Genomic DNA, 225,068 nt, shown 5'->3' on the forward strand with positions numbered 1-225,068 from the left:
TTTTTTGTGAAGGAATAAAATCTGTATGTTGTAGCTGTCCTGCTAGCATCTTTTTAGTCTGTGGCCTAAAGAGAGATGGGGAGGATGCCAATATGTGAACTTTAACTCTGAGGCAATATTCTTTTTCACATTCCAACTTTGCAGACAAATCTGGTGTTCTTTATGAACTCTGACTCTTTATGTATTACAATATATGCGATAGTGTTTTATCAGCCCTGGCAGAATAAATAAGTATGGTAGGCTGTTAACACCTTCAAGAATCCTCTGACTTGACCTGCTCTCACTGATGCCAGGCAGAAGGGAAGCTATTCAATACTGGGGAGAGAAAGCTGGTTTCTGTCTTTTATGGACAAATTTTATTCCCTTAACTGACAAGGAGTGTAGAGTTACTATTCACAGCTGTAACAAGAAAAGTCCCTGAAAACCTCTTTCTGCAGCTGTATTTAGCCAACTTCTGACACAAATCACTGTTCTGCCAGCTAATTCTTTGTCCATTTTACATGCAAAAGACTCGGGTTCCATCTGGAATAGCAGCAAATAGCTAATGTCCCACAAATGCCTCAACCTGAGAACTGAATTCTACCAGCCTCCTACTTGCCATGAAAGAAGCTGGGCATCCATCAACCCTGGCATAGGAGCATTAGCAGTGTCCAGCTTTGCCGTGCCGCCTGCACCCTGCCGGGTTCTGATGTCAAAAACCCAAAATTCTGTTGTTTAACTAAAGCCACACTAGCAGACAGGGGAGACCAGCCGAGAAAGAAGGGAAGTGGTCAATCCAAGCAGGCTCTACCTGTTGTCTGCTAAGGGCAAATTCAGCTGCCTGGACTAGGGATGCGCGTTTTGCCCGGCGGGAAGAAGCAGCTCCGAGCGCGCCGTAGTGTGTGGCAGGACGGAGGCGACCTGAGCGACTCGGCGGGGAACCAGGGGCGGTGCGGGGCTCGGAGCAGTGCGGGGCACCAGGGGCGGTGCGGGCTCGGAGCGGTGCGGAGCTCCGGGCAGCGAGGGGCTCGGGTCGGGGCCGGGCGGCGGCCCCAGGTGCGGGGCTCGGAGCAGTGCGGGGCTCCGGGCGGCGGCCCCAGGTGCGGGCTCTCCCGGCGGCAGGAGGCGCGGGCAGCCCCGCTCCCCGGGGGCGCCCCGGCGGGCGCGGGCGCCGCGGTCCCCCCTCTCCCGCCTCATTTGCATGGCTCTTATTACGGCCGTGCCTCGCTCCCGCCGCGCTGACAGCGCCGGGCTGAGCGCGGAGTCGCCTCCAGCGGGAAGCGCACTTCCGTTATCTGCGCGCCCCCTCCTCAGCTCGCTCTCTCTGGATGTTTAAGGCGAGGATGAACAAACAGGTCCAGCCCGAGCGCAAAGTGTCGGTGGTGGCCCCCTTGCCGGACCGCGCGGGGCCGCCGCCGCCGCCCAAGAAGGACGTGGAGCTGCTGCTGGTGAAGGAGCACAACGGGGTGCAGTACACCAGCAGCAGCCTCCTGCCCGCCGCCCCCGCGCCGCGCTACGGCACCCAGGACAGGGAGACCTGGGGCAAGAAGATCGACTTCCTCCTCTCCGTCATCGGCTTCGCCGTGGACCTGGCCAACGTCTGGCGATTTCCATACCTCTGCTACAAAAATGGAGGGGGTAAGAGAAGCGCTTGCGAGGTCTTTTTCCCCGGCCCCACAGCCCCGAGAGCGGCATCCCGCTCCTGCTGGCGGAGTTTGTGCGGGAAGCCGGAGCCGGGCTCACCCCGCGGTGCCGGGCGCGGTGCCCGGTGCCCGAGGCAGGAGAGCGGCACCGCCGCGCTCCCCGCTCCTCCCGGGCAGCGCGGACCCGCCGCAGCCCCCAGGGCACCGCGCTGCCCCTTCCCGGCAGCGATCGCTCGCACACTCCTCGAAGTTTAACTTAGTTTTTCAGTACAGGCGTATTTGCCTTCTGATGCCACTCCAGGCTGCCGAACACTTTTTTTCGTTCCCAAAAAATAGCACCCAGAGGAGGGGGGGAAAAAGGCCAAACCAAAAACGCCCAAGCAGAAAAACAGCATCTAGAAGAGCTAGCGCCAGACCACCGATAGGTTTCGGGGGGGCAGTTTTAATGTAGGATTGTGATTTCTGCCCTCGGTTCTGCAATGTGGGGGTTCTCCCCTCCTCCAAAGTAGGTAGGAGACTTGTTACAAACAAAACCTCACCTCCTGCACAGTTTGGCAATGACAGAAACAAAGAATTACACATATTAACTATAGTTGGCTCAGATTGTCTGGCGTATCTTCACTAAGACCTGAACTCCATCATCCTCTTTCATCTCCCTAAGTACACCGCGCTGTCAGTGATGACTCCAGGCTGTGATGGAGTAACACCATCTGCAAGCCGGGCAGGTGCCTGGGGTGCTCTTAAATCACACGCAGAAAGAACAGACCCTGCCTGGCAGATGGAGAACGGTGAGCCACAGAGACAGAACAGAGATAGAGAAAGCACATTCTGAAAGGTATTCATGTATGGATATAGTGATAGTGTGGTTGCCTGGTGATAAAGGCTAATAGGTCACACTTGTAGCATAAAATAATTGCTTCCTGTGAAAATAGGAATGCAGGATGAATGAGAAAATCCCTATCAAATAACATGGAATTATACCTGTCCTTTGAACTTAGTAGGATATGCGTGCTAATGAAACACTCAGTTGAGCTTGGTAGCTCCAAAACTTCTGAGAGGAGTCAGAAAATCTCTCTGCTCACCACCCAGACAGACTGAAGAAAGTAGTTAGTACTGAAAAATAACCTCCATCCTGATTTCGTTATGTCCAAAAATAGCCCAGCCATTCACACTGCAGCAGGACAGTGCTTCAGGAGCCCAGCAGGTCCTGCTGGGGCAGGTGCAGGTGGGGCAGCATCATTCATAGCACTCAGGACAGGTGCACCACTGCCACATCTCCACATCATCTGGCAGTTTTCAGGAAAAGACATTATTCTCCTATCCCACATTGCACAAGGTGACACCCAGAGTGCCTGAACTCTTTTCTATTGTAATTTGGGTCGCTTAATTGCCTAACCTGCTTCGTTCATAATTCACTGCCAGCTCAGGCACAGAAGGTAACAGTCTGCAACTCTTGTGTTTTGTTCAGCCTCCATGTATTATCTTATGTCAGTTCAGCTAGAAAAAACTGGGTCTTCATTAATATCTTCTGATTCAGATACTTCCAAATGGCAGTGAAGAGAAAGCCAACAGCTACAAGAGGCACATTTCAGTGAAAAGTTTGCAGTAATTCTTCCATATCATCAAAGGTAAAGAGGACCTTTGCTACCAAAGTCTATAGAATGGCCATTACAGGGCTATTACTGATACAGAGACCAAACACTCTGGTGTCTTAACATTTTTCCATCCATTGCCTCTTATGTTGGACATACATATCAGCTTTAGTCAGTAGAAACTCTTGTAAGAGTTTCAGGCTCTAGAAGAATTTCACTGAGTTTCAAGCCAACTCAGTTCCTTCTTTTTTTCAAACTGTGCTTGGGAGCTTGTTTGCTTTATGTGTAAATTTTCCTACAAGACCAAAAAGCATAAGGCAAACGGCAGAGCTGTGGGATATTGTTGGATTTTGTTGAGATCTTTCCAGTCATAAATCGTGGATATTCTTAAATATCAAATATCTCCTCCCTGCACGCCACTGCTATTGCATGAAGGAACATTTCCAGCACTAACTTAACTTTTGCTGCCTCAAAAGGATAACACAATGGGTTTCATATAATTGCTATGCATCCCCATGCAAAAGTTGGTATGTGGATATAGAAACAGGGAAGACTTAATTTCACTATCTTAGTAGTTTTTCCGGACTTCTGAGCAAATTAAAGGGATGAAATCAGAAGTTGTTTTTATACTTGACTAGACTTAACCTATAAAAAATTTTACAGGATGATCATACTAGGATTACAATTTGCCTTTTGATATTTATAAGGAGCTGTTAGGCAAAGAAGAAACCAACAGAACTGATTAAACTTGATTTGGATAGTATGCATAAAGTAAAGCAGTGGAAGGTAAAAGGTTTCCTTTCCTTTTCCTCCTGCAGTTTCTCTTTATTCTGAAAGCCTCAGCAATTGCTCAACCTCAGTGACTTAACTAGAGCTGGCTTTGGACAGTCAAACCTGTGGGTTATGAACATGTTATCAGCCTATTGATACAAAATACTCAGCGAAACAGAAGCACAAGCAGCTTACAATGCCCCAAGTCCTGGCTCAGCACAGCTTGTGCCACCTAACAAAAAGAAATTCTGCTATCCAACCAAAAGCTACACCACAAAGGTTCTTAGAATTTGAACAACAACATCAATGACATGGAACTGGTAGAAAATGGCATCTTCCTTTACATTAAAAAAAAAAAAAAAAGTTAGGAGGTTGGCATATGGACTATGCCCTAAATCTAACTATGATTAATTCAAGATGCCTGCAGACACACTAAGGGCCTTTGCATGTTTGTAAAAGTAGGTGGCTCTCAAGAAAGCATGGAAACTTACAAGAACTGAGAAGGAAAATATAAACACACACTGTATTCCCTCATTGAAAGTTGAATTTTACAAGGACATGGATGTATATACACCTCCTTCTTTTTACTAGCCAAGTCCTGGAGTTTCTTTCTTTGATAAACTCCAGGGAAATTTTCTAGGAAAAAAAAAACAGACATGGAGGCTTTTGGGTTTGATCTGGAAGTTCCACTTATACAAAACTCTGATAGTTTACTTTAGTAAGTTTTACTTACACAAGGCATACACCACCCAGTGGCAGATATACAGACATTTTGTTAGGTAACTTCAGAGACAGCACTGGTGGTGGTAACAAAAAGAAACATTTATATTTTAACAAGCTCCCAGTAACAAAAAGCTAGAGAGTAAGAAGCATCCAGCAGAATGAAGACACTGAATGAATAGCCAGAAACATCTGTGTTTTGGGAGTAGCCTGCTGAGAGACCCCACTGGGACTTCTGCACAAAGATAGATGGCAGAATGTAACCCTTCTGTAAACAACTGTAATTTTTGGAATCATTCTTTTGCTATTAAAAAGTCCCCAGTCTTTAGTAAGATCTAAAAATCTAGAGCATTTATTTTTCTATATCAGTTACCTACTTTCATAGGATTTGCCTGCCTTACAAGGGCAGACAGATCCAGTGAATGTATTGCAGTGAAATGTGCCACAGAAAGCTTACAGGACAGTTTAGTATGAACAGACTGGAGGAGTTCTTGGAAGCAGGATATGTCCACTGTGTGCTCTAAAGTATTTATCAGGTGATAGGGTAGACTCTGAACAGATGGGGAAAATCTGCAAGCTCCCACTAAGTAGATATGGCAACACTCCAAAAGGGGGAATTCTCAAACATCACCTTGTCAGTCCAGCTGAAAAAAAGACCACAACTTACATGGATTTGACTGCTGCTTGCAGCACAGAGGAAAAGCTCTGTTTGCAGCAGATGGAATACTTTTTGCGCAGTGCATTTGTCACAGTTGCAAAGCAGCAGGGCTTGTCACTGGAGAAATCATCAGCTATGGTCATTTGTACTGGCTAATCTTACAAGAGCTGTATCTTGTTATAACCTCCCTGTCGAAAGCACTTTTTAAAAAAAATTATTTTTAAGGCAAAGATTCTCTAGCTGTTTAACTCTCTCTGTAAGTGGTCAACATCAATGTAGTCCAAAGAATTCTTTATAACACAACCAACATTTGAATTGCTCCCCAGCTCTACAAGAGGCTATGGTGAATTAAAGAAGAAGACTATTAAAATTATACTCTCATCAAATTAGTGAAAGATTTACCCTGATATTTGGATTACATCTGAAATTTTACTGATGCCAAATGAAGTTGAGTAATGCCTACTATGATTAACTGATGTGCTCACAGTGGGGGAGGATGATGTTCGGTCTTAGTTAACCAGCTATTGTAGTTTTTGTGCAAGACCCTTTCAGTATGAACGTTCATTTTTGTTTCCTGTTCCCGCATAGTCATAGGCAGAATTAATATTTCCCACTGAAATTTGGGGAAAAGGAATTTACCAACATAAAGTACTTCTTTTGTGAGCCAAAGTATTTGCAAGGTCAGTCATGTTCAGACTACTCATTAGGAAGCATGTAATTGTCGGATTAGTCACTTGAGACTTACTGTATCATAAGAATCAGATTAAGTTTTTAATGAATTTAAGAATAGCGGCAGATAAATATTTTAACATTACTCTAGCCATCATAATGCACACTTTAAATCTCCCTTGCAGCATTATTTTAAAGTGGTTTTAGACCATGGTATTTCCGGAAGAAATTGTTTGCTTCAATAGTTTGCCAGCAATCAATACACTTCAGAAGTATCTTATGATTTATCCTAACGCCCCTGTCCTACTCATAGTTCCATCAGCTGTAATGCAGGACTGAGCAATCCACAGCACAGGCACCAAATACAGCAAAAACCACATCCAAAAATCCCTGAACAGGCCCCGCACAGAATCAGGAGGCCGGAGCTGTCACACATCGAGAAGGACACACAAAGATGGAGTTGTCACCTCCCACAAGCTGGGAGCCTGGCCACCACACACTGCACTGAGAGCAAACCCTGCTGCTGACAGCACCCCCTTGTCTTTCTACTGCACTCTGCCTCCTCAGGTTTGCAAAGTGTCTGCCACCAAATTTAGTCACTATTTTGGGGAAGAATATAACCTGGCACTTTGCAGTTTAAAGGTGGATGACCTTTGCCTTACAATATCAGAGTTTATACTTCAAAATAGCATTGATGATGATAATAATAAATCAACTTTGAAGTAATCTCACTGCAAAGCCTACGCCAAGAGTTTGACTCATCAGTCAATCAAAGCTCAGATGCAAATCTAGTGATTTTGGTTTCCTAAAAAAGGGGTTTTCAATTCCCATTAGCACATCAAACAACTGACCTCAAATAGGTTAAACTGTTATGCTGATCTCTTCACCATGAGCTCTGGGTTCTCAGCCATAGTGTGACATTAGGGACAATGCTCAGCTGTGTGGGGTGGCATTACCTCCTTTCCCAGATCCAGAGGCAGTGTCCAGCTCACAGATGCTCTCTTCCCTTTCCCACTCCATCTCTTCTCTTTCCCTTCCTTGATCAGCCACTAATCACCTGGTGCATGCAGGGCATGGATTCACCCAGGCTCTTCAGCACTGGAGCTCACATGCCAGCTGCTCCTCTGAAATTCCCTGTTCTGTTCTGTGTGTCTTGTTGGCTCCACAAAATAAATCTTCAGAACAGGAATTTCTGCATCATACACCTACTACACATGAAGTATTAAGAATAGCTGAGAGGGAAGGACTGAATCTCTCACCCAAATCGTTCATCAATTGTAAACGACTTGTTTCTGACTCTGAGGTATGATACAATGAAATAGTGTATAAATGGCACACTATATAGACCCTCAGCTAAATACCTGCCTGTGCAGAGATGGTATTTGTCCCTCAACAATTCTAGCAACTCCTAGCTTGACAAACTTACAAAGGTCTAGAGATACACTAGCGTAGAGAGGTTCTAGATGAGATCCATAATGTTTGGCTTGATGTTACACATTTGAGGACCATCCTGTGGCTGATGCAGGGCAAGTATTGAGAACTGATCTAAAGAGTGATCCAATCATTTACCAAAACTGATTTTCCAGCTTGGCTGCTGTAAAAGAGCTGGTGTGGACCAGCTGACAAAAGCAAAGATACATCTTTCCAAGTACAGTGGATGCACATTTTGATTACCACTTGGAGTACTTTATTCTAAACTAAGAGGCAGAAAAGACTTCAAGAAATAAACTTAGTTCTGTTTTTAAAAACTTAAAATCCCTGTTTAAGATCTTCCCATCCCCTGCCTCCCCCGCAAGCCCTCTTCATTCTTGCACACCCCTCTCAATTCTGCGAAGGACCAGAAGTACTGAAATATCCCTGGTAAACCATTTCTGTGTAAGTAAATTCTGCAAGTCACATTAGAGAGCCATCAAAACTGATATTAACTCCTACTGAAAAAAATACAAGACTTTCTTACAGTTTGACCTGGAGACCTGGGTTTGGATACTCATTCAAACTGAAATAGCAAGGACCTGAGCTTTGTGTGTCTGCTTTCTCACTCACATCATCTTAACCTCTGGCAGTAATGGAAAAGAGAAAGGCCAGCTTTGGAGTGTAGCAGCCAACAACCCTTCTTTATTGAAGAAACCAAAATATCTCTAAAGAGACTGAGACATGGTTTGGGAGCAGAATTTTCATTTTTAGGCAAAATACCACAAACCTGTCTGTCAGTTCAGTGAATATATGAATACAGCTCCCGCAGCCTAAATATGTTATTTCCAGACAGATACTTCTTCCCCATGCTGAGACCAATATGAAACAGAATACTAATACAACTACTTACACATAAGATCAGGAGGAACATTCATCTTTAGTGAGAGTTCAGATATGCTGTGAGGGGAATGATGGATTAAAATCAGGCAATAAATTACTGAACATCTTGCTCTGTGTTAAAATGGAAATGAACAGTTTAAAGAATTTTGGCAACTTCTGAAGAGCAATATCGAGTAGCTCATGTCTTCATTTTTGCTATGTCTGATGGTAAGCACGTCAGCAACCCCCAGTTGTAAAGCCTTTGTCCCAGTTTAACCAATTGATTAAATATTCAAGAACTTTAGTATGGTTCTCTGATATCAGTCTGCCCTGTAAACTCCATAGCACTTACACTGCAGTTATTACATGAAGTTTTTAGACATTGTTTTGCCTAACTGCTCGCAACATTATTACAAAATAGTAAACCACAACCAATTCTACACTTGGAGATACATTTATACTATATTATAATGTAGAAGTCAAGAGACAAATTTAAATGATGCATATTTGTAAAACAGTTCTGGATCTTTCACTACTACCTCACTCTTAGAACTTTCCATTTTCTTTGTACGTATACAATCATAGAATTCCATAGAATTTGGAAGGGAACTTAATGATTGTCCAACCCCCCCTGCAATCTTGCATCTGACTCTCTCAACTTTTTGATTTGAAATGTGACAACAAGAAAAAATTATTATTGTTGTTGTTCCTGTTGTCATAATCATTAAAGTTGAAATAAATTATATTAAGGACAAATCCACTGTCACAATCCATTTTCAATTAAGAGTATGTAAGTAATCCAGGAATATCACACTAGTTATAAACCTTGAGTTTTCCTTCCTCAAGGCTTTAGGAGACAAAGGATTCATGTTAGCAGCCCATTACCGCTGTCTGGAAAACCCATGATTGCCTCCTCCAACTACAACTCCTCAATCATCTGCTTTCCTTCTCCCCACCTTTGTATTAAGTCTTGAACCTTTGATGGAAAGGTTCCACCCTAATTGTGCAGATCTTACATACTGGTGCCAAGTCAGAATAGTTTCAAATGCAAGGCTTTACTGACATTCAAAACTTGGTTTCCTACAGATGGATATCGGAGTCCTTCAGGAAATCAGCACCAAAAGTGCCTAGATCCCTAGATTACTGTTGAGTAATTCCTGTTCTCATGGAAATCCCAGGTAACTGTAGTGTAATTCAGTATCTTAATTTCTGTATAGATTCAACATACTTAATTTTAGCCACAGAGCTTTTGAAACCATTAATCCATAAAGAAGGGAAAAGGAGGTGAGAGGCATGGAAGGAAAACAGTTGATTTCCTTGCCTTGTGACATATTCTTCAATAAAACCATAGGAAAGAACCTCTAAACTACTTATGAAAACTATCCTTTGTTTTATTTTCACTCCTCCTTTCCCCTATTCTCTATTCAAACAAGTTTTGCAATCTTTCCTGAAGCATGACAAAGGTGACAGCACAGAGCAGCACTTTGGGGACCAGGGTTTACCATTCAGAAGCAGAAACTGTCAGCAGGGAGGTCTGGCTGTGTAAGCCACATCCTTCTCTACACTCATTTTAGTCTAAAGCACACTACCAACTTTCCAGTGAGCAGAATTCTGTGATAACACATTACTAAGCAAAATCCAGGCAGGATTGGGCAGGCAGTTGTCTTTTGCCAGTCCATAAATGTTTTTTTTTATGACAAACATTCTGACTGCTGGTATGTAGTAAGACAAGCTACCCTTATTATACAGTAAGTCTTTTTATAGAAGATGGTAATTTTTCCAGTGCTCCTACTCCTTAAGACTTTATGAACACAACCCCTCACTTCCAAAAGCACAAGTGATTGCAGAAGCTGTGTTCTTAATGTAGGTATTCACTGATTGCTACAGTTTGGCTATTATAATTTTCTAAGAATATATGCTAGGTGTCCAAAACAGGATCCAACCCTCCCAGACGGGTGATGTTAGACCACACAGACATGAAGTCTTTCTTAGATTGTTATAAGCCACTTCCCTAGAACAAACCCAACATCAGAAGAGCAATACTGGTTTGATCCCACCCCACTGAAGTACACAAGAAATGTGGATTTCCACAGCAGAGGAATATTACTCCTTTGCAGCCTTTATTTCAGAGCTGGAGAAAGTTATTGCATGATTTGCAGGCCCTGGGTGTCCTGTCTTGCTGCAGCACTCCTGCTAGTCTGAGAAACAGCTTTTGTGGCATTGATGTAGGGGAAGGATTGTGGCTGGGCAATTGCACAGCATCCATCTTTACTGAAGCCTGCAGCACTGTGGGGATGAGCTGATTTCCTGGCCCAACAGCAGCATGGAAGAATGAACCCTCTGCAACTGCCTCACTGACCATCCAAAGCACTGTTTCCTTGGGCCCAGCGTATGTACTGAAAAAACATCTGAGTATTGTGCATCTTGGTTTTTGCCAGCTATTTTTAATTTATTCTGCACCTCCTGAGCTATGTGGGCATGTTTCTCTTCATTGATATTTTAGTTTCTATTTTTCTCTTCTGTAATGAAAGACCTCTTGCAATGTCTATCCTAAAGTATGCCAAAGGTGACAGCACATTACTGCCTTTAAGATCCATATCTCGAGGGAAAGCATAATACTGATTCCAGGCCTTATGATTCCAGTCAAATTCCAGTTAAATAAAAAAAGAGGAAGAGGCTGGACTTTTTCTGGTATAGGACTCTCTACAGAGTAACGGGAAGCGTTTTTCAGACCACAAGGTGGAGCAATAGATCCTCACAGGTCTTGGGAGATGCCCACCTGATAATTGATGTCACAACATTTATAGGAAAAAATAATCTCTTTCATGGTGGCTCATTCCTTTTAAACACAGAGCTGCCCAGTAATAACAAATATTAGCCGACTGTTCTTGGATTTCTCACTTTATTTTATTTATTAGGATATTATAGGAGTGGCAGCTTTTAGTGATGCCTAATTCACTGACCTCACTTGTCAGCATGGCCACAATGACAACAAGGACACAATCTGTTGACAACAAGAGGTTAGCCCTGAACACACCTTTTTTTAAAGAAAGTGCAACAATAAAATGGAGATACAGTCTCTTCTCCCCAAGGATTGATATAGGAGGAAACAATTTCTCAAATCCTAAATTTAGAAGGTGCTCCAAATACCCTCAAAAGATTCTCCTTTGGGGACAAAACCAAGCTCCACACAGACTTTCATGGATACATTCTACAACTGAAAAAATTCTTTTTTCTTCTTCAATGTTAATGTAACCCACATTTCAGGAGGTTTCAGCATCTTTCTGTCTTGGCAGAGGAATCTTAGTTTCTCAACACAGTAATTTCACAATTAAGTATATTGTACTTACTATGATATTAGAGAGAGTTCAAGGCCAAATGTTACCAAAACACTGAGTTGCAGCTCAGCAGCCACCCTCAGAAGTGGCTTGACTCTTCATCAGCATGCAGGGCTGTATCTGCCTACTGATGTGCAGTAACAGTGATGCTTGAAGAAAGCTCCCAAGATCCTGCCCTCTGACTGAAGGGAGACCAGAGCTGTACAAGGCAGCTCAGTTCTACAATTTACCACAAAACTAATGAATAGTTTGTGCTGTGCAGTGCTTTGTGTCCTTTCAGAAGAGAAATTCAGATGTGTAAATGAGATTATGAGACAGGTGTTGATGAGATCAAAGACAGTCCAGGACTTTGTTTTGGGGAAGAGTTTGATCATTTGCTTCTTTTCTACAGTTTGTTTCTCATGTATGTATGGCTGTACTGCCTCAGTTAAAATCAATAGGTTCTAAACCACATGGGAGGAATCCTGACCCAGCTGAAGTCAATGGGTGATTTTTTTCCATTGACGTCACCAGAGCCAGGATTTAAACCCAAATAACAGACATCTCTCTTAAGGGCTCCTAAGTAGACAGGATTTCCAGACTGAGAATTATGTGAGAAGAAAAACACAGTAAAGTAATAAAAAACTATCCTGACTAAACTGATACACAAAACTTCCACCAAGTAGTAACTGATATTCACTCAGTACAACAGCTCAGTACTTTACCTGAAAAGCAAGCTGTCAGGATTACATAGATGATGGTGATTATTACACAAAATAAATTCACCCTGTGAGAGTTAGACTATGACCTCAGCATTCTCCTATGCTGGGCTCAAGCAACAAAATAAGTTCTATTTTAAGAAGTGCCTTTTACTCTCACAGTTTCATAGGGACAAATGATTTAGGCGAGAATCTCTTTCTAGCTTTCAAGGCTGAAAAGAAAAGCTGGGGAAGCACAAAGTAAATTCAAAACTAAAAGCAAGCAGGCAAATAAAAGGATTGTAGCAGATGATCATACATTTTAAAGTATTCTGGGACCTACTCCATGGTTTTTGAACTTTTGAAATTGGTGGCTATAAGAATATAGTTACTCTCTGGCATAAATTACTGTCTTGACTTTACCCTAACAGAAATAGCCAGAAACCAGCTACCAGGGTCTTCCTAAACAGTCAGAAAATCCTTCATTGACTCATACAAAAGCTGATGACAAAATCACTGTGTTTCACCCTAAATTAAGAGGTTTTTTAAATCTTCAAGATCACCTATATGTTTCTTACTAAACACTGTTTTACAGTCATGATGTATTGTGTGTTTAAAGTGGTTTAGAAATACAAAAATGAAAAAATCGCCGTGTGACAAGTTAAAAACACCAGACTCAGCCACAATGATTTATCATAAGGTCTGAGTAATCAGTGAACAAAACTGCCCTGCAATCTGCCCAAGCAAAAGTTTGCACTGTGATGAAACAAGAAGGATTTTGCTTCAAACTCTTAATAGGCCTCTGCTTCATCTTGGCAGGGAGCTATGATGGGCCCTGGGGTAATTTTCACATTCTTCCATGGCATATCAAGCTAGGAGGCCCCATGCAGAATGGCAGTGACAAAGCATGCACTGGACAGCTTGGACTGAGGAGAAAATTGTGTTGCTTGAAGCCTGTTAGGAAAACAGTCCACTAAGAACAAACAGAAGGCTCAAGTTGCAAACTTAAAGAAAAGCTTTTGTCTTACTAATTTCCACAGAAGAAGCTGAGTAGTCTAAATGAGACTGAGTTTACCCCTTCAAGCAAATTGATGTCAAGAGAAGTAGTTCTTACAGTCCTCCTGCTGCAGGAGGGATGATATGGAGAGGTTTCACTTTGTGCTCACAACGCCCAAATTCTCAGAGACCCCACCTAATGGCTGGTACACAGAATATTACCAGCACTACCCTGTGCCAAATACAGATTTTTCCCAAAAGGAGAATTTTTCTGTGAAGAGCTTGGTGACAGTTTTTGTGAAATTCCTGTGTTCAGTGCTAACAGAAAGGTACAAAGTAAAGAAGCCACACCCACTTGGAAATGACCATTGCCAGGCCTTCCAAAATATTAGCACAATCCAACAGTAACTATAATCTTTGATAAGAGTACAATTTTAATTTTTCTAGGCATTTATGCAAACAGTAGCCATGACTGCAATGGCATATTTGCCAATATCGTTATTAAAAGCACCACACACAGCCATTAAAATTTACAAATAAATTGTAATGGTGCAGCATTTGTGTGCGCCATTAAGAAATAAGAAAATATTCTTTACGGCTAGATAACATACTATCATTAACATAATATTAATTTCAAATATGTCTGATATCTGTAGTTCATAATATAGAAAGCATGTCTAAGAAATATCAGAAAACTGCACATAGTGGTTTTAAGAAAACATGGAGAATGGCTTTATAGTGAATGTAGCTTTTTGCCTCTGCTGTAAATCCCTGTTTAAACCTGCATTATATGTAATTTACAGTACAGCTACTCTGCTTCCTTTAGTGGAGTCAGAAAGAGCATTCATCCTGAAGGCTTCATTTCTAATGACTGAGAGTAAAACTTAGATTTACTAAAATTCTTATAGATAGGAGTGTTGACTGTCTCACATTTCTGTAATAGACATAGCCCTTTACTGAGAGGAATAATTTAGGGGATTCTGTTAAGCAAGAGTTTGTAAAGATTAAGATAGTACACGAAGTATAACGCAAAGAAAAGTAAATCTCTGATGAAGACTGGAAGTAAAAGGAGTGTTTTGCTTTAGTCTTTGAGTCCAAACATTGAAGTTACAACTTAGAACTGGATTAAACACTAAATGGTGTAAGGCAAGTTTTTAAGAGTATCACAGATTGTTGTCCTTGATTCTTCTTTAGCAGAATGTCAAGGCATTCTCCTCCTATTGGTTTGTACATTAATCTTCTTGAAAGCTGCTTGGCACTTCTCTGGAGCTGATTTAAAATGTCTTGGGCACTTTGTTTTACCCTGGCACAGTTATGAATCTCATGCTGCCTAAAATGGGTACTGCATCCTCCCCAGAGGGTGCTTAACTTGGAGGCTGCTGGCTGGTTTTTATTTTGACAACGTGCAAAAGAAAAGCAGCCTTTAAGAGCAACACCCTCCATCCCAGATGCTGAGAACCAGGAGCTGCCTGCTGCATGCACAGCACAAAGCACATTTCACACAGGGGCAAGCCTGAGAGTGTTAGAGAGAATAGAAAGCAAGGACCAACCAATACTGCTTAAATGAGGGGTTCAACTTCAGAGAACTCATCCCAGGCTCTTTTTTATTAAGGTGAAAAACAATTAAGGGATATAAACTTGGCATTCCTGACACATTAAAAGCACAGCTCAGAAAGCAAGTATCATAACTTAATGTAGGTACGAAAATTGCACAGCTCTTCAACCTGCCAATGCCAAAAAGTACCTGCAGGGTGGCAACTTCAGCTAGAAAAGCAGATACCACTATTGCACTGTAATTAATTAGTTTACTTCACTCCATCTCTATAGATTATAAAAAGAAGGCTAACACTTGATTCAAAATTGAAACACAAACAAAACAAAAAGCCCCAAAACAAAACAACACGAGACCAAAAAAGCCTCCAAAACCAAACAACCAAATAGCAAAGCATTTGTCTAGTATCTTCCAATCAGGTATGTAAGTTTTTCTGGCTGAAACTCTGGTCTGTGCTAGACAGCAAGTTAGATCAAAGTATCTCACAAGCCATTCTGGCATCAAATTCAGATTAATTCATGAATTTTGAAAATATCCATTTTAGTTTACAGCTGACTGAGGAAAAGAAAACACAACACAAATGAACAAGTTCTCTGAGAAGATGAGAAAACTATGACTAACAGTCTATATCTGAACCAAAGTAGAAGTGTAGTTGCCAAAATCTCCCTGGCACCAACTCTCCCTACACTTAAGAGACAGCTAAGCTGATGAAGTAGTATTTCCTTTTGTGTACATGACGATGTCCCACATATTACAGAAAATATCTTTTCAGTACTTAACAGTTCAAGGAAAACTTATCACATGAGGTTATGCTGTTATGTCTCTCATGCTGGAATCTAGGAAAACCTGCTTATCTCGATCCACAAGCTCACAGAAAATACCTTCTGATATCTTAATTCAAAAGTATTTTTATCCATGGATGTTCTGCCACCAATAAATCAGGGTATATTTTGACAGGCACCTTGCTCTTGTACATCTGAAGTACAGCCTACACCTCACCTGGGTGGTTTTGTTGATGTGCAATTGCAGGTGAATATATCCTTGTGTCACCCCTAATAGCTGCAAGGTTGGAGAAGAAAGCACTAATAGAACATTCCTATTAATTAAGTGCTAGAATACTATTTTCCCCTCTTAATTTAATATCTCTTAAGCTTGCAGTCATGTCTTTTGTGATGCAGCTGTGTTCTTCAGGGAGGCATCTGCATGGTGACCCAGTGGTCCAGTACTACACATCTTCCCTGGCTAGGACCTCCTGAAGAGTTTGTGAACTATAAAGTTTGCTGGTTTTGGTGCCAATGATGTTATCTGTCCAGGGGAGGATACTACCACTCCTACATCCCCTGCTCTATTGAGCATTAGCCACAGGGATGGCATAAATAACAGAACAATCTACAAGCTGGCTCCACAGTTCAGCTCAATTACTCTCTCATTTCTTGTTTAAGCCAGCCAGGTAGTTAAAAAAGGCACAAAATCAAGATGGTGGATTTGGGCAGGTAGTAGCTAGGTTTTCAAATTGTTACAAACTCCAAGTATTTACTTACCAAACTAAAACTCATCTTATTGCCTTGATCTAGAAACAAAAGATCCAACACCAATAGTACCTCTGCTCTAGAGGCAAAATGTTAAAAGCTAACACTGCAACCCATGAAGCAGATCTTTGGACTTTCATGGTCACACTCATGGCAAATGATGGAAATTGCTCTTTTCCTAAGCCAGCCACAGTGAATGTTGTGAAGGTCAGCAGCAGGAAGCTCCTGCAAACCTCCAGAGCTCCCACTGCCACACTGTCCCTCTTGGATCAACCTCATTTATATCCTCTCTTACCCACCATGTCTCTTATTTATTCCCTTATTTCCTACCAAAAAACACAGGCCAGAGTTCTGTTCTTGTATGTGCCTGCAATTATCTTTAAACTACACGTTGTTGTCAATGTGAACATTTCATTAATTTATGTAAATAGGACCTTGGCCAATGACTTGGCTGTTATTTATGAATGAATCATGCTGCTCTGAGTGGCTGGATATATTTAGCTCTCATTAATTTGTTCAAAATAGCTACTAATGGGTTTCTTTAGCTCATGACTCTTGTGACAAAAGGCAAAAGGATGATTGGATTTGCGTGGGGAGGACCTAGGTAACCCTTTCAGTTACTGATCAGTGACCACCTTCTAAATACACTGCACATCAACTTACTTCAAGTGATTTTAAAGCAGTAGCAGGTTAACAGCTCAAGACAAAAAATGCAGGCTTCAGTTGGCCTCAGCCAACAGCACTGAACCATTTCTGGAAACTATTTGTTTTCACTTTCTTTTGAGTGAAAGGAATGCTGTTAAAACTGCAATTCTGAAAAAACTGAAGGCTTGGAGCCCAAATTGAGATTAGTAATATAAATAAGCTCAAATCTAGCAAAAATTTGTTAGAGGGAGTAGCTAAATGTAAAGGCTTCAAGAGAAACATGCCACTCACTATGGTATAGATCCACTGGTTTCATTATTCAGAAATACTTTCCATTAAAAAAGATTGCATACTTGAAAGATTTTCTTGTATACTTGGAGAGTTATACATGTGTGAAATGCTGCTGAAGTTTTTATAGTATGTCATGCAATCTGTTTTGCAGAAAAATGCTATTTTTTACAACTAGAATATCTTGCTAGCTGCTGTCAACATCATCACACAGCTGCTGTTATCATCATCTTGTCTTTGACCTGAGGTTCCCTCATGCTCTTTCGTAGCTCTGACATTTCTTTGCTGTACCACACAGACCCTCATTGCTTTTAATCTCAGGCCAGTAAGGTCTCGGTGTTCCACCCCTTCTTCCAGTTGTCAGCAGCAAGATCCAGCTCCCTCCTTCAGAGGTGCCCTTGGAGGCTGTGCAAGCTTGGTGGCCTGTCTGCTGAGGAGCCAGATAACATCTATGTACTAGAAACACCTGCTTTTCCAATTACCATTTCTACCCACAGTGATCTTGTACAATCTAGATGTCAGGAACTCTGCATCAGTGATTTTGTTTTTCATTCACGAGAGTCTGCACAGATCAGTTTCCACCCATTTTCTTTGTTGTCCAAGCAAATGTGCTATGTTCTATCAACTGTGTGTTGATATTGTTGGAAGAACTATTTATTCTGAATGAAAAAAAAAACAAACCAACAAACAGTGTTAATCAATGTTAATAGAGATATTAGCTTGTATTTCAGTTCACCACATCACAGAGAGATTACCCCAGTGCATGGCTACATGTGATACTATAAAGCAATTATAGGAGATCTCTGCTTTTAGACTTTTTCTGCACAAATACTGGAAACAATCCCATTGGAAAATATACTGCCATATTTGCTCAGAGTTTGTTGTTTTAGCAGACACCCCTGCCAGTATAACATTTTGACTAGAAATAACCATGGTAACAAATACAGAAGGCTAACAAGCACAAAGAGTTCAAAATTGTTTCAACCACCCCTGTCCTGGCCTACTTCTTGTATGTGCATCAAAAATCCTTTTAGGACAACCACAGCTGTTTAAAGTGTCTTCTTTCAGCCATTAGTAAATTAATGCTTCTTCCTTTCTGGGATTTAAAAGTGAGATGAGACCTCCTAGTAGGACTGAGAAGAATATTTAGAGCTTTTGCTTCCCACCCCTTAGGATGCTGGGAATGCTTACAAAGAGAGGAAACACCGTGTGTGGATTCTCATATACCAAATTTAAGAAGTTGCTTTGGCACTGAATACAGGAATGCAAAATCTATCTTGTATTTTGTCCTTCATTAATTAAATGCAATACTTAAAAAAAAATCTGTGTAAGGTTCCACTTGAAGTTTCACATAGATGGTTCTTGTAGAAGCTGAGGGTTTGACCTAACCTAGTTTTGCATAAGACATAGGCTGTCTTAACCCCATATTTGCACTGGTGCCTTAAAGGGACATGTGTGGCTCTTGTGAGATCTGTCAGGACAGAGATGCAGCAGTTCACAACAGCCTGAGGCCAACCTGTGGCTTTCAAGCTGCAAGTGACTCAGAAGAGAGTCAAGTATGGCTCTTGCACCAGAGCAGTTCTACAGATGTCAATGACTTCAGCTTTTTAGCTGCAGAGGGAATTAGGAACCATTAGGGATTGCTGAAAGCAGTGCAGCCTTTGGGATGCAGCTGTGTGCTCCCACCGAGGGGAGTGGAATGCCCTCGAGTGCGATCGGCGCGTTCCTGCCAAGGCCGCGGTCGCACAGCTCGCCGAGGTAGGGAGGTCTTGGCAGGCTTGAGTGAAGTGTTAGCCAAGCTCTGCTTCCTAAGAGCTCAGCTCTCTGGCCTATCCAAATGTGACACTGGATTCATGCAGTTAAAGCCCTGCAGTTTCTGTGGCTGGTGACACAGGGAGGAGGGACACATGGTGCCAACCCTTCCTAGCACTCTGACCTCCAAACAGGGCAGACATTAACTGCAAGTGCTCCTGCAGAGGAGGCTGGGCTGTGCTTCAATTCACACTGCTGGATCTAAAGCAACAGGACCACCAGGACTGCCTTGCCTCTGGCCCACACAATGTTCACACAAACAGGACTGTAAAATTCTTCCAAACAGCACCTCTTGCTCATAGGACACTGCTCCTAAACAGCCTAAGACAGAGGCCCTGTGCAGGCCCAGAGTGACACTGGTCAGCTCCCGCACGGGCTGTTCACAAGCATTTGCAGACCATTCTATTCTATTTCTGTTTACAAGAATTTGCAGACCATTCTATTATATATCTATTTCATGGGGAAATTTGAATGGTATTTTGACCATCATTTATTTTTCTTCAAAGGGGCCTTGATCCCAGAGAGGGTTGAGCGAACACCATGAGAAGTGATTCTGGATATTGGCAAGGAAAATAAAAGCAAATACAAAAAGATGCTTACAAAAATACCTGACTTTTTGTTATTTTTTTACCTAACCAGAAGCTGCTAAACAAGAAGTTTCCAGAAAACTCCAAAACATTAAGTCAAACTAATATGACTAAGCACCCTTACTTTGGTATTTATCTCAATTTCAAAATACTTCAATCACTTAGCACCTGAAAAGTAACCCAGCTACGAAACCCTGCCATACTGTGTAACTGCTCTTTGATGAAAATTACACCACACCTTATTAATCCCTTGCGGGGGCAGGGCGGGGGAAGAAAAAAAAGAAAAAAAAGAAAAAAAAGAAAGAAACCTCCTATAACTAAAGCCTGGAATGACTCGCAGCCAAACAGATGACACTTGAGCAAGTATGCCTAAGTGCAGTACACCTCACAGTTCATCTTGAGATTAGTCATACTTTTAAAAACTGAGTATTTTAAACTGGCATTAAATACGTATGTCCACTACACATCTCCAGGATTAATCTTCTCAAATCCAAATTTCCCTGAATAGGCATCATGTTTTCCACAGCCTCATGACATTAATCAAACATCACTCCCTGTAAACTCCATACCTCCCAAATACAAGCCAGGTTTGTGAGTCAGCTCCACACGCTGTGATATGATCAAAGCAAGACAAGTATGGCACTTCAAAAGCTCCCTTGCAGGAAATCTGACAGTAAAACCACCTAAAATAATTTTTTCAGATACTAGATATAGTGAAAGCAATATGTAGTATCCCAGACTGATTTTGCTGAGTATGTTTCAACATTGAACAGAGCTCAGAACTGCAGGGTATTAAGAATCTGATTAATACAAATTTTTTTTTTGCACAGTATTCAAACATACAATAGTTCAACATGGCAATCATAGAAAACAAGATTATAAACAACACTAAAATATTACCAAAACCATGTATCATTGATAATGTAGTAGCTTATGCAAATGCAACATTTTACATTACACTCCATCGTGAAGAAGGTTCTTGTCCCCAAAGTGATACAACCAATATATTTCAATATTAATATGTATTCTCAAAGGTTTAAGCTATTTTTTCTGTTGATATACCTTGCCTGTTTCATTGCAAGGTTTCAAATTTCAAATGACTAAACTTATGACTGAATGCTGAATACATTGTCCTTACCATTATGCTACAGCACGTTACTTTTAGAAGTAGATTGGTGGTATGACTAAGAGAGCAGAGTTTGTTTTTCCATTCTATTCTCCAGTATATAGTCAAAATTCCCTTTCTGAGCAGTGATGCAAGGCAGCTTACACCAGTAATACCTGTGAAAAGCAAGCTCAAAGGTAAAGAAAAAACTATTCAAACTCTTAAAAGCATAACAATAGTTTCAAACATACTTTTTTAACATGTAATTCATTCTGCTTACTGGCATGTTTTAAAAAGATACAGTCATGCTTCCAGATTTTTACCTCCTGTAAGTGTATAAATTTAGGAGCAATACAAATTTACTTCCTTTTACAGGGCAAGTTTTCAAATTACTAAATCAATGCAATAGCTTTTCAAGGTTTGCAAAAGTTTGTACCACTTGCTATTACAAGAAATAGTCAAGCTACTGCTGTTTTTTTCTTTTGCTGAAAAATTGAACCATGATATTCACAATCTAGTTTCCTTTTCATAGTTAACTCCTAAGGACATTAGTCAGTTATTCAGTGTATGTAATTACTCTGTCAACTCTCTAGTTATTAAAGTAATCCAATAATGTTTTTCATACAGGCAAGTTTAATATTAATCGAACTTTTCTTGACCAAGCAAGCTGTGCAATGTAATAAAAGCTACCCTTTGCTTGTGCCACAAAGCAGAGATCTGTCAGAGCCCACAGTTATTAAACATGACACCAGCTATAATTGCTTTATAGCATCACATGCAGCCATGCACTGGGGCAATCTCTCTGTGATTTGGATCATATGAAATAGCAAAGGAATTTTCAGGTAGTTTCTGCATTAGGTGATCCTTTTGTATTTCAGCTGGCAATACTTTTTATGCTCCAGCAGCTCATCCACCAGGATTTTCCCAATGGTGACAGATTCTCAGTGACAGTACAGACTCACAGGACGATGCTCAGCCCTGTGAAGTGCTCCAGGGAGGTGCCAGCAGCCCCAGCTCTGTCCTGCTGCAGTATCAAGGTGCTGTCCTGGGGCCAGCAGGAACCTCCACATCCTCCACAGCAATGGCCACAAGCACCACTAGGTTGGAAAGGGGTGTGCTGTCTAACCCATTCCATAAGAATAAGGAAATTAATTATAGCAAAATCCAAAATAATTCATGGAAGTCCAAATTCTATATAATTAGCCTATATAATTCTATATAATTCTATATAATTCTAATTATAATTAGTAGAAATTAATTTTCAACCCAAAGGTTCCTGCAAACACTTCATACAGTAGTTTAAGCTGCACTTAGAGGATTTCACATTTTTCTTTTTTGTTGTTGGATCTGTGTTCCCTTCTGAAAATACTGCACTAAAAATAAAACCTAAAAAAATGTTTCATAGTCCCTTTCCCTTTCAGCTCTGCAAGTGTGTTCAACTTTTTTTTTCTTCTTTAGTTAGGGATTACTTTTCAGGGACACTTTTTTTTTGTCTTTAAAGCCAAAAAGCAGAGAGGAAACATTAAGGAGAAATAGGAGTTACAGCCTATAGCTTCTTTCAGGGATTCTGTATCTGAGACCTTTAAAAAATGCAGAAAAGGGATAAGAATACATGGGTTCTTCCTTCCTGGTATTTCCTTTATATTTTCCATAAGCAGTGGTTTTGTCTTTAACTGGTAAAAGTAAGCAACAGAGAAAAAAAAATGCAACTAAAATGCAACATAAAAAGACTACAATGTCTCTTTACTGTCTTTTCAGGTGCTTTTCTTATTCCCTACATCCTCTTCTTAATCATTGCTGGAATGCCCCTGTTCTATATGGAATTAGCACTGGGACAATATAACAGAGAAGGGGCTGCCACTGTCTGGAAAATCTGTCCAGTTTTCAAAGGTGAGTGTTCCTCTGCTCCCCTGAGCAGCACCTGAGGGTGCCACACACATGTCATCACAAAAAACCTAAGGATCTCTCATCTGTCACAGACAAAGTGTATTTGGTGACCTTCCCCCAACCCTTGAAGTCTTTGTGTTACCAAAGGTGAAGCACAAAATGGGAAAAGCCACAGAAATCATCTTCAGGGTGATTGCTGGCTGAGTGTAAGAGAGGGCAATGAGCAGGAGCAGCTCAGCTCTGCCCTCCCTTTCCCCTGTGTACTGGGAGGAACTGGGAATCTCTAGGTGGAGAGGGGGTTTGCCAATCCAAAGGTTGGAAATACCAAATCCCATCCAGGTTAGTTCAGCCCTGTCTTCCCCATTGGCTTCTCCACTCAGGGCATGGAGCTTTCTGTGCAGGAGCCAACATACCCCAGTGCCTACAGCAGTAAAATGGAGTTGTGAAGACTCTGGGTTTGGCCACCAGACTTAAAACAACACAGGAGTTTTCTGTGGCATCTCTGTACCTCAGTTTTCCTGCCTGTGAAGTGGGAGCAATGATTCTGATAGTTTTTGTAAAGTGCCTTTCAGATTCAGCAATGAAAAACACTTATTAAAATCTGAACATTATTACTATTGAGTGTTTACCACTAGGATTAACTCTCCGGCACCACTGAATAAAGGCTGTGGAGTGTTGTTTGTGCACAGCATCATTCTGCAAGGAAAAATAGGTTAGGTGCTTCAGGGTGTTTGGTTTTGATCAGGAAATGATCAATGTGTGAAAGAAGCCATATGGGTTCTGTACATGAAACAAGTATTTGTTAAGGAACCTCAAGAATTTTAAAGTATTGCTTGCCAGCCAAAAATGTAAGTTCCTTTGTATGTATACCAGACTGTCTCTAAAATCTTATGCAAAAGCCTTTTCAAAACAGACATATCTGAAATTAAACCAGACAAGCTCAGCTGACCTTAGAACCTTAAAATTCAGATCATGTTCATCCTGGGACTGGCAAAAGCTGAGGAGTTTAACAATAGCAATCCAAACTTGATGGATCTGCTGCTTGGATATAGGTTACACTGAGTAAATGTTAGTCTTCTTTCTCAAAACACAGCTTTCCTCTTCAAGCAGTCTAGTGCCACACAATAAGAAATGTGGAGGGGGTTTTTCCTACCAATCAAACCCAAAACTCACAGCAAAATCAGCAATGCAACAAAAAATAATTAAATAATGTATCTCAAAATTATAAAATTAATTCCTATAGATTTACCTAGCCCTTCTATAATCCTGTCATGGGCGATAAAATTCATCCCAGCACCCAGGAACCTGAATACCCTTGCTCAATAAAAATTCCTGTTGGTATTATTAATATACTTTTGGATGAGAATGAGGACTTGGAGAACCTAAATGCAAAAATTAGACCTTCAGGATCTCAAAGCATTTGAGCCAAATACCACTGTGCTCAGAGGTATTCTGTGTTGACTTCAGGATTGAAAAAGATTATGAGAAAGGAAAATAGAACTTATTTCATGTATATTCTTCTTGACATTCCAGCTGTGTTTTTAAGCTGACATTTTCAAGGTGGACTAAACATACATTACTGTTGATTTTTAAGTTTCTTATTACAAGAATATAGAATAGCATATTTGATTCTCAAAAAGTCATAAGCATTGAGACATTTACACCTCCTATAAACTCAGTACTTTTAAAGTTTTTACTAAAACCTCTGATAACATGCAAACACATTTTACTGCTAGTGCTTTGGAGTTGTTTCTGGGACAACTCAAATCTCTCACTCAAAGGAAAAGTACACAGTCTACACAAATTCATAACAGCTTCTCTAAATGAAGAGCACTATAGTTCTAATTTTAGCTATGAATATTATTGCTATGAACTCTAAGCACCCTACTTCTAATGAGATGCTATCGTAACACATGCAATTACAAATATACCCTGTAACCTTTGTAACACAGTCTGTTTTCATCTCTGCATTTTTTTCCAGAGTCTATTTTAGACTGTGGGTGGTGCAGCATTACTTTTAAGAAAATCTAGAAACATAAAAGCAAATTCATTCCTGAACATTCTTAAGCTCACAGAGAAGAGCTATTTAAAACACATTTGATCCACTACTTTTTAGTCTTGATATTAAACATCTCTTGTCCTCCTCGACTGGAGAAATTTCAGAAACTTTATTAAACAACAAATCATCTAATTTTAATACATTATCCATATTTAGTGTTTAACATTCATCTTAACACTTAAGAATTATTCTTTTTGGGGATTCCTCCCTCCTCTCCATTTTATTGATCATGGTGTATCACTAGAGTTCAAGTACTAGATTCATTTCAGTACCAAGGATTTGAAAGTAGTTTCATCTTTACTTTCACAATTATTTCCCCATTGTTAGGGAGGAGCAAACTGGTTTACAGATTAAAAGACTCCTGCAGAGCAAAGAGTAACTTTTGTACATGCAGCAGCCTTTGAACTGCCAACTCCTTCAGGGTCAGCTTCTGATCCTTATGCAAATTTTAAACCTGGATTAATACTCACAGTGTTTGCTACTTCCTTCCTTTATAAAGAAATCAGAAATTTTAATAATCTCCAACTATTAGGCCTCCAACGCCAAAAATTAAACTGAAGAAAAATAGAAGTAAAGGTTTGCACTTCATTGCTGTGACAGTAGCCACTGTGGCAGTGATGACACTGATAAAATAACTGTACTCCCTACCTTTTATATGCAGCACATAAAACTTTGAGGGAGGATTCAGAGAACAAAGCTGCACACACAGTGAGAATGATTGAGGGCAACGCAAGATTCCTGAACAATTCTGCCAACCAACTTTTATTGGGGTCTAACATTTGTATCAAAACTTCCTCCCAAACTGGAAAATATCCATTTTCATGAAGAGAATATGCACTTTCTGGGGTGCTCTTGCTAAGAGACCCCCCAGCCACACTTCATGACATGCAAAACTACAAAGCAAATGTTCAAAGTCGAAATAGAATTCTTATACTCTGAATTCTGTAATCCTGGAGAGATAGTAAAAGGGGATGAATGTCACACACAGTTTTTAGCCCCAGCCTGATATTCACCAAGTCTTACTGGCATGCCCAAACCCACCTGGAGCCCTCAGTGGAGCAGCACAGACTGTTTCATGCATGGTTTGGAGCCAGTGACACACTGATGGAAGCCAATACAGAGAGTAGCAATGGGAAAGAAACCAGAGAGGGATCAGTGTCTGTGCTAAACTGGTTCAGGGTGGGAACATGAGGCATAGGGAAACTTCATTTAAGTGTCCAGCTTTACTTTTCCAAGACAAGTTGCCAAGGTCCCTGACGTCACGAAGATGAAGTGAGTTTCGCTCCTAACATGGGCTTGCAATCTTCTGCATTGGAAGCAAATCAGCAATGGAGTTGTACAAGGACAAATTTTGACATTGCACTGCTTAATTTCTTTTTCTGACAAACAACTGGATTTGATAAAAGCCAGTCATTTTCCAGAACCATTTCTGTAATTTTTTGTTTAGAGGTCAGGTACATTGTGTCCGCATATGTGTATGCAAATGTCAAAAATTCCTTTCTATTGGTGTGAAGACCTAAAATTAATTTGCAATCATGTATCTTTGAGTTTAACTCCAGTGTTTGTGCATACTGTGGCATATCAAATGCAATGTGTAATCTAGTTTTCCTTTGTCTTTAGGTGTAGGCTATGCAGTGATACTCATAGCTCTTTACGTGGGTTTCTACTACAACGTTATCATAGCCTGGTCTCTGTATTATCTATTTTCATCATTCACATTTGAGCTCCCCTGGACAAACTGCCACAACAGCTGGAACAGCCCAAACTGTACAGATCCAAAACTCTTCAATGCATCAGTGCTTGGCAATGGTACTAAATACTCCAAGTACAAGCTCACTCCTGCAGCTGAATTTTATGAGTAAGTGTTGACCTAACTTCACTATTTATTCAAAATTCTGTGTCTAAGGGAGTTTCCTCTTGACGGTAAAATAGTCTGTATCCAGCCTCCAGAGCAAGCATCAGAAGACTAAGGGTGAAATGGAGCTGTAATGTTGGTCGGTATGCCTGGGTGACTGACTTTTGCCTCTGTGATCTTTGGTTTCTCCTGTACTAATGCTGTGATTGCTGCTGAGCAAAATGGGACTGGACAAGACACAAACATTCTCTATGTGCCACTTTTGCTTGCACCAGCTTTGCTAGGGCAAGGAAACATAGCAATATTCTGACAGAGGTGACTGCATGCCAAATTGAGCTGAATTTAAGGCTTTAAAATAACCATTTGTTCACAGATGTAGACTGTTGTTCTACTCACAAAATTTCAGACAGCAGACCTCTGTTTGTTCCACTGCTTCAATAGTTCAGTGAAGTGAGATAAAACACTGAGCAGAAGGAAAGGGCCGGGTTATAGAAAGACAGGCTTTTACCAATGCCTAAGCAAAAGAGTGTTCAGCAACCTGGGCTGAGACAGGCAAAGGCAGCCTTAAATCAAACAGCTGGAATCAAACCCCAAAAGGTACATAAATTAATAACTGAACTATTAAACAAAGATACCAAACTCTGTATAAATATTTTCATTATGGGCTTATAGGGGAAAATGAAATTTGATTAGGAGAAAGGGGATGAGCATCAAGCTATTGAATCAGCTTTTGAATTAATCTGAATAATGAATCAATTAATATTTCTGTGTTTGGAGTAGAAAGATGTTAGGGCACACAACTGCTAAACAGTTAGTCCAATCTTGCAGAAACAAAGGGAAAACACTGTTTCCATAAATAACCAGCAGGGATCTTGGGGTCTCTGTTTACAGCTCTTTAACATTTGTGGCCGCTGTTTTTCTCTGAAGACAGCAGTGAAAGATCAGTAGTGATACACAAACTGCTGGCAGGGGTTTGGGTAAACGAAACTCAGTGCTTTGAAAACAAGATGGGGGCTTGAGTTCAAAAGGAGCTTACTGAAATGGCAAATAATGACAGCTGTGAAATCTACTGCCCTTACAATAAAAGGCTTAAGTTTTAGTGAAGTAAAATGCAATCCCTACCTTCATGCTTTGCCTTTTTATTATTTAAAATGGTTCTGAGCAACTTCTGCTATCACCTCATGCTTGGGTAATGATTTTGACTTTGTAGTGGGTGAGGCTGTGCTAGAATCAATTAATGATGTTTTGATTTACTTCCACTGATCTGGGGAACAGCTCAATTAATGATTGTCTGTACACTGAAACTTGAAATATTATGGTCCTTTCCTCATCATGAATAAGATTCAAGGTGCAGTGTTCAGAAGGTAAGAACAAAAAGGGAATTTCACATTTCATTTTGCTTTAATCCCTGAATTTCACAGCTGTAATTAGGTCACTAGGCCCTGTACTTATTAATGACTAGATTACATTGCAAAAATGAGAAGGGTAACCACTTAACTAAAACACTCTATAAAATCTGTTTTCCCAGCTGTAAAAACAGGGAATCACAAGAGGCATTATATTCACTTATCCAGTATTTGGATGAGCTCATCAGGCCCAGCTGTACAGCTCAGGTGTCAACCCAAACTCATACAAAGTCTCAGTGTATTCCCATCCAACCTATAAACTGAATCAGAAAACAGATTCTTTCCTATATCAAATAACCCAATTCATGCTCATGGTCTTCTTACAACAAGGAGAGTTGAATCTTTTGATTATAAAGTTTCATATTTTGTGCCAGAGTCACAAAAGGAAATGGGAAGGGATACACCTTAAACTTGGTTCTTTGGTTTGTACAGTTACATCAGAACACTCACACCCTCGGTGGGCAGGCTGAGGGGGAAGCAGGGAGACCAGAAACACCAAACATTTATCTTGCAGTTGGAGAGTGACTGAAAAGAGGTACTTCCAAGACAGGACTCAAGCAGAGAGCTGGTATGATTATTCTGGAAAGACACAGACACTTCTATTTGGGACATAATTCCTTCACACTAAGCTGGCCTGACCAAGGATTTAGAGTTGATTATTTCCTAAAGCCCTGTAGCTGCCAGAGCTGACTGCTTCTATCTCCAGAAGCACAGGAATAAACTGTAGGAGGAAGTGGGAGTGCTGTGATGTGACAGTTCATCAAATACTACAAGAATGGTACCTCAAATTCAGCAGCAATATGCTGGTTGTCACTACTTCTATTGAGTGAGAAAAGGGAAAACTTGCAATCTAGGCCAAATCTATCAGCTGTCCAGTATCTGGCTGGGAGGAAAAGCAGAGAGAAACCTCTAAGTCTCAGACTTGGAAGAAATCATTTCAAGTTGCAAATTCCATGACAAGGTAATGACAGGAGAGCCTTGAAGAACATATTTTGCTTTTGTTTTCAAGCCTCAAAACCTGAGCAGAGCTTAAGTTTGATGTCCTTCTTCACTGAGGTCTTCTAGAGAGTTTCTTTTAACAAGTCTGGTTTCAATTGTAGAGGCTTAATTCAGGCCAAGGCACCACTGATGTCATGGGGACAACTTCTTACAACAGGAAGGAGCAGGACCTCTCCAATATTTCATTAGAGATGCTTAAAATCAACTATCAAGTATTTGTACACTGTAAACTTGGCAAACCAAGCTAAAATCCAATATCAACTGGTGCCTTTCTGCTAAGTAATAGCCAGTAACATTCCAGTTAGGAATAAGATGTCAACTCCATGTTTCTTTAGGTACACACATTACTTTAATTCCTTCCCTCTTCAGTGATTTGGAATTAAACACAGAAAATGAAAAGAACCTTCTATCCTTTTCACACATGTTAAAATAATTCAAGACAAACCTTTCTTCTTTTTTGGAAAAACATGGGCATACTTTATATTTGTTCTCTCCATTCTTGTGTCTGCAAAAGGTCTGTTACCATCCTTTCATTTATGCTGGCAATTAAAAATACCAGTTTAGAGGAGCAAAGGCACTATTCTTCTCACAAGGTACTGTGCCTGCAAGAAATCACAGTCTGTTGTAGAAACAAATGTTGGCCATTTTCTTAGAAAAAACAGTGAAAATGTCAACATCATTGGGCTACAGCTATTCGCCTCTGACAATACTTTTTCTCAGGGCTGTAATCCATTCTTTCTGCATGAGAAATTTTACAGGGAAATTTTCATGCCAGATTCAGTAAAGGAAATTCACAGAATTCCCAAGTCTGCCCAGCTGTGTGCAATTGCAAAAACCTACCTAAGGACAAGGAATTCCCTTACAGCAGTCTACATTTGTCATATTTATGAACACCTTGTTTATGAAATTTATGAGTAGTGTGTGAACCAAGAACATCCTGAAAAAACTCCTCACCCTAAGGTTACTTTTGTAGACCAACAGGTTTGTGCTTTAGGGTACAAATCTTCACTGGAAATGCCACCCCAGGCAAAGGCTCCACATAGTTCAATATGACAGCAAATGGAGTGATCGGTGCTGTGGACCCCAAAGATGCAGGAACCCATCCCCCATCAAGCAGTTGGGAAGCAACTTCTCCCAAAAGAGAAAACACCACTTCAAAAGTCAGCACAAGCAATTCTGCCTAAGAATGCTTATAAATTCTGCCTATAAATGCTTATAAAAACTTAATCAGGCAACAAGAACTAATGATGGTGGATAGCCCTATGTTTTGCTAATCACATCTGGCCTTTCCATTCAGCTCTTCTGAAACAGTAAATTTTGGAGAGTCATGAACGTGCTGAAGTGGGGCACAGCAGCAAAGGAGGTCAGAATTGCTAAGTTAGTGGGAGAATAAAGTTTTCAGTGCATTGAGATAAACATTCTCTCTATTATCATGATTCAGAAAGAAATTTTACCTCCAATGGGACAACCCCAGATGTACAGACAGACAGGGAATGAGATCCTGGAAAGCAGTGCCATGAAAAGGGTCCTCCTAGTCCATGGCGAGTTGGACATGAGTCAGGAGGGCCCTGGCAGTCAGGGTGACATCCCTGTCCTGGGGACCCCAGGCCATCACAGGGACAGCTGGGCATGGAAGGGGATTGTCCTGCTCTGCTCTGGGGGGGGCCTCACTTCAAGTGCTGGGGCAGTTTTGGGCACCACAATATAAAAAAGGTATTAAGATATTATAGAGCATCTAAAGGAAGGCAATGAAGATGGGGAAAGGCCTTGAGGGGAAGCTGTGTGAGGAACAGCTGAGGTCACTGGGTCTGTTCAGCCTGAGGGGAGACCTCAGTGCAGTCACAGCTTCCTTGAGAGGGCAAGAGGAGAGACAGGCACTGATCTCTCTCTGCGGTGACAGTGACAGGACCCAAGGGAGTGGCTTGAAGTGGTGTCAGGGGAGGTTTATGTCAAATATCAGGAAAAAGTTCTTCACCCAGAGGGTGACTGGCCACTGGAACAGGCTCCCCAAGGAACTGGTCACAGCCCCAAGCCTGACAGCATTCAAGAAGGGATTGAATAATGCTCTCAGGCATGGGACATGTGGACATTTCTTAGAGGCGTCCTATGCAGATGTAGCAGTTGTACTCAACCATCCTTGAGGGTTCCTTCCAACTTAGTCTGTCCTGTGATTAAGTACAAATAATAACTTATGATAAACCAGCCAGGGTGCCACTGGTAAATTATGTGTTTCCCAAAATCTAGCTTGCAGTCCATCACACAGCTCCATTCTCCAACACAAGAGGGAGCTGAAATATCTAGAGAAAACCCAGATGCTACTGCATCCCCCTGGATTGTGGCCAGCACCCCAGGGTGGGGGTGAGGCACACAGGGCTCACACAAGCACTGCACCTCAGATGGCTCAGCTGCTCTCCATGCTCTGGGCTGTAGGACAGCAGTGCCCAGAGCCAGGATATCCTTCAGCATTGCAGCTGTGCCTACTCAGAGCTCTTTGCAAAGCATCCAGAGACACCCAAGCAGCTCAGACAGCAGCCCTGGGTATGGCAGAGCTGGGCCTGAGCCAGGCCACCCCTGTGGCACCTCACGGGGAGCCACCCTGCTCCCTCTGCACTGCACCCCAGCCCAGTCACAGACACCCTGCTGGCCAGCCTGCATGGAGCCAGCTCAGCTCTGCAGGATTTGTACCACAGGCTCTGCCTCACACTGCTGTGTGGGCACAAACTGCCAGGAAAACCACAGCTCATTGTAAGCTGAATGTAAGTAGTGCTATTTGTGAAATAAAAAAACCTGGAGCCTGGCAAACTCTGCAAAAAGGGCTCTATCCACATCATGCAGATAGCCTAACCTTCCACAGGTAAAGGAAAATCACATTTCATGCTCTGAATGAAACTGGCAGCCATGAGGACTGAACTGTGGCTGCCCAAATATATAACACAGAAGATGCATGTAGAAGAGCTTTCTAATTGAGCAAAATTATCATGCTTCAAATTGCCTTCTAAATTGAGTATGCAATTTAATTTCTATAGATTGCACATTGTATACACTGACAGTTCTTTTAGCATCTTCAGTCTACAATTTACATTAAGTTATAAATCATAAAAACATAGTCTAACTACCAGAATGGGGAATATAGCTTGGGACACCTGATCCATTTTGCTGATTCTTTGTTTATGAAAGTTGTTTGGGTTTGATCTCACAAATATGACTACTAACTTTTAGAAGTACTTGGATGTTCCTAGAAGTACTTTATATGTTAACTAACAAATACATTTGTTAGTTAACATACTATTTTACTGATAATAATGAGATGCTTGAATTCTGAATCCATCTGATCCAACACGTCTAAAATTTAGATAAATGACACCCTTCTATTAAGCACATCAAATTTAGGCAAGTAACTTTTGCCTCTAACAAAAAGAGAAAGAATGAGCTTATAGAGCTGTAAACATATGCAAACATATTTGGACCGAAAATTAAAACTATCATCAATTTTGGATTGAAAAAATGAGGCCTACTCCAAGAGCTTAAATTTGATCTATTTATGCAAAATTTTCTAAATTTCTACAAGACAATCACATAAATCTGTCCAGGGATGAATAACACTTAAAGCCCCCTAGAAAGTACCAGTCTGACAAAACCATCTCAGAGAATTCTACACCTAAAACTCTTAAATCCTATTTTCTGGCTATAGCTTAAATGTGTTGGAGTGAAAATGACAGTGATTTTCAGGTCACAACCCTTGGCATTTCTTTATTTCCTGGTTTGGTTCCCTGTTTATGTACAAATATTCACCACTTCCATAATATGTTCTGAATTGCTCAGAGTAGAGACAAAGCACACATTTAATGTAATCCTTATTTTACACATGCGAAAGCCAAGATACAGAAGAATTTCTTGGTTCCAACATTTCCTGTTATTAAAACTATGACTAGGTCCTTCATTTACTGAGTCCTACTGAGCAGCTGCCCCATTGCCTCCTCAATAATTTGGTTTTAGCAGGGTTTATGTGTGAGCACCAAGCAGCTGAGCTGCCTGTTGGCTGTTCAGGGTCTGATGCCAAATCAAAGGGGACCCAAGTGCTGCACAAAGACTAAACAGACTCAGAGGTACTAACAAACAAAGCACTGTTTGCAGATTTCTATGGAGGTGAACTGTTTCCCTTTAGCTGAGTGCAGTGTAGAAGGAAGGCAGGAACTGGTGCCAGAGTTGTGGGGTCACTGGGAGAATCTTCCCAGAAGAGAGCACAGGGAAGGAGAGAATGAGAAGAAATTTCCCTTGGGAGGAACCAGAATGTCTGAATGCAGCTTCAAATTGAGAGCCCTTCACATTCCTGCCCCTCCTGCAGAGAGGTGGATGGACTGTGGGAACCTGGATGTACAATCTCATTGCAAATGTAATTTACGCTCCCTTACATGAGATGCAGTCCTAGGATAAACCAAGCCCCTCTGCACAAATCCCTAATTTCTAGTGCATGTGGTTTGGTTCTTGGTGATGTTTTAATTAAATATTTGTAGAGCTCTGACTAGAATATCAGAAAGCTTAAACAATTTATTTGTTTCTCTTGCATTTTGTCCAGTCTAATTAAATAGATCCCTATTCCACTCTCAGCTCCATCTGTTAATGTTTGCTCTCAGCCTTTCCCCCCATAATATTCTCTTTTCATTTTTGCATGTATTTCTCACCTACTTTCATTCTTGTCTCAATAACAACAATCTGCAAGCAAAACACTATTTCTAGTTGTCCTACTACCAATGGTTTTTCCTTTCTTTTTGACTCATTTGAACTCTGAGAGTTTATTTTGTTAGCAGAATTGGACAAACATCTCTCTATTCATGAAGGAAGGATTACTTTCAGAAACTTTTACTTAAGACTAAGCATGCTCAAGACATGCTTTGGACATAGTATGAAGGAGTTGACAGAGAACAGAGGCTTCACAAAGCACCTCCATTGACTGCCAGTGGTGCCAGTAGGGCTCCTATTGCTGCCACTCCCATTCCTGCTGCCACAGCATGAGAATGCAAAAGCCTTTTCCCCCCAGTGACCTCACTGTGTTTCTGTGTGTCTGGTGTGTAGGAGGGGAGTTCTGCACCTGCACGAGAGCCGTGGAATCCACGACCTTGGCTTGCCCCGCTGGCAGCTCTCCCTCTGCCTCTTGGTGGTGGTAATCATTCTTTTCTTTAGTCTCTGGAAAGGAGTGAAGACTTCAGGAAAGGTAGAGCTAATATTGTCCTTCTGTCTTGACTGCATTCTTTTTCTACTTTAAGAAGTTACCTAATTTTAGAAAGCAAGAGAATGAATCACTGTTTTTGAGGCATTCTCAGGGATCAAACTATCACATTTCTTGTGTGGTATTCCACAATGAAAATTTTATAAAAGTACTATTTTTAATCCAGCATTGGTGGTTTCATCCAGAAAATATTTTTAAATAAATGAGATTGTCTTAAATGTGCATCTTCTTCTCAGCCAAATGTACTAATATTTCAATGATCTGAGAGGCTTTGGTTTTATTATATAAAATGCCATGTCAAGAGAAATATTTGATGAAAGTCATTGGAAATCACTGTTTGACATCCCTCACAAAATACCTCAACAGAAATTCTAGAGTTGGATACATCTGAGAGCTTTTTGTACATTTTCATGAAAGTTTCAGTTAACATCAGGCAATGACTGCACTTTTCAGTAAACAACAGAGAGATGAGGAGTAATCAGCAGTCTTAACACACACTGACGCTGTCTTCTCTTTGTCAAAACTGTCTCCTACTGTGTCTGTAAACTTATATATGAAAATATTCCTGACATGTAACAGCATTTTCCCTCATGTCCTAAAAAGAGCTTCTCCATCAAACTGAATGGACTAAACCAAGAAAATGCCAGCTGTACTTGCTACATATTCTTAAATCTTCTGTAAAGCTGACTAACCTTTGGTATCTCTGTTGTCTGCAGGTTGTTTGGATAACAGCCACTTTGCCTTATGTTGTATTATTTGTCTTATTAATACATGGAATAACCCTGCCTGGTGCATACAATGGAATAAATGCATACCTGCATATAGATTTCAGAAGATTAAAAGAAGCCACAGTAAGTGTATTCTTCTATTCTCATTCCCTAATTATGAAACATATTGCCCTTGTTATTGAAACTGAAAATATTACAGCTAACTTCTGAAATTGAATAGCCACACTTCTGCCTCAGCACTGGTTCCCTTTCTCTGACAGTTTAACATTCCATACTCTCCCAAACAGGACTATCTCACTTCGAACCCAAACAACTCAGATCACAAAACACCTCTGTGAAGGCACTTGCAGAACCTAAAAAAGTCCATGCTTTGACTATGCATGCAGTAAACTGCAATATCCTTTATACAGGAAATTGGAGTAATGCAAAAATTTAGTACTCAAAAGGCTAAGAATTCTCTCAAGAAGAAAATCTTGCTTTCTGAATCTCTAGCTTTAATATTAACCTAGAAAACAAAAATACTGGCCTATGCAAGCCTTGATAAACATACAAAATCAGGACTAGCTCATCTAATCAAACCATAGTCCTTCATAGAAATAAGATTTTCAAAAGTTTGATGTTCTTATCTTACTATTGAAAGTGATGTACATTTCACTCTATCATTGAACATATACAAACCAACCCAATTTGTGGAGTAACTTGGAACTAAGACTTATTTCATACATTGTAAAGCAAAATCAACACCTACAGTCACTAATACATGAAATTGGCAGCATTTTAGACCTACAAAAAACAAAGACTACATTAACTCCCCTCTACTAAACTAAAAATAGCATAAAACATTTGTAAGACAGTAGTATCCCTATGGATGGGTTACTAGGCCATTCAAATGGTTATAAGTCTGAAAAGAGACATCATTTTACTAAAAGGAAATGCACCATCTTGAAAAATTGCAGCTTTCAGAAATGTCTACAGTCTGTCCATATTTGCACTGTACCTTTCCTATGAATCCTATCTAGATTTTTCTGAAATTATTAAAAAACCCTCAAGTGTTACAATACAGACATATTTTTAATATTCTTAGCCAAAGAATACATTCTTGGCTTTTTAATGCTAAATTTGAAAGCAGGCATTTCTTCAAAAACAGACCCAGACCCCATGACTATTTTGGAATAGTCCAATCAAACTTCAAATACGGGATTTTCACCCACCTTTGTCACAAGGCAGTAGCCACCCCAGTAATTCACATTTATGCATACATATAAAGATGTCAAGATGAGCAAAGCAGGTACTTATATTTTAATTTTATATTTTAAGTGCTGTTTGGAAATAAACACCACAATTTCAGGTAGGTGTCTATGGAGCTGTACTAGCTGTACCAGGCCTCCATAATCACATCTGCCTTCTGCTGCTGGAAGGACATTCTGTGTGCTGCCCTTTCTTGGCTTAATATTTCTGCAGCTGCTATTTAGATGACCCTAAAGTTATTTGTTTCTAGGACTACATTTTTCAAACAACAAAAAGTTACACTAGAATAATCAAAGACTAAAGGTCACTTGTGCTGAGAAGTGCCACGAACTGCTTTGTCATGCCAGCCCTTCCCCTTGGAGACTGATCCTTGCTGCTGCAATGTGGGTTTAATCTTTAATTCTCAGGCTCCAAAGAATAGAATCCCACTTTTTTTCTATGTCAATGCATCATAGATGTGATATATTTATTTCTTCCAAATTGAGAATCTGACAAAGAAACACCCTAAGTCACAGGTGGTGATCCACAGAGGGCTCTGCCAAGGCTCTTCTAAGAGCCCTTAGAGCACCCTGACCATGGTCAAGGTGTGCCCCATTTTGTGGAGCCACAAACTGCACTGAACAAAAGTTATAACACCATAAACACTGAAGAAGGCAGGAAAGACTGATGACTGCCTACTGTAAAATTTTCCTACTTGTTGGTTTTTATTACATACAAAACCAATATTCTGTCATAAAATAGATTAGATCACACATTGATCAGAAGCTGTGACAATGAGAAACCTGAGCTAGAATTCAGAACGAGCCCTCCTCTCTTACATCCTGCTTGGTTAGAACAAAGAGAATGTTCTGCATTTAATCTTAATTTCTGGTTTCTGCTCTTCTTTCCCTTCACCTTGATCTTCTCAATTTGTTTCCTAATCAGTGTTATGAGCCAAGACTCTTACTCAACAGATACTTCAACATGTGCTTAAATCCTTTGGGAGTCAACAGGATTTAAGCACGTGCTTAGGGGCGCTCGATTAGTGAGAAAGGGTGAGTAGAACTGCACTGGCAAGATACAAGAGAGACACAGAACCACTAAAAACCAGTGTCTTATGGTGGCAGTGTGCAGATCTGGTTAGAGTTTAACAAATTTGATGTTTAAAATTTTCAGGAATTTTGTTAACAGCAAGAGTTATTTGAATTGTTCAAAACACAAGAACAAACATAGGAGACTGCACCCCTCTTTCTGCATTCCTATTCACATCAATGGTTTTCAGAGAGAACGACCCTATATGATCTCAACCTTTGTGTGAAAATAGAATATTAAGATATAGCTGCTATATAAAAAGAATGAGTAAGGAATTAAGGTTACAGGATTATTTTGTTATTTATTGAAAGAAATCCATAAAACCCTGTATGAACTACAGTTTGAGAAAATCATATCCTCCCATCCACTGGCTAGCAATAAACACTCCATAGACTGCTCTTCATGTTATCTTTCAAGTAATCAACTCTCCACAGTTCATAAAATCAAGTTTTTCTACAAACCCAGAGTACCATAAGTGGTTCACAGTGTCCAGCAGGCAGCAGTTGAAAGCATCCGTCATCTATGTTGAGAAAAAAGAGATCACCAGCCTAAGTGCTTTCATATATCCTGTCAGCATGGGAGAAAGCACTCTCGCCCTTCCACTAGGCCAAATATAAAAGTGTAGCACTGAACTCCCAATGCAGAGGGAGCTCATAAGCTGCTTAGATCTGCTAGAAAGTTCCTGCTGAATAGATATATTAGATCTGATTTTGTAGAGACGGATGAATGATGAAATCCAGTGCTTTTTGTAGTTCTTTCAGAGTTCTTGGCAGATTTAATCAAACATTGCAGATCTCATTTTGAGAAATGTTGAGTATTATTCGTACCACTGACTTCACTACTTCTGTTGAAGATTTTCATTTAAAAATCTCTGTGTAACAACAGAAGAGGGTTAACCAAGGCTATTTTCAGGTTTCTGGTTCAGGAAACCAGGACTGTGGCATTGTTCCTGACTGGATGAAGGGATATTGCTAAGAGGGACACTTTAGAAAATATTACACTTTTAAAATATTTTCCCTGGTGGACAATCCTTAAAATTATCAAGTTGGATCTAAACTGAAATTTAATGACTATCACAGAAATAACTCTTTCTCCAACTAAGTGAGAAAGCTGAGAGATAAATCTGCATGGAGAACCATGCAGAGTGTCCACAGCACATCTGTCCTGTTTCAGCTCCTGAACCAAGGAAGCACCATGTAAAGTGCACTTACAGTCACACAAAGGAAGCTCTGGTATGGGAAAGAAAATGTCCTATAACTCTTGACCCATTAACTATTTTTAGATTTCTGGTTGTACATTCCAAACTAACTTGGAACAAGAGCATTTCTGTCACTCAGGAGAAAAACCCTGTGATCATTTCAGTGCTGGGTGAAATCTCAGAATTCTCTGTCCAGTGCTCAGCCCAGCAGGGCAGCAGTGTCTGTGTGCTCTGAGGAGTTTCCCTGCTCCTGCTCCCCCCTCACCACCTCAGGTGGGACCATTCCAGACCAGGGCCAGGCTCCATGTGACACTTACACTCCCCTTGGCATGAATGCCAGTTGTTTTCCAAAAGCCCTTCCTTGCTTTTCTGCTGCTGTATCCTTGTGGCTGAACTGACCCTGGCACTGTTGGTGTTGTTATGCAGGTATGGATTGATGCAGCCACTCAGATATTTTACTCCTTAGGAGCTGGGTTTGGTGTTTTAATTGCATTTGCCAGTTACAATAAGTTCGACAACAACTGCTACAGGTAAGAGCTGCTGCAAAATTATTTTATTTTACTCTGACTGCAGCTGAAATCTATCCTTTTATCTTCAGTCATATATTAATGATGGTGAGTTTTGTGTAGACATAGTAACCAACCCAAATCTTGAAATACTGTTCTCCTGAGTGAAATTTTAGTAACAGGAACCTGCCAAGATATCTGCTGCTCTCCAAAGCAGAATAGGATTAGGTTTGGACTTTAGACAGCTGTGTAAACTGTGCTGGTGTTTGCCTTTCAAAAGTACCATTAAGTGCAACAGTGAACACAGGATGAAATCTTATTGGTGCAGGAACAAAACGCAGAAAGATCCCAGCTTCCAGAAGTGCTTCTGTGCTTTGGGATTATATTTCTGATATTTTACATTGCACTCCAGTTTAGGAATGCACTTTAAATCAAGTCAGTTTTCAAGTGTTTTGCTGAATCACCACCATGGAAATTCAACCAGAATCACTCTGCACCCTTCTGAGAAATCCCAGCATTTAGATGTTTTGTCAACATTAAATTTTGAAATAAAAACAAACATTACTTTTCCAATGAAATATAAATTCAGAAAGCAGATATATTATAAATGCATTGTGAACTGAAGGATGGGGGAATACGTTAAAGAAAATCTCCATCTGGTTCTTAAAGTTTTTTCTCACTGAGCTGTTCTCTCCACGTTTAGGGATGCTTTGCTGACTAGCACCATCAACTGTGTCACAAGCTTCATCTCAGGATTTGCCATTTTCTCCATATTGGGCTACATGGCTCATGAGCACAAAGTTAAAATTGAGGATGTAGCTACTGAAGGTAGGAAGTTAATCCTATACTAATTTTGACCCTTCTGCCCCACCATTTCTCTGCAAATATGTTTATATTTGTTTCCAACAAGTGTGTGAAAATCTCATGGAAGTGAACAATTAACTTACTTGGAACTAGAACTCTGTTTGAATCCCTTGTTGAAATGTGAACTGTAAATGTTATTGCATCACCTCACCTCTACTGAATTCAGGTTCCCCAGAATCTTGCCCCAAAGGTTTTTTCCATTCAACAAACAGATTCTGGACAGAATCTTAAAAAGGTATTGCTGTTCAGTGCCCCACCTGACAACACATCCACACAATTCCTTCTCCACTACATAGCTGAAAAATAACTAGTAAGGGTGCAAATCCAACAAAATATTATTCAAAGTTGAAAATAATGGGATAGGGTTTTTTTTTTTTAATACCAAACCATAATGAGTAAATAAATAAAGCATTTTAGATATATTTTGTTATAATGCAAATCTTGTTTTAACAATACACAGACCATGACAAGGACTGAAATTAAAGTCAACTTAGTCATGATTTATCTTATTAAAATGAGCACTTTTGTGAAGATAAGAAACATAATAGTGACACCTCTTTTTCCCCTTTTCTATTCCAGGAGCTGGTTTAGTTTTCATCCTGTACCCAGAGGCAATTTCAACTCTTTCAGGATCTACATTTTGGGCTGTGGTGTTCTTCATCATGCTCCTTACACTTGGCATTGACAGTTCTGTGAGTATTTTCTCCTTCTATACTTGACATTGTTCTTTTCCTGTCATATTTTGTAACTAAAGAGGCATTTGCATTTAGCAGGAGATTACATTTCAAGTAAACATTCTGTACATTTCCCAAACCTGTTTGCACAGTCAGACAGCATAGCAATAACTATTACTCACTGTATTATAAAGACTCTCCATCATTAAGAGGTTTAGGAAAAGATTAAATCTTGGACAAGCCACTAAATATTTACTCCCTGCTACTTTTTTATGACTTTACAGAGAGGCTGTTCATCAACAGTTAGTACTATTTAAAGGTCCAACAACACTACTATGAACTATTACTGCTATGAGCCTGCAAAAAGGTTCTGGAGCCCTGCTTGCAAAACACAAATAAAACATTGAGTAGAGTGGTTTCTAGAAGCGATTATTTTATGTGCTGAAATCCATTAATCTGCTCTAGACAGACAATGCCTGAAGGTACTCCCTTTGTTTTTCTACAAGCCATGATGCAGAATTTCCTGTAAATTTAATCACAACTTAAAAATCATGCCAGAATATTTCCATAGTGGTTCCATTTTCCTATAATCTTACTGTAAAGTGTCTGGTCTATCAAGTGTATTTGCTCTTTGATGAGTTTTACAACATAATATTCAGGATCACAGAAACTTCATCCCAGAAAATATTCCAAGTCCCCAAATAACTTTTTGTACTGCTTTTTTCTAGCAAAAAGGTCTCAAGGCCTCCTGTTATATTTAGCTTAAAGGTTGATAAATTTATGCAGAACCAAATAGGGTCCTTAAGGAATAGTGAAGCATGGACAAACTTTCATCCTCTTTAGTAGAGTAGGGGTTTCTTACTATTCCAAAGCATAGAAGTCTCTTTTAAAGTCCAGAATGTACAAAGTTGATGCAGGAATTTCTTGCTGAAATGGTAAAAGACTGTTTCCATTGCTTACAACCTCAGGAAAATTCATTCCTTTTCAAAGGCAAGAAAGGGAAAGAATGAATTGACATGGAAAAGAGCAAAACTTAAAACAAATAAGGGGTTGCAGTAGGAAGCTTTGATAATCATTGGCAAATATCTGAATGAGATCTTGTGGAGTGAGGGCTAAGCTGTAAAGGTCAGATTCAGGACTAAATATTTCCAAAGTGTTTAGATTTTTGGATTCCAGCTGAGGTCAATGAAGTTTGTCTATATAGACTAAAATCTGCATCCTTAGACAAAAGTTTGAGGGAAGATTATATCTGGGATTGTAGTTTGACAATTTTTCAACTGTAAACAAATACAAAAATTGAAATTAAGGGTTTAGCACAATGAAAGGACATGAATAGGAAAAGGATGACAAATGAAAAGCAGGAAGAAGAAAATTTATGCTCAGAAGTGTCTAGATCCAAAATAGTTAACTTTGTAACAGCAGTAAATGTAGGGCAATGTAAAGAAACATAGAAGTGACTTTAGATTACAGAACATATTTTTCCTACAAATAGAGAAAAGGCTTTCTGCTGGAGCTAATTAAAACATAGTGAACTAGTGAACTGTGGCCAAGTTTAGTTCTTTCCTTCTAAAAAGGGAAGGATTTACTGGTTCAAGATTTGTATAATTTCCCAAAGAAAACTCAAGTTCTGCTGTACTTTTTATGGTGATAATTCTCTGTTACTGGTTTCAACCAGGAATATTTTAATCAAACTCTTATAGGGAAGAGACAGGCTGTGTCAGCACCTGCTAACCAGCTATTGTGTTGCACCAGGCACTTCAGGTCTTGCCTTGGTCTTTTAGCATCACAAAAAGCATAGAATTAAGCCTCTCCAAAATATTAAATAAATTTGTTTACTATGATAAAAGACTGAAATTTATTTTCCAAAGCTTTTTGTTGGAGTTTGGGGGCAGAACATTTTCATTAATGGAAAGAAATGAAAATTCATAACCACGTACATAATCCAGCAATTTAAATGAAAATTTGGAAAGTACCTTTCCTGTATTGCAAAACAATAACTAATGTTCCTCATTAACTTCTAGAAAGCAAAGTAAAATTCTTTCATGTTGTGAACAAAAAAATTACATCAAGCTTCCTTTGTAGTAATTCTTCCAAGTCTGTAAAGATTTTTGTCAAACTGGATTTTGTTAATCAATGGCTAATGTGAATCTTTGTTCAGTACAATTCCTTTAGGTGCTTTTCTTGCCTGTCTTTATTTAAGAACTATCTTAAGGAGCTTAGCTACTTAAAGCTAGCAGCTTTTCCCCCAGAGTATATTCAGATGTATATTATTTTCCCCTAAGTACTGTGTACTTGTTGTTCTTTTGAGTCAGCCAAGAGTCCTCAGAGGATGCAGCTATGGAGGCAACAACCTCCCCTCTTGCTGTCCAGTTCCCTGGCCCAGCCCTTTACCAGAAGAAAACAAATCCTCCTGTCACCAGTGACTTACAGCTGAAATATCAGGAACCATAGAGTGGTTGGGTATTCATTTCACAAACTGCTGTGCATTCTTCAGTCTGTATTTCCACAGCCAGCAGTGTTTAATCAGAGTTTTTGCCTTCCCCTTCTCAGATGGGTGGGATGGAGGCTGTCATCACTGGCCTGGCAGATGATTTCCACCTTCTGAAGCAGCACAGAAAGCTCTTCACCTTTGGTGTTTCTTTTGGCACTTTCCTACTTGCTCTTTTTTGCATTACCAATGTAAGTACAACAAAAGTTTCCATCAAAATGTTACCTAAAATGTCATTAACCTTGTTAGATGAAATATGGATAGGTTCAGATTACTATATTTTATTATTAATTTTAGTTCTTAACTTCTGTTCAGAGCATCACTTTTAATCTAACATATATGAAGTTTTTCTGGTTTTTGGCACAAGATAATTTCCTATCAGCCAAGCCTATAAGTCTTTGTCCCAAACAACTGTCTGTGGTACTGCTGGGTTTATTTGGTTCTGTGTGCTCTCTTTTGCATTTGTTTGGGATTTTTTTTGTTTGTTTTGGTGTTGGATTTTTTAGTCACATTAAATGGAATTGTATAGAGAGCTTATTTCTCTGTGAGGAACTAAGAATTTCAAGTGAACAGACCTGGCTGTTCTCTTCTTAAAGAAAGCAAAAGACACTTCTTATGGAAGGAGTGTAGAGCAATGACCTCCTCTCCCCACCTCGTTTCTCCATGTTCCTTCATGTACCTAGATCTTGACATCTTTTACTGTTAACACCACATAAAGCACAAAGAAAAATACAAGTTACTAAACATTCAAGATAAGTTATCATTACCATCAGACTGAATGTTTTGCCTCATCTGGCTTTTTATAACTAATTAAGGAATTAAATTAATGTGTTCTAGGCAGGAGATAATTCTCTTTTTTTTTTTTGACCATAAAAAAGACAGAGAGAGACCTATTAACAAAGATGCCAAAACTCTCAGAATACAACTGAAACTTTAAGAAACCATCATGAAAGCAGATGTGCTGAACCTCTCTCCATCCCTAGAAATGGTTTCCACATCTATTATTAAGACTACTGAAATGGCATAAGTTTAAAAATAACAAAGTTCTTTTTACATTAAAATAGCCCAATATTTTTGCTCCAGTTTCCTCAAACTGAAAAATATTTGAGACTCTAAAAATGTTTGAAATATCTCTCTTTTTAATACCATACTATTTCTATTGATACCTAATCACTGAACATGCTCCTGTTTATTCAAAGTTGCAGCTGCAATGAAATTTCATAAAGTACAATATCAGAAGAAATCCAGAGTTAAGAACCAGAACAGATGCTAGTGGGTGCAATTTCACTGCCTCCAAGTGAGCTAAAGCTATTCAAGATAATGACCTAAATCTAGCTTTTAAATAATGGCACCTGTTTAGGCTGAAGTTCAACCCTCCAGCTGGAATTCACAAACTGTCCAGAATAGTGCAAATGTATTGGTTCATGCAACTAAAGAACATTTCTGATGTGTAAAAAATAAAAAGGAAAACCCTTGTGAGAACATCACATGAGACTGTTTGATTTTGCCCCCTGAATTTTTAAGGCTTTATTTTCAAAATAAAGCTGTTTCTGAAACAAGCATTTTTCTTACAAAATCTTATTAGTAATTCACTTTAAGATTGATTGCAAATGCATTCATTTGGAGCAGGTGTAGAGCAAAAACAAGAGGTCAAACTCAAATGTCATTGAGGAAGCAACACTTTCTAACACAACAACCAAACTTCATTCCATTTCCAGACAAGTCCCCACAGAATTAAAAACCTACATGAGGCCTGAGTACTGCTCTCCCTATTTTTGTAAATATGCACAGCTGTTCCAGAAAAAAAAATTTAAAAAAATTAAAAGGCAACTGATTACAGAGACTAAAATCACCTACAGATTTAAATAATACAAGTGCTATTTATACCATTGGTGGTAAAAACACAGAAAATAATTCCTTTTTTCCTCCCTTTCTGAACAGGCATAAATCTGATTAAGTTTGGTTGAAAAAAGATATTTTAACAAAAATCTACTGCAACCATTTCAGTTGTTTATGTGTGACAACTCCTGACACACTTTATCCAGGTTCATTTTGATACAAATCTGCATCTCATGGTTTTCCATTCCTCTATAGCTAAAACTCAGTAAAATGAGTAGTAATTTACACATGTACACACAAACACAGCAAATAGTGAAATTGCAGCTAACAAAAAAAAAAAAAAATCAAACAATACTTCAGTAAATGCATTTCCAGCTCTCAGTCATGAACCACTGAAGAACAAAATTTGCTGTTGTGAGGGAAGACAGGGTTTGCTGTCTCCACTGCGCAAAGGTTGGCAAATACCACAGCCCAGAGACTGAACAGGGCGCAGCACTTCTCGCTGTGCTGGTGACAGAATTAACATCCTCTCCTGCCTCAGAGGAGCAGTGGGTGACAGATGCAGGCAGTCAGGGAAAAGGGAAACCAGACCAACACTGCAGACTCGCTGGCCTGCAGAGCAAATGGCCTTGGGAACAAAGTGACTGATAATGGCCTATGGAAACTCTTGGAGTGCTCCATTCCTGCCATTAATTAGGAAGTTCTTCATTAACTGCTGCAGACAGGCCCTGCCCTACAAACTGCTGCTCATTTCCCCAAACCTCCACTGAACAGGAGTGCCAAGAGAACTCATTCATCTAAGCTGAGGTTTCTGTTTCCCAGTGAGGGGAGGACCATAGGTGAAAAAAAGCCTCTTTAGATGAGTTGCAAGCCGATTCCACTATTTTGTCTGCAACTATAAGCCTGTGTCTGATCCATACTGAAATACCTGGGTTAAGATATGGATCCATCAGATCCATACTAAAACACTTGGGTTAAGATAATGCCTCAAGTAAAGCAGACTTCTGTTAAGTGGACACTAAACTCTGAGATGATTCTATTTGTAACTTCATGTCCTTGCATCTTTTAACTCCCCATTGCAGGGTGGAATTTATGTGCTCACACTTCTGGACACATTTGCAGCTGGGACTTCAATATTGTTTGCTGTCCTAATGGAGGCAATTGGAGTTTCTTGGTTTTATGGTAAGCTCCTCCTTCTGCATGTGCAAAAGCTTGTCTGAAATGCCAAGTGCTTATGATGGGCTTACACATCATTTTAAGGGAAAACAGCATAGCCTTGTACACATAAAACATGACAAGTCAGGTTTCATAGAGTGATTTCCTCCTGATTTATGAGCAGTGACAGGAATGCAGACATTCAGTGGGCCAAGCTTTGAGACCTGCATAAAGCCAAACAGCCTTGTGAAAGGGACTGTGATGGGATGGAAAAGTTACTCCTTTTGCCAGTATTTTATGACTCTTAGTATTGCTGATGACTTGCAGTAGCAGATTTAGACTTGGTACTTTGAAAACAAGTAGATTAGCCTAAATACAGGCTCACCTGTTTTCACTTTTCATTCGTCCCCCAGGGCCAATCTCAAGGACTCTCCACACAACACAAATAAAGGTGGTGTTTACAGAGTTATAATAATTCCTACATCCATCCCTTTTGTTGGTGACAATATTCTACTTCATTATAAAACACTAGCAGTTTATGTCATAGAATGGTATAAAATACCCAACACACTAGATACCAGAAAATATATTTCTAGTATTTGATACTAACTTAGACCACAAAAAGGGAGTAGTGATTTACTTTATCCCAAGTATGTCAAGTTTTAGGAGTATTTAGTTGACCTGTGACATAAGACTGGAATCACTCTATGCCAATCAGAGTGCAGTGATATGCTATAGCCACCTAAAAAACATGACCTCTTCTTTTCCTTCCTCATCTCCTCTTTATTCTCATGCTTTAGTTCCTGGCAGATCACAACCCTTTTCGCTATTACCAGGTTTCAATATCACAGCAGCCTGCAAGTCTTCTTCCCTTTAAGTCTGTATTGAATGACTTGCCCCGATTCCCTACAGGATTGTTTTTCCTCTGAAAGGACTCTTCATTTCTATTCAGACATAGTGTTTATAGCTAATGTAGGATTCAGAGGGTTCTTAGACATTTTGATTCTTGTTGCTATTTACCTCACTCAGTCACTTATTTATCCATCCATTCTGCCTAACCATGTTCTTCTAACCTAACAAACTTCATCTTGCAGTTAAAGAAATGTTGGAGAGGGAGTGAAGTGAAAGAATGGCATCCATGCATAAAGCTGTTCAATCTATTAAAGGAATAATTTCTAGTTTTAATGCACTAATTCTGTCCCCCAACATCAGCATGGAGCAAGCAGCACATAAGCTCTTGTCTCTCAAAATAATGGAGGCACTTTATTTCACAGACTTTAATCCCAGTAAAAGAGCTGAATGTGGATGAGTGACCACAGCTTAGCTTGGAAGTTGAGGCTTCTTCAGTTTTTAGGGGAAAGTTACTTTCTGGCACTATTAAAACAGGATTTACTGCACTTTACAGTAGCTAAGCTTTATAGGTGGTTCACAAACAAGGGAAAAGTTAGGAAAATTTTATTTTATACCCTCTGTCCTTATAATTTTTTTCCTTTCTTCCTGCATCTTCCCTATAATTGGGAAAACATCTATTCATTTTTCTTGAGCAGCTGACAGATGTTTCTACTGACACAGCATGACCTGTTGCTTTATAAAGAACTTATTACAGCCCCAGGTGCTATTTAAACTTATTAAATCTGGCATGATCTTGTCTGACTCCTTTTTCTGATAGACCCCTCTTGCCTTAATGACCCAGCTGAATATTAAGGCAGCCTAAAGGCAAGCATTGACATTTTGGCACAGACTAAAAACATGGAAATTTAGTTCAAATTATATCTATGACCATTTACTGTGAAGTTTCTTCTTGCAAAGGCCAACTGTGTATGTAAGAGAAGGGAGAGCTAGTTTGCTTTACTGTGCAGATGTTCCTTAGTTATGACTGCTCTGTTGTTACCAATTTTCCTCATGTGCATCCCTGATATCATCTCTCTAGTGAATATTCTATTTCTGGGTATTTAACAGCTCCTGATAATAAATTTTAAGTATCTCTGAAACCAAGCCCTACAGGTACTGTTATCTGTAGCTATGGCTGTGTTCTGCTTAAAGGTTGATTCTTAGGAAATTATTTGAAGACATGCAGTACTGAAAAAGCAAATTGTGGAAAAGGGCAGTCTGAGACCATGGCCCAGTCATCCCCCATTTTCAGCAGAAATTGAGCACCAAGTACTGTCTGAGCTCCAAGTGCATCTGTCTGGAAACATTTGAATAAAATTCTGATATACCTTTGTCTTTGACCTTCTCCACAATGATAAATCTCAGTCAGTGTTCATAGCAGTTAAAATTCAGTCACTTTAAAGTTCACAGAAAGCACTGCAAATAGAATCAGATTAAGTTTAAAGAGCATTTGCAGATCCTTCTTGGCTATTTCTCTTCACCTGGACATAATATTGGGGGCTGGAAATTGTTTTGAAACATTTACACTCAAATGTCCACACCCTGAAAATATTTTGCATCCTATTATGTACAATGGACTAATTCAAGCAGTCCCAATTATTTACATTAAATAAATTAGATAAATTGTGCTGAACTTATCTACAAAGAGAAATAATCTCTGGAAAACTATACCTGCTCTCTAATAAACAAATATCCATAGAAAAAAACCTGCATTTCTACTGTTTAACTAATGGGTTCATGATTATAAGTAAACTTTCTGAACACATTGAGCAAAATAAATTATAAACAAATAGTCTGACACAACAGAATGCACAGACCCACTGTCTCTAAGGCATTAAGTCAGATATTGTTCTCTTTTTACAGAAGGCAGAGAAGGATACTTTATTCCCCATTTTATATCAGTGTTAATCATCCCATTCTAATGTGGTGTAGTTTTGTACATATTTACAATAAACAGAAGAATTGCCCGAGTTTTCTGGAAAAGTCATAAATATGAAATTATATTTGTAATAAAGACCATTCTGTGATGTTCAATGAAACACTGAAAAGTAAGTATGTCTTAAGTGGAACAAAGAAATCTCCTTTGCTAAATTAAGAATCTTATGAATCTACCTCATTATCAGCAAGCAGTTTGTGTAAGGGTTTACATTTTCCTCCAGTGTACTCGTAATAACAGAGGAATTAGGTTACAGTAATCCATAACTATTTTAAAAATTGTATACTATTTACTACTTAAATTCTAAATATTTTTGAAATGCCTCTTTTCAGTGGTAATGCTGCTCTCTGCAACAAGCCTTAAGTGCTCACAGGCATTTAAGTCAGACACAGTGATGTCAAAGACACGCCCAGGCAATCAAAGGAGATTAATGTTGTTATTTCTTATGCCTTCTGATTTGGAAGTCATTCATGTCTGGTTTCTGAAAAAGATACTTTGGGTATGCCAGCATCTCATCAGTTTAGACTGAAGTCAGTCTCATGCTTGCATCTGCTGACATCCATTCTAGGAGTGGACAGGTTCAGTGAAGACATCCAACAAATGATGGGCTTCAAACCAGGCCTCTACTGGAGACTGTGCTGGAAGTTTGTTAGTCCTGCTTTTTTATTGGTAAGTGTTAATAATTATTCCATCATGAAAAGAATACCAGTGCATTGCTACTCAGGATACACAAATAGTTACCAAGAGCAAGATACCTATTGCTGTGCCAGACACTGTTGGGATGAAGAGGAGACAGTCCAATTTATTTATTTTTTCTCCTTGAAATTACATGCTGGGTATATTTTCTATACTACATTTCAGTTGTGGAAGAGAAACTAGTGGTGGTTGTGGTCTTCTTCTGTTCTTTCATTTTAGCATGATTTTAAGAAGGCAGCTTTCCTTAGGGAACACTTAGGCAGTGTCCTCCTTGTCCCTGCAGCACCTCTGCATATTAAACACAAACCATTCCCTTGGGAGAATAAGTTAGCCAGGGATAAGAGATTGTGTTAGCAAAAATGTATTTTTGATTGGAGGATACCAGGATACCCAATTTGTGAAATGACACCTTAAAAAATCATACAACTACACCTGTAATTAGCTGTGTGAAACACTGAAGAATTGTCTAAAATACACCTTGTAAGCTGCCTGTTGGAAAAAACAAGTGTTCCATTACATCAGGGAAAAAAATCCCAAAGTGTGAATTTGGTTGCTTTGTGTAAAGGTTAAATTCAGTACTAACCTCGAGTTTTATATTGGAATCGCTTCTGTGCATATTTGTAAATCAAAAGGTCAGGATAATAATACAGAAATTTTACCATTTTAGGATTTTAGGAGACAATTATTTGCATTAAAGCTTTGCAATCTTAAAACATTACTGGTATTGCAAATATGCACTGGGTAGGCTTTTAGAGCAAGTCCACATTTTTTTAAATATAAAAGCTATGACCCCAATTCATCCATAAGCACATACCAAGCCTGTATTAATTATCCTTTTAAACACAGTTCTATAAAGGAACTTTTATGGAACTGTATTCTGCAGAACTTCAAGCAGAATGGGAAAATGCTGGAGCAAGCATCCTTTGATTTTGCAGACAAGGAGACAGTTGAAAATTTACATTTTATCATGAATGTTATAACAATCTAGCTAAAGGTAGAGAGTCCACCAGTTTAACCTTCAGGTAGTTTAAGATGTCTTGGTGAAAGAGCCTCAATGCCTTCCAAGAAAAGCCAGAAAACATAAGGGTCAGAATAAACCTGTAGATAACATCTCTCAGCCATCACAATGCACATTTCTTTTTTTCCATCTGGAAGTTCTTGAAGCTCTTTCTCCATATTATCTGCAGCTACGAACAAAATCCCAAGAAAAATCACAAAAGAGAATTAGTATTTTTCTAACTAGATTCTGCACTATGATCTCCCTTTAACCCACACTATCCTGGCATAGTCTTTGAAACTCTAAGCTCAAAATATTTTAATTGTAATTGAAATATAGAGCAGAACATTCAGCCCCAAAGAACCAAATCAAGAATATCTGCACGTTATAGAACCCACATGGATTTAACAGGACAGAAATAGGGTGGTGTACCACTCTTTCCTTCTTGCATCTAGCACAGGATGGACAGAGAAGCATAATAAAAAAAAGGCAACCAGGCCATAAGGCTGCTCTACCTTTCCTCAGTACATATATCATGCTGAAAAATAGGTACAAAGCTCTTAAAGGAAGTCTAATATTCCTGGGAAACCAAGAAAGTAAAAAACAATAGATCCTGCAGTTTTTTCTTGACAACAGAATCACTCGTCTACATCTGAAATACTCATTTAAATGAGGCAGTAGTGGACAGTCACCTGATCTTCCCATCAAAATTTCAAATAATCTGCATCCACAGTAGCTGAAATGAACTGTTAATACTAATAAACATCAAGAACTTCAACAGTTTAAGCAGTAAGAGGCACAAAGTAAACAGGCTGAAGGTAAATCATAAAGCTGGTTTGAAATAAACTAAATAAACTTTAGGGTGGCTGCCTAATAGGAGACCTGGAATCACTTCCAGTAAGGGTCTTAATCTTAAAACTGTGGTTCATTTTATACTTTCTTCTCCAGTTTGTGGTGATAGTCAGCATAATAAATTTCAAGCCCCTGACCTATGATGACTACACCTTCCCTCTGTGGGCAAACCGCATTGGCTGGGGCATAGCCTTGTCCTCCATGATCCTCGTGCCTGCCTACATCATCTACAAGTTCATGAACGTGCGTGGGACCTTTAAAGAAGTGAGTGCAACACTAATCAAATGTCATGAAATGTTGCTGGGAAATTAAATGGCTGGGTCTAAGTTGGCAGTTTATTTCTCTCCCAAAACTTATTACTTATGAGTGACCTTTTGAATCCATCTGTCAGGTGGATCAGTGGTTTGAGGTAGGATTACTGCATTCTGTTTGAGTCTCTAGACAGAAATTAGCTTTCCAGACAGCACCATAATAATTGTGGAAAATTATTTTTATGAATGTAATTGATCCAGTTAATGAGATTAGATTTTTGTTTATCAACAAAGAATGGACAAATTATGCTATCTTCACATTCAGCTATGAGATCTGGTCTTCAAACTGTTCTGTACATTTCTTTATCAGTTCAAAATGGCATATGATTAAGGCTCACTAACCATATCATTTTTACCATCATATTAACTTTACCTTCACTGTCTATATATCCTCACTATTATCTGTAATCTTAAAACCTCTAACAGTGCTCAGAAGGCTCCTCACCATTATCTAGCACCAGGTTTTTTCCCCATCACATCATGATTTTATAACCTTGGATAGACCCACTGACTTACACTTAAGCTCTACTGCTCTCCTTTCCTACAGCTACACTTACACAATGGTGTAGCAAGATTTTGATGCTCTTAGGCAAGTCACTGAACCAACAACACACACAGAATTAAGCAGAAAACAGGATCTCATCTTTTACATCCCCTCACACTGACCTAGCCAACCCAAAAGAACAAAGGTCCTGTTTATGAAACATTACATTCACCTCAGGTAGTGTTCACCTCAGAAAGGTGCCCCAAAGATGGAATTCCTCAGTTGCTCTGTTTTCATCAGCTCTAATACCTCAATGTTGTGCACAATTTCTAGATCTCATTTCCAGCAATTCTATATGCCCTTTGTTTTGTTCTATCCTAGGGAGGGCTACAAACACATTTTTCTAGGAGGATTTAGGTCTCAAAGAATAATTTATACTGGCCCATCAGGCTTTTGCCCTCTTGCTCAATTTGACTGACAGGAGGATGCAGAAGCCTCTGGCCAAAATCACATTCTCTCATTCACGTGTACTGTTAGTGAGTTCTGGTTTGTCAGTGCTCCTGCAAGGAGCAGCTCCCCACTTTGCCCACAAGCACTATGGCAAAAGGATAACACATGACATCCAGGCCACTAGCTCCAATATGGTGTCCCAAATTGAGGCTCTTTAAGGGATAGGGAAAGACATGAACCTAATCTAATGGGAACTCCTTAAGTTGGTTGAAAGTTCTGAATAAACCAAAATCTATGTGTGATCTCAAAGGGCTCAGCACAGGGTAGACAAGGGGGATGAGCTGGGAAATCCCAGTCCCTCCTTCCTCCCTCACCCTGGGACTGGCCAAACCTCTTACAGCACTAACAGAAAAGCATGAATTTAGGGGAACAAAGGCCTGTGATACCAACTTGTTCCTGATATTCTTTTCTATATGCACTCACTAAATAGTTGGACTTAGTATTTGCATAAACTTTCTACTGTTGCTTCTTATATTAAAGGCTAACACCCAAGAGCTTATAACAGGCTTATTCTCTCAGTGACTGAGCAAAGGCACATGATGCAGTGATATTAAAGATTTAAGTTACCATTTTAAATAAAGTTCATGCTACTTCCCCACTATAGATTGGGGATTACATACATAATCCTGTTTCATATGGCTGACTTTTTCCTCTTCTTCCTGCCTGGTTTAGAGACTGGCTTACTGCATCACACCTGAAAATGAGCACCAACTCGTGGCCCAAGGAAATGTCAGGCAGTTTAAGGTTAGTACACCTTTCACATGCTTCTTTCTCCTGATTCCAACCCTTTCCTGTCTTTAGCAGCAACTACAGTTTTGCACAAATCTTCCCATGCTGGATGCCTTCGCAGGTCTGTAGCTCTTTATTTCTCTCAGCATGACAAGACACAGGGGGCTCAGTACCACATGCATCAACCCTTTTGGAAAGCTTTTGGGGCCTTCCTTCTTTGCCTAAGGAGACCCCTCAATTTTACACATCACTTGAATCTGGCATTTTAAGGCTGCGTTCAAATACAGTGAAATGCCACCAATAAAAAAAAGGTATTTCCAAACTGTCACGTGCATTTGAAGAGGTCATGGCCTGTCGCTCAGTTACTGCACAGCAAGCTGAAATCACATTTCTGAAACAGCAATTATGTCCCACAAAACATAATAAACAGTAAAAAATATCCAGTGTCAGAGCTTACCTATGTCATAAAATGATGCACCAGGTTACATGGAATTGGCTTTCCCCACAGGACTAGAGTTGATTGAAAACACTGCTGGAGACTTCATAAGCCATGAAAAATATGCTATAGGTTTCCAAATACTGCTTTCCTTTTAGCAAATAAAATGAGCTTATTGCAATAAACTCCTTTATGTAGAAGATTAAAAGGATGCAAATGTGAAGCCTGTTACACTCATCAGCATTCATGCTGGACCACTTTCTCTCTTCAAAGTTGAAAGCAACTGGAATTATGCACACCTCCACAAAATGTGACCCAGATTTTATAGTGGTGGTTTGTATGTTGATACTGAAAAAATAAATCTGGCTTTTGCTTATTTTGAAAGATATTGTTTGAAGTAAATTTTGGCTTTTAAAGGAAATAATCTGTGTAGATTTATGGGACACAGAATGAAAGCACAAATAGGCTTCCTGTTTCATGACCACAATTTATTTGATGCGGCCAAGAATATAAAATAGCACAACACCTCTTCCTGCCTTCTCTTTCTTCTGTTTCTGCCCTCAGTTGTCAGATGATTTACTGTTCCTGCTGTTACTCAATGTTTCCAGGGGCACGTGTTCCTGTGTGAAAGGGTTATAAACAGCCACGCCACAGTGCTGGTCTTCTGAACACAAATCTATGACCAAATGGTGGCAAATTAATTTCACATAAATTAGTAAAGGCTGCCCTCAGAAGTAAACCGCCAAGGTTACCTCAAACCATGCTAAATATGAGAGCATTTTAATTTGCTGCCATCTTCAATGAACAGGCAGGAATGGCTTTGTTAGTGCTAAAGCAGATTAAGTGATTTAATCACAATATTTAGGGTTGTAAATAAAACACTGCCTACTGTAACCAAACAAATACAAATATTCTATTCTCATATATGTCTGGCAGTTCTGAACTTTAAAACTTAATCGAGATGTGACTAAGCAGCCTTGACATTAGCGCATTTCTCACTGGGGACTGCATAGAAACTTAGTTACAGAGTGGAAATCTATCCATTATTTTGAAACTTCTTTGTAACCCTAGATTTGTCAAAAAATGTATCAGTCAGCATCATCATTCGAATCAATGATGTAATTTAACAACCACTTCTGTTTCCTTGCAGCTCCAACACTGGCTAACAATATGACAACCAACAGACCAAGGAAAAAGCCTACTTTCAACTAAACTGAGAATACAGAAAAGTCAAGTTCAAAGCTCCCTCACTTATGCTTGGACCAGGCTGGCCCAGAGCTTATCTACTGACTCTGTGAGGGAAGACATCTGCTCTCTGTTGTCAATGCCTCCCTTCTATTACTTGGCTTCAAATGATCTTTAAAGACTCCATTTAAGTTTCCTTGCATCCTTTGGTGCCATAAGATCCCTACATGACCAAAACTTGTGAGTTTTGCTATAGGCAGAAGTGGAGGAGGGGGGAGCAGAGGAAAAGAACAATCAGCATAAGTGCTTTTTTATTGTGAAGAAGTGAATTAAACTTTTCTGACAATAATAACTTCTTCAGATAATCATGCCACAACCTATTTAAAGGAACAACACCTAAGCAGTCTACATCTAAGGAAAGAGAACACCTCAGTTATGACAAAAAGAGCAATTTTAACAATGTCCTCATGTCACTAGCTTTCTTGCCATACTGTCCTTTGGGATGTGAGTTTGCATCCTTCTGAAAGTGCTTCATTTTCAGTGGTTTGTTATTTGTTCCTTCTCTTGGTGAAGAACACTGTCTTTGCTGTACATGTCCATGCCATTTTTTGACCAGTTTGATTGCACTGAAGCTAAAGAGCAGCAGGAAGAGAATTCCTGTCACAATTACCAGTGCAGAACACAGCTTAATATCAGTGTACTTCATGAAAGAAATATTCCCTTATATCAACAATTGGAATGGCTTTATCATATGATCCACATTCTGCAGACTTTTCCAGCTAAGCATGGAAGTTACATCCAAAGAGACAGACTTTCATCTTTTTGCTGTATTTTGTTCCAAATAAAGAATGTAAAATACATGAGGGATAATTTAAAATTATAGAATTACCAAGTGGCACAAAAAAAACCAATCTGGTTTTATTCCCCTGCTGTGAAAATATTATAATTTAACCAGGATTTACCCACCAAGACGTAGTAAGATTTTTAACTACTTTAAAAGTATGTTTAGTTCTCTAAACCTATTCCAGCTCTGTTCTCTAGTAGTATTATGCAAAGTAGAAGACACAGAACAAACTCTGCATTTGGGTGCTGTTCTTATTCTGTGGTCACTTGTCACTGTAGTACCTTTCAAGTGATCACTACATTCAGTAGCTTTGAGTTAGTTCTTGTGATTATTTATCACTGGGTCTACATTAATTTGCAGAGGCAGTAGCTTCTCTGCTGGATCCAACCCAGAGTTACCTCTGGACATTACCTCTGATTTTTTTTTGTCTCTATACATTTAGTTGAGCTTGTCTTCTAAATATATGTAGTGCTTCCTCTTTTTTTAAAAAAAAAAAGACTTTTAAATACATGGGCTTTTTTATTTATAAAACATTTTTTGTTGAGTTGTTTTCTGATTTAAAATAGCCAAGTTCTAAAGTGCCAAGTGCTTTTGGGCTTTTTCCATTTAACATTGATTTCTGTTCAAAATAATGAAAGGGAAATTTCTCTTCTTATTCATTCTCTTCCTCCAACATATTCAATACTTCAGAATGAATCAAGTGTTGTTCTTCTCTTGAAGAGTCTCTGACAAACAGTTGTATTTAAATAGGGATTTAAACCCAAAGAATACTTTCTTCTAATTATAAAGGAAGTCTTATTTTCTGGCCCAGCTGATGGCCAATAGCTGCTTTAACCCTGTTATTAAATATATTTCAATAACAAAGGAATTCCAAATGTCGCAGTTCTAATGCTGTTATTACACAAGAGGCTAAATAGTGAAAATATGTTGAAGGCTTCAAAAAAGTAATCCCACCAACTTCTCAGTTAATCTCATTTTTATTGTTTGCCAAACTTCATGAGAATCCATTGTTTTAAAGCCTATTTTTCAACAATTCAGCTGCTTCAGTCACTGTCTTGGCATGGCTCAAAAGCTTCTCAGCATAGATGTAATTATCAAGTTTAGAAACTTGTAGGGGCTGTTTAACATGGAGCTTTAATAGGTTGTCACTTTACAGATTGTTTGGTTGGTTCATGGTTGGAAATGCTAAAAACCTCCACCAATGTTCAGTTGTGACACAGTCCATCAGCACCATCCCATGCAGGAAAAGTTACATTTCCTCACCACTCTTCTCTGACATAGGAGAAAAGCTACCAAACAAGGGAATAAATCAGCTTTAGCCAGTGTGTTTGGGTTTGATTGTGTTTTTAGTACTGACTTCCAAGGCAACTACCTACTGCATTATTTTTATTTCTGTTACTGTAGAACTTCTTGGGTTTAATGTAGTATTTATAGCTCAGGACTACATTGCACTATTGCCACCTTTTTCTGATGTTTTCTAGGTAAAGAACTTGCAATCTATACAGAAGACAAAAGTCTTACCAAAGTAAGTAGGGATCTTACTATCAAAAATAACCTGAATTGAAAAGACAATACACAGTCCATGATTGCATAGGTGGACTTTAAATTCAAGATGTTGCCCAAAGAGTCTCCCCTCAAATAATGACTTCTGTCCTAGAGACAAATGTCTTCAATTCTCCACAGACTAAGATGATGAACTACCTCATGCCTCTTGGATGATGAATGATGCCATTAGACACAAACTAGCATCTACACAAATGACAAATACTTCTGCAGAGACCAGGTTATGTTCATTTCCTCCACTCAGTGATATGGCACAGACAGTCCAATAAGAAGCCATAGCATGGGCACCCACCTCCTCTCACCCACCTGCTTTGGGTCCCCAAGTACATTTTCAATATGGAAAACATGAAATGCCACAAAGCTACTCATCTCCCTTCAGTTAAAACACTTGTAGTCAAAAAACAAGACCAAAGCCTCCAGTCATATCTTTAGCATTCATGTCACTTCACTGCAAGTTTTCCCATAACTCTGTTGACTTTCCAGCTCACAGCTCACTCTTTCCCTCAGCTGCACCTGTTTCAAGAGCAGACCCTCTCTGGGGAATGCCACTGTCCCAGATGTCCCCATGGAATTGGGTTTATATTCTGGCCGAGCAGGCAGCCCAATTTCAAAGAAATTCTTTGGTACAAGTTGCAGAATCATCTGCTTGCTCATTATGTTGGCTGTTTGGGTAACAAGCCTGTGGGGAGAATTCAGTGAAGCAGTTAAAGAGCTCATTTGACAGTTCTAGAAAACATTTCCTCAAAAGCCTTTTCTTAAGCTGATAAAGGAAGCAGCTGTCATATATCAGTATCTCTCTTCTCACCTTTCTTTTGACCAGTGAAAGAGACCTGCCTGTGATCCACAATGTTTCATCAATCCTTAGTTAGCACCAAGCAAAGAGACCCTCCATTCTCTCTTTGTACCCTTCCCTGCCATCATTCAGCCAGGTAATTCTTCACATCCTTGGAACTATTCTAAAGCTGCATTACTAAAACTTCACAGATTTAAATTTCTGGAAGAAACAGTGAGCCTTTCAAGGCAATAGTCCAAAAAGCCCTAATACTATTTATTATTGGGCCCCTGTTTGAACAATATCTTGTTTATTAGTCCCTCTTCTGTTCAGTCATGACCTGAGACACACACCCTGGCAACACTTGAAAGACATTTTACCATACTGAGGGATTCTGCAGGATATCCAGGATCAAACACGATATTTTAAATTCAGAATGCAGGAGAATTACTTGGCTGTTACTGCTGTGCATGTTCCCTGACTGCACGTGCAATGTGTGTGTATGGACTTTTCCCAGAGGAAGTTTCCTGTACTTGGTCATTTCTTCTCAGCAAAATACCATTTCAGTGTTATTATTTAAAAGGGGCAAGCCCTAACACTTTGTATATGCATTTACTTCTCATGCTATTGTTTTGACATGAATTAAGTTTACTTTGTACTGTTAGGCTCTAGGAGGCCACAAAATTATTTTGCTGTTAATGTCTCTTTTGCAGTTCTTTCAATTCATACAGCATTAATTAGCAGATATTTGCTTTTATGGGAGTAGATAGCTTTCATTCATATCCTTGACTGCTTCACTAAATTTCATGAGGAACTGGCAAATGTTTAAGAACTTCTTTCCTAAGAACAAAATTAAAACTGTAGTTCAACAATTTCAAAAGAGGTGAGACTTAATATTTTATTTGCAGTACCATGTTAAAACATTTTAAAATGAGCCTGAAGGACCCAGACATTAGAAAGCCATTACAGTTCAACAAATGACAATACATAGCCCTTCCTGCAGAAATTGTGTGAACTCTGAGCCTCTTGGAGGAGTAAACCAGGACCTCTTTGTTCTAATACACTTCATCTTGTCAATACTAGGAATACTTGTGGTCCACAAATCACCTCATGTAAGAACCCAATTTTCTTAATGTGAAGGCAAACATGATGTTTCAGATTAGACCCCTGAACCACTTGGGAGACTTTCTCAGCTACCTTCCTCTGACTTCTATCCACATTCCTGTTGGTGATTGTGAGCTTACCTAGCTAATCAGTGGAAAGTGATTAATTTGTACAGTGGTACTGGTCAAGTTTAGACCAAATTTAGGTGCATCTAAATTCATCCGAGACTACTGAGAGCTACATGGGCAATAAAAACAATCAGTAAAAACATAACAGGGTAATAGAGTCACTTTTAAGTTCAGCATCTGATTGGTTTCCACCACCATTAAAAAGCAAAGTGTTAGCCAGACTGCAGTCACTGTGTGGCTGAGGAGCAGGAGCAGCCAAGGAACTGAAGGCGCCAGAAGAAAACATAAATGACACAGATGTGATTGTGCTCAGTGAAATTGTGCTCTTAGAAGGACATGGAGGTCTCTAGGTCTGAGTGGCTGGGAAGAGCAGAGGATAAATGGAGAGGTTTAACCCTTGTGTACATTAACCATGACTGCATTAATTCCCATAAGAGCAGGGGGCCTTTCCTGCCCAAGCACTCACACCCAGACTGAGTCACCTGTGTGCTTTGCTTTCCTCCTTTAAGGTATTTCTTTAGCTGCTGTAATAAACATGAGTTGCCTAATTTCATTAAAAGGAAACAGAATAAATTCAGTGAATTAAGAGAATTACTAAGCCTTAAGCTGGTTTTCTTTTGAAGGTGTCATGTTGTTTCTTGGTCACTGCCAAGAGGCATTAAGCTTGAAGGTGACCTGCATTGGTAATTTACCTTGCACTCTCTGTGAACCTTTCTGCAAGACTTAGCTCTCCTTTGCTATGGGCAATATCAGTTATAAAGAGAGAACCTCCAAACAATACATTTTGAAACTAAATCCTAATAGGTCTAATGAAGATTTGCCTTACAAATAAAAGCTTTACAGTGAGCATTTACTTGGTTTACACCAGTGTTTTACTTAATTTTTAATGCCTTTTTATAGCAGTGACTAGAATTTAACTTAGATAAGGGTACCTCTGTATAGGAAATATTTTAATATTTTTACCAGTTTTTTTAATTTTCATAGAATATATGTATATTGTAAGGCGAGAAATTCAACTTTGCTGTAACAAGGTTATCACACAAGACCTATCTCTTCAATATAAGATTTTGTAGTCATCCAGTCTAGTTCAATAATACGTTGGCCTTTGATTATAAATGTAAAAATGTGATACAGGAGAATAGAACATTACCTACAGCTAATGCACATTGTAGCACAATATTCTCCATTGCTGCCTTAATCTCATGGAATGAAGTCATGTGTTTTTAATTTATATTCTAAAAGAAAACCAAAAAATCCAGAGTATCTTTTGGCTGCCATTTTGTGTTGTTAGATGACTTAACATTGAACCAAATGTGTTAGTGTCCAGTAGACCTACTTCCAAAGCAAGAGAACACTTTGTAGTTTTCAGGAATAAGTCTTCATAGGAGCTCAAAACTTGCCACTAGTAAAAAATACTCCCCAAAGTGCCCCAGTGACCAAAAGTGTCCAAACACAGCCACCATGATTCCATGCCTGATTCCATTAATTGTGCAATCTGCAGGTGAATTTTGCCCTTTTTTTTTAAAGTCTTTGGTTATCTGGGGGAAATGGCATTTCAAATTTCTTTCATTAATTTATGGTTTTTTGAAAGGGAGACATCTACATGCCCATGTGTATAATTAGAAACAACTACATTTCTTATAAATATGGATATGGATGTGTGTGATGTGTGCTGGTTAACTATACTTAAAATGCTGATAAAGATGGTGAATGTAAAGTATTTGTCCTCATACCTCTGTCTTTCTGTGATCAGTGTAAATAAGAACTGTTTTAAGCTGTGCATTAATGTAACAGATTATCCCAATATTGTGTATAAAATTATTTAAATAAAATCTGACAAATATGCACATAAAGAATATAAAGAAAAGGATTATGTACCAAGAACTTACTTCTGTCAATTAAAAGCTGAAATGAAATTTTTGGCTTTTGTCAATACTATTTGAGTTAAAATGTTGCAGGGGCAGGTGGTCCTTGGCTTGGCAGACAGCTGAAAACAAAATCCCAAAAGCTGGAAACCTACACAGCTCAACCTTCAGGAGATTGTTCACATCCTGTCAGTGTCCAGTGGATGCAGTGGGCAGATTAACTTCTACATTTGAACTCCCTTCAGCAAAACAATTACAGTGATGCAACAAAGATTTCACAATCACATATTGAAAGGAAATAATCAAGACCTTCTAGAAACATGAATCAAGATGCACAGATAGCCAAATTCTCCAAGGTTACATTGTTCTCCTTTTTATAAGATATTCCTTCTGCCTTGTTAATCTTGCCATAAGTAATAATAGCAATAAGCACATTATTCTTAATTTACAGAACAGCCAGGAAAAGGTGACCCTTAACCCAATCTAAATGAAGAATAGTTAATTACTTTAACTTTTTTTAACTAGAACTAAAACCACTTTCTTCTATTTCCACATCAATTTCTTACATTTCCACACCAATAATGAATAGCATTATTTCCAAAGATACATTTTATTAGACTGCCTCACTTGTCTCCATACAAATTTTATACTTGGAACTTACAGAACTTTCTTTAAGCAGAACTCAATATTAAATTTCTCTACTGCATTCAAGTAAGAAGTGCATGGTTTAGACTATTTTAATACATCTGAAAGACTGAATAACAAAATTATCACATGTCAATTTCTAATAATGCGAAACAGTCAAACCCACAAATTAGTAATAAAACAATTAAAAGTTGAATAATTTCAAGATAGAAATTTCTGTGAAACACTGAATCTGTTCTACCATTCAACAACCTGTTTACAAAATTTTCATTTTACCACTACTCTTCATTCTCCCATCAACTGCTTTAACCAAGCTTTAGTCATTGGCAAGTCTTTAGGACTCATTAATTCGGCATTAACAGATTATCATGGAAGTAAAACTAGATAGAAATTACTTAAAATAACAAAACCATTCTGTTGTCCTGCAAGTATTATTGAAAGCAAGTTTTCTATCTATTTTTGGATACTGATGTTATTTCTTCTGTTAGCTCCTTAATTTACTCTAAAAGCAGGAATTGAGGTTGCGCCATATTTCAACACCCAAAGCAGAAGAGGCAGATGAGGGACTGGATGCTACCAGTAGATCCAACAACTGTGTCAGCATCCCTGATTCTTCAGCATCTGAGACTTGTACAAATAAACATGAAATTTCAATTTGCTTTCTTACCTAAACTAATATTTATAACCTAAGATGACTTAAAATGCAGAAGCACAACAAAAACTATCTTTGAAAAGAAAACTGAAGGTTTGGAGAAGTCAGAAAATATCTGGTTCTTTTTTCATTATAAGACAACAACAATGCTGCCAAAACCCTGAAATATTACATTCTCGTACAAGCAAAGACAAGAGAAAAATTATATGATGTGTTTAAAAGTAGTAACTGAAGTAACAAGGAGCTCTAAGAGTTCCACAAGAAACCAGTGTAAAAAACTAAGAGTGAACTGCTAGAATTGAAAGAGATCCAGCAATGTCTACTTGCATAATCCACCAATGTGTAGTTCCAGCAATAAATCAAAAGCAATTCCTAGAGAACAGAAAGGCCCTGTCTTTCCTCAGCTGTAAAAACAGTGATAATATTAAAACTTCATGAAGATTAGCAAAGCATCTGGGACAGGCCAGGGCAATGGCATTATACAAGCCATATATTAGATCCTTTCACTCCTACAATTATTAAAACTCTTTAAACAGCTTCTCCCCTTCCTGTGGTTTGCAAAAAGAATTAAAATAAGTCAATTTTCTTCCCAGATATCTACAAAGTGTGTGTGGAAACAGTTGCACACTTTCATGAAAGCTGTTCCATGTTACATAAATCCACATTGGACCAAACTGGAAAGTTCAACATCTTGGTTTCTCCTTATGCACACAAGCAGACTCAAAGCTCAGCCACCCATTAATTATTTTCTGCAGGGTCATGTTAAAATCAAATTGTGAAATTTACTGTCATTTCAAGCAAAAAATGTGTGATCAAACCATAGATTTCTCTTCCAGCAAAGATTTAGTTCTCAACTTACACAGAGAGAAATCAACTTTAACCAAAATATGACACTGCATACATTTTCAGAAGGCACCAGTGTCAGGGGTTTATTACTTTTAGTTACTGAGACTCAGGAAAAAAAAAAAAAAACATAATTTAAGAAACATTTTAAAGTGAAAATCCATTTTTTAATTTCCATTCTCTCTGCCAAAGCCAGAAAACAATCAAGCAAGGAATACTGCTGGTCAATATTGTTTTTCTAAATCCCTGATCACAAATTTCCAAAGACAGACTTGGGAAACACTTGAAGTTCAAGTTGTCTCAACTAATTGACACACAGTATGATCTCTGATAAATTCATGAGATTAATGTTCAGAATTGTGTGTTCAGTTCTATCAAAAAGAAGCATTTGCTTCTCACAAATGTCAACGTGAATGTTATTGTGTCCAGATAAATTTCTGCAAGCAGCACTTTGCAAAAATATTAACCAATGTGAGCATGACACCAACAGAACAAACTTTTCAAGTGGTTTCACTCATTACCTTTTAACAAAACCTTCACAAACCACCATAGAAAAAAAATAAAGCACATGTAGGTAAAAAAATGTAAAAAAAAAAAGTTGTAATTTCTGGCAGAGAAAAATTCTACCACCTTTCAAAGAAGAGATGCTTGGTGCCTCATTCAGTGGAGCTCATGAAAGCAAATCTTGAAAGAAATTAGATGTTTTGACATCGACCATGACCAGAAATTATCACAGTTGCAGCTATTCAGTTGCAAAATTGAAAGTATCATAATCAATATTCCATTTTTTACCCATTTCTTTAGCTGGAAAAAGTGTAAAAATTTATAGACAGGAAACATTCTGCTGACTCAGAATGACTCTGGTGGAAAGGGAGCTGTGTTCATGTGCAATTTCCTCTCCCTCACTTGCTGCCCATTTCTTCTTGCCTTCTAGCTTGGCCCCACTGAGCAGAGCCTGCTCCAGGCTCTGACACCTCCTGCAGGTGACAGACCTTGAGGATGTCCCCCTCAGTCACCTCCTGAGACAGCCAAGGCCAATTCCTCCCTCCCCAAGGGAAGTTTATCCTAAATCACAATTTAAGGTAAATACAGGTGATTTGCTGGGAACCAAATGCACATTTATCTAAACTGTTTCCTGACTTCTTTCCAGAACACACATTAAAGGAACCACAGACCAGAATTTTGAGCCTGAGGTGAAACAGACACTGACTGCCAGATAATAGATCTTGTCCCGGCTTTAGTTCCTAGAACTGATTTATTTCTCTGCCACCTACTGTCCCTATTAGAATTCTGGTCCTGAGTTGAACAACATTCAGCCTTCCATGTTCTGAGTCACTGACAGCTTCCCTTAAGCTTCTGCTTTCAAACTTCAGATTTAACTAAGCCTGATTGGAAAGAGTATATTGAGTGAACTTTATGGTCCATCTTGAATTCTTCCATCATGTCGCTTTCACCATCAGTAATGACAAATCTGAAGGGGATAAGGCATTGTAGGGCTGTGTGGTGAACAGCAGAGACACCAGGAGTTCACAAAGCAAAGGAGAGCCCTCTAAAGGAGCTCTCAGCATTAGTGCAGCAGTGCCATGGCCCACATGGGCTGGCATCAGCCCTGCCAGGTGACTCCAGTGCTGTCCCCAAGCTGCTCTGCTCCACTTGGCAGGTTCCTGCCTTGCCTCAGGTTGGCCACCTACACAGCCTGGGCATGGCTTTCCTGCTCCTCTTTGCTCAAAACAACTCAAGTCAGCTAAGGCTTTGAAACCATCTGCTGCTCATTTGGTGTAGGCCAGGTAATAGAAATACAGGAGTTGTACAAGAAATAGGAAACAATCCTATAAAGAAGAGAATTAAGTTTTCCATAAAACATTCTATACTCTAAGAGTATATAGTTAAGTGTCTGCAGCTGAAGACTGAATTTTTAATGTTAGAAAGAGCTGATTTTACATTATTTATTTTGTAAATACTACATTTTGCTTCCTGTTTTGCTGGGCTTCAATGGCCCCACTTCTATTAGGATAGCAAATAAGGCTGAGAATTAACTGTGTAAGAACTTTGATTTCCCATTTTTAGAAAAGAATAAACCAGCTTTCACTTTATGGTTGTCTCATCCAAAACAATGGCAAGAAAAGCTTTGGTGCTGGTTGAGTGCCACTGCAACCACCCAGAAAGGACAGAAGCCCATATCAGCCTTGCTTCTGGTTTGAAATACTTAGGCAGCCTAGTAATTTCAATACCTATTTTTAAATTACTATTTTGCTCTTTTGATATCTCTTAAGTATGTTGCATTTACCTACTGAACTGACCCTGAAACCCCTGAACTATTTCATTAACTTGGTTCTTAAATCTGTTTTATTCAAAAATTAAACCTGAAACATTATTCTCCCTGCCAGGCATATAGAATATTCTTTGTTATTCAAGAACAAAATGACCTGTTTTCTACTCGTCTGATTTGATGTTTTTGTCCTTGTAATATGCCAGTTCAGTAGTTCACATTTTCCATTGGCTTTTCAATGCTTTCTGAAGCCAAAACGACATTACCCTTTAAGTACACAGGGCTGCTGTCATCAAGAAAGAAGCAGCACAGAAAAGTCACTGTACACAAAGCTAAGATACAATTAAGCAACTAAAAAGAGGAAAAATAAATGATCAACCATTTCTGCTCCCATTCACCCTGTCCATGCAGAGCCCACCTGGAGGTACATCAGCTCTGACACTCCTCACAGTACAAATGAAGGCAGCAGGCAAGTTCAGGTCAGGCTTCCTGCTGTGGGTTGTTCTTTTATTTGGGTTTTTTAGTGGGGGTTGATTCAGACACAAGAGTCCCTGTATGACAAAACTACAAAGACAAGGCGCCTCACCACCTCTTAGAGATGTTTTGATGTAAGTAATAGCCCTTGAAAGAACCTTTTAGGCACCATGCAGGACCTGACCTAAAGAATTCAGAGACATTTCACTTTCCTGTACTCTAAAGACATAGTTCATTTGCCCCTGAATTATGTTCTAGTCCATAACAAAGTGATCAGTGTGACTTCTCATTTGCCATCATTAGCACCGACCAGCAACACCAGCCCAGCTTCCAGGAATATCTTCCACCCCCCTACACAGACTATGGCTGCACCAGAAGAGACTTTCTGGACTATCTTTTAACAACCCCAGTGCAAATGAATATCTCAATCTAACAGAAAGCTTATGAGATAAATATTTTGTAAAAGACACCATTTTAGGCAACAAGTTAGAATTTCTGTCAAAAAACCTAAGCTAACTCTTCCAACATTTTGTCTCAGAAAATTTATTTTTACAAAGCAAGGGAGATACTATTTACTGCTTTGTTCTTCATTGCACATTGCTACAATTTCAGAAAAATATTATTCTTTTATCTCTATCGAATATCTAACTTTGGTCAGCTATTTACTAAGACCAAAACATATTTTACAGAATAAACACAGATGATAGAGAAAGTTAGACAATTTTGACTGGATCCTGAACTCCTTTAGCTCATGTTATATTCCCCTTCCAGAGCCAAATACAAAATTGTGACTCACAACGGTGTTTAGTGGCTTGCACATACAAAACACTGTTCCATGCACAACATCAGTAGGAAGTTATTGCTATTACCTTCATTGGTTTTTCTGCTACTTGTATTGGGCTTGAAACAATTCTGTACTCACAATGTAGGTTTGCAAAATCCTCATTTAAATCTCTACCTGCTCTACTTCCATTTTGAGACAAAATCCTAGATAAGAATGCCACAGAGATTGCCAGACATGCCCATGGATTTTCTTCCTTTATTTATGATATAGTCTTTCCTTTATTTGTTATTTAATATGTTTTGTATTCAAGCAGAATAAGTCATTATTGCCTGGCTAGAAAAAAAATGTATCAGGGTGGTAACAAATACCACCCAGTATTTCTTAATTTCCAAGACTTAATTTTCAACATAGACATTTTAAAAATTATATGAACCAAACACTAAAAATTAGAAAAATATCTGTTAGAATTATTCAAGAGGTTTCAAAGGTCTTCTGGAGTTTTAGTATAATCCATTCTCAAAAATGATCATATCCTTGAGCAAATCTGGATTTTTCAACAGTTCTTTAGCCAGCTGATTTCCTTCCAAACACCTGCTGCTATCTGGTGTGACAAAAGGTCAAACTTCCAAAATTCCTTAAAATTTATTTCAATAATGAAAGTCAGTAAACTTCCCATAAACCACAGCAGAATTGCTGTGACTATGGCAGTTTAATCCAATTCAGGAGGAAAAAAACCCACTCTGGTTAGATGTCTGGTAACAAACTCATTCAGACAATTTGGACACTAATCTAATTCACAAAACATTAATCTGTCTGGTTCCTGATCTAAAAGCTACCATTCTCAACAACTCCCATCTGCTCTTGTTAGAATGTTTTCAAGATGTATAAAAACATGTCAAACATCTTCCAGCAGGAAAAATTATAATCAATCACACTATTTTGATCCTTGTACAAGCCTTTTCTATGATTTATGAATATTAAACATTAAATACCACACCAAATTTCATGCAGTTAAATATTCAAGCAAGAACATTTATTCCTGATGCTAAAGTTCCTACTGTGTTTTTCCTATATATATTTATTAATAAATGACAGAATCACAGAAATTCAAGACTGGAAGAGATCTGTGAGATCATCAAGTCCAACCCATGTTCTAACAATTCAACTAGATCATGGCAGCAAGTGCCACATCCAGTCTTTAAGTATATAATATAAGACATTACATCCTATATATAATTATTAAAGAGCCCATATATGTTGTTTGGCATACAATGCACCAAAAAAAGCAAGAGTAACCTAATGTCAAGCAATGCAATGCTCTGATCTATTGGAAATTTCTTAATGAGAGGACTTCCATAAAAAATAACTTTGTAAATAAATCTCAGCTGATACTCCAGCTATCTCCAGCTCTTGGAAGAGACTTTATTCCAATTCTATCTCTATTGTGATTCAAGTGTGTAGAGTAAAACATGCCCTTCAGTTCTTGTTTATTTATTTTCTGTGCCCAAGTAATGCCAGCTAGATTGATGCATGTTTCTGCCAAGAGAAAACTCTTGTATTAAACCTGGTTATAATAAACTATAAACTCAAATCCATCAATCATAGTTTGTATAATCCCAAAGAGGGCACTTCCATCCTTTCCAGCAGTTTCCACAGCAGCAATAATTTAATTTACTATCAGTCCAGGAAAACGCTCAGATTCAACTGTGTGAGAACACCTGGATTTGTCCGGTGAAGGCGTTCAGAGGATCTGCAGAAAATTCTCAGTTTGGCCATTCCCCAAGCAGCCAATCTCCCCTGAATGGGTCACACAGACAAATAAGATGAGGGCAAAGGAAATGCAGGAAAACATCTTGCATGAATATCCATTGGAATTCAACATGCAATTTTGGGCTTACAAACCTCTGCATACGTGAAAGTTGGGAGTTTCTGGCTCAAAGACTGAAAAAAGGCCCTGAAGGGAGAATTTCCCTTCTACCAGTGGCATATGTTACAGTCCTATAGAATAATTTAGGACCACCAAAGACAAAGCACATATCAACTCCAAGAAAATGTCTCCTGGTCTATACAAGCACCGGGTTATTGACATATAACTGTGTTAACAAGCAGATAAAATTTTATCAGTTTTTGGTAGAATAATTTGTTTCAGTGGGTTTTCCCCCCTTTTTCATTTAATCTGGAACAGCACTATTAGAATTTTAAAATAAAGCTTTCCTTTCCCCATCTTAGGAATATTAGACTGCATTCTCTAAGAAGAAAGCCTCAACCATCTATAAATGAGGTTTACAATGGGCAATGCAATATATTTTCTTAAAATAGTCCTTTTCTTGTCAAATATGTATCAAAATTTATTACCAAAGCATTATTAATTGTTCCCAAGTCAACCGATGAAGATGTTTAAAGTGTTTAGAAACAGAAAGAAAATTTATTCCTGCTATACATGGGCAAAGAATTTCAAGCCTCTGACCTGGCAGGCAAATCTGAAGCCCAAGAACAACTGAAACCTGTAAAAGTGACCAATCCCTTCTGGATAAACTTAACTTGTAATCAGATATGAAGACAACTGAACCACTAAGGGCTGCCCTGAGTGCAGAATGGATTTACTGCCCCAAAAAGGAGCACTGGCAGTAATCCTGCCTTGGAAATCAGATGCTGTCACAAGCCCTTGTGGGGCACAGCTGGCATGGCAAGGAGGAAGACAAGCAATAACTTAGGGCTGCTGCTAAACCCAGCTCACAACTCTTTATCACTTGATGTTGATGTGCAAGGTACACAGACATTGTGACTTCTGCCTCCTGAGACACAGCATCACAGCTGTGTAAGAAACATCCACATGGCAAAAATAACACCAGACACAGCTCTGCTTGAGCTCATACATCTTTTTCTCCATGTTTTGCCAGGCCACACATTACTTCTTACACCGCAAAATATTTTAAAAAGTTTCAGCTGCACCACAGAGTAGGACTCCCAAAAGAAAAATCATTGCTGAAAAGTTGGTGTTTGTGCTAGGGGTAAAGCTGTTAGGCACATGCTTTTGGTGCATAACATGACAATAAACAAAGCCTGCTCTATATATTTTCTGGCTCACAGACAAATACCATGCAATTAAATGTCAAATTAACTTGTGCAGCAGCTGCTAATAGTTTTCACATATTTGGAAAAGAGAACCTTGGTTGTCTACTACAAATTATTTAAGGCTGACTCATTTTCAAGGTTCCTAAGCACCATAGGGTTCCACAGCTTTTTGTGACACTGGCTGGCTTTCATGAAAATAACAACCAAGAAATTTTAGGAGTAATGATAATAAACAAGCCTGACGTGACCTACTGGGGCTTTTTATTACAGAAACTATTTAGACAACAATATCTCAAGGCAAAGAGATTTTGAGCAATAAAATTTAAGTACTTTTACCCTTAATCCACTCCTTTCTAACATATCCAAGCCATACCAAAATCAGGTGGTAAATAAAACTCAAATACCTAACAGTAAAAAGATTTTTGATTTTTTTTAACATGATGTAAGTATTATGCAATTTTTAGTCCACATCATCACAGTCCAACATGTTACTAGAAGGAACAGTCAGGCTCATGGTATAGCTTTAGGCAATCCTGCCATGTCTTGTTCTTCGCCTATAAAGCAAAAGCTGTGATATTTAATTTCTTAACAGAAATCAGCATATTAATAGAAGTTCTATGAAAGCCCCAAAGCAAAAAAAAAAAAAAACCCAAAAAAACCCAGTGAATTCAATACAACTTCTTAGCTTTTCTGATAAATATTCTGTACACAGCTGCTATTCTTGATTCATTTCAGTTGCTACCTTCTACTTGGGTAACACTGCTCTTCTCTCACATACAATTGAAAGTGATAATATTTTTCCATATATTTGTAACTATAATAAGTTTAAGCTCATTCAAATTCCAAATATTAAAAAGGAAAAGGATGTACACGCTTGATATCTCTGAACTGAGAGGTGTTTAGTAAAGAATCAGTGTCCATCGCCCCACCCAGGTCTAACGTTCCCACAGCACAGCTTCCCCTTGTGTGCACAAGTCTCAATTGCTTGGTATGGTCCCTTGTTGGGCCTGAAACAGGGGAGAGTAATTTATTTAAAAGATACCTCTATAAATAATTTTTCCCAGTGATTCAGAGATCTCACTTAAGGTATAAATGAGGTACAAAAACAAGTGTACAAATAAATAATTTTTTTTCTGAAAGTTGCCACAGAGACACACAGCTTACTGTTGACCAGAATGACAGCTCCTGTGGAAGTTAACAGAGTTGAGAAAACAAGAAGATAATAGATCATTAGACTTAAAAACTAAAGTCATGTTAATCCACCTCTTTAGTAAAACTCATTAGTGACACAGACATTAATTTTGTGCTGAATGTTCCTGTGGACTGTTGTAACTCAGCGAAGCCACCTCATGGGTGAATTTGCCTCTCAGTCACACTGAGCTGCTCAATCCCTGACAAAGCTTATCTGCCAGTGTGGAGCTGACCAGGGCTGGGTCAATAAGATGGGATCTCCCAACTTAACCTATGGGAATAACTCTCCTGGCCTTAACAGGGCCTCAGAACATGTCCCCACAGTTCTGTCCTCATTGTCAGAGCTGCTGAAAACTAAGTGGGTGTCAGAGCTCCCATGAGTTCTGACATTTTAAGTGCCCCTTGCAATTCAGCAGATAATTTTGTGCTCAAACACAAAAAGTTTTTTACAAGCTTCAACTCCTACCTTCCAGTTCTTCACTATGCCTTTTCTGCCAACTCTGATGGTCACCTATATATCTATTTACTCAAGATTATTCTCATATCTTACCAGTGCCTTTCTCTTGGTGGATTACTCAAAAACCCTCCTCTACCCAGCACTACTGACACCCTTAACAGGCTGGGAACAGTGAATCTTCAGGAAAATAGACCAGGAGCATCCTATTCAAAGTTAAAATTGACACCTCTAATAATGCAAAATGTAAAAGTCCAAAACACCAGGAAGACATTTTACCATCATCTCAGAAGTTTAATGTGGTTGGCTTTAGACCAGTTAAGTTCCTCATATTTAAGGAAGATTTGTGACTGACTTCCAAGACAAGAGCTCATTCAGGTGGGAAAGCTTCCACTTCAGTCTATTTTAAAACTATTAGAGCAAAAAGAACATTTTCTAAAAGCAAAACCATAGGTATTCCTGCTGGCTCCAGGTAAAATGATTCCCCAAACAAATGTGACTTCAAAACAGCGTTTTGATTAACTCTGGCAATTATTAGCAAACAGATCACAACTGGGCTGCCTGTTCACTCAACCACTGCCAGGGCAGAGAGCGTTTAGACAAACACCAGACACCCAGCAGTGCAGTCGGCAGAAGATGGTGATGAGAGGACATCAGCACGCAATGAGATCTTTTCAGATTTCTGAGATCTTGCTAAGGGAATTTCCTCCCATCACCCAAGATATTGAAGTCTTCACAACTCAATATGTATTTTATATAACAGACAAATTCTCATATGTTGCAGTATCAAGAAAAGAAGCCACAGCACCAGTCACAAAAATAAAATAATTCATTTTGAAAAGAACTTTAACAATATATCCATAAAGGCAAACAAAATCTAATCAAGTGATTTGCAGACACATGATGTTTTTAAATGGAAAGTCTGTATCCTTCAAATGTTTTATAATATTTTTTGAATGAAGAAAGGATTTTAAAACAAATAAGGCTAATTTTAATGTGGCGATAAGCACTCTGCACCAAACAAATTAGATGGCTATAAAAATGCACATAAAACTAAGCAAAAACCTTCCTACTTCAGACTGATTATATTCAAACCAAAGTAAAAAAATTAATAATGCAAAAAGATATGGCTTTAAAGAAGACAGAAGTGTGCTGAAAATGAAAATGCCTTTTCAACATTCAGTCCCTTCATACCAAAATCTCCTCAGTTCTGAGTCTTTATGAGCAGAACTTCAGCTCCAGAGGGCTTGGTCTGACTCAGGCTTTTTGAAAACGTAAGAGGAGTCCATTACAGCTGCTGTATTCACTTTCTGGCTGAAGGATTAAGCTGGCTCTCCCTTTTCCCTGTCATCAGTAGGTTATGTTGGTGTTAATGCCACCAGGAACTTTGCTTCAAGAAGATCTTGTTGCTCTCCTAGATTTTATAACCAAAGACTAAAGGGATCCACCATAGCAGTAGCAATAATCTTCCAACACCAAGTCCCTACTGAAAAGTGCCTCACATTGAAGACATGGCCATAAAAGGGCACCCTCTGAGCCCCTCTGCATTGCTGAGAAGTCACTGCTTTATTTGCAGCATCCTGCAGGAAGATAATTGCTCATTAAAAACAAGAAAGCTGGAGAGCAAGCTTATCTACCAATTCCAAAAGTCATCATGGGGCACACGAGGCCAGCTTATACTCTTATGTCATGAGTCTCACAGCATTAATCTCTCCATGACACAGACTGGAGCTGCTGGGAAAACCTGCAGGCACCACAGTGTCTCCAGCAGCATTTCAAGGCCACTCACAGCTCAATTGCTCAGTGTGTGCAAAAGCTCCACAGAAGTTATTTAAGTCCATCTATATCTGCTCCCTTTATAAGCATATTCTCACACCTACAGAGCAGCACAACTTCCCAGCAGCTTGGAAAGGTGAGGATAGCATCAGCAAGGGGGAACAGAAGGAATAGGCTCAGTTACAGCTTTTTCCTGGGGAGGTGGTTGTGAATGACCCTCCTCTCCTGACACACAGAGAGCCCCTTGCTCATCCCTGAGTGTCTCTGCCAGCTCCTCTTCCCCTGAGCTGTGTGCAGGGGCCATGGCACAAGCTCTTATTTTGCTTTAAGAAAGAGGCAGACTAATTGAATTTGCCAGAAAGACACACACCAGTTACACAGCTTTCACTTCAGGGATCTTATGGCCAGTTTCATACCCCTTCAAACAGAACTAGAATTATCACATGGCACAAGAATGTATCTATAGACTTCTGAGATTATTTTAGAGCCAGAGGCCACTGTGTTTACAGTTGTATGGAAGGGTAGGGAAGGTACAAACCCTGCTTCCATTCTCTTCTGAAGAAATTAAAGGATGGATGCCAAGATTTGTTTCTGGTGCCTTACACTGATTTCACTTGGGGAGGTGACTCCCCTTCAGTGTGACTCTCCCCTGCACACCCAGCTGGCCACATCACTCGCTGACACTCATCTAAAGCTCACACAGATCCTCCCAACAGTCTCCTCTGAAGATGAGACATTGGTGCCCCACTTCAGTTCTCACCTCACTTTCCTCAGCCCTTTCAAGATTTGTGTGTAAATACCAGCTATTTGTCTACTGCTATACTAACTTTGCTTTCCCATTCACATCTCCCCATTACATTTTTCTTCCCATCCACCATACTCTACCACACACAAACCCTTCTGTTTGGCCAATCACTTTTAGCACTGTTGTGATGTAAAATCCTGAAACATTCAACTTCCAGAGATGCATCTTCCTTCAATTACCTCTGCCTCTAGACAACACAACACTTCTCCAATGAGATCATTTAGCAGGACCTGTAGGAAATATCTCATTTAATCCCAGTGATGTAAATGGGAATGTTACATAAATGTTCCTTCAGTGACCAAAACCCCAAAATGTTTAGAGATGCGAACATGTTTCATACTGAACTATTTATATCAGAGGGTTGTAAATTCTTTTTTATTATCAGTATTGGGAACCAGCTACATGCCTATTTCTAACCAGCTACATGCCTATTTCTAACAGTACTCCCTATCCCAACAACAGCAAAGAAACTATGCCAAGACAAAGGATTTTAAACTCTTATCTTGTAACTTACCAGACGAAACCAAGAAGTCTTCAAGACAGATATTCATCTATGCATCAAAGTTGGGTAAAAGCTGCTTTAAAGTCATCACAGCTGAGTCAGAGATAATAGCCTTTCATGTGGTGTCTTAACTCACAAAAGATTATTTGAAGAACTATCCCCATAAATGTGCACATATATCTTATTAATGCCAACTGAAATTATACTTGTGGAATACAGATCTTTGAATCCTTAAGCTTGAATCAAAATTACAAGTCATATAATTTATAAGATCAATTTTTATAAAATCTTAATGCATTTAATTTGGCAGAACAGGAAAAATAGAAATAAAACACCAAACTGGGTTTTGGCAAGGTCTTTCATTGTACATAACAGCTCTCTACATCAGGATAAGACCACAGTAAAGTAAAGCAAATTATTTCTTGCCCTTTTCATACATAATCCTCTCACATTGCACCTGGTATTTTGCAGGGGCAAAATCACCAGTAAATATTAATTTTATTACCATTCTGCCATAGCAAATGCATTTGGGTTCAGTAGAATGTTTAGCCCTGTTGATATAAAAGCCAGGTCTCAAAACAAATGAGCTCAGACCAGCCCAGCCTTCAGAAGAACATTGCTGCCATTTTCCTTAGAGCTCCTCTAGCTGGAAGTAGAAGAGGAGACTGAACCAAAGACTAAAGGCTTCCATGGCACTGAACGGAATCAAGGGACTGTTCAACATTTTGGGCCACAAGAGCTTCTCTTGGGTCTGAGTAGGAAAACAGACACAGTTGCTGCCCTTCAGTGTCTCCTCCCATTTGCTGGCAGCATCCAAAAGTAAAATTGAAATGTTTATTTCATCATTCACACACCTTTTATTTCAAGCTATTGGTGCAATGTTTAAGATATGCAGTAAAAGGATACCCAGGGAATAGAAACCAGAACAAATCCTTCTGTCCATGGAAACAGAGGCAGGTTTGGCACAGGCCCCTCATTGAATAGTTTTCACCTCATAGGGTAAAACATCACCTTAAATTTCATGAGGGATTTCCTTCTAAAGACTGAAATACTGCAAGATCCAATATAAACCTATTTGTTGAGCACAACTAAAGAACCTTACTCATCTCTGCAGGTACAGAAGCCAGAAAACCCCCACCACATATTCCATTTTAGTGAAGTAAATAAGGTCATTTGGCAGTGTCCCAGTAGCAAGCTCTGAATAAAACTCTAAATTATAACAAAAGTGATAAAATCTCCAGAAAACATTTTTTTTCAAGTCCCATTTAAGAAAAACCACAAATGTTTAAAATTAAATTTAGCATTCTGGAAGTTATGAGTGGAATCTAATTGGCTTTTTATACTAGTTCTACATCAATGAACTTTAATAGGAACTCAAATTAAAGACAGATTTGCCATTATCAGCTTTTGTCCTGCTGCAATGATAAATTTTTGGATTAAAAACTCCTCAACACTATAGCATAGGGTCACAAAACACTTTTATAAATAGCAGTAATGGCTTATGTTGTTCCTTTTATGAAGAAAGCCAAGAATAGCAACAACCAAAATATACCATGCATTCACAGAAATTCCTTATCCTACAGAAAAAGCTGCACGCCAGCAGAATTTCATGGAGGATAAGTATATTTTGGCAAGCCATGCCATGCAGTTTTCTTCAGCCAAAAGGCATTCACATGGACTTGTTTCACTTCACCCTATGAAAGTGGGGATGGGGATTCCTTTAACTGTGCACATGGTGCAGATGTGAAACTTTGTGAATGGATCCTCACACCAGACATTCACTTAGTTCAGCTAAAACAAGCACACAGGAAATACTGCAGAAACTGTATTAGAAGTATATGCAAAACCAACATAGGCATTGGGAGTGAGACTGGCACCAAATTAATTATTTTTCTGTCTCCCTAACAGAAGGATTATCCAAGTGTCATAATAGAAAATCACAATACAGAAAAACTTTCAACATGAGCCCTTCATTAGTGCTCGTAAAACACTGAGCATGTGAGTATAGATTAAACTCTCAATAGGGAAACCACAACTGTCATCTTTTAAAATAGTTTGAGAGGACTCTACAGTCTCAATAAACATAATTAATTTCTCCCTATTACTGATGTCAAGATGCATTTTAAAGATCATTAAAAAAAGGTTTTCATCCCCATCACATTTTCAGAGAGGAAAAAAAATTAACATATTACCTCTTGCTTAGGTGTCCTATCTGCCCAGAAGAAAAAGCAAATGCAAGCAGTAGGAAATAAGTGCCCATCATTGGCTGACCTCATCTCACTGAGTATAACCAAAAATTAAGAGCTCTGTTTCCCCAATAGCTCTAGTCCTAAAAGAGGATGCCACTTCTCAGAGATGACCAGATTACCTATAATTTGCTAGAAGAATTTAAGTGAGGCATTTACAACAAATAAAAGCTCAAATGGTCACTATTAAAATGTCAGAACTTCTTCAGTAAACACCAAAGCCATTGACATTTTAAATGCCTACTATTTTGTATTTTCAACCCTATAAGCAAAGCCCTTTATCATTTCAAAGGCATTGTCCATTTTTTAAAATTCATTTCTGGAGTTTCTTTTTAATTTTCACCAGTTAATTCAGGACAACATTATGACATTATGTCCTACTCAATTCAGGCATGTATTTCCCAAACAAAGATAATTTCATTTCACTTTTATGGTAGGCAGAACAAATCACTGCAAAGCCTTTTTGGTACCTTTTCTTACACTGCCACTGGCTGCCTTCCTTCTATGTAGAACACATCATTGCTAATGCACAGCATTCCAACTGTGCATGACTAACACCAGGATGCTAATAATCACACCAATTCCTGCTGCAAGCATATTTCCAAAGGATTCATTCCAAACCCAGCCTCTGTTTTCCTTCAGATTGTTTTAACGAGGAACAGAGGACAATGCTGACTATGCTGGGATGGAATGAACAGGACTAGTAAAGAAGCTTGTTATCTCTGCATCCTTGCTCAGTCTTCATGGCCCACATTGTTAAATTCCTTAAAATACCCTAAAAAGTGACTGTAGTTGGTTACTACCAAAAAAACAGATGTCTTCCTATTGGTTGTATTGCCTTTGATTTTAGTTGTCACTTCTGTAATCGTCCAAGTGTGGAGCTTAAATACTAAAATTATTTAAACAGCTTAAAAGTTGGATGTTTTAAGAATTTTGTTTCTGCAACAGGGAAAGTTTTGTAGTGGCTTTGTTACAGTTGAATCAATGTTGCTGTTAAGAGCCTTTCTTCATGGAGAATACTTTATCAGAAGATGAACATTTCCATGGAGCCAAACATGAAGTGCTCTTGTTCACCACCTTGGTTTCACCCACAGTAGGAGGACAACTGTTTGAAACTTTTAAACTCACAATGCTGACTAGCATCAGAAAACAGAGAATTTATCAGTTCCTTGATATTTCAAGGCCTTCCCAGAAGCAGAACTTCAATTCCACCCTTGATTTTAATGCCCAGTGAGCAGAGTCCACATTAACATACTGTGACTGAGTCCCAAACAGACCAGCATGTATTGCTAATGAATAAAACCTCCAATTTTAGCAATCCACCCCACACATCATGTACATTTTCACATCCTGTTATTTTCTGAAGCATATGCTCATTTCCAGTCTTTTGTAATAGTGCTGGATTGTATTCCATGTGTGGAAGGCCATGAGTTATGCTTCAAATGTTTCACCTCTCAGAGCTGAGAGATCTCCAGCTGGAAGAAGGAAAACTCACAAGCTTTTTGTGGTCCCCAGAAACAGACCTGCTGTGTTTCAGCAGACTGCGTTCAAAAGACCACAGAATCACAGAATGCTTTGGGTTAGAAGGGACCTTTGAAGCTCATCTGGTTCCAAGCCCCCTGCAATGAGCAGGAATATCTTCAACTAGATCAGGTTCCTCAGAGCCCCATGCAACCTGGCTTTCAATTTTCCCAACTACAGCTTCTCTTAATCTATAGAGACCCCTTGATGCAGGTCAGCAAGCATCCATATTTCCCTCCTGTAACATGCAGCAATGATTAATTCCCACAGAGCCTTCTCCAGAGAGATTTTTGTCCTGCTGGAGATTTTGATGTCAATTTTGCATCTTCTGAAAAGTCTCCAAGGAATTATCATTGAATCTCTTTAGGGCCAACTGTTTCCCATTTCGGAGAAATGTAGAGACACACAGAGGATTCTGTAACTTTTTTTCATGATCCTTTAGACAAAACTTGAACTTTGGTTGTCTAGAAGAACCTCATTAGCATCTTGTGTTATATGTCAAGCAAGGGACCAGCAGGCACACCTTCATTAATTGCAACAAAAACCATCCCAGTTGCCACCACCCCTGGTTATCATGCAAATCTGGAGTTCCAAATTAAATACAACACAAATTTCAAAAGGAGACCAAACATGCACAGCCTGACCACATTTGGAACTGGATCTGACAAGGTCTGAAGTGAGTGAAAGGGTAAATTCTCCAGCTTACAGTGCTGGACTGGCACCAAAGCCAGGAACCCCTTCCAGATCTCACCATCCCCTTGTGACCTTCACAGGACCATACAAGGAGAGCTTTCCAGTAGGCCGGGCTCCATATGGGAGCTCCCACTGTAAGAGGACAGATTTTCAAGGGATGATAAACACAATTAAATGCTGGCTCAAAATCTCTGGTGGTTCATCTGCATGCATAAAATTAAGTATCATCTCCCTGTTAAAGTATGATCTCCCTGCCAGGTCTGGTTTGTCAGAATGCTTCATGCTGTAAACTTTAGATGTTCTCATTATGCATTTGGAGCTTTGCATAGCACAGTGGAACTAAGATTTATTAGGGCTTCTGACCATAATACACAGAATAATTCCAAACAAACTCCCTTTCCCCCTTCTAGTGGTTCTCTTACTTCACTCACTGACAATACAACCCCAGGAGAGAAGTAACAGACAAAGGAGAACAAACACAAAAATATTTGCCTTACTCTTTCAAAGCAGTAACCAGCGTCCCACTGTTTTCATAATCTTTGCTATGTCAAAGGCCACTTATGTTTAACTAATTAAAAATAAAGCCAAAAAAGAGCAAACCAGCAGGGTAAAAGAAAATGAGAAAAATAAAATAGATTTAGGAAGTACAAATAAAAAGGACTAAATGTGAAAAAGAAAGGGCTAACATGACTCAACAGCAGAACTCCCAGATGGTCTAAAGAGACATTTTTGGATAGAAACATATGAATGAAATCACATTAAACAAATATTACCCTTGACATTTTTCACTCATCATTTTACACCTTTTCCTGGAATTTTCCATAGCAGCTGCAATTCAGTCAGCAGCTCAAGTATACCAGCAATTTGAAAAAAGCTTAAATTTTTTTGGAAGTAAAATGTATTCCTAGTAAGAGTAACTAATTACCCAATTTATTGTTTTTAGCAATGTTATTTCTAAATAAACATTACTTCAAGGTGTCCAGATATGAATTTCAAATAAGAATTTAAAACAAAACCTCAGAAAACCCAAAAGAGTTTGATATTTAAAGAACAACCAACTCCTTAGCTGGATCATGATGAATATTAGAAAATCTATTGCTGCCAACAAAAACTTCTGATACCACTTGAGAGAGAGCAGAGAATGCAAGAGATTCATTTATTCCAATAGACAAACTGCTTTCCAGATGAAATGTTGCAAGTGAAGTCAGCAGAGCAAATAACATCATAGACCAGTGCAAGGGTCTACAATGGGAATGCACAAAGAGAGCTAACACTACTTGAAAGAACATCTGCAGCAGAAGATGCCCACACTTCTCCTAAATCAAGATATCCCAGCAGTATGAGCTATGGCAAAAGCTGCCACAGACATCACACAGACAGGGGATTTGTTTCTTCCCACTAACTTCTGTCACTTTTTTTTTGTTTTTTGCTGTACTAGGATTTCTGTTTTCTTGTAACCATGTAATTCACATGATCCCTGACCACATTGCAGTTCAGAGAAGGACTTTCCTCTAAACCAGACTTCTGCACCTTTCTGCACTGAGTTCCACAGACAGGAAAAACTTTAACTCCACTTCCACAGGGAGTTAAAGCATTTGCTTGGACTGAGAGCACAAGTGCCACCCTTTGGAGGCTTGGCTGTGCTTTCTTGCTGTCACTGCAGCCACAACAAAGATAACCTTATTCAGTGCCTCGAAACAAATGAAGAACTGCCCTGTGAGCGTTTCCGTCAGTGCCCAGCAGGGAGCCCAGGCCGCGTTCCAGCGTTTGTTATTCCTGCAGAGGCAGCTTGCAGGCCATTGTCTCACACATCCTCCACAGATGCAGCTACCCGACAATTTCTGGGGTTTTAACTCTGGTGACTTTACTAATCTGGCTTCAAGGGTGCTTCCAGAAAACAAGCCTCATGGAAAACTACAGCAGCAGGGACACGGAGGGTAGGAAACTGCAGCCTGTGAGGGTGGTGGAACCATACCAGCATTTCACAATCCACTCTTCTAAATTATCAAAGTTACCACATCAACACAAGAAGAATTTAGGAAAAAAAAATAATCCAAGTCACTAAAAGCAGCTTCCACAATACTTCTGATTCATCTGGTTGCTGTATCACACGGAACAGTTGAGATGGCCACAACACACAGAGTATCACCACACAATTTCAGAAGGCCTTAAGCGTTCCAACAAACAGAGCAACACCTTACCTCATCAGAAGGCTTCAGGCATCTGCCCACACAGCGTAACGACAGGTCACTTCAAAAAGCTGCAAACATCTGCCCTGCTTGTTCTTTAGCCCAACCTTTTATCCCCTCATGTTAATGCCCTGCACCTGTGTGCCCCTCACTGTCAATGCCCTGCACCTGTGTGCCCCTCACTGTCAATGCCCTGCACCTGTGTGCCCCTCATGGTTCACGCATTTCACCTGTGTGCCCTCACTGTCCATGCCCTGCCCCTGTGTGCCCTCTGCTCCCTTTGGTGGTTGCTCAGTGCCCCTGGGCACTCCATGGCTCATTGCTGTCAGTGCTGCTCACCTGCTGCTTACAGCTGGAGCCCATTACCAATTACCACTCCCAATTACCACTCCCAATTACCACCTACATCTGGTCACTCCAGAAATCACTTTAAAGCACCAACAATAGCACATTGTATTGTAGACTAACTATTTAATATAAGTTTTTCACAGCACACAGCTTGTGTTTGAAGCCATAAAATATTTGAAATGAGCTTATCTGGAATTCTTCTGCCATAACAAGATAGATAAAGGTTTTAGGCGCAATTATTCAAATGTGGTGAAACTACCAAACACTAATATTAGCTAAATGAAGGCCTACTGACACAAGCCTGTGCCTTGTCACAACACAGAACACATGGGGGCACCCATGTACAACGTGACACAAAATGCTCTCCTCAAAGGAGATGCTTTGGTAGCAGGTCTTGAGTCCTTCCATCTCCCTTCCTGAGAAAAACACAATTGCTTTGTTCCATTTTATAACTTTATGCCCTCTTCAAAGGCTTTATAGTTAAGCAAAGCCTCTATAAGAAATTTTTCTATAAACCATAATATTGTCACAATGTCATACTTAAAAGTTTTTAGATCCAGACTTAAAAGCAACTTAAATAGTCAAGAAAATAAGAGCTGAGGCTGTCAACAGCAATCCCTTCAAATTCATCTGTTTTCATAGCTGCAGCCCATTCCCAATTACCACAAACTGTGTCCCTACACATGTGAACAACTAGAACTAGCATAAACTCTGCATTTGCTGGGGGCTTTTGTGTTTAGTCTCAAAACACATTTTTGTGATAAAATATGACAAGTGTTCTCAAAGAATGAACACTGCAAGGAAAATTGAGGTTGAATTTATTCCCATACAGATACCTTTAATTTGGTTGTTCTTTGGAAAAGATTTTAAGAAAGTCAGCAGCCAGCAGAGCCACAGCTACACACAAGCTGTCAGTGATTAAATCTCTGTGCTCAGAGGGCACCTGCACATGGACAATCCTTTTTACAGTGTCACAAGGATATTTGCACTGACTTGCTCAAGCAAGCTACACCCAAACTCAAACATTGCTGACATGCTGACAACTCCTCATCTTCTGAAACTATGGAACAGCTTTGTTTTCACCTATCACAGAAGGAAATACTTTGTCCAATAAGCAGCAGAAACAAGGTGAGCACTCTGGGCAAGGCCTGTAGACATGCACCACATTCAAGAGTGCATAGCTTACCACTTTTATTAACCTTGAGATTAGCTTTCTAATTGCTGGGAAATTTCAGAGAGGAAGTGTAGTTTTGTTGGGTTCTTCTAGAATTTACATTCAATTCACAAGCTCTAGTCCATAGAAGCGTTTACAATAGAGATTAAATTCCCTTTAGCTCACCCTGAATAGAGAATATGGCATTGTAAGAGGAAGCAATACCAAATCATAACTGATACATTCTGCAGTTTCCCCTTTTCTTGCAGGCACATTGAAAAGCTGTCTTCTACTTCTGAAGCAGATCTTCCCCTGTGCTTTTCATCTGCTTTGCTTCAGCTGAGGGAATTGAGCTCCATTTTCTTTTAATCACATGCACTAAGGACAAACAAGACTGTTTATACAGTTTACTCACTGTTGGAAAAGCAATTGAAGCTTGTTTGTTGTTGTAGTGGGGTTTTTTTTTGTTTTGTTTTTTAGTTTGTTGTTTGTAGTTTTTGTTTTTTAAGACAAACTAGAACTTGAGTATTTAACCAGAAGTTGCTGCCTTATACTTCCTAAGTGTGCACGTGGTCTAACAAGGGAACAGATTATGCAATAACTGTTTGGAAGTCAGTCAAGCAAAGGACTGCTCATTACTACATTATCAAATGATAGGGCCTGTTGTAGGAATTGAAAGCAGCAATTTCCTGTTCTAGATTTCTTTCCTTCTAGACTTGCCGTGTGAGTTAAATCATCTTTAACTTCTTGTGATCCTGGCTGTTCAAGAAGTCACAAAAGAGTCTGCTAGACAACTGGGATAGCACATCTCTAAGCAGCAGCTGTCAGCTGAAGGCACTGTTAGCAGCATCCACAGGTGGTTTTGTTTGAAAGACAGGTGTCTGCCAAGGAAGGGAGGAACTTCCCTTGCAAAAGGAAATACAACACCCCCTTCCCACTGAATTATTATAACTTCAAAATTACAGGGCTTTCAGGAAAAGATATAAAGATATGGGGAAAAGAATAACAGTTTTTTCTTGTATATATATATAAATATGTATGTATGTATGTATGTATGTATGTATGTATGTATGTATGTATGTATGTATGTATGTATAACAAGGCAAACAAACAACAACAAACAGAACCAGAAACCCAGTAACAGCCTTCTCTGGGCCCCTGGCACCTTCCCCTTTGATTTAACAGTGGTACCTGTGCACTGCTAGGGTTTCTTTTTGTTTGTTTGTGGTACAAATAACCCATGAAGAGTACCCCAGTTTTCATCCAAGTTCCCTTTTAGTCCAGTAACTCAGACTCACAGTATTGCACTTGGCATAATTTCTGACTTTAAGCTGATCATCAAGTGTTCATTTTAAAACCCAACATTTAACTGAAAAGTTGGCCCAGACCAGGATGATGACACCTGAGTTTTGTATCCTGAGGAGTTCAACAATTTCTGTGAACCATCCCCAGGAAATGTATAGATGTCACAGAGCAGGTACCTGAATGCAGTAGGTTTGCAGTTGGAATTTCTTTATATGTGTTTGACATGGCTTTGATGATGCCAGTATACAAAATGACTTGGTTATCTGGGGGTGAATTGTGTCTAATTCTTTAGTTACAAAGGTGAGATCAATTTCCTGGCTCATTTTAGTACCTTAAAGCAAAAGAAATGTCAGCATCAACAGAATGTCAACCTTGCTAAAACATGTGAACTTTTTCCTTTGTGCATCTTATCTGCAGGAGTATTGACTTCCAAATTTTTTGTTTTCTAAGTTGCCTTCTCTGCTTCTTAGAAGATTTGTCACTGTATGCCCAATTTAAAGACATTATTGAGTTTCCCCAAAAATACTGACAGGCAAGTTGGAGTACCCAGGATTTGATTGTGGGCATATGGTTAGTAATGACATTCTAATTAGATTTTGATACTTAAGCCTGGTGTGAGGAGGGTCAGTCTCTTAATCGTGTTAGACTTTGAAGAGATTATGAGTGACTTTTCCTTCCTTACAGACTCTGCACTAAAAGCTGCCTCTCTTTAACTGGATTGCAGCACTAAATGTAACTTGATAAAACATTGGCACTTTGCTGTATTAGTTAAAAAACCATACAGGAAAATTTAGTAATTTCATAACCCCACAACACTGAATTCAATATGAAAAGACACCCCACACATAGTCCTGCTGAAATAAACTTGGCATAATCACAGATGTCCAGCTGAAAACTGCTGTGAATTCTAACAGGATTTGTTCTCTCTGCAGCCTTCACTGACAGAGGTGGATTAACACAGAAATAAGACTGCCTCTACCTTCAGTCTCCCAACAAGTTTTCTGTAACCTGTTCCTTCTGTGTAGGTGAGAAATAATAGTAAAGAACATCTCTGTCACTTCCACTGTCATTTTTGTTCTCACTCGGTGCAAAACTGGTGTTTCAGGAAAACAAAGGCCACTCTTATGATTAGAGGAAAGCTAAAGGGGAGGGGAAAATGGGGAGACATAAATGCAATGCTTTAGAGTGCACATGGTCTAGAACTTAGGACTTGGTATTCTTATATAACTTACATCACAATACCTATCCTTCCTCCTTTTCCTCTCCAAAAGTACTCATCTTTGCAGACACATTTCAAGTAACTAGATCTGAAAGTCAGAAGGTTTTGTGCATGAGACAGCAGAAGATGCAAAAATCAGAATTAGACTTCACCACTTAAGGCTGTATTGAGTTCCAAAACAACATTATCCACTCTCTGTGCTTTCCTATGATATATGGCCTGACTGTACTGAAGTAAAACACTTCTGTTTTGTCCCAGAATGTGGGGCTTACGCCAGTTTTCATTAATTACTGACACAACGGGTGGCAGAAAGAATAAACTAGATGAAGGGTGGGTTCTGTCTCCAAACACAAGAAGTAAATCAGGCCTGTTTGAAGTAGCTGATTTTAAAATCTGAGAATAAAAAAAAAAAAAAAACAGCGTTAGAAATGATGCACTACTCTGATACTAACATACCTGCTAAGATTTACTCACAGCAGAGTCTTACACAGCTTTAATGTGTTAAAAACTGGGCATGAGAGATAAACAGAATCATCTAAGAGTCAGGCTAGAGAAAAGCCAGTCTCTCTCTCTCACTCTCTCTCTCTCTCTCTCTCTCTCTGCTTTTTATTTTCAGTTTGTTCATTTAGTTCACTGACCACATTTTAGTTCACTGACCACTTCAACAGGCACTTTTGAGGTGAGAAATATCTCCATAAATGCAAGCAATTTGTTGAAAATGGTAACGAGTAGAGCCCAACTAAGCACATTGTTATGAAAAACAGAGCTGAAGCCACTCTGACAGGAGTTGTGCTAGTTTAAAGTCCATTAACAATAAGCAGGGCCACACTTCACCTCAGCACAGCTGGCCCCTGAGGAGGCTGCTTGTACTTGTCCTTGAAAGAGAAAAGAGCAGATAAGCCACAAAGAGTTATATTGTGGGGACAGCTTGTGTGGATCCTGGTGAAGGACATGAAAGCAGCCAAATAAAAATACATTCAGTCCTGATTGCAGCCAGCTTATTTTTACATTTGCATATTCCACTAAGATCTATAATTTTCAGGTAGTGAATTTCCTTTTTTTTTTTAAGTCTCAGCTATTGATTTCTTATTAACCAGTTTGGGGACAGTGGGCTGTTCGTATAAGAGAAAGCAAATCAAAATTTTAATCATAAATATAAATTTAAAAGCAGGATCAAATTAATTGCTACATTTAGCAAATTGTTTCAGACATGTAACAGGAAAATCCTATATCTTTGGATAAGTAGAGGAGGCAAGTTTGACAAATATTGCATTTATATGACTTGCTACCTTGTTACCTGTAAAAAGTCTCAAATTTAGAATTTTAAGCTGTGATTTTTTATAATCCTTATTTATTGCAGATTGAGAGTGGGTCCTCTGTAGAAGTAAACACATGACCCAAGCAAAACTGAACTCTCAAAAACCAATTACAGGAAACTGAGGAGCAATAACAGAGTTGTCCATAATCTTCTTGACTTTGGATTCTTTCTTATTTCTACAAACTATTTTATATTCACATGCTCTGCTGGCTACTGGTTTTTCCTCTTGTTTACACACAGTGCAGAGGACTGAGTTGTCAGAGAGGAACTGCTCATCTTTAGCACTGATAACACCAAATACATCATAAGCATTTGTGATATAAAGCACAGTCTGAGCAATACAGGCACTCTTGCATGAAGGCACATGGAAATCAGCATTTGTTGAGGGAGGTTGACCTCAACTATTAAATAATAAAAGTTTTCTGAAGAGCTTTTCAAATGTACTGCTTTTTGAAACTCAGATGTCTGGGTTGTGTTGGACTTTCAGTCAGATTCACTGCCCTGACCTCCTGCAGACATACCAAGGACAGGCCAATCCCATCTTACAAAATACAAAGCTGGTGACAGCTGTGGTTCCAATCCCTCCAATACTTGGCTGTGTTTGAACCATGGAGAGTTCTTTATGTCTGGAGGTGTATGGACAATATCGGCTTCTCCTAGCAGTAGTATTTTATTGGCAAGAGAAGTAGTTGCATTAAAAGGACATGCCCCAGCTTGGAGCTGGCAGGCAAAATGTGCTGGATTGTCTCTTTGGTTCTTAAAAAGCATCAGTTTATGAGAACTGACATTGCCAGACATTTAAGTTCTATCTCACATGCAGTGCTGCAGTTTAAATAGGCAAAACTTGACCCTGCAGATAAGAAGCATGGCCTCACACATTGCTCCATGGCTGGAGAGCTGCTTGTGCCAGCACAAAACAGGCAGGGGTTTAGAGGAAGAGATGTGCCCTCAATGATGCTGTTCCCAGCAGCAAGAGCCCTACCTGCACTATTGCAAGAGTGGAGAGAGAATTTTGAACAGATGTTGCAGACTCCATTTCAGTCAGCTGTCCACTAGCAGGGTGTATTCTGTTCAGAGAGCTTGGAGTACAGACTGTCACTCCAATGGGGAATTTTCTCCCAAAACCCACCACCTGCTGTGGGTCTGCCTGTACTGTCTGACACGGGAAATCCAGAGAAAAGGGAGCCACTCCCCAGGGAAAGGCAGCACTTGTTGTTGGCAGCATCTCCCTATAGAGGCCCTACCTGGCCCGAGCCAGCGGCTCTGCAGGGGGATCTTTACTCCAGGACGGAATAAGAACCTGCGACATCCCGAGCACAGCGTGAGGCCCTTTTTCCTTCCCAGGGGAACTACTGAAGAAGCAAACATCGTTACGGATGACGCAGATGAGAAAATGGGAAACGGGGACGGGGAAGGAGGAGAGTGGAACTGGAACTTTTTTAACCTCGCACGTTTCGTTGGCTATGAGCGCACGAGAGCGCCGGGGGGATCCGCACACGCGGGGGATCCGCACACGGGGGGATGAGCACACGCGGGGCTATATCCGCACGCGGGGGGATTCGCACACGGAGGGATCCGCATACGGGGAATCCGCACACGCGGGGCTATATCGACACACGGGGGGCTACATCTGCACACGGGGGGAATCCGCACACGGGGGGCTATATCCGCACCCGGGGGATCCGCACACACGGGGCTATATCCGCACCCGGGGGATTCGCACACACGGGGCTATATCCGCACCCGGGGGATTCGCACACACGGGGCTATATGCGCACCCCGGGGATCCGCACACACGGGGCTATATCCGCACCCGGGGGATTCGCACACACGGGGCTATATCCGCACCCCGGGGATCCGCACACACGGGGCTATATCCGCACCCCGGGGATTCGCACACACGGGGCTATATCCGCACCCGGGGGATCCGCACACACGGGGCTATATGCGCACCCCGGGGATCCGCACACGGGGGGTCCCGGCCGGAGCCGCTCCGGGAGCGCCAAGGGCGGCGGCCAGCGCCCCCTGGCGGGCACGGCGGGCACGGCAGAGCCGCTCCGCCGGGAAAGCGCGGGGAAAGCGCTGCAAAGGGACCTCTGACACTGCGAAGGGATCCCTGACACTGCAAAGGGATCTGTCACACTGCAAAGGGACCTCTGACACTGCAAAGGGATCCCTGACACTGCAAAGGGATCTGTCACACTGCAAAGGGACCTCTGACACTGCGAAGGGATCCCTGACACTGCAAAGGGATCTGTCACACTGCAAAGGGACCTCTGACACTGCAAAGGGATCCCTGACACTGCAAAGGGATCTGTCACACTGCAAAGGGACCTCTGACACTGCAAAGGGATCTCTGACACTGCAAAGGGATCTGTCACACTGCAAAGGGACCTCTGACACTGCAAAGGGATCCCTGACACTGCAATGGGATCTGTCACACTGCAATGGGATGTGTCACACTGTGAAGAGATCTCTCACACTGCACAGCGATCTGTCACACTGTAAAGGGACCTCTGACACTGCAATGGGATCTGTCACACTGCAAAGGGATCCCTGACACTGCAATGGGATCTGTCACTCTGCAAAGGGACCTCTGACACTGCAGTGGGATCTGTCACTCTGCAAAGGGATCCCTGATACTGCAATGGGATCTCTGACACTGCAATGGGATCTGTCACACTGCACAGCAATCTCTCCAGCTCTCCAGCGGAGAGCGATCTCACACTGCACTGATCTCTCCCACTGCAGAGCGATCTCTGACACTGCACAGTGATCTCCGTGCTTCCACAGGAATGTCTGTAATGACTCACTAACTATTAAAGCTGCACCCTTCATGTTTTAAGTACAACTCCCTATACCAAAGGGTGAAGAGTTTAAATCAGCTCTGTCACACAATATTTTAGTTGCTATATTCCTATCTCCTTAACAGAAAAGGTCCTAGCATAGGAACAAAAATGGTAGATGACCATTCAGGTGTCCTCACAGACAATGACTCAGACAGAAATTACCTTTTTTCCAGGGATCTCTTCTTACACAAACTTTTCTATGCTGCTTTGTTTCCAGTGCTGTGAATAAAGTCTCAGAGGAGCTTATTATGAACCTGCTGGATGTAATGAAGGCTTACATAACTGGAACCTAAAAATCCTTAGGGTCCCCACACTGCTGAATTAGTGTGGAGGTTTTTAGCCCCCAACAGGGACTAATCACCTCTGAAAATCCCATCTACTGTATTTGTAAAGAGATTCACTTGGTTGCTTTGATGTTAAAACACAATGAGCCACAAACAGATTACTTGGGTCAGGTAACAGATGGCACTGAAATCCTTTTGTGAGGTGGAGTCATCATCCAATTGCATAAAATTTCATAAGGAAAAGGTGTATGTATTTCTCAGAGTGCTTGAATGAGATCACATTTGGTAAAAGTCTGAGGGACAAAAGATTTTCTATTATTACTCCTATAAAAAATGTTTGCAAATAGGTATTAACTCAAAATTGCTGTACCCTTGCAGTCCATTACTCAGTGCTCTGAAGATATAAAAATAATCTGTACAAATAGCACAGTAGTTGCAAATAAGAAAGTTTTATTCTTTTCATCAGTTTGAAAGCATGATATTAATTTTGGCTTTCAAAATCAAAGACCTGTTAAAATAAAAAACTACCCAATAGAGAGCACACCCCAGAGGTATTTCCTGGCTGTTGTCTCAAAGGAATCCTGGCACAGATGAATACCATCCTGATCCCATCAGGTATATTTACAGAGAGAACAAACAGGCTTTAACTATTAAACCCCTATGAACAGCATTTTTATGAAATTATTAAAGATAAAAGCCTTAATGGTTTCTCAGATTTGCATCTCTCAGACAAATGGTGATGCTGTGATCAGTGGAACACCCAGGAGTGCCACCACAGCAGAACAGCACATCACCTAGCCAGAGCCCATGGACAGAACTGGCTCAATCCCTTCCTTTTATTCCAGTTCTCTGGGATGTCAGCTCACACCTGGCCCTGGTTTGGATCACCACTCTCTCAGACACAGAAATCTGGAGGGTACAGCAGTTTGTGTGTGTTCAATAGTTTACAGGAGCAGAGCTCAGTGTGGCTGGGGGTGCTGGCAGTGCCCCAGAGGTTTCACTCCTCACACACACACACCCAGCTGCTCTCAAGGCTGAGCTGGCAGCTCCCCCATGCAGGATTTGTGCCATCTGGGTGAGCACCCAGCCCCTTGGCCCTCACCTGCTGGGTGCAGCAGTGCCAGCGTTGGACCAGGGCAGGGGCTCCTCCTGCACACCCCACCCCACCCACAGAACAGAGAGCAGCTTCAAAGTGTATGCAACATTTTATTGAAAAAATACGAATGTTCTGTACATAAAGTACAACTTAATGGGCTTGATAAAATCTCCAGAGACTTATTGGTTAATATAGGTCTTCTTTTCTTCTTTTCCCTCTAAGGGCATAAAGCATACAATGAAGCAGCAGGTCCCTGTACTTGTGCAAGTGCAATCCCATGGCTGTGTGTGCAGCTCAGCACCTGGCTCTACACGGGACTCCAACATGCCCAAAGTACTTTTGATGGATGGTCTGCAAGGAATTTAAAGCATGGAAGAACTGCACAGGACTGGTCCTTCAATCCACTGGTGATTCAGAATTTATTGTGAGAACTCTGTTCTCCTAAACAGTCTGCATCTGCATATCCAATATTTCTGACAAATAAATACAAAAATAAATAGGGATCTGGCCTCACAGAACCTGAAGTCTCAGAAGCAACAAAACTTTTAGCAAGCTACATACATAATTTCAACTATGTCAACATAATTTATTTAAATCTCTATCAATAAATGTATTAAAAGTATAAATTCTTACCCAATACTGAGAGTTTAGTTCTGGAAATAAACCCAGAAAAGGAAAGCTTTTTCAGTCCTCTCTTACTTCAGTGTGCTCTTAGAAAATGCTTTATAGCTGAACTTCAGCAGAAACTAGCTGCTATATAATGCACTTCTATCCCCCAAACCTAATATAAAAAGCTTTTTAAATCTTTTTACAGTAACTGGCTTTCATGTCCTAACTTTACATACAGTTACTAAAAATACTGCACATAGCAGTGCTGACTAAAAATAGGTTTAGTGTTAAAACTACATGCACAAATGCTGGGGTACCAAAGCAGAAACTGAATAATGTGGCAGCTTCACAATTTATGTTGCTAATTGGGTGGTGTAACAAATACTGCAATCCCAAAAGATATGTATGTTGCAAATGGAAAAACAATGAACAGGAATGGATGAGGAGAACGTTAGGCAAAAAAACCTTTTTTTCTTCTCTGTTTGAAACTGGAATGTCCGTAATGGCCAAGAAGGAAAATGTAGCCCAGGGGTAGAAGCTTCTAAATCAGGAGTAAATGGTGATGACTTCTCTGCCACCACCTCTCACAAGCAGTACCCTCTCCAGACCCTCAGTCAAGACTTCAAGAAACTCCATGTCTGTTTCAGTACAGTCAAGGACAAAAAGCACCAAAACCACAATACACAGGGGTTAGACCAGGGCCAGCTCACAGCCCTCAGCTCTGGTCTCACTTAGTGCAGGTAACCCTCTAAGGACCAAAATACTTTGAGTTTGTGGCACATTTTCCTATAAGCAATTACCACCTTACAGCCACAAGCCAGTGCCCTCCACTCAGGGAAAGCTTTGTCACATATCCCAGGCTCAACAGCACCGGTGGCCAAATGAATTCAAGAGAACAGATTAAAGAAAAACCTTCTGTGTGGCCCAGGCCTTGTCTGAAAGGATACAGTTTTCATCTCCATCAGTATTCTTTGGAGGACCAGGCATGTTGAGGAGCACAAGTCTGGCATCATGGGATCTATTTACAATGACTTCATTGAGCTTCACTGCTGTGTGCATCCTTCGGACATTGGACTGGTTCCTGTAGGAGAAGCACATTCAGACTCACTGTTAGAAACATGCCTCTGAGCACTGAATTATTAAAAAGGTCCTTTAAAAGCATACTCAAATCTCCTAAATACCCTATTAAATGTCAACTCAACACAGTGATTTCCTTCCAAGTTTATGATCAAGATACATAAGACATTTCCCAGACCTACTCAGATACAGCGAGTCTGCTGGTTTTAAGATCTCTGGAGTCAAATCCAGTTTAGAAAGTTACACTGCTCTTCAAAAAGCATTCTTGATAAAGATGATTTAGTGCTGCATAAGAAATTAGAACACAGTTGCACGAGGGGATGTGCTCTTCAACCAGGCACAGTCGTGACTGCAGGGCCTTCCATGTGGGCAGCCCTGCCGGGAGCCCTCACACTGGCAGCACAGGCACCTCTCCAGCCCCAGCAGCACCAAACTCTCTCAGGGGCCTGGGAACCAGCACCAAGCTCCCACAGGGGCCTGGGAACCAGCACCAAGCTCCCACAGGGGCCTGGGAGCCACCACCAAACTCTCTCAGGAGCCTGGGAACCAGCACCACACCCTCTCAATGGCCTGGGAGTCAGCACCAAACTCTCTCAGGGGCCTGGGAGCCAGCACCAAGCTCCCTCAGGGGCCTGGGAGCCAGCACCAAGCTCCCTCAGGGGCCTGGAATCAAGCAGGAGCCTGGCACCACCGTGCTCAGCCACACTCGCCAGGAGCACACTTCCCTCCTGGTGTTGAACAGCAGTTGGCATCTCCAGAGAAAGGCTGGGCCACTACAGACTGCAGTCACAGACTGGGAAACACAGGATGGCAGCCCAGAGCAGGCTGGGTGTAAGGGGCTTTTCTGGAGGGTTATAGGGATGTTAAGCCCTCCTTCAGGACACTAATCAATCTCTCTGCCTGGCTGTTTACAGGAAACACTTCTACCCAGGTGTCTCTAAAACATCTATCACGCTATCAAACTTGAGTGGCCACTTAGTTCAAAAGGTAGGGGAGAAAAGGGAAATAGGTGCAGCATAATCTCACACACGTCGGCTCCATAAGAATCCAGGCTAAGAGAGGTAAAAGCATTAATTATTTGGAATATATTACCACAAAATAACATCAATTCATGCAGGAACAAAACTCAAAAGTAACCTTTGGGGATTTCAAGCCTTCTTACAGGAAATCAACCATTATTTTGGTAACATAAAAGGAATACAGAAATAAACAAACTTGTCGAAGCTTATCTATTAGAATATATTTATACTTTTGAGGCTTTTCCACTTGAGATTTTGTCTTCATTTTATTGTAATAAAAAAAAGTATTAGTAGAAACAAGTGAAATATGCATCTCTGCTTTCATTGATTCAGCTTTGCATGAGTGAAACTCTTTAGTAACCATGCTGCTCTTCTGAATATTCAGATTTGCAAAAAAAAATCATTTATATGCACAGAAAGAAGATGTGGTGGGAAGAACCATGTTTATTATGCTAACAGAATAATTTACCCACTGTGAATTACCTCTCTGTTAATTCATGTTCTTATTCAATTTGGATCAAGAACACCCTCTGTCTTCACCACATCAGCTTCAGAAAGCCAGGGACAACACTGAGGCCAGATTAGGTTTACAGGAAGTGAGGAAAAAGCCAGCAGCAGAAACGTAGCAGTTGTTAGCTATGTATAGTTCTGGAAAGGAAACTGAAAACTGAACGTGTGGTTTTCTCTAAGGTGGTATTTCAAACTGGCATTTCCCCACTGATCTGAAGGTGTAGGCTACAAGAAAGGGCTTGTTTAGTGCCCAGAAAGTGCCAGAACTAACATCCTAGCAGTGTTGTGCAATGAGAGCTTCTCTAAATGAGTAATGTTTCCTCCTACTTGTGTCATACTCTGCTTAGGAAAATAGGTTCAGACTGGAATTGTTTTCTATCCTTAGTTCTCGTCAGGACAACTCCTGTAGTTTGTTACATCCTACTTATAATGATACTTAGCTTAAGTAGCTAATCCTGCTCCCTTTAAAACATTGCTAAGACTACTCAACTCTAGTGCCTTTTCTTCCATTAATACACACAGTTTTCCTGCTTTTATCTGAGAAAATTAAGTCTTTCCTCTCAACCATCTTAATGTATTTCTAATTTAAATAACAACTTACACGATTTCCCACCCTCTGAAAGCATGGAAGAGGAAAAAGTACAGGTAGTTAACACCAAATTCAGCAGAATTTCTACAGTAGGATTCAGCCTAAAACAGATTTGAATTCTGATTTATGAGGGAAAAAAACATCTGGAACTTTGCCAAGTATGCAAAACTGAGCTCTTCATGTGAGATGTAGGAAATCAAAGAAGTCACAGGAGATTCACACAGTTTTACACAAAGCCAAAAGAGACCTTTACTTCTCACTCTTCAGTGGTAGCACCCCAGCTGTGGTTACATGCCAGTGCTCCTGCAGCAGCAACTCTCAGAGGGTTGATCACACACAGATGCTGCTTCAAGTCATTCATCACCATCTCCACAGCTTCTTCCTTTATGGGTTAAACATCCACACTATACGCTAGACAGTGAAATTATCATCTTTCTTTTAAATTCTGATTAGATCAGTAAAATCATCATTAAGGGATTTGGGAGACAGTAGGGAAGTTGCCACAGGATTTAACAGTTCCAATTTAGCATTTGGCTATACCAAGTGAAATATTGAGGGATGTGTGCACATTTGATTGGTCAGAGGTTTCTGGGGACAGCTACTGCTGTCTTTTCATAGCCAGGTCTCAATGTTTATAGCACAAGTCCACACCAAGGATTAAGAAACAAAAGATAATTAAAAGCACAGCACGAGTAGAGCTTCAAGAGGTGGAAAGTGTAGACTTAGACAAGACTCACGGCTTAATGGTGATGAGATCTCTGAAGCTGCCCACAGCACTGCCACGGTTCCGCTTCTCAGCATCACATTTCTCCTTTGTCCAGGTCATCTGGATATTCTCAGGAACAGGGTCTGCCTCATCTTCTTCATCTGAGTAGAGGCTCTCCAGACGTGCTATTGAATGTCTGTCCTTGACAAGCTGAGCCTGGAGGGCACATAAGTGACCAGATGAATTCAGAGGCTTTATTTTATGTTCTCTGGTGCTCTTTAAATAATTAGATACAAATAATTGTATCTTCTAGCCTTCAGGAGAGTTCTGATACCAGGCATAAGCCCTAGCCAAAAGTCTTACATACCAAACTGACTTTTAACAGTTTTGATGGGTGTAAGCCAAGCAGAATTTGGACTGACATAAGCCTGTATCTGTACAAGAAAAAAATGTCAGTCCAGCTCACATCATGACATGGTCAGGAACAACAGACAAAATCAGCCCAGAAAAAAAAGTTTTTTAGTTTTGAAAACTAAAAACAAAAAGCTTAACAAACCCATGCAGAAAAGATGGATCATCTTTCATAGCTACATGACATAGACATCATAGTCACCTCCTATAAGTCCAAACTAGAAAGACATCTTCAGCAGGAAAACAGGATATGCTATAAATTGACACAAATACTGGATATAAAGAAAAAAAACAAGAGCTACATGCAATTTTGGGAGACAAAAAAAGCTATACTAAAAGTATTTCCTTACATCTTTAGAGCACAGGAGTTAAATTTAAGCAGCAGCTACATAACACACTGCTAGGAAGTCACTTTGTGTCATCCCCCTCAGCAGCCCATAGAAAACAACCACAAATGACATACCTCCCTTTCCCTCTCAGTTTTTGTCAGCCTCATCTGCCTCAGCATCTGAGATCTCTGCTCCATCATAAGAGTTCTCTCATAAGTATATGCTGAGATATCACTATTGTGCTGCAGAAATAAGGACAAATATTGTGTTTGTATTCAAGTCATAACAAAACATCATCATGTGCATAATAAAGTGGAAAATGGGCTCAATTCCCTTACCATTTCTACCACTTCTACTTCTGCCTCTATTCGGAGCTGATAGAGGAAAGTAGCCAAATCTTTCTTCATCTGGATGCTGTTATCATCCATCTGAGCAACAGTAAAAATTCTCATTTTGCATTTTCTCCAAACCTGGTGAGGGAACACCAATTCTCAGTTATCTGAACCAATAACACTTTGCTCTACAAAAGAGAAACTTAGCAACATGTCCACTCTTATTTATCAATACAGGCTCTACAACTGGGCCACGTTTCTTTAAACTAAAGAATGCAGAAATAGGTGGGGGACATTCTCTGGGTAGCTGCTTACTTTGTGCTGTTTGAGAAGAAAAGGAAGCAACATCAGCATGCCTCCATCATGCACAATCCACCACACATCAATGTTGCCTTCGTTGTAACGCTCGTGGTTGCTGGGGTAGAAAGAGACATTTTTGGGAACCAGCAGAGCCAGGTGAGCTGCAGTTGTGCAGCGAACAGTACCTGCCCAGGAGGGGGAGAACACAGTCACTTCCAACTCTGCCAGAGTCATTTACGGCTAGAAAAACACTATTCACTGAGCAAGTGTCAGCAAACCATAGAAGTCATCACTTTATAAATAAAGAAAAGTATGTACAGCAAGGCTTGCACAGACAGGTCAGTCCCAGTGACAAAGCCAGGATTAAGCAGACTCACAGGAACACAAGCCTTATTTCACACTGGAAAGTAAAGCAGCAACCTTCAAAGCTAAGAATGAGGAGAGAGCATCTGCTCTGTTCTAATTTGATTAAGTAACTGGACCACAGTAGAAGGAGAGAGATAGAAACAGGGAGAGTGTTATCCACTAGAGTGGGATAGGTTAGAACCACTGACAAAACAGAGATTATCTAGGAAACAAATTATAGTTTGCCACAAAACCAACATGTCTCAAGCCCATAATTTTTTAACCATTCACTAGACACGAGTTTTAGCCGCTGGAATAATCTTTGAAGGTCTTTCTTAGGTCTTTTACCTAAAGGAAATGGTATTTCAAACAGAGCAGTGCTGTGAGAAAATACCTGCTTCTCCATCAATACTAGAAAAAAAGGTAAACTCAAAACCAATCTTACAAAGATTCTGTTAAAATCCCCTGTGTGTAATAAACATCTCTACTGACAACATCTGATCACACCAAACCTTTAAACTCACCTATAAATGTCTTCCAAGACCTTGGATCTTCACTCTGTCTCCAGCCATAAGGCCACCCCAAAACCACAGTGTTGTGCTTCATGCCACCGAGTCCACAGGACTGGATCAAGTGAGCAATTCCTTCTCTAACTTTATTGGCTACAACTACTTGACAAAATCCTTTCACCTTCTCAATTTCCATCATATTCTTGATAGTCTGAAAGAAAAGGAAAGGGAAAAAAATCTCAGTTTTCCTTCCCAAAAGGAATTCCTTTATAGACAGAATATTTCTTTGTCATGAGATTGTAATGGAAATGCCTGGTTTTCATGTCCATAGGTAAAGCATATTACAATGCAAAGTTCCGCTCATCAGATTTCCTTCATAAAACAAAAGAGAAAACATCCACTTGTTTAAAACACAGTTTCTTTCCAAACATCAGCATTTCTAACAGATTAAAAGATTTTTTGGTTTGTGGTATCATCTCTTATTCATAGTAGTAGATAGTGATATCTGTGTTACTATTTTACTTTCCATTTTCTAATACTACAACACTCACCTTTTTAAACCCAAGGCCAACTGACTTCATTTGGATTTCCAGTTTCAAATTCCCAAGTAACATGCTGTATTATATTAAATTTACAAATATAAGCACCAAATCCCACACACACGCAAGTATACCTTTTCTTTGTTTAAAAACTAAACAAACTTAATCAACACATAATCCATTAATTAGCTTTCCTTTTGGAGCAATTTTCCTACAGAAAAAGCCTCTGGGGAAAAAAGTGAATACATTGAAGCTGTACAGATGTAAACAGGGCTATGACATCATGTTTACACAATGAGAAAAATTTATTAATTTATTAAAAAATTTTCAGGACCATCCTTCAATGCTTTTTGTAATAAATTCATCAATACACTGAAAAAAACACATTTGCTAAGTTTAACAGTTACTGAAATCACAGAATCACTAGGTTGGATGAGACCTTTAAGATCACCAAGTCCAACCCATGCCCTAACACCTCAACTAAACCTCATCCAGGGATGGTGACTCCACCACCTCCCCAGGCAGACCATTCCCCTACTTTATCACTCTTTCCATAAAAAACTTTTTACTTGGAATATTCAGAAAGCTAAACAGTCCCCTTCCCTCCAGTAGGCACAGAAACTTCTACAGTCATTATTTCCTATAAATGAAGGCAGTTTTATGCAGTAAGGCTGTTTACAATGGTGAGCATTGATCTGCATTCCCAAAGGCACAACTGGCAGCTGAAACATTTCTGCAAGTCCCTTCCTGAACAGCTGTAGCACTGCTGAACTTGTTCTGTGTTTCATGGACGCCTTATCAAGATGCTTTTTTCCACGTATAATTACGAAACAAAATTTTGCATTACCTGCCCACTCACCCCTTTCTACTGCAGGATTTAGGACACTGACCTGCTCAGCAGCCTGCGCTTCTCCATAAGTTTCCAAGAAATTCCCTTGGATGACTGATCCTATGATAGTCAAACCTTTACCAGCTTTCAGCTGGGATGCAAATGTTAACAGTCTTGGGTATTTTACATGCAAATCTTCATCAAGTTTCAGAAGCACCAGCAACTGAGGCCTGGAGAAAATAAAAGACAAGGTATTTTTTAACTTAAGTTTTAACAGTAACACTTGTAAAAACCTGCCTCTAATCATTTATATTGTGCTTAAATTTTAACTCTGAAACATTCTCTCTGTCTCTCACACATTCAAGGGACCTTACTCAATATTTTGTTTCTCTTGGTTTAAAGTAGATGTGAAACTGTGGGAATTCAGCTGCTGCATTGTGCTGAGAGTAATAAAACCCGCTGATATACTCAGCTTGAGAGGCTTGCATTAGTGTTTAATTTACAGGCATGTTTTTCGTGGCTATTTTAAGTACTATTGGAGCACACATAGTATTCATACTGTAGGGCTGTTCTCCCAGATCTCCCAGGATACTTGTGCCAAGAAAATATCTGTCTTCTGTCTCCAGAAACCTGGCACATGGAAAACAGAAATATTTTCATCTAAACATAGATCCCACCTGCCTGCTGTTCCTTAAGGTATTGCTACACAATCAATGAAGTCACTTTCTGTCTGAACAAGTATAAAAATATTTATAAAACTCTGTCCTTGATAGATTCATCTTGCTCTTGTTCAGAGCCCAAAGGTTGTGCAATGCCCAAGCAAGAAGAGGGTTCTTGCCCACTCTGTTTTCAACACCAAGAGGGGATGACATCAGAAGGAATAATGTTGGCCACTGCTCATTTCCTGGCCTCTACACCTCTGTACTCACAGACCTCCAGCTCCCCCAGGTTCCACTTCTGAATTCACCAATTTGGAGTCCAGTTAAAGATCCAAAGGGCACTAAAGGTCTGTCCATACAGGGTCCACACAGTGACAGGACAGCTTACTGCAAACTCAACACTTTTTATAATATCCTGGGCATTTTAATTCATTCACACTCTTGTCTAGAGTCCAGTTTAATTCCTTGAGTGTAAGCAGACAACCAAGGCAGCCATTTCACCAGTCCAGGGTGAGTACCTCCAGTTCTTGGTGTGTGGAGGGCCCTCCTCCAGCCTGAGCAGCGCGTATCTGGCAGCGCTGAGTGACAGGCCCCGGATGCCATCACCCCACTCCTTCTCTGCCCTGTGAAGAACAAACACTTCAGCAACACATGGCTCCAGGAGCACTCACCTGCACACTTACATCAGGCTATAGAGCTCTGAGCACCTTACTGTGGGTTTAATAACATGACATGTATGGCATCTACATTTGTAATTTGTATAATTAAATATGTCTGCAATATCACAGATCATGTAAGAAAATTTAAAATGTTTCAGTAAAATTTATATGATGAACCACCATTCTGAGCTCAATTTGTAATCAACACTACAGAGAAGGCTTCCCAAGCATATACAAACATGTGGCATTTCAACACCCTACTTAGTTAATAGGCCAAATTAAGTTAGAAAGTCACATTACAGCCTGACTCCATCCAGTGCTGATCTCCAGCAACCCAAGCAGCCAATTCAACTGTTCTAGACAGACAGATTGGAATATAATGGTTGGCATCAGCTGTTCTGGGCCTGAAGTAATCATCTGCAGTCAACAGCAGATAGATCCCAACCAGCTTTTTACTTCCTGCAATTCATGTTACCTCTAACACCTCTAGAAGCTTAACAACAAAGTACTTCAGGGGCTTTTGCTTAGCAGTGACACAGTAAAATAATAAAAACAAAAATTAACTGGTAAGGAAAGCCGTCCAAATCATCTCTGGACAGTTCCTTTTCCAAATGTGAAGACTCTAGAGATAATTCATTAAAGAGATCCGGCTCTTACCCTTTCTTATCCAGGTAATACTTACCCTTGGTACTCAATGTACTTGTAAATCATGCCTGCAATAAGCATAGCTACCAAAGCATAATACCAGGATGAAATGAACATCAGTGCCAGGCAAATGCTCATGCCTAAAAACGAGAGGGCCCTAAAATGAAAAGCAAAGGTATTAATAAGTAGCGGGGCAGAAAAGCTTAAAAAACAAGTCAAATACATTCTTGCTCTTTTTTCTTTAAACTGTCTATGCTGAACTGGCAGTGAAAGCAAAGCCTCCACTGGATGTCCCCAGTCCCATCAGTTTTAGTTAAATGTTGTTAAATGCTGTTAAAATGAAACTCTTGTGCCATGACGTATGTGAGTCTGGCTCTCCTGCACAACTGATATCCAGAGCAATAAAAGATGCTCCTTGCCCTCCTGGAGAAGGTTCCCAGGTGCAGATTGCAGGCTCAGAGAGGTGCCAGCCCTGCACTCACCAGTGGTAGTATTTAAAGCGGGGCCGCCAGTTCGGGGTTCGCAGAAGTGTCTGCACTGCACATGCAAGATTAACAAAGAGGTAACACATCAAGAAAAACCTGCAAAACAAAGTGCAAAACCTTTTAGCATGCACATTTATAGATCCTGGTATATATTATGATTACATGATTGATTTCAAGTAAAAATCCCACTGCCCTGTCCCATGCCCTGTACCCCAACCCCTCTGATTTTTATTAGCCTGAACTATCAGCATAAAGTAGCTGGAACAATTTTTTAATTGGATCAAGTTAGATCTGTTCACAACATAATGCTGTAATTGTTCTGTGATGAAAATGTTTTTTCAAACCAAACAAAAACATAATAAAAACGTGCTTATTCACAGAATTCTCCGGAGCAGAAACAAATAGATTTATATGTCGAGCCTGAAGTCAGAGGATTCATAGAAATTACAGAAGTGGAACCCAGGCTCTGGGAATTTGCTTTACTGGTTTAAGATAAAAGTTCTGAAAGACAATCAAACTAGCAAAACTCAAGAGCATTTCTATTCCCCCCCTGAGACAGCAACCAGGCTGTTTCTTACATTGAGAGAATTGGAGCCACCATGTCAAGTGAAGCAATAAGGATTCCCAGCTCAGCAATTAATGCTGTTAACAGAAGAGCCCATGTTGGTTCACCATTTGCTTTTCCATGACCAAAGATCTGAAGAAACAGAAACATTAAGCAAATCTTCCTGGTATTTCATAAGGTTGTAATGGGAAAAAAGAAAATTATAATCAACAGTAATTTTTTAATCAACAGTAATTTTTTTACATACTTCCTTCTCTAGAGCAAGGAGTCAAATTATTTTAATGGCTTGCCATGCTTTACAAAATTAGATATTCAACTTTTAGATAAGTTTACCCCGTAAGTCTAGTTAAAAATCCTTCAAAGTATTCTTTGGTGCCAACAAAAGCAAAAAACCCATCAAAATAAAAAATACTGCCCCTCCCCTCAGCGCTGGGCAAACTGGGGAGACTAAATCTGATTTTAGGGGCACGAGGTGAGTCAGGCGAGGCAGCAGGAGCAGGCAGCCCGTGCAGGTACCCACCCAGAGGAAGGGGATGATGTTGTCCTTGGCGATGGCCTGCAGCAGCCGGGGGGCCCCAGTCAGGCTCTGCAGCCCCGCCCCACAGGTGGAGAAGAAGGAGCCGATGACGATGACCCAGGGCGAGGGCCAGGACAGCGTCCCCACCACCAGGTTCCTGTTCACTGCGTCACCGAACCTGAGCAGCAACACAACCACTCTGAGACTCTGAGACTGCTTTGGGACTCAGCTTTGGGGTTTTCAGGGCACTTTTAGCATGTCATTTAAATACTACTATCAATACTATAATATTTAATTGATTTTTTATATTTAATGTAATACATAATTAATATTTTAATATAATATTTTAATGTGTTATAGAGTATTATTAATAACACCATATAACTTTCTTAACTAGAGAACATAAAGTAACAAATAATCTCATATCTAATCAAATAAATATCTCATATCTAAGCAAATAATCAAATATCTCTGATATGCAGATTGGAAGTGTCTGCAGCTTGATTTCAACATTTCATTACACATATTCTAAAATTCTCTTATTATCATCACAACATTATTTTTTACAATTGCAAAAAAACCCACAAGAATTAAGACACAGAATCAGAAATCTGAGGGTGCCATGCCAGAAAATATCAAATGGAATACAAGAAGTTTCCAAAAGCTGTGCTTACAATTTGCATACAAATATGGTTTAAAAGGCACCCAAAAGTAATTTTTTTTTTATTAAAAATACGCCTTAAATTCACCTCGAAGAAAAGGCATTTTTTTTAGAAAAAGGAACTGAAATTTATGAACTCTCCCATTAAAGTCTCCCTTCATCTTAATGTTTCACTGCAACCTAAAAAACAAAAAATCTCAAAGTACACCACCATTAATTAAAAAGAAAAAAACAACAAGGAGAGGAGTGGGGCACACACAGAAAACAGACAAGAACACACCTACACCATAAAAAAAGCAAAACAAAGGAGAGCATTAAAGCAGTAACACTTACTTATCTCTCAGGACAACACCTTCTATGCAGGCTCCAAATAATAACACACAACTGAAGTCTGGAGGACACAATGTGCTAAGGAAGCAGAATTTATTTAGACATGGCAGATGAAAGTATTGTGGAAAGGACAGCATGTGCCTCCATCCTGTGGCACTTGCACTCCAGCTTCTCCACAAGTACATGGTAAAGCTGGCAAGGAAATTAATGCCTCACTGCTCACATGCACCTCCTAATGTTACAGAGAAAGAATTTTCTAAGTTTCAGTTTTTAAAAAGGACAGGTTTAAATGCCATGATAAAGGAGAAAAAAAATCAAATGAAGCATTTTTATACTAAAATGTCAACTTAATCTTCTGGTACTACAGACGTTGATATTAAAATATTGCTTTTCTCTCTCCTTCTGATATTAAAATATTGCTTTTCTCTCTCCTGAGTCTGATATTTGGAACATACAGCTAACCATTACCTTGCACATTCTTTTTTTGTGTCTCTGCTGGCATTCACATCACCCATAAATCTTTGGCTATCAGGTTTGTTTGTTTGTTATTAACTGTACTGCTTCTGCAATGGGAAGTACAAAATACCTCAGGCTTTTTGGATCTGACATTCCAGTAAAGTTTTTGACCTTGTGAATAAAGTTCACACAAATGATTAAATCTTGAATTTTACCTCTGAATGTAACTATAAGTTACAAACTGCAATCACTGGAGAAACATTGCTCCTGAAAGTGGCAGTGTCACCCTGGTGTGGCACAAACAGGGACACATTCAGATCCAGTCACCCACTGGGTGAGGCCAGCAGAGCTGGGGGTTACGGCTGTGACCTCTTTTAATATTTATTACATGCACAGGAAATGCTGACTTCTTGGTACAGGGTCAGTTCCCAAAGTGACAGCAGGGAAATGCTGCATTCCTTAAGAGCTGGGACAAGCAAGCTGCATCCTGATTTACAGCTTGGCAAAAAAACAGGAATGAAACAGCAGAATTTCCAAGAGAGTCACCATCTCAGCCAGCTGCCCTTTGGGTGAAACTAATTCAGAAAGCTCTTGAATTTATTTTTCTATGTTGATAAATTGTCCTTTAGGACACCAAGAGCTAGATAAAGCTGTAAGATCTTGGCTCATCTCTTCTTGAGCAGGAGAGCAGAGATGAAGACAAGTCTTTCCTAAGCAAAGCTCCTGTTGTCTTAAGCCCTGGAGAGTTGAAAAAACACTTGGGAACATTGTCTAACTTCTGACTCCAGTTTATCTTGTTCTAAAACGTTCAAGAAAACCTATACTCCTTAAAGTCACTCCAAAGAAAAGGCTTTTTTTTTTTAAGAAAAAGGAACTGAAGTTTATGAACTCTCCCATTAAAGCCTCCCCTCATCTTAGTGTTCCACTGCAACCTAAAAAACAAAAAATCTCCAAGTACACCACCAGCATGAAAAGCTAGAGATCACTGTGTGGCAAAGAACAGCAATGGGAATGCAAAAGAAAAGAACCCACCACAAAAAAGGGGATGGAAAGTCACAGGATCATAATTACAGTTCTTTCAGCTCTGTTGTTTTGGGGTTTTCCCCCACTGGCCAATCATACTTGCACAGACAATTTGGTAAACTGAAAGCAGTTCCAGAAATCAGACACAATGTCCCAGCAGTCCAGTAATTTGAAAAGGATACAGACTAGTGATGTGGTGACAATGGCAAGAATTGTTCCAACAGGGATGGACTTCTGTGCATCCTTGAGGTCCCCTGATCTGTTTGAACCAGCCATGATCCCTGAAAGCACATTTTGGTAAGATCTCAGGGCGGGAGGAAGCTCAGAGCCCCAGCAGCCCCCTGATGCCAGCAATTCTCACCAGTCACTGAAGGGAAGAAGATGCCAACGAGCACCATGAAGGACGTGGTGATATCTGAGAGCACGTACAGGTGCAGGTTGTTCTTCTGGCCTGCCACATCCACAGAGGGCTGATGTGCCCTCTCCAGTATCTCTCCTTTCTCCAAATAATTGCTCCATAAGTTGTCTTCAAGGTTATTATCAGATCACAGAAGAGAAAAGCATGTTTCAGTTCAAACTTGTTCTCATTGAAATGGGTTTCCAACCGTATTTACAACTCAGTGATCAACACAGGAAAACCACAAACATGTATCAATAATCTACAGAAGTCTAAGCAACTTAAACTTTATTATTACTAAATGTAACATTCTTTTAACCTCATACCTACTTCAACCCAAGGAAATACACTGAATATTTTTATGAGCCATCACACAACACAATAGCTCAGAGAATACAAAGCAATATCAAGCAGTTTTCTAGGCAGAAATGGGTTTGTTCACCAGTCAGTGGAAGAATTACAGAATTATATGTTTGGCATTTGAAATTTCACTAACAAATGCTGAGTCTTCTTGTAAACTTAGAAACTAGACTGCAGGGTTCTGTGGAAATGGGAACCTTTGGCACTCAGCTCCTGCTCTCTGGTGTTCATTGCAATAATGAACACTTTTCAATTACACTTTATTCAGGAGTGGGCAAAGAAGGAGACACATTATTTCTATACAAATACTCTTATCTTTCAGGGCATAATCTTAACCTGTCTAAATAAGAGAGCTGGCACTATAGAGTTCTGAAAATTTTTAATAACTTATTCGTGATAGTATAAGTTAAAATTACAGCTGACTTCATGCTGAAATTATGAGATGAACAAGGGAAATTTAATCAATTTTACAGGAAACAAGTACTGTATCACCACAAAAGTTACATCTCCTTTTTTTAAAGGTTATAAGACTTTCTTTATTGAAGATCATTTTCTTCACTGTAATTACATTTCTTCATTCCTTTTTTCTTAACCAGCAGGGAAGAGTTTAACCCATTTCAGCTGCTCAGCATGCCTCCTCTTTGAGGGGAAAAAAAAAGTTTCTACCATACCTATTAAAATGCCACTAGCAGCTCCTGGAATTCCTGCTATCTCCGAGACATTGTTCATTAGGAAATATTCATCACAGTGCTCTGTGGTTAAGTTTGTGCTGTGGCAGAAGAGTTCCCAAAGCTTGGAGGCCACAGTCATGTTATCCTTAACTACAGTTTTGGCACAAACATCAAATTGATCTCTTGACAGAGTCCTGTTGCCCAACATGCAAATCCTGGAAGGGAAACATCAACACCAGAGTTATTGAATGCAAATGGGAAAATGAAATCCACACTCACCCATACTTATTCTTGTATATCACATGGAAACTGCCAGTGGCTCTACTGTGCTACATCATTTCTCACCTCCAAAATGATGGTTGTAGCACAAAAAAGACTGTATCTGTCCCTTTTAGGGCCAGAAATACAAAGTTGCTTTTTTGATTTATGGAATTGATTGATTTATGTTAAACAATAAAAGGGAACAATTAGGAGAACTTTTGGTTTTTTCATTGTTTGGCCTTGGTTTCTTTTTTTTTATTAAACAGAACTACTGGAGTGGAAGAATTGTGAAGAGTAATAGAATTCAAATTACTAGACATTTAGAATATCTAAAGATATTTGGGATCTCATTAGCCCAGTTTCTAAATTGCAACACTTGAATGGCAATATAGACATTTTAGATTCAGAATTAGGAACCTATATTAAAATCACAATAAGCAAAGGTTCTTTTTGTCAGGAAATACTGTCTTTAATTGCTAAAATCCTCCACTGCCTGTTGTTTCATTTAACCACAAACATCATTTGTTTCAGCACTGAAAAATTTTTAATCCATTTGTCTAAAGACAATTCCACCAAACAGTGATGGGCTGTTCTTGCACAGTTTGCAGGCCTGTGAACTGTAACTTCCAAGAAGCCTTCCCCTACAAAATTAAAAATAAATACACTATCTTGTTACTTCAGGGAAAAAAAAAAAAAAAGGATTACACTCCAAGAAGAAAGATAGGGAAAATATTCAATAACAATCTAAGAGATAATGAGGGGGATGTAGAGACATTGTTTTACTTTTACTGCTGTAAACCTCCACTGTTGTAAAACACTATAATCATTGGGCCTTAAACATCCAGAGGGAACACTTGAGGGCTGCAAGCACTGAGTTACGGTCAAAGCATTTCAAGATGTGAATAATTATGCAGATCCAATTCCCCTATTTCCATTCCATTCATCTCTTGTCAGCAGCACCAGAAAACACAGGTTGCATTCCTGGTAAAACACATACATCCACATTACTGCTGCCCCAGCTCTGAGCTGAAGAAGTTGATTCCATGTTTAGCTGACTCCATGTTTGGCTGCCAACATGCCAAGGAGCTCCTGCTGGGTGCAGGGCAGGCTCCTCACAGACAGGGAAAGCTTTTGTGGAGCCTCACACAGCCCCACATCACACTCCCAAGGGGTGCCCAGTTTCTCAGCAAGGAGCTGACCACACCACATATTTCCAGCCACAAAAGCAGTGTGTGATGTCTGACTGGCTGGGGGAAAGGGAGCTGCCAAACTGCTCCCTAAGAACTCACAAATAACCCAGCAACACCATCACTCCAACCCCAACAGCTGCAGGCCAAGAGACTGGATTGGCTTTGCAGGAAGCAGAGCAGTGTCAGCCTCCATCAGCCTCACCACAAGACTTCCTTCTACCAAAACAGTTTAAATTAAAGTGTAATAACATGTTCATTTTAGCCTAAGAAACTTCAGTTCCATGACCTCTGCACACTGTCATTATACACAGCTAAAAATATTGGAAGTAATTCACAAAAAAACAACGTATCAGGCACAAGCTTTAAGTAACCAAAGGGAAAGCCCAACTTCCAGACCCATCCAGCAATGTTACTCACGGGAATTCAGGTGGATCAAAGATGGACTTGATAGCTCCAGCATAAATGGACAGGATGGATATTACTACACAGGCCAAGAAGAGGGAAGCAAATTTGTTGACATACTTCACACCTACAAACACCACCACTGCCATGAGGATGAGGAACACGGTGCCATAGACCCTCATGTTGTTCAGCATGGCACTGGATGCATCGTGGGCATCAGAGGGATGAAAAATTGCTGCTTGTGGCACAATATATGTCTGGAACAAAGAGAAAGCAAAAGTGAGCTGGAGGAACACCAGCACAGAACTCCATGTTATAACTGGGATTGTTATAACAATTAACTATTAGCTAGTTATTAATTGTTTAAATAACTTCAGTATTTAAGCTCCACAGCTGGAAGATTACAGAAGTGACAGCTAAAATCAAAGGGAATACAGCCAACACGAAAACATCTGCTTTTTTAGTGGTGACCAACTACAGTCACTGCCACTTTTTAGGGTATTTTAAGGTATTTAACAATGCATATGCAGATTGGGATTGTGTACTGTACTAGAAATGTAAATCACTTTGCATTCTTCAGCATGCTCTTCCCTGGGAATCTTTTACAGGAAAAGTCAAGAGATAACAGCCCTTTCTATGTCAGCAGTACAACTGAGCCACCTTTATCAAAGGTGAGCAGGAGTCCTGGATTAAGTCACACTTTCATCCGTTCTCTTTACCTCTGGTGCTTCCCTTTTGTCAGTCTGCAGACTCAAAGTGTGCAGCTTCCAAAGGGAAGCACCAGAGGTAAAGAACTGGACACTAAGGAACTGGAAGTGACCTTCCAGTCTCTTCCTGTTAATGTGTATGCAAATATGGGACAAGAGTACTGGGGCACTTTCTATACGTTATTTGTCTTTAGAGCAGGATTGCTCTGGTACTACTCACCAATAAAATCTCAATGGCACCAAGGATATACATGGCTCCTGCAAATGTTGTTCCCAAATAAAAACAGAGCCCTACAGCTCCACCAAACTCTGGGCCCAACGACCTAGATATCATGAAATAGGAGCCACCAGCTGTGAAATAAGAAAAGTGAGTAAAATTATAATTTATTGCTATAAATGTTTAAATATTCACAAAAAGAATACAACAGAATTATATACATTGTATCTGCTATTTTGAGGTTTAACTGAAGTATCTTTTTTGCTAGCACATGGGTAAAAAACAAATAAATTGATCTTTAGCGTGATTGATAACAAGAAGAAATATTAGATATTAATGGAGGCTTTTTATTTGGATTAAGAAAATTTCTCTAGAATAAAACCACATTAACAGCTTAGAGCAACTTAGGTTTTGGGGGTTTTTTTACCTTTTTAACACAACTGAGACTTGCTAACCACACTTACCTGGAACAACACCGTTCGTGGCAATTGCACTCATTGATATGGTTGTCAACATAGTCTGGGGAAAACAGGGAAAAGGAAGCAATTGTGTCAACAACATTTTTTAAAACACAACTTATTTCTTGATAAAATAAAGCTGCCTCTGCATATACAATACAGCATTTCTATTTATTCTGCCTCTCACTATCTAAAAGAAAACAAGGGCAGCAGGAATTTAATCACTGAGCTGTTGAGACTTCTGTTTGAGAGATGGCCCCTGCTTTAATCAGGCCCAGCAGTGGGTGTCTGCAGACAAAGCAAGATAAGGGAATGCAGGTGCTCCTCCATCTGCAGAGCTGTGATTCCAACCAAGGCTGGTCCAGCAAAGCAGGCAGCCCACACCTGGGGCAGGCATGGAAAACAGCTATTTGCTGAACAAACACTATTTATAAGACTGTATTTACACTACAGTTAGCCAGTTTAGAAGTAACAGTAAAAAAAAAAAAAAAAAATCCTGCAGCTACAAACATGGCAAAGGTGCCTGGCTTAAATCTGACTTTTCTTCACACAAGCACCTACAATGCTGCCTCCCCAAGTTTCCCAGTAGTTTCACAGAGGTTTTGTCACATGCATTACTGTAGCTAAGTACTTACACAACAGCAGCAAAGCAATACAATCAGGAAGGACTGAAGAACTCCAGCCATTCCCACCATCCAAGTCAGCCGAAGGAAGAGAATGACCCCAAAGATATTCTGCATGCATGGCAGATACACCCCCATCAGGGTGCCCATGCTGGGTGACTGGAAAAAAAATTAAATTCATTAACTGAAATTATTCAAAGCACAGGTAACCAAAAAGGCCTTAAAGTTCATTTTTTTAGAAACCTGGGAAACCTAAGGTAGACACATTCAAACACCGTTGTGCTAGACCTCCACAAAATACAACATAACTCCAAAATCTTGAATTTCTGAACAAAATGCTGTCCCTGTCACATACTTAACGAATTAACCTCAATATTTAACACTGACTGGTAATAACAGGAGACACATTTATTTGGTTTTTTGTAAACCCATAGAATTTTCACTATGAAATATATCAAGTGCTGCAGACCCCAAGACAGATCCTTATGCTACTGTCCAGAGTTCACAAATTAGTTTCAAGGAAAACATACTTTTGTCATGTTACAACTAGAAAAGATTTGGAAGCAATCTGGAGACATGGATAATGTATTTTCTTCCATTTTATATATTTCATGTAAAACTAATGGTTCTGCCCTTTCTTAAGTTGAATGTCAGCATCAGAATCTGAATTGATTTGTCAGTGACTGAGAAAACACAAGTTACATGACTTCACAGGAACTGCAAATGACTGGCCTTCAACACAGCATCCTGCAGAAAAATCATCCAAAATAATGGCATCAAAATGACCCTGGTGAGGACTTTATTCCAAGGAATATAAAAATGTTTGTTGCATCGGTACACCTGGCACCAGCAGCATTTCAGAGTCCCAAATATCTGTGGTTTCCTGCAAAGATATTCCATTGCTTCTGCTTTTTAAAGGTTTCCTTTTGCACTTAAAATTAAACTGAATTCTAAAACACAGAGGGAATAGAGTGCCACTTCTAAAAGGCTCATCCTTTTTCACCCCTTCTATAAATAAACATGAATTCCAAAACACATTAGATACGCAACATTTAAAGAAGCCCTTGAACCATCATTCAAATGAGAAGGATATTAAAGGGAGATGACAAAACTTGTTCAAATTTGACTCCACACAGGATTAACTAGGTGCAAAAATAAATAGCACCTTTATAGACAAATGAAGTCATGAACCCAAAGCAACAGTATGTAAGAAAAGCAATAAAATGTGTGCCAAAAACTTTACATAAGCTAATTCAAGAGTGTATCTCATTACACAAGGCAAAACTCTTAAAGAATCACATGTTTAAGATCACCAGGTCAAAAGCAACCAAGGAATTTAGTGCTTCAACTTGCAATTACATGTTACAATCCAGAATTTCCTCATCTGCACTAGAAACCTGCCCTGCCAGACATGAAACAAAACCGTGCCCAGGAACATGATCTGAACTGTTCCTCATTACAAGTGCCAGGAGCTGCTGGCTGAATTGTTTGAAGTCAGCTATGAATTCCTTGACTAAAACTGAAACAGATCAACCAGACTTTTCTCATACACACCACAGCTCAGGTGAACCTCCTGAAGGAAAGTGGATGACAGAATGATGTGCTGAGAATGTGCAGGGGGGTTACCCTATGAGACCTGCAAGCACAGGGCCAGAGCTGTTCCTCAGCTGTTCCAGTGCCACAGTACCAAAACAAATTAATTCCCTAAACCATCACCTGCCATTTTATACAAATTACCATCCTAAATATCTAACCTGATCAGCTTTGCCAGGACTATGTGTGAGAACAAAATGAATTGTCTCATAGTAACAGAAATGACACTTTTTACATAAATGTCCTGATCAGGGCAAGGTAAGGATTTTTACTGAGTTATTCCAGTGCTATAATTGAGGAGGATCTTCATGGAGTGTTATTTACAGTGTACTTGTTTCCTTAAGGAAGGGAAGGTGTAGATACTTATGATTCCAACACTTTCATCTGATTTCCACCGTGTCTTTAACCCCATGAATATAAACTCAGAAAGGACTAAACAGACATTGCCCAGCACAGGGGATTCCCACTGTCACATTAATGCACACTTTGCCTCTCAGGGACACATTCCAGATTGATGATGATAAAATTATCTGTCTATTCATACATCAGTCCCTCCCTCACAACATCTCTGAACCCATCAAGTGAATTTATCAGATATGTGGCTATCTCAAGATAAAGGAGTCAAAGAGTTTGTCAAAACTGGCATCTGGGAAAAGAAGCCCATCCTGTTGCTCCTACACAGGAGACGTAAATGAGCGATGGTTTTTGTGTTTTCTATGTGACAGTCCTCCGCACACTAGGAAAGCAGCTGAGATTTCAGCCTGCCCTTACACACCTCCCAGCACCTGCTTCCTTTGCACAAGGATCCACTTCAGCTCAGCTCCTTCCCACCTTCTGCCCTATGTGGTCCCTGCAGCTTTGCTCCACTGTTCCATTATCGCCTCCCCCACCCTCCCAAATGGCCTCTCAAGCCTATCAAGTTACAAGCTCACTTTGACCACAGAGGAAGAGAAATTGTGCATTAGTCGTACACTTGAGACCACAGCAGAGCAGCCTAGGAAATGCCCAAGTGTCTGCTCAAGCAAGTATTACTGAGTGTATCTCAGGCCTAAGAGTTTAGTCTGGATTATCTTACCCTGTGGAAAAAAAAAACTACTCATAAGAAAGAATTATTTACAAATATTACTTGAAGCAGCTTGTTCACAGAACTATTTAACACCAGTAATCTGCAGTGACTTGAGCCTTTTTTTCATCACTAAGTGATACTAAACCAGTGCTGAAGTTTCAACAGAATGTGACCTTAAACAAGGGTTATGTTCAGCCTCAGCAGCAACCACATGAAAAAATGTAACACCCCATGCTGCAGAAAGGAAATGAAAGAAAGACAATTTGAAGATCACCATTTTAGAACAACCCAGAAGGGACAGAAAAATCTCGAAAACAGTCTCAATGATGTAGATCATGTTTCTGCTTACTCTCATCAGCTGCAGACACATAATTTATGTAAATATTGATCTGAGTCTGAAGGACACTATTTCCATTGTGCCAGTGTGATGGGTTATTAAAGCACTTGGCTGCAGGGCTGAGGGACATTGATCAGCAATGACAGCTCTCATGGTGCTCTCTAGCATGAGGACAGACAGCAGCACTGCCTTGAAATTAACTGCCTTGTTAAAGATACAGGAACAAAAACAGTTTGGCTAATTTTTCCATCATGAGAAGGGGATATTTCTATAGCACAAGTGCTTTATTGCAATACTGTGTTTAGAAAAGAAAAAGCAACCCAATTCCCACCTTATTACATTGGAGTTGTGTCAATTTTACCTGATGTGTGCCTAAGAGGGAATGCTACTACCAAAAGTATTTAGTGGGGTTGCTGAAACAAGATAAATGTTCATATCAAGTTGTCTTGCACTGAAATGAGTTTGAAAGGGTGTGATTTGGCAGGCAGGGCTGTGCTAGGTGCCAAAAGGTCCTCACTGAGAGACCTCTCTTACCTGCTCAGAGAATTACAGTCACTTACTGAAAGGATTGCTTTCCTCAGTTCATTTTTAAATATCAGATCTAGAGCCTGCTCACCTGCCTTGCTCCAGCTCTTGCCTATGAGATGCCAATCCCAGCAAGTGACAGGCAAGTCACTGTTTGTCACACCAGCTGGGCACACCCAGTGCAGCACCCACCAAGGGGGGGTTAACAGGGGTTTATCCACCTAAAACAGACCTGCTGGGGCTGGAATGGACTGCCTGACTTCTCATGCTCAAATGGGAAGGACAAGGTAACAGCAGAACAGTGATTTATACTTCAAAGATGACTAAAAGATGTAGAAGAATCCTGTTTGCACTGTTTCTGAATACCTTCAATCCATACCCTTGTCCAGTTACTGCTTTTAAATTTCCTGTGTTTAATGATTATAATTATTGGCCAAGGTTTTCGGCCGTCTTATATTCTGCATGATGGTTAAAATTTTATATTGCTCATGGCAAGAGAGAGAGAAGAAATTCAAGCTGCAGTTATGATATTGCAGCTGATGTAATTTATCCCAGAGACAGACATGCAGACAAAGGTTTGCCTAAGGAAACTGCAGTGTTTACACAGAAAACACTGAGATATTAATACAGCTTGTTACTGTCACTTTTGGAAAGGTCACCAAGCCCATCCCACAAAAACATCTGAGAAGTCTGTGAATACACGTTTCTGGGACATGGGAAAGCATAATTCAGGAAAACACAGTTATTAAACCTGAACTCCATTTTGCCATAGAAGCAAAGCTTTAATAAAGATAATAGTCCTTTTTAATGGCAGTAAACAGCTTGAAAACATGCAAGCATGAATCATACCCAAATGCAGAACTATTAACACCATACCATGCATGGTACTCTACCAGGGACTGAAAACAATTTCTCAGTTTTCTGGTATTTGCCTCATTTTTACTCTGTGAAGTTTTACATACATTTGCTTTAACCAACTGTATACTGCAGTCCCGTTGCCAAATTCTCCCAATCCTTTTTCCATCAGGGAAGCAAGGAACTAGATTCCAGATTGCTCTGCAGCTTACCCTGGTATTCTGGTCAGGCAATTAATAAGCAAATAAAGAGCAAAAGTGATCACAACTTCCTCAAAATTTCAACAACTGTGTCTATTGTGTCCTTCACCATTCTACTTTTGTCAGGGAAATAATCAATCTGCTTCAGATACCAAGAGGATGAAAATTATTTTAGATTATGTAATAATACCATATTAGCAGCTGATGCCTGACATTATTCCCACCAAAAGCATGCTAAAACAGAGATGCAGCTGACATTCCTCATTAGTACTGTGAAGGTAAAAACTTTGGACAAGACTCAGCCATTAGTGTAATAGCAAGTACCACACAAAAGAAAATCATAATTAAAATGTTTAAATAGCTTTTTTAATGTCAGTTTATAGGACCAGAATGCAGCTACTTCACCCAGGCGACCTTAGATCAGTCCTGTCATGATGTAAAATTAACCACAATATTGCAACACTTTCAGTGGATGTGGCCTCAAATAAAATTGAATTTTAAGCTTCACGTTGACAAAACAATTTTGTTATCCCCAGTGTAAAACTGCAGAGTAAGGAGCTGGAGTGTGAGTAAGGGCATTCAGCATGGGGTAAATGCTCACTCCTTGAGAGCACCATTGGTTTGCAACACTATCACTGCCATCTCTTTCTGAAACGACTCAAGCTTTGTAGGGCAGTGCCAGAAAACCTGCAGAATTCAAGCGCTATCTTAGCTTTTCTGGAAACCTTTCTTTTGACAAGACTTGTAAACAAACTGACAGGCCTGCAAGCCATAAAATGCAAGCACACCACTTGCAGGTGCAGCAGTAACCAAAGCACCTGCAGCTCTGCCAGAGGGGAGAGGAGCAGTTGAACACTGCCCTGCTGATAGAAATCAGCTACCAACAACCCAACCTCACCTGCTGCAGCCATTCCAGGGCCAACCATCTAAATGCAATGCTTTGGGGCAGAATTCAGCTGCCTAAGTGCCTGACTCCAGAATGACTCCTGAGCTGCCCCAGGGTGTCCAATCTGAGCTCCATCCTCTGCTCCAGACAGGTGTTGTCTCCTGCAAACCCTGTGCCATTGCCTTGCAGAGATGTGTCAGATACCACTGGGCAGCCAGAACAGCACCAGGAAAAAGCTGGGGGGTGGTTGAGTTTTCATTAGTGGCCCACTGAAAGCCTTCTTATCTAAAGGCACACCAAGCACAGGGAATTGCACTGCAGTGCAGTTTTACCCACCACATCTGCCCCAGCTCTCTCTTACAGCTGTATCCCTACAGCTTCTGTGTCATTTCTTTGCAACATTGTCATGGCTCCTGAGAGAGGTTAAGAACAAGCACAAGGGAGGCCAGTTCCCCAAAAATCCCACAGGGAATCATCCCAATCATCACTTTTGGCCATGGAGAGAATCTCTACTTACTTTTGATACTTTCTTCTTCGATCCATCAGTACTTTCTGCTTCTTCATGTTCCTTGACACCTTGAGTAAGATTTGTGTAGTTGACCAACTTGCCAAGCAGAGATGACACTTTTGGTCGTATATCAAGCTCCTCCTGTGGAAGAAGACAACAAGTCAGCTTCTGCAGTTCACAGCACTTCTGAAGAGTGGCTGGGATCACACCTTCCTGGGCATGCCTGAGGCTACCAGGGAACACACCAGAAAAATCATCCAGGAAATGACAGAGTATTTCACTGTGCCTCAACCACTGGTGAGAGGTTTTAATTTTCTGAAAGGAAAAGGCCAAAATGTCTGCACCATGTGAATCATTCTCCTCAGGTGCTGAAAAGCATAATTGCAGCAATGAAGAAGTGTGAGCCTTAGAGAAAATGAATGTGCAGCTTGCACGTACCTCTAATGTCAACTCACATCAACAGATATACTTTTAAAAAGGTCAAGCTGCCAAACAATTCAGAGATTTAGTGATTAAACTCTGCTTATTGTAGACAAGTATGCACTCTGATGATTTTATTACATTTTCAAAACTATATTATCTAATTCCTGTGGATCTAGACAAAATTCCCAAGAGACACATGTATGGAGGGCCTCCCACCTTTATACTCATCCCATCCAATTTTGTTTCTGGTTTGGGGCAGGGGGGAGGAAAAAGTCCCAGAACAAAATCATCCCCTTTCCTTTTCTCTTTAATTTTAAAATCTTGCATGTCTGATAGCACAATAAGGAATTGCATGGTAAAGAGAAACAACTTTCTACACAGGAAATAAAAACCAATTGAGAAAGATTTCACTGTCTGCAGCTTTATCATATCTTTGGGTATCACCTTGAACAGCTTCTGGTGGCATCAGTAGCATGATGTGCTTTGTACATGATGCAGAAATGGACCCCAAATGGGGTCACCTCTAAAGGGATGACATGAGCCAAGCACCCCTTTTCTTACTCCTTCCTGTGATCTGACCTGCAGTTGACATGTTTAAAAATCTGATCACAATTCCTTCCAGAAGGGGCTGAGACAAGATGCTCACGAGAGCAGCATGGCCTGTGGGATCCTGGTGGATCCTCCTTTCACTTAGTGCCACAGGAGAGCCTGCACACCTGGTGTGGTCCTGTGCTTATGGGAAAGGCCTCCAGCAGGAGAGCCTGCCCCTCCCTAATTCCAGATATTTACAGTTAAACAGAGTTTTGGCTCTGCCTCACAGATCCAGCTGTCCCCACTCCTGAGCTCTGTCACCACACAGGACCTCCCTGCCTGCTGGTGCCCCGACAACAGATGGACACCACAAAAAGGCAGGTGGGGGAGAAAGAGGTGCTCAATCCCTCCCATCATGGAAGATCACAAATCACATACAGAAGTACAAAAACCAGGTAGAAATTACCTCAAACAACGCCAGATTTCTGTCATAGTAATCACCTCCCTTGCCAGCTTCTGAACTGTTCAGAAAAGGACTGTTTTCTTTATGGTTGCCATGACCTGTGAAGAAAAAAAAAGCAAGTTTTGATAAGCAGAGAATGATGCTGTAACCTTGAAGAATCCGTAGGGAAAAACTCATTTGTTTAATTGAATTTGTTTCTTTTTAGTACCTCAAGTCATACAATGTTAACAATATCAAAGGTGTTACTCTCAAGGTAGAGTTTTTTCTATTTCTACTCCTCTGTTTCATTAAAATGGAATAAAAAGACACCTCAAAGTAAAATTTACAAGTGGGGTCACAGCTACAGTGCTATATGTGCCTGGTGTGTGCTCACTTCTGTAACTGTTTTTATACAGAACAGTGGCAAGCACTGGGACAGCTCCTGTGCATTAGAAATGGCTGCTAATGGTAACAGCAGCCTCTGAGCTGTGTGCCCAACCCAGTCAGATACATTTAGTAAAACTGAACACTTCAAAGGCAGATTCTGTAATGATAATACAAAACAGCTCCCAAAGCACCTTTTTAGTTCTTAAATGCTGTTGGTTATGCACTGTGCCCACTAATCCCCAGACATTCAACACCCTCACTGTGTTCTGAACATTTAAGCTGCGCATTCTTCAGGCTCCTCTTATACTCCTGTACTAAAACCTGATATAATATACACTAAAATCAGAGCATTCCCATATGCAATGAACAATGTTTTAAAAAGAAAATAACATGGAAGATGAGTAGAGTTTTCTGTAGCAAGTAGTAAAAAAAAAAAAAAAAGGCAAAAAAGAAAACCCAACCAAGGGCACTACAGTTTAAAACCTGTGAGGGGGAAAAAATTAAATTGATTTCCATCTTCAAAATAAGTTCTTGGACCTATGTCTCCCATTACCCTCTGCTCAGCAAACAAAAATTCTTCTCTTTTGTCTGTACCTCTTCACTCCCTGCTCTCCCAGCCAATACAAATGAATTATTTCCAAGAGCATCTCCTTAAGAAAGGATTAATCCAAGGAATACCTTTTTCTATTTACAACAGATGTAACCACTACAGAAATTAAAAATGAAAGAAAAAGACATTATTTTCTCAAATGAAAACACTACAAGTTAAATTACTTTACATTGAATACACCAAAAGTGAGAGATTAAATATCTGGATTTTTGGGTGCATCCTTTAAATGGTTACAGTAATCAATTCAACAAGGCTACACTAAATTATTGTAATACAATTCAAGTGAAAATCTCTCTGCATTTTGAAATTTGAATCAACTTACAAAATTAACCTAGCAGCAAAGAGGAGACTCCTCCCCTACACACAGTGATCAGCACAAACCACACTGTTACAAAAGTTATTGTTTTAAGCCAAGAAATTATGAGAACACTCAGTCCTATTCTTACTGAGGGGAAGGCATGCATGGAAAGCAGTAGAATTTTCTGGAAATTGCTGACAGGTGCTTTGAACAAAACTGTTGGAAAAACAATATTCACAAAGAACAGAGGGATTTTAAAGCTTCTGTAAGTAAATACTTAGCTGACCAAAAATATATTAAAAGAGCATCCTATTGTGCTTATGTGCCCAGTGCCCTTCTCACAGCTCTGACAACTGACCTCAAAATGTTCATGAGCTGCTGCCTTTACAAGGGGGCTCAGCTTATTTGCTGACCCCACCTACACATAAGAGATGCTCACTTTGTAGAAAATTGTAGAATTTTTTATATTACTACAAAAACATCAGTAAGCTTAACAACACAGCATCAAAATCAAACAGTTATCAACTTAAGCAAAGGTTAAAATCTGCAAAAACTGCTTGCTTGCTGTATTTGTTATACCTGTAGTGGAATATACCAGATCAATTTTGCTGCAGTGTGCTGCAGTCCCCCCATCCTGTTGTGGTTAAAGTACATTTACAATTTTTGCTGAGGAAATGGAGTTATCTGCCATACACCTTTTACTCATTAAATTGACAGAAATGATGGTGCAAATTATGACATCAACAAAAATACTGCTGTCTGCTTGATTCTTCAAGACTCTGGTCTCTGCAGTATCTTCTCCATTACACTTATTAAACACAGCAAGGTCATGGCAACTTTGGTTTGTTTCCTCAATTCCTGTATTATAGTCCTATATTATATAGGAAATCCTATATACTGGTTCAGGTGACAATGTTTGAAATATCAGCCTGGTTTTTTTTATCACTGAGTGATTTTTAAAGCAATTCTTTGCTGCCTTAGTTTTCCTCCTTCCATTGGGAACCCTACCTTATCACTGTCTCAAGTCAGCATAATGGGTGTTCTTTTACTTATAACACTTAGAGAAACTCTCAACCATTTTATGTACAAAATCCTGCTGTTGCCAAGGTACATTCATACATTCAATCTCAGTTTTTCAAACAAGATTATAATTATTTTGCTCTTTCTCAATGCCCTTGTTACCATAATCCACATAACCTCTCCTTAGTTAAGAAAGATTACTTCATACCACTCCTTGAGCCTGACAAAGACCAGTGACTTAAAATGCATCTTCAACTTGATTATTATTTTTTAGATGCATCTTCATTTTACTACCAGTGTAGTTTTCACAATTGATCTGTTCAGAAGACCTCTCTCTCTCTATATATATATAAAGAGCTTCTATCTTCTCTCTCATTCTCCATTTATACACTCAATTATCACTCAGACCCTTCCCATTAGACTGTCCTTCCAAATGTGACCTCTTGGCATGCTGGCTTTATACACCATCCTGCACACAGGAAGCTCAAACTGAATAGAAAATTCAGTAGAACTAGTGACTGGAAATACAGTATTGATTTTGCAATTGCCAGGGCACATTTTCTTCCAGATGGTTCAGATAGAGATGTACTACAGGCTTTTTACCACATTCACAGCAGCAGCTCCATTGTCCTGAAATAACATACCTATGAATTACTGCAGACAACGCAAAAATTAAAGTGAACTTTCCCACTGATCTACTAAAGTGCCACCTTAAAGTCCCTCTCAAACACTGTACACTTTCCACAGAAGTGAAGGAGTGTAAGTTTATATGCAAGTTCTTTACAGTGAAATTCTAGTTCCACAAGGATGGAATAAGCAGAACTGGTGCTGCAGAGATGTGTGCTAATTCAAGACTACTACATTGCTAACTTCAATACAGCTAATTAAATGACAGCCAAAAATCACCTTCACCACAGCTGCATGTTCAATGCAATCCCTTCTTTACAGACATGTTCTAAATCAAAGCATTCCTCTCACTTTCTCTCTTCTCACATTGTGCTTCCATTTCAGGAGTAAAACCTCCAGCAAACGACCATTTCCTCAACATCAATCACAACTGTACTTTGACAAAACACACCAGGGACTGCAGCACAGTGCAGAAAAAACTTTCTCCAGTACATTCCCTGTGCTAGTGAGCAAGAGCAGCAGCTTCAGAGAGACCTACTTGTGACTGGAAATATAGCATTGGTTTCATTCCCTGTGCCAGTGAGCAAGAGCAGCAGCTTCAGAGAGACTTACTTGCACGAGACGGGCGCGTTATCTCCATCAGCTTGGGGAGGGAGCGGATGTGGCCTCGGAAAGCCACCCTGGGGAATTCCTGCCCCAGCTGCACCCGGGGACACTTCACATCCTGAGGCACCAAGTCTCCTGGGCAAGCACCATCCTGTGACATGGGCACAGTGCTCCACATCCTTAGTTATCAAGCCTTTGGTCCTGGCCAGTAGCTATGGTGTTAGTTTTTTCATCATGCAAGATTGATTTGCAAGGGACATTGCTCAAAGAGAGAGCTAAATATTCTGCAACAGAGAATAATTTATTGGCCTTAGTCCCTAATTAATCTCAAATTTTGAGGTATTCAAACTGTATTCCAAGTAGGTTAATGTTTCCTCTTCACTTGTTTCATTGCTTCTCGGTCTTCATTATCTTTCAATAATTAAGGCATTTTATTTCTGAATCCTACCAGTTCTCTTCCAAACCAGATAATTCTATTTGCAAACACCACATCAACTATACAGTTATCTAAACATCTCCAGCAGAGTTCCCTGAACATTCTACTCCCCTACTCAGATATGGGCACAGGTCTAGAGAACAAGCTCCTCATCCTGTGGATCACTTTGTTAGCGTTCAAAAACACATAATCACGGGGGATTACATGCGGTGCTTTTTATTAAGAGCTCTGGGAATCGGGGTATATTCAACCCAAATCTGACTCCGACCATACATCTGAAATGATCATGTTTTATACTCTATCGTTACATAACTTTCATGTTAATTATTAAACTTATATTGTTCTATTGTATACATAAATTTAGCCCCTCTCTGAATTTCCAACATAGTTTCTCACTATTCTTCTTATGGTTATATAATAATTACATTTAATTACTAAACAATCATCACATCTAACAATTATATAATTTATCATACTGCTTACACAGGTGCAGTTGATCTGGGAAAGCACAAAGCTTAACATTTTAGATTCTATCTTTAACTTTTTCCAGGGTTCTACTATCAACTTGAGTTCCTTAAAACATCAGTGATGATCCATGGAACAAAACCTAAAACCCTCAAGTGTGCACGCTCCCACACACAAACACACACGCTCAGGAAACAGAATAAAAGCAATAAATGGATGTCCAAACTTCTGCGTCACAGCCAAGCAAAAACACTGTGACTAAACTGTAGCAGATATTCTACTGACTGGTTTTACTTTGTTCTCCTCCAAAAGGTTAATGTTGTCTTTACTAAAAAAAAATTCAAAAGTATTAAGAACATGGAGGACACTATTCATGCTACTGCTTTCCTTCTGGAAGAGGATTAGGCCAGACACAGTTTCACTGCTTGAGCATGCTGAATGCAAGCCTTTTGTGCAAGCCATTGTGTTTTCTTAAGTAACCGAGGGATGAAATCCAGAATTTAGAGAGAATGACAAACAAAAGACATACATGAAAGTAACTAAAAGATTAGTGAGGACAAATGAAAACTGAACAATTAGGCACAGTGATACATACTTTACACAATATTATAAAGAAAAGACCGGGAAGCTTCACAATGATAAGGACTGCTCTGCCAGACTAAAATAATCATTCAGAAAGTAGCAAGAGCAGTTGCATGACTTGACCTGTCAAGGTTTTTTTCCTCTACTGCCAGTTTCCAAACTCCCTTACAAAAACCACCACTCCCCTACCTCATCACATTTAGATAAAGAAGCAGAAATTAGTAAATCTTTAAAAAACTACAGATTGTTCCATCAGGACATGACTAACCCAGAGATGCTCACCTACTCATGGAAACTTCATCTACCTGGCAAGTTAAGACGTGCTGAAGGCACAGATGGACAGAGCCTGCCCAGCTTTAGTCTGACCCACACAGACAACAAAGTGAACACAGCAATGCCAATCAAGCTACAGCAAGGTTAAAACATCAAAGAAAAAGCAAATTCTGAAGAGGGCTGAACTTTGATAAGAAACTTCTGCCACTTTGCTTCTCCAGGCACATCAGAGCTGAGCTGATGGCAGCAGGCAGAGGCACACACAGCCTGCTCCCAGCAGCTCAGGAGGAACAGAGCCCCCAACACAGCCCAGAGGCAGGAGAGCTGCACAGAGCTCCAGACACTGCTGGGACAGGTGAGGGTGGCATGCAGGGCTGCCACAACCCTCCCTGCCTCAAGTACCAAATCCTAAGTGAGGGACTAAATTTCTTCCGATAATTTCAGTGAGAATCAGAGTTCAAGTCAGAGCTGGAACTGAAATGCTCAGCTTGACCAAGAAACAAGTTGGTTTATTTACCCCCTTATAACCAACAAACAGCAGGTATTTCCTAGAAAACCAGCTCAAAGGACAGCCCAACACTCCTGCCCTCATTGTAATTTAATTTCTGGAGCAGTGTAGAGTTAGTATCTCACTTGTAATTGTACTATACATGTACAGGCTCCTTTGTGTCCACCACAGCAACAAACACTGTGATGAAATACCCTGTCTAGCAGCTAACACCACATTTTGCAGTTATTCAGACACTATTTCACAAATATTACTGGCCACAAAACCTGTGATAGTTAAGGGCACAAACTGAGCCATTTTCATGCACAGGGAACACCACTTGATCTGACTTTTTTTTTTAATTAGAACAAAAAATATTCATACTTCTAATATTTCATCTACCAGTAACACTGGAATCTAAAATTAAAATCAGAGCTGATACCCAAGTAGTTGCTGCAGGTTTCCCTTAATGTGAGCAATCTAACAGCAGGCTGTTAAAGCCAACTAATCACACAGGCTCACTCCTCACTCAGAAGGAGAGGCTCAATTAGCTGACCTCTGGAGTGCCTCTCTGTGTATGCACCCTGACATGCTGCAAATTACCACTAAAGAGAGCCTAACCTAAATAAAACCCTGATTTACAGATATTGTAAGACAGGCAAAATGTATCCCACTCTGGAAAGCAAGTTAGTTCAGTTCTGATTTATTTGTGTTTTCTCAGATGTTCATGTGTCAGTATGTTCTGCAAATTTCTACACAAGTGGCAATTAAGGCACAATTTACTTTGATTTTTGACCACAAAATCAAAATAGGTTTGCTACACTTAATTGTTCTCACAAGACCTAGAAGCAAATGAATACACCCAAGGTAGGTATTCTACTGGGAAAAAAAATGGAGAAACAATGGGATTGCTCCAAACAGAAATTATTGCATAATCAGGTTTTATTAGTCAGATTATTTAGAGGGAATTTGTTCACAGCCTTATGGATAAAGTTTTAACATAAAAAGCTACCGATGTCCATTTTTATCACACTTTGGGGGTTTGGTTTGTTTTTAACAGCTCCTGAGACACCATTTCCCAGATGTCAGTGAGGATCATGCTCACACTGTTCCTCCCAAAGGCTGTGTGAAGTTCAGAGTGCTCTGCTCATCACTCAAGACCTGCAGGTCTGGGAATTGCTGAGAAACAGAAAACCCTCACCAAGGTGTCCAAGAACCCTGGTATCTCCAATCCCCAGCAGCCAAGCACTCAGGAGTGCTGCAAAGTAAACCAAGAGACTCATTCTAGGATATAACCTAAGAAACATGCAGACAACAATTTGATTTCAAATACATTCCAAGTCTACTCCTATTCATGTGGTTCCTCACATGTGGCTGGAACTAAACAAAACTCATTCATTCTCAGAACTGCTATGGAATATTTTTCTTGGTTCATTCCTGAGATTATATCAAATAATTCAATGCACAATTATGCTTTTGCAGATATCACTACCTTGACATTTCATTAAGAGAAATCAGACATTGCTTCTTTTCTTAAATTGCTTTCAGCAATTTAGCAAAAATCTTAACCCAACATCAGCAGCAGTCCCAAATAAAGATAACTTTAAGCAATAATAAAAAAGACAGCCTATTAGAAATACTTGTTTCTCCATGGACAACACACAACTAGCCAGAAACACAAAGAATTTCTAAAATGAAAATTCTGGTTACAAACTTATTTATGGCAGTAGAACAGGCTGCTGACATTACAGGATCTGATAACAAGGAATACTTATTTTTCACTTTAGCTACAAAGTAGTCGGCAGTACCCAAAGCACTTTTTTTCATTAAAAACAAAGTTGTGATTTAACTTTCATATTTTTAAAAACTGAAAACAATAATTCCTTTATTTAGCAGTAAGAAAAAGACAAAAGTAGCAAAGTGACATTCCAAGCTCAGAAAAAAACATTTCTCAAAATGTTTTGAAAAGTCCACTAAGTTCTTGTTTTGAGGCTGGGCTGGTTTAGGTGGGGGGGGGTTTAAATAGGATTATTGTATTTACACCAGAAATAGGAGAAACAGGAAATAACCACTATTGCATCTAGTTAAACAAAACTCATTCAAACTACAAACTAGGCATTGCTGATGAAATAATGAATTGAAATCTGTTAATGTCAGTTCACACAAAACCTTGACTACCAGGTCATTTCCACTGAAGTTGGAGGGAAGCACAAGCTGTAAAATCCCAGCTGACCCAGTATTTTATCAAAATAAAGGCCAAAGTCACTCTAGATAAGAACTCACGCAACAATGAGGCTGATGAGAGGAAAGCACAGCAGAATAAAAGGACAGATCTTTCCCTGGAGAGCTTTGAGATCCTCTGTACTTGAAACACAAGCTCAAAAAAATCAGTTTCACTGGCAACACTGAACACTCCCATGCCTGCTCCAGACACACATTTCCATCAGAAACTGCAGCATAAACACCAAACTACTGACATCCATGCCCATGTTAATAGTATATGTTGTTCATTCACTATTATAACATTATTTTGCTATGTAATAACATTATTTACTTCACTGTTAATTGACAGTGTCAGTATAGTTTTGAGTTTACTGGATTTTACCCAACTAGTAAAGCTGTGATTCTTAAGACTTATTACATACTACACTGCAGTTCACATTTATCATCAGCAACAGTGATGGCACCTATAAAAGTGACACAAACAAAGCATAATTGTACCCAAAAACTAAAATAAAAAGCTGTATTATTGATATTACAGTCATTCCTCTGAACCAGTTCAGAGTTCAAAAGATGGCACTTGCTTGTGCTCTGCTTGAAAGGAACAGCCAAAACTTTCCCAGACAATATCCTATGCAATAGATAGGCTGGAGTAGAGTACAAAATTAAGTACACAATTAAGCACAGATCTTGGATTTATCCCTAGATAAACACCTGTGAAGACTTCTACTGTACTTTTCAAAACTGGATTAGAGAACAGCCTTTCCCATCAAGTTGTCTGACCCTACAGAACTCAAAGGATTTAGCAATTTAATAACCCAGTGTTTCAGAAAACATTATTACTATTTTTCAGTTAATACACTGGTAGTTTCAGAACACTTATAATTCTTTGTAAGTGCTAATATCAGCATAAAATACTTACCCTTTAGCAACAGTTCTTTGACATTTTCAGTAACTTGGTTTACCATTATTCTTCTTCCAGCTCTTAGCACATTCTTTAGTAAATGCCTCCCCTGTGAAGTCTTGAGGATTGGACAACTTTAATAATATTCTATTTCCAAAAGAACTGTTTCTACCTGCTCTGACAAAGTGCTGGCTGCAATGCTGAATTGGACTGATCTCTTCCAAGAGGCAAGAGGTCCTTACAGAAAGTTAAGCCGACACTGATATAATCCTGGCATTATAATCCTTTCAACACTGAGAAAATACACAAATATCAGATCTTAGAGAAAATGCTGCTTGTGAAATCCAAGCCCAGCCACATTTAAGAGGCACACTGCAGTTGTTTGCACACTTACTCAGAAAAGTGTGGCACAAATCTGCTGCTGGCTGAGTGTGGAACCAGAGAGGGTTTTAAACCTGCTAGTGCCATGAAAAGTGTAGCTCTGTGACGTTAGCCCTGCAGGCATTTCAGCTTTCAAGTGAAAACAGTGATCTGTTTCTTTCCATCTTCAATACATTAGAATAGGATGACCCATTAATGGATGAACCACATGTGAGATCACAAAAAAAAAAAAAAAAATAGAAACAGCAGGATGAAATGGAAGGTTTATGTAAGATACACGAGAAATACTAACTTAGAGATTCTCACCACTTCATAATTACCAGAGCCCTCACCTTCTGCCCATTCCCATTCAGACCCTCTGCACACCAGCACACACCTCACTAAGATTTAGCTACATGATGGGGTAGGGGCAGTCACCAGGAATACCTGTGTCAATAAAGATGCCAAGGCACTTTTAAGAAATTGGATTTAGGAACTCACATCACTTGGGAGTTTTCATAATATAACCTGTCACTGCCACATGAAACAAAAATCCCACTATAAAAACAACCTTTATTTCACTGTAATCCACTTCAGAGGTTCTTTCATGTGGAACGGCTCCAGAACCATTTCTCACGATTATCCTCCCCGAAACTCCATCCCCTCACATGCATGAGGACACCTCAGATACAGCATACCTATCTAAATACAGGGAGCAGCATTCTGGTATTTCCCCTGCCTCAGGAAAAGCCTCTTGTCTTGCTACAAAGTGTTCTCACTTTCTCTGAAAGACTGCAACACACATCTATGAGACCAGTATGCAGATTCCATGCAGTATTCTTTCTTTCTGAGATCAAATACAGAAAATTCTTTTCAGCTCCATACATGTTCAACTGACCAGGGCTTCACAGCACAAAAGAGAGAACAACAAAAAAAAAAGCCCAAAAAACCACACAGCACTATTTTGGATGTACATATTCCCTCCTCCAGCTGAACACAGGGCAAAGAAACAATTGTACAGGCACAAACCTTGGAGTGAGAGAAAGCAGATGGGAACAGTGACCCCTAAAAGCCAGTATTGCCACCAGCTCACAAAACTTCCTACAGGGAACAAGTAAAAAGAAATAAGGTAAGAGCCAGAATGCTAAATATGATCCAGAGATACAGAAAATGACAGAAGAAAGGAGATTTAATTACTTTGAACATTTCAATGTACGTACATTCTGTGTATTGCATATTACACAATGTACATTTACAGACATCTATCTATCTACTATCATTCACTCCTGGAAGACAGCAGAAAGACATTGGTAACCACTTCCAAGCTGATTGTGAAACCCTGAATGTCATTGGTTTTCAGTCAGTTAACTCATGCAGAAAGTGCTGAACATCAGATATTTCTTACATTTGAGAAGTACTGTGTTCCATGTGAAAACAAAGTTCATGAGAGTTCGTTTTTCTTTTAAGCCAAGGAAAAAGGAAAGGGGGAGGATGTTTCAAGGAGGGGAAAATAAAAGAAAAAAAAAGTTAAGCAAATCCAAGGATGACTTTTTAGTGTGAAGCACTACAAACAGCCAAAACTCACAATAACTCTGGTCATAATACTTACAAGAAATTACAAATCAGCATGATACTTCTCCAAGAAAAGGGAGTCACTCCTTCCCACTGAACATCTCAGAGGGTGGAGGGAGCTCTGACACTGCACATGATAAAGAGAAAACCACTGTTCTTCTTAAATACAAATATTTTGACACACATTTACAAAGAACCCACAAGTCTCACAAAACAGCACCACACATTTCCCACAGTGCAGCACAGCACGGATGTCAGATATCTGGAGAAGCCACAGTGGCTTTTACCATCATTTTACAGAAAGTTCATCTGTTTGCAAAAGCTTCAGAGCAAAGTGGGTATAACAGAATAGCTTGGAGAAACTCTTCAAAGAGCAATCAGCAACATTAGATCACTTTTCTGCTTCACCAGTCAGGAATTAGGTAGCTGCACACAATCTAAGCCAGAAAACACTCCAAGATGTATAATGGTGAGTTTGCTCCAGCTAAATATGAGCTTCTACTAAATAGTCCACAATACAGCATCTTAAAAGGGCAAAGACAAAATACTGCAATTAAATAATTCTCTCTGTGTTGCCTTGAGTCACAGCTTTAAAGCTCCTTGCATGTGTGCTAAAAGGCATCATAGCACAAGGCAGATAATCATCCCACTGTCTGGTTACACAGAATTGGGATTTACCAAACATGACTCAGCTATACCTCCTCTCATGAGTGGCCACCACGTGTCAGAAATTAACCCCTGACACTGTCACCAGATTTCCTGGAACTCAGAAACACATCAAGAGTTTAGAGTGGTTTGTGCTGCCCTAGACAAAGAGGACAAGGTAAAAGTTCCACACAGGAGCTGAAGCAAGGGTTGGCTTGTGATGCTCTCAAAGCAGCCATGCCCCAGCTCAGGGTGCAGAACACAAACAGGAATGAAAGGAAAGGAAGGGATGCTGTTGAGGGGATGGGAGTGGCCAAGTGGCACTACTGCCAAACACTTCACATTGTGAAATCACAGGCTGGACAGGTAAAACCTTAGCAGAACAAAGCCCAAAAGATACAGGAGCAGTAGATGCTAAAATCAGATCTGCAAGACAATTAATGAACTTGTACCTTTGTGTCAGCTCTAGATACAAATACATACACTACAGCAAGTAGTAGAAAAATTAAGATCATTTGTACTATTTGGGAGAGGATCAGCAAGACAAAGCTCCTGAATGCAAAGGGAAGGCAGAAGAGGAACAGTAATGTGCTGTCCTCCATCAGAGGCAGCAGCAGCTCTGCCATCCTCTAGAATTACTCCCAGTCCTGACTCAGATCTGACCAGAGCTGGACTTTGCACACAGTAACTAAGCTCAGGGCTACTCAGCTTGCAAACAGAGACAGGGTCATAAAACAAAGTAGCATTGCTATAGATAATTTTATGGAAAACAATTATACTGCAGGGCATAAAAACTTGTGTTTAACTGCAGCAATCAGCAATGTAAAGTATGCAAGAGCAAGTCTCAACAAATTTGCCCTTCTTAACTCAGCAAATGAGCAGCTTCTAATGGCACACCATAAAAATCCTTTTTTCCCTTTGACATGGAAGTGAAAGTCAGAAGGTTGTATGGTCTGCTTCATGATAAGAGGGTAAATGCAGTGATTGAATGATGTTCCTAATCCCTCAGATAAACAGAAGAAATTGCTGGCTACTGGTAGGAGATGAAACTGAAGGCTGATAATTAGACTGCAGGGAAAAAATCCCATGTAGCCTTGTTGAGGCATAATTACCTTGAACCTCTCCACAGCACAGAGTGCCTCTGCCCTACACACAGCTCTGCCAGGATGTGGTTACACAATCCCTGCAAGGCAGCCCCCAGCAGCAGCTCACAGCTTTGATTCTCCTTCTAAAGCAATCGATGGATGGCATCCTCATGACAGGACAGGCCATGTGCCAATCAATGACACAGCTGGGCTTCTAGGACAATGCAGGTCACTTGGGGGGACAGAAAGGAGCTAATTAAGCATTCTGCATTCAAGAGGATGGACCTGTGGGCCAAAAACCCAGGAGACATGAGGCAAGCCCAAGATGTGAATACCTGTGGAAATACCATGCCTTACCCAGAGGAGCTTCCTGGAGCAGCACTGTGACCATCACACACAGGTGGGATGATGATCACCCTTTCTGCACCCCCAGCAGAACCTCCTCCCTCTCCCTTTGCCCAGCCCTGCCTGGCACTGGCCTCTCATCTTCTGCTCAGCAAAATGCCATTTCATTTATATTTCCAATAAGTCTAAAGCTGCATCCACTCAGCAAAGCATAAGTGCCAAGTTACCAAACCACCCCATTCATCCATCAGCTAATTGAGTAAAAGCTTTTTGGGGGCAATTAGCACTTTATTCTGCACATCAAATTCCATCTCTCTGTCCTACAGAGCACAAAGAAGATCAAAAGATGATTAAGAAAGAACTCCACCTGGTGCCTTTAACAGCAACAAAAATCTGAGAAAATGTATTCCCAGATCTGTTCTGACCTGTACATCTGCTGCTCAGACATGATTTAACACTGCTGGAAAGTAAACAACTTTCTTTTCCAAGCCATACCTAGAACCCACCACAAAATCTAAAGCCCTATTAAAAGCCTGCTAGGAAAAAAAATGCTACTTATTCACTCCAGGAATTCTTTTTATGGTTCAGAAGTGACAGTCGTGAAATAGTGTTTAAAATGAAAGCTATAGGGAAGAAATAGGCAGTAAACAGGTTACAAAATAACCTCCAGACAGAGTTACATATTTTTATATATATATATATATATATATATATATATATATATACATATATATACACAGTTACAGTATACAAAATGTTGGCATATTCAAATTCCAGAGGTTTACATGCATTCTAAGGGCTGTATTTTTGTGTAGACCCTATTAAATTTAAACACAGTCACATTAACTGTCATGTATTTGAGTCTGTGAAAAGACGAATTATTTGTGTATGTATTTTATGTTGCCTGCTTAAAACAAAGATATTTTTTGCTTGGCAATTGCTACAGCAGCCACTGTGAAAGATGCTCAGTCCTCCATGCATGACAAAATCCAAGTATGCTGAAAGAAATCATCCAAAGCAGCTGAACTGAAAGAACAAGAACAGTACTACTCATTGCTAAGGGATCACTTGGCAGCATTTAAACAGTTGCCTATTGAAAACTAATAATTAAGAAAGAGGTTTTACTAAATCAAACAAAAAAACACCCTGAAACTTTATTATCTGAGCATAAAAATCAGTTTAGTACAATTAAGAGATGCAAAATTTCCAATTCAGAGGTTACTGAAGACAAAGGAAACACCCCTAAATTGTAATTCAAATAGGCTTTAAACCATGTCTTAAAAGGGTGCATTTTTCTTCCCTGTAATTCAGGTCACAGAACAACGTATTTAAAGAGCAACCTTGAACCAACAAGTTGAAGACATGGACCTTTTGATCAAAGAAATCTTGCTCCATGTATTGGAGCTAACAGCAATTTTTCTGAATTTAAAGCAATGTGCACATTATTTGTTGCATCGCAATAAAAAACAGATGTAAATCCTTAACTTGGTCTTGGAAGGGGAAAGTCACCAAATGCAGCTTTGCTCTCCCTGTGGCACTGGGTATCCCCCATCCTGTCACCTGCACTTCAAAACAAGGCAGTGGTCACCAACTCTGAGTTTTCTCAAGGTGGTTGTTCCAACCTCAGCCAACAGCATTTATTAGGCTACATTTTTAGGTTTGGCTACATTTACAAGGCTAAATTTATTTAGATTTGGCTACATTTCCTAGTCAATGAGACTGCAAACTACCTTAAGTCTTCATTCTACACAGAACTTTAGAGCAAAAGCCAAAATTAAATTTTACACTGAAAAGCACACAAAAACTTATACTTCAATTTTGTTGCAGCAGGGAAAAGAAAGCAGATGTCACTATTTTCTTTGAGCAAGTGAAACACTGAAGAAATTTGTAAGGGGAAACTGAATAACACACATAGATCAATTTGATACATGAGAGAGAGCTGTAAGACAAACAAGACATCCAAAAATGTACTTAAAATTCTTTAGAAAACTTCAGAGATTGTATAGGAGATATCACTTCAGCATTATTAAAATATTCCAAAACTTAGACTCAACTCAACTTAGACTCAAGTTTGGAATGGCAGCTTAGCAAGCACAGGCAGAGAGAATTAGTTAAAAACTCCACATCTTTTCATGATTTTTTTTTTCTTTTCTACAACTGCTGAGCCTTCTAATGCAGGTGTTCTCCAAAACACCAAATATCTGCAGCTGCAAAAGACCAACAGAGGCTTGTTTGGGTTTTTTCAACAATCTTCCCTTAGGTTTTTGCACCATGCAGACCCACACACACACACACGGGTACGGGAGCTGCTTTCACATCACTCAGACATATCACAGAGATTCCTCCCAGAGCTTTTTCAAATAACTGGAATACCAGAGAACCCACAAAAAGGCCCATGTTTTCCTATATTTAGCCGGGTCTCCTGTTCACCAGCAGCTGGCACCACCATCCCCTTGGTATGGGACAGCTGCAGCCTCTCAGCTCAGCCCCAGTCACTGCACAAATTAGAAGAAGCGGGAGACATGCTCAGCAAAAGCAGCAGTTTGTGCAGCAACAAGAAGTTTTTTGTTTTCCTGGACAAGCATTTTAACAAGTTAAACCTTCCTACACTACAAGCCAATAAAATAAAATAGAGGTATCGACCACGGGCTCCAGGAAAATGAGCTCCTCAGAAGAATTCCTTTGATTACAGGGTATAAAGAAGTATGTACCACCTCCTTCACCCACCCAGCTATTATAAACAGCTAATTATGTCACAAAGCACTTTTCCACTCTCATTTTTCACATGCCAAACTCTTATCTTTCCTTATCTGAAGCAAGAGTCCACTTCTCTATGCACCTGCATTGCTGAGGAAAGCATTGTGGAATTTAGCACTGCAATCATTGCTGGGCTAATTGCTGATTGCTCAAACAGAAAGCAAAAGAATTGAAAAAAAAAAGAAAAAGGGAAAGAAAAGGAAAAAAGCCCTAACAACAAAAAAACCTTCCAGGACTTCTAAAGTATGACCCTGCTGCTAAGACCCCTTTCAGGATCTGCACTGAAAACCATAATTATTGCTGTGGATCCCACAGGTACTCTTTCTGAAAAGAAAAAAATATTCACATATTTAGCACTGACAGGACACCTTTAATATTTCCAAATTTACACATCATACTTTTCAGAGAGGGGAAACCAAACAGCAGCAGAACAGGGAAAAAAACCTCTTCCCATCAAAATGCTACTACACTGAAAAAGATGCAGTCTCCATTCCATTTTCAGTAAGAGAACAATTAACAAACCACCAGAAAAGACAGTTCACTGACATCAGTACTGCTATTCTCAGGTTACTTTCTTTTCTCTGAAACAATTCAGAGGTTCTGCCTCAACTCCACCCCAGGCTGCCTCCTCTATGACCTTTCTGCAGCTTTTAGGCAACACAAAAAATGCTGAAGACGCATGTGCTAAGAGATTATGCAAAAATATTCCACTATGACCACCATAACAAACAGTGCCATTTAGCCACACTGCTGCCAGCAGAAGTTCTTAAGATAACTTAAATGAAATTTAGACATGTTTCTGTTGTCCTATTTAGCCCTACTGTCTAATTTATTACATGACTGATTTTATCTTATCTCTGAACTTGGCCAAAACACCTACATGTAAGAATTAGGCACTTTGAAAAAGAATTTTTGAATGATTTATGTGTCCCCATTAAAAGTATCTTCAGACATCTCATATGAGCTTGCAAAAGTCTTGCAAAATACTGAGAATCTTTACAGTAAGTTACCACAGATTAAAGCAGTGAACCAGGAAGTTTGAAGCAAAAGCACACTGCTATCACACCAGAACTTTACCCACATTTTCCAAAGCAGCTCACTGCAAATGAGCAGCACAATCTGCTGCTGCACAAGAACACTGAGCACACTGACACAGAATGCAAGCTCGAGGCAAAGGTCCCAAGTCTAGTTAGAGAACTCTGGGCTTGGAGGAAGCCATGTGATAACTGGAACAAGAGCAGAGCAATTCCTTGGCAAAACCAAGGGTGGCAGCTGACCAAAGCTAGTTAGTGACACCAAGCTGATTAGTGTCTCCTTTCCACACAAAAGTCAAGGGAAGATAAATAACTTCCCACAGGACACATGACGTTGCCACACTTTGGTTAACTGGGTGCACAATGACTGTGGAGCTGAGATTTCTATTAAAGCAAAGTGTATTTGGTTTTTTAAACACTATTCAGACCCCACTGTCCCTCTTTTTGCCCTGTGTACCCAACCTAATATGCTGGCTTTATTTCAAAGACAGAGGGGATGCCAAATTCACATTTCTCATCCCTGACGATCCATAAAGAAGGGCTCACGTGTTTATCATAGGATCACAGGATAATTCTTTGTACTTCTTTTTCTAAATGAAAGATGTCAAAGTCTATTATAAGCAGTGGCAGTCAGTGGAACCTACTTAGAAATAAAAGGCTGATTTTATTCATAAGCAAGCACTGGAACTATCTGACAAGGCTAAATTATTGCACACTGACTAATGCCTTCTTATGGAAATGGTTGACAAGAAATTCTGTTGCAGAACAGTTACACATCTGCAGATGTGAAACTTGATGTCCTAAAAAAAGCAAAATTCAGGAAAAAAAAAAAAGCCTTCAAAACCAGAGATATGACAAATGAAGGCAGCGGTAAAAAGATCAAACCAAAAAAAGAATCCACCAGAATCATAAGCAACAGCCTAAGATATTGGGCAAGGAGCACTGCACAGCACAGCCTGCAGACTGTTACAGAGCAGCTACAAACAACTGCAGTGCCATGGCCACACTCTGCAAGGGCCATGTCCTTACTGAGTCACCTCAACCCATCCAACCAAACTGAGCAATCCAAACAAGTCCTGGAACCAGGTTCTGAATAGCAAGCTGACTAAATAAAATCTTCCCAGCAGAAGGTTCACCAGAACAACTGCAACCACTTTCTCACACTGCCTGTGGTGGGGCTATGTGAGGGCACAGACAGCTGGACACAGGCACTGCTCTGTGTGCATCCATGTGCCAGGAACAACTGTGGGCACTTGGGTAAGGCCAGCACCTACAACCTGAACCCTGCACTCAAGTCACACAGTTTATCTTATCTCCAATCAGGGGCATCCCCAACACCAACAAACCCCTCCATGAGCGCTGTAATCAGCTGCCACAGAAGGCTCTGCAGGCTCCAGCCAGTGCTGAAGAGCTCGGAGATATTCTGCCTTCAACAGGAGCTGCCACATCATCAACATCCCCTGTGTGAGAGGCCAGGGTAACTGCACAGGATGTAGAAACCAGCACCAAAACCGAAAGGAATAACACAAGATTGAGCTCAGATTCCCCTCTACAGAGCTACAAACCAAGAAACCCAGAGAAAAACAGAAAAGGCTACTGAGGAAGAACATGCTTGTCAGTACAGGTAGGCAAGACACATCTCTTCATACACACACCCCGAGGATATGAAACAATACTTAATTACTGTGAAAGTAAATTAAAAAATGGAAGGCAGTTAGAGTTCAAACAAAAACAGAACTAGCTACCATATATTAGTAGAGAAATTACTAGATATTTATCAGCTTTAAAATAGAGAGACTCAGCTAACTTCCAGCAGCATGGCTGTGCACTGCAGCTGGGACAGCAGCATGTTAGAGGCCACAGCCTGCCAGTGACTGATGGACTGTGACAGGAGCTGAGTGGGAATCCTCAAGTGGGTTGGTTGCACACATCCTACAGGCAGCCTCATACCTAAATAAGAGGTGGTTTGAGTTGGCCTTCCTTTATCCACCATGGCAGCAGCTTCCACAAGCCACACTTACCAACCCATGGCCAAAGCTAGCTACTGGAAAAAGCATTCCAGGAGGTGTCCACCTCGACCTGCTGAGACGGGTAAAAAACACCTGTTACTGTCATACACACAGGGACTGCATGGTAAGCAGGCTGAGAGTGAAACAGTCCTATTTTACAAAACAAATTAAGGGCCCTGCACAGCCTTTAGGGCTAGTGCCTCAAACTGTCTGTAGTAACAGACAGCTTGGGAAAAGCACCTCCCTTTCATCACCCTAAAACACCCACACTAGGCATGGAAAGAACAGGCATTAGGGCTATGTCAGCTACTTGGTCTTCAAAATCTAAAATTTCCTTGAAAATGATACAAAGTAAGAAAGAAACTCCCAGTGCACACGTATTGGAGATTGAAAAGCGTATTCTCAGAGAAATTAGCAAGTTAACAAGGCAGAACTGAACTTTGTTCTTATGGCAGTTGAGTATCACTCAGCAAAATAACCCTGTTGCCTTCCCTAAGCACAGGCCTGAGGCGTGCAGCTCCCTTCAGGGATTACTGTACATTCAGGTACATTTGCAGTCGGAGAAGTTTGACTGCACAGGCAAGGAAGATCAGGTCAGGTGTTTACTGCTTTGTCTTTTGTTGCCTAGAGTCACTCATGATTCACAGAGGGTAAGTCAGATTCACCAGATGAACCCATGGGAAGATCCTCTTCCTAAAGGTTACAGAAAGCTAAACATAACCAAGGCAGGAAAAAAAAAAAAAAAAAAGGAACAGATTGCACAAAGAGCTAAAACAACCTTGTACCAGGACTATATTGCTGCCCAAATCTAAGTGTCCTTCACATTCCCAATAGAAACACTCACTGTATTTAAAGTGATTTATATCTAAAAGTCACAGCAAAACACCAAGACAGGCTGAGCACTCCCATCAGCTGCCTAGTTAAAGAATGTAGTTCTCACCACCCAAAATCCCCTCCTACTTACGTGATCTTCTTCTGAAATTGGAATAAATTAACCCCCAAGAAAAAGCAGCAGCTCTGCCTGGCAGGAGCAGTTGAGAGAGCCACAGAGGCACAAAGCACTTGCTGTACTATTCAAGGGCCCGGTTTGCAGGAGAGAGACCTTGCAGGGCAGCCGTGTTTTTTAGGATGATATAAACAACTAAAGCAGACACCGTTAAATTCGGCTAATTTAACTGCATTCTCTATCACCCGTTTATTTTCGCAGTGGAGCACTGAAAACATCTGAGCCTATCTCCACGCACTCTTATCACCTCCGGAGAAGGGAGCCTGTGGGAGCACCGATAAGAGCCATACCCCGGGCCAGCCCCGCTCCCCCCGCACCCCGGGCTATCACCCAGCGCCGGGGGGGCGGAGGGAACCCCGGGCTGGCTCCGGGGAACCCCGCACCAGGGCATCCCCTGCTGCGCCGCCCCCGCTCGGCACGGCCCGGCCCGGCCCGGGGCTGGCACGGGCGGCAGCGCTGTCCCGGAGCGCCGGGCTCCGCGTCCCGGCCGTGGCAACAGCGGAGCCGCCGCCGCCCGGCGCTCCCGGGGGGCTCCTCCCCAGGGCGCGGCGCCCCGAGCAGCCCGGCAGGCACCGCCAGCGCCCCCGCCTTTGTGTCGGCCGCAGCCGGCGGCAGCGGGGCGGGAGCCGCGCTCCCCGAGCCCCGGAGCGTGGGCACCGCCGCCCCCCGCCCGGCCGTGCCCGCTCACCGTCGGAGCTGACGGTGTCGTAGGAATCGCCGGGGGCGGGCGCCGCGGCCGGCTCCCGGTAGTCCACCCAGCTGAGCCCTTCTACGCTGTCGTACTCGGCGCGGGGCTTGTCCTCCACCGGCACCACGGTGAAGTGCGGCATGGCTGGCGGGGCGGAGAGGGCTCCCCGCGGCACCGCGGCGAGGCAGGCGGGACGCGGCGCGGAGCCGGCGGCGCATTCCTGCCCCGTGCGGTCACTTCCTCTCAGGAAACCGCGCTCCTCAACTCCACCCATTCCAGAGCGAGCGCCGGGGCGGTGCGGATCCCGCCGCCCCCGGGGCCGCCGCGCCAGCACCGGGCGCGGGGGCGGGGGTCGCTCCGCCGGGCGGCCGCGCTCGGCGGCGGGGGCGCGGAGGAGGGGCCGGAGGCGGCGAGGGGAAGGGGGAGCCTTCCTCCCGCATTCATCGTGACAGGAGCCGGGCCCGGGGGCGGCGGGAGCGGGGCGGGGCGGAGCGGGCGCCCTCCGCCGCCGCCCTCCCTTGCGGGCGCTGCCGCACCGCCTCGGGGAGGAAATTTCCCCTCCATCCTGGCCCGGGCTCCCTCCCCTGCCGCCGCCGCCGCCGCCATTTGCTAGGCGGGAGCGATGCGCGGGGAGCGGCGGCGGGGATGGAGCCGGGTGATCCAGGAGCGCCTGGAGGGACGGGGTGGTGCGGGCGAGCATCACCAAGTGAGCCGCGGGCAGCGGACCCGGGAGCCCGCCGGGCCGGGCAGTGAGAGTACTATTTAGGGATATCACGGCTGGTTATCCCTAGTTAGGGATATCACGGCTCCCAGCAGCCGGTTCCAGCCCGGCGTGGGGCTGGCAGATAAGTGGAAGGCGCAGTGGTACCCGGAGAGCCGGGTGTGCGCCCGGTGCCGGTACCGGGCGATGTTCAGGGTGCCGGTACCCGGTGTGTGCAGGATGCCGGTACTAGGCGATGTGCAGGGTGCCGGTATCGGGTGTGTGCAGGATGCCGGTACCCGGTGTGTGCAGGATGCCGGTATCGGGTGTGTACAGGATGCCGGTACCCGGTGTGTGCCGCTGTCCCCGCTTCCTGTGCCTGCGGTGGCCGCGCTGCGCTTTCCCGTGTGCTCGCTCCGGCTCCGGCGACACGAAGCCCCAGGCAGGGACGTGGCAAGCGGAGCAGCCCACGAGAAAGGGGAAGATGGCAGCGCTGAGGGCTGCGGGCAGATCGGGCAGGGCAGATTTGCATGCGGGCCGAGGTGTCGGTAGCCGGATGCAAAGCAGGCACAGTTGCTAAGGCAGCAGACGGATGCAGCGTGGCCCTGCAGCTCACACGGGCTCGGGGGGACACCATTGTTCCGTGCCACTCCGGAGGCAGAGCGGTGACATCCCCTCTGTACAGCCCAGGGCACGCAGCCACCCCACTCCCCGAGTGAGCAAAACGAGATATCGCCTTCACATTTGTCGAAGCTGGCACCAGCAGCGGGTATCTTGGCCTTCACGTGGAGTTTGAACTTGAATTAATAGGGGATAATGTCATTTATTGTCTGCATTTGAAAGCTGGCCTTGACAGGTGAAGGATCCCTTTTTAATGTGTTGTGTAATCATCAGGACAAAACTCTGTAAAACAGTTTGTGTATTTTACTGGGGACTGTCAATTCACACTAATTCTGTAGATTTCTGTAAACTAAAATATTCCCTATTGAAGAAATGTACAGTGTGTACAGTGACAAGACATCCCAGCACAGCTGTAAGATTTGTCTTTGGATCCCACAGGAGTCTGCAGGAGGATGCAAAGGAGGAGCAGAGCAAGGGGCTAAGGCTGGACCTTTCCTGTGCTCCCACCTTACCCCCAGTTTTATGAATATGTCCTGCCTTTCCGACAGGAAGAAAAATTTGTAATGAGCAGGGGAGAGACAAACATGAGGGAGAATGCTTTGTTCACAAGAACAGACTAATAAGTCTACTTTTAATTACTTGGGGTTTGAAATGAAGGTGAAGGATCCATGCTGTGGAGCGACTGCTGCCAGGGGGGTGCAGGTCTCTCAGTTCACTTAGCACAGGGCTGCTGGTGGACCACCTCTGGGGCAAGTCAGGGTGATTCCACCTCTTGGTATTGATCAGACAGGTGGAAAGACTTCTAAGACTCCTGTGCTTTCATATAACCTACATTTTACTTTTGACACTTAGCTCTGTTCGTGGAAAAAAAGGATCTTCATGTGGCTGTGTGTATCTCTGTAAACAGCCTTATCAGTTTTGGAGGAGATTTTAAAAAAGAACAGCATTTCCTCTGTTGAAAACTCCTAGTTTCTTGAAGACTTAAGTTGAGATTTTTTTTTTCCCAGTAAGCCTAAAAGAAGCGTGTTTGTAAATGTGATCCCCTGAGATCTATAAAGTTTTACTTGCAATTTCTCTGAACAAGCAATAATTTTATCCCCCAGAGGAAAGTAGAACAATGGGCCAAAAAGTAGCATTTTCTGTTTTACCCTCTATGGTTGAATTACATTTCATTAGTGTTCATTTAAAGTTTGACCTTACAAGATAAACCCCACCAAAAACCACCAGGAAAATTAATTGATAGGGGACAAATAATTTTATATAGAAAAGGGGCAAGATGCTAATTCATCATTAAGCATGTTTGTTCATGTTCAGTCTTCTTTCCACTTTTCCACTTTATAAAGGTTTTGAGTGAAAGTGTCTGCTCTAAGTAAGCTGGCCTAGAAGAAGGAGGCAGGACTGCAAGAAATAAGTCTCCAAAGTTAATGTTTTTGGAGTCCTGCTTATTCAGGAAGAAGCATTAAAATGGGTGTTTCCCTCTCATAGCACTTTGGAAAGCAGATATGGCAAGGATACACTGCTCTTTAGGCACCAAAACTGCATCTGTGCCATCACAGAACATTTTAGTTTCATAGAATCAGTGGTACTGAAATTGTAACCCATGAGCAGAAAAAGTTAAAAAAAATTTAAGCTCATGCACATGTACCAGCAACTCCCTTCTGTGGAATGGAAGCGATATCCAAATGCCTTAGCAGAGAATTGAGCCCTAGGAAACCATTCAAGTCTATTGAAGCAAAAATATTTCTTTTGTCTAAGGACAAGGGTCCTTTACTGACTTGCAGAAAGACTGTATTTAGAGATGAGAAGTTATCTACCCAGATCAACTTTGTTCAGCATCTGATTTTGAAGAGAGCACAATTCAACCTGGATAATTATTTTTTTCTAAGGTTAATAAGTGACTGTTACTCTGAATGGTATGAGGGGCTCTCAAAAATTGCCTGATATGAATATGATACTGGAATGAAACTGGATGGTCTACAGTACTACAGTATTTACCTGAAAACAACACTGCTACCTTCTCATTAAATAAAAGGGATGAAAATTACCTGTTTTTTACAAAGCTAAATAGAGTTCGGGGTTATGGTTTCATATAGGTACAGACTGGTCAGTTAAAACAAAAAGCAGAGACAATAATTTTAATTTCCTCTTTTTTTTTTTTTTTTATTTTTCTACACACGCCACTCCAATATCAACAGAGAAAAACTACACTTCTAGGAAAAAAGCCTGGTGGTTTCACACCAAAGAAAAAAAAGGAGTTCAGCTCTGCAGAATCATATTAGAAGAGAAAAGGTCTGTGTTTTCAGTAGTCTAGTTTACATTTACAGCATCACTGAAATCAGCAGCCTGAAGATCAGCAAATCCATCATCTCCCCTCTGATACACAACCAGGAACTGCTTTTAAATTGGTCCTAACTGCAAATCATGTAATCAAAGGCACAGTTCAGTTCTGCATTAGTAAGCCACTGGATATTTGTGAGCCACCTTAAGCAGGTAAAGCTTCCAGCCGAAGGGGCAGTGCCCTTGCACAGTAGAAACTGTGTTGTTCAAAGGCTCTGTGAGAAACTCTGAGCCTTCCAGAAGGGCAGTTTAGTCAACTGCTGTGGAGCCTGATAGAAATCCTCAGGGCAGGCAAGTGAGGTCAAGTTTTCCTTGAACACTTCTGACTGCAGGGGTGTGATGGTGTTCACAGGGGTCTGAGGATGAGGGAAGAGATGAGGATCTGACTCCATGTTTCAGAAGGCTTGATTTATTATTTTATGATATATATTATATTAAAACTATACTAAAAGAACAGAATAAAGGATTTCATCAGAAGGCTAGCTAAGAATAGAAAAAGAATCATAACAAAGGCTTGTGACTGACTGAGACAGTCTGGACAGCTGGGCTGTGATTGGCCATTAATTAGAAACAACCACATGAGACCAATCACAGATGCACCTGTTGCATTCCACAGCAGCAGATAACCATTGTTTACATTTTGTTCCTGAGGCCTCTCAGCTTCTCAGGAGAAAAAAATCCTAAGGAAAGCATTTTTCATAAAACACGTCTGTGACATCGGTGCCCACCTCTGCAGCACTGCAAAAGGAGCCTGGCTTCCAGAGCCCAGCACGAGCAGGGGCTGCACACATGCCCAGCTGCCAGACAGGCTCTGTGTGCAGGGGTTCATCCCTCCCCTGCAGGCTGCACTCAGAGGTTCCCCAGGAGGGAATTACCATCAGTGGTTGTTGGTCCTTCCAAGGGTTCAGCCCTCACAAGGGGTGTGGTGCACACATGGGGGGCCCTGGTACAGCTCTGGGGTGTTGGTGACTTCCAGACTTGCAACGTGGGATGTTAACCTCAATCAAACAACAAAAAGCAGCAGCATTTCAATTCCTGCTCAAAGCAAGTGATTTCCCATTTGTTTAAAGGATAAACACAGCATCTGAAACTCTGTTTGAGGACAGCTTTTCTTATATTTTATTTTTCCTGAATTTCATGGAGAAATATCTAATTTTAAGTAGTTCTGTTGTTTCTAAAGTTTAGTTTTTTGTTTTTTCTAGGAGAATCAAGACCAAGTGAAAAGTATCATCTGTAGAAATAAGTCATTACACTGCAATTCAGATATATTTTTTAATTCATCTCTAACATTATGTTGCCCCTAACACAGCAGGGAATCTGTAGCTGTTATTCATTGGTTTGAAAGATTTTTCCCACTAGAGCGGGACCTGGGTGACAAATGGCCAAGAGCTGACCATCAGAAATAGAATAACAAAACAAAATTCACCTCTGCCAAGGCATAGTTTCCCAGGACATCGGGCTTGGCAGGAATTCTGCCGGTTCATGGCCAGCATTTCACCAGAGTGAACTTTGGTTTTCAGCACATTCCTGCTTCTCCACGTGTGAGGATCACACCAGAGCAGGCTGGAATGGCAGCCTGGCTGTGAAGGTTTCCCACTCATACAGAGCAGCATCCATGCCAAGGACAGGAAGAGATCCTTTGGAGAGGACCACGACAGGAGCATCCATGTAATAAAGGCTTGTGGGAGATGCAATGTGCAATCCTCCATGGGCCATTTCCAGGAGAAAAGTGAGGCAAGGAAAGGCCACACTGAGCAAGACAGAAGCTCTTGCTAAAGACAACTGGAAATTTTGCTATTCTGCTAGAAAACATATCACAGCTTAAACCTTCAAAGACCACAAGAGGACACTATGGTGCCACTTAGCTTCAAAGTTTATTTACTTTAAGGAACTTCTGCTTCACTTGTAAAATTATTTATAACTGTATTTGATGCACAGACTAGCCATCTCTACAAAAAACCTTGATCTCATCTTTAGACACTGAAGAGTTGCTTAGTCTTTGAGATGCCATTTCTTTCCTACTCACCCAGGTTCTGCACATTCAAATAAGAACAACTATATCAAGGTTTTCTACAACAAACTTGTTAAATGTGGCAGTAACTTTTAGTGTAGAATAAAGATGCTGGAAAAAAATACTACTCTGTGGATCAATTTTCAGATCAGTTGCATTTTTAGCATGGGTAGATTTGTCATGGTCTATTTAATTTTTAATAAAGGGCTCAGAGAGGAAACTGAGCACAGACCTAGACAAGATTCTTGAGATGCTGAGTTTATCTACAGGAGGAAACTCAGGAAGATTAATCCAAATCCAAAGCTCTATTAAACTTATTCTAATGTTTGTATTCCAGACTAAAGAGACCTTCTTTTTATTTGTGTGATGAAACTTGTATTAGCTTCAGTTTTAATCTCACTTAGTTTGATCTTTGTTTTGTTTCTCAGCAGCAACCCTCAGAGGAACCTGAATTCTTGTTTCCTGGACTTTATATTTTCCTTTAATTGCAGAATTGATAAAGGAAATGTTTTATGAAAACAGATAGACCCAGTGCTGAGAAAGGGCTTCAGAGGAAAATATCAATTATACAGAGGAAAGAATCATCTCAATGGAGTTTAAAAAACAATTTGGGGAGAAGAATTAAGTGCCCTCTCATTTGAGTTCTGATTGTTAGGGCCAGAGCCTTAATTAGAAGCAGCCACATTTTTCTGTTGTAAGATAAATGCTGAACGTTGTTTACTTAGCTTGGGTTTTTCCCCCTCCACTATTTGTTGTCTCATGACAGAGAAGCAACTGAACCAAGCCCAAGACCTCTCTGAGTCACAGTTTTTGGAAAGAGGAATTTGTTGTTGCTTTTGTTTGCAAACAAAAAAAAAAAAGTCATAATGGAGTTATAAATAAACATGAATGTGAGGAACTTTTTCCATTTCTCTGGTGTCAGAAGATTAAAAAAGGATAATTATAATACCAGCAAATAACTATTCCCATGTTGAGTGGTTCTATGTAGATGTAAGGCTTCTAGGTAAGATAGCAAGACAAAAAATGAAGACCCGGAAAAAAAAAAAAGGAAGAAAAAAAGAGAAAAAGGTAATTATTGAACCACTGAATCAAGCCTTCCAGAACCGTCCAAGCAGGGTTATCCAGGACCACACTCCGCCCTGGAAATGGTTCAGAAGATCAACTAAAATACTGCTCTGGGTCTGCAAATTAAATCCAACAAGTCTTAAGAGCACATAAAAGCCACTATTAGTGGGAAGAATCTTCTGGTTACTTAATTCTTTTGTACTTTAATCATGTTATGTTTTCAGAATTTGAAGCAATTTGATCACTTCCATATGTATAAATCCAGAGAAGAGCAAACAGAACTGCTGCTTTCAATAGCAAATGGAAGAAATCCAAGTTGCTGCAGTCTCACTCTGGTTTTCTACTCCTCCCCTCCCCTGACAATGAGCATGGTTAACCCAATCTCTGACACCATCAGCGGGAAAGAAACTCATCCCTTGAAGGAGAAAAGTTTTCTGCAAGAGCAGCTGGCTGAACCAGCTTAGACAAACACCAGTGCTGTGTCCAGGAGCCAGGGACAGAGCAGGGCAGCAGGCACAGCTGGCTCTGAGGAGCTGCTGGGGCACTGCTCCTCACCCCACAGCACGAGGGATGCAACAGCTGGCTTGGCAAAGTTGGTTCTGTGGGGCAGATGCCCACTGAACCTTGGGTGTAAAATAAAAAGTTAATAAACTCATATGCATATAGGTGGTTAGATTTAATGCACAGTGTTTGCTGACCTGGAAACAGAAATATGCTGGCATGTTGCTTGAGAAACTCAATGAGATGCAAGGAGGAATGTAGGTATTCAGCGGAGCTGAGTAGTTTGTATCTAATGTAAAACATCCAGGAGTCCTTGCATGGCCCAGACAAGTCACCTGCTGGTGAAAGTTTGGTACAGGAGCTGAACTGCTCAGATTTTGGGTGACAGAACTGTCATGTGTGTCAGACCAGCAGCAGACTTTGGAGGTTTGGTTTCTAGCATCATCACTTGCCCAGATGGACAACTCAGAGGTGAAGTGATTTATTTCTGTGGATGCTACAGCCCATTAGTCAGGGAAAGGATAGTACTGGGGGAAGGGCCCTGGCACCAGCCTTTTAGAACCAAATCAATAGTCTGCATCAATGTTATCCCTGTAGTTCTTGGCTGCTCATATCACATACATAAAAGCATGAGCTTTTGATTGTTTAAGATGCCTTCAACTTTGGGTCTTTTGAAAATCAGCCTAAGGTGCTTCATAGTACGTAGATTTTGAGATTTACAGAAATATTAATAAATATTTTCAGAATTCATCTTAGCACAACTCATTATTTAGAAGAGGTAAGTCATGACTTGCATTCTTTCATTTGGCAGCCAACAGAGCTTATTACAAAGTTTGCATCTCAATTACATCTGGAACTTCACTGATACCAGCAGCCATAATAGAATCTGTCAGCTGAACTTGAATGCATTTTGAATTACCAATGCAAATGGCTGTTATTAATTGGGGCAGGGCAAAGGCATTCAATTGCAGCATGAATCATCCTCCCATTGGGAGACAGAAAACAGAGTACAATCATTTTGTGCTTGAGTTGTTACAAATGCAAAGTTGTGAAGAGTACAAGTTGCTCTCAGGGCTGGAGACACTGGCACCAGAGTGAAGGGTCACTAGTTTTTCTGAGAGCAGTCACAGCTGCACCTTACATGGATTTACTTTCGATATTTTTTTCGAAAGTAAATTTTTTTTAATTAGAAATTAAATTAGAAATTTTTTAAATTAGAAATTAATTTCTAATAAGACACCTTCCTACCATGCTTCAAGTTGTGTGGTTTTGATCATTTAAGAAAAATAAATTAGCGGCAGATATTAAATAAGCTAGATAACATGGATAATCAGTGCACAAGATTTCATCTGTTGGTTTTGCCTTCTGATTTTGTTTCTCACAAGCAGCTTATTTGAAGCCTTCTGAATTAACATTGTAACTGGTAATGGAAAAGGGGCATTTAGATCACAAATGTGTGAGAAGTGCAGTGAAGCAGAGGTTATCCTAACCCTGATGCAGGAACCCCACCTGGTTCCCCTTTTTGCCTTGTTCTCCGTGCCCTGACAGCTGGAGCAGGGATTTGCTGCAGGTGAATGTCCTCATGGACTCAGTGCAGTGACTCATCCCTTCCCATGGGCACTTGCTGGGATGGGTTTAGCAGGATCTGAATTTAGATGAGGCTGACTGCCTACATGCAGGATTAAACCTCCTTGAATTTCAAGCAGGGGCTTGAAGGGCAACCCTTCCCTTTGTCATTGACCCAGAGTCCTCATGTTACTCTGGCCTTCTTTCTGCCACAGGGGTGTGAGGTTCTTCCAGGGTCTCATGGGCCTCTGAACACCTACACTCTTTTGTGAGATTACACCAGTGTCCTTACACAATTTTAACCAATATTTTATTGAAATTTCATGTCTCTGTTTTGCCACAAGGTTACAAATTACTCGTTGCACAGTCAACAAACAAGTGCAATACATAATAGATGATAAGTCATAGAAAAGTATTTTATGTATCTTTAAGAAAAGGAATATATATTTTTAGTCCATGCTGTAGTATGGGAAGGTAAAAAAGTAAAAATTAGCAGGCAGTAAAATGACAACACAGTATAAAGAAAACAGCTGGAAGGAATAAAGAAACATCTTACATTTTGTGTAAGGAAGGAAATATCAGAGCCCTAGTTCTGAGAAAAGACACCATGTATGGAAGTTGTCCAATGAATCTATTAGAAGTTCTGATGGGAATTAAATGTTTGCCATATTGAATTAATGATTTTACCAGTAAAACCAGTTCTCATTACAGTCAAGCAATATCAGGGAGGCCAAACTTCTGAATTAGTAATTCCCCTTTCTACATGCATATCCAGGATCAGTATTTATTGAGAAACTATTATTTTAAAGTTGGCTTCTGTGCAACTAGATTGTTTCCCATGGTTTGTAAACAATTCGGTAACATACAGAAGTATAATTAGAATATATTTATCAAGGAGATCATCTTATCAAAAAAATTAATGAAGCCTAATTTTGAAGCTATAAAATACCAGAGTTCTTCCAGAAACCCTGCTTGTACACAAAATACAGAAATGGATGGTAGGAACAGTCTCAAATTCCTCTAGAAAAAAGCCTAATGTGCTGGTTTTTCATCCTATTCATGCTCAGCCTTCTCTTGTTGTTAAATACTTTGTGTGCTTACAAATGCTTTCTTTAGATCAATTACAGAGCTTTTATTCTACATTGTCTAAATTCCGTAGATGTCATATTAGTAAATAAAAATTGGTATAAAAAAATCACCATTAACGGCAAATATCATGGGAAAGCATTTACCAGCAAGCACTGGGAACAGACTACACAAAGATGTGGTGCTGCCATCTTATCATTTCATTATAAATCTCAGTATATTGACTAAAATGTCAGTTTTGAGCCTATGAAGAGCAGGCCTATTTCAATATATGCTCTTGTGTATTTTAAAATGTATTCCACAGGCCAAAACAGCAGATTTAAAATAAAAAGATCTCTGTCTAATTTTGCATCTATGAATCCGCTGGCCATGGTCTGATTTTAGCCAGCTAGAATAGAAATGAAATAATAAAACGTGTTATTGATAAGGATAATTGTTTCAATGTCAAAAAGATTTCCACAACCCTCTTACTAGCCAGAATTCCTGCTTTGTCCTGACATGTTCTTGTTCACATCATCATGAAAATGCTGCAAACAGTTCTCCTCAAATTATAAAAAGTATCTACAGCATTGCCTGCACCTGAATGTAGAGATCTGCCTCTACCCTTCAGTAATTGTCCAGTTGCCCACTGTCCTGGTCAGGGTTCAAAAATAAGAGTTTAGTACTGCAGGATGGGTTTCTAAAGCTAGTTGTAGGCATGCAGTTCAAGCTGGAATAGGCTTGTCACTCATCTTGTCATCTCAAAAAACAAAACAAAACCCCAAGCAAACCAAAAAAGCACTTTTCTCCATATGGCAGGGGTTGGTCTTCTCTGAGTAAGGCATCAACTATTGATGGAAGCTGTATGATTTAACAAGAAGCAATATTTGAAAACTACTTGGCACAGATGTCTTAATCATAATTTCTAGTTCCTGTGTGAAACTGCTGGTTCTGGGCTCCAGTCTTTATTCCACAATATGAGTACCAAAACCATGCATTGAGTATTACAGAATTTATTCTTTAAATGTGAATATTTTCCATTAACAAAGTTGGTCCTGGTCTAGCCAAGGTGATACAGAATTTATCAGTTCAAATTCTAAACACTTTTGCTACATCATTTATAATTTACATGACTTTTCAAATATGAAGATGAATTTATAGAAATTATGTTTAAAATTTATAATGGTCTTCTGCTAACAAATCACAGAAAGATAAGTAGCTGCATTGCAGAGTATTCCAAAAATCTCTCTAGACTCCATAAGCTTATGATACATAATACAGCATTAAACATGATACAAGTGTCAGGATGAAAGGCTGTGCCACAGAAGGAAATCCAAAGGACCTGGATGGCTGAGGCTGAGGCTTACGTAGGTCTAGGCGACAGGAGTGTTTTGTTTCTTGCAGAATTTCACTTTCACCTACGCCCATTAATGCAAAATTGTTCCGCACCTACAAAAATTCAAAAGTTTGTCCCTGAAAGCCACACTGGCACAACAGCAAAAAGCTTTACGCAGCTAGCAAATTCAATGCTATTTACCCAACTCAAGCTGTATTGCAAAACCACATCTGAGTGTGACGAAATCAATATTATTATTCTGCTGTATCCATTCCTGTGAAGCACTTCCCAGAATTCAGCACATTACAGGCAAGAGTCACAGGTCTGGCTGCTCTTTGTCTTGGCTCTCTCCACATTTGGAGAACACACACTCATGAACTTTCTTTCCTGAAAAGAGCTCTCAAGAGCTTCTCACTCTCAAGACAGAACTTAAACATCTCTAATTTAGATGGGAAAAAAACATCATTAAATCCCACAGATTGGTTAGGAGAGGTGAATTTGAGCCTCTCCATAATGTCAGTCTGCCACACAGTGAGGTCAGCATTATGGAGATATTTTGGCAGGTTAACTGGAATAGTTCAAATTTCACTAATTTCAGTTCATCCAACATGCCCGAAAAAGAGAAGTGGAAGAAAGGTCACTGTGAAATATCTGTTGTCTATAAGGCTTTGTGTGTAATATCTACTTACCTATCCCTGTCAATAAAAGTAGGAGGCAAGCAGTCTGGAAGTTTCAGCAGAGGCATTTGTAAAAGTTACCATTGAGGGGGCCCTACTCTTATCCAGTCTCCTTCCCTCCTCTCCTCCCTCATCCTTCTGGATTAAAATTTACCATTTATACTTAAAGCTCATTGGGATCTAGTTGTTATGTTTATGGCTTGTTAGTGGCATGGCCATGGCAGAGGCCTTTTGAACAGCAGCCCAATCCCATGACAAGAATTAAATTGATTTGCAGGAGTCAACATTCCTTGCTGCCCCAGCGAGCACGGCCAGACTGCGATGCTGGTACATCCGCAGCTTCTCCAAACCATGAAGTGATTCCATTTAGAAGTCACTGATGTGTGCTTATCAGATTACTGCAGAGAGAAAAACTTCCAAAGACCTTTGTCTGCTCTCTCTTGTTTTCCTTTATGCTGCTAACACTCTCTTGCCATCTTGGTTTCTTTCCCAGCGTTTGGATTTACTGAATTAGGTGCTTACATTCCCTCTCTTGTTGAACAAAAAAACCTCTCCAAAACAAAACACATAAAATGGGGAAAAAAAAAAACAAAGAAAAAACCCACCCAAAAAATGCACAACAAAACACCAACAATTCATCTTTCCCTCTTGGTAAGAATCAAGATTCAGTTTGGATTTAAATCTTACATTTTCTACTTCCCTGAAGACACGGAGAAAGTTCTCCCTTAAGACTCCTTTCAATTCAGTTTCATTCCATCCTCTTCTAAGAAGTTCCTCTATCAAAGAGGGGTATTTAGAGACATCTTCCAATCCCTCGGGAAAGCTGTTGGCAAGAGTCACAGAAGAACATTTAAAACACATCACTGGCAAGTTGGAGAAAAAGGGTTTTAATTAGTCTTTTGCACATATTGACTTTTGAAGTGAGCTGACTTTGGACCCAATTCTTCCTCTGGGAATTCAGCTGACAAACAGAAACAGGACTGGGACACAACGAAAGTGTTTTTCTTCACCTAGGACCCAATAAACAGAACACAACTGGAATGAAGATGCACTTCTATAGAGGCAAAATAAGAGCATAGGAGGATATAAGACCAAAAGGGGAAAAAATAACCAGAAATTAATGTATATGGTAATCCACACTTTCCATCAGGACTTCAGAGTAAGAGGAAACAGCTGCATCACAGATGAAGTTGGGGCAATCCACTCATGTAACTGAGAACAAAAGGAAACCTACAAACACATGATGAGCTCTGGAGTTGCAGACAATTTTGTGAACTCTGTTGTTTACAAACTATTTACAAAAAATACTCCAATTAGAATAATAATATTAGTTTGGATTAAGCCAATTGTTTAGGCAGTGGAAAGAAACCTATTCAGAGCCTCTACTGAAGAAATTACAAAAAAGCAAAACTGATCTATGCCTGTGCTAATTCTTGTCAGAATAAAAATAATTTAGAAATAAAAAGGCTGCAAAACCTGCATCAAACAGCTGGTTTAAATTGTATTTCCATAAGACTTTGATGTTGTTTTGAGATGACTAATATTTTTGTTACTCTTCTGTTCCATGAAGGTATGGTGATCAGCATATCTCAAAAATCTGTGGCAGTACTAGCATGAATTAGGACCTCAACAACTCCACCACCAATTTAACTGATGGTCTTTGAGAAAATTCATGATAAAATGTGTCCTTTCCTTGCAAACTGTGTTTTTATTTTTAACATAATCATTTCAGAGCTATGATATCATGGGAGCTGACAAAATGGGTTTGTACTTCACAGATGTTTGTACTTCACAGATGGGGGCCTGACTCTGACTTTCATTCCGAAGCAGGCCTGACTCCAGGAGAAAACGAAAAAAGAAAAAGGAGGTAATGATTTAATAGAAAGATAAAAAGAAAAAAAAAGTTTAAGGTTGCAGCAGCAAACGCCACCCAACCTGCATTTGTTTCCTGTGCTGTAACTGCAGTGGGCCAGGAGAGGAGAGGTTTCGTGGTAGGCTGCTCACCAGGCTCTGATTGCCTCAAACACTTCCCAAAACCAGGAGTGGCTTCACAGCACCCAAACTCTCTGGGCTTTCCCCAAGGAGAGTGGAGGAAAGAGTTTTGCAGCTCCTCTCTGGACTGAACCATTTACCATATAAAGGTTCAGGCAGCTTTTCTGTCATTCATCTGTGGCTTTTGGAGAAAAACATCCTCTATCACTGGTTTTGTGTGCCCAAACCACCACCTAGAGCACATGGCTTCAGAGTTCATAGGGCGTGAGGATCCATTTGTAGCACTGCTTCATGCAGTTCTAAAAAGGAATTATTGTGCCCCTCTTTCATAAAACTTGGGTTAATGCTCTTTACAAGATAATCTGATACCACTTTTTCTTAGTCTGCCTTCTTTTTTTCCCTTAAATGAACCAAAACCCACATAATTTAAGGAGCAGATATCAATGTTTGTACAACTTTACTCACCGTTGCACTCCATCATAGTCACCACCAATTCCTATTGATTCTGAGCCTGCAACTTCCTTTATATGGTCAAAATGATCTGAAAGAAAATATCAAGAAAACAACACCTAAGCGCCTAACAAAAAAAAAGACTATTACAGTTCATACATATTGGTACTGGGTAACAGCTCTCCTTAGTAGTGGGTTCTTGATAAAATCCTTTTTAATAAGTCCAAAGACACCCCATCAGGCAGCAACCTTCAAAATAACAGCTACACTGACGAAATGCAAATGAGGAAAGAGACATGAGCATCACAGTGCGTTCATTCCTAACAAGCAGCCCAATTATACCAATAGAATTTTCATTATCCATTACACACCTATGTTTCCCACTCTTAATTACATAGGCTTAAGGTGTTTTCCAGAAAGTAACAACTACTTTGGGATTAATGGCTGTTGGCTCTGTTTGTGAGCATTGTGTCCTCCAGCTACACACACATCTTGTACCTCTTGTTATTGTTTAATGAGTATTAGCTAGGAAAGTACCTAGAGCTGGGCTAAGGTGTGGATGGAATAAACAAGCAGTGTAATTTACACAGCCTTGAAAACGATGCATGCCCCAGGATATTCACAGAATTTGTACAAATTTGTAGAACCCATAAAAACTAAAGTATATAAACATCAAACCTGCAAGGGTAGAAATATTAACAACTTTTCTGCCACAGGCCAGTACATCTGCATTGAAAGACACCATGATAATTCCCTTGTTCTTTTTCTGAAAGATATGAAGAGACAGGTGATGAGTGAACACTCGTGCCCTGCAAACTTCGTGGGCATCTAATGCAGAATCTTCTACACCCATCCACCAGTGAGAACAGCAACATTAAGTCAAAGTTCAGATGGCAACACAAGGCTTTGCCTCCCTGCCCTTTCCCCTGTGTTCATTTTACTTTCATGCAGACTGAATCAGCAGAAGTGCAGTGACTACATCCAGCAAACTCAACCAGAATTCCAAAGTATTTGCAAACACTTTATTTTTGTAGTCAAAGGCTAAACACAACCCAGAGAAAATGCCCCAGAAGCAATTGTAAACTGCTGTTCAAGGATCTGCTTCTAAATTAAATTCAGGAATGAGGAGGTGGAAAGTAAACATCATGATTTGAATGCACGTTAACTGCAGCCCATCCAATCATTGCCATTAAAACAAAAAACAAAACCCCCAAGAAGTAAAGCCAACAAATTCCTTCCTCCAAAAACAAACCCAAGAACATATCACTCACCAGTTCCTGGAGGATATCATCAGGAACATTTCTTGAGTGGTTACAAACAGAAAATGACGCAGAGTGGCTGAAAATTACTGGTGCTTTTGAGATGTTGAGTGCAGCTTTTACAGTGGAGTAGGAGGTGTGAGATAAATCTATCAGCATACCCAGGCGATTCATCTCCTTTACCACTTCCTAAAACAGATGTACAGACAACAGTGTCAGTGTTAAGTTTCCTGAAAGGAAGCTGTTTGGCTAGTATATGGAAATAGATAGATTAATTCTGCAGCTGTCAGCTAGTCACAAACATGCTGTGCCTGAATTGGTTGCTATGTACCTATTAATTAATTAGTGATCTATTCAGTCAAAATTACCCAGCATGCTAAAAACTTAGAAAACTTAATCAATCCAAAATAAGTCACTAAAAATGTTATTCACATTTTACTACTTGCACTTATGAATTCATACAGCTAGTCTGTATTTAAACAATTGCAATTAAATCCAACACTTCTTTTACCCTAAGAAACATCACAGGAAATTTGGTTTGACTAAATCCTGGTCACCTCCCAGCTATCAAGAACTTCCAGTAATTAATTTTTAATGTCAGTTTGCTTTTGAGAAGATAAGGCCAGAAGTTGTTAGTTGCATGACAGATTGCCCAGATTAGCATTTGAAAGAGATCCTTACTTGGCCAAATGCAGTCAGACCAATAACACTAGGATAAAAGTTGTGTATTCCTTTAGATGATGATTCAGACCTTAAAAGAGGGAGTGAGGGAGAAGAAACATTTTATTATTCTGGAGAATACAGTATCAGCAGATGAAAACTGTTGCACTACACAAAAGAAAAATTACTACAATGTCACACAGCCCCACAAAAGTGGGGATAATGAGCTATGTAATAGGAATCTTGTTCAGGCAGTGCTTTTTATGTTCTTAACGGCTTTCAAGTTCAACTAATCAACTAATGTTGATTTTTGTGAAGGAATTTAAGACAATCAGATTGTCAAGTGCCTGAGTTATGATCATAACAAGCACTACATAATGGATGTAGTGTCCCACCACATGCATAGAAAACTATTTATCCCCAAAACCTATCACCTTGAATTGGTTCAAAGTCTTTCACAGGATAAGTTTGTGTCTGAATCCATAGTTCTCCCATCATGCAGCTGCCACTCCTTTGCATTAGACAGTCACACAAAAATATGCACAATGGTTACCAGGGAGTGTTGCAGGTGTGTGTTAGAGTCATGTAACGAACCCCCAAGTCATAGTACATCCTCAGTGCTGCCAGGCTGCTGTCAATGGAGTGGCCACCTTCTATTCCAATCAAACATGCAATCTTTTTACTGTCAGAGATACCTGGAAAACACGAAGGAGGATGATTCCAAAGTAATTTGATGACAGATAAGAAGCCAGCAGTACCAAGCAGCAATTGTCTGTGTAAATTGCAAGCAATAGTAAAGACATTTTCATAGAATTGGAGCTTACAGAGTACATGTTTATATGGCAAATTTTCTCATGACTGTAATGGACCAGGGCTGTGCACAGTCAGTGGCTGTGGTTCAGAGGAAATGTTGAAGTTACTCTTTAAAGCAGGACATCTTGTCTGCTTGCATGTCTCTGAACACACCTCCTGTGATCACGTTTAAAAAATTCCTTTACAAGGAAGATCACCTTGGGAAGTCATCACAAGCTCCAGCTCTTCGTAGCTGTTGCACATCCTCTTGACAACATCGATTTGCTCTAAGGTCAGGCGAACAGCGTCCTTGTTCTGAGCGCTGCAAAGAACATACACTGACCAAAACTGAAAGAGACATTGACAAGTGAACCAGGTAACTTGTGTTTTAACTTGGAAACTTCTGTTTGCTCATAGTTCAGGAGCACAGACCAAAATAACTTCCTGCAGTTTAGAAGGGAGTCGCCACTGCAGCTTTTTCCCCAAAGAAAGGGCTAAGATGCAAGGCAAGAGCACCCACTCAAGACAAAAAAGCACCTACTCCAGATTAAGGCCTCCTGATACACTCTACTCCACAGCACAGGCAGGAAAGTAAGTATAAGCTTCCTTTAATTTATATATCACAAAACATATGCTGCTGTTTTGACTAAGAGTACCTGAATTATAAAACCCAAACTTTTGAAACACAGCTGTCGTGAAAGAGTGTTTGTGGCTTTTCAATTATATTATTTTTTCCTTTTTCAACATAAAGAACCAAAATCAGGACTAGGAAGGAAGCAAATTTAGAAATATGTTCTGAGCCCCACCACCACAGCAGTACATACCTGAGCTCCCACATAACCAGCCTGAAGTTTTGCAAGGTTTGTGTGGGTCCTGTTGAGGTCTCTCAAGTTGACTCCACTGATTTTATTTTGGTAAAGTATTCTCAGCTGCAGTACAAAGTCATTGTGGCTAGAATGGAAAACAAACAGGGCTTGTGATAGAAATAAGTTGTTCCCTTTCTAACCCAAGTGTAATTTCTTCCACTGTTTGGAGTCCCTTAGAACATTAATTGCCAATAATCCTTCCAGCAATAGATGCCTAAAAGTCTCTCTTCTTTTCTGCTTCTCCCCCGGTCCCACCAGTGATCAGGTTGGGGGTGTACAATAAGTTGGGAATGGACACGGCTGAGACAGCTGACCCCAGCTGGCCAAAAGATTTTCCAGACCATATGCTCAGCATATAAACCTTGGGAGGAGAAGGAAGGCAGGAGACATTCAGAATCCTGATGTTTATCTTTCTAAGAAAACGTTATGTGTGATGGAGCCTTGCTTCCTGGGGATGGCTGAGCGCCTTAGTCATGGGAAGAATTAATGCCTTGTCTTGCTTTGTTTGTGCATAGCCTTTGCTTTCCTTATTAAGCTGTCTGTGTCTCAACTCACAAGTTTTCTCACTTTTCTGATCCTCTCCCTCATCCCACCAGAGGGACAAGTGAGCAAGGGCTGTGTGGGGCTCAGTTGCCAGGTGGGGTTAAACTGTGACACCTGGCCAGAAAATCAAACAGTGTTTAGGGTAACACAATCCTACATTAAATACCCTCTGAACCCAAATTCTTTCCCAATGTGTCACTGTAATGGTAGCTCAGTGCTGTGTGCTCATAACAGCCCAAGCTTCTGCTAATCTGACATTTCAGCATTTCCTCCACCCTTGTCAGACTCACAAAGGGGATTTCATTGAATATATTTTATATACCCATCGATCAAACGTGCATCTTGCATCAGCTCAATGGCTCTTTCTCTCATTGATTTCTCACAGCTGAATGGCACAATATCAGAAAAGAACATCAGCAGCCACAATAACTTTGCCATATTTCTCTTCTTTCCCATTTTCCAGTGGAAAAAGTGCTAGAGCACAGGGATACCACAGATGTTCACTGATGACAATGAAACAGCAAAATTTCCAGTCTGCAGAGACTTTAGGCTTAACAGTGCAGGCAGAGCTGAATGCTCCTCCTTCTGATAAGGCTGCTGTGAGTTCTGAAGGAGGAAAGAAAAAAACAAAGAAATAATAGTAAACAGAAGGGAAAGTAGCATTAGAAACTCTGAAACTGCTACATTCTCCTAAAGATTTTAGGTTCTCTGGCTATTTGTGCTTCTTGCACATATGACCTCTCCATAAACTCTGCTGCTGCCACCAGCTCAGAGCTGAAGGGAACCAACTGCTCAGTCAGAGCTGTAGCTGAGCCTGCTACACCCTGGACTCACACCCAAAACCAGCTTCCAAAACAGCAGAAGAAGATAGTTTTGTTCATTATGTTAACTTGCTTGTTCTCTTTCTGTGGGAAATACCACATTGAAATGAGCACAGAAACTGTTTTCTGAGAAAGTTGAGAAGTGAACTTAAACCACACAGAACATCAGATGGGATGAAAGGAGCAGTGATTGCTAGAAACAAAACCATCCTCAAAATCCTTCCTCTGATAGCAGTAGAGTCTTAGAAGTTTTTCTTCCATAAATATGCATCAGAAATAAACATGTATTGTGAGATCCAAAAACTTTAGTGGAACAGCACTTCTACAAAACCATAAAGTTTAGAGAGCAATCAGAAGCTGTTTCTTTTCTGCTCTGTTGCAAACATAGAGATTTCCCTCAAAGGTCAAAGCACAAATACAGACTTATCCTTTTACCACAAATGCAGACTTTGTTACCACAGGGAAAAAAGTCTTTGTATCTCTAATCTAGAAAATGTTAAATTTGTTTGTGGCAGCTCAGCATGTGAAATGTTAAAAAGACAAGGTCGAAAAACTGCCCAAGCAGAAGAATTCTGACAAGTTAGTACCACAAAAGCAAATTAGTTTCTGTAGACATGTTTTGGTTGCAAATTCCTCAAGCCAAAACACAGGACAGATCTGCAGCCTGAATCTCTAGAGCTCTGCCAGATCCTGACAAAAGGACTGTAAAGGAAAAACTAAGATTTTATAGCTTATTATCTGCTCTGGCCTCATATACTCATTGAAGTTCATATAACATGTCTGTTCAAACTGCTTAATGAAAATGTAGCAAGCCTTTTTCACACAATAAAACTGTTCTGAGGCTATAAAAACTGATACACAGTGTAGATTTTGGTCCAAATATTTACAATTTTTTTCTATGAATTCAACAGCAATTTTCAGGAAGATTTTTCACCAGGAACTAAGTGTTCTTCCAGTGGTTTGACTGCTAAAATAAATTATTTTCATCTATACATTACCAAATCATCTTTCTGTGTATGTGTACAAAAATGCAGTTCTTTGTTGCTACAAGAATTTTCTATAGATTTGCTAATCAAATTATCTTCTCAGTTTTGTGCAAAATATTCTTTATACTTTGACAGTAAGACTCCTTTGCCTTTGAAACTGTTTAGGTATAAAAAAAGACTCATAATTAAATCATCATTCAGAGATCAGTACTTGAAAACTGAGGGAGCATTGCAAGCGCTACACAAAATTAAGGAGATGGTATATTAGCATCCCTGTTTAAACAACATTTTAAATACAAAACCCACAGAGTTTTTTCCCAAGCTGACTGAGTAGAGCTGAGAAGTGGAAGCTGAAATAAGATTTATAGCTTTTCTTTGTTTATCTAGAGGCTCCTTGGAGCAGTTACCTTCTCCAGCCGAGTCAAAATCCACATTCCTCTGTGCTGGATCCGTCAGCTAAAGCTGGGCACTGGACCTGCCTGGCATCCCAGCAGCAACAAGAAACCTCCTGTGCTCCTTTAGCTCGTGCCACAGGCTGCACACACAGCAGGCATTTGGAAAATGCCACTTTGTGAGATGCAAGGTTTGTGCAGAGCTCTCAGCTCAGCTACACCCACGGGGGAGCCCCACAAGGCTTCTGCTGTGCCTTGTTAAAAACCCAGCGTTTCCTCCCTCTCGTGGCAGCCTGGCTGTGCAGTCCACAGTGCCTCTGTTCCCGAGCAGATGGTGTGTTAAAGTCACTGCTTGTGTGGTTCAGAAATAGGTGCCTCTCACCACAGAAAAATTTAGGTTGGAAGGGGTTTTTGGTGGGGTGTCATCTAGTCCAGCCACCTGGGCCCAGGTAAGGTGACTCCAAAGTTAGATCAGGTTGCTCAGGACCTCATTCAGTGGAAGATTTGATATCTTCTATGAAAAAGAACATAGAACTTTTCCAGACCCCTGTTCTAGGGCTTGCTTATTCACATTGACTATACCTCAGCCAGTAAATATCTACTTTGTGTTACCATACCTGCTGTACTTTATTCAGGACTTTCAGTGCCACTGTATTATATTTACAAAGGTCAAAATAGTCACAAGGTACATGTGACATTTCCAAAAATAATTATGAACCTACTGTGACTTTTCAGTCTCTGAACCTACTGTGACTTTTCACTCCCTTTCAAACACGAAAATTTAGGAACAAGGAAATATATGCAAAACCATGACGCTAGAGTTTCACATGAAGTCGTCTGCTTATCATAATTTTTATTTCACTTCATATTTTTACCGGAAACCAAAAGGGCATAATGATTTTGTTTAGGATTGGGCATAATGATTTTGGTCATTTCATTGCAGAGAAATGACCAAATCTCATGATCCAATCTCCCACAGACCTGTTGTGCAAGTCATGTCTTAAGTGAATACACATTTGTCATCAATCCTCTAGTTCCCACTAACTGGAAAACTTAAACAGAACTCCCCACATCCCTGGCAATTCTGCTGCAAATTGCTAATTTGGTGAACTCCACTTATAAACATTTATTAGTCACTTCTCTGGACTAGGGAACCCTAAACATTACAAATGAAATAACAAGAGAAAAGACAAATATTTTCTCTTCGTAATCTGAAGTTTGATCCAGACCAGAGCCATTATTATGCCTATGACAAGAAACTATCTTTCATGTTGAAATTAAAGCAGCAGTTATGGGGTTCAGACTCCTTTTCCATTTATGGTCTAGTTCTAGCCCGTATTTCCTTGTTAATTTTACATTTTTCAGGTTCTCAACTATATCTTCCAGAGTAATTAAATATCACATACCTTGCAATTTACTTTTCCCATTTTCTGAATCTTCTCTCCTTGCAAAGTCAAATCTCTGATCTGATTTTTACATAAAACTCTTTTTCCACATTTGCAGAAAAGCTAAGTTCACCGACTCCCTGTTCAACAACAGTTTTTGCTGAGCCACTGAGCACCTTCTTGAGCTTTTAACAGCTCACTTCTTTGCAGATTCAGAACATAACGGATTTTTAAAGCTGCTAAATGCCAAAAGCTTCCTTTGTCCATCATGAGGTTTCTTCTATAATTTTATTCCAGTAGTCCTGGATTAGTGTTAGCAGCTGTTGGTGCATTGTAATTCTTACAATGTGGCATTTTTGATGTACATCCTTCCTGCAGAGTTCACCTGGCAGCACTGGTCTCTTGCTCAGTGTCCCAGGAGCTATCTTTATTGCCCAGGGTGTTGTTACACAGCTGTCTCTCCCTGATGATAGCTATCACCATGTTTATAGCATGTTATATTCACCTCACACATATTTTGGAGCAGGCTGGGAAGCTGTAAAAGGACTGCAGCATTCACACTGGAATCAGCTGCTGTCAGGAGGCAGAGGGATAACATTATGTGTTGGAAGTACTTTTCCCACTAGGAAGGCTTGTTCCAGCCCAGAGCCTCTTCATTAATTTCAGCACTTATACACCCAAGCCCCTGATAGTTTTTACTGCCAGCACAGATTGAGCTGTAGATGACTACAGCTGGAAAGTAGGACTTGGTACATGCAGATGCCTTTTGCAGCAGTCATCTCTAGCTCCAATTTTGTTTTCTATAAAATTCTTCTCTTCTACCAGCTCCTGGCATCAATTACACTATATAGCAGCACTTCAGTATTTGGGATAGAGACAATAGATAGTTTTGTGTGTAATCAGCTTCAAAACCCCATTGCAATTGCTTAGGGACAGGCCACATTAACATAGATTGTAACTCCTGCTAATCAAGGATTCAAACTTGCTGTCCTTCTTCTGTGTGAAGATTACAATCTCCAGGGCAGTCAATTTGGCATTTCTTGAGGGCAGGCATCAGTGTTTTTAATTAGAAACTGTTACAACATGTTAGGAAGAGAAAATCCTGTGTATCAGGATTTCAGTTTGCATAAAAATAGCAATAGAGGCAGAATTAACCATTGCAAATTGAGTTCCATCTGTTTCTTCTACTCATCTCAGCCTTAGTTTCAAGTCCTGAAATGAAGTGAGTTCACACTCAGAGGGGGTGGTGATGGGAGGTCCTTTGGTAATTTTAATCTGTTTAAATCAGCGTGGTTGCAACGTATTTCTTAGATGAGACCTTATGAGAAATATTCATCTTGGGAGATCAAAGAGGTTAAAAACCAAGCCAGGGAAAACCTTCTTTTTGCCGTGTTGCTCTGCTTTTGGGGTGCCCAAAGCTGCCCCAGTTTCATGAATAATTTGACCAACATCCTGAAGGCAGTTCAGAGGCTGCCATACCCTCTCAGGACATGAACACACAGAACCACATCACTGGCACCAGTTAGCAAACACAAAAGAAACAGGAAGTTCTGTTGTTCAAACACAAAAGAAACAGGAAGTACCAAGACAAGCTGTTCTCTTCACAGAACAAACATTTCATGAAGCACATGAAGATATCACCAAAGCTCCTTAGAAGGAATCTAGAGCTGAACATTTGCCCATAGCTGAAAGCAAATAGTCCAAAATGAATGCAGATACATCATTTTGATCATACATGAACACAAATTAGTACTATTCTGACACCCACCAATGTGTCTTGTCAAAAGTTTTTCTAAAAATACCAAAGTTGCTGTGGATTCTCCTGGCTCAATACTCGGACAGAATTAATTTCTGTACTTTCTTGGAAAGAAAGGTGGAGAAAGCAACAGTGGAAAAAAATTGCTGCAAGAGCTTATCTAGTAATTTATATTATGTTTATTTTAAAATAGCATTAATATTTACAATTGGTAATGCCCAAATGGCAAAGCAAACCAAGCAGGTTTCTATTTGTTTAGCTATACACTTGTTCTACAGAGGTATCAGGTATCCAGTTTAACTCTTTTGATTCAAGCAAGGCGAAGTTCTTGCCACGAGGTGGCAGGAGCTTCCCCATTAAAATGATACCTAGTCTGTGATCTGGTGACAGATTGCTAATTGGCAGCACTGGAGATGACTTCTGAGAAGCAGGATGCAAACCAGCTTGCTTCAGACAGGTGGGCTCTTTTATTTGGAGGTTATCCCCCCGCCCAAGGAAATAAAAAGAAAAATCTTTTTTTTGAAAGGCAGTTGAAGAGGTCATGAAAGTCTCAAGGACAACAGAAGTTGTTGCCTGCTCAGTTTGAGAGTTTTATCTGAAAAGGCTTCCAGAAACACTTAAAAAAGAAAAGGAAAAAAAAAAAAAAAAAAAAGCTCCTGTTTAAAAGCAGAATTCTCAAAGCTCTATTTCTGCCACTTCCCACTCCAATTTTTCAGGAAGAGCAAAGCCATTCATATCTATTTAAAGCAGCTGCTGCCCCAGCCAGGCAGGGCAGCAAGCTCCACTAAATGCCATGTTCCCTGTTCAGCACAGGTTTCTGAGGAGAGCCAATGATTTTGATATCAATGAGAAAATCCAATTTAGAGCAAGTCTACTTAGCTTCATTTTTGCCACCTAATAATGGGCCTATTTTTTTCCTTCGTGTTTCAAGGATTTTGAGTTTTGGAGGGATACCTAAAAATTGCCTGATGTGCAGATGGTATCCAGGTAATCCTTGAGCAAGGCCTGGTTTCTTATTCATTCCTATGCTTATGAGTAGAACATTTCCTTTACTGCAAACTTGTCAGCACATGCTAGGATATTCGAAGAGTGTAGGTTTTTATACCAGCTCTCTAAATAATCAGTTGTGTGCCAGTCTCTTCCTTAGCAATCCTGACAGGCTTGAGCAATGTCTTCTCTTTGCTGTGTATCTGCAAGCACCTGTGCTGGGCACACATGCAGGTACTGTTTATTTTCCTGCCTGAGAAGTATTGTGAAGCTAAACAGAGCATGGAAATAAATTTACTGGCTTTGTCTCTTGTTCAGACCACATTGAACAAACTGGAAACTAAGTAAAGTTGCTCATTGTCTGTCAGAGACTTTCAGAAAAATCTAGAATTTGCTGCAATTGTTTTAAGTTAGCTGCCTCAGAATCTGACAGGAAGCACAATCAGATGCTCTTAAACATTCAGAGCTGTGTGGAAATAAGAGATCCTAAGTAATTTTATTTTTTTTTAACATAAGTTTTAAGAAACTTCCAAGTAGTTTTTTCTTGGCATCTTCTTGATAGACCAGAAAATTTATCAAGGATGGCCTAGGCTAGGATCCATTATTTCTGAGGTGTTTTTCACAACATATTGTGATGCTTAAGAGGTTTCTTTAATTGAGGAATTTATCAGTAATTTCAATGAGGCAGTAGACAGAAATTTGCCATGGTTCTATTGGAAAGAGAGCTCCCTTGCAGCAATGAGAGCAAATCACCATGGAAACTTTTTGCTAAGATGGTATTAAAGCACAGCATGTACACTTACATCTCTCCTTTTGTAATAGACAGCATTTTGTGACACAGTCTGGAGTGACTGAGTAAAAGGGTTATTTGCACATGGGGCACCAGGACTTTCCCAGAACTGCTGTAGGATTTTGTTATGCTGCAGAGCTGGCCAGTTGACAGCACATTTTGTTACACATAGAGAAGTGTTAAGAGATGAGTGGACAAGTAATTTTACCCAAACAGCTTGGTAAAGTCAAGTTGATACACACACAGGAAAAACAGATTTGTGAGCAGGCCTTAAATCAGTTTATCACCATGAGAAGCTAACTAAATGTTCTCATGCTGTCATAGAATGATCTGGTTTTCAGGTCAGGCTGGACCAGGTGTGGTACAAAATGGGGAGCAGCCCCTCTCCAGGGGGACACTGTGCTCCCACAGCACAAGTGTGTCTCAGACTCTGCACTGGGGTCTCACTGACCTTTGTACACAGGCACAGATGTATTACAAATACATCACACCAGGACCCAGATAAAGACATCTTGTTCTCCTGTGCTAAGGCCAAACTGTGAGATCACTCACATCAGTTTTTCTCCTCTGACTTCACCCAAGAGCTGTGCACAAAACCACAGGAGCACACAGGAAGAGATACATTGTCTTAAATCTGTTGACATAAGCCAGAACACATTCCCTATTCCCTACAGAATATTAAACAAGTATCTACAAGCATCCTGTTTTGAGGTTCATTATGGTTTTGACATATTCCTGTCCCAGTTTTATATGTGTCTGCCAACACTGTATGCCCAACAGAATTCTCTTTTTGTAAATTTTTTCCAACATAATTTCTCTTAGAACCAAGATAATGGTTTCTCAGTTGGTTGGTCATAAATGAATAACAAAATTTGTTAAACAATTTTACCTGCCTTATCAAAAATTATACTGCAGAAGAAAGTTTGGAAACAGTGTGGATATAATGCTTTAGACTGTTTAAATGAAGTTGTTCTACTTTAATTATAAATTCTAGTTAAGGCAAAAGGAATTTGTAGGTATTTGTATCCAGCTACCTGTCCAGTAAGGAGGACACAGAAAAGTCATGTGAGGATTTAATGGCCAGAGTGAGGTACGTAAGTTCAATTTTGATCCTTCACTGAAGAGACTCAAAGGTTACAGCTCATAAAAGGCAAAGAATTTATTTATTTTCATCATAGTTCCTCCATGAGCAAGGCTGCCCTGTACAGCTGGGCTGGGGCCTGGTGGACAAGTGACTTCTAGAGGGATGAAGGTTCCAGTGCCTTCAGGAGCTTTCAGATGCAGCTCTGGAAAAGGATTCTGTGGAGTTGGAAAGGAATTGAATCTGGGCTCTCATTTTTGGGGGCAAATATGCAGAACAGTCAACAGGACCTCCTCTTGGGGTCGTACTCTGAGAGGAATGGCCACTGCCCCTTCCCCTTCCACTCGGGATCATAACTGGAAAGGGTTGGTGTGAGCCAAGAGAAAAGATTTCTGACCTACCCCTGCTTGTTTGCCAGTCGCATCCAGGTAGCTCATTAGTCAGCCTAAAGGGCTTTTCAGCCTGAATCAGCCTTTCAAAAAGCACCAAGAGCTGCTGAATATAAAGCCACAAAAAGGCTTTTGATCTGGATGTTTGTTTTTCTTTAAATGGGTCTGAATCTGAGATGTAACCCACATTCTCCAGAGAGAGAGAAAAATGTGACAGTAAGGTTCTTTCCTGCTGTTATGCTTCAGTGCCCTCCTTCCACTCCAGAGTCAAGAGGCTTAGAGAGCTAATGCACAAGTATCAAAAAGCTGAACCATGACTATCAAAACAGGAGTGGTTTGCAACATACCTGATATTCAGTGCAATTAGGAGCTGAAGCACCCATTAGCAATCAGAAAATGGACAAATTAGTTTGTACCTAGACAAGCTAAAAATGTTACCATTTAAATACTACTATTTAATCTTTTAGGTTTTTCCCCCTACCCTTATTCTTAGGGTTGACTCTTCTCCTTACTCTGGGATTGCAAATTTGTTCAGAGATGTCCAGTGCTATCCTCTCTCAAAAAGACACACCTAATGCCTGTTTAGGCATTAGCCAGGGATGAAAATCCAATGCTCTTAGCCCAACTCAACTCAGACAACAGCAACAGCATCTGGCTTCCAGTTCAATCTTGATCTTGATCATCAATGATAGCTGTCAGACTTCTACAGTTTTATTTCCTCTCACAGAGATTATTCAGTGTCCTTTTGCTACATCCTCCCGCTCATGTTTAAATATTTGTTGTCTTCCTCTAAGAAGCAACAGAGTTTCTAAAGAACAGCAGAATTTTTACAGCTGAGATATTTCATGCAGCTCAATCCACAGGGCATTAATTGTTTCTGATTTCCAAATGAAACACTCTGAATTTTTAAATACCACACATAATGTGAGTGTTCCCAGCAAATCAGACACTACAGGTTCACTTGCTATTTATGCTCCTGTACTTATTCAAGACTTGATCTTCTGCTTGCTGGACTAATGAACAGGTCTTATGGCAAGTGCTTTGTCTTGGCATGGTAATTCCCTTCTGAGTGTATTTAGATTGGCAATTCTAAATACAGGGGCAGGAGATTTCTCACTGTCAAATCCACATGATTTAAAGCAGTGGAGAAGTGGCACAATGAAAGAAAGAGAAGAAGGAATATTTATATTTGTGAAACTTTTGACTGCCATGGTAAACATATGTTCAGGATAAATTTTCAGCAAAGCATGTAAATTAACACTGGGAATTGCTTCCTTGTGTGTCAGGCCAGCCTGGTGTACTTCTACACCAGCCAAGCTCCATTTGAAATCAGATTTGTAGCATCTCGGTTCCCTAATGAAAACAAGCTGAGTTCCTGCACATAGTTTAGCCTTCTGGATGTCTAATTCAGCAGGTGACTGCCATTTTCTATCCAGAATATTCACCTTTCTTCCCCCTGCCCCAGTTATAACATTTTCACAGAACTGGAATGTTCCTTCTGTAAGAATTTAGGTAATTGTTGAATTTTATTTTTTTAACAAATCTGAACAATTCTATGATCTGTCCCTCCTCATTGCCAAAACTGTTCTATTCTCTGCCCATATTCTGCTTAGCATGCCATGACATCTTTCAGATCTGCAAAACTCTGTTTGTTTTGCAGGTGACACATACAAGCAGTTCTTCAATTCCTGCATGCATTGTCTCAAATCCCCTGCAGCAGGAACCACACATTCTTTTATTATTTTTCCCAAACCCACTAAAAGATTTAAATGCATGTTCTCATTTGCTATGACTGTTACAGGTTCTTTTTAAATAATTCTTTCTGGTACAACTGTCCACTAAAGAAAAGGGGAAAAAACAAATCCACAAAAACCCCAAGCATCAAAAATACAAAGATAGCCATTGAAATCACTTTCAATAGCCTTTTCTAAAATGCTACATGTAGCATATGAGTAATATGACAAGAAGTAACCTTAGAGTGGTCACATATCACAAAAGGAAAAAGGAAAACATGTTTAAGTTTGATGATTTAAGGGGGTGGGGGGTGGGAGTGCATAAGGACGAGAGAGAACCACAGCAGACAGAAGTGAGTACTGAGCTGACAATGTCTGAAGGCAGCAAAGGAGGCAAAGTGTCAGCAGATGGCACTCGGGCTGCAGCACAGCCCCACAGCTCGCAGAGATCCCGGCAAACACACAAAATATTCGAGAACTGGAAGACTGAGAGGTGTCTGAGGTCCTGGGCCATTGAGGCAGCCAGGCTGTGGAGCTGCAGGTGGTGTCAGGTCCAGCCACGATGATCTGCCCATGACAAGGGGAGATGATTTCTTCCACTGTGGCTCAGACATCCTTCCCTACCTGGCATGACCCTGTAACTACCAAAAGCTCTGAGGGAAATAAGGGATTGAGCTCCAGATCAGTTTTAAGCATATTTAAGGGTGTAATCAGAGCAGGTTACAGAAGGCATCACTGTCGCCTCTGAACAAGAAAAAATCACAAGGCAGAGCAAGTCTCAGTTCCTGAACTTGGTTCCTAGCATTAAGGGGCTCCCCCAGTCAAACCCTCCCACTCACAAGAGCCAGTGGTGCCCCACTCTGACCAAGTGCCTGGAGCTGTAACCACTGAAAACAGAGGTGGGTACTCTCCTTAGCCGGCAGCTGTGCTGCACCCATAAATCACTGTGTGCAGGTACTGTTAATGTTTGCCTAAACTTTGTTCCCTCCTCACTGCCTGAATTGTGAGGAAAGAAACCATTAGAACTAACCTGCTTATTACCTTCCAAAACATACGTGTTGTTTCTATAAGTAAGCATTATAACCACACTAACTGAGCCAAAAATCTTAAACAAAACTGTTTTAAAAAACCCAAACTTAACTCTCTTCCCTGTCAGGGAATATTACAGCTGCTCACAGCTACTAAGATGGAACATTTCCTTTTCCAGTGCAGATGCTGTTGGCACTACTGGGCTGAACCCAAAATGCCTTCAAAGCTATATCAACAAGGTCCACGAATATTCAGGCACTTGGGAATTTGGGCAGATATCCCAGCAGTGGCAGGACCCAGGGCTGAATCTAAAGGTCTCCCAGCTTTTTGTGTTGGAAACACAACTATTCAGATGGCTTTATGCTCTAATGGGAGCATTGAATACTGTGAAACAAATAAGCAACTAAAATCATTCTCTGTTGATTAAAATAAAGTGGTTTTAGTGTTTTTTTTGTCTTATACAGCCAGTAACAGTGCTGCCCCTCACAGAACTGCACACACTATTGTTCAGCAGCTGCTGCTTATCCATCCCTTTGGATGAGAACGGTTTGCTTTTCCCCCTCGAGAGCAGTAATGCATGGGGACAAAGCTGGCCAGGGGTTGTTTTCTGAAGGGCTCAGGTCACAGACAGCATTTGTTCTCTGTGCCACAGCTCAGGGTGGAGCTGGGAAAGCAGGTGTGACAGCCACAGATGCAGCAGTGTGGGAGGGAAGCAGAAGAGGAGGAGCATGTGGAAGCCGAGTTGCTGCTGCTCCGCTGCTGCTCCAAGCTCCCGGGGCAGCCTCATCCTCTGCTCCTCTGACACAGACTTTCTCTGCCACACCAGCACCAACTGCTAAACCTGGATGTCACCTCTTGGATGACACAAATTCCTCAGCTCTTTTTTTTTGCCAGTCCCTGGAATAAACTGCATGAGAGACAGAGAGAACTCGGAAGAATCATCTGAAGAAAATTACTCCTCAAAGGAAAGACACAGCATTGGAAAAGACAAAAGTTCATCTCTGGCCACCCCATGAAACAACACCTGTCATAAGTCAGGGCTCCAGTGACTGCCCCTTGCCTGGCTCCATGGAGGAGCAGGAATACAGCTTTGTGCTTTCCTTTGGAGCCAACATCAGCAAGTGCAGCCTTGAGACCAACCAAACAGAGGCCCCAATGTGCTGGGCCGGAGTGACCAGGGGCGGCCCGGAGGTGGTGATTGTCCCCGTGCTTTTTGGGTTGATTTTTCTCCTGGGAATGGTGGGAAACACGTTAGTGTTGGTTGTTCTGGGGCGTCTCCGTCCTGGGGGCCGCCCGTCACGCAGCGCCACCAACATCTTCATCCTCAACTTAAGTATTGCAGACTTCTCCTTCCTGCTCTTCTGCGTCCCCTTCCAGGCCACCATCTACTCCCTGCCAGAGTGGATCTTCGGTGCCTTCTTCTGCAAGTGGGTTCACTACTCGGCCATGGCAACGATGCTGGTCAGCATCTTCACCCTGGTGGCCATGTCGGTGGACAGGTACATCGCTGTGGTGCACGCCAAACGCTCGCCCTGCATCCGCAGCAGGCGCAACGCTGCCCTCGGCGTGGCCGCCATCTGGCTGCTGTCCCTCCTCATCGCCATCCCCGTGGCCCAGCACCAGGCCCTCATGAGTGGCCACCAGCAGGCACCCAACAGCTCTTTCTGCTGGGAGCACTGGGCAAACGGCTCCACAGCCAAGCAGATGTACAAGATCACCATCCTGCTGGTGGGATACCTCCTGCCCCTGCTGCTCATCACCTGCTGCTATGCCAAGGTGGGTGCCAGGGATGGGATCAATGCTTAAATGGAGGGAAAGATCCCAGACTCTTGGTGGCTTGTATGTGTACACAGCTACACAGCCAACCCTTTCCATATCCTCTCCTGGTACAGAATACCTTTTTGAGGTGGGGGAAGGGAAGGAAAACAGAGAATGAAATTTCGCCAGCCTACAAAAAGGATTAAAACTACCAAGATGACACCAAGCCTGTCACCCAAACCCCCTAAAGGCTCTTGCTCTTTTTCATATTTTTCATTTTGTTCTTTCTAAATAACAAATGTTTGCTACTGGCAAGAGGAAAACCTGTGAAGGGATAAACAATTCCAGGTTATTGCTGTGCTGTAATCAGGTTTCAAAAAGCTAGATGTTGTTAATTGAGAATTGCGTAGAATGCTCCAACACTCCTTACAACCCTCCCTTTGGAGGGTGACCCACTGCATTTTGTGCTGCCTCCAGGAGTGACAGGACAGCCCCACCAGGGCACAGGACTGGCAGCTGCTCTCTGCCCATGAGCATCATCAGCCTAGGGAATAAATGAAGACAATCTGAGGCTCAATATAAAATTCACAGTCCATCTGAAAACTCCTGTGGATTTCAGCTTAGTGCCAGCTGAGCTCTTGATATATGCTGAACTATTGAAACCCTAGCAGGTTTAATGCTCTTTCTAAACCTTGTTTCTTGAAAGAGAAATTGGAGAGCTTAGAATTCAAAGCCTGAGACATCAAATTCATCTTTGAAGTCATGTTGAAACAATTACTTCAATTTTTTGGTGCTTGTATGAAGAGTTCAAATATTAATACACAAATTTCAATTTCCCGTTCAATATATTGCTCCTTTTTTCCTCCCAAGGTTTTATACCACCTCCATACGAAAGTAAAGAACATTTCCAAGAAGTCAGAGAGATCAAAGAAGAAGGTAAATATCTTTGGTTTGATCTGTATGTTGACTATAATATAATACATATGCCAGGTTTATAAGGTAATCAGCCTGCTCTGTGCTGATTCCAGCTGATTTAGAGCCTTTACAGTTTCTGCCAGTCCTTTTGCCTATAAATCTTAACCAGATTTAACTGTAGGTTGTATTAATTTCTATTGGTTCATTACATTCACTAGCATACACTCAGTTTTGTTTGCAATATACTTATGAGGACCAATTCATAATTGGTCTTCATAATTCTTGCACTTACACTGTCTGTAAGGACAGAATTCAACTGGTATTTGCAATATTATCTCATAACAATAACTGTCCAAGTTATAATACACCACAAACAATATTTATTAGACAGGTATTACTTACCCTTTACCTCTCAGAATGTTTTGAGCATGTTTTCTGTTTCCACTAGGTTCTGATAAGCATTCTTTTCACCACCTTTTCTAAGGCAACACATTATGCAGCAATGAGCTGCTGTGCATTGCCTGCTGCAGGAGCACCACCAAACCTAGATGGAACAGAGACTACCTTGAAGAACAAGGTAGTCCTGATTTTTTCATAAATGCTGATGCTGCAGCAGATAAACTGTGAATTACAATGTCAAAACCAGGAGTACAATTTCTGGATCAATAGTGCAGACTACAAAGAGAAAGCACAGTCAGAGTTTTGTGTGTTTAACAGCTACTATGAGAAAAGGCAACCAAGGTGTGTTGACAATTTTGATAATGTAAAATGCATCAACGTGCTAAGAAGCACTGTCATTCCACATAGAATCATTTCACAAGTTTGAAAAATTGCTTTAGGTCTCAAAATTACCAAAAAATCCCTAAACTGATTGGTTTAAATTTCCCTCCAGAATTTCCTTACTTATGTATGAATGGCACACTACCTATTTTGTTGCTAATTTTTCAGAGAATACTACCAACAGTTGAAAATTACTACTGTTACTTTCCTGTAAAGAAGTTAAGAATTTCATTTATGACAATGTATCTACTTGTGTCATTTTCAGATTTGCTCTATAGAGTTAGATGAAAAAACAGCACTACAGTTTCTTCAATCTCAAGTTTAGTTATTAGATATTGCCAAGAGGATCAATTAAAAAAAATACCCTTTGATTTTAGCAGTTCAAACAAGTTAGTGGTGCAGCACTTTTTCCTCCCTGCCCTTAAGTATTTCCCTGGCCATTATTATGAAACACCCAACAGCAAATCTTGTTCCATATAGCACAGTCAGACCTAGTTAAATAGGTGATCCTTTCAGATAGAAGAAAAATTAAATACATGCCTCTACACACACACATATCATCCTTCACAATGTGTCTTCTTCCAGCCCTGTCTGGGTAGAAATTGTGCATCTAGCCTTCCTGCATGTCAAACATCTTCTTTAGTGTACTTACTTAAAGGGGTTTTTTGTTGCAAACACTATTCAGTATTTCTCAGGGAGACTTCCTTGAGTTGGTTGCAGACACACTCAAGTCTTGTATATTCGTTCAAAACATACTTGAAACACAAGATTGAGAGCCAGTTTCTTAAAGCATATCTTCTTAAGAACACAGATGGCTGTCAGTTCTGTTACTCCAGCTTCCTTCATATGTACTTAGTTGGTCCATTTGTGAAGGTAGTTGTGCTTGGGTTTAATTCATAAACCTCATCAGGGATTAAGTGAAGAGCTTTTGTTTATCTAGCTGATAAATGTTTGACAAATGAATCTTGATCCACATTTGGAAGGTTAATTTAGGACGTACAGAACATTGAGTTTGTTCTGAAATATGTGTGACTTCAGTGGTTAAACCCTGATTGCCTTGAGCTATGAGAGAAAGTGTAGCACAACAACCAAGTCTCCCCACATGAGGTGATAAAATTGTCTGAGTCACATCTGTTAATTCACAGTGTGCATCTTCATCAAACTGATAAGGAAAACAAGATGTCATATTCATAAAAAAGAGGATAGTCTGAAATTATGACCATGCAGTTCCTACTTCATTCCTGTAATTTCAAGAAAACAGAGCATTTGAGCTACATCCTCCCTCTACTCCCAAGAGATTGGGGTGTGGGTTTGCTCTTTTTGGGCTTTCCCCTTTGGGTTTGGTTTGGTTTGTGGGTTTAGAGTTGTTTTGTTTTTAAACAGTAAAATAGCAAATTTAGCAAACAATTTTTTGTTCAAATATCCCAATGCTCATCTGGGCTCCATACATGAGTTAAGGTCTCAAAAGAATCAAATTGCTGACTCAGAGTCCTTGTTGAACAAGATTTTCCAGTGAAACAGTTGCCAACATTACCACTGCAAACAGTTTGCTCTGTCACTCAGCATTTCAGAAGCTATAAGAACTCTCTTCAAGACTGAACACTTAACACAAAACATAGTTTAGAAAGAAAGCAAATGACATAGAGCTCAGGGAATGGTCTTGCCATAAGCAGCATTCCACATGCTGACTGGAAACACACTGCTATTATTCACCATTATAAGCTGCTTCTGAAAAAATAGTTTTACTGGGTAAGATTTTTTTTAAATGTCAAGACTTATTTCAGGATCTTTACCTTTCATTGACCTTGCTGGAGTCTTGGTGTAATACCAGTCCCTCCCCACCCCCAGATCCTATAACACTGATAACAGGCAGAAGAGACATCATTCTTACTCGCATTGTTTGAGCCATAGCACACAGTAAGAAGCATTACTGGGACAAATCCAAGGTAAAGCCACCAGAAAGGTCATAGAGGAGCTGGTATTTTGTCTGCTATTAGTACACCCTGGAAATCTGGAAACAGCATGTGAACCTCAATAAGACAAACATTTACAGAACAAGTGGGACTCTGCTGGATCCAGACCTAAGGTGATTTCTAAAGAGATGACAATGGCATGGCCAAATGAACGGTCCCAGTGTTGTGCAAGCACATGCATGATTTTCCTAGCTGCACTGCTGCAGCAAAGAAAGCAAAATAATGCTGGATTTAAATTACTCTAAATATGTGAAGCATATTACTGGAGTCCAGGTACTTGATACTGTAGCTCAACCTCCCCCTTTAAGGTCACACTGTACCATTAATTTGTATCTATATCTTTAAAAATGAAAAAAAAATTTATAAACATTTTTTATTAAATAAATCAAATCTATGAAAACAGGAAACAAAATGTAATGAACTACAGTATTAGGAATTTGTTTTTCCAAGTAGTCTCTTGCTGGATCCTCTACGCCTTTCTGCCTTTTTGTGACACAGCATGGTTCCTAGTACCTGTTCCTTCCAGCTGTGCTCCCTGCCCTCGCTGGTGTGTGCTGCCTGCTCCCTCCAGCTGTGCTCCCTTCCATCCCTGGTGTGTGCTGCCTGCTCCCTCCAGCTGTGCTCTCTCCAGCTGTGCTCCCTTCCCTCCCTGGTGTGTGTTGCTGCTCCCTCCAGCTGTGCTCCCTCCAGCTGTGCTCCCTTCCCTGGTGTTTGCTGCTGCTCCCAGCAGAGCAGCGCCTGCTGCCCAGGGCCCCCAGAGCTACATGAACAGACAAGTGTGTGATAACTCCGTCTGTTATCACAGTATGGAAACAAAACCCAGCTAAAGTTCAATCAGTGCCAGGGGTTTGGCTATCCACAGTTAAGGGGAATTCTGACACATGCACCTACAGAGTGGCACTGCCACCTCATTTCCTCTCAAGGGGATCTTGTCAATAAGTACCCACTGCTATATGAAGCATCTTCTCTAAACAAAGTCTCCAGGCTTCCTTTCACCAGGATCTGAGACCCAGCTCTTGTCTCCCAGACCACAGTGCAACAAGACATAGCTGGGCTTTCAGTGTGGGTTTTATTTCCTGTACAATGTTTGTAAAGTCACTTTTCCCTTCTCTTTCATTACTGGTGATCTTTCTACTGTCTGTCACTGTCCCATTTGCCACAACATCATACTCAAGGTCTGTTATTTGAAGGTATGTAGAGGCTAAAAGGACAGCCTAAGAAAGCTCTTTCAGCTGGTTTTCAGAACAGACTGTTCATGGGCAGTTTTTAGACCCACTATTGTAAAGTCAGTTACAAACAGATTTTGTTTGAATAGGTCCCGTTTATGAATAATCCAGAGAGCTCTGACAGCTGTCACCCTCTCCAAGTCAGTGTTCAAACACCTGCTGAAAAGAACAAGTTTGTCTTTAGCAGAATCCTACAAATGCCATAGAGGCACATATAGAAAAAAAAAAAAAAAAAAAAAAAAAGAAAAAAAAAAGAAAAAAAAGCCTAAAAGGTTTTGTGCTTGGGTTGTGATCTTTAAGCTTTTAACTTACAGGATGGTTATGTTCAAACTACAGCAACCTTTCAATTTATGCAGACATGAAACTTTGCAAAAATTTCCCTAGCACAAAGTTTGCTGCATCCTGGCTTCACATTCCATTATCAGGAGAATTTGACCTTTAATTCAGATTCCCACTTTGAAATCTTTATATAACTTTGCCATCTACACGTCAATTGTTGGACATGCTCAATTTAAAGTGCTTTTCCATTTGTACCATCTCTGCATTAGAGCAAGGAAGATGTTTAGAATTTTTTGCATGCCTAGGCTGAAATTCTGCATGATGAGCTAAGACTGTGCCTGCAGAAGAGAGACATGGCTGCCTGCTTCCCCATTTAATGCCATACTAGCTGTACAAGTTTGCCAGCCTTGAAAATCAGATGGTGAGATGCTGCAGGATTCTCCTTTGAAGTTTTGGATAATTGTTTTTTGAGGCCAGCCAGCAAGACCACATGCTAAGAAATTCTGTGCACCCCTCTTTGACAATAAAGTGTATTTCAGTTCTGTCACCTCTTTTCTCAGCTACTCAGAGTACAGCAAGTCTGTAATTTGGCTCCAAAGAAAGTTAACAATCCCTGTCTGACAGTGTTGCAAAATGTTTCATAAGAGCCCAGCCCCAGGAACTCTGATCTTACATCTGCCTTAAATAAGATGATTTAATGATGGAAATTAATGCAGACTAAGGTCTAGCAGGGCCCTGTTGTGTTTTACTGGCCTCTGGAGCACACCAGCGTTCCTCAGTGTTTACTCAGTTCTGTATTGTGCATCTTTAAAGAACAAATAACAAGTTTTGCAAACTGAACAATCGGAAATTCTTTTCCAAGTTTAAGAATGTGTCTGGGGATGTGAATTTCACAGCAATTTCGCAAGCTCCCTTGATAGGATAGTAGGAGTTGTGGGACCTTGAGGCCAAAAGCTTCAATTAACAGACCAAATGAGCCACTTCAAGATAACAAATCTTCCTTTTCTATTGGTTAGCTACAACTGAAAGGTGAGCCGCGCCTGCCTGGTGGGTCAGCAAATCAGCTGTTCATTGCTTCCAGAGCTAAGTAAACACAAAGACACACGGAGTTTATTTGGGACACTCCCTGGTGTGCTGCACTTTGAAGGTCATACAAGAGCCTGAGGTAAAAGATACAGAATTCCTTCAAGGTAGATGGGTATTCCTGAACATCTTGGCCAAGAGAGGCAGATGAAAGTTGTGTACTAAACAAATGCTGTGTACTAAACAAATGCTCTGTATGCTAAATGAATTATTTGGCTATTGTCCATGCAAATTGAAGGTTTTCATGTAGACAATGAACGTGTTGTTCAAGGCCTTGGTATTTGAACAACAGAAAATACAGCAAAGGAACATGGAAGATCCTGGGATCCATCGAGCAGAAGAATATAATTCAGAAGTGTCATCCTGCACATCATTTGATTAACAGGAGCCCAGGGCAGCAGGAATTAAGAACATCATTACCAATTAGGAGGTAATAGAAATATCACAATGCTCATACACATTTATGAATAGAAAGTGAATAAATTTCAAGGGCACCAACAGAGGATATTAGTGGCATAATCCCAGAATGAGAGATGTGCAGATGAGCAGCTGGAACAGTGCAAGCGAGCTGCTGGGAAATGAAGAGTCCCTCTTAGCACATAAAGCAAGTAATCAAAATGAGCTGATAACATCTGAAAATATATTTACTTCAGTCCCTCCTCTTCTTCATGGCATTCAGCTGCCATCTCTGGCTCCAAGAAAGAAGACAGAACAATAAAAAAGAATACTGTCAGTGTGGTTTTCAGATCACTGAAGAGTAGAATTAGACTCAAGTGTAATAAAAAAAAGACCAAAGAGCAATGAGAAGTGCTTCAGTAGTAATTAAGAGATGTGTGTGCTCTGAAGTAGAGACAGCTGCTATCCAACATCTAAGTTACTCAAGAATAAGTATGCCATATTCTAAACATTTTGCATTTATCATTAAGCTATGGGCATGTTTCTGGAGATCAGAGTGTGCTTGGGACCTTTCTGTTAGAATTCTATGTGCAAAAATGAAAAGAATGTTTGCAAATCCACCAGGGCAAGTCAGATTTGCCAACAAAGCAAACAAGAACGTGGCACCAGGAGTGAAGGAAGTGGCAGATTTCACTTTGCACGCTGACTCACGGACGGACTCTGAGCAAAGGGATGTTCTCCATTGGTATCCCTGAATGTAAAGCCACAGAAATTCTCTTCCTCAGAGGTTGGTAAGCTCCTCCAGCAGTACAGTGGTATATTGCACTAAGCCACATGTCTTTTCTGGTCACTGACACTTGGTCCCTGCAGTATCTAAAAACAAAAGCTTAAGGCACTGTGGGTCACTACATATTTTCCAAGTCTTCACTACAGTAAATGACAAGTTACAGTGAAGTCTGTCACTCTGTAGTTCACCATAATGAAGTATGGGGCAGTAAAAATGTGCACCAATTGTCTCAAACTTTAAGGAGAAGAATCTACAAGTTAGAGATGAGCATATCAGAATAAAAGATTTGTCAGTAAATGACATAATCAGACATCCTCCCACAAAGCAGTAATAAAGGAAGAGTCATTTTTAATTTGCTAATAAGACAGTGTGGAAGAACTGGGATAGACTTCTTTATGCTTCTTCATTTAGAATTATGGAAGAAGAAAAGGAGGAAAAATAATCTCAGGAACCATATTCAGGAAACAGCAGTTGTCTCACTAATGAAGCCCAGTTTGTCTGCGAGCCAGTACTGTTTAATAAAAACCTAATTGAATGTTCTTTCACATTTCTGTGTGGCTGAGGTACACAGTAGAAATGGATGGTCTGATCAGCTCTGAAAAATGATGTGCACCTGGGCTGTCTCCCACTGGGACTAAATTAGGGAAGTGACAAGCCCTCTACCCCTCTAGACTGTTCTGTCCACTTTATATTTTAATTTTGGGAATGTTTATTAATCTAACATTCAGGTGGTTCTTCCTAAAATATGTAAATCCATGGAATACTTGAAGCATTTGATTCATTAAAGGCAATCTTAATTTTGCCCTTGACAAGATGCCTGACAAGTTGAAGCAAGAAACTTCATTAAAAGCTTATCAAGGACAACAGCTCTAAACACAATTAAATGTTAAAGACTTCATCATCCTCCTGAATGAGGTATCTCACCCAAAATGTTTTTAAATACATTTTCCAATGCTTTTTGAAGGATGAGGGAAGGCTAAAAGCAAGAAATAGCTTGTCCAGGGCCAGGGTAAAAGTAATAAAAGGGTAAAACAGAAAAAGAAATGCTGGAAAGCATAAATGAGAGGCAGATGACCTACAAAGATAACAAATGAATAAGCAAGTAAATTCAACACAATCTGCACATGACAGAAATGGACAGGGGGAAAGGGAGGAATAACAGAAGTTCATTGAATTATCTGACATGCAAAAATATCTCCTTGTCTTCGTCACCATGCTATTGATTCACTGTACAGCTTCAATGCACTTACTTTGCCTGTACAACAAATACACTGTAAGGAATATCCTGGAGATGCTTGAAAGATTTCTAGGAGAAGTAAGAGAGACTGAGGTGGCCAGTAATGGCCATTGTACGCTCTATTATGGACCCACCAAAATTTCAGAGTCAAGCCAGAAGGTTTGCATTAAGTGGGGACAGTTTGATCAACAGTAATGCAGTAAGCATGCAAACTGTCACAGCTCATGGAAGAAGCTCAAACAGTACACAAACTATTTGGATCAGTCCTCCACAGCTGGTCACAGTCTACAGTAACAGTACTTTAAGCTACAGCAAAGTTACCACACTAAAATCCAAACAGTGTTTTGTTTCAGTTTCCTCTGTCTTAACTACATATTCCCTAACTTGAAAAAACTGACAGAAGTTCCATTTCCAAAACCAGTTTCTTGAGTCATGAATCACGTGTGAGTGCTCTAGTATTGTCTGTGTTTTCCATCTGCAAAATCCCAAAAAGCTGGACCCCAGAAACAGCTCTGTGCTATTACATAGCAACTGCAAACCCATTGTGTAATACTCAGCCCTAAGTTAAATGCACGGTTTGTTATTTCACAATAAAAGGGGGGAAAGCTAGGTATATAAGCCTTATTCAAAAGCATATTTCAGTGCTTGTAGCCCCCTAATTTAGGCAGATGGATGCTGTGAAAGGTTGCCTGGGTAACAAGCCTAAGCTACTTAACATTGCTAGAGGGTAAAGTAGCACCATTATTGCTGGTGAAAGCTAATGATGGGACCTGTTTATTAATCATTTCTTTGGTACCCATCATACCACAGTGGGTGAGCCAGACCCCACAAGACCACTAGGTCTGTGTCCTTCAGTGTCATCAACTCCTTATCATTCCAGTCTATTTTTAAGGACATCATCTGCCCCCCAGCATGGTTGGTTTGAGGACACTTGGCAGGGTAGTTTGTTCACTCTTAGGGGAGCTTTGTTAGCTCAGCTGTCTGACAGCATTCTGGTAGGTGAAACAAGGAAGCCCCTGGAGTATGCCAGGTACACAATGAACCTACAGGTTATTGCCTTTCAAAGTTAATAGAACCTTATTTGAGAGACCCATTTGACAGAAATCCCTTTTTTTTACTTGTATTGTAGTCTTGATCTAAAGTAATAACATCTTCCTTAGAGAGGTTAATGGGTTTAACTAAATGTCACCATGATAACCACTGACTAAACAAATTTCTGTTCACTAGAAAATCATCCCTTTTCTAGGAAAGGAACTTTACACTATTCACTTGAAATCATGCAAGGGAATTATTGACAGAAACATTGACCTAGACTAGTAAGGCTGTAAATCTTGAACTGAAATGAAACCTGATTTTAATTTTAATTTTTCTCCATTGCTTTTCTGCTACTTGTACAACAATTTTCCTGAGGGGAAGGATATAATCTGCACATTTGCAAGTTGTTACATTTATTAAAATGACAATATAGAAATGAGAAACATAAATACCAAAGATAAAAAGCAGATTCTGCAGAGAACAAAGTGGGGCAAGAGGAGGGAAGTCACAGCTGTGCATATGCTACAGAACCCCAAAACTGAGGGTTTAAATACAAAACAATTGCTCACCTTGCATTACCATTTTTATTTTTGAAATTTCTTTAAGTCAGGTAGACTTAGCCCTACAAAAATATCAGGAAAGGATCTTAGGGCCCCCAAGTCAGTAATCTCTGAGACTTGCCAGGCATTCCCTGGGTGTTCTAGAAGCAGAAAGTAAGAGAAAAGCAACACTACCAGCTTTCCTAAACTTGGAAAGTGCAGTCCTGCTCCCACAGGCCTCAGGGTCTTACAGAAAGAAAGTTGAAGTGAGTTACAGCTTAATTTTATTTACAGTCACTGTTTACCTTCATTTTGTATGGAGATTTCAAAGACCACTGTTTTCAGGAAAATTATACCTCAGGTCAAGCTTTGGAACTTACAAATGACAGACTGTGTCAGATGCTGGCCAGCTAAGCGGGGAGCAGGCTCTGCAGGGACACACCTCCAACCCAGGCAGCACAGGCTGGGATCTCACAGGCACAGGGAGCCTCCCTCAGGTCATCACCCAGCTGGGAATATGTCAATGAGCACTGTGTATTTAAAACAAAAAAATCCTCTATGCATTGGTTTTCTGAGTTTCTTCTGTAATAGGGAAGATACTGGAAAAACCTTTCACCTCAGGCCAGCCTTTGTTACTCCTCTCAGTGGCATGCTTACTTGGAAGTAGTTTTCCCCTGCAGTTATTTTCCATAGCCTCAGTGTTCCTCACCCTCTAAGTGTTAGGAACTATTATTTCCACTCTTCCTTGTAACACACTGCTGCAGCTTTGAACTGTCTGAAGTTTTATGGGCACTACCTCAAGTGTCTACAGTTATTTGCTTGAGCTAAAACAAATCAATCCAAGTTTATCAGAGTTTTTAGCATCCTTTTTCATACTGTCACGATTTGCCCACCTGGCAGTTGTCAGTGTTGCCTGACAGGAAAGCAAACCCACTCATCCCACAGGCTCGCTTGCTTACCGTGACCATTTAATACACGATCTTCTCTTCTCCAGACGGCACAGACGGTGCTCCTGGTGGTTGCTGTGTTCCTGCTCTCCTGGCTGCCACACCACATCATCACCATGTGGGCAGAGTTTGGGCACTTTCCCCTGAACAACATCTCCTTCACCTTCCGCATCATCTCTCACTGCCTGGCCTACGGGAACTCCTGCATCAACCCCATCCTTTACGCTTTCCTCTCGGAGAATTTCCACAAGGCCTGCCGCCAAGTCTTCACCTGCAAGCTCCTCCTGCGGCCCGTGGCCGCTGAGAAACCGGCCAGAGTGCGCATGGAGAACTTCTCCACCACCCACTCCACCACAAACGTGTAAGCTGGGCTCACAAATACCTTTCAGGAGGAAGAGGAGGGAAGAGGGTTCTGTGTGGGGAGAACATGCATGCAGGTGCACTCCAGGGACCGGTGGAGTCTGCAAAAGTGTGCACTTTGTCAGGCTACTGGAGTGGTAGGAGACATATTTCCCTCTCACTGTGATGACATGTGACAGAGCCTTGTACCTTGCTAGACACTGGGCTAAGTGCAACAGAATTATCTGAATGCCCATAAGATAGAGCCCAAATGAAGTTGAGTTATAACCATAGGACCTAAAGTAAGATTTACACAGAAAGCAGAATGTGTACAGACAAGAAGAGAACAGTTAATTACATCTGTAGACAATCATTGAGATGTGAACAATGAGTGATGCAACATTCAGAGAGCAGTTTGGGAGAAGTCAAACTAAAGTCTTTGGATGTCTGTTTCTTCAACCAATTTGACCATGTGTGAGCTGCATACACATTTAGCTCACTACTGGGGGTAGGGTCTCTATACCCCCTTGAAGGCTTTGCTGTAGCATTTACCTATTGGGCAATTACACCTTTCACATGATGTGCCAGTGGTGTGGCTGTCTGCATTTGGTGGCTCTGTATCAGCTTATACACCCCAGAGTGAGTGTCTGTGTGCTCCTGTGTGTAATTACTGCTGTTAATCACTGGCTCCAGCAACTGTCCCTTGGTGAGCAACAATACAACAGTGGTATTTCTCAATATATGCTTAAAAAACTGTGGCTTTGTTTGAAAGTACTGTCTACAAAAGGTTTTGTTGGTAAATAGTGTTCTCTTGAATCTATTGACCCAAGTGGCTTTTTATTAGTCACTTTAGTATATAAATGCCTGAAATTTGTGGTGAGGGTTTGTTTGGGTTTTTTGTTTGTTTGCTTGGGCTTTTTGACAAATTGCTGTGATCAACAGTGCCCTAGCAACAAAAGATAAGGTCATTGTACCAAGTTCATTGCTTGTAACAATGGCTGAAAGAATTTCATTATTTCACTGTGTTGTCTAATTCAGTATTTCTGTGTGCTGCAATCCAGACTGCACTTTTCATAGACTGTAAAAATGTGTGTTACAGAAGTTAAACTACAAATTACATGCTGTCCATGCAATGAATGGGTTTCCAGTCTCCAAATGGATCACTCTCACTATATTTCTAAAACTTGGGAGCTATTGTATTAAATAATTTTATTGCAGTTTGTAACTTCCTTTATGAGCCTCCTAGATGTGCAATATGAACAGAGCACAAGTGCAACAGGATAAAGTCACTGCCTATCTTTGGGTGACTATCTGCACAAGTTTTCTCTTTGTTTAACTTTTACCCTAGAGAGTAGCTCCAGTGAATTATTTGCTTAGGAACTAGATTTAGATCCAATGCTGTGATCTTCTCATTTACTATAATGTAGAAATCTGCTATTTCTACATTCCCAGTGATAGCATAGCCTAAAGCAGAGAGCATGGGAAAAACAGCCACCAAGAGAAAGGGTTGGGGCAAATAACTGCAACAGAAATCAGAGCTAAAATGCTTATTTGTGTGACTATTTACCATGGATACAAACTAGCAGCTAGATATGAAATAACCTCAGACTCACTTCAACTCTCTTGGTTGGAAGCAAAATAGGACAAAGGCACAACATTCAAAAGAAATCCTACACTCACTCTGTTAGGTGAGAGTCATTAGAACCTGTGAGTCAACACACTTATTTAACAGAAGCCATCTTCCAGTGTGCTGGGGGTTGGGGTTTTTTGATTTTTTTACAACCAGTTCAGAAACTGTACATGTCACTATAGTATGCAGAAAAAAATGTACAGGAAACACTTTAGGGCTTTTTATTTAATATAATATGAAGGAGCAAGATCCCATTTCTCAGTGAAAGGTAACCATAAAATAACAAATTAAGGCCTTGAAAGAGTCCCAGGAATTATTGTGCCTTCTCATTCCCATTGTACAGGTATCTGGTCTAGAATTCTCCAAATGAACTGCTACATCACAAGAAAATAAAACATCCTTTGATCTTTAGTCCTTTGTGTCTGTAACTGGTCAGGTTTTTTCTTCTGCCACAGTAGCAACTTTTCAGTTTTAATAACGAATATTAGCTGATGGTGGTGGGCAGTAATGAAATGCAATAGAACTGTATATCATACAAACATACTTTCATTTGGATTTGAATTTAAATTATGTCTCAAAATAAGTAAACCAAATCAACTGATGAAGTAATTCTTCAATATTCTCCAAAAACATTCTATTACTCTCTTACTAGTTTCCTTTGAGAAAGCCACATGTTATGATGGCTGTGCAAACGAATACTGCAGCTTCCAGAACAGTGCACAAAGTTAATCTGGTCATCTGATTCTGAAACTCAGCTCTATTCTTTCAATCTCTCTTACACACAGCAGCTCATTCACTCTGCCTTGACGGCCTCAAGGGAAGCCCCTACCAGGGAATGCCGGGCAACCTGAATCAACCTGCATTAGGAGAAGGTTTATTAATAGAGTCCATCCCTGGGAGACCTGTCCTTTTCCGGGCTGCAGTCTCTATTTTCCGTACCAGGTCCACGTCCCACCGATGGGTGACAAAACTAACCACAGCTCCGGGTGCCTTGCTCCCGACGCGGCCGACTCTCCCGGCACGGTGCAGGTAGTCCTGCAGGGTGTCTGGGAAGTCATAGTTGACCACCAGCTGCACACTGCTGGTGTCCAGCCCCCGTGAGGCAAGGTCAGTGCAGACAAGGACAGACACGTCTCCCTTCTGGAAAGCGGCGAAGATGCCGGCTCTAGCAGCTGCCGACATCTGCCCCTGCAGCCTCAGGTGCTTGATTCTGTGGTCGTCCAGGATATAGCCCAGCCAGTTGACGGTGCTGGCACTGTTGCAGAAGATGAGAACAGCCCCGCCTGATGATGGGCGCTCCTTGAGCAGCTGCAGCAATTCGGGCAGCTTGTCCCGGCCTTTGAGGCGGACAAACTTCTGCTGGACGTGAGGCGGCAGGCGGTGCAGGCTCTGGGTGCTGAGGGTGACAAACCGGCCCACGTCAGTGAATTTCGCCAGCGTCTCGCTGAGCCCAGCGGGGAAGGTGGCTCCGACCACGACCACCTGCGTCCTCTCCTCGTCGGGCCCGGCCGGCCCGGGAGCGCCGGCGGCCAGGGGCGCGTGTGCCAGGATCTCCTCCAGCAGCTCCGTGAAGGACTCGTCCATCAGCGAGTCCGCCTCGTCCAGCACCATCCAGCGCAGCCTCTCCAGGGCCAGGAAGCGCCGCCGCAGCGCCTCCCGCAGCGCGCCGGGGGTGCCCAGCAGCACGGCGGGGCCCGGCGGCGGCGCCCGCAGCTGCCTCCGCAGCCCGCCCGCGGCCCCGCCGCCCGTGAGGCCGCGCACCGCCAGCCCCGCGGGCGCGCACAGCGCCGCCGCCACCGCGCCCACCTGCGCCGCCAGCTCCCGCGACGGCAGCACCACCAGCCCGCGGGGCGCCGCCGGCCCCGCCGCCGCCGCCTCCGCTGCCGGCGCCTCGGGGCGGCCGAGCAGGCGCTCCAGCAGCGGCAGCAGGTACGCCAGAGTCTTCCCGCTGCCCGTCTCGGCGGCGCACAGCGCGCTGCGGCCGCGGCGCAGCGCGGGGATGGCGAGGCGCTGCACGGCCGTGGGCCGGCCGATGGAGAGCCGCTCCAGGCCGGCCAGCAGCGCCGGCTGCAGCCCCAGCTCGGCGAAGGTCGGGCCCTGTCCCCTCTCAGCCGGCAGCGCCTGCAAGGCGGGAGCCGCCTGCTGCGAGGGTTCTAGCTGGAAGTAATCCCCGTACGCCTTCCGGTGCTTCCATCCCGCCGACACCAGCGGCGGCTGCTCCCAGCGCCCCACGGTCTGCCAGCGGGGCTGGCTCAGCTCCGGCCGCCGGCTCCGCAGCAGCAGCTTCCCGGAACGCGGCGCCGCCGCCTCCCGCTGCTCGCGCCGCCGGCGCTGCGCGCCCCGCTGCAGGCGCTGCCGCAGGGCCCAGGGGACGCGCACCACGGCCCCGGGGGGCTGCGGGCTCCCCGCCGCCGCCGCTGTCCCGCTGCCCGCCGGCCGCCGCGGCAGCAGCAGCGGGAGGGCGAGCCCTGCCCGGCCCAGCGCCATCGCGGTCCGCACGTGGGGCGGCGGCGCTGCCCGATGACGCCTGAAACAGGCGCTGGCCCCGGCTCTCCCCGCCCCGCGGAGCCGCGGCGGAGCCACGCGAGGAGGGTGAGTGCGGCCGGCGCTGCCGCTCCCTTCATTCGCCTTTTTTCGCCGCCGGCTGAGAGCGTTCCCCACGCCGCCACCGCGGGAGCAGTCGCGGCCCTGAGGGGCTCCGGCAGGGGCGGCGCGGGGCCCCTCGCTCGGGAAGGAGCCCGTGGGGCGGGGAGCAGCCCCCGGTGTCCTCAGGCTGGGTGAGCCCGGTCCCCGCTGCCCGGCGAGCCCTCACCCCTGGCGGGGCTCCCACCGCCCCTTCCCAGGAAAGGACACGCCTGTGTTTGCGGGTGGGAAATGACACTCCGTGACGGTGCCCCTGGGCTCTCTCTTTCAGGTGGTACAGCAACGGGAATGACGGTGAACGCACCGCTGTGCTTCAGGGGAAAGAAGATCCTGGCTCCAATGGTGCGAGTGGGGACGCTCCCCATGCGGCTGCTTGCTCTGGACTACGGTGCCGATATCGTGTACTGTGAGGTATGGAGAAGGAGCTAATGAGGCGGTTTTATCTGACAACATTGTTATTAAGGAAAGTACAAATGGACGTTTTTTATTGTATGACTTGTTCTTTTTACACATAGTTTTCAATTAAAAATGAGGAAAGAAGAATCTCTTTGTCTTGAGGCATGTCTCAGAGCCATTCTCAACTTATGGCAAATCCATATTTATAGACTGTTCAGTAACTTCACGTAATTTAGACAAAACATCATAATAATTTCCTCAAGTTGTACTTTTATTTGCATTTGAGGGGGGTAGGGTGTTGGGTTTTTTGGGGTTTTGTTTTGCATTTTGTTTCAGTAGAGTCAGAACTTTGAAGCAACTTTGAAGACTGACTTCATGTCTCATCTGGTTAGTTCTGCTGTGTCTCCATGTATTTCACTCCTATATAGCATTGCTCTCCTTGTTTCTTAAACACTTTTTTTTAAGGCTGCCTGAAACTGAGGTGTGGGGTCCTCAGCACAAGAACTATGTGGACCTGTTAGAGTAGATCCAGAGAGGCCACAGTGCTGATCAGAGTGCTGGAGCACCTCTCCTACAAACACAGGCTGAGAGAGTTGGGATTGTTCTCTCTGGGGAAGAGAACGCTCTGAGGAGACCTCGTTGAGCCCTTCCAGTGCTTAAAGGGAGCTTTTTAAAAGGGAGAGAGAGGAACATTTTACAAGGACAGATAGCGATAGGACATGGGGTAATAGTTTTAAACTAAAGAGAGGACAGCTTTAGATTAGATATTAGTAAGAAGTTCTTTAACCAGAGGGTGCTGAGGTACTGGGAGAGGTTGCTCAGCGAAGTTGGTCTCTCTAGATAATTACTTAATAAAATGGGCAATTGTTTAGAGCTGACTAGCTGAAACAATTCAACTCACTGAGATTTTTTTATCCTTTCTACTCAGGAGCTGATTGACATAAAGATGCTGCAGTGTAAGAGGGTTGTAAATGGTAAGTATGGCATTTCTTTTGATAATACCTGTAAGAAGTCTCTTTTCTATTTAAGAGAAAGGGTAATTATTTCTCTAAAGCATTTTTCTAGTGATTATAGTGATGTATCAGTACTTACCATCTCACTGAATTGTGTCTAGGGGCTTACAGTAAGGTTTTGAAGTGCTGCCTTAGACCTGTCAGCTGCTCTAGTTTTCAACTTCCAGTTTGTTTGGACTGCAGTAGAGACAGTTTCCAATTACATGTCTTTTTAAATGTTAGCTGTTTGTGACATGATAATATACACACCTTTTAGTCTCAAGCAACACATACAAACATCACTGTTTATCATTCATTTATTAACTTGAAGTCCATGGGCTGGATTTGGAATAACATGATTGTCACTGCAAGTTCTTAAAAAGGTACCTTTGGGACCTGGCCCTGTCTGAGTGGCATAGAGACAGTTATTTGCAGTGTCCCTGGTGGGAAACAGAAGTTCACTACAAATCTCCTCTCCCCTCCTGCCCCTTCCCCAAAATAGTACTGTTCATTCTGGCTGAGTCATCATTGGGCTTTGATACTTTTCAAGGAACATCACATGCCTTTGATGGCATTTCATTTATATACAAATGACATGGTCATGTGACTTTTTTTAATTTTTGCATTTGTAGCATTTGTACAGAATTTTTATCTGTTTCTCATTTCATACAGAAGTACTTGAAACAGTGGACTTTGTTGCACCTAATGACAGAGTTGTTTTCAGAACTTGTGAAAGGGAGAGAGAGCGTGTTGTCTTCCAAATGGTAAGAAACTAGAGACTCTTCTACCAACATAATTAAATGAGGTGGCTTCACACCAAAGGTGCTGCAGAATTTCTGAGCTGTTGGTACAAACCAAGATTCTGCATTGTAAGTTCTCCTAAGAGGTGATTAAGATAACCTCTGTGCTCCTCAGCAGCTTGGTTTTGTAAGGGGTATCTTAGATATTTCTGAACTTATGGATGTGGATATAAATTGTGCTGATGTCTGATCACACATTGAAGTTTTTCACTGTCCTGTGAACAGTGTCACTGGAAAGACTGAAAAAGACAGCATTGTTTAGTATAGATAAGAGGGGATTAATGATTGCATTGGCTTTGCACAAATGGGTTAAAGAGTCTCTTTGCTGAAAAGAAAATGACAGTAATTTGCTCTTAGAGACCACTCTGTGTAGACAAGAGATGATGGCCTTGGAGGGAGGGGGAAGCATGAGTGGACTGCATTAGATACTGAAAAGACCCTTTTCAGTGGTAATGTAGCCCTCAAATAAGTTGCTTGTAGAGTCTGTAGAATTGTTATTAGTGGAGCTTTTTAAGAACATTAAAATAGATATCTGTTGCTGAGGGGCTAAGAACATTTAATATTGCTGTAGGTGAAGAGGGCAGATAGACATCTTTGGATGCTTTTTTGTATCACCTTTTATCATCCAGTGGCTGACTCCACTATGTCCTGTAGGTAAATGTTTGAAATATCCAGTGTGCCCCTGAGTGGGTCTCTGTCTGTACTGAATGTTCAGAACAAATATAGTTGTACACATGTGCAAGTAAGCACCTTGTTTTGTTATTAATTTGATGATATTTTGTAATTATAAATCCTCTTCTTTTACCAACAGGGTTCAGCAGATGCTGAAAGAGCCCTGGCAGTAGCTAAACTTGTGTAAGTCATCTTCCCTCAACCCCTTCTCACCTTGGGTTTGTCTGGGATTTTTTGTGCAGAGGAATTATTGTAGAAGACAGGTTTTTTATGATAGCTCTTGATAGATCCAGGAAAAGTTCAGCTGTATGAATTCTGTGCTGGGATAGCTTCTTGCTAGTGCAAGTGTGTCCTTGATCTCTCCAGTATGAACCCTGGGTATTGCTGCAAGACCAGTACACCTGAAAATGTCCCTTACTGTTTGTGGTTTAAAGCCTGCAGTAATGTATTGTGCAGAAACCAAAAATGGCTCTTAAAAAGGTGGTTTTAAGCCTCCATTTAAATAGATGGAAGTTTCAATAGGGGTTACTATAGTGATGAATTTAGTGGTGGATATACTTTATATAGGATTAAGTACATAGAAGGTATTTAAGATGAGTATCTGCAGCTTCTGCACAGCACTGGTTATTGAAACCTGTGAAGAGTCTGATCTTCAGACCATCATTAAGATTTATATATTTAACTTAAATAAGTGAGAAGCTAAAAATTCAGAAGTTCAAATTTACCTTAAGTTCTCATTTAAGCCTTTATGATGGTGGAACAAATTATGTGGCAAGATGTCTGTTTCTTGATTCTTGTTCTAATATGCTAAAAAATATTTTGATTTTTCCTTCTCTTTCAGAGAGAGTGATGTGGCTGGTATTGATATCAACATGGGATGCCCAAAAGAATATTCTACTAAGGCAAGGGGATTTTGATTACTCTTAAATGAGCCTTTTCTGTCTTAGAGATATGGAGTGTGGAGTACATGGTCTGGTTTTCAAATTCAAGCAGTAAAATTTTGATTAAGAGAAAAATTAAATTTAATTGTTTGTAGTAAACAGAACACTCTGGAAGGTGTCATGGCCCTAGTACAGTAAAATAACATAGGCTGCTAGAAAATCCTTAAAGGCTAGATAAAATAAAGTGGTTAGGATTTTTTAGTATTTTTCTGAAGTCATTAATTTGTTGGGTGAGTGAAATAAGTTCCACCTAGCCTTAATAAAATTTGAAATCACAGTTTGTCATCTGAGCAAATAGATAGCAAAAAGTAGTCACAGCTTAGTAATGCTGAATTCAATTCTTAGTCAGTTTTAAATGAGAGTACAATGGGTCACTTAAAACCTGGTTTGTTTGTTTTGTAATAAAGTACCTGCAGTTCTAAATTAGTCCTGTATCTGTGACTAGAGCAGAGCAGTCAAACTGATTGTTAGGACTGTTAAGCTACTTGATGTAGAGATAAAGGATCAATAAATTGAACCATGGCACTCCATTTTGATGTCAAATGCTCCACAGAGCTGTAATTAAGAACAAAACACCAAATATCCATCTTGTACTAGGGTGAAATAGCAGGAGTACAACTGCTGGTGAGTGGTTATTCTCCAATAATAGTTCTGGGTCAAAAAAATTTGTACAAAAAAGTTATTGGCCTCTGCATCTATGTATGCAGATGAAACAGTGGGAAGAGCAGCTAAAATATTAAATTGTTCATAATTATTTTATGGATGAAAAATGGGAAAGTGGATGATTATGTTTGCTAAAAATAGCTTCCTGAAATCCTGTCTGCTCCCTAAAGTGATGAGAGCAAGGTGATCCCTGAATTATTGCTTAATTATTCTGATACAGGTCTAAGAAATGTAGCACCACGGTGTTCAGTAATGCTTCTGTATTTTAAATTTTGCCATTTTTTCCTTAATATGATATTGTGCTTTTGTTGTGGTCTGCTTTTTTTCTATTTGCTATTTAGGCAAAACAATTGAGTTGAAAAATGTGTTTGCCTAGTGGGTAACAGCTTCTCTCTGTTTTCCCAGGGAGGTATGGGAGCAGCACTGCTGTCTGATCCTGACAAAATAGAGTCTGTAAGTATCACCTGGTAGGGCTGGAGGTGCCTTGGGAAGAATTGTGCACTGTGCTCTACTGGCAGCAGGAATGAGTTAATAAACAACAAATTTGTGATTGCTTGAGTGGAATACTCAGTTTAGGACACTGGAGTTAAGGTGATAGATAAATATTCTTGATTTAGTTCTCCTTGTCATTATGTGGACTATGAAACTGTACTTTTGGGCTTTTTTCAGTTTGAAAACTTTCAGTGTAGTGCAGTATTTGTGAGTTTTACATGTCTATGCATGTTTTTTGAAATCAGAGTTCACTGGTCACACCATATTAAAAGCAGGGTTGAAACTCCAGCAGCAGTTAATTGCTCTCTAAAAATCCAATTCAAATCAACAAAGAAATGGCAGTAAAAATGTCTTAGACTATAAGTAGTCTTATGTACCTACTGGATAAAATTGTATATTCAGTTACAGATTGTATATGTCTGTCTATGTAAGATTCTTTATAGGGGTATAGTAAACAGTGTTACATTATTCAAATTTATTTTCAAGAGAGAAAGGAGGAGAGTTTTAGTGATTCCACTGTTGTGATCAGATTTTTGTCTTCCTTTTTTTTTTTTTTCAGATATTGACCACCCTTGTTAAAGGAATTTGTAAACCAATAACCTGCAAAATCCGCATTTTGCCCTCAGTAAGAGCATAAATTGTTCTGAATTGTTCAGCTGTTACTGCTCTGATTTGCTATCAGTTAGAATATATGTTGTTCTAGTATGTTTCACTGTACACTGTTGCTGTGAAATAGCACTTGGAACTTACAATTTCTGTTTGGGATACTGTCCCAGCCTAAATCTGACCTGCAGGTGCACAGAGACTGTGACTGTGGCCTTGTCAGTTTCTGTGATAGGCAAGAGCACAGAGGCTTTTGTCCTCTAAATTTCTCAACTGAGTCATTTTTATGTCATAGAGGTTCCAGAGGGTGTAGGACAGCACTCTCAAGCAGCCACTAGATGCTGTTAGTTCCTGTTTTTCACATGGGGTGACCAATAGATAATTGTTTTCTGTTCTTTTAGACTAATTTTTCTTCTATACTGTTTTCTTGTTCTTGTAATTAGAACAGCCAATGAAGTTATGGGGTCTGTCTTTTTCAGGATCTTTTTCCAGAATTTTTTTACAGCTGATGTAGCTTCCTTACTGCTTTTTTTTTTTTTTTTTTTAAGATGTATTCTCTACATATTTTTAAACCTCCAAAAGATTGTACCTTTTGGAGTACCTTCTCTTTTAAAGACTGATTATTTAGCAATTGAGTATTTAATTACAATTTAGCAATTGGGTATTTAATTACTTCCCAGATATAATGACTGCATATGACCTAAACAGATATTTCAGTAGATGGATGAACTCTACCTGAGCCAGCTTTGTTCAGACGTCATTTATGTGTTGGGATAAACAATTGAAGCTTGTGTGAAAAGAATCAGTAACCCAGTCTCAGATCATTTTGGTTCTGAAGTAATAAATTAAAGAACTGGCACCTTTATCCCAGAGCCTCCTCCTTTTTGTTTCAAGCTGGTTTTGGATAATGTCATCCCTCAGAACAACAGGTGAGCTTCTGTCTCTGCATCCCTGCCAGCTAGGACATGTTGCAGTTTTCAGACTGAATCTGATATCTTTGGGATGAGCCACAGATATTCCTTCAGCTTTTGAAAGGAAAATTTGCCTTTTTTTTCATTCTCCCTTTCCCTAAAGATGCATAAGACAGGCTAGTGCAGCAGTGTGAAAATTTTATTTCTGCTTTTTAAGAGGATTTTCCCCCTTTGAAGATATACTGGGCATGTAAGAATATCCTTAGAATATTTTAGATGCTGGTTAACATTTTTAAGACACATCTGAGAGGAATATTTATAGTTGTGTGATTGCATGTTAGGTTGATTTCAGAAGGCATCCTCTGACTGAAAAGCATTTTAATTACAATTTACAGAGTAGTCATTAGAGAGGACTCTGTAAAATACAATTTACAGAGTAGTCATTAGAGAGGACTGGAACATCAAATGTTCCAGTCATTTTCAATTGACAGTCTGAAAACCTTTGGAAAATATTCTCCTGCTACAGAGTATTGTGTTACCTGGTTTGAGAAAGTTTATCATCTCTAGGTTTAAGGAAGCATTGAAAATGCATTCTTTTTTTCTGCCATAGCATGTAGGTTTTTAATTGAAGTATGTATTAAATGTTTGTACATGTTATGTTATTGATGAAAGGCAGGAATCACATCACTCTTGATAAAAGAAGACTTCCAGCATTTGTTTGTACAATGTCACATGGTAGTTATTCATGATAGTTATTCCTTTTGCTTTGAATTAAAATCATGTCCAACTGTCTTATCCCTCAGGTGGAGGATACTGTCAATCTGGTGAAGAGGATAGAGAAAACTGGCATTGCTGCCATTGCAGTCCATGGAAGGTAAATTGATTTTAGGCAAGAAAGATTTTTTTAGTTTGTTGATGACTGTACCACAGTATGATATGACTGATATGAGTATCCTCTATACACTAAATGTAATATGTGGTTCTGATTTCAACTGTTAACTGAATTGGTGTTCTAGGAAATCAAGTCAGTAATTAGGGAATTTAACTCCTTGCTGCTCTTTTCCTAAATATTTTTTCTCAAGACCAAATAAAACTAAAATTATCTTGCATACTTTGTATCTAAAAAATGAAATATATAAAACAAATAAGTTGAAACAAATATATCCCAATAATCCTTGTGTCATGTCTGCTGTGGTTTAGAGATCTATAAATTCCACAGGAAGTCTTTGGTCGTCTTATTTTTTTTTCTGTTGGAAAGGAAGAAGGAGGAGAGGCCTCAGCACCCTGTCCATTGTGATGTGATCAAGGCCATATCTGAAGCTGTCTCCATTCCAGTGATAGCAAAGTAAGTTGGACCAATTAGCTCATTCTGGTCAGATGCCTGTACTTAAGTTTTACAAGTGCAGGAAAAAGAGGCATGATTAATTATATTAGTGTTGTTAATTTTTAGTGGAGGATCTCATGAGTTCATTAAGGAATATGCAGACATTGAGACCTTCCAGAAAGCAACAGCTGCCTCATCAGTCATGATTGCTCGTGCTGCCATGTGGAACCCCTCTGTCTTCAGAAAAGAGGGGTTTTGCCCCTTGAAGGATGTCATGCAAGATTACATCAAATATGTATGTTTTTATGAAGGTCTTACATGTAATTAACATTGTTTAGAATTGTTAGTCCAAATCCTACTGCAGTATCTTAACTCCTCTTAATTTCAAAGACTTGGTTCTGGGGATATTTTAACATAGTGCATGTTACACAATCCTTGCAAATCAATCCCTGCTTCCTCTGTTTGATTTTGTTTAGAAATCTGTATGCAGAAAACATGTTTTTTAGCCCTTGTTTCTTGGGAACATTTATGAGGTTTACCAGGCTATCTAAAAATGTAAAGAAATCTAAAAATGTGTAGTCCAACCCTTTTGAAGTCACAGTTGTACAAACTGAGCAGATTATTATATACAGTATACAATATCGAATTTACAACATTGAACAGAAAGATGAAAGAGTACTAAATAATCAGTTGTTCCTAGATTCACTTTTAGAAATTAATTACTTTTCACAAACACAGTCAAGAAGTATTTGCAGTAGGAAAGCAAAGGGAATGATTTGCCAATAAAGTAATTGGCAAATTACTATGTTGTAGTACTGTAGTTCCATTAGCCAAGTCATCTAATGTATAAAGTTTTATCCATTATTCAAAAGACAAAATTTTAATGATGTCATAAGGAATTAGTCAGAAATCTGAACTTTAATCATGTCATCAAATCAAATTCTTTTTTTAATTTGATCTTGCTATTAACGAGTTACTTACTAAAATATCAGTGCATTGCTAGTCAATGATGTAAACAGGTCAACTCTTTCTTCAGAAGTATATGAGTCAGTTGAACTTTAGTTGGTGAAGTCATGCCAAAATAATCAGATTATAGTCACATTCATGGGTGATGTTGAATCTGTTACTGAGGAAACTGCACTGTGGTTTGCCTTTCAAAAATGATTGGGGAAGTCATCAAGACACCATGTGCAGTGCAGAAGATAAATTTGTTTGGTGTGGTTTTGAATTCTCTGTTTCTTTCCATCAGGCAGTGAGGTATGACAATCACTACACCAACACTAAATACTGCTTGTGTCAGATGTTAAGAGAACAGTTGGAAACTACTCAGGGTAAGAAGCTGCATGCTGCACAGTCCACACAGGAGATCTGGTAAGCATGGACTTCAGAAAAGAGTTGTACTCTGTCAAACTTGCACACCACTTCTCTGTCCAGCACTGCCTGGCATTTCACACTGTCAGGAGAAGTTACAAAAACCCCAAAAATAACCCCCAAAAATCCTGATGGGAGATGTGAAATATCAGAGTAAACTTTTTCAGGTTTCCTCCATGCTCAGATGTTAAATCTTTAGCCCTAAAACTCTCTATATTCAGCACACTCATTTGAGTGGTGCTTCACTGAGTGACAAGCATTTATCCAGTATTTGCATGAAGCGATTAAGAAAAATTTCAGCTTGTCTGAAATTTTGTGGAACTTGTCTTCTTCCAAGGATTTGATTTAGCTTTCCCACTTGCATGTGAGGTTTGTAACGTTACTGGAATATTTGTAACATATTTTTTTTTAAATGAACACTTAGAAACACAGAAACATGCATCAGGGTTGCCTGGTACTTAATTGTAATTTTTTGTGCTGCTTTTCGTTTCTGGAACACCTTAATGAATAATGGCAATCTTTCTGAGGACATATAGTAGCTTTAAAGAATCTTATCATCCTGCATATCTGAAACAGACTGGATGAAATTTCTCAGTGGGAGAGACAGAAATGAAAGAACAAAAATTTTGAGAGAAACCATAAAATAGGCAGATGAATAAAGAATTAGCACTGAATTAGGAGAATTCAGGTTTGGACACATTTCAAATGGAACAAAAAGCTCTGAGCTTGCATGTGTAATATCCATGTTGTGTGTTATAATTATCTTTCTGATAGAAGGGAGGGGAGAAGTCTCCTTGTTTTCTATAAAATGAGCAGTCTGAAACTGTTTGATATCTAATGTGTATGAAAATGGATAGAAATGTTGAAAGCTTGAAATATTTTGAAAAATAATGTATTGGTTTCTAGCAAACCCTAATCAGCATTTGGTTCCTGTTCAAGAGAAATGGAAATGCCTGCAATCCTTTTGCCATTTTATTGCCTTTTACCAATTTTGGCTTTCTAGAAATAATTCTGTCCATGATTATTACATTACAGTACAATGAAGGGAATTTGTATTGCATATATGAAGGGAGCTAGACTTCATTATTCTTAAAGATGCAATGGAATCTATGAACAACATTTAAACTTTGCAAGTTACTTTTCACTTTGGCAACTTAAAGAATTTAACTTGTTTTAGTATGCTAACAGACTATTTTGATTATAGATTTTGAGTTTAGGAAAAAAGATAAAGTATAGATTAGAACTCAAATCTTTTGCAGCTTCAGTAAAGTCTTAGCCCAGAGGGTGGTGGTGTTTTCTGCTGCATGAATAGCATTGCAGAGCATGTAAAATAAATACTGTAAGTAACAGTTTTACACAGGTAATTAGAGGTGTCATAGTTCATACACATAAACACTGGATAGAGATCTAGTGTAAAACTATGGGGTTTATGTGCTATGCCTAACAATTCTTTAGGGGCTTCCAAAATCAAACTCTCTGGTTTTGTAAAACTTCAAAAATGGGCTAAAGCAATGTGTGTGCAGGAGAGGGGGACAGAGAGAGCCATTTGGAAATTTATGAAACTGTTTTCTGCCAGCAAACTTGGTCTTTTAACCCCTGTTCTGAACCACCTGTTTCATGTCCAGATAACTGAGGAACATTCAGTTTTTAAAATGCACCACTTTATCTTCAGACAATTATAGTGCATAATTCTGCTGTCTCCTGGTGGTGAGGATGGGTTACAGCCATTTGAGCTTTAACCTCAGTGCTGAATGCAAGAGAGCAGCCTGCTGCTCTTCCCACAAAACATTTTCATAGCAGTATGTAATAAATTGCCTTCCCTTAGAAGCACATAAGTCAGTATTTTTCAGCTTCATTGCTTTTTTGCTTGGAGCATTGGAGATGGCTTTGTGGGCAAAATCCATTTTGTCATTGAGCAGTCCTGTATCAACCAGCATCTTCATAGCCAAAAGTAAAAGTCTCTTTTATGCTGCAGGTTTTATTGCCATTTTCATCTGTAGAAAATCAATAGTCTCAGTTTTTCAAAGTAGATCCAACCTGCCATGAGTTTGAAATTTAAAAGGGTTTGAGGCTTTTGCCTTTGACTAAAATCCTTGTTGCTGCTTCTCTTTATTTGGGCTTGTGAATAATACTCTGAAGTCAGAAAATCTGAGATTTTGAGGGGTTTGGATGCTATAGTGTTTATTGCTTATAGTATTTTTAATCACTATAATTAGAAGAAGATTCTTTTTCTTCCTTTTTGCTCGTATTGCCCTTGTGGAGTTGATGCACCAGGAGTCACACTGAGATGTTTGTTTGCTGATTTATCCAGCTGCAAGTTATTAATGAACTAATAGCTCGAACATTGCAGGACCTGTATTTCTGACTGATTCTCCCTGCCCTTCCAGGCTACAAATTGCATATGTAGTGCTGGAAATTAGAACATCCTTTTCCTACTTGTAGTTCAATGTAATGTCACTGTGCAGAATTCAGCCACACTTCCACTTAACATGTACTGTAAACACAATTGATTTCTACATTTTCTTTCTCTGTCATAATGTGATTCAAAAATTTATAAACTGATCTCTAATATAAAGGAATTCTGTTTGAATAGTGAAGCCTTTGAAATGGGTGACTTCTATGAAGAAACCACAGCTATTTTTGAAGCAAAGAAAACATCTTTAGAAACCAAGGTGCAAGATGAAGATGACCAAACAGAAGATCCAGATGTAATAAAAATGGCTGTTAGATTTGACAAGTAAGTGTGCAAATCAAATTTTTCACTCTCTTGCATCTCTGAATAATAACTGTGAAGCTGACAGTGTCTTAACAGTTTTTTGAAAATGATGATTTGCAAAACAGCACTTACTGGGTGAATTCCTATGAAGCAGTAAGTGAACATCATTGCATAATCACCACTTTTCCTGTGCCATTTGGATGCTGTAGGATGTTCTCTAGTTCCAGGCTTCCCGAGACGGCTTAATTCTCTCACTTAATTTTTGAAAGTGCTGAGTGCTCTAAAAGAAAATTAAAAATAGAAAATCTCCATGTAGAAAAGTGTATTACAAATATGTAGAGTTCAGTTATTTTTAGTGAAACTTGACTAAAACATAATTTTTCTATAAAAAGTCCTGAACAAATTTCTTAATACTCTTCTAAGCAGAGAACACGCTCATCTGAAGTCTTCCAAATGTGTTCCACTCATAAGCTGTTCCTTGAAAAATTAATTCATGGAGTTGAATTCTATTTTATATCATTTTTAATTATAATCTCTGAAGCCTGTAGAATTGCTGTTACTTTCCATGTTAAACTCATATTTGCTGGTTTTGCTAATAGGCCTATCAAACAGCTCAAGTATGATATGCAAAATCTTCCACAAATGCAGTCATAGTGCTTTAATATTTAAAGGATATATTTCCTGACTCCTTGAGAACTGAATACAGATTTTTTAAAATGTTTTTTTTTCTGCCATATGTAAGGGTCTGTAATTCTTTGTTGATAACTGAATAAATTCCTACATTTTCTACCCTTTTTTTTCATTTGATTACTGCTTCGTAACAAAAGCAGCTTCTCCTTTTTACTACTGGTGTTTAATTGGTGCTTATAATAAGCAGTAGCAAACTGTATCTCTCTTCTGTGTCACATAGTTAGAATCTCCTTTCTGCTAAGTATGTCTTCTCTAGCTGTATTACTACAGGGTGTAAATGTTCAGGAAAACTTTAGATTTTATTTTAGATGTTTTGTCACACCTATTACTTGAGTTCTCTAATGAAGAAGAAGCATCTTCATAATTTGAGCTGTAAAATTACACTTCAAATAATTGGTAGAAGTAATACAAAAGACATCACTGTCTTTTTAAAATAGAACTTTGTGCACCATTGTTGACAACAAATTTTTCTGTCTAGGCGAGAATATCCACCACAGATCACTCCAAAAATGTATCTTCTGGAATGGTGCAGGAAAGAAAAGCATCCTCAGCCTGTTTATGAAACTGTGAGTCAATGAGAAATTCTTTCAAACCTCTCCCTCTGCCTTGTATATGAAATTAAGTATTTTAGGACTCAAGGTAGTGAGAAATTCTGCTTCAGCTTTCTGGTTTAGCTCTTTCAGAAAGCAGCTGCAGAAATGGTAATGCACACAGATATGGCAACAGCAGCTTATTTTATTAGAAAATAAAAAATCCAAAGTCAGGCCTTCAGTCTGCTTTTGATTAATTTGTGAAAGAAGTTTTGCTGTAACTTTCTGGTCATTATATAGAAACCCACGACTCACTTTTTACTACTTCTGTGAAGTAAAGAATTAAGTCTTGGAATGTTTTCTCTGTTGCACACTGTTACAGATAGGAGCTGTATGGGACAGGAGCACCTGTTTGGTTACATTGGCAACATTATTTGATTACTTTTTAGTTTTGTAAAGCAAAAATATTTATAACTTGGACAATTTGTTAATTTTTTGATGTTGTATATGTATGGTGAAATTTGTGGTGTGAATTAGAGTAATGTTAAAGTTATGTTACTTGTTATCCTTATCTTTATAAATATGAAGCAATGTTGATGATGTTGTTTCTTATTTAAATTACATGACTGGTTTTTGACAACCCCTTTCAATTCTTTTTTTTCTACAGGTTCAAAGACCACTGGATAGATTATTCTGCTCAGTAGTGACAGTAGCTGAGCGAAAATACCGATCAAGTCTGTGGTAAGCCATCCTTAATGGGTTTTTCAGCTGGATTTTTGTTTCTGAAATGTTGCTTAAAAACTTTCATTAAAAGGATATTCTAGTTTATTCCATTTGCCTTTGATGAAGTTCAACTGAAAGTTACCTCCTGAAGCTACTTCTAGGAGGGAGAAAGGATTAAAAACTTCTGAGAATTGAATGTGACAAGAGGAAGTAAGCACTGGCATAATCAAGTAAACAGTTACAGATTTTAATTCACTTTGTGTTAGTCCACAAATTGTATTGGAAGGGGAGCAAATAAGTGACCCAGTTCCATTCTGTATGTGATGAGTGCAGAAAGAAGCCAAGGGAGGCAGAGGGGAATGTTGGAGCAGGTTATGTCTTCAGCCACTGCAGCAGATCCTTTCCAATAAGAAGTCAGGACTAAGTGTCTGTATTCAGTGAAGCAGAGTTCTTGGAGATCACAGTTAATTAGCAGCTCCACCCAGGTCTGCTCTAAAGTTTCTTGATGGTATTTTATACAATCATCTATTAATACCAGAGTTGATTTTGAGGCATTTGCACCTAAGGTGATCTTGATTTATCTGCAAAGCTAGAGCTCAGCATTGAACATTTCAAACAGGACAAGCACACACAACTGCTTTGCAGCCTTCCTGTTCAGAGACTTTAGGAAGTTATGCTCAGCTGATATGAAATTTTGAGAAGAAAATGGTTTCAAATACTGACTTCCACAAATGTGTGATGGGCAGTCTTTCTCAGAAGTGACAGAATTTTTATTATTGCGGAACAGTTCCTGCTTTTGTCAGCATCAATGAACTTGTCCAGCTGACAGAGAATGTACTTACGCCTGAGCCTCTTTCAAGAAAAGTGATCCTTCATAACTCAGTTTTGTTTAGTGATCAGATGTGTAAAAGTTACCTTTCTGTGGGGCAAACACACATTGGCTGTGTACCTTTGACATGGAGAGTGTTCAGGAGACAAGCCCTGATAGAGACAGATTTTCTAGGAATATTGCATCAGGAGTGATGCATCAACACTTGACACTTAGCAAGATTGAAATAATTTCTGGAAATGACCTGGTTTGTTTTTCTGCTGTGAGATGACGACAAATGCTGTTTGTTTCATGATGTTGCATCAGAGACAGGAAATTGTCTCTTGGCAGTGTAGAGACCTCAGTTTCTACTTTCACGTGTGCTCTGTGTGCTTGCTCTTCAGGGACAAGTCCAAGAAACTGGCAGAACAGGCTGCAGCTATTGTCTGTCTGAGAGCACTGGGTGTCCCAGAGGGAAAGCTCTGTGAGGGAGAAAATCACCTGATTAACAAACGCAAGAGGGGGGACCAGGAGCCCCTGATTAACAGAGACCATGGAGAGGAGCTTGCTGAGCCTTCCCATAAAAAAGCCAATTTTATTGAAGACACTTCTGACATGAATGTGCCGAAGATGCCACGATAGCATGGAATTAATGGAAATTAGAGGTTTCATGCCTATGCAGCTACAAATGAGCTCCTGTTTGTATATCTTGCTGTTCACGTTTCGTTTGGATTCTCTCAGAGACAGATACATTTCCCAGTTGTGAAAGATGCCACTGAGATGTTTACTGTTCACCACCCACTGTCCCTATGGTGCCTTTCAGATGATAATTAGGAACTTGATTTTAAACAACATGGAGAAGGTAATCCCAGTAATAAAACTTTTTTAAAATATCAGTTATTTTCAAAGCAACTTCGTCATTGGTTTCATTACTTGTTTTTTTATTCTTAATAAGTCTACAGTGTGCGGGTAAGAGATGTATTGATACATCATCCACAAACAGAGGAATCTAACTGTGTATTGGAACTGTGTAGTTAATCAGAAAAATCAATGTAGGAAAATAATTAGTAGCAAAGTAGGCATGGTTGTGTCAATTGAGTTTCATGCATGTTTTGCAAGCTTTGTTTATACCCTTCATGTATCAAGAAAAAGTTTTTTTGCAGAAAGAAGGACTTAAAAATTGTAAGACAAGCATTAAAATAACATTCTTCTGTGATAACTTCTACTATATTTTACCTTCAGAAATAGGCAGTACCATTAACTCTCCTTTTCTGGTCTTAGGTGTTAACAATTGTGTCTTTCCAGTAAGGAGCTGGAGCCAAGCCTGGTAGCACTGACTTTGTTGAATGAAGGTTCTTTTTGTCTTTTGAACTTGAAAGTCCTCGTAAATGTCTACAAGTAGATTACTTGCAGTAATGGCCATCCAAATATGGCCTTGTATGTTCTTGAAATGTGACCTTGTTTGTCTCAGCAATCAGCTGTTGGAGATACAGGGGTCTTGATCAAAGGCCCATGTTCTCTTCTTTGTTTTCATCATCACAACCTCTTATTAAAGTAAACTGTAAGTAAATGCTGTATGCCCGGAGAGGATACAGACCCTGTGTAATTCAGGACAGCTCAGCTGAGCTTGTCTCATTCAAATTAGAGTTCTGAATCCTCAAAAAGATGCCAAAAGAATTCAGAGAGATTTGTTGTTAACAGTCTATTGAAACAGTGGCTTAGTTTCACTCAACAGTGTGAGGGATTGTGAGATTATCAGCTCTGGTCAGAAAACAAAATGATGGGGATGTATCATGCCATGATCTCTAAAGTACTTTGGATAAAGAATTTACAAGATATAATTCATTTGGCTGTAACTCATAAAGAATCTTTCTCTTTAAAAATTTGCTTCTTTTCCTCAAGTGCTAGTGCCACATTAAACCATTATTTTAAAAAGGAAAAACAGTATCTCATCAGACAGTATTCAGGGTTGTGAAGTTAAAATGTTTGCTGTTTAGATTAATTGACAGTAAGTCTATACAGTTTAGGAAGAAGTTTTTCTTGTTCAATTTGTACATTACAGTAAACCCACTTTAATATGTTTATATTTGACATCATTTTAGTGCTACAATTTTACTCTGAAGCACTAAAAAAATTTGTAGTATTAATCAGAAATTTCAGAAGTAGCCCTTTTCCTATTATAAATTCTATCTGGAATATCTTACTTTTGTCAGAACTATTTGAAGCCACAATAATAAAGAAAAAGTCATTTTTAGGTCTGTAGGGGCCTGAATATATGTATTGTTATAAAGGAGTCCTTGTGAATATATATATGTAGTGAGAGTCCTATGTATTAGATAGGTGGGTCCTGTTGCTCTGGATGAGCTACAGCTGTGGGATCCTTGGTTGGGTAGCAGCTGTAGCTCATGAAGGGCTCTGGGATAAAAGGGGGTTGGGTCGAGAGCCCAGGAGGAGCCCCTGTGGAAACCATGAGGAACTGTGCTGCAGAAAGGAGCTGCATAATAGGACCAGCAAGAAGGTATGGACTTTAAGATGGGACTCCAGAAATATGAAATACAATAAGATAACAACAACAATTGGTGACCCCGACGTGATAAAAAACATGCAGCCAAGGAGAAGGTATGGAATCCCCCGGACAGCCGAGAGCTGTGGCAGCCGGAGAGCTGGGACAGTGGAAGATAGGACAGCTGAGAGCTGTGGCAGCCTGAGAGCTGGGACAGATATGGATATTGTAATTGTGTAATGGAGAAATTGTTAAAAGAAAAGGGGGGAAATGTAGGGGCCTGAATATATGTATTGTTATAAAGGAGTCCTTGTGAATATATATATGTAGTGAGAGTCCTATGTATTAGATAGGTGGGTCCTGTTGCTCTGGATGAGCTACAGCTGTGGGATCCTTGGTTGGGTAGCAGCTGTAGCTCATGAAGGGCTCTGGGATAAAAGGGGGTTGGGTCGAGAGCCCAGGAGGAGCCCCTGTGGAAACCATGAGGAACTGTGCTGCAGAAAGGAGCTGCATAATAGGACCAGCAAGAAGGTATGGACTTTAAGATGGGACTCCAGAAATATGAAATACAATAAGATAACAACATAGGTCCTTCTACCAGTGTGATTTGCAGGGTCTAATGTAATAGAATCATGGAATGTTTGAGTGTGGAAAGGACCTCTGGAGATTGTGTGATCCAAACCCCATGCTCAAAGCAGGATGAATTAGGGCAGGTTTCTCAGGACTGTGTCTAACTGGGTTTTGCACATCTTCAAGGGTTGAGACTCCACAACCTTTCTTGGCAACTCATTCCAGTGTTTGAGCATCCTCAAGGTAAGCAAAAGTGAGGTTTTTTTCCTTCTTCTACATGGAATATCCTGAATTCCAATTTGTGCCCATTGCCTCTTGTCCTGCCACACAGAAGGATCTGGCTTAGTCTTGTAATCATTGTCTGCCTAAAAGGAAAATTGAATCTTTGGGTAATACAGCTGATGTTGCCTAAGTACACGGTGGACTTGTATGGCAGCAATTACTGTGGATCAGTGGGAGTTCCAGTGGATTGGGATGAGTTAATAGATGAGTCAGCCATGAGAAGCATGTTATTCCTCTTTTGACCCAGAAAACCCAAAAAATTACTCAGGAGAAAGTGTGTCACTGCTGACTTGAACTTCTTACAGAAGTGAGATAGGATCATTCAATGTAGGAGCCAAGGTGTTCATAACAGTATTTGTACCTTGGGGGTTTTATTTCTGGTACTTTGTCATGTGATGTGAATGTGCCTCCTCCTGCCTCCTGAGTGAGGTACAGCCTGTGCAGACTTTTCATATTGCTTCCTTCAGCCAGTGACTCCATTCATGCAGAGCACAGGTTTGTGCTGAGAGCTTGGTGTTCCTGTGCTGCTTGAGGAGGTGTAAATCCTGGATTCATTTGATCACTGAGCAGATTTCTGCAGGATGCTGTCAAAGATTCACATGTAACTGTAGTTGAAGACAGATACCTTAATACAGGTAGCATGAATACCAGCCTGGAGGGGCTTTACTACTCATCTTATATTACAGAATATGTGCCTTGGTTTGGTTGGTGGAGAGAGGTGGATAAAGCTGGCTGCATAGTTTGCTAGGAGTGAAACAAATTCTGTGTTAACACTAGCCTGCAAAGTGTGTTTATTAAATCAAATGGGTGCTAAACCTTGCGGGGGGGATGTTTCTGTTTTTAATGACCTCATGTTTTCAAATCCTTCCTGAAATTATTACACAGTTGCCAATGTTACACTTACTCCCCTTAGCTCTCTGCAGTGCTTGTACACACTAATGGGGTTGTCTGTGCTGTATCTATGGATAGGCCAAACAGAGCCTGTGAAAATGAGAGTGAGGAGTCACTCTGTTGGAATGAGCTTTTAATGCTAAATATAGAAGGGCTGTAATTCTGGCAAATGGCTAGAAAGTGTAACATTTGACGCCTTTGATCAGTTTCAGGAAGAACCAAAGAAATGTTGCACTTGTATATATATCTATGTGCTTGCCAGAATGTTGTGATTTGATGACTTTATTACATACTTTCACTCCTTGTAACTGTTACAACCAATGTGTGACGACTTTGATCATTGAATTCATCCTAACCAGTTCTACAGATAGGATCACACATGATAAATGGAGTTATCCTTTCTCAGTGTTGGTGGAAATGTAATTACTTCAGTGACCAGTGTTTTCCTCTTAGAAATCCTTACATTCACGTTGCTTTTAAAGAGCAACTGGTTACTGTCTGAGTTTCTACCGTGCTTCTCTTCCCTGCTGTACCTTCCAGAAACAGAAGGTGGCAGGTATTTTTATTGTTGGCACAAAAATACACTGTCTTCTGCACTATTTACCAATCCAGCCATGGCACTTCAGCATTCTTGCATAGGGTGGCAATTGAGACCACAGCTGGGTTGCAGGATATTTAGCTTCACTTTTCAGAATTTTTTTTTTCATTTAATGCAGTGTGAATATAATACTTGGTCAATACTGATGAAAACTGTGCTCTATTTTAAGTATTTGCTTAGTGAAAATGTTTCAGTGTTAATCCTGTGGAACTCTGTGAAGCAACTGGAGGGGTTTTTGTCCCAGGGGTACCCTCAGCCAACAAAAGAGCATTTGTATTTTTTCACTTGGTAATGATGCTGCAGAGAGTATTTGTAATGATACCTGCCAAAGTGTGGTCCATGGGTATGGGGAGAACCGTAACTTGTCCTCCCTGTATTCTGCTTACTAGCAATGTGAATGGGAATGCAGAGATATTTTTGCCAGCCTTTAGTGTGGATGCACTCAGTGAGGGTCTACCTCCAGGGCCTTGCAGGCTGGAATGCTTTTTGGAATGTCCCAGGCTCTGAGCCCAGCCCCGCCCTGGAATGTGAGGTTAAATGTTGGCGGTACAAATACAGAGTCTGAATATCAAAATCCTAGAGTTGCCCAGCACTGCAGTTTCAGAAACTGGCAAGTGAGCCACATGTCAGCTCAGCTGCTCTCCAGTTCAAAGCATAAGCATGCCTCGGGTTGCTGGGGAAGGAGGGGGAGGTGGGACGGGTTTTGTTTTGGTTTGGTTTTCCCTTACCCGTTATGACACGCACAAGAACGTGCTTTTCAAACACGTCAGCTGGCAAGACTGTGAGAGGTCCCACACAGGTGTTAGCTGGAAAAAGTCTTCATTCACAAAGGCATTTTACTGCCATTCTTTAGTCAAACCTAGGAACTCAACATAATGAGAGCTGTAGACTTTTTAAACAGGAACTTGCTTATATTCAGGCTTTGAGTCAAGGAGGATGAGATGGCCTGCGAGGCTTAAGTTCCATCTGTGCCACTGTGCAGGAGCCGACGCTTGAGGCTTTGAGTCAGAGGTGCTGATGACAAAGGTGATGAAAAACATTAAAAGCTAAACATGGAAAGCAAGCCTTTGGTGAGGAGGGAGTGCATCATGTATTGTTAAAAACCACTTGTCTAGGTCAGTTAAGGAGAACTGCTGAGCTCCTGGGGGAGTCTGGTTCAGTCACCCATATTCCAAGGAGCTCCAGCCTCAGTGAGGTTTATGAGAGGAGCCTTAAAATGCCTCACTTGTGTTCACTTAGCTCCCAAATGAAACTGTGTTGCAGGAGCTAATGTGAATCAGCTGTTAGACGTCTATCAGTTAAACAAATAAATACTTTTCCCTTGCCCTGGTGTGGTGGGAGAGTCTCTGTTTTCTGTTTTTAGAAAATTATTGTCTGCAAGAGGACTGTCTTACAAATCTGATACTTTTTTCATTTTAACTTAATTTTCCTTGATAAACTCCATACGTTTGTTAATGCTTCAGTATGTCATTGTGTTCCTGTTCAACTGCCTTGAAAAATTATTGTTTGGTGGTTGCAACCAATGGTATCATCTATGTACAGTTGTGAACATGCATTTTTTGATTAGTATTCTGTTGCGTGGAGCTGGCAGAGCTGGATTTGAATACAGATCTTCAACCTACTTTTTAGCTGGTTTAAAGCAGTATAAACACATTCCCTTCTCTAAAACTTTTCTTGTTGATTTGCAAACTTCTCTAAGCAGTGTTAGGCTGCTGTGTGTGCCTGTGCACTTACCACTGCACAGGTGTTAGCATGAGTTGTCAGCAGCTGGTCATGTTGGACTTCTTAAACAGAAACTGATCAAGTGGTTTCCCTCATTGTGGTCAAAGAAAAGTGAGCGTTATAAAGATATTTATCTAAAATTACTACATTTGTACCTTTTCTAATCTTAAGCATTGTCAAAGATTGTCTTTGTGAGTAAAAAAAAAAAATGAGGCTGTGATTGAACTTCATTGGGAAGCTTCTCACTGACTTACCTGGTTTGGTTCAGTGTATGCTTATTTACTTAAGAAATGGACCTCTGCCATTCTCTATAAGTTTTTCAGGCAGTAAAAGGGGGTTTTTGTTTTTTGGGGTGGTTGTTTGGTTTTTTTTTTGTTATTTATGGGGTAGTTTACTGTTTCATTAACTTTCTGAATTGCTATAAAATTGAGAGCAAAGTTTCTGGCCATCTCTGTATCCATTCTAGTTACATTTCCATACTAAATCCCAGGCAACAAAAAGTTTAAAAGCTGAAGCCGTTGTTTTATTTAGTGCTGAAATAGAGCCAAATCCTGGACACCAGACAGAACACAAGTAAACATGTGTGAGTAGAGACACCTACACGAGCCACAAAACCCATGAGATCTGAAGGGTGTTAAAAACAATATGAGGCAGTTTCACTTGAGCAGAAATGTGCATTTATTTCCCCTGTATGGCATACAAAAGGGGTGTTTGTAAGGGTTTGGTTTTTTAGCAGTTAATTTAACATTGTGTATTCAGATCTGTGGGTGGAAGGGAATGGAAGGTGAGGTGTTCACAAGGGCATCAGAATGATAAGATTTCAGAGAGGTGCAATATTGGGACTGCAGGATTCAGGCAGTAAATCACTGTACAGTTAGACCATGATGCCTACCTGTCACATCAGTGGCATGGTAATTATGTCATGTTGCCCTGTGACATTCTCTTATTACAGCTAATAGCAGCTTTCATGTTTTGCAGTGCCTGAACATGGAAAAGAGTTGTAGTTCTTAGAAAGTTTATAGCCTGTAGGCTATAGAAATACTGCATTATGAATGCTGAATTAATAGGGATTTAATAAATTACCTTCTCTCCCATTAACTTTTATCAGCATGCCAAGTGTTGCAATGCAGACTGTAAAATCAGTGTAAAATTTGCTCACTGGTGTGGGTAACATGCATGACTGTGCAGCATGGCCTGAGAGTGCATATCCCATAATGGCAGCAGTGCTGGCTGAAGGGATAGAGAGAGAAAAGAAATAAGATTAGTCACTGCTGTCTTTCTGTGCAGTAGTACTGGTACAGCATTTACCCATAGATTAAATATTTACCCCTTTTTCTTGTGTTCATTTTTAGTATTTAAACTCACATTTGTAGTAAGATTCTCCATTCTTTGTTAGAGGCAAAGTGTGTAATACAGTGTTCATTGAAAGTGATGCCTTATGCCACAGAAGCAAACACAGCTTTTGTGTTCTCCACAGGATGGAGGGAAGAGTTTCCATTTAACTTTGTAGAGAAACTGAAGACAAACAGATTTGATCCACCCACACTTTATTTTCCTCATACCTCTTCATAAAAAAAAATCAATTTAGATGAAGAGGAGGTTTTACAGAAAAAGTTGGTATATTTTCATGAGAGGAAGAGCTAACCTCATCCTGTTAGAAAATATCTTGCATCTTCACCTATCACTGCCTGGCTGCTATTGTGTACCGTTTTCCTCTCAGCCCAGCTCTGAATTCATGGGATCACCTGGTCAGAGAGAACATTTCACCCACACAGCTCACTCCTCTCACTTCCCCTGTGCTTTGGAACCCTCCGTGTCACAGTACTGACAGTGCAGACTCACAGTGAGCAGCTAATTGTATTCCTTCTTGCACTAGGAATTTTTATTGGCTGTTCTAGGACTGTGACTGAAATTGATTTTCACTAAATACAGCTCAGCCCTTAAGGAAGCCATCTGCAACTCTTTAACAGATTTTGGGATATTGATAAAAACTGATCCTAGCATATTGATGGTACTCTTCACTCAGGTCTGTGTGGGTTGGGAAGAGGTTTTTCAAACGGTAATTCAGGATAGCTTCTGCTCAGTTGTTTTCTTAGCCTTACTAAGCTAAAGTTAGCTTTTGTAAACACCTTTCTTTTCTTCCACTTCAGTATTTAGAGTAGGCATGTCAAGCTGACCAGTCTTTTTAGCTGAACATAAATAGTCACCTTGTTAATCCTGGAATTTCCATTGCAAAGCTTTCTTGCATCCCTGCATGAATAAAATGAATTTGGGATGCAGCTGTTACACCTGAACAGTATTGTGTAGGTTTTGACTTCCACTCAACAAGGTTTTTAGCTGAGGTGACAAAGTACATCAGTTGTTTTCCAGTCTTTGGTCTGCAAAGATTGTTTCTGTAGTAGAGATCATTAAAGAGCTTCTTCCTTGAGGTTTGTAGGGCACGGTTGGCAGCATCCAGTGTTGGTTTTCCTTACATTGCTCACTCACACTGCAGCTGGGATCCTCAAGAACATGTGTGTACAAAACATCCTGTTGACAAGCTCAGCACAAACATCAGTGGCAGGAAAAGAAAAGGGCAATTAAAATACTTCTTAGTCTTTTCAAGTACACTATGTCCAGATCAGGACTCAGGTCAGTGATAAGGGTGTCTGTGGAGTTCGTACAGTTGCTGTCTGTTATGTAGCTCATCTCCTAAAAGAATGTAATGGTTTTCATTCTTTGGCACTTCTATGCAAATTAGCTGAGAAATTAGTGCCATCAGAAGATACAGACCAACAGATGCCATTTTCTGTTATGCTTCCTTGTGATTGAAGAGATGAAACTGGAAAATGTCTGGAAATTCTATCCGCTGTACTTCACATTTATTGCCTGCTCAATATTGTGCAGACGAGTTCGTGAGCTTTGTATAGGTATTAAATGTATTCTGTTCATTTCTATGGATTAATCAATTGGTGAATAATGTACAGTATTGAGCTCTGTCAACAACTTGTATCCATATAATAGAAATACTCCCCCAGTGCATGGTGAACTGATGCAGTTAACACAAAACTTGCATCAAGAGGATCTTCCTTGATAAGTGAGGAAGTGGCATGATCTGTCATTAGCTTCCTTCTAACGAGAAACAGGTATCTGCAACCACATCTTTAGACTCCCACGCCACTGTGGATATCAAGATGTTAAACTTGGTTTATTTTAAAGGTCATCGTGTGAGATCTCATGCACAATTTCTAAGCCATAAACAAAACATAGCTCCATAAAAGGAAAATACATATTATCAAAAGTGAGTGAAACTTAACACAGTGTCTAAAAATAGACTCCTACATTACTTTTCTGACTCAAAAACATTGGCAATTTTGCACAGAGTTTGGGTTTTTTTGGTTCATATGAGAAAACATTCAGGTCTGTGTGGAATATACTTTTATCCTCTGTATGATAGCAAAATCCACAACAGGCCAAGTGTTAAGAGTAGATGGAGTGTCTGCTGTGAAGAATTTACCATCTAGGAGAGAAATCTGAACAATAGAGCAGACAGGATATAACTACAAAGGGTGAAAGGTAGGGAGGAGCACAAAGTTGACTGACCCATTTTTCACAAGAGTAAAGGAGAAGCTGGACTACATATTTTTGCACTTTTTGTGCTCTGTGACAAGGATAGATGTGGTGAAGCAGGAGGGAGCTGAGGGACTCAGAATGGACTCATGGTATCGTCAAGACAAAGGAGAAAGAAAACCATTATACAAAGCAGCTTAAAGAATGTGTTGTGGATGAACTGGTGAGCAGAAAGTTAAAATAGTCAGAACTGGGAACTGGAACGTGTGAACTGGGGTCACATGAAGCAATATTAATGTCAGGAGAAAATTATTTGCCATCTCCATGAATGCTTTATTGGTAATTTAGGTATGACTTCAAGATCCTGAATGATGTCCTGAATTCAGATCTATCTACTATGTACATGAGGACTATTGATGTACTTTCTTATATATGATTGTTGACAGGAGATTGTTTAGCATGGAAATCAGCATTTTTTCAAGTTTCACTAGTTGAGTATAAAGCTTTAGACTGAGTTACTTATAAAGGATGAAATGCTGGTTGAATTAGATGGATTACAGTAACATACTTTGGATCTAAGTTCTCACAAACTTAAAAGCTATTTAGCCAAGGAATTTTGCTCCAAGCTCTTTTCTGTCTGAAATTTTTTAATTGTGTGCTTTAGAAGAAGGAACTGATATGCAGTAATTCATGGAGACTGCATGAGATTTTGCATTAAATGTCTTGTATTTAACTGAGATGGGAGGTGAACTGAAGAATGCCAAAAAGGGGTACTCAGTTAAGGAAGTTGGTACCTGTCCCTGAATCTTGTAAATGTATTGGAAGGACCCTGTTTGAACTATGTTGCCAGTATATTCTTGGACTAATTATTCTTGAAACAACTATCATTTCTCAGAGATACTCAAAGCTACTAAATAAACTCTTGTAGTGTTGAATTCAAACCTCTTAAATTCCTTCTTTATTGAAAGAGTGGAGCTACAACTAAGACAAGGGACTATGAAGGCTGACTTGACATCTCTTCTGAACTCTTTAACTGACCTTTTCCCACTCAGCAGTAATTTCATGCCTTTACAGCTCCAGATCTGCTGTTAGAATAGATACACTCTGTCAGCAAGGCTCACTTAATAGGCTGTGGTTTGAACCAAGGTATCAAGTCCTGACTTCTGCTTCTTACTGCAGCCTCTTTTGCTTCTTACCTCCTCCCTTTTGCCAACACAGACACTTGCTTGTGGTTGCTTTTATTTTTCAGCTGAATCAGTTCCCTGATTTGATTCACTCTGGGACCAAACAAGTCTCAGTGGTGGCACAACAGCAAGGATGGCACCTCAGTGAGAAAGGATGCCTGGGAATGGAGAGTGTCTAAAGAGGGAAAATGGGGACTGTTGGCCTGTATTAGTCACCTATTAGTCACCAGGAAAGGTCAGTACAGCCACAGCCTCATTAGCTTCAGGCCCAGAGAAATATCTCCCAGCAGTTTATGGGCAGTGTTCATATTAGTCAAATGAGACTTTTTACATCAAATTATCCCTACATGATGAGAGTCATGGCAAAAGAGCCCTTCTGAACAAGGATATTGGGAGACACTTTGCTTTGTAAGTTCTGTGATTTCTGGGAGCAGTTAAAACAAATGTTATTTCCATGTAATTGAAGTTGTATTGTTAAAATACCAGTTAAAATGACTGGCTGCTGGCAGAAGAGCTAGACTGAAACAGATCTCTGAGCTGGCTAATAATACTTCTTAAGTATTTATTCAGTTTTGTAGAACATCATGCACCCCTGCAATGAAATCTGTGCTGCAAGAGTTCTGCTAACAACAGCTGCTCTACAGCCAGGCTGGCTGTGCTTTCATGAGCTGTAGCTCTAAAAATGCCTGCAGTGTCCATACACTGTCAGACACACTGGGGAGTTGTTGGGCAGTATCTCCATTATTGAATGGTTAAAGTAGTTGTAGTTCAGGTGGACTAGCCATTGATTTTGAGGCATAGGACAGCAATGCAAGTTTGTGATGGAAATCTGCTTTTCTGAGCCTAGATGGTGATTTTAGGGAAGATTGTATCTTTTAAGCCCTAGATATTTTATTACTTCTTGCTAGCTCTCAATAGAGATCGTGGCAGCTGATAAACGATTCACTCAAGTGTAGGATCTAAAATATCTTGTTTTACCTCCTTTATCCTCCCACTATTGTTTCCTGAAAGCAAACATTTTGAAATCATTATTGAATCCACAGCCTATTTGTAGATGTTTGCCTGAGGAATTAGTGCTGTGGAGGAGGTTTGGGTTAGTGTCAATATAGGCTGAGATCTTCTGTCTCTGATTTGGATGTACTGTGGTCAAGTCAGTTTTGTGATTTGTGAAATTCTAGAAGGGTAGAGTGGAAATCTCCTCCTGCCCCTGCATCACACTCTCAGTTCTGCAAGTGCAGCTGTGTGTGCAGCTATCTGGCCAGCTTGACTGGGGAACTGATGCAGGGTTAAAAACAAGCCTGCAAAAGAAAGTGGGTTTGTTAGGTAGAATTTTTTGATAACAAAGGACCAGAAGAACCACTCAGGAATCTCCTTTATTGCCCTCTTTGAACCAGGTTATGTAGTTCTTGGGCTACCCAGGGCCCCACAGTTCACATTACCAGATGCTTTGGACAATGTCTCAGTCCTAAATGAAAGATGAAAACAGATACCTTTTCAACACAGAAGTGGCAGCTGGAAGTACTTAAAGGGTAGATATTGGCAACTACAAATGAGCTGAAATGGAATCTAAGTGGATTCTTGTATGTCTAACAGACAAATAGCATTCTTGTACAAAGTGAGTTGTCTTTCCTGGCAGTAAGGCACTCAGACTTGTTTCTTGACTGAGTAAGAGATGCTGTCCCTCTTCTCTATGCTATGTAAGATAGCAGCATTTAGTATTTGGAGGGAAGTTAGCTGCAAAAAAAAGGTTGTGCCAATTCAAAGTGTGGACAAGAGAACAAATATTTTTCATCTTGCAGCAGTTTTTGAGTTAACTGGTTTTAATTGTAAGATTATCTTTAAATAGTTTAGCCAGAGGCTAAACTTTGCAGATCATTAAATATAAATACTTTTTTTCCAAATGGCCATCAGTTCCTCTCTTTAAAGAAACTACTTACAGTTGCCTATTCCTGTGATATTCCTAGTGAGATTTCACTTTTCTTCTAAATCATGGTATTCATTCACTTTCTGTCAAGGTATTAGTAGGCATGGTAACCAACTGTCAGTGAGAACCTTGTCCAGTCCCAGGAGTAACAGGAGCCAACAAAAAGGAACATTTTTCTTTCATTCCTTTCCTATGGTTCTCTGATAGTTTGCCACAAAAAGCAGATTATTTTGACAGAACCAGATTAGGGAGTGTCTCCATGTGTAGTCAGACTGCAGATCTGAGGGGCCTGGCAGCTTTGGTGGTGTGAAGGAGTTCATCCCTTGATACAGACCAGCTGCACAACTCTGACCATGTCCCCAAATTCAGTAATGCTCCATCTCAGATCAAGGCAGGGGAGATGGAAACTCTGTTCTCAAAGTCCCTTGTGATACAGAGGCCAAATAAATGTTCAGCTTATGGGTCTGTGTGATTTCTGAATGATAAACTTGAAGTTCTGGTTGCTCTAGACATGCAGATGAGTCTGATCCCTTGCTTTACTTGACTGTGAATGAAGCCAACGTTTGCAGAGAAATCCTCTGTACTGAACTGGTCCCAAAGAGCATAAGGGATAGAAAAAGCAAGGGGAAGGGAAATATCCAGGGGAGAGAACTGAACAAAAGCTGTCTCAGGATCCACAGTAACCTTTTTTCACTACTCTTTGATGCTGCTCCTGAGAATTTATTATTTTCTAAATGAATAAGGTGATGACATTGTGAACAATATGTCTTCCTGAGGAGTCCAGGTATTTCTCACAGCTGCTGGGATAGGTGACAGACAAACTACACAGTTATTTGTGAGCTATGTAACATATATCTAGGAAAGCATATAAACTTTTGGGACATAATTCATACTTGAAGGCAGATTGGCAAAAATGATACAGTTGGCTCCAGTCTCCACGTTCCTACCACATGTATATAAGCCTAGATAAGATAGAAGCTCTTTTAAAGGGATTTATGCATTTAAATTTTCTTCTGACTTCTGGCTCCAGATTTTTGTCTATAGATTAAAAAAACTCAAGCATGAAGGATTACCAAGAGTTTTTTCTGAAGGAAAAGATTTGGGAGGGGAGGAGCAAAACAAAAATGTGCCTCTGTTCCCTAAAACAAAAGCATATTCTTTGGAATCTCTCTATAGAGTTCTAAATAGGGAGCATATACCCTGGTCAGTATGTGAAAGGTACTTAGTCTAGTCCCACTGCCCCTCAGAAAATATACCAGGCCCTGGGAGAATCACTGGGGAAGCAGATATGACCTGTAAACAGAATAAGTGTTAGGGATTACCTCCTACCTCATGGAAAAACAAGTACTCTATTATACAGAGTAATAACTCAGCCCTCTATTCATAAAAGTGGGGAGTGAGCAGCTGCCTAATAGCTCTTTTTTGTGTGTTATAGAGCCTTTAAAATTTGGTCTATGAATTTTTACATACAAATACCTATATTGTGTGTCTGGTTTTGGGACAGCAAACGTACTGAATCTTGGAAGTTTGTACATTTATGTGGGGTTATAAAATAGTCTGCATATTTGAATTTTTAATTTTCCAATAAACTGCAAGAGTCAGTAACAACAAGCTGGTTCATACAAAAGCAGTGTGAAACTGCAACCTTATCCAGGGTGGGAGAGAGAAGGAGAGACCATGGAGGGCTGTGTGTGACCCTTTTTAAGTAGGAATCTCCTCAGTCCTAATAGTGCAAGTCTGATTTATAGTGGATCAGGGAGCTTTTGCAGGTTAAAACCTGTATTCTCCATATCACTGCTACTCCTCTCCAAAGAGTTCATTGGGGGCAACAAGGCAGAAAGAAAAGGAAGAACAAGGAGCCTGGAGACAAGGATGGTTTAAGACAGAACTGCTGGCAAAAGCAGCATTTATCTGACTGTGACCTGTAGATGCCTTTGTTGATGTGGGTGTCTGTGAGATTAGAAATATTAAAGGCTTCCCAGCAGAGCTAGTCCAAGGAAATATAAACCAAACCCATTTGTTTCAAGATAAAAAACCTCCTGATCTATCAAAAGGGAGAATTGCCATTATGGAAGAGATGTGATTTCTTCAGCTGCCCCTGGTGAGGCAGAGCACACAGAATTTACATGTACACTTCCCTGCACATATGTGTATTTGTCATATAAAACTGTTGGTAGAAAAATTTCAACAAGTTGAAGTAATTTAAAATTTCAAGTTTCATTTTCTTGACTGCTATTAGAGGCTACATCCAGCTGACTTAAAATGAAAAAAATATACGTTTCTAAGGCATTTTGGAAATGAAATGTAGTTTTTGAAGGTAATTTAATGATGGTCGACTACTTATTCCATTTGTTGCTAAGACTCAGTCCTACTGCTGTGTATGGTCAAGCTTCATCTCTAGGCACTGTCATAAGAACTTGGTGGGTGTCAGAGTTACAGTTCAAGTCAGCTGAGAGGCACCTTTGATTTTGTGCCATGAAACTAAAAATCAGAACAAAAGTTTTATTTCCAGTTGAATATATGGGGACTTTTTAATCTTGTAAAATGAAAACAATTCTCTGTTCTTTATCTGCATGCAACTCTTCAGTTAAGGAAAATTTTACATTGCTATCCTATTGTCACTCCCTCTCACAAGAGGCAAAGTGAGTTTACGTAGGATGAAAGTCTCACCATAATCTTCTATTTTTAGAACTGAACTTTTTCCCCACAACTCCTGAAGACAAAACACCATGTGTGAGGTTGACTATTCTCATCATATTCCAGCTGAGAACAGAAATAAAAGAGCCAACATCACAAATAAGCCTTTTTCTCACAAGACTTACAGCACATTTTTTCTGATAGAAAGCATTCAGATGAATTTCCAAATTCTTAGATGTTTTTCTAAACTATACCCACATTTTTTAACCTTTTGCAGCTTTCCTTATATCTGAGACTAAAAAATACATTCATCAGGGCCATGGCTTAGAAAAACAATCATCCCTAGAGGATAAATTGTTTGTTTTCAGAGTTACTGCTATGAATTGTGAGGAGGGAAAAGGTTGATTAATTTCTGTCTAAGTGTCTTTTGTCTAAGATTCTCTCCTATTTGAACTAAGCTTTAGCCTGTTTTTCTTGATTTACTATTTCATATACATCTTTCTGACAATGATCCTTTAAAGTGATTATCCTTTGCTTTACTGCATGCAAAATGTCTTTAAAACAATGGATAAAATGAGGGAATTCTTTAGCAATCAATTCAATAGCCCTGTATTTATCACTTCCAATAAGCCTCATTATTTACTGTTCAGATTAATTTTCTCCAAGTTTCACTACTGATCAGCCTCATCACAGCTTTTCTTCTAAAGTCACTGTACAGCAGAGTGTTCCCAGCATTTATCCTGGGATACCATCTGTTCATCCTCCCTATGTTCATTCAGTGGGTTTTTCCTGCTCGTTCAGGGTTTTTTTCCTGCTGTGGGGCTCATGGCTGACTCAGGGCTGGAGCATTTCTCTGGGGCTGCTGTGGGCATGGCCAGTGAGCAGGCTGCTCCTGTGGTTTTGTCTCATGACAGCAGCCCTTGGCAGCAGCACTAACTTTAGCCATCCTTGCTCTGTTCCTGCTGCACCACTGGCCCTGCTGACACAGCTCTTTGTGGGGGTGTCAGCAGGGGAACTCAGCCAGCCCTGACAATCCTCCCCTCTCCCCAAATAAAGCCCAGAGCTGGGCCAGTTCCCTTGGTCTGGCTCACGGGTTGGTCTCACACATGGTCCTGCTGAGGCAGCTGAGCAGATGGGATGCTTGCAGGGCACAGAGGGAAGGAGCAGACCATTACACTGGCATTGCCTAACACCATATTCTTATAAGCCTCAGAGTACAAACAGATGAAAATATTAAATTTATTTCCTAATACTTGTAATTATAACTCCAGTCTAATGGCTAGGTTGCTGATTTTAAGGGAGTAGGTTTTGAGACTTAGGTGTTATAACTTATCATGTAGCCTAAATTAATTTATTTATTCTAATTGATTAAAACATTGTTAGAGAAAAATCCATAGTTAATACACCCCAGTTGGCATTAATGGCAGTCTAAGTAACTGGTATGGATCAAAGCATTGCTTCTTTTGCTAATTAATCTTTAATTGCAAGGCTAATACCATCTTTGGCTTGTTATCTGGCACAGTAAAGATACATGTTTAAAACAGCAACAAAGGTCCTGCAAATGGGGTCAGGTCTGGCTCTGTTCCCTGGATTAGTGTGTGCTCTGGCATTCAGTCAAATTGAACCAATTCCAGTGATTTCTATACTGTACCTGACTTGGGCTGGCTTTTCCTGCAAGTCTTGTAGGTCAGAAACCTGTGATTATGCCTTTGCTGCCCTGCATTCATTCTCCATATATTGTTCTTTGATCAAACCTTCAGAAATCCCATGGTTTAAAAGCTTTTTTTGTTTCTCTCCTCACTCTCTGCAGTTTCGCACAAGGTAAGCAATTGACAATTTCTGTTGAAGCAACAGGTTCATCCTTATTGTTGAAACGGGATGTGTTCAGTTGATACAAATTGCTCTTTTTGTTTTAATTTTATGGAGAAGGTGTGGAGACACAACAATAGAGGAACAGGAAAAGGTTACATGCAAAGCCCTGTCTTTGACATGTTTGTTGTGGCCTCATTGCAAAATTGGTGCATAATGAGAGAGCTCTGGTACACACCCATCAAATACCTCAGAGAGTTGGCTCTGAGGCATAGGCAGGTGGGCTGTTGGTGAAGAAAACTGAGGTGATAAAGGTATGATAGATAGAGGTTCCATCCTGATTTTCACAGGGAAAAACCTTCAGTTTAAGCTGTGTGGGCAGTGTGGCTTATTTAAATAGTGACTGCAAGTGAGTGTCACTGAGTGAGCTGGGGGTGCCTGGCAGAGGTCACCCCTTCCCTGAGCCATCCCACCAGGACATGCATCCCCAGCCCGGGAGGGAACAGCACGGGCTGAGCTGAGTTGAGCTGAAAAACCTGCTTCCAAAGAAAATTACTCCATTCCCACCTTGTTCTGCCCCAGGCAGAAAATTACCACAGCAAAAGTGAGTGAGACATTTCCATCTGGTTGAGTGAGTTTAGGCAGCTCTCATACCGGAGGGTCATAGGGAAGGAAGTGTGTGGAAACCCCTTTTCCACGCAGGGAAATGTCCAACTGGAGCAGCCATCCCGCTGCACCTCTGCTGTGCTGCTTCCAGCAAACCACTTGTAACAAGTCATGCTGGGCCATTTGTGACTTCTCTGCTGAAAGATGGTACTGTTCCCATGGTGGAAGTCTCAGGTTTGGTGAAGTTTCATCTTAATTTACTACCTGTCCAAAGGTAATTACAGCTCATGTCACTGTGGGCTCCCAGCAGGGTGGTTAACCTCAGAACACTGAGGGTCCCAGGGCTTCTCTGGGACCTCCTCTCAAACCAGCCTGAAGCTGAGCTGGCTGAGCTCCCTCCCTGCTGCCACTCACGCTGCTGGATAATGAGCCAGTTCAGGGAACTGAGACAAAAATTGCTTTCTTTGGAGCAGGAGCCTCAAGCTGGCTGAGCTCCCTGAGCTGCCTCAGCGCAGCGCTCACATCAGCACAAATCACCAGCAGCACAGGAGGGTGGGGGCCAGGCTGTGGCAACTGTAAATTAGGTTGGCTCAAGGTGTTAGAGAAAAACACCCTGAATGGAAGCAGAAAAAATAGAAAAACTTCCCTTCCAGAATACTGTTTTTCTTGAGCAATTGAGCCACTACTGAGAAATGCAAGGATATAATGTAAAAAGGAATTTAAATCCTGCGTAATTCTAATTAAATTTTTAATTTTGTGTCATATTCGGGCCGGTTAAATTATAAATATTGAAGTAGATTTCCCAAAAAAGGGATTATTTCCACCCCTTCCCTTTTGTTTAAATACCTGTCATTCTGGTGATATTATGGGTTAATTAGTTTATTTTCTGAAATGTATTTCTGGAATATTTCCCCTTTAACTACTTCAACCCATAACCTCATGTTCTGAGAGTTACTTAACCTTTGGTCTTGTACAGTTTACTGGAAACCATTCCTTTCCTTTTAGGATTTCTTATTTGTGATTCCCTTAGCAATATAAACCACATATAGCTACTATTTCCTAACATGAAGCCTCACACAGACAATTGATGTTACAGTTAATTAACAGAAGAGTTTTAGATATTTCACAAAGTTGTTGACACCAGAAATGCTGTACATTAATAGCAAATGCTTGACATCATTTACTGTAAGAAGAGATTGTAATCTCAGATTAAAAGCATATTAAAAAGTAGATCAAATTTATTTTCCAACTAAAGGACTACTATAGGAAAGAGTTAACATTGCTTGGATATCCTATGTGTAGTTCTATGCCTTAAAAAGTTTGGATTTCTTTCAAGTTCTGCTCCAACATTTATTGGCTTACAAATGTTTTCTACACTAATTTTAAAGCTTAATTTTAAACTCTTTTAAAGCTTAATTTTAAACTCAATCAATTTTATTACAGCCTCAATATTATTTGTCAGGGAATCCCCAATGAGAAAAACTCCAAGAAATCCAGTAAGACTATTTTTAATACTCTGAAGATGTATAAATACCAATGTGGAAACTATTTTTAGTTTGATCTTTTGTCTGATTCACTGGTCTGTACCAATTGTTTTGAACCAAGCACAGTGAGAGCCTGGTAGCCAGTTGGACTGGGTTTACAACTTTGGAAGCTGCTTAGACAAATAAGTTTCAAGTACTGTCTTGACTGGAAAAGATTCATTTTCAGTTTATGGTCATACTGTAGCAGACATACCCCTCCCTTTGTAAAAATAAATACAAAACTGCATTCTGTGATATAGATCTTTAATACATTGGCTGGTTTTGGAAGGTGCTACTGTAAAAAAATTTAAAGCATAAAATATAGTTTTTCTTAACACATATAAAACTTGGAGCAAGTAATGTCCCACTTGGTGCCTCTGGTGCTTTAGAAGGCTTTTCCTTTTAATGTTTCTTGAACAACTGTATAAACCCAGGGGATTAGAGTCTGCTGCAGGAGAGCACCAAGAAGGGCAGCTGTTGTTCTCTTGAGCATTTTTTTGCTGAGCCATCAGGACAGCTTAATGCTACTACATGTTAAAAAAGTCATGCATTATAGTGATTGTGGGGACAGCCAGTCCTGCTGAGTCCCTGCCCAGCTGAAACCACTCCATGGCTGATTGATTGTTTCTTCTTTTTTAATTGTGCAAAACTGGAGAAGATGTGTATGTTGGAGTTATAATGGACAGCTAAGTGGCAGATTCCAGAGACCTTTTCTTATCTGAATATATTTAGTTCAGCAAAAGGGTTTATTAAGGTAAAGCAAAAATTGCCATAAAACTACTTACTAACACCTCCCTGTCTATATTTTACCCATCTTCTTGGAGATGACCAGTTTCCATTATCTTATATTCTTTGCCTCCCAAATGTTACTACCTGGATGTAACTACTGTTATGATATTTTAGCCTAACAATCACAGAAACCAGAAGTAAATGACAAAACTAAAGAGTAGTCTGAACACTGAGCAATTTTCTGATGATATATTTTGCAGTTGTTGTCTGCTTTCTGAGTAATCAACAGATTGTGGACCTCGGTGTAAAGAAATTCTTTATAAAAAAAGGCAGACTGAATAAAAATAAAACTGAATAGTTAATTGTTTTTCCCAGGAGCCAGTGCAACCTTGAATGCTTTAAATGTTAACTAGCCAACATTGTAAATGATAAAGGCACATGACATTTTGTAATAATCATATTTTCAGTCTGTCAAAGTCAAGCAATTATAATGCTCAAAAAATATTATGCAATGAAATATATGAGAAAAAAGATTTTTGAGCACTCTAAAGGATGTATCATTTTAGAATGGATATATTTTGTATTTTAACATTAATCACTCTTAATGTCATGGATTATGGATTTGTTTTATACAAATTTCATTTTTTAATGGGAAGGTAATCTATTTAAGTTTGATACAGACCTCACAGAATTATTTACTAATCAAATAACATCATAATGTTGAATTTAACAAGTTTAGCCTTTTCTCTTACTGTTTTTCTCAATGGGAAAATATTTGTAGCTTATTGGTGTTATTTCTTCTTAATGTATAGGAACACCAGACCCTGGTCTCCAAAGGAGTAAGCAGTAGGTCATTTTATTTTGTACTTGTAGACAGATGATTTGTGCATATTCACAGGCATCTGTGGCCTTTTTGATAATGAAAGCAAAAGGACTGATCATATGATTTGGTTTTGCTCGATGATTAAGTGACCTGAACCCTTTCAATAAGATTTCTAGTTTGAATACATGTTAAAAATCCATTTTATGTGAGCATTCATTTAAACTCTGTTGTTTTGTTCAATATAAATTACCAGCCAAGCCATTCTTTGTATACATATCTGATGAATACATATATAGTATCTGCAAATACAGCAAAACTAAATTAATTTTAATGGGTGAACCTTTACTGAGTAATATTCTTCCAGAGCTGATTTGGATCACTTTATTAATTGAATAGCTCATTCTCCAGCTAGGAAAAATACTGAGATAGTATTTAATCAGTTATTCCTTTCTGTGTTTTGTCTTTTCTACTTTCCATAAATGTTTAATATACAGCAGTACCTTTATCCCAATCCACTCAATATATAAGGAGCTAGAGGATGCATCTAAGTCTATTCTTGGGAAGGGGTCAGGGTAGAAAGATAAGGATCAGGACCAGCAGCATATCAGATGACTGGCTGTAATGAGGATTGATTCTGTGACCAAATCAAATAGTTAAAGCTCCCAGCCCTTGCTCTGTCAAAGAAGAACCAACCCTCTTACACTCTGCAATCTGGACATCCAGCCAGGCGGAAACTCAATCAACTAAAAAATGGAGAGGCAAGGGCAGCTAATGAAAACCCCCACCTCTACTCCAATGCAAAGGCAAAAATAAAGGTAAACCACCTGGCTGGCCTGTTTGACTTCAGACTGGGATGGATTACAGCAAAAAAGACACACAAGCACCTGCAACAGCTGGGGGACGGCAGCCGTGTTCCACGTTACCTCTCAGCTGAAACCTGTTGTGCCCAAATTAGGATGTTGAGTCAGAAAGCTCATTAGGTACAGACTGAGCAAGGGGTGAGCAGATGGGCTCTAAGGACTGCACAATGGATCCACAGAGGAAAGGTGGAAGTCTGAGATTCAACCTGCCAGGGAGCCTTTCAAGTTTTCCGCCCCACTGGAACCTATTGTTTCATGTTGGCTTAGCCTGACTGAGTCAAGGACACAAGAGAGGTTTGCACAAGGCTGACAGTCCTGCTCACTCAAGAGTGAGCCCATTAGGCTTCCTATGGAAACCTGGGAACAGGCACATCAAGAAAAGTTTAGTAATACATTTATTCTAGTTGCTTATTCTGAATTATGGTAAAAAGCTGTCATGAGAGAAAATACCATTTTTTCTGCTCCTGAAGATAATTAAAATACTGATGAAGAAACATTGATTTATGGATAAGCAAAGTCTATGTATCATTTATGAAATGACAGTATATAAGGAGGGATGACTTGAGCACATATGATTGTGGTTATACCTAAGCTAATCAAAGGATATCAAATGTATATATGAAATACAGAAAAACCATTGCACCTTCAACTGTGTGTGCATTACACTTGGACAAAATAGAACCATTCCACAGAAGGACCATAGTATTTATAGATCCTAGGACAAAATAGCTAAAGGGTCTGGGACTCAGGTTCCATTTTGCTACTACATTTGGGTGATGCTTCTCCTTGTCCAGTACAAAGAGAAATACCAGCCCAAATCATCTGGCCAGGCTGCTTAAATTTTCAAATGGAGTGTATAAGAAGTATTCCAGACTTGAGTCCTTACTCAGATGCATGTGCAATCTAAGTAAAAAGAGGAACAGGAGTTGTATTACCCTCACCTTAGAGAGAAACAAAGACAATGTTTTTTGTCTATGTAAATAGCAAGTTACTTGTGCCCTTCTGAAGTCTGAAAATTAGACTGCACAAAAAGGGAAGCTTGGAACAGAGCCCATATTTTCTATATCCCAGTACTGTACAAGAGGACTGTCTGCTGGCTAGTGAACATTCAAAAATTAAAGTTAAAATATGGAAAAGTAAGTAAAAAGCCATCTTGGTCTTTTTTTTCAAGCCTAAGAGCTTTTAAAAAACCTCATCTGAGTTTCCACAAATATTTATCTTATGCAAACATCACTGTGCATTAAAGGAGTTTGTTCTTGTTCTGGTAGCAATCTCGGTTGTCATCTGATTTCACTCACAAACCACTTTAGGCTTTTTAAGACTCTAAGGTATCTGTAAAAGCAATCATTTCAGAAGCAAGTACTTGTGCCTGGAGTGTCCTTATATACTGGTATCAGTAATAATGCAGCTGGTAATTTTACTTTGCTTTCACTCTATGATCTGAGAGCAAAGTCTGTGAGGAGAGCCATGCAGTTCAGTGCCAGATTTCTGGACCCTTTTAGTCTTTTCAACATGTGTGATGGTGACCTCCAAATGGGAGGCTTACAACCTGCTCTGTAAAACTCTAGAAATATAAAAAGCAGCAAACTTTATGAAGTAATGTCTGCTTTACATGGCATGTTAAACAAACAATAAAGCAAAGCAATGATTGTTTAATGTAAAAGTATATTGAGGAGAAATATATTAAAGTGTATTTAATATGACTGCAGTAGGTTTAGGAGAGCGATGAAATTTCTTGGGGAAAACTGTAAAATGGTTAAATGAGACTGTGACCTCATTAAGTTTTTATGTGGGTATGTTTTTGTCAACACACACCTTGTCGGCAATCTTTTTTTTTAACTTTGTAATCTTGCTATTACAAATGCCCCATTGATCAAACAGCAAGCTCAAGATCTAGATAGAAGTGTTGTAGCCAATTCCTGACATAGGAAAACTTAAAAGGATGAGTGCAGATTTTCACTGAAAATCTATCAAAGTTCAGTCAAATTACTGTCTTGTACTCTGTTTTTTGCTACTGTGTATTCTAATGCCTGAATTAGCACAACTCCTAATTTTGCTAGAAAACTTTCCAAAGGTCTGCAATCTACTTTTGTTTTTGTTTTGCTTTTAATTCCCCAACGGCAGAAGTTTCATATTTCACCCAGGCACTGGTAATTAGCCAAGGAAATTATTTTAAATGCCAGATGTCACATATTAAATATAAATAACCTATGACCTTGTGTGCAGAATGCAAGCCTATTTCCTATATGACTGCTGAATTTAATCTTCTTCAGCATAGGCTCTGTACTGAAATACTATCTTCCTCCTGCAGAACACCATTCTGCTTGCTTAAACAATGGATGTGCCTTGTTAGCTGGAAGAGACACGAAGGCTATGATAATTTTGTTTGTATGCCATTTGCAGATGAATTTAAGGGTAGTAAGTGTACACATTGAGCAAAAAATGTCCCTTGTTGTACTCATGCTTTCTTCAATAGCAGTTGTAAAAGGCATAACCATAGCTGCAGCCAAGGAACACTATCTGCTCAATCCAGGAGTCTCTCTCTGTGCTTTCTCATCTGCCCTTTCTATGCCACGCTGGTGTGTGGGGCTTTTAAACAGGTCCAGATTCAACCACAAATGGGAATGAGATCAAGCACAAGAAATG

The 225,068-nt window shown here is 40.3% G+C and overlaps 6 protein-coding genes and 1 long non-coding RNA gene across 12 annotated transcripts; 4 read left to right on the forward strand and 3 right to left on the reverse strand.

Moving 5' to 3' along the window:
* Positions 1–1,307: 1,307 nt before the first annotated feature.
* Positions 1,308–61,411, forward strand: SLC6A2 (solute carrier family 6 member 2). Its single transcript, XM_059481444.1, has 14 exons — positions 1,308–1,617; positions 22,612–22,743; positions 26,420–26,657; positions 34,133–34,271; positions 35,003–35,137; positions 38,958–39,061; positions 39,741–39,865; positions 40,481–40,593; positions 43,126–43,254; positions 45,985–46,084; positions 49,453–49,553; positions 51,526–51,693; positions 53,407–53,478; positions 55,050–61,411. The coding sequence occupies exons 1-14, from the start codon at positions 1,308–1,310 to the stop codon at positions 55,071–55,073; spliced, it is 1,890 nt and encodes a 629-aa protein (XP_059337427.1). The 3' UTR covers positions 55,074–61,411.
* Positions 61,412–91,141: 29,730 nt separating this feature from the next.
* SLC12A4 (solute carrier family 12 member 4) lies at positions 91,142–138,459 on the reverse strand. 4 transcript variants are annotated; one of them, XM_059481441.1, is made up of 25 exons: positions 136,542–136,592; positions 121,362–121,506; positions 117,832–117,926; positions 116,421–116,552; positions 110,454–110,600; positions 109,825–109,879; positions 109,364–109,494; positions 108,452–108,693; positions 106,584–106,798; positions 105,517–105,681; positions 105,338–105,436; positions 103,680–103,737; positions 102,689–102,863; positions 102,182–102,300; positions 101,601–101,699; positions 101,156–101,275; positions 100,333–100,437; positions 99,217–99,385; positions 97,803–97,998; positions 96,949–97,118; positions 96,640–96,771; positions 96,436–96,543; positions 95,593–95,777; positions 92,608–92,741; positions 91,142–92,298 (listed from the first exon to the last, which is right to left on the reverse strand). In XM_059481441.1, the coding sequence occupies exons 1-25, from the start codon at positions 136,575–136,577 to the stop codon at positions 92,207–92,209; spliced, it is 3,324 nt and encodes a 1,107-aa protein (XP_059337424.1). In that variant the 5' UTR covers positions 136,578–136,592; the 3' UTR covers positions 91,142–92,206. The 4 variants fall into 4 exon arrangements, with proteins under 4 accessions (XP_059337424.1, XP_059337425.1, XP_059337423.1 ...); XM_059481442.1 differs by lacking the exon at positions 136,542–136,592 and adding an exon at positions 126,741–126,960 and having other exon boundaries at positions 121,362–121,639; XM_059481440.1 differs by lacking the exons at positions 121,362–121,506; positions 136,542–136,592 and adding an exon at positions 138,224–138,459.
* An 8,858-nt stretch (positions 138,460–147,317) lies between these two features.
* Positions 147,318–159,089, reverse strand: LOC132079151 (dipeptidase 2-like). Of its 3 annotated transcripts, XM_059481622.1 has the most exons (11): positions 158,879–159,089; positions 156,987–157,270; positions 156,080–156,206; positions 155,474–155,603; positions 155,017–155,158; positions 154,485–154,554; positions 153,816–153,992; positions 153,223–153,310; positions 152,560–152,635; positions 150,790–150,925; positions 147,318–149,538 (listed from the first exon to the last, which is right to left on the reverse strand). In XM_059481622.1, the coding sequence occupies exons 2-11, from the start codon at positions 157,118–157,120 to the stop codon at positions 149,353–149,355; spliced, it is 1,266 nt and encodes a 421-aa protein (XP_059337605.1). In that variant the 5' UTR covers positions 157,121–157,270; positions 158,879–159,089; the 3' UTR covers positions 147,318–149,352. The 3 variants fall into 3 exon arrangements, with proteins under 3 accessions (XP_059337605.1, XP_059337606.1, XP_059337607.1); XM_059481623.1 differs by lacking the exon at positions 155,017–155,158 and having other exon boundaries at positions 155,474–155,577; XM_059481624.1 differs by lacking the exon at positions 158,879–159,089 and having other exon boundaries at positions 155,474–155,577; positions 156,987–157,227.
* Positions 159,090–169,081: 9,992 nt separating this feature from the next.
* LOC132079210 (galanin receptor type 1-like) lies at positions 169,082–181,333 on the forward strand. Its single transcript, XM_059481693.1, has 3 exons — positions 169,082–169,789; positions 170,642–170,707; positions 181,016–181,333. Exons 1-3 carry the CDS (start codon positions 169,082–169,084, stop codon positions 181,331–181,333), a joined length of 1,092 nt encoding a protein of 363 aa, XP_059337676.1.
* Positions 181,334–183,147: 1,814 nt separating this feature from the next.
* DDX28 (DEAD-box helicase 28) lies at positions 183,148–185,424 on the reverse strand. Its single transcript, XM_059481439.1, has one exon. It carries the CDS (start codon positions 185,422–185,424, stop codon positions 183,790–183,792), a length of 1,635 nt encoding a protein of 544 aa, XP_059337422.1. The 3' UTR covers positions 183,148–183,789.
* Positions 185,425–185,503: 79 nt separating this feature from the next.
* On the forward strand, positions 185,504–201,108 carry DUS2 (dihydrouridine synthase 2). Its single transcript, XM_059481482.1, has 16 exons — positions 185,504–185,529; positions 185,852–185,991; positions 186,905–186,950; positions 187,641–187,732; positions 188,580–188,623; positions 189,282–189,342; positions 190,450–190,497; positions 191,096–191,161; positions 192,854–192,924; positions 193,309–193,395; positions 193,501–193,669; positions 194,624–194,745; positions 197,339–197,482; positions 198,630–198,717; positions 199,349–199,422; positions 200,617–201,108. The coding sequence occupies exons 2-16, from the start codon at positions 185,869–185,871 to the stop codon at positions 200,852–200,854; spliced, it is 1,473 nt and encodes a 490-aa protein (XP_059337465.1). The 5' UTR covers positions 185,504–185,529; positions 185,852–185,868; the 3' UTR covers positions 200,855–201,108.
* Positions 201,109–203,468: 2,360 nt separating this feature from the next.
* On the forward strand, positions 203,469–222,886 carry LOC132079258 (uncharacterized). The gene is made up of 3 exons (XR_009419373.1): positions 203,469–203,528; positions 221,552–221,585; positions 222,057–222,886. It is a non-coding gene; the product is annotated as an uncharacterized LOC132079258 (long non-coding RNA).
* Positions 222,887–225,068: the final 2,182 nt, after the last annotated feature.

The sequence above is a fragment of the Ammospiza nelsoni genome, chromosome 13 (assembly GCF_027579445.1).
Source record: "Ammospiza nelsoni isolate bAmmNel1 chromosome 13, bAmmNel1.pri, whole genome shotgun sequence".
Taxonomy (NCBI): Eukaryota; Metazoa; Chordata; class Aves; order Passeriformes; family Passerellidae; genus Ammospiza; species Ammospiza nelsoni.

Coding starts and splice junctions, on each gene's coding strand:
- SLC6A2 (XM_059481444.1), top strand. CDS start 1,308: ATGTTTAAGGCGAGGATGAACAAACAGGTCCAGCCCGAGCGCAAAGTG. Junction 1,618..22,611: donor CTGCTACAAAAATGGAGGGG/GTAAGAGAAGCG, acceptor CTGTCTTTTCAG/GTGCTTTTCTTATTCCCTAC. Junction 43,255..45,984: donor CTCTTTTTTGCATTACCAAT/GTAAGTACAACA, acceptor TCCCCATTGCAG/GGTGGAATTTATGTGCTCAC.
- SLC12A4 (XM_059481441.1), bottom strand. CDS start 136,577: ATGCTTTTTCCAGTAGCTAGCTTTGGCCATGGGTTG. Junction 117,927..121,361: donor AACGCGCCCGTCTCGTGCAA/GTAAGTCTCTCT, acceptor TTTTCTTCACAG/GTCATGGCAACCATAAAGAA. Junction 102,864..103,679: donor GGTGTTGTCCTGAGAGATAA/GTAAGTGTTACT, acceptor GTTGCTGCTCAG/GTTCGGTGACGCAGTGAACA.
- LOC132079151 (XM_059481622.1), bottom strand. CDS start 157,120: ATGGGAAAGAAGAGAAATATGGCAAAGTTATTGTGGCTGCTGATGTTC. Junction 153,993..154,484: donor GTCTGACTGCATTTGGCCAA/GTAAGGATCTCT, acceptor CATCTGTTTTAG/GAAGTGGTAAAGGAGATGAA. Junction 153,311..153,815: donor ATGATATCCTCCAGGAACTG/GTGAGTGATATG, acceptor CATATCTTTCAG/AAAAAGAACAAGGGAATTAT.
- LOC132079210 (XM_059481693.1), top strand. CDS start 169,082: ATGGAGGAGCAGGAATACAGCTTTGTGCTTTCCTTTGGAGCCAACATC. Junction 169,790..170,641: donor TCACCTGCTGCTATGCCAAG/GTGGGTGCCAGG, acceptor TTTCCTCCCAAG/GTTTTATACCACCTCCATAC. Junction 170,708..181,015: donor CAGAGAGATCAAAGAAGAAG/GTAAATATCTTT, acceptor TCTCTTCTCCAG/ACGGCACAGACGGTGCTCCT.
- DDX28 (XM_059481439.1), bottom strand. CDS start 185,424: ATGGCGCTGGGCCGGGCAGGGCTCGCCCTCCCGCTGCTGCTGCCGCGG.
- DUS2 (XM_059481482.1), top strand. CDS start 185,869: ATGACGGTGAACGCACCGCTGTGCTTCAGGGGAAAGAAGATCCTGGCT. Junction 189,343..190,449: donor CAAAAGAATATTCTACTAAG/GCAAGGGGATTT, acceptor CTGTTTTCCCAG/GGAGGTATGGGAGCAGCACT. Junction 198,718..199,348: donor CTCAGCCTGTTTATGAAACT/GTGAGTCAATGA, acceptor TTTTTTCTACAG/GTTCAAAGACCACTGGATAG.